This window comes from Cydia pomonella, chromosome 2 (genome assembly GCF_033807575.1).
Source record: "Cydia pomonella isolate Wapato2018A chromosome 2, ilCydPomo1, whole genome shotgun sequence".
Lineage (NCBI taxonomy): Eukaryota > Metazoa > Arthropoda > Insecta > Lepidoptera > Tortricidae > Cydia > Cydia pomonella.
The window spans coordinates 6,859,839-7,148,196 of NC_084704.1; the positions used below are offsets into that span (position 1 = coordinate 6,859,839).

At 36.1% G+C, this 288,358-nt stretch overlaps 5 protein-coding genes and 1 pseudogene across 6 annotated transcripts in view; 5 read left to right on the forward strand and 1 right to left on the reverse strand.

Annotated features, from left to right (window-relative positions):
• Positions 1–1,033, reverse strand: part of LOC133532520 (odorant receptor Or2-like) — a 12,732-nt gene extending 11,699 nt beyond the window's left edge. Inside the window, exon 1 of one of the 2 annotated variants that reach the window (XM_061871243.1) lies at positions 1–1,033. This exon is cut by the window's left edge and continues 2,972 nt beyond it. The gene's annotated coding sequence lies outside the window, so the exon portion shown is untranslated. The other variant, XM_061871249.1, reaches the window with a different exon arrangement.
• Positions 1,034–22,243: 21,210 nt separating this feature from the next.
• LOC133515629 (uncharacterized) lies at positions 22,244–27,845 on the forward strand (annotated as a pseudogene).
• Positions 27,846–30,747: 2,902 nt separating this feature from the next.
• Positions 30,748–36,380, forward strand: LOC133532553 (glutathione S-transferase 1-like). The gene is made up of 6 exons (XM_061871284.1): positions 30,748–30,840; positions 33,864–34,018; positions 34,158–34,216; positions 34,344–34,485; positions 35,075–35,265; positions 35,736–36,380. The coding sequence occupies exons 2-6, from the start codon at positions 33,875–33,877 to the stop codon at positions 35,848–35,850; spliced, it is 651 nt and encodes a 216-aa protein (XP_061727268.1). The 5' UTR covers positions 30,748–30,840; positions 33,864–33,874; the 3' UTR covers positions 35,851–36,380.
• Positions 36,381–65,469: 29,089 nt separating this feature from the next.
• LOC133532561 (leucine-rich repeats and immunoglobulin-like domains protein 1) lies at positions 65,470–169,092 on the forward strand. Its single transcript, XM_061871296.1, has 9 exons — positions 65,470–65,914; positions 104,250–104,350; positions 105,409–105,598; positions 113,300–113,411; positions 116,751–116,830; positions 132,281–132,414; positions 137,288–137,490; positions 151,245–151,341; positions 168,889–169,092. Exons 1-9 carry the CDS (start codon positions 65,859–65,861, stop codon positions 168,993–168,995), a joined length of 1,080 nt encoding a protein of 359 aa, XP_061727280.1. The 5' UTR covers positions 65,470–65,858; the 3' UTR covers positions 168,996–169,092.
• A 40,065-nt stretch (positions 169,093–209,157) lies between these two features.
• Positions 209,158–212,706, forward strand: LOC133515630 (uncharacterized). The gene is made up of 3 exons (XM_061848200.1): positions 209,158–209,415; positions 209,566–209,736; positions 210,770–212,706. The coding sequence occupies exons 1-3, from the start codon at positions 209,158–209,160 to the stop codon at positions 212,693–212,695; spliced, it is 2,355 nt and encodes a 784-aa protein (XP_061704184.1). The 3' UTR covers positions 212,696–212,706.
• Positions 212,707–216,441: 3,735 nt separating this feature from the next.
• On the forward strand, positions 216,442–217,980 carry LOC133515631 (uncharacterized). Its single transcript, XM_061848201.1, has 3 exons — positions 216,442–217,150; positions 217,505–217,694; positions 217,965–217,980. Exons 1-3 carry the CDS (start codon positions 216,649–216,651, stop codon positions 217,978–217,980), a joined length of 708 nt encoding a protein of 235 aa, XP_061704185.1. The 5' UTR covers positions 216,442–216,648.
• The last annotated feature ends 70,378 nt before the right edge of the window (positions 217,981–288,358 follow it).

A 288,358-nucleotide genomic window follows, 5' to 3' on the forward strand; every position in this document is an offset into this window, starting at 1 on the left:
AGTAACTGAAACCAAGTTGGCTGGACAACGGAAACCGATTAAATAAATCCTCTACATAATATAATAAACACAACAACTGAAACGGAAGGCTGGTGTTGACATGCAGTGCCGCTGTCCCACACGAATTAATTAAGGGATGTAGGCGCGACACAATGACCGCACGTGCCCAAAATGTGTGCTATCTAAAGTAAATTTGGAACCCTAGCTTAAAAAGTAGGTACGAGTATGTTTTATAGGTTTAAGACTAAAAATAAAGAGTATGGGTTTCTTCAAAAAAGGAGTGTTCAGGTTTTTAAAGGGTCGAAAACGCGCATGTAATCTCTGGTGTTGCATGCGTCCACAGGCTACGATGACTGCTTACCATCAGGCGGGCCGTATGCTTGTTTGCCACCGACGTGGTATTAAAAAACGAGCAGGTAGGGTCTAAAAACATTTTTTTACCATTTTAATAACAAAACTTCCATGAGTATCAGACATATTAATTGAATTGAAAAAAAAAAACAATTTAAGTGCCCTGTTTTTATAATTAACGTTTTGTATGCTCCTGTCAAAAATGTTGCCATTAATATAGCAATATATGGAGAATATCTGCTCCCAAGCATACCAAAGATTAATAGTTTTTAATCATTTCTGTTGGCCAAATAATTTTATATTAAACACCAATACTTTAAGTGATATTAAATGCATTTTGAATTGAATTTGTAATGAATATTACGAGTAATTATAATAAGTAATGAAATATTCACGAGAAAAAATACTGGTACCTACCCGTAAGTAAAACACATTGCTGATTTTCAAACATTACAGACCATTTTTGATAAAATACATTACTTTTAATTTGTACATATTTATGGAATACGCCTGACCCAATTCTTCCTTAGATATAGTACATGTCCAGCACCACCCTGATGTGGATCTATCAACGTGCATGAAACAAAATGATTGAGAGATCCACCAATTGACTTATTTTTATAGTGATATTTTATTCTTCTATCTCTTCTTCCTCGCTAGGAAAGGCCCATGAGCCGTCTCCATAAACCGGGTGAAACGCTTCTCCCGGTTTATTGAGACGGCTCATGGGAGCCGGGGTCTGCTTAGCAACTAAAAGCGACTGCCATCTGACCTTTCAACCCAGGAAACTATGCCTTATTGGGATTAGTCCGGTAGTCCGGTTTTCTCACAATGCTTTCCTTCACCGAAAAGCGACTGGTAAAGTGGTAAATATCAAAAGATATATCGTAGATTACTACTTGTGAGTTCCTGTAATTGGCTTTCTGTATTAATCTTCTTGTACTATTGTAAGTTTAAAGCTGTTGGTTCTCCTTAACATAAATAAATAAATAAATAAGCTTCGAAAAATTCATTGATACGAGCCGGGGTTTGAACCCGCAACCTCCGGATTGAAATTAAAAGTCGCACAGTCATACCGCTAGGTTACCAACGCATTTGATATGAATAATTCCCATATTACCCTGAATAGTCTCTGAGCCTTACTAACTTAACATCCCCTTATTTTCCAACCATTTACTTTACATTATTACTTAAAACAGCTCAGTCTCTAAAGTTATGTATTTTATTTAAAATGTAATGTTGAATAAAATACCTAAGAAACCAATAAACAACTTTTGAGGCTAATAAACAAGAAGGAAGAATGTTACCAGACTGAGAAATTCCAACAAAGGAATTAAGCACTTTCCTCGAAGGAATTATTTTCTAATTACACGAGATATTGCCTATGGCCTTGCTCAATGTCTCGCAGTGCGACAAAAAGAAAAAATAAGTGCCATCTTGTATGAAACCTTGCCACTACCACGTGGATAAAGTAGTATCTAATAAGTAAGTGTAAAAATATGGGTACACACAAGTTGCTCAAAAATATACCTCATAGCTCTTATGTCAGCGAATTAAGAGCGATAGGACATATTTTTGAGTAATGTGTATGAACCCATATTTTTACACTTAACTGTACCTACATCAATACAATAAACAACCAAACACTGTGCATTTTGTATAAATTTTCTTTGCATAGTAAATATATTAATTTCAGTGGCAAACATTAATTAAGTTATTCATCATAATTATATGACACTAAGTAATTACCAATTATAATTTGGCTAATCCAAGTTGCCTTGTGACTGAATAAAAATTATACAATCAAGTGTAAAGCCACGCTAGGAACAGTCAGAATAATCCAATAGGGCTAATATCGTCGGGTATTTATCATTTGTCACCATGCCTGTCACGTTCTAGTAAGTATGTAAGTGCGAAAGTGACAAGCGATAAAAATGGAACCAAGCTGCCACTGCAGGTGTTCATAAAGAAAAACACAAAATTGCATATTTAGCGAAGTAGTGTTGGCGTACGGATTTTAAAAATAAGTTTTGTATTTGTATAGTGATTTCTATATACATTTTTGAATGTGCAAGTATTTCATAAGTAACCGAGTAAAGAAAATAATAACAGCACAAGAACTAGTGTCTTGTGTTCCTCGTTCAGGAAAACCCTAAAACAAGCCGCCTTGAAGGATCACTTTGTTCCAGGTATCCCAAAATTAGAACACCCATTCTTAATTTCTTCCTTTGTCCCCTATGTATATCAAAAATAGTATATATTTGCGTAAGTAATTTGGAACAGTTAAGGCTCCTGGCTCGGAATAAGAGCATTTTATACCTTATTCGATTTTCCACAAAAATCTATAATTAACATAAAAATAATTACCCAACAGTTTTGAATGATCACGGTTAGTTTTACTAGACTTTATTCGACCGGGATATAAACCGTGATTACCTTTTATATTATTTTTATTGAGTTCCCGATATTACGACGCAGTTGCAAGCATCGGGAGATCAATAAAAACAATAAAACAATATTAACTAAACCGGAATAATTCGATATAAAGACTAATTATGATAAAAATAAAATTACGGTTTTTCCTGACATTAGTATAATTCTAATGGTTTTTTAACTAAACAACGCAGAAGTATGAATATGGGCCACAAATTGCACAAGAAATCCGCTAAGTTGGATATAAATCAAACCTTTGAAATAAAAACCTCGAAACTTTTTCAATATCACTGTTTTAATAAAAAAAGTTTGATTTGGTTTTACTTCACAAAGAATTTAATTTGCTGTCTGAGTGCAAAGAGCACCCTTTCATTAAAAATATTAGAGAAAAGAAAAATAGAGCTGATTCAGTTTGTTTAGGATAAATAACTACAAATAACAAAAACATAATAATCCGAATGGATCAAACGAAGGCGTGTTTTCCCCGTAAATAAGTCGGAATTCATTTCGTAATTAATTAAAGCTGACTTGACATCAACCCTTGTTAAAAAATAAACAATTTTCTTGTGTCTGAAAAATTGTTCCTGGTACTGGAAAGCGGCCAGCGCTGTCAAAAAATATGCTTTAACCAGAATGAATGGCTTTGTAACAATTTCATGCTATAGATATTTTACTAACTTTTTTACCTGAGCGCGGATGGAACGATCATTTCAACTCCAGACTGGAAAGTTTAAGCCTCTCAATGATTGATGAAAATTTCAGTTTGAGTATAAATGTGGTTGTCGTTTTTGTTATAATAGTAATTCACAATCTATTATATAAAACATCTACACAGAATTGACATTAAATACTCAGTCATATACTCAGTATCATAGAAAAAAATGTTAGCCGATGGGCTCATATTAAATAAATGTTATAGGCACAGTCCCGCGGTAAGAAGCCTTGTGTTGTGGGTACTCAAACAACGATATATACAGTGTGTAATTTTGATATAACCGCAAACTTTTTGTAGCACTCAAACATCCGTCTAGTTTGACGTTTGAGTGAGATTGTTTGAGTACTACAAAATGAAACTGAAGGTTTTTTTTAAATTTAGTCTTAATTACCATACCATAATTAATTTTTCGGGGCTCCTTTTTAGGGCTCCGTACTCAAAGGGTCAAACGGGACCCTATTACTGAGACTCCGCTGTCCGTCCGACCGTCCGTCTGTCACCAGGCTGTATCTCATGAACCGTGATAGTTGGCCAGTTGAAATTTCTACAGATTATGTATTTCTGTTGCCGCTATACCAACAAATAACAAAAACAGAATAAAATAAATATTTCTTTCCAATCTCGAGGTTCTCATCCAATCACCGAAGTTAAGCGACGTCGGGCGGGGTCAGTACTTGTATGGGTGACCGTTTTTATAGATAATGGTACGGAACCCTTCCTGTGCGAGTCTGACTCGCACTTGGCCGGTTTTTTTAGTTCTTTTTTTTCGAGCGGCAATGTAATTCGTACATTGTGCTCACTTGTGACAGTTGTGACGTCACGTCATTAAATGCGTCGTTTTGAGTTAAGACATAGTGATACATTGCTTAACTGAATTATTTTAAATGGAAAAATAAAAGTCGTAATTCTTCTACAAAGCCTACGAAAGTATATTCATTAGCGCCTCAACTAACTACCCTTAGATTATGCGGTCGTATCAAAAATAGACGCTGTATAATATACAAATACATAACAAACAACACATCAAACAAACATCTATGGCTCTGGAACAAATATCTGTGCTCATTACACAAATACATGCCCTTACCGGGATTCTAAACCAGGACCGCCGGCTTCATAGGCAGGGTCACTACCTCACTACTACTCACTGGGCCAGACCGGTCGACAACATATTGTATGTATGTGATTTGTGCGAATGAAGTTACGATCGTTTGTATTACACGTCATTATTAAACAACTTTGAAAGATAAAGAGGTTTTTATATTGAACTTTTTAAGCCATAATTTTTAAAAACTCTCCTTTTCAAGAAGCTGGAAATGTTCACGTCTTGATACTTTTTTCGAGAACCGTTTAAAGAGGCCCTCATTATTCGTAAAAATCCCGATGAAGGGATTACTGGAAAGGCTCCATAAATAGCGCACATGAATAATGCATCGCATCGCATTCGCGTGGAAAGAGCAGACCTCGGCAATGTGGCTAGCTGCATGCGTTCATCTAAATTAAAAGGATTATTGTTACAGTGACAGGGATAAATTATTTGGAACTGGTTTTAAGAGAATAGATTTTAGGTGTATGTGAGCAATGACCATAAACAAAAGATATTTCGAAGTATAAAATATATCCTTTTGTCCGGGTCTGCCTAAAACGTAGTATGACTAATTCGCGTTATGACAAAACTTCATTTGAAATTAGCTATTCGTCTAAATCGCTATTGACTTATTACCTATATTACCTATTTCGCAATATGTCCCAAACGCAGTAAGCCTAAGTAGCTGTTTGTCCATTTCGCGATACGTCTAATTACCAGAGTAGCTCGATCTACGCTCTAAACGCGTTTGTTCCGCGTAGCGAAATTGCTAGTCGTCCCCCAAAGTGTAACGTTTTCAGGGAAGTCACAGTTAGTCAATAAGTAGGTTAGGTTCGTTAGGTAGCTTCAGCTCGCTTATCGCTGACTGTACTTTTCTTTCCACAGGCAACTAATACTCATAGAGATAATTCTAAAAACCCCACACACCATTAGGTTGCGTTTTTTTACACAGAGTTCTTATGACCACCTCCTGCCTCCATCATCAGATCAGCTCGATGGTACAATAGTATTGCATTGTCACCCGACTTACACATGTATGCAAATTTTGAGATTCATCGAAAACCGGGAAGTGGGTCAAATTAACTTGCAAGATTTGACTTGTACATAAATACTTAATACTTACTTACATTGAAAGTTAAATAAAAGTTTGAAGAAAAAAATGCTAACATTTAACTCGATCTGATTTAATCTTTTTTTATTTTGGTCAAAGATTTTCTAGGTAAAAAGTAGTTCCTACTATAAGAATTTGATGATTATGAATTGGTTTATTTATGTATTCACTTCATATCATATTACACTCCGTGATGCATTTGGCTTGTAAATTACGAACTTAAACTACAAACAATATACACTGATAAAGATCAGATCAGAGAAAAATCAAAACCAAATTATTTCTAATTTTGTAAAGATGATAAATTTATTTATATATCTTCAAACAATGTTATTAAAGTAGGTTATAAGTAAAGCTTTCAGAATTATTAATTAGCTTTAATTATTTCGTTCTATAACTCGCTCAGAGGAAGTAGCGCGATAATAATTATGCGTTGCTTCTTCTTTTGAACGGAAAATTAAGTACAGCCAAAATATTAAAAGAGCAGTTTTATACAAATAACCTAATAAAACACATGACAAAATTGGCATGTTAAAGTAACATCGCCCCTGAACTCCGTTAAGAGCCAAGAAAATTCAATGTAAAATCTAGATAAATCTTCCGTCTGGCACGGCGCCTACTAAAAGGAGTGTTTCACATTTACATCTAAGCATTTCTTTAGACTTTGTTCTAGCTGACGCGGCACTCTCTAGGGCCTCTCGTTTGAAGGCCAAGAAGCTCCTAACTGCTACACTTAACCCTTTATTGTCGACAAACAAATACAGTCTTCACACCTCTCTATTAAAGGTCGAAATTTAAGCATCAGCTAATAAAGATTACGGTTTATTACGCCTTTTGAGAATAGAAAATAAAGTTATGGGCATTTTAGCGAGAGCGGCGCTATAAAATCAGCTCTATTCTGAACATATTTTTGAGAAATTTTTAATTTATATTGGGTATCAAAGTCAAAAAATCGTAGGTAATATGCAAATAACGAATAAAAAGGAAAAACAATTAATAACGTTTTGGTGGGGTATAGTATTTATCTGGTGCTTCAGAGCTTTATTTTAAGCTTTCCCTGCATAATACAGTTTTGTTTTCAGCATAATAGTAAATTTGAGGAATGTGATGACTGTTTTTGAGTATTAAATATTAATGAGGTATACAGTTACAATAAATCAACACCTTTTAAACTTAGTAACGCTATTTTTATTCTTCTCTAAAATAAAGATTTAAAACTTATTAACAATAATTTTATCGAAATTAAACTGTCGTGAGACGTAGTCGCACGAGTGACTAAAAATACGTGAGTGTCATCCGTAGAATTATTTTAATTATTTAATTAAATAATTAATTTTACAGTACATATGATGCTACTTTACCGCACTAGTGCAAAAATTAGCATATTACGTTACTATGTCGAACATTTAAAGGGCCATATGTACTGTAAAACGTTGTACGATACATGTGCGAATAGGTAATTGTGGTAACTCCCTTCGGTCGTGTTTTAATTTATCGCCACTCGTTTCGAATTTCCTATTTTTCGCACTTGTATCGTAATGTACTATTATCGATATAGATACTGTGTGAGAAAGTTCTCTAATACCCTTCCTCGGCTTATAGGCCTCCGTATCAAGTAATACGATTAATGCCTCGATAATTTACTCGTCGAGTCATTAATCCTACCCTTACCTAAACATCGTCTCCTTAATGAGATAGTTGCAGGGGTAAATGGAAGACTCATGGTTGAAGGTTATGGGTACGGTATACTGGGTACACTCAACGGTTGTGTTAATGTTAATATGCGTGCATAACTGGATAAGGAACCTTGTATTAAGTCCGTATTGTCATAGAGATGAAAATGTGTTTCAAATACATATATTTTTTTGTTGGATTATTTTAAAGTACCCCAAAAAAGTGTACTGTAGCTGGTAGTTAACTTAAGGAATGACAATATTACTATGTGTGTAGGTACCCTTTATTTTGTCAAAAACAGCAGTAACCTTCAAAATAAAAATAAGAATTGTGAATATACATTATGCTTATTTTCAATCTGTAATAGAACTGAAGATGAAAGAGCTGTAATGGGAGGTACAGCATCAATGTATTCAATCTATTTTCAAAACGTTTTTCTTCAACGCTAACACATTCAATTTGGAATGACAGTGCCTTAAATAATTCACGTCACGAAAGGAAAATAAACAAATATGCATGAACATCATAACACACATCGTACATATGTATATTTTCCTTATAGTTTTAATTACAGATGTGTGAGTTGCGAAAAAAATCCAAAAAAAAAAACTAAGTTTTGGAAACTTGAATTCCGTACTTCTAATTTCCCCATTCCTCTTTTCTGACGCTGACATATTATATTTACCTGACATATTATCTACATATATAAGATATTATTAAATAAGAAATTTAAATCGATCATATTAAGTCATTCTTCCTTTTTCGGGCCATAGTCAACAATGAACATTTATAGTTTCGACACTTTCGACTCGACATACTTTCTCTGCATTTCCTGATATATACAATACCTACCTATCAAACATTCATATTACCCGACATTTTTAATATTTGAAAAATATTCCAACTGATACCAATTTTAAATCTTACACTTTCCTATTTCAATAGACTTCATCGTGAAAAGGGTTTCTTTTGAATGATATTGGAAAACTTTTGGAACAAATGGCCGGATAATTTTACTTCGTTGTGGCTTTGAGACTTTTACCCGATCCGGGATAGGAAGGATTACCTAACTATCTAATACTATCTATGGCTTTTGCAGTTTATGTGTATTTTGACTAGTATATTCCACTGTGAGCGCGTCAGAATTACTGAATCGATTTTAGTAAACGAGGTGCCAACTGTTTCTATGACGCAAGTGACAGACATACCGTTTCGGAACCACGAGCTACATTTTTAAGCAATTTTGAAAGTGGAATAGGTTATTATTAAAAGTTTGGTAATTGATAAAATCCGTAGCTTGGTAAAATACATTCAAATATGAGAAAAACGTTTAGTTTTTTATTTAATTTATAAATTGAAGAGCAACAGCGCAGAGTAGTCAGCGCAACACCTGTTATATAAATGCCATGCTTTCGTCAGGCGGAAAATGATGGATTTTGGCTTTGGTCATCTCTGAACATTACAAGCCTTGCATGTTGACGCATTAGAGATCCTCTTTAGATTAGCTAAACACAGTGTAAGAGTGTTAAAAGACTCAAAAATATTTATCAGAAAGGCGGCATTGTGTCTTTTCCGCTATTTACTACATTCCGCCCAGTGCAGTGGTAGGATATGTTGCAGACATGATGTGTAGTATGTGAGTGACATGCTGCTGAGTAGACTCTGAAAGTCTGGGAGTGAAATAATGCTTTAACGGTTGAGCGAAATTTCTCATAGGCTGAGCCAATCAGGCAAATTCGAACATACACTGACATCAGAAATGACTATGTAAATGATGTCATTCTGTTCTCGTGCATTTCGCTCGTAATTGTCTGTACATGCATCGGCGCGAGAGAGAAGCACGATAACTAAAGGGCATGTTTCAGATATCATTCTAATATCAGTGAACGTTGAATTTGGCCTGAATTGCTGATTGTACAGAAATCATGGTGAACAACGGCAACCACTCCTAAGTTCCCTAACCATTGCGTGTTGATTCCCGAGGCACCACATGATACGTATACCCTGAAGCCACACAACAGTAAGTAATTATTAACAAATATTTCTTGAAAACAAACGCGACCTTATTTATCAGAGGGATCTCTTTGCAGCGGAATTAATTACTTCATTCAAACAGACGTGAAAATTAATAGATGAATTGATTGAATTAGAGCATTTCTCCACCAATGGTAAAGTGGTTACGATAGTGTTTAACGCTTAGCTTTTTCATGTTGGTTTTGCCCTTATTTACCAGATCAGACCAAACATGTTAAAAATATTAAAAAATCGGTCATTCCTACCCAAATTTTTCGACCTCAAACGTGATTAAACTGTTTTTAGTAATCATATGATTGTAAAAATTTAGTTTGATGTTTTTTTTTTGGTTACTACTCCTACAATATTAAAGAGTATAGTAATGGGCTGGTTATGATCCAACATTATGATATCGATAATCCGAGCTACCAGCATGTGTATCCGCGGGACACGGAACAGATTCAAATCAATTCAAAATTTCTTCGGTTTGACGGTGCAGTCCTCCCCAACCCGTCTACCTCTACCCTGCACTAGCGTCGTGTTCTTGTTGTTGCTCAATTTCTGTAATAATATATATTTACCAATTTTTGTTATTAATACTTAATTTAGAATAAATATTTGTTATAATAAAAAAAATATAGTATCCAACAATTAATAACATTGTAACATTTATAAATTTTTTCATTACTTTTTATAGATATTTCATATACAATTGTAAAGTAATAAGTCCCATTTCAGATTATTTTTGATTAAGATAAGAGAAGAAAATTAAAAAAAAGAACTAATTACGCCTTAAGTAATATCAAAAATATTATAACGGGAGCTCACAGTTGTTAGTGGTTAGTCTACCTTGCCCGATGATTAAATACCCGTATCTGTACTAAAACGATTCCAATCGGCAATCATGCCTGAATTGAACCTACTATATTTCCCTTTAATCTCCGTTTGATGTCTACTAACAAGTTTTAAATAAATTTAATTTTAAAGCTCGAGTGTGTGAATTTTATTTAGTACTAATTTAATAATGTGTTTCTTACTAAACATGAAATATAGGTACACGTAATAATATTTTATGTATCTATCAGGAAAAACTATTCAAGTAATTCATTTCTTAGAACTGAAGTTTATGCGTAGGCCCAGCATAAGAGTGTCTCGCCCACGAAATCGACTACCCGCCTTTTTGTAAGTGTATTAAGGATGACACGCTAGGCCGGGCCATGGCCGGGCCGAAGTTTCCGACGCTTCGATTTCTATGGAAAGCACGACGTGATCACCGATCAGCCGTCATAGAAAATGACGTGTTGGACGTTCCGGCCTAGCCCCGGCCCGGTCTAGCGTGAGTCATCCTTTAATTAGAGATAGTCATTATAGTCTAGAAGTTTCTGCTATGTAAGGCAAACGTCCTAGTGCTCGATTCCTAATTGATAATACCCTGTTGTCATGTCTACAGCCTAAAAGTGCCTTGATTTATCAACTCTAAATTTGTTTTATCGAAATAAAAATCATATCATATTTCACGATAGTACCTCGTAGGTTGAATCCTTATAGATGGAGAAGGAGCGCAGAGTGCTCCATTCAATTAGAGCCCCCTGACGGGTGTCGAGCGATGATTCGACATCTCTCGGGAGATGAATCACTTCTCGGGCTAATTGTGGTGTGTTTGTCTGTGACGCTGGAGGTTTATGACCCGAAAATGAGAGGTTTCACAGGGAATTTGTTGTACTTTATAGCGTTTAATAGGGAGTATGTTACACCTTATCACTAATCAATTGTTTTTCTTTAAGCTGTATCTTTTACTGAGGTGTGCCAATAAAGAGTATCTATGTAAGTGTATTATTAGACATCTCTTTGGTGACAAAGCACTTCTTCGACTGATTCTAGTTTGTTTGTCCGTGGTGATAGAGGTCTGGTACCCGAAAATTACAGGTTTGATAGGGAATATACTTGTTTCATAGTATAAACTATTATATAACAACTCTTTATAAAATCGAATCAATTATTTGTATATCATCAATAACGTGTAAAAAGCAGGGAGCCTAGCTGAGATGACAATCTTTGATGAATCTATCTTCTTTGTCGTTGTACTCTTTGCAGAGCGTCGTGGTCAACTGCCGACATCAGGCGCAGATGTGCAAAAAAAATGTCAATTTTATTGACAATTGTCATAACCGATTTTCGATTATTTTTTGCTTACCTACATAAAACTCTTGCTTAATCAATAATAGCCTTTATTAAATTCCACATATTTGAAAAATAATAAGCTGTTAACAGCTTGATTAAATCAGTACAAAATTATTATATCATACCTATATCAACAACAAGCTGTTAATAAATCTGACTCAAATCAAGTTCCAAATACACAACAGAATGTTCACTTGAAAACAAATTATGTCGACACCCGACACCCACTTCAGACCTTTAATTACCGGGCTAAATATGCGAATAAGCCGCTTATTTGTTCGCTCAGAACCGACAATGAGTGGGCGCTAAAACGGATGCTCAATACGGAGCCTACTTGTTTAATTAATATTTAATTTGAAATTTGATATTCAGTAAAATTGAAAGAAGTTTTTATTTACAGAATTTGGTATATAAATACCTACCACACGCAACGCTGCGGCTCCCTGCGTAGGTATAAGGAAGAAACGCTACAATTGGGTAAAGTAGTGTTGCGTGTGCGACGGTACGCTAGATGCATAGCACCTTGCTAAAAATAAGCAGAGCCGTAGGTACAATGAGTAGCTGCGCCTCGCCGTTTCCATCTGTCCCTACCACCACATCACCCCTAGGAGTTACATAAATGTGGATTTTATTCCCTTGTTCTCTACCAGTGGGGATATACGGAAATTATATGACCATATATTGACTAAAACATAAGAACAAGAACATCTTGTAATTTTACCATGGATGCAATAAATAAATGATTATGATTACCTTTCAGCCTTCAGGTAGGGTCAGTTGGAATATCTTCCACATATCTCTGCTAACTTGCCCTCTGGTGGGGACAGATGTATTATTTTCCAATTAGGTATGCCACTAATTTGCCCCCTGGAAGGGGCAGGTGGATTTTTTTTTCTCTTTATTTAGGTAAACAAACAGCCACGACAAGTAATACTTACAATATTAATTACTATATTGTTTACAATATGTGTTGTCTACAGCGGACCCATTATTAATAGCTTGCATTTTGGTAGGAACACGCGGATTTATTTTATTATATTACCAATTATCAGATTAAGGGAGTATCACCCAGCGGCTGATGCAACGGGGTATGTAACCTGATCGGTTTCGGCTAAAGCTTCCACTTCAGGGCGGGATAAAGGATCTGACCTAGCACATGGTTATCACGGCCCACAGGACAGAATTGATCCAATGGCATGGCAACCCTAAGTATTGGTAGGATCGATAAGACAAAACAAAACAAAACATAACAATGGTCTTTGCAAATATCAGTGAGCGTTTTTTTAGATAAAATTTAGAAGAGGCAACTGGGAGGACCCTGCGTGAAAAGTACCTTTAGATCAAACCGTCTAAAGACTTAAGTCACTTTAGGCATATTACCTGCGGTTATTCTTACCTTCTAACATCGAATATATGCACAGTTTATTAACCACCAGTTTATTAAGTCAGAACTACCTATTTTGTTTGTTCGTAGAAAGATGTGCCTGTAAACAAAATTAACTTTTCCAAGGCTTCTGCTCGTACTGCTAGTAAATGTTATCTCGAAAAGAAATATAGGCCCATTATCACCACCCTTTGAGTCGAAAAAGATACCAATGTTCTGTACATTTTAGCTTCCCCGACCCTTATCCCGCTGACATATTTAATTAAACGAAAAGTGATCACACCCTTGACATCGCAGCGTAAAGATATTTAAGAGTTTTGGTTTCCTTTAGCCACGATTTCCCTCTTTTATTATTAGTCGCTTGAACACCATACTCCTATCGTTTGTACATTAAATAAGAGTGGTATATATAATTCAGTTTAAAGTTGTTTAAGAACTTTAAGATCATTAAAAAAAACTAAGGGTTTTATTTTATTTTTTGGGTTGACGCATACGTGTTAACAACTATTTCCTTAGAAAAATGGAGTTTGTAAAATGAGTAATTAAAGCAAAATCTAACATTTATTTAAGAAAATCGCAATTCTTGCTTACCGAATTTTGGGTATTTACTTTGCATTATTCAGCGTGTTTTTATTGAATTCCGTTAACTCCGGGGTATGTTTAAGTACGTTTAAGAAAACGAAATGGCATTGTTAATTTTCTAAAAAATATTTTTTCTAATAATTATTTTATTTTTACAAGAAGTAATTAAATATTGCATATAGCGTTGTTGTAACACGGGCATTACATTTAATTCAATTAAACAAGTAAAAACTATGACATATCAATGTCATTTCGAACATCAATCGTCCGAGATAGTATTTACGTTTAGTAGTAAATGTACACACTCGTACTAAACACTAATCAATATGTTAACAGGCCCTAAGGCAAGTGTATACGCTCGTGAGGGCCTTATAAGATAAAAATAAATTATTGATTATCTCCGAAATGGAGTTAATTAGAATACCGGTGTCTTTGAGAAAGTTACTAAATTTAAGCTCAAGAATGCACCCTTGAAAATAAAGGAAATAAAAAAACGGTGTATATGTATTTATTGTTTATTTACATGGTAATCAGAAAAATAGTTTGAAAAAAGCATTAAATACTCTTACAATATGTCACAATTCACAGTATGTTTACAAAAATCCGGAAAAAAACAAACGAATGATAAATGTCGTCGTCGAGTTGCAGTAATCTGCACGTGCTACAATAAAATACGAAAAGGGGACGAAAATAAGGAAATCTTATCACCTTGCATATCAACACAAATTGCACACTTGTGGCATATAAGTGTGCCTTTTAATACACAATTCTTAGCCATAACAATCTCTAGGCAAACTTTTAACGAGCAATTTCCTCTGACGGTGTCTGCTTGCTAGATTAATTAAATTTCTCATTACACTATATACTACTTATAACATAAGACGCCGCCCCACCTTTGGAATTCCAAGGTGATTTTTTAGGTTTAACGGTATTATAATTCTATTTAACTTCTATTCTACTAACTATATTCTATTTAACTTTTGTGGTGTGAAAATGTGTCATCTTTTTTATTTCAGTAATATACCTATTACTCGTAAAATAAATATTATTTATTTTATATAGTGAACTGAGTATTTTAATATTTAAATATTAACAACATCAAAATAACATTTGGAAACTCGGTTGACAGTAGCTTTCGTGAATACTAGTGCTTGTGCCAATTCTTCGGATTATTTACGAAGCAGACCCCAGGCTCCCAAGACAATGCTTTTAAGATGGATGGTCACCTGACCATCCAAAACCTATTTATTATACTCTCAAAATTACCTACGGTTACATAAATTGTTTCGGAGTGATAAAGGTAATGTTTCATATTTTTTCAATTTCATATAAAATAACAGAAGCGCTGGTGGCCTAGCGGTAAGAGCGTGCGACTTTCAATCCGGAGATCGCGGGTTCAAACCCTGGTTCGTAGTACGAAATTCGTACCAATGAGTTTTTAGGAACTAGGTAATGTACGAAGTATCATTTTATATTTACCAGTCGCTTTTCGGTGAAGGAAAACATCGTGAGGAAACCGGACTAATCCCAATAAGGCTTAGTTTACCCTCTGGGTTGGAAGGTCAGATGGCAGTCGCTTTCGTAAAAACTAGTGTAGTGTGGACAGGTCCATCTTGAGTTGTTCAACTCTGGCTGTGTTGCTGCCGCCACTAGCATCTTTTGATGTACTCGAACCCATTTCCAAGTTTTAGTGCCATAGGATCCGAAAGAAAAATCGGAATTCGGAAAACCTTGAAGTCCCTGACTACACTCACTCGCGCCTCGCGCTCACCACAATCACGACTGGTAAGGTCGCCATGTGATGTGGGAGATGAGTAACGGAAACACACGTTGTTGTCTGTATGATGTTTATTGTAATACTACACACTACACTAGTGCCTACGCCAATTCTGGGGATTAGTGGTCAAGCGGACCCCAGGCTCCCATGAGCCGTGGCAAAAATGCCGGGATAACGCGAGGAAGAAGAAGGAGATATAAAAGAACAATAAAAAATAATCAGAATACGCCAAAATATTAAATTATTGCTTAGTACCTACTTATACTTTACAGTACCTACTAGAAACACAAGGGAGTTTATTATCATCAAACTAGCCAATTTAAGTTAATATTTGTCCTTCCACTGAAGTACCTTTATAAATAAGTTTTTGGCAAAAATTTCATTTTTGGTACAAGCTTTTATCGCTGACTGTACTTTTCTTTCCACAGGCAACTAATGCTCATCAAGCCAATTCTAAAAACCTCAAACACAAATAGGTTGCGTTGTTTTATCACAGATTTCCTATGTCCACCTCTTGTCACCATCATCAGATCAGCTCGATGGTACCATCATATTGCATTGTCACCCGACTTACATATGTATGCAAATTTTCAGCTCAATCGGAAACCGGGAAGTGGATCAAATTTAACTTGCAAGATTTGATTACAGACCGACAGACAACGGGTCAGGTGTAACGAAATAAAAGCTGGTAATAATAAATATGTATACTCTATTTTATTTATGTTGTCATTCTTTGTTTTGATGTTTTAGGCCTTAAACGTATAAAAGAAACAGCATAAATTATTCTTTTGACCTTAAACCTATTGTAACAGATTTTCTTATAAGTGACAACCCTAACTTTTGAAACTATTGTACCTATGCTACTTGTATGAAAAAGAGCAAATACAAGGTTAAATTGCCCACCTATTTTGTACAGAAGTTTACATAGTTAAAAATTTATTCTTCAAATAAAACCACTAATATGATCACAATGGATTTACTGGGCAAGACAAAAGTTATTCTTTATTTTTTTTTATAAAATATTGTTTTTCCGTAAAAAAAGGTGCAAAGTTGCCTATTTTGACGGTAGGTACTCCTTACTCTCGAGCCATTCATTGATTAAAGTTAACTATGAATTGTGACAATGAGGTAATGTCTTAGTTAGTAGAAATTTTGTTAACGATGTGATTATTTGAATTATTTTATTAAGCCGTATCCGTTGATAGTGGCTGCACTTATTTTCTATGAAACTGCGAGTCGCTAGTCGTTATTTTATGGATGAGTAACACATTTTGTTCAAAAGTATGACTACCTATATAAATGACTTTGGAATCCTAAAATTAAAACCTCGAAAAATAAGGGATAGGTCTAAGGTACGGGGTAAGGTACCTGTACCTTATAGTAGATACTTATAGGTTTAATAAGGGATGTAAAGAAAGACAAATTGGAACAAAGTTTAAATCGATGGAACTACACAAATAGTTGGTAAACACCAGCAGGTTTAACATTTTTAGACATAAATAATCCTAAATTTAAAATGATGCTAAAACTGGTTTATTCTTTATAGCCTATAGATACATCTACAGGTAATGCGTTTCACCTGAAATCAGCGGAAATATATCCAAACTACCCAACCTTATTGCATTACGAAACTAAAACCCGAACTCGACTACATCTTAGGTAGCTAGTTAAGAATATTTTGATGATCTTGCTAGGAGCTGTTCGTTTGAGTTATACAAGGAGCCGATTCGAACAAGTGTTTGAACAACGAAGTACAAGGACAGCGCTACAGCCGCGTCCTCGAGCCTAGAGGCCATAAAGCTCGAACTCAGTGATTATTTAGCAAGTACCTATTAAACTTATCAGAAGTACAGTATACTTATTCCAAAACAGTACACATTGCTTGGGCAGGTTATCAATATAACTCCGAATAAGATAAAATAAACTGTAAGAAAAAACATGCCTCGAGAAATGACCAAAAATTTATGTTCGAATATATCTTTTGCCTATAATCGAGTAGATGGCGACACCGTTTGATATTTAACACATATGAATGAACACGGGTCATATAGCTTATGTCATTCTTAGAGCTTTAGTCTTGTGTCGAAACATGTCAGTAAATTTTGTCGACTGCAAAATTTACTTTACTCGTAACAATACGCCTCTATACTCAATTCTCTTTGTCAATATTTAGGTATACCAAAGCGGCAAGATGCTTTTAACTTATGGGACTTACTCGTAATCATAAACTACTTATTTTATTGCAATTGGTAAATCGTGGAGCATCAATATTAAATGCAAAGTGGAATCATCAGTTCCAAAGTAAAATATCGTAACGAGTCTCGGAAGATAATTATCATATTTTGATGTAACCCCTTTCGCATAAAGCCTCTGCTGGCATATTCGCCTTCTCTGATATTATAATTTTAATGTCATAAATTCTAGGTACCAGTCTGGTTGGGTACTTTTTTATGTTAAGAAATATATTATCATTTTAATTCTCCTACAATACGAAATGAATGTTATTGTTACACTGTAGGCATGCTCGATATACTACCATATGGTCCGGAAAATTGGCTTCTATGCTGTTATGTTATGAGAGCAGACTATGGAATCATTCAATCATTTTTGAGTTATACAATACATTTATAACAGTACTTATGTATTTCGCATTAAAAAACTTTTTAGATATTCAGTGCCTCTTATTTCTAGGAATGAACAAAAAGATAGCATACCATCAAATCCACAGCGCCGGCTTCGTCACATTACAGAAAGCTGCTAATTAATAATTAATTAAAATTAATTGGTAATTGTGCTTCAACATTTCTTTATATCTTACATCTTTAATTACTTAATAAAAATTAGTTTTCCGCAGCCGAGCCTTTAGCCACTTCGTAGCTTACCTTAATTACTTCTTGCCAAATGGCTCGGTTAAAAGGTAGACCGAATAGGAATATTTAGCATCAATAGTAGATTTTTTGCAACTCGCCAAAAGTATCTGCAACCCTGGAATACTTTTCCGAAAAAAAAAATACATAATATTTTTGTTTTAACAGTTATTTTTAAACAGTTTACTGTTTGAAAATGCTAAATATTGTTTACTTGTGATCTGATTCGTTAGGTACTTTTGATGCTGACTGTACATGAAAAACTGGCAAAGAAAAAACAAAAGTAATGCTACACAGGTAATCATTACAACATTATTCGAACTACTACTGTGGATTTCAAAAAGACTAGATTTCTTGGTACTTACTACTTGTAGATTCTAAAAAAAATCTGTCTGATTGAGTTTTCTGAAAGCCTGTTTACTTCTGATTACCTAACTATTAAAAACCATTAAGTTTCCGTTTCGTCGTCTCCTAGTTACTGACCAAACTTTGCTTATTAAAATGAAATAGCTTCTGAGCGGTTCTTCGGATTATCCGCTCATTAACTTTACTTTGGTTCTATCAAAAAAAGTATTTTCACCACACCAACTGGTAAAGGCCCTCTTGATTGTTCATAAACGAATGAGAAAGTTATTTTGAGTTACATACAAATTTTGAGTTGTTTCCTTATGTTAGCTGACGGAATCGACTTTTAAATGACGATTTTGAATGATAATTTTTTTATGACGTTCATTTGGATTTGATTTGGTTTGATAAAAAACGGTGGTAAGTATTTCATAGTTATTATTTTTCTCGCGTTGGTGTGGTGTAAAGTTTTGTGTTTCACTCGGTGGCAAAGTTTGTTCAACAATCGTGCCTTGAAATCCTTGCAACGCTCATGATTCCATTTCTCAAACCACTCGCTACGCTCATGGTTCCAGTTTAGAGTATTTCGCTTGCTCAGGTATAAATATTAGCATGAGCGGTTAAACAACAATTTGCCCCCTTGTAAAACAAATAACTATTTTTGGTCAGGATTTAAGAATTTTAAGCGTTAATGTTCAAAATGTTATATAATATTTTAAACATGTAATTTATACTTAACGAAGTTTTTCCTGCCTATAAAAGCAATAAGCAAAAACTCGCCGCGTTCATCCGGGTTCATGGAAAATCCTATTTCTAATGCATGGAAAGCCATAAATATAAATATTTTCATCAGCTTGTCACACACGTGGAAGCGTAAATTTACTCCCGCCCGTGTGGGGTGTTACCTTTTGCCGACTTAACTCCCCTAATCAATAAATAATGTTTTTGCACAAACACCCAAGAACTTAGCTTCGTCCTTTGATATCAAACGATATGACATATTAAGTATATGCGAAATACTTGTATATTAAAGTAGTATTTTAACGTTATAGAGTATGCACTCCTTTTTATTTAGCGTCCATACTTACCTGTATTTATCCTAGTTGTCAACGTTATGTAGAGAAGTAGAAGAGGGAGCTGGAAGGGGTAGACCTCGGCGGACTTTCTCTGATCAAATCGGGGAAATCCTGAAGAAAGGCCAGGTCAAGAGCACCCTAAACCGACGAGCGTGTATAAGGAATGTCATGAAAGTGAAGGAAGCGAAAGAGGTATGTCAGGATCGTAGCAAGTGAAAATCCATGGTCTCTGCCTACCCTTTCGGGAAATAGGCGTGATTATATGTATGTATGTATGTATGTATGCAACCTTATAAATAATGTAAGTTACTTTCACTATTTGATAATTTGTTATACATCCTAGTATATCATTGGGTAAAATATTTATGTCGAACCGTCTCAGTGGATCCCAAGATACAGGCTTAGTCTAGTTTGGGACACGCAGGACAGCATTTGTGCAACTTTTACCTTGAATTCTGTTAAGATAATAAATTATTCTAATTCTTAACTTTAATGCAGCAATGAAATTATTTTTTGCTATTTGTTTGGTGAATCCTTACTTTCCTATTAATGTTGCAAATGCGATAGTAACTTTGTACGTTACCTATTCATATTGATAGTTAGAGGACCCCGAGACATACATAAGATTTTATCACCGAAATCCTCCCTTAAGAGGAAAGGGGACGGCCGCTTCTCCAAACAGACGTAGTCCCCATTTTCCTCTCTGGATATTGACATTATGGAAAATATTTTTACATAGTTTGATATATATTAACAATAGCTATGTTTAACTTTTTTCGATATTTTGATTATTGTAATAATTAGGAGCGAAAAAGTTATCATACTTTTAAAATGCTCACAAACTCATAAAAAATTTCCTATTTCTGTGAAAAACCCGTTCCCGATTTAAGTAAGCAGGGTTAGTGGCTGCTGTAATAATGCCCGGTAGTAAAATTACTCTATTATGTAAATAAATGGCCCCTACTCCCATTAGTGTAATTAAGCAAAAGGTTTTCCTTTCCACATGAATAAATCCAGCTTATTATCGCCATCTATTGGCGAGTAGTGTGAACTAAACATTGCAAAACGCGACATCTTTTGACGAGTGGCGTTTTGTGAAAAGTTGCGTTTAAAATTCCCACACCTCTCGATAGATGGCAAGGTTGAAGGAACTTGCTTATAATGCTTACAGTTAGTTAAACTTTCACACAGAGGGCAATACACATTTGGAAGGACTACAGTGGGAGGTATATAAAGGATGGCAGAACTAGACAATGAACTGTAAAGACCTAGTCAGAGATGGCGTTTTGAGAACGTATACTTGAGTTCATATAAAAGGTAAGTTTTCCTAAAATACTGTGCAATCAAAAATTATTTGTACACATTTAACCTATCAGTATCATATAATCTGCAAAAGAAATCAGTTTCATGTTATATATATATTTCGAATTTACTTTGCTAACAATCATTCAACACTAATAGCTACACGCATGGTTTAAAAAAATTAACTCATTATTAGTTTTATTATTTTTAAATACCATCCTGAATCTAAATAATTTCTCTTAGTATATATGACCAACAATCACTTGCAGCTGTTATTAAACTTAAATTGTGTCGCTTAACTTCAAACTCAGATAAATCCATTCGACCCTCTCAGCAAATATCTACCTTATTACCTTTTCATAATACCAAAATCGAATAATCTGACATATGGATTTACCTGAGTTTGAAGCTAAGCGACTCAATTATGCATTTATTTGAATAATCCTAATTTGTTTAAATCTTTCGCCACCCTACATTAAGTTTCGCACTTGTCACGAAACTCGATGCGAGAAGAAAAAGTAGCGATAGGCTGTTTTTTTTTTGGCATAAATTGTCAATAACGTCAACACTAAGTATCGACTTTGTCAATATTAGAATTTGACATAAAATTACGAAGTATTATTTCACACATACCACATAGATTTCAAATGGTGTCTTAGTACGTTACAACTGGTGGAATTGGTCAAATGAAAGAACGATTTCATGAAAGGTATCCTGCGTCGTCGGTACCGGGACGAAATTTATTTATAAGGATGACCTTCGTGATTATGCCTAGTTTACTGTGACCGTCAACGCTCAGTGCCCAGGGCCTCATTCGACCTCGAGTCCATCCGGATAGACTGTACAAAAACATACGAATGTTTTTTATTCGGAATCCGCAAGCGAGTACAAGAGCTGCTGCACGACACTTTCGTTAAATGCATCAGACCAACATCCGTACCATTTCCAACCAGTTCAAGATCTAATCTTTTTTATTATTTTTATTGATTCAAAAAAATTACACAGCATTAAAGCGAACGAATACACTGTGAAATTTATAATACACAGTATTTATACAACCTTGGTACATGATACAGTTTAGAAAGGAAAAACAGAACAAATGTAAGAAAGAAGACTAATACAAGACAGAAGATTCTCGCTTATCCATCGTCTCACAGAACTTCATACATTCTTTACACAGATCCTTGAATGATTACCGACTCTTGGATGCTTGGATTACAGAATCTTGGATGATTACCGACGAAAAAGGATTATGTGCCGGTAGCTGTTAGAAAATCTGGGAGCAAACATATACTGTGGACTGACGAGGCAACGTTTACGTGAATCGGGCTCGTTTACGCCCATAATGAGCATGGAAGATATCCACACGTTACGCGGAGAGAAGCCTATCAAGTGAGGTTCAGCCTTAATGTGCGAGCCGGCATTCTCAACGATGTATTGATTGGATTTTATTTCGTTGAATGGACGAAACAATCTCCAATTTCTATAAATGTGGTTCCAGAATTTTTAATAGAAGTACCGGAACTTGATGAACTTGCATTATCAGCACGAGCACCAGCTCATGTTCAAAGCGAAGTTCGTGCTCATTTAGATAGAGAATACCGTGGAGGATGGATCGAACTAAACGGGCCTGTCTAACTTAGATTTTTATCTAAGCGGAGATATCAAACGGCTAGTTTACGAGTATATGAACAACCGTCGAAAACTTGAGGATGTAAGATCCGACTAATTTGTGTTGAGAAATATAAATAATAATCTAAGGCGAACAGCGAATTTCTGTTTACGGATCCAGGGCGAACATTTTGAACATTTATTAAAATACGTCTAAATAAAAATTAAGGAAAGATCTACTGTCTCTTTTTTTGTAGAATGGTAGACGAAGAAAAATTATTTACGTATTACGTTAGTATTTCTTAGACAAAATACAAAATGCACTGTATCGTTTTCGGTTTAATTTTTTTTTTTGAAAATTACGTTTTTGTTAATAATTAACTAAACAGCTCCTTCATTGTGAAGGACATTACGATTTATGATTTAAAATTCATCCTGTATATCCATTATCTTTTGCCAAAGTATACTAAAAAATTAAAAGTTCAGCTAATAAATTTATGCAGTTAGTGCAAATTAAAGATATTTTATATTTATACCAATATTACCTCAATTTCATCTTTGTTTTTATGCTTTACGGATTTTATTTACACATAATAAAATTGAGCTCCTTATTAAAAGCCTGAAGCAATTAAAATATTAACTCTAATTTATAGTAAAGAACAATCGCTGCATAACTTTAATATTGTCTCTAATTAAATCAATTAAGAACGTCTAGACGAAAAGAGACGAAGGTCAAGTATTAGCGTGAAATAAACTGCGTAATGAGCATTCTAAATAAATCCGCTATCATTATATTTAAATTTGAAAAAGTCAATATTTTCTGACTCCTTGATGATTATTATTCGCATTCGAAATAATAATACCTACTTAACAACAAGTAAAAACACTAGTAAGTGACATCAAAATCCTGGTTGAAAGCCAACTTTTTAACAAAATTGATCGGATTTGACTAAATCGTTTGACAAAATATAGATAAAAAAAACCAGTTAAAGTAGTAGTAGCGCCGGACGCATTCCTAGACATGCCAGCATCAACGACGTCATCCGAAGGGCCTTTGTCAGCGTCAAAGATCCGGCTATACTTGAGCCTGTCGGTCTGGCTAGGGACGATGGCAAGAGGCCCGACGGTATGACGTTGGTGCCTTGGAGGAAGGGACGGCCGCTAGTCTGGGATGCTACATGCGTTGACACCCTCGCGCCGTCTCACCTTCCGGACACCAAAAATGATGCTGGTCATGCCGCGTCCATGGCAGAAGACCTCAAACGCCGCAAATATGCCACCCTCGGCAGTAGTTATATTTTTGAGGCGTTTGGTGTCGAAACGCGAGGGCCGTGGGGGCCAAGCGCGCGTCGGCTTTACAGGGACTTAGCCGCGCGCCTTATAGACGCCACAGGTGACCAGAAGGCTGGACAGTATTTTACTCAACGCATTAGCATTGCCATTCAACGTGGCAATGCGGCCAGCCTTCTGGGCACACTGCCCATCGGCAGTGACTTGTATTGAAATATTATGTTAATGTGATATTTGTAGAATCTGGTTACGCAGTACTGGCAGTAGACGGAACCCTGTCAAAATTGTATTTGTGTAGCAACGGTTCAATGAATTGTTTGTTTACTTTTATGTATGTCAGTCGGTCAATAACAGTTCTCATGTAAACACTGAATAAATTTCTAGTATACACTTTCTTAGTTTAACTGTGCTATAGATCTCTGCTAAATAGTGATAGGTTTATTCCCCACAACTTGGAGGACGTGTTTTATTTATAGGACCTTTATTTTAAGTGTATTTATAATTGTTATTTTTATTTTTAAGTTTATGTATAAGTTATTGTTACATAAAATTAAACTAAAAGTGTTAAAGTAGTTCCATAGAAATTTCAAATAATGCTGTACTAAAGAAACCAATTTACCTTCTTTAGTGACTTCGTAAACTCGAACTTTATAAGCACAACCATGATGTTAACAACAGTTTAATTACTTTTATTATATATATTTTTTGTAATATTTCTTAATTATTAATATTTAAGTCAATACAACTTGCATAATAATGCTAGGTTACATGTCAAATGCTAACTGAATCTATAGCATTTACATTATTTACCATTTCAATTCAACTTTACATATTCAAAGTTACTTGTACTGATACACTGGCACTTTGGAGCATTAACGTTGCAGACTAGGTTAAAGACACTTTTTAGCTTGTTCCGTAGCCAAATGGCCAAAAACGGAACCCTTATGGATTCGTCATGTCTGCCTGTCTGTCCGTCCGTATGTCACAGCCACTTTTTTCCGAAACTAAATATAAGAACTATACTGTTGAAACTTGGTAAGTAGATGTATTCTGTGAACCGCATTAAGATTTTCACACAAAAACAGAAAACCGGGGCAAGTGCGAATCGGACTCGCGCACGAAGGGTTCCGTACCATTATTCATAAAAAAACGGCAAAAAAATATGTTTGTTGTATGAGAGCCCCCCTTAAATATTTATTTTATCCTTTTTTTAGTACTTATTGTTATAGCGGTAACAGAAATACATCATCTGCGAAAATTTGAACTGTCTAGCTATCACGGTTCATGAGATACAGCCTGGTGACAGACGGACGGACGGACAGCGAAGTCTCAGTAATAGGGTCCCGTTAGACCCTTTGGGTACGGAACCCTAAAAAAGAACAATACATTTTGGGGGTTCCCCATACTTAGAACTAAAACTCAAAATTTTTCTTTTCATCAAACCCATACGTGTGGGGTATCTATATGGATAGGTCTTTAAAAATGATATTGAGGTTTCTAATATAATTTTTTTTCTACACTGCATTGTTTGTGCGAGAGACACTTCCAAAGTGGTAAAATGTGTGTCCCCCCCCCCCCTATAACTTCTAAAATAAGAGAATGAAAAGTGGTTTGAACGAGATCTAGTAAGTAGTCTTTTTAATACGTCATAAATGGTACAGAACCCTTCATGGGCGAGTCCGACTCGCACTAGGCCGCTTTTTTTCGGTATGACGTATGTACTAAATAAATACGCATCAGAATAAACTTGCAAGTGTAGGTATAACTTATAAAGTCATATTGGTACCGTGCGACGTGCATGGTGGGGGTAAGTAAAGCGATCGCAGCGCATGCCGCGGTAATAATTGGTACTAGTTGCGGAACAGCGTCTTTGACATTTCCTACAATCTATAGGTATGGCTCGAAATTAGGCATAATTGTTGTTGTGTCGTTAACTGCAAGAGTAATGGCATAAATAGTCGGTGCAGATTCTATATATTTCCTACAGCACCCTGGAAGTTGGATCAAAGAAATAAATGGATAGCTGCTGTGAAAAGAAAAAAGTAAGAGATATTTATAACATCAAAATTCTATGTCAATACATATTATTTACGCTATATTTTACATGATATTCATAATTGTCTTTATTATTTCAGTGTGGATCGCCATGGTCTCCAAAACCTCACGACAGAATTTGTAATGAACATTTTATGGGAGGCAGAAAATCAGACGCACAAGAAAGTCCACGTTGTTCCCACGATATTCCCTGCAATATATAAAAAAAGTGAATGAAACACAAGCTTTAGATAGATATGCGCGCTTGATGAACCAAGAAAATCTTAGCTGCCACCACCAGTCAAGTAAGAATTGTCGAGGAAAATGAACCAAATCATTGTGAACTTGAAACAAATCAATGTGAACCTGAACCAAATCAAAGTGAATCTATTGCAGTCAATCGAGAATGTCAAGCCAATATATTTTATTAATAAAATTTAAGGGAATCCACCTTCATCTGCAACAGCTTTATCTACAGTGATCATTGTGATGCTCAAATCCAAGTGAATATAGCTACAACTTCAAAAATTGTAGTGACAAATAGTTCCAGAAAGAAAGATAAATGCTGTTGTACTGACATAAAATCTTATGTGGACCAATCCACCGAAACAGAAAATCAAGAATTTGTAGGTATGTCATCCATAAAAAATGATCAAGAGCTTGTAGATCTTGCAGGAGTGTCATTTAGCAATTTTGATTTGCTAGGAAAAAGATTAACTACTGCAAAATGTACAGTTTCAACAAAAGACCGGCTTCTATTTTTTTTAAAGAAAATGAAAAATGGCTTAACATTGACTATATGAGAATAGGTACTTACGATTACACTCGTTTTATATGGCGTTAATGTAACGGAGGTTTGGCGAATAATATCGGCTCGTATCAGATGACTACGACCATTACTTCGAAGCTCTTCAACATTTCTGACATGCTCTGCCAACACCAATTTTTTCCCTTTTTCCACGGTCTGGGTTTGGAAACTCATGTCATGGGTAACACTTTGGAATCCGGTTTTTATTATCATATCCATTATTCCTACAATAACTTTAATAATTTCCACTTAAAATAGCATTAATATATGTTTCAATATGTATTGCATTTATTTTAATAACGGAATAACGTTAGAAATTATTCGTGTGACTATGTCATTATTTGAAATCTTCCCCGAGAGTTGCGCATGCTAGAGGGCGTGACTGTGGTGCACGCTCCCAATAGTGCAAACAAAAATTCAAGACAAAGGGTGGCTATACCGAGAATAATCATGTAGTGGCTGAATCAGCTTGCGTCTATAATATTTTTGAATAGTAAGAAGACACTTTTAGACGGCTACTTATGATAACTACGATAGACTTTCGCGAATCACAATAATATTGACTAGTTTTAAAATGCTTGTAATGGTTTTATGATGTCAAAAACTAGCCGCGCAAAAAATTAACACTTCGTCACATCATCACTTTAACCCGGAATAATCCAATATAAAATTTATTTTATTTCTGCTTGCTCCTGATATTTCCGTCCATAAAAGGTATTCGGTTTCAGTTCGAGCCATTGACCACTATACTATATCAGATTAAAAGTAAAATTTATTACTTTTGAGCGCCAGCCTCGGCCCAAACTGGATTAACTCGTTTTTGATGAAAGTTATAAACGGCCACCAATTTTAAAGTGCTTTCTGATAAAAAAAGGGTAAAAAACAATAGGTTTATAAATCAAAAATTGCCATAAATACGATACGATTCGAAATGAAATAATATTAAACGAATTCAATACGACGATATGGTAATTCGTTGAGCCTTTGATGGAATATAAGTTCAAGTTTGGTATCCAATTCTTTGATTTTTGGGCAATATAATTAACGGGTGTCAAATAAAACTTCGGACAGACTCTGAAATTTGTTCAAATAAGTTTCAAACATGTTTATATCTCATTCTAGAAAATGAGAGAAAGGTGGCCAATAATGTTATTAGGAATCGTAGATTGGGCATTATGACTAACCCCCTCATTCATAAAACTCGGCAACCTCTTACAAACCTCTGTTGAATTTTGTCTCTTTCTAATAGAAATGTCATGTCGGATCGAGACAAACTATTATCAACGGTTTGTTACATCTGACAAACATTTATGACGCCAATAGAAATTAAATTAACTTCTATTCAATACTAAATTAAATTAAAAAAAAAAAAAAAAAACATTTATTTCAGACAATTGACAATCCATAATTTATAAAGTTAATTAATTAGAACTAAAATTAAATAACATTAACATACAATTATATAAATTAAATACTATTAGACTTGAATAAATAAAAATAAAAATTAAATATTAATAAATAATAACAAACATTACATTAAATTAAATTTCTTATATAATTAAATAGGTATATAATATATTCCAATCGATTATTGTCGATTATTATGCGGATCAATTGCCTGATTATTCACTAAAACCCCGTGATAAAAACGCAGCAGTTAATATTTCCCGCCCAACAATTAGCATTGAGTTTAAAAAGCTAATAGTTTCCAACAACGAACGGCTCAGTTGTTCGTGACATAACTAATTACTTTAGCACTCAGAGTTTTGGACTTTCGAGTTTTCCAATTCTAGACTTCAAAGACAATTAGGTCCCAGTGAAAATATGGAAATAGAAATAAAAACCAGTTAACTAGGCCTGTTATTTATACAGCTTCTTTATGTTGTTCATTATTACAATGTCTAGATTCTTGAAGTTGACAGTGACAAAATAAATAAAAACCTATGGGCTAACTAATAATACATGGAAATCGTACCAAAAAAGAGATGTTGCCTTACATCAAATGAGGTAGTTCTGTTTTTTATATAATATGTTATTAGTGATGAAATAGTAATGACAAATCCAAGTTTTCGACCTCGAAAGCCCTTCGGATCATTGTGTGTATAATATACAGTACAGTGAGGGAACTTGTTATAACTCGCATCTCTTGTATATCTTTGATGGACCACGCTTGTCCTCTGAATCCACAGCACTTCTTTTGCACCCAGCGTATATGGTAGCATTTCTTCGTCAACCTGATCAGGCAGGTCGAAATCGTCATCTGACGGTGCATCATCAAAGAATGGTTTTTCAATGTCGGCACACATCTGATATATTCTCGCAGGATCACCGAGGGCTGGGTACAACCTTTCAATTATGACATGAAACTATACACACGATGCATTAAACTAATAAGCAGCAGTGCAAAACAGAAATAAAACATACTAAGATCTAGTACAGCGCCATCTGTCGGCAAATTTGGTCATAATTATGTTGCTTTTTTACGGCTAATTATTGAACGAACTGATTTAAATATTTTATTTTAAAGAAATAACGTTTTCATAAATGCTTTTTGTTGATTTAAAAAAGTATGTATCTGAACGAAAAGCAATTGCTCAAACCCGTTAACGTTTAGGTTATAATGAGCAACTTTTATTATGGGACCAATCCCTAAATCGCCAAAAATAAAATTGATTCTCCCATAGGAAATTCCAACAACAGACCAGCAAATTGTACGATCTCACTCGATACCTAACTTTTTGTTTTTCGAATAGGCGTCAGGGCGTCACCATTCAATTATTTAAGCAAGCAGCAATGCATCACCTGGCGTACAATTGTTATTTGTTTTCTTCGACACCTGGCTATAAGGCTAATGGAGAATTGTATAATGCATGTGACATGCGGCCGCCATAAAACTGGCCTTGCGTTGGATCTGTCAATAATATTAGTAACTATGATCACACCAAGTCGAATGCACAAGAGCTAACAAGGAGCACGGATAAGGTATATCACTACATAGTATACGGTGTACTTAACACGATGAACCGGAATGATTTTAGCAGTGCATTCCTGATCATATTTGAAGACTAAAATGTCATTTTTCTGGAATTTGCCTAGCTTCAGAGTAAAAACCAACAAAAAAAACATCTTCGTATTTCCACTTAGTACAAAACGCCGCTTTGATGGAAATTATGCCATTATAGGGTGTAGTTTAAATAACCTTATTGATAGTTGTTAAAAAGTGACATACATATTAAACTTTACAAAAACCAGATTTTACGAAAAAAAAGTAAAAAATCATTTTAAGTGACATGTTTACCAATAACATTTGATTTTTAGGTACCTATAGTCTGTTTTTTTAATCCGTAGACTAAAATGACAACCACAAATGTCAAACGTAGTAATAATGTGACCAGCTTAAAACAAATAGTGCTGGTCTTTGATTCCGGTTTGTGAATAACCGATAAATATTAAATTAATTTTAGATTCAAAATGAACAATGAATGAAATCTACTCACTACATAATAGGAAGTAAACAATAAATAAAATGTACTTACTCAAACATTTAAAAATTGCATTATGAGCTTCAAGGTGACTGTTAATCCTACAATAAAATCGCTTTTAAATATTAGAAATATTGTGTATAGACCTGGATACAAACTTTCTAAATGCCTCAAAATGGTGTTACATGCCTATATAAGTAACTCCCAATAGTTTATTTTCGGTTAGTACCGGTTGTAGCACATCACTATTTATAAGACGTAAAAAACTAAATGTCATTTTAGTCTACGGGATAAAAAAATAGACTTAAGAAAACAAAAACTTTTTTTGCGAAACTTACATAAACTCTTATAATATGTTTTCCGTCTTTTGACCTCAGATACGCGTGGTTAAAATCTTAATCTTATAACCCAGCCTATATACGATGCACAATTTTATATACCGTATACTGGTAAAGAATTATGTTTTTGTATTATGTTCAAAAAAGTTTGAATACATAAAAAAAGAACTTGTAAAAATATCTAAAGTCCGTTTTAATTGATTTTTACTTTTTTCCAATCCACACCCATGTTTATGCCACGTTTTTGCCACATCCATTGGTATTTTATCAGTTATGGGAAATTATAACTGGTCAAACAAGATGGCTTACTAGTTAATACAACAAATCGACTTAGTGCAGGACGGTCGTCTGCAAGAGCGTCAAGCTAACTTAAATACATGTAAGTACCTATACAATGAGATTTTATAGATATCACTTGCTATTCTAATTAAAGGTATTAAATATTTTTAATTACTACTATATGAATGAAACAGCCATTTTTTTCGATTTCGAGGTTGGTCCCATAGTAAAAGTTGCTCAGTATGACCTATATATTCACCCCGTAAATTATTGCAGGTGACTAAATAAACATAAAAAAAAAAAACCAAATCTTTTAAACGTAATATTGAACAAATACGTTTTGATTAGTTACTTCCATACACCAAAATAAAATGTATCTACACATTTTTACGAATTTGTGTATTTGATAAAAATGCAGAGATACGATCTAATACCTAGGTGCCTACTAATCCCATTAAATCCCCATATCTACGCAAACACAAACCACTGATAGCAGCAACATTCACCGCCAATGCATCAATTATAATAGTTAATGGGTGAGCCGTATACTCATTTGACTTGATTTGACAAAGTATCATTGATCCAAACACACAATGTGTAAATCAAAATTCGTTATTTCATTGGACATTTTTTTTTATATCGATTAATAGCCCTTCATTGTAATTTAATGTTTGAATTATAATTACGATCGATGTGTATTTTAGATTTTTGGTTTATTGTTTTTAAGTTTGGTCGATTGTGCTGATTTTATTTACATTAACTTATATGTAATCCTCTTTTTACGCAATATTGACGTGTAATGAATTTTATTAATAAGAATATCAACATAAATGAATATGAATGATATTACTCAACACATTACAATGTTATCATAGCAATAAAATAAGCTAGGTACAATATACATTTGAATATGTACTTCAAAGCGTCTACCAAAATTTATTTAAATATTGCACGATACAAAAACGGACAAAAGACGGATTTACAGCCTTAAGTTTCTAAACTTGTAGTACAAGGTCAACTTTAAGAATTGGTGACATGATTACATGAAAATAAATTGTATGAATAAAAAAACAGCAATAAATAAATACCATGTTTTAGACAAGTTATTTGTATTAAAATAGATAATGCCATTAGCTCCAGAGGGCAATTTAGGCGAAAGCATCCTCAGTTTTCAGTGTAATCAAGAAACTCAAAGTTATAATGGAGTCTAGTTGTCTCGACAAAGTTAAAATGGTACCAATTTGTACGCAACGTGCCCTCAAGAACCTAAAACTCCACAAAGCACTAAACTACACTACCAACGAGGCGAAACGTGCGAATTATGGCCTTCTGAATTTTGTTTAGGGAATATTTGAAGTTGTAATTCTTAACAATAAATATTACTACAATTTGTGATTTGGTTTAAATTTAAAAGATAAGTATGATAGGGGTATACACTGGTAACAGATTTCAATTCAGAATATTCTTTAATATTTTTCCTACTCCTCTACTGTTATCTGTCATTTATGCATTCATTAACACGAATATAAGAACATACATAAAAGGTTTCAAGAAAAGTCTATATTGTCTATTCCTCATAAAAGCTCTAGTGCTTTTAATCGCTATAACGTTACTGCGATTAATGGCTACCAACCTAACAAAACCAAAACGAATACAGTTTTAAACTAAGTGCATTGCTGCCAACTTACAAAATATTCATTTGGTTGCATAGTAAAAATAATTACTTCATAAGTCAGAAACACGCATGTGATACCCGTAATATAGCAACACCCATAGACTACGAAGACCGCTTAGCGTTGCTTGTTAGTCTCCGTAGGCTACGGTGGCCAAAATTGAGAAAAAACTGTCCAAAAATTTAATTTAGCAAGTAGCAAGTACCAGGGCCTCATGAGTTACGAGGTGTCGCTGACCGGCCGGCCGCGGCCCGGGGCGGGCCGAGCGCGTAACAAGGTATGCTCGCGCGTCTTGGCTATATACTTTTGCTGTAATTTGTTTACCTAAACTAAGATTTATTTTTGATGACTCGTAGGAAAAATATTGTATGCAACGTTGTATAAGTAGGTCAAAAAATGCTCGTGGCGTATTCCTTTACACTGTTCGCCTACGCCTTCGGCTCCGGCTCACATTGTAACTCACGCCACTCGCCTTTTTTGACCCAATATACAACTGTTGCATAAAATACTATAATATATTAATTATAATAGAAGTGATAATGTTGCTTTGTAACCTTCTCCAATTCAACGTACTACTACTTTTACTAGATATAGTTACCTACTTAAAAGAATTGTTTTAGGTGCATACATAGATAATGCTTTATATATATTTTAAGGTCTGGCCGATAAATATAATTTGATTTCATAACGCACAGAATATTTACGTAAAGCTCGTGCAATAATTTACTGTGTAGTCATTATATATGTAGATGTCCCTAAATATCTGTACATTAGCTGTTATCTTTTATCTGTCCTATCTTGTATATTTATGTAATGGTGGCACTAGTACCATTACATAAGTACACAAGCTTTATTGAGCTTAAGAGTGGAAGTGAAACTGGGTCGATTTGTGTAAGATTGTCCCAATATATTTATTTACTTATGTTTATTTTTTACTGTTTGTTTTAACAATAATGTACTTACAATCTTATGTATACCATGTTTATGGCAAAAAAAATCATTCATTAATTTCATTCAATCATTCATATTTTTTTCAAACGTCTGTAGCAGTGTTGATATTGCTGTTGTCACAGTAATTTTTCTTGATAAATTGCTGCCGTCGACGCCGAATTGTTATAGCGATTAAATTGTTGAATCCATCACTCATTTTGTCAAGGAAACTGCCAGTGATATCGCCCGCGTCAAAACAGTAAAGTTGCAACAGCAACACTGCTGCAGTCATTCAAATATCAGCATAAGAGCCATCCCACATTAGCGATAGCGTCTCCCAAGCATCAGAATCTAATCAACGTAATGGCTGTTGCTCGACGCAACGTCGGCGGAACTGCGCAGCGACTTAATATTTCGTAGAGTTGACTAGACGCCGACGCTTGGGAAACGCTAGTAGGGGGTGGTCCTAAAGTAAAAGCCACGGAAACAAAAAAGCGCGACTGTTGCCTACCGATTACAGTTGCGTCCAAGATGGTGCTCACTCTGTACAAGTTAGACGCCAGTCCGCCGGTACGAGCAGTTAAGATGGTAATTGCGGCCATCAACCTACCTGATGTGGAGTATGTTGACGTCAATTTGCTACAAGGCGATCATCTCAAAGAAGATTATATCAAGGTATGAACCTTTCAATCCTAAGTATAAGACTCCCATGAAACTCGAATGAAGCTTGCAAGTTTATAATGTATTTACCTTTAGCAATAACCCTCGAGCATTCAAATTATCTAAATGGTTAGTTGTATATTTATATTTGCAGATCAATCCACAACATACGGTTCCAACATTGGCTGATGATGACTTCGTTATTTGGGATAGGTAACTATTTAACCAAAATCAACTTGACTAAAACAATTACTATCCATTAAAATTTTATTTTAGTAGGTCTGATAGTTGAAATAATTTTGTCACAGAATATTAAAAAAACATATTTTTTTCTATTCAGCCATGTGATTGCTACCTACCTTATAAACATGTACGCTGACAACGACTCTTTGTACCCATCGGATCCAAAGACACGAGCTCTTATCGACCAAAGAATGCATTTTGATTGTAGCATTCTGTTCCCACCTATACGCGAAGCAGTAGTGAGTAGTAAAACCCAATATTATTTTGATCTATTCACATAAGGTCAATGTGGCAAACACGGCATATAAAATGTATTGCTGGGAAGAACGTCATAGGGCAAGAATTCTCGTATTTGTATGCGTACGTCGCTCAGACAAAAAGGAAGCGTGAATCGCTTCCTTCTGACCTACCGAATATCATCATCATGATGATGATGATGATGATGACTCGACTTGCATTTTAGACGGTCTTCGCCATATTGACCTTAGTGTATGTATTATCATCGAAACAGTTAAAGCTATCCCACACTAGCGTCTTTTGAGCGTCGGTGTCTAGTGAGCGCTATGGAAAATGGCGTTGCTGCAGGAGACACTAGTGTGGGTGACCCTTAAATGACCTTTCGAAAAGCTAACTGTAACGATATAAGTAGGTTAGGTAAGAGTATTGCTTAATAGATACTAAAAGTTGCATTTTTTCTTATTATTCTAGATTTTCACTTTGCCATATTAAATCGTAGTGATTTTTTTTTTGCCACACCCGCCCAAACCAAAAAGTTCATCTGATATTAGGTTTATTCTGTTAATATTTCTCTATTCTGTAAATTTATAGGGCCCAGTTATTTTCGGAAACGACAAAGCATTCCAGCCTGAAGTGCTGCATAAAATCCAAAGTGGCTATGAGTTCACCGAAAAGTTCCTCACAGGGGAGTGGCTGGCCGGTGACGACTTGTCAGTAGCAGACATCTGCTGTGTCGCCACTATCAGCACATCGAACGAAATTTTACCTATTGACGAAACTTTGTAAGTTGTTCACACTTAATTTTTGGTTTTGCCTAGTTGAAAGATTATCAGCGTTCAAGTAATCTAGACTTGCATGGTGATGATCTTGGTACGAACACTGTATTTTTTTTATTATAGGAAAAATATTTAGGTCTTGAGTTATGACATGAAACAACTTCACTAATATATTACTCAAAAAGAGTAGAAAATAAATACATGATATAAAAGATAATATATGTACATAAACTAATTATTTATAAAATGAAACTAGATTTAAATTAAAAAAATAATACTTAACAAAACAAAATACATCGAAATAAAAAAAGACCGTTCAGATGGTGCCGAGGATACTGACATTTACTTACATGAAAAGTTATTATGAAATGTGTTATTATGGAAAAATGAAGTAACAAAGTTGTGTAACAGATTTTTTAAATGCCTTTTATACCAGCAGTACAGCAGTTTAAAACATTTTAACTTAAAAATTTCAGGTTCCCAAAACTCGCCGAATGGATGAAGCGTTGCTCAGAACTGGAAATATATAAAAATGAAAACGAACCCGGGTTAAATATTTTCAGTCAAATACTGAAGAGTAAATTGGCCTAGATTTAAATTAATGAAATGCAAAGTTGAGACAAAAATATATAAATACACGAACACATAAGGTATGGTGGAAGACTATCACCGGGACAAGACAAACACTTGTATGGAATCTTCATACTGTTTGTCTTGCACCGAGCAAAATAAACTATGTTCGTCTTACCCCACCTTACCTTAATGAAGGATTTTTTTTTATACTACGTCGGTGGCAAACAAGCATTCGGCCTGCCTGATGGTAAGCAATATCCGTAGCCTATGTACGCCTGTAATTCCAGAGGAGTTACATGCGCGTTGCCGACCCTATTCAATTTAAACGCATTTGTGAAAAGAAATTCAATTGCTCTAGCTAGGATTTACAACACGCTATGTATTTAATGTTAAAAAACGTTATAATATAAAGATGTGCACTATAGACATAGATGTGAGAATTCGTAGTAAAATATCATTATTTAGTTAAGCTAAATAAGTACCTATGCAAATATGTTGCAAGATAAACATGGTATATTGGTACAAGTAATAAAGTTAAGTTATAGTAATGTAAAGTTGTCTTATTAAATTACCGAGAGACTGTCGTTTAATACATCTGCATTATATTTAAGCAGTTTAAAGTTATTCCAGGTGATTTTTTATGACTAAAGAATGAATTCCTAATTCATCAACATTACAGAATAATCAAATCGTGTCGGACTATTGACAATAATTAACACAATGTGTGGTAGGTGGTCTGAAATCGCCTACTATTGCCTACCCCAAACTTTTTTATAGACTTCATCGGGTAGTTACGCAAATCTGTTTTGAAATTTTGCTGGGAGTTCAGTTATCCGCGACCACGACCAGTGAAATCTGCGTCGAAACGTCGGAAATTAAGGTAACAAAATAAAATTGCGATAGACTCCGGTCAATGCCGGATTTAGAGGTCTGGAGGCCTCGGGCAATAAAGGAGTGGAGGCCCCCTGGCCCTAAATTATTTCCAAATAAAATGGTAAATTTACGAATTCTCTATTGTGGGGGGCCCCTTTTTTGTGGAGGCCCGGGGCAGTATCCCCGGTTGCCCTCCCCTAAATCCGGCCCTGACTCCGGTTGTCATAATAGAAGAATCAAATATCAAATAATGAATATGAAGAATCCTCAATACTTATATGTATTATTCAATGTTTCCATAGTTCTAAATATGACTATTAAAGCTATAAAAAATCCTTGAATTGACTCATCATTAAAATTAATTGTTTACATGTAATTTACCCCTACGTCAAGACAACTGACTTTCCAAATTAGTCTACCCACCATCGCATGTCGGAATATACATTAACAAATGTGAAGATCCTCAACTTGACATACGTTACTGACAAGACCCTTTAAGATAAAGCGTGTTCCGCTTGAATGAATAAGATATGAGAGTCGGCGACGGAGTTAATATTAATGAGGCTGTTACAGGCTGTTTACAATTGTTCCAGTGCTGCCAACAGAAACTTGAAACATCAGGGTACGGCGGATTGGTTAACCATTTTTGCTAACTTTCTCACAAATTAGTACCAGAAGTAAAAGCTATTTCTCGTTCGATAGTTCAGTTATTTACACATAACTGAACTATCGAGTGCTTAAATAACTAGTCACCCAAAATGTCTGAAAAAAGAACGGACAAGTGCGAGTCAGGACCCGTACTTTTTAGTATTTTTTGTTGTAGCGGCAACAGAGATACATCATCTGCAAAATTTCAACTGTCTAAGTATCACGGTTCGTGAGATATAGCCTGGTGACAGCCGGACAGCGGAGTCTTAGGAATAGGGTCCCGTTTTACGCTTTGTGTACGGAACCCCAAAATTCTAAAAACAGCTTAAAGAAAATTGGTAAATTGTGCAAAGTATGAATAAGGGTGCCATAGAAAGGAAAATAGTTAAAGTTTTTATTTGTCAGAAAATGGCTTAACACTAGAAATTTGTAGAATCCAACGGAGTAAATAGAATATATCAAAATCTATTTCATGCAGCAAAAGCATCTAATGAACCATACTGCGCTCCTGTGGACCATATATACGCAGAAATTGAGTGCTCTCCGGGTCCAGTATAACAATGACTTCAGGGTGCTGATGGGGCTGAAGATATATTGTCATCGGGAATGTTTGCGGAAGCTCGAACGGATTGCTTTTGTACAATAATCCGTAAACGAGTCGCCTTCCTGATGCAACAGCACCAACAGCATCCTGAAAGCCATTGCCGAGATATGGGGCAATCCTATCTTAATTTTCTGTGTGAGAAAGCACACACAGTCGAGTTTTATCACCGGAAAATATTATTATGGGATTATTTTTGTTATTTAATTTTAAATTTATTAATATTCATCATTGTTTACTAACCGTTTTTTACATGTATAACTATTAACAAAAATATGGATTTGAAAAAAGTCTGATTTTTTTTTTTCATTCATCCATAACCGTTCATTTAGTTTAGTACCAAAAAAGTGATTAACGAAATGGATAAGCAATACAAATTGGTTTGTTTCATTTTATAAATACAAACAAGTCTTCACTCTGTATTCTTAGACTCGTACAGAACCCATGTACGTTTTTACGATTAGCATACATTGGGGATGAATATATTTTCCCTTAACTATATTTGAACAGGAGTAAGTATTTACCATATCTCATAGATAACATAAAATTTGCGGAATTAACCTACAAATAACATAAATAACTTTAGGAAGAGGATAAGACTATTTTGTTTATTTAATTCTTTAAAACAAGAATCTACTTATATCAAGGAATAAAAAAGATATAAAGAGGTTGTACATGTTTCTTCTGTAACAAATGTTATTATAATATTATGGAATTTTTGAATGACGATAGTCTAACATTGAAATAATTATTGAATTACTATATACTTTTTAACCATATACTTTCTTATTTTTTTTTAACATACAGTGGTACTGGCGTGGATGTAAATATTAAATTATTGGATGTTAATATTATATGGGATATATAAATGCTAAGTTTATAATTACACAATGTTAAGGTTAAGGTAATTATTTTATTAAGTATCTGCTTTGTATATATAATTGCAATTTAAATTTCGTACGCCTAAACGGCTCATCATGGCTGATGTACATAATTCATATTAATTTACTGTCACCTAACTGTTACCTGTGATGACGAAATAAATAAAATTGAATTGAATAAAATAGAATTAAATTGTATGATCCAAAAAGAGCAGTCAAGAAAAAGAACAGTGGACAGATATCTCTCCAATGCTCGGGCCAAAAAAGAGGAGGTCCAATCTAATCGACAGGCTATGGTAGACCGTCTGAATTTGACACTTAAGGTAGTATCCGATTGGGGCGACGCAAACCTGGTCAAATTCAACGCTACCAAAACACAGGCGTGTCTGTTCTCTGCGAAACGGAGTCCTTTCGACCTGACTCCGACTTTCCGGGATGTATCCGTACCGATATCCAACCATCTTCAGCTACTTGGCACAAGTATCTCATCTAACCTGAGCTTCGGGGCGTATATTGAATCTCTGGCTAAATCTGCAGCTAGACGATTAGGCGTCCTTTCTAAGGTCAAGCAGTACTTCACACCGGGGCAGCTTCTTCAGCTTTACATAGCACAAGTCCGGTCGTGTATGGAGTATTGCAGTCACTTATTCAGTCAATAATTTTAATAATGTTAAAGGCATTTGAAAGTCTGTGACAATCGTTTATGCAAATTAAATCGTGATCAAAAAAGGCCGAATAGAAACAACAACGAAATATCGAAACTGCACGAAGACTGCAACAAAAAGAGACTAGTTTTTAAACTTTTATAAATTGTTCTGGCAAAATTTACCTTTAACCAGAAAAGGCCAATTGAATGATGGACCGCATTCAAAATGGACACAAAATCGTTCATGGCTACAAATACCTCCCTACTACAAATAACCCCTACAAATACAAATAAACATCGCTTTGACTTAAAATCCCTTCTTGTATTTGGAGATGCGCACTACAACACCATTGGATCTATTTTTAGTTTTTATACGTCTAATAAATGACAAAAACAACGCAAGCATACAGTTTTAAACCAATTCATTTTCTCTGTCAACTTCTTTTTTCTTTTTAAGTTATATCTTTTCCTGATAAACACTAATTAGGTTCTTTTTGAACCAGTTACTTTTTTCATTAATACACACGACGCTTGTAGTCGTAGCAAACCATAATAGGTATGTAGTTTTCTTGAGATCTGAAAACTAACAGACTTGACGCAAAATCAAAGGGTGGCCAATACCTACAGTATATTCGGATCACACCACACAGGTTTAAACTTACTAATATCGTTTGAATATTTAGGATTTTATAAATACAAAAATGGCATGTTGAAAGAACTCACTGATCTTGGTAAGAATTTGTAAAGAATGATTCTCCCCACCCACTAGAAAAATTCAAAAATATGAGGTTCTCTGCCCCGAGTATATTTTTATGGCATTTGAGGTTCAGCTTTTCAAAGAGCTAGGGAAAGACTGGTCGACTTCACTAGGGACCGAAGACCTGACAGATTCCTCGTTAACGTTTTGTATCGCAATACAGCGGGAAAATGCTGCAACATACCAAACGGGGCCTAACTTTTGAGATACTCGTATATTATACTTACCTTTATTAAGTATTAGTGTTTTAATTCGTTTATTATACAAATAGGTTAACTTATATAGGTACTTATCTTATAATTCATGGAAGTACCTTAATGTTATAATAAATTTTCACCCATATTTGTAGGTACAATCCTTCTCATTTTGAAAATAATCAACAAATAACGAAGAGCTGAAACTGATAGTACTACTTTAAATTTTAATTAAGTGTACAAACAAGTTAACTTATACACTTTACTTATAATTCATGTAAGTACCTACTTTATTAATTGTATAATAAATTTGCCCCCATAATTGTAAATTCCTTCTGACTTTGAAAATGATCAACAAATAACTAAGGGCTGTAATTGATAGTTGCGAGTACTGGCCACGGAACTCTCGCCACCGATCGACACTCAAATCCTCGGATGACTAGGACATGCCTTTACTTTTTTTGAACTTTAAAATGTTTATTATTGTTGCCATTCATTATCTAAAAAGAATTCATAAAATTAACACTGTGCCTGTGCATCAGTGATTACAATCTGAACTCCAGCTGCCCTCTCATATTCCCTCACAAATGGTAGCAGAGCGTGGTTGCTGAAACTACGCGCCTGGAAATAATCGAGATGACGAGTTATAGATATATTGAACCGTTGAACAAGTCAAATTATGACAAATGGTCTACAAGCGCAAGCCGTCCTGATAAAAAAACGACTATTAGGACATCGTTAGTGGCGAGAAAATATTGTCACTAGAAGCGAATGAGACAACGAAGTCAATTTTCACGAAGGAAGGTTTCATGAAGGTAGGCGGTTAAAAACGAATCAAATTTCCAAGAAAAAGAAACCTAAATTAATGTCTAGTCTATTACATTAGGTCGTTCAGGATGTTTCCAGAATGAAAAATATGCCGTCAGCAGCGCTACCTACCGGGTTCAATAGTGTTTCCAGACCATCCAGGAACCCGTTGAAATATACACACAAAATTTCATCTAAATCGGTTTGAGCAAATCGAATTCGACGATATACCTATAACAGCGCCACCTACCGGGTCCAATTGTTTTTTAAACCATCCATGTATACTACTCGTAAAACCTTCTCCAGAATGTAACAAGCACTTTCTGAAAACCGCATCAAAATTGGTTCAGGCAAACGCGAGATAATCGCGGACAAACATACATACATACATAAATAAATACAAACATACATACATACATACAAAAATACGGATCAAACTGAGTACCTTCTTTTTTTTTAAGGCGGTTAAATAACGTCGGAATTGTTCAGCATAATGCTACTCTCTACAGTTTGCGAACTAAATTTGGTTAGGCTCATGGTTGACTGGTAGAGAATGCCTTCTGGCATTAAGTCCGCCATTTGTACTCTTCATGTATTGTGCAATAAAGTTTAAATAAATAAATAAAAATAAATTTGAGATTCCCCCACAATAGTACTTCTTCAGATTTTAATTTATTTACATAGGTAGTACTGTTCCTACAATAATACAAATAAAAATATTGTAATAAAATAATTGTATTTGTTTCCAAGTAAAAATCAGAGCTTTCAGTTTTTAATTATGATTTCAACAAGAATTCCTAAAGAATCAGGTGAACATACATTAATGAGATATGAGTATGAACTATATAACAGTACCCCTAGTGTAAATAAATTCGATTTCGAAACGTGACGTACGCGTTTGCGTTTAGTCTCATTTTGTATGTGATTTAGAAAGAGCGCGCCAAGCGGGACGTTTTGGAAACTCAAAATCCTATACAAAATGAGACTTAACGCATACGCGTTCGTCACGTTAGGATGTCGATTAAATTTACACTAGGGGTACTGTATTTAAGATTAACGTTCCCTAAATTCGTGAGTAGGCTTTAACGAAACCTGCACTGAAAGAAACCCCCAGACTTCGTTAAAGGCATATAAATCAACAGCCCAATTGCATTCAAGCCAAAATTCCTCAACGCTTGCCAGCGTCCCTAAACACGACAAAAATTCGCGATAAAAAGTTTATTTGAATACGAGTGAATGTGAGACTCGTTAGCGGGCCAAGTGTGGCTCGCCCGAAACCGGGTAACTAGGGGTGCTACTTTAACAAGTTTATTACTTGTAAGGCATTTTATGGAAAAATATCTGGCTAGGCAACCGAGTAAAATTAGACTGGGTCCAATAGAAGCTCTGTTATATTTGTTTACATATATAACTAGAAGAGGATTTTTTGAGAATCCATCCCTAGGGAAGGAAAACAAATAGACAAATAATCCTACGCGGATGGTCCATTGAAAGAAAATATTTTGTTGCTGTTATGCAAACATACAAAATTGGGACATGCGAACTACGAGTATATTATGTTACATGTCACAAAACCGATTTTAGGATATTAATCCAAATGTATTTATTTATAATTAGTTCAGTAATTTTTAGAATTTCATAATGAGTTCGGCAATTTTTTTCGATATCCCTGCGACTCGGGGTCCAGGTATTAGAAAATAAAGTATTGCGATTTTAAACTTTTTAAAGTATGTTAAGTACGACTATTTTGGTAATTTATTCAAAATCGCGAATTTGCTAAAAAAATTATTTATATTACTTAATAACACTAATATTACAAGACAAGACAAAGCATTTATTGCAATCATATTATATTCAAAATATCATGATCATTATAGAGAGGATTCAAAACTAGTTATGTTTATATCACCAATTTATGAAACACGATAAATTTATATAGTTAAAATGGCTTCAATACTAATTATTTAACCTAAAACTTAAAAGAAACTTAAGGTCATAAATGTGAAATGCAATTGCTTTTGTTAACTAGCTTGTCTAGGAAAGGCAATACATTTAGTTCCCGACAAGCGTTGGACGTGGAAGAATTTGTTGCCCAGCAATGTTTATTCGATTTGTTCGTTCAAATCCGTTCGTATAAAAGTTTTGATTTTACTAGTATTGGCTACCCAAGCGGTAGGTGAGGCTTGCTGCCAAACCGGAATATTTGTCTTTAAATAACAGCTCACAACAATGCATTCCTCGAAGAGGAAAATAGAATTATTAGAAATACATATCTAAATTGAATGTGAACCCCCAATCCGCCTTGGGCTTGATATTCAGCCCTGTTCCAAAAGTAGGACGTTTATATTAAGACTTTACTCAATTCCTAAACATATTAGAGAGATTAACTATATCATAGAATCATAGACCCTAACTAAAACAACTATAGTGTATCATTCAGTACACACGAAGGAACAGTTTCGAAATTAGCGGCATCCCTAGGTTTAAGTAAATTCACAGTACGTGTTTCCTTAATGAAATTAACGAAATGAAATTATGTCTTTACATCCCGAAGTTGAACACGCCCAAGTAATACCGTATATTAAGACTATAGACTGAGACATTTGATATAACACTTGAAGTTTTAGGTCAACAATATTGTTTTTATTTGTTTTAGCAGATATTGTTGCCGATCTCATATTCTTTATTATATTTGTGGGAATTTTAATGAGGTGAAATGGAATAGTATCTTTTTTTAATGTGGTGTTGTCGGTAATGTTTTCTGTAGGTAGATTATTATAGCCAACTTACTTTTAGGGGCCCACGATATAAATATGACGGGCAACTAAATCTTTGGTGTAATTTATAATCGGATGAAACGATTTTTTTATTTTATTGAAAATGATTCACATTTCATTAAGAGTCCCACGAACCTAGCCACGGGTATACGTACAATCAAACTTAAGCTCTCGTTTTAAAACGACTTTCTGAATACAATGAAATTAGACAGGAACATCTAACAAGTAACATATATAGCTATTTCTATAACAATATCCAACTGGAATTTGTATGGGATTACATTTGTGATCGCGGCCGGCAAAACGACTCACTTTGTCGCTTGCCATAAGGATGCCTTGACCGGTTATTAGTATAATGATACCAGCAAATCTCGTCCTTGTGGCAAGCGACAAAGTGGGACGTTTTGCCGGCCGCGGTCATATTTATTTGGGTAAACACTTTAATTTACTTAATCTAGACACAACGACGAAATAATAAGGCGAATTACCATTACATGGTATGAATTCTGGAGTTATAAAGAAGTATGGAGGTCAAACCTTCCTATACAGCTTAAGAAAAAAATACTAGAAACCAGTATACTTCCATGTCTGTCACATGGCAGCCAAATCTGGATACTCAACAATAGAATAAGAAAAAGTTAAAGGTAGGTATGCCAAAGAACTATGGAACGGAGAATCACTACATCTTATAAAACAAAGAACCCCGCCGCGTCTGTATGTCTGTATATTTGCGATAAACTCAAAAACTACTAAACGGGTTTTTATGCGGTTTTCACCTATCAATAGAGTGATTCTTTAGGGAGGTTATTTAATTTGTAACGGTTTTGTGTAACTCGTGCGATACCGGGGCAGGTCGGTAGTCCTAGAAACGAAACGCGCATATCAGAAGAACAACCAATAGCAATAGTAAAGTGTAATAGATGAATTGGAACATTGTAAAAAAACAGAAATGGATATATAAAGTTGCTACTTGGCAATATACTAGTTAATAAACCAAAAAGAGCAAGATCAAGGCAAAGGTGGACGAAATAAATATTGTAGATGTTAAAAACTGGATGACCAAAGCAAACAATAAAGATGTATGGAATAATAATTATGGAGAAGAACTTCACTCGTAAAGAGGTACTTCAAGACTACACAAATAAATTGAAACACATATTTTATAAACTACAAAAAACAAGCTCTGACAAACCGAAGGAGGGCGGGTATTACGTGGGACTGCATTATTTGCCTCTGGCTTGCCTTAGCCGGCCGTCCAGAGTGGAGTCGCGAGAGTTGCGGTATCGAGGGTAGATGTGGACGCTTTCTAAATGTCCGGAACACCATTGTTCTGTGACGGGTAAAGACATACAATAATAAAAAATAATATCTATGTCGGGTTTATTAGAGCGGATTTTACATACAAAACTTCTACTCGCTCTATTTTCTTTGTATAACAATTTTTAGCAACGACAAGTAGTATATATATTATACGTAAACATTTTATGTCGGTAATTTAAGCATGTTGTTTTAAAATGATAGCGTAACTTCATTGTATGGGAGCAGCTTTTTATCGGCGGGTTTGTGTGACTCTAAAGGTGATTAGGGAGTACTCGAAGGTACGATTGTGGACCTGAGGGACCTCACAATAAAAAACAGAACAAATAAATCGCAATTCTAAAATTTAATCCCATTTTTAATTTATGCTAATTTTGATCCTAATGTTTTCCGTGATACTTTGAATGATTTAGCATTTTCTTACCCCACTTACTTACTCGCGCGTATCAGCTTACCGTCTCACTGGCGTTTACCATCCCGTGTCGGGATAAAAGCGGATTAAGTCAAAGACTTAATAGCTGAAACTTACTATGTCTCCGCATACTAAATAAACACTGATGTAGTCATTTTTTTATTAATAACCATTTCTTTATTATTTCAAACGCAAAAGAGTGCGTGCTGAATTCAACCATGAATACTAACTGATGCATACATGCGCTTACTAGGCATACGAATTATAACTATTTTCTTTTTAAATTTGCCACTTTTTTTCTACTAGTGGAAATGGCCTGTCAGACTATAGCAATGTAGTTCAGACCTTCAGACCGGCTAGCGAGTCCATACTTGAAGTCACGCTACATGTATGGAGTCGCGCGCGAGAACATGTGTCATGATAGCAGGTCAGAGTAGTTTATCAGCAAAATTAGCTGAGGAATATGACGTCTCAAATAACCCACAACCCTCCGTCTTAAAGGTCCTAACAACTTGTAACCAGTCTACAGACTGCGGAAAAAAGGGTTGGTGTGGAAAGCTCCAAAACAATAAGAGATAGATTAAGAAACCATAACATGGCACAATAAAATTACGAAATAAAGAAATTTATTTTGATTACACATGTGGCGCTTTAGCCAAGAACATAACCTACACATTTTTTTCAGGTTATCAAGAGCTGTATAACACCTCAAAATATAAAGAACCGAAACCACAAACGGAAAGTGCTCTTAATCACGACCGCTGTAAAACAAACTTGTGTAATAAAACAAAACATGGCTAAAGCCATTACAAAGTTTTCTTCGACACTGTGCTCTTACATCTTACTCAGGCATCTTAGGCTTCTGAGGAAATAGTACTTTGTTTCTCTGATGTACCTACTTATCATGCGGTTTACCCATGCTCCAGACTAAACAACAAATTTTGTTATGAACAAGGTGTGCGCGATCCAGTCGTCTTCGATGAATAAAACACACAAACTTTACGCACAAAACACAATAATCACAACATACGGAAACATATATTGTACAATGATTTAACTATTTAAATAATACAATCTAAAGTTATCATTACGAATTGTCAGCACTACTTCACAAAGAGCATATAATCACTACGTTTTAAGAGACGGGACTTCCATACTAGCGAGTGGAATCCCTTTGTTTCGCAAATCATTACCAAAATGTACGACAAAGAACTGTCAAAGAACCATAGTACCAACATAAGCAATTTAAATAGTGTAGTACGCTACACGCTTGCGTTTCTTATCGATATCGATAAAATGGGGAGGGTTGAAATATAGACTCTTGTCTACAAATTTTGTACTCGAAATCAAGTTAGGATCGAGTCCACATTTAAGTTGTATGTTATATAGTGGATAGTTCTATGAGTGGACTAATACGTGGTCGAGCTTAATGTGGACTCGATTTTTTTTAGAACACCTTGTTGTTCTTCACCACTAGGAAGGATCAAAGTAGCACTTTTTTTCCCTACTAGGAGGGATCACTTTTTTCCTCTTTTTGCATACTTCTTAGGTTAAATTATTTAATTCAATTACCATTAATTAAATTTATTTATTTAGTTGTACCATAATAATTTCCTCATAGGTGATGTGAAAAGCAGTATGCAAATTTATCACGTGGTAGCAAAAATATTTCCACCTTAAGGTGGTATTCCACCTATCCAATGTCTTGGTCCAATGTCATTGCGTCTCACTCTGTCATTAATCAAAATGTGAGACGCAATACACATTCGACAAAGAAATTGCATAGGAGGAATACCACCCATAGGCGTTAACACTTGAATCCCTCACTACGCTAGGATTCTATTTTAGAATACCTCGTTACACTCAGAATGTAATTATAAAATCCTTTTCTATTTTTTTTCTTTATTTTTTTTTATTAAAATCACTATTTTCAAAATGATCTGCAGATACATGTTTCAATAAATGTAACTTTTCTATGGGAAGATGTATCAGGTCTTCGTTCCCAACTAATTTAACCCACTGCCTGCATCTGAAAACATACAGCCTTGGTTATGTACAGTTTATATTCCAAGTGTTTGCTAATGAGATGATCAACTGATTATTTAGCACTAGTATGCATCTATAAATCATGTTTTTTTGGCATCCAATTATCAACCGCCCTTTATCAATGCTCTAACTTTTTATGTATTTATGTCTGTTAATCATGAGAACCGGTCATGGTCCTACTGGGCAGTAACCCTGCCTATGAAGCCGATGGTCCCAGGTTCAAATCCTGGTACGGGCATTTATTTATGTGATGACCATGCATATTTGTTCCTGAGTCATGTGTGTTTTCTATGTATTTATATGTATATATCGTTGTCTAAGTACCCACAACACATGTCTTATTGAGCTTCCTATGAGATTAAGTCAATCTGTGTAATAATGTCGTATAATATTTTTTATTGATCACAAAAAGAGAGATTAATTTACTTACATTTCAGATTAATATATTAAATAATTACTAGATTTAAAAAAATATGTTAAATAATGACCATTAATGCATAGATGATAGATAATTTTCCACTGAAAATCTTCGACGAATTAATTTTGTGTCATATTGCATGCAAGTTCTCAGGAAATTTCACATATTTTATTTAATTACTTACACTGATATACAAATAAACATACAATTATCGATAGTTTTAGTACATCCCTAGTTCACAACTAAAAATAATATAAAATATCAAATTTTCAATGTGTTGAAAGCCTGCTCCACCAAAATAAGGTCAAAAGTATCTTAAGCAATACGTACCGGTCTTTATCCAAGGGAAATTTCGCCATAAAATCCCTTTTTTCGTGATTTTCTCGAGTGGCTCGCTTGCCACATATTTCACACTTAGTAAACCGTTTTCTCGGTGGCATTGTAACAAACTCGTTCTTTACTCTGATCACGGTTCACTATTTTCGATATTTTCACTAAATAATAAAGAAATTGCACGAAATACCCGAACAAAACATTGAAGCCTTCATAACAAACAAAACAATTAGGCTGACAGTTGACTTGATGTAAACTTGACAGAATAAATAGCACTGACGTTTTATTTTTCTTCGTTGGCAAAGATTTGCGAAACAAGTTCCATACAAAACTTATTTTGTTCCTAGTTGCGTCAGCCTGCTACTTCAAAGTGAAAATTTATTACTCATAAACAAAAGACGCGATAACCACGGCGATAGCGGAGGCCAGGTTGTAAGCACATGCACCACGGAGGTGGTAAAAATTGCATATTATATATTTTATAACAGTATATTATTATAACACTCTTAACTGAGCTTTCATGGATCTTATGCCTTGAAAATAATATTTAGGAATCGTCAGTTAGCAGTATGTACGATAATAAACAACAGTCATGGTGTACATTTTTGGTGAACTCTTATTTAAATTTGATGATGTACAGCTTCCTCGCTTTGTCCTGGCCTTTGCCACGGCTCATGGGATGGTTCGGTTCGCTTGGCAACTAATACCAAGAATTGGCGTAGGAACTAGTTTTTAAATCTTATTTTCATTTTGTGATGTAGATTTTTAAATGTGTTAGGGAAAATTTTACGCGAACTGAAAAAAAAAAATAAGCAAAGTCTTGGACAACCAAGACAGCCCGGACGATTTTGAACGCGCTTGCATTTTGGTGGTTTCGGGCCACGAGTCGGGCCACTGGTTGCAGGCTCTCCCTTTTCAGCAAATTGGCACTGTTCTTAACCCAAGTATCTTAAGGATGGCAATATTTTTTTTTATACTACGTTTGTGGCAAACAAGCATACGGCCCGCCAAATGGTAAGCAGTCTCCGTAGCATATGTACGCCTGCAACTCCAGAGGAGTTACATGCGCGTTGCCGATCCTAACACTCCGCACCCTCGTTGAGCTCTGGCAAACTTACTCACCGGCAGGAATACAACACTATAATATGCTTGAAATTTAGGTCCAGCTAGTATTGTGTTTCCTACACGTACGCCTATAACAAGTAGCGCTGGTCGCAAATAAGTATCGTTTCGCTTCCCCTGGTCCCGTGTAATTTGGGAACGGATCCCCTTGTTTGGCATAATTATTGAAAGTCATAATGTAATGATAGTCAGATTATCATTAATCATAACTCTGAAACCGTTACTTTTTCAGGAATTTCCTTAGGTTATCCTATAGATAGGTTAGGTGAGGTTTGTTTGATGGCAATCCTGAAAAGTTACGCGTTTCTGAGAAAAACCAAATTATGACTAACGAAAATGCGGAAAAACAATACATTATGACTTGAAACTTTATGGGAAACAATAGAGACCCATTTGGGAAGAGTGCTAGTGTGGGATGCTACATGTTTAGACACACAAGCTCCTTCCCACCTCACCGGAACCAATAATTAAGTAGCTGTGGCAGGTAAAGCTTCAAAAATACAAGCAAGGGTCTCGGCCCCAATAGATGACAGAAATATATCATCACCTATTACGCATTAGAATGTCGAGACCTAGGACGTTTACTTTATGGCCTTTAGACGATAAAAAGGAAAATAAGACCTATAACTTGGGCCACACTATCAAAGTTAGAGTGAAATAATGAAGTTGATTGCAGCAGAGCTTGATTAAAGGCGAGATTAATAACACCTGACTAGGCTTGTTTATCCGGTAGGTGTAGACTTCAGGCGCTGATGCAACGTTCACTTAGGTGCGTTAATTATGATGCCCACATGGGATCCAATTTACTTACTTTTATTTCTAAATAAAACACGTATTGGATTATAGATTCGATTTTTATGTATCTAATTAGTTTTGTGTATCTAATAAGTTCTCTTTTAGATATCGTTTATATGTCGTATAATTGACAGATGCAGCTCGATTCGGCCAACCAATCTCATTTTGTTGTTAGAAATTGTTGTTGTCACACCTTAGAACCAAAAGGGTCGCGTACTGTGCGGTTCAAGAGGAATTTCCTCCCGCGGACGCTCCGGCTGTGGAATGAGCTCCCTTCCGAGGTTTTCCCGAGGGTCTACAGTATGGGGTTCTTCAAAAAAGGAGTGTACAGGTTTTTAAAGGGTCGGCAACGCGCATGTAATACCTCTGGAGTTGCAGGCGTCCATAGGCTGCGGTGACTGCTTACCATCAGGCGGGCCATATGCTTGTTTGCCACCGTCGTGGTATAAAAAAAAGAAAGAAGATAGATGTTATTGGGATGACAGCGGAATCGAAATGAACGTCAATTTTGACATATCGTTTAGTCATCGATCTTTTAAAGACCTTTCCAAGATCTTAAACGTGTCTTAATCATTCTTCGAATCAGGCCGTGTATTCAAGTTTAAAATATTTAAGACTAGTTCAAACGAGCAATTCTGATATTAATTATATGTTTCGGGGATTTTGGAAACGGCTCTAACGATTTCTATATGGGGGTTTTCGGGGGCGAGAAATCGATCTACCTAGGTCTTATCTCTGGGAAAACGCCCATTTTTGCGTTTTTATATGTTTTTGAGCAAAGCTAGGTCTTCCAGATATTGAAATATAAAGCAATGACTTATTAAAAATTCCAATCTTGTAAGGATTTGACACTTTGTTGTATACCGGGTGTGGCCAATAATAAGACCAAAAAATTAAACTGTAGGCTGTACTCCTCAAACTGACTAACATTTGTTCAACAACTTTTAAAAATAACTTTTATTTTGATTTTTAGAACACTCTAAAGTTTATTCTAAGACGCAATATATTGCGAATATGTATATGTATACGCAATATGTAGCATTATACTACGAGTATCACCTATTATTACGTTCATTCATAGCTAATAAAAAGATTGAAGTTTAATATTTTCATACTTCAAGAACAGGAACAGGAAGAATAATAACAAACCTTAATTACAACTACAATTCAATATCTTGAATTAGACGAGCAAATATTTAATTCCGTGGTTTGGCTTCATTTCAGATGACAAACATTTTGATTAAGGCCTTCAGTTTAATGTTAATTTCCGTTAATTACCGAGGTAGCAGTTCCGAATTACACGAATGCCAATTTGCTTAACACAGGTTGTTATGTGAGGTAAACCACTTTTGGATTCATAATATTTGCCAAAACCTGAATAAGGTCACAATGACTAATTGATATTTTGGTTAAATATAATTAATAATTTTAGTTCAATTTAATTAATATTTTTATTAATGTATATTTTTAATTTAATTTATCTGTGAATATTTTAATTGTTTAAAATATTTTATGTGAATTGTTTATTCTGTTGGAATATGGATGTCTTGTCCGAGATGAAAACTTTTTTTAAGAACTTGCTTTAAAAATAATATTTACTTTTTTAACCGGTTTTTCACTAATGAGCATCATACAAGAAAAAAGTAAGAAAAGACATCTATTCCATAAAGCACACATACACAGAACAAGAAGATGAAAGAAATGAGATAAAAGAAAATGATATGAACAACAAAACAAAAAAAAAACAACTGATTAAATTATGTAAGGACAAGGATGACTCACGCTAGAACGGTACGGGTCCGAGCCGAGGCTTCCGACACTTCATTTTCTTGACAGGTGATCGGTGATCATGCGATGCTTTCTATTAGAAAACAAATGAAGGACGCCTCGGTCCGGACGTTCTAGCGTGACCATTCTTAAATCCCTTCCTTTTTTTCCCCTCTTGATCTTCTTGTCTTGAAAGGCTTCTTCTTCAGCTTGAACTGCTTTTAGGTTCCTTGTTAACCACTTTTGTCTTCACCTTTCTTATTTTTTATTACAAGCAATGCGATTTGGTACGAATAAAGAAATACAAGGAATCGTTAGGTTGTGATTTAGTTCATCAACAGCTCAACAACGTCTCGCTGTGTCTTTGTATCAAAGTTGTTTATAAAAAGAAACCGCGAATTTATGAGACTAGTCGTATCTAAATATTGTATAAACATGCCTTAAAATATGCACGGAAGTAAAGTAATCGATCGTCATAGGATAACGAGGTATAATATAAGCCGGCTTTGGTAAATTTTGGCTTTAACGGAAAACAGCAGGAAATAAGGATAGGAAACTAAATACAAGCAAAACCTTTAAAAAAAATTTGGTACCAAGAATCGATGTCTTTGTGACGTCATAGCTACCTTCCTTTGACTATAAGTAATCATTCATAATTAAAATCATATCCAGAAGTTCTACTAGCTAATTAGTTACTTTTGCTATAGAGAAACGTGTGTTAAACGTTAAAGTTGATAACAAGTTTACGTCGAACCAACTAGAGTTAAGATAACAAGACATGCGACCACGGTGGACGTGATTCAAATTTAAACTGTCGCCGGAGGTTTAGAACAGAAACTAGAACTAAATTGAGTTTTTGCCGTCCAGGAATATCTAACTGGTCGTTTGATTTTAAAGTACATTTGCCATAGACGTTTTATTTCAGCTCAAAGATTCAAATAATTTATTTGCACAGAGTACACGCTCAAAACATAAAATTACAATTTCATTTTAATTACAAAGTATCAATAGTAATTCTGTTAATAGTCCAATGTAGGTTAATAGTATTAACATTAACATTTGAAAAAGAACGTCACTATGAACAAAAAAAATATAATTTAATAGTTAATCGTTGAAATTTAAATATATTTTCTTCTTTTAACCCCCCAACCACTAAGTAAAATTAGATGTTAGCAAAACTATTTGCAAAGGTATGGCATACCATTGCTATCTGAAAATTGCGAGCGACTGGAGAGAATGCATAACAAATAATAGCTTCAAGGAAAATACAAATACCTACTTAAGTATTCAATTTACTTTTACCTACATTTCCATTTTCAACTCATTCTGAGTATTATGATTTGTATGTAACCATACATAAAGCAGGTCTATTTTTACACTCGTCAAATTTAAATGTTTTAATAGATAATTTTTGCGAAATTTTTTTTTTTTTTTATTATATCCATCAGAAAGTTCTTAATATTATATCTCCGTGAAACTAACTAAATTAAATCTAATAAAATAATAAACATAAATAAGAATATTAAAAAACCCCTCCTATGAACAGTCACCCAGGTCTGCCCCTTGCGGAAAGGTGCCCATAAGGCATTAAATTCTTGTATAATTTAAATTACTAGTATAACAAGCAACTAATATATCATCGATAATAACGTCAAAACTATTATTAAAGATAGACACTGCTTCTGTTTCTTTTGATTTCACTCTACAAGCTACAATCAATATCTATACATTTTTATGAAAAATGATAGTTCAGACACACAAAAGAAATTATGGGCCTTGAACCCTGGTTATTATGCTAACAACCTCCAATATTAGCTATTGAATAGGTACACATGTCACCTGTCCTTATGGTACCTACTCACACATTGGTGATTGAATAAACTAATGTGTATAAACACGTAGCTGATACTGAGAATGAAGGCTTAAATCCACAACTTGAAAATAAAGGGTTTGGATACGACGACGATAACAACATGAAACTTTACTTGACTTCAAAATATAATATATACTCGTATTATCATTAAGATGAAGTAGTAGTTCACAATACCATTTATTTGATAAAACAAGTTATATGTATAACGTTCGAATATCCCATAGATAATTGGTAGCCCCGCTGTGATGTGCGATTGCCTTTGATGCGTTGTCAAAAACAATTAATCGGTTGGCTGGCGATCTACTAAAGCAATTTTTACTTATTATTTTTCAAATTCCATTAAGATCAGGCCAGTATTTTATTATTATTGATTATGTAAGTACAATCTTCGATAGAAAGATGAAAGAAACTCAATTAAATTATTCTGTTTGAGTAACATTCAAATCATTTCCTAATTTTGAAATCTACTAAAACTTCATTATCTTTGACTGTATTCAAATAGGTTTTCCTCTTGTGCGGCGAGCTCAATGAGCTGCATGCTCTAAAATGATTACGTGCTTGAACAAAACTAAGCGGTTAACCAGTTTTTAGTTCAATAAAGTATTAATTTCCTTGCCGATAATCATTAAACGGGGCTTTTGATTAAATACAAAGCACTCGCTCGTGTATTTTAACGATAATTATTTCAGCTTATTGCAATACAATTAAAATGGAAATTTCATTTTTAGAACAAGATGCAATGTTAAAAATTACCAAGAAGTGATGCCACTTGTCAATATTAGTTATATTTTTCCTATAATTCGCCGTTTTTAACCTCTACAAAAAACAATTAATCTCAACAACGGCGTTGGAGGATTTCCTAGACCAATTCCAGTAGATTAAAAGTAAATAAAATCATGAAACGGGCGCTGTCATTGGTACATGTGCGGAATCACACACTGCCAGTGGAGTCCGTGCTGTGGAGGACTACGCCCGGATTTACGGCTATCAGTTGTTTTCATAAAACCAACCCGACAAAGAGCAACCGGGGGATTAACACTAGCGCAATTAAACACGTTTAAAATGTATGGGCTTAACTATTTTTATATACAAAAATACATGTGTATTTTTAAAGATAGTATTTAAGTATGTAGTGTAGGCACGAATAAGAATTAGTCATAGTTTGATTTTTAAAGTAAGTACGAGTATGTCAATGTTGGTCATTATCATTAACCATATATAATATTGTACTAACCATTTTAGGTGAATAATTTCGTCTTGCTAACGGAAGCAGCTCCTAAAACTAGTGCGATATGAACAACGCCAGGTAGGGCGAAATTCTGAGTAAAAATCTCAAAAAACAATGTTTCGTACTCGACTGTTTCCTCCCCCAAAACTTAACCAAATGTAACGAAATTTTGAAATGTAAATAGTAATAAAATTATCGGTCGGACTGTTTTGATTTTTAGGCTAATTGTTTAGTTTTGAATACCATGTTACTCTTTGCGGGCTAGTAAATTAGGCTGATTTTGCGAATATTTGAAGTGCACTAGCACCTAAAGAAACAAAAATATCAAAAAAAGGAAAACAGTCCGACACAGATATTAATAATAATAAATAATGTGTGTTGAAATAACCATTGCTATAGCTTCAAAACCCACGAAGAAAACAGTCGAGTAGGTACGTTTGTATGGAGAAATGACCACTCCTGCTATACCGTCCATGATATATATGCCCATGATACCGCCGCCGCTGCCTCTTAAGTAGGGCAAACTGCCTTTTGGGGCATAATGCTTTCGAGACAAACATCAAATTGTCAACGACCAACCCCTTGTTGTATTTTTTTCAAGCATTTTTAATGCACACCTGGCATAATTGCAATTATTTCACATACCTACATACTTAATCTATCTTAAGGTTAACTTATTAACAGCAACCGTTTTATTGAATATAGTATCCCATATTTACTTCAAAGTTCATTGTCTTCGAGATATTTGGCATCAAAGTTGAACAATTTTAGGGCAAAAACTGGTTTCTGGCCATGAATTCTGTGTTAATTAGTTTAAATTTAAAATTTCTGACCAGGTTTTAGAGACGTCAAAGACGAACCCAAATATGTAGATTTCGTATATCTGAGATCCTTCACTGCGATCGAGTTATAAAAAAAGTGTTTCTTTAGACAATGTTTAAAAATATCATAAAAAATTAAGATTCATTTCTTTCAAAATCCGGCAGCAAGAATGGATATAAAAGATTGAAGATCCGAATAGCCGTTTGTTAAGAATTCTATCTGTAGTGTCAAATGTTAGAGTAACGGTTCAAAACTTGTCGAAAATCTATGAAAACTAAGGGGGGGGGGGGACACACGAGCGTAAAAGATCGTCGAGCCATAAGTTCGCAAACTTACTCTCACGTCTATCACCGACTTTAGATAAATGTTAATCTTTGTTGCGTAAATTAAAACCTCTGGGATTCTCGAGTCCTCATAATAGTAATGATATCGCTTTCGTTCGCTACAATTCTCTATTATTGAGCGCAAGATTCTCTATAAGATTTCCAGAAAGTGATACGAAGCTATTAGAGAACGCCAGCAACAAACAGTGTATTATCACAGCGGGATTTTGCTCTATGAACAAGCTCCGTAGCTTAGCGTGCAGGTAAATAGTATGAGGTAATTGGAATTTGATAGATTTTACGTTCGCGTCGTGTTTATAAATAGGTTAATAAACCACTCTCTGTTCTTTGGCTAAGGAAAACGGCTAAAATAATTTACATGTTTTATACAATATTACAAATTTTCAAAAACACATGTAATCTAACTTATCTCAAAGGCCTTTTGAATTAATTCGCATAAGTCAATCGAAATGCTGTAGTGCTGTAGTACAGTAACAGAAAACAGCTGTCAGTCGCCACAAACTTTGATAAGGATGAATATTTCAACCCTTAAACCTGATCAGTGTGATCCAGTACGATATATCGGGTCGTCAAATTCAAAGAGAATTACGAAGGACTATTTATGTAAAGTAGGGTAGAGGCACCTTTTTCCCATATCAGCCTCTTACTTTCCCGATTTCTTATCACTCATAGATTTCGTGTTAGAATTTGAACTCTATGGTGTACGTGAAGGAAGTAAAGTTCGGGAGCAAATTATTAGATGATAAGACATTTTAAAGGTTAAACTTAGATATTGGTCCGATGTGGCTCGTAAATTCTCATTCGCTCGGGAACTATTTTCTTTGGTATATCGATACTTTTTTAGGCATCCGGTTATGATCTTGAGTATTTGTATTTTAGGGCTAATATTTAAATTATTAATAGAGTACATATAGGTGTGTAAAAGTTCGTGAATAGGGGAGATCGGGGCTAGAAGTTCCGCTTTTCCAAAACCATGATGTTTGGACATAAAAATGAAGGATTTAATATTTAATATATAGAAATTTTGAAATGTCTCCGGGTATTGGTATTATATTTTCTCCTAATATCTAAATAGTTTTTTTTTATAGACACAAATTCGGAGGGGAACATTTAGCCCCGTTTCGAGGCAAATTGTTTCTCATAAATTATGTCAATAAATTATTGATTGAACTTAGCTTTCCTTTAATAAAACAACTTTTTAGATTCCTATAAGCATCGTTGTTTATGTTTTGCAATACCAAATGCAATGAACTTTTTTTGGCGCCATGTAGCAATTTCAATGTTACTTGCTACATTTTTACTTCTTTTGCTATTTTATTTAAAGTTTTATTTGCTTTTGGACCTAGGTTTGTGCTTTCACATCGTGAAAGTGAGAAAATCTTTCAATTTTTTATGTTACAAATAAGGTTCTTGGGAACAACTAGCTTCTTCAGAAGGGAACTTCTTGCCCCAAATTAAGCTTATGTACAGAGACTGACGTACTTACAATCTGTTAGAATCAATTCAATAAATACTTACACAATAAGATATTTTACTAGTCTCACTACAGTTAAGGAAAGTTTTACATGAATTGGTCCATAATAACACATATAGACCGATTAGTTTAAACACAAAAATATTTAGGTACAAGTGTAACATTTTGAGAGCCCCCGCTGACGGACACTCAACCATTGTTGCCAATGTAACTAAAATGGCTGCCAAAGCTGCGTGTTACCCGATATTATTAATACACACTTCAAATATATTGCTATCTTTCTTCTTTACAAAGTTATTACTGTCGGAACAACATACCCCGGCAACTTCTAGCACCACTCTCCTATACATATGTAAGCTAAAGGTAGCTTATATAACTATACATATATAGATCGTGTCATCCACGAAGACGCGCGTGATGAAGACATAAATATAGATACACCTACATAAATGAATATGTTTTGGATATATGAAGTACCGTTTAGTTACAATAAATCGAGGTTTATTTCACGGTGTCCCAAACTCGACCTTAATAATTTATGTTGTACAGGAATGGTATATTTCATCCGGCCAAAAGATGTTTACTCAGACAAATAAGCTGATAACTCCATGGGCCCGCCGGCGATTGACGCTGACGCGGACAGAATATTGATATGACATCTCGATTCGTATTCTCAACCTTGAGGCCGATTAAAATTTTAAAAATGTTAAGGTTTTGATCTTGTTTTGATACGACATTGAAAATCGCTCACGCTAATTGGTCCCTGGGTGCGCGTCATTGAGTCGAGTCGTGTCACATAGCTCTCTTATCAACTATTTCAAAAATAATTGAAACCGCAATGGCAAAACGACTGAACTCCTTTTGTGAGAAATTCAATATATTTAGCGATTCGCAAAACGGATTTAGAAAAAACCGGTCAACGACCTAAGCTGTTTTTAAATACATGCAAGACGTATTAAATATCATAAATAACAAGAAATATGCAATTGGAATATTGCTTGATATGAGTAAAGCTTATGATCGAGTCTTATACGAAATTTTACTGCAAAAGCTACGCGGAATTGGTATAAGAGGACTACCTTACGATTGGTTTGTTTCGTATCTTTTAAATCGTACCCAATGTGTAGAAGTTGACTACCACAATCATGTAACAGACAACATACAACTAATTCAATTACAGCTGACAAGGGTTACTCAATCAATACCTCAAGGCAGTGTTTTTGGATGCATTTTATTCTACATTACATTAATGATTTGCCCAAAATAATAAATTGCTCTATTCGCTGATGATATATCATTAGTAATTTCATGCGAATAATATTACTTTAATAAATCACTTAGTTGAAACTATATCTAGTATTGTAAGTTGGCTTAGCGAGCATAACCTTAGTAAAAATTTCTCCAAAACTAAACTCTTAGAGTTCAGACCTTACCAAAAACACAGTTTGAACGTAGACTATAGCTTCAAAGATACAAAACTTGAATGTGTGGATTCCGCTGCGCTTTTGGGTATTCATATTGATTCTACAATTAACTGGAAAGAACATGCCCATCAAATTGCCCTTAAATTAAGTCGATTCACCTATATCTTACATGAAATTAAGAAATGTATCGATATAAAAACAGCGTCTTGTACCTATTATGCTTACGCATACGCATGGCTAAAATATGGAATAGTCTTATGGGGAAACAGTTCAGATACTATACATCTGTTTATACTCCAAAAACGTTGCCTAAGAATATCAGTGAATGTGGATCAAATGACAGGCTGCAAACACTACTTTATATAGAACAAAAAATGTTCGTGAAAAACAACTTGCCATTATTTCTAGCATACTCACACGGATCTTCTTTACGACCTAGAAAAAAACTAGCTCTACCTGAGACCAAATTGAAGATGGTTAGCTCTGGTCCTTTTGCCATGGCAATAAAAATATTTAATAAAATCCCACATGAGATCCGAGAACTCAGTAATATAAGTGCATTTAAAACCCAACTCAAAACATATTTAATTCAAAATGTTTTTTACTCTGTACTAGAATTCCTGAATAAAAATGTAACTATATGAAATATAATGTAATAACTTTTTTTTTTTTTATACCACGACGGTGGCAAGCAAGCATACGGCCCGCCTGATGGTAAGCAGTCACCGTAGCCTATGGACGCCTGCAACTCCAGAGGTGTTACATGCGCGTTGCCGACCCTTTAAAAATCTGTACACTCCTTTTTTGAAGAACCTCATACTGTAGACCCTCGGGAAAACCTCGGCAGGTAGCTCATTCCACAACCGGAGCGTGCGCGGGAGGAAGTTCCTCTTAAACCGCACAGTGCGTGACCATTTAGGTTCTAGGGTGTGAGGATGAACATCCTGCCGACGGCGGGCGGTGCGGTGATAGAAAGTAGCCGTGGGCATCATGTCAAACAATTCTTCAGAGCACAGCCCATTGTACAAGCGGTAGAACACACATAAGGAGGCAAAGTCTCTCCTTAGACTTAAAGGTTCAATACCGCTTGTGAGTTTGGGATCGTCGACGATTCTTACAGCACGTCTTTGAACTGAGTCGAAGGGCCCAAGCTGGCATCCAGGTGCTCCTGCCCAAAGGTGACAGCAATACTCCATATGGGGTCTCACTTGCGATTTATAAAGTAGCAGTCTTTGCCCTGGAGTAAAGTATCGCTTTGCTTTATTGAGCACACCGAGTTTTTTAGATGCCAGCGCAGCCTTCCCTGCCAGATGACTACGGAATTGGACGTCACTGGAGATGTCGACACCGAGGATCCCAATACTCCCTGACATGGTAAGGGCTGTGCCTTGGAACTGTGGGACCACAGTAAATGGGGTTTTCTTAGCGGTAAACGCGCAAACTTGTGTCTTTGTGGGGTTGAACCGGACTAAATTATCCCGACCCCACACCGAAACTCTGGATAGAGTACTCTCAATATCCGACACAAGGTTTTCACGGCTCTCCAGCACCTCAGAACGAGGGATGTTAGCGCGGCCTGTGTAAAAGGCATCCCCAGTGCTATCGTCCGCATAGCAATGAATATCGCCGATAGACAACATGTCATTGATGTGCAGCAGAAACAGCGTTGGGGATAGCACAGAACCTTGCGGAACGCCAGCGTTAATGTCCATGCTATCAGAGCAGCTTCCGTCTACTACGGCTCGTATGCGTCTGCCGGACAAAAAGCTAGCGATCCACTCGCATAGACCCTCCGGCAGTCCATATGATGGTAACTTCGACAAGAGACCCCGATGCCAGACCCGATCGAACGCCTTCGCTATATCCAGGCTAACTGCCAATGCCTCACCTTGACTCTCAATGGCCGAAGCCCAGCGGTGTGTGAGATACACTAGAAGATCACCAGTCGAGCGACCATGGCGAAAGCCATATTGGCGGTCGCTGATCAGATCGTGTTCCTCTAGGTATCTCAGGAGCTTCGCGTTAATTATACGCTCCATGACCTTAGAGAGAAGGGAGGTGATAGCGATAGGCCTGTAATTCGATGGGTCCGATCTATCGCCCTTTTTTGGCACGGGATGCACAAGGGCCGTCTTCCACGAAGATGGAACATGCCGTTTGTTGCTGGAGAGCGTGAAAAGACGCGCTAACACGGGACACAACTCAGGAGCACACCGCTTTAGCACAACTGCAGGTATACCGTCTGGCCCGCTCGACTTATGGACGTTCAGGGATAGCAACTCCCGCCGAATATCCCTCTGCGTGATAGAGATTTCTGGCATAGAGTATGCGCACCGCGGGATGGTGGGCGGCACGGCGCTACCGTCGTCGTTCATAGTCGAGTTCGAGGCAAAAAGAGTACCAAGAAGATCGGCCTTCTCTTTTGCACTGTGGGCCAGATCACCATCAGTTTTACGCAGCGGTGGTAAAGACGACTGACAGAAATTCCCCTCGGCAGCTTTGGCAAGAGACCAGAACGCGCGACTCCCAGTAGGGTAGCCCGCTAGTTTCTCACCAATTCTGCCGACGAATTCGTATTTAGCCCTGGCAATGGCTTTTTTACTGGACCTCGAGGCAGCGTTTAGTTTACGTTTCACATCAGAAACGTTCGGTTCCTTATTAGCGACGGCCTTTATCCAAGCCCTGTAAGCCGCCTGCCTGCGTACTGAAGCTTCTTTACAGGGCCGATTAAACCAAGGACGCCTCTTTGCTCCCGCAGCTATTACCGAGTTGGGAATGAAACAATCCATTCCCATCAATATTGCTATAATAAAATATTTAATATGTAATTAATCGTGATCACTAATACTATAATAAAATATTTAATATGTAATTAATCGTGATGTTAAATTTAATAATATGTAATCGTCAATTGTAATGTAAATTTGATGATATTTAATCTGTAGTCGTAATTCAATAACATGTAATGTAATATTGGGGGCAAAAGTATGTGAGCCTCACCGCTGTAGCTGCGGGACATGGGTGGCGGAGAACGGACATCATGGCCTGAGTTGTCGGCGATGCGCTGGTCGATTTCCGAGGCACCACTCTATCAATGAGATTGTTCGGAGGGCCATGGTTTGTGCGAACGTGCCCTGTGTTTTGGAGCCACCGGGTCTCAGCCGCACGGATGGGAGAGGCCGGACGGCCTGACGTTGGTGCCGTGGCGGAGAGGGCGTTGCCTTTTGTGGGATACGACTTGCGTGAGCACCTTCGCTGCATCCCATTTGGGGCAGACCCTGCGTCGTGCTGGTGCAGCGGCAGAGGCTGCTGCTAAGCAGAAACACGCTAAATACTCCACACTGGCATCGGCGTACGACTTTGTGCCGGTGGCTGTAGAGTCCGCGGGGCCGTGGGGTATGGAAGCCCGCCAATTATTTAGGGAATTAGGCCGGCGTTTGCGGAACAGGGGTGGTGATCCTCGTTCTGGGTCGTACTTGATCCAAAAGGTCTCCATAGCAGTTCAGCGGGGGAATGCTGCAGGCATTATGGGGACCTTTGGACCGGGTGCAATGCAGGGGGGGGGGGGGGGGGTTATTTTAGGCTAAGCGTATAATTAATTTTATTTTTAAGTTTTTTATTTTATTTTAAGGTTTGTTTTCTTTAGTTTTTAATAATTTACTTGTGTGTGTTTAAAAATTGTGTATGTGCCTTTTAAATGAATAAATGTTAATAAATATTGGAAAAAAAAATTAAATGATTTGGTGAATGTAATATTTAATTGTAATGTTAAATTAAATATTTTATGTAATGTAACCTTTCATAGTGATTCATAGCTACTTATTACTAGTCCGTAGGTTACGTTTTGCAGTGCCCTTACAGGGTTCATAGCTGATCAGAATTCTTATGTATCACATTAATATGAACCTTTCATAGGCACTAAATGACTGAATACTGAATACTGAACTTATTAATTTGTAACATTTGGTATGTTATCAAAGTAGCCCACACCTTAAAAATATATACAACTTAAAAAGTACTTATCCAATTTTTATTTTTTCGGGCTTTTTAGCGGGTTGACTTTAGATTGACGGTAAAAAATGTAGTGATTTCAAATTAACCCCATTCTTAATACAACTTTGATCGAGTTGTTATCTTTATTTTTGAAAAAAATATAAGTCCATTTATTTGGCGAGCTGATAGAAGAGAAAAAAACCAATTATTATATTTTAATTTCATATTTTTTACATTGATTAGGAACCTCAAAAAATGGTGCCCAACTCGAAAATTGATCAAAGTATTAGTACGGTTGGTTTACGGTTCATAAGTATCGTATCTAGACCTAAAAACAGTGATCACCTAATAATGAATAGGGGTATATATTATAATATCGATCTCTAAAATAGTTCTCTCAGTTAATTGGGAGGTTACAACTCACTCGACCCATAGCTTACAGATGGAAGTTCACGTCTATGGAATATTAAATGGAAATTTGCGTTCAAGAGCTGACTGACTTTAGGTATACAATTTTTAACAAAGTGATTCCATAAGTGTTCCGTGAACAAAGTTTTGTACGGAACACTAAAAATGAATGAATACTATTTATTTTCAGATTGTCTATAAGAAGAATCATGTTGGGGCACCTGTTACGGCACGATACTTTGCATAAACTCTATAATTGAATGGAGAATAGCAAAAAAAGGAGAGGAAGACCGAGACTTGAATTTTAGACCAAGCTAAAGAAAAAACAACGTAATGACAAATCAGGAGCTCAAACAGTGGCAGAGAGAAGAACGGAATAGGGATTACTCCACCTACAAGAGCCAGGCTCTTAAAACGATGACTATGATGATGTCTATAATTGCTATTGACTATTAGCTTTATTTATATTTTCGTACTAAAATTGCTGTTGAATAGCTTTATTTCTATTTTCATATTGTGATAGCCATTTCGGGTGGATTATTCAATTAGTAAAGCAGGGTATTATCAATAATTAATTAAATATTTTTTTTATGGATAATAATTGTTATATTAGTAGCCATGCATAGTTAATCCGGTCTGCCTATGAATTTGTACTAGTGACCATAGAGTTTAGTTTTAAGTATTTACATTAATTTTATGTATTCTTAGTTTAAATTTATAAGTTAAGTTGATGTTATTCTATTACTTTGATAAATATCCAGCCATAAGATTCTTGTTTCTTATAAATAATATTTTTTGGAAAATTCTCTGAGAACTTTACTGTGGCATGTTGCGTCATACCTTTTTCTTAACTATTTTTTTAAATGTATACCTAAATATATTTCTCAAACTCAATAAGTAAATTATTGTGTTATCAAATCATAAGTAGGTAGTTACGACACCACTGAACATTTCATAATAATATTATATATAACACAATACAGGCTTCGTGTTAATCATCATTTCAAAAGCCAGCTCAATCTTAATTCCATCAGTCGTAATGAAGATTGTTTCGCCTATACATGTACAGATTACCTTCAATTATCATTAGTGCGAATAATTAAGTTGTTATATAATATAGTTGATACATCTCATCCATATATAGAATCATGAGATTAATGTGATATGAAGTGTGAACTGGTAAACAAGGTTGGTTATGTCACGTCTATAGACGTACAAAGTTGGTTTGATTTTTTTTAATAATCTAGACCAGAGTTGATATGACCACTTTTGATATTTACGAGTAAAAAAATTGTACCTCTAAAAGTCCGATTTGTTTCGGATTTGAGATGCTACAGGGAAATGCGACAAACTTATACCTAACACGGATTTGGTGCCGCTCTGGTTTTAAAACACATAAAAGATTCTGATACTATGTACGTATTTATAGGTTTCATTTTATAATATTGTTCCAGTTATTGTTTTCCAAACTAACAAATAAATCGTTAGTATGAAAATAAGTGCGTCGTACACAAAACTTAATAAACTGATATAATGTTTAGGGGAGTCCGATTGGTGTGTCCGTTAGATAGGACAAAATTCGACTAGTACCCAACCTAGACGCCTACTAAAAATCAAATTAATGATGCTAAATAATAGATCATTTCACTTTAAAGTGTATAGTATGGTGCCTATGTCTAGTTTATAATAAATATCACACATATCAATTATCAATAAATTCAACAATCATGAAAGATAATCATGAGCGTAATCCATTGCTGATTATTTTCATTCTAAAGCTTCCCATTACATAATAAAACCGGCAATGTACACATCTTCAGCTTTAAGGAGGAGGTGTGTTATAAACTCACGCAGGATGGGACGTGCCAACTTCAGTAGCGCTTCAGCCCTCGAGCTGAGCGGATGACTGAAGTGCAGAGGCGATTTTTTTCCAGAAACTTTCAGATATGAAATACGCGTCTACCCCTACAGACTAACTAAGGTGTTTGAATAAAGTTGAGTGTAGTGTAGTTCTTGACTGGTGACCAAATCATAATATATAGATATTTTACAAGTGGTTAATATGGATGACAGTTTGGTTCAAATTTCCGCGGGGACCGCGAGGAGGCGTTTCCTGGTATAGGTGAATATCTAATTAATTCATTATAAATTTTATGACAATAATAAAATTATAATAATGGTAAACTGAAAGCAATTCAGCTATTCCTATAAACGTTGTATTCGTAGTTTTATAGAAAGTTTTTCATTATCAAATTAATTTAAACAAACCAACATGAAAAATACATAGGTATGTATTAATCATGTGGAATATCACTGATTTCTTTTGATTTATTCCGATGTTGATTTCTTAAAGCTTAAATACAGAAATCAAAACAACTTAATATTGAAAACTTTAACCCAGCAACAATTTTTATTCATGTAAAATCTCCTCTTCTTTCGGGCCACAAGACGAATAAATTTCCTACTCGTTTATCGAAATCAACTTGGTAGTTTCGACACTGCGGTCGGGTCTGTGGAATATACAACTCAATCAGACCCATGTATGGTGTTTAAATTTGAACTTTTTTTGCCTTTGGAGCTTTCTATCTATAGTATCACATATTGTGTTAGTACACAATATTCAAGATTTTATTTCAAGGACACAATTAATGAATATGAGACTATGTTTTTTCTTGACGAACGAGATTCCAGAATTTAAAGTTTGCATAAAAAAGGGCTTTTAACCTATTAATCGAAGGTGCAGCTCATAAAGTACAGCGTTGCGTGAACAAAAGGTTTCCTTTGGTAGGATTGGTCCTTAGGACCCAAGGATGGGGTTTAAAAAATGGTGCCACCAAATTTTTGGTGAGAGGCTCTCAACTTTATCTTGATATCTTTATCATTTAAGCTACTACGCCTAGTTTGGCATCGTTTTCGTATAAATCGGGGATGCCGGATTCATTTATGGTATCATACTGATACCATTTATCGATATATAAAAAAAACATACATGTAAAAAAAATTAACTCGTCATGCTAAAATTACTGATCATATTTAGTTTAAATTTGGTATAGAGATATTTTGAATATCGGGGAAGAATATAGGATAATTTTTATTCCAAAAATCATCTTTTAAGAGTGTGAAAAGAGAAGTGGAAATTTATATGTGAAATCAGTATAACCACTGAACCAATTTTTTTCAGTCCCGGGAAGAACATTGGCTAGTTTTTGTATCCCAAAATATTCCCTTAAAAGTGAGTGAAAAGTGAGGTATAGGATTCTATAGGGAATTAATAACCGGTGAACCGATTTAGATGAAATCTACATGTACATCTTTGATTTAGTCGAAAATGACACTGGGTTTAGAACCTAAACTTAACATAGTATTATAATTAAGAGCTGGAAGAGATCCCTTTTAGGGATAAGTTCATCTTTGTACATAACACTTTTTTTGTTTTGTTTTGTCTGTTTTATGTTAACCTGTTTATGTGCAATAAAGTGACATACATACATAATTAAATACTAGGAAAATTTGGATGCAGGTGTGCGATTCCCACACGCTGCCTTCATTTAATTAATAATAATAATAATAAGCCCCCAGGGCAGCTTGTGGCGAGCTGAATGGGAAGTGACGTCCCTTGGGTCCCATGCCCCCGAGATTCGGACAGGCCCCTCTCTCCGGCTTGCCTTGATTGGCCGGCTGGAGTGAACACTGAGCAGGGGCCGCAGGACTCTCACCTCTGGCTTGCCTTTACCGGCCGTCCAGAGTGGGGTGTCAGAGCTATATGCTCGCAGGGTGGAAGTGAAATATGCATAAGACGCGAGTTGGCACAGTGGCTGCTGACAGCCACTGGGTAGAAAGCGGCACACACCTCTCCACACCCCGAGCCGCTCACGCAATGTTGTCCCCTTGTCGCTCTGTGCGAGCGGCCGTTTTCGGGGACCTATATTGTGAGTTGGCGAGTCACCACCTGTCCATTTTTTCGTGTTTTTACAACATATGATCAGGGCAGGTGCCATAGTCACCTCTATAGTCTCGGTTACCAGTCCACTAGAAACTCAACCCAATAGCCCGGTTTCTTTTTGTACCTTTTTCTTACAATAGTCCTACACTAACCTGGGCTTGTCCTTGGGTGCACTGCTATAGTGTGAACAGGGATAATCGTCGGTTGGTGTCACATTACTTTTAGAGTAAATTGTCTTATTACAAGGGGACTCTACGTGTTGGCTTCGGCCCCACGCACGCCTTCAAAATGCCCGGGACCCCATGGTCCAGAGAATTTGTAAGAGACATACAAATAATAATAATAAATTATTAAATACTATAATAATAATTATTAAAATAAACACACAAACCAAATTATTAAAAATAAAATCATCAATCAATAACTCTCACAGGACAAATGGTAAAAAACCTATTTAGTCGTATAAATATTCAATATTAACAAAAATGGAATCACCATAGGTTTTAATATGATTGAATGCACACCTATTACATATATGGTATGCATTAAATCATATCAAAATATAAAATGCGCCCTTTATAAAGTAAATATTAAAAACAATGTGTCTTATGACTAAATATTGAAGGAAGAAGTTAGCCATTTTGACAAAAAGACCAAGTTATCACAAAATAAAGTCCTCATATTTCATTGAACTAGTTTTGGGATCATTACCTACACCCCTGTTAGAGAAAGACGTGCGCTAGCTGGCAATCATCTTCTTCAACCTAGCGTTTAGCGGCCTAGCGCCAGGGTCTGCTTTCCTACTCAATCTTCCCCACTTTGCCCGGCCTTCGGCATCCTCACGTGTGAGATTGTTTTCTTCCATGTCCGCTATCACGACGTCTAGCCAATATATTCCACAAAATATATAATAGAGTAGAGCCACGCTAATCTGGACTCTAGCTAAACCAGTGATCCCTGTAATCCGGTCGAACTCAGCACGGGCGCACTGCCTTCAAATTGGCTGAAGATAACGACCGATAGTCTCATAATTATATCACTTCCGCGACTAAAAGACAGTGACTTCAAAATAAAGTGCTGAAATGAGAAGCAGAACAGTATTTACTTAGTTTCGTTAAAGTAGGTAATATGTTAATACACAGATTCATAAATCATTAATTTATAAACTAATTATCTTATAGGTATATTCTAGATACATACATATTGCGATCATAATTCATAATCCCGAAACCTTTGTAATCCTTTAATGACCGGTTTTTTGCCTGTCTGGTGTAGTGAGGTCCTACTGTATTTAGTTGCTAAGAAAAAGATTAGCTAAACTAACCTACTTACCTACATAATACCACACGTTAGTTATAGAATATTCGAGCACTGTGTGGACTAAATGTTACGTGTAGATACTTTTGAGTACTAAGCCTGTTTAGCAACTTCTGCCGACTATCTTAACTTAGTAATAAGGGGTTTCCACTAAACTGTTATCATTGCCAAGCGCCCCGGCGAGGATCGCGCGTTCAATCCCGCCGGAACCAACTTCGTCTGCCTTATTACACTATTTGGGTGGGCTCCAATTTGGCAGTCGACTAAACGATTATATTAACTAGAGACATTTAAATATGATTTGGGGCTGTATTGTCCATCTTCATTTTTATTGTGCTTAATATTGAGCTCGATTGAGTCTCTTTATTGTATAGTAAGTACTGCAATAAATGTGTCCTAATTATTTTGTCATAAAAATATGTTTAACTTGCTGACTTCACCTTTTAGCAACATATTATAGCTTAAAAACATTTCGTAAACCCATCCCATAGAAATACAAACCGAAATAAACATCAGGGTAAATATCAGTGTGTCTTCAGCCTTAGAACCCATACGAATGATTATTATACGACATTAACGTGCCTCTATTTATATAAAAAATATAAACCGACCCTCTCCCCCCCCGTGTCGTCATCGTCGTTCTTCATCAACTCTCATCTACTCAAATGTTCTGGAAGAAATCCCTTAAAGGGATACGTTCGCCTTTGTACTGCTTATCCTGTGCCATATTTATGTTTTGTGTTTTGTACAATAAATAGTTTATACATACATACATACATACATACATACATACATACATACATACATATATACAATTTCTGGAACCTCGTTCCGAGTCGTTCCTGATGCAAAACTCCATTGCGGCTCAACATGGAAACGTGGCGTGGCGAGTTTTGCGAATAGTATTTTATACGTGTAAGTTAGGTAAGTAGGTGTAAGTTTAATTTAGGTTCATATCCTTGTGAATAATCTAACAATATAGGTATATCAAAGAACCCTGCCCTCGGGCCTCGTCAGTCTTACTGTCTTCATGTCAGTACCTAACATTACTTAAGTTGGCTACTGACACACCAACTGCAGATACAATATCATCAGACGGCCCAGCCGATAAGCCCACCCTGCCGCATACTACACTTTGCTTGGTTAGAAAAAAATATGATTTTCTACCAAATAGCTGTTTATAAGTAGCTACTTAATTGTTAATAATAGGAGAAAGGCGATAAGGGCAAATAATAGGTACGCAATTTTTTTTTTTCCAATTTTACTTCTTAGCAAACAGTTGATTGTTTGTTAGCATCTGCAATGTCAAAATACTTACGTTGGTACGTTATCCTAAAAACATTGTATTATTAATAAAATTCAATATTAATCTGATTTTGTTTACTGTAAACCACGTTCGTCAATAGGTATCTACACTACTTATAAATAAGCACATTCAGCTAATATTCTTTAGGTAAAGTTTGTAATACTTCTTTGAAGATTTAGGTAAATGTTTGCGTCCCGCATTTATAAAAGTGTCCTTAATGTCTTTCATACAATTTATTTATAAACAGCCATAATTCGGTCCTTTATCGCAAAGTTCGAACCGAAACAACTTCTATGATGGATGGTCCATTGACATGGAAAAACATCTTTTGAAGGGCTTTGAAAAGTATCCCTGTATTCATTATATAAGTATTGACGCGGATAACACTTGATTTTGGGTACCTACCAATGAAAAGGAAATAATTCTGGAATGAGGTATGGAGGGTCACCGATCTGGCTGGCCTAGTGGGTGTGATCCTGCCTATGAAGCCGATGATCCCGGCTTCGAATCCCGGTAAGGGAATTTTATTTGTGTGATGAACGCAGATATTTTATCCTGAGCCATGGGTGTTTTCTATGTATTTATCTATATAAGTATATTTATCGGCGCCTAGGACCCACAGTACAAGGTACAAGCTTTGCTTATTTTGGAGCTAGATCGATCTGGGTAAGATTGTACCCAAATATTTATTTATTTAAGTACATATGCTCCTCCATATGTAGTTTCATGGCTGAATTTCACAATACCTACTGTAAATACGTTTTCGGGGTTTTTTTGTTTTTCATATACAAGTATAAAGGAAGCTTTAACTTAGTTTATCAATTATATTGCTAAATTAAGAAATACGTTTTTATTCAATAATACAACAAAGGTAATTAAAAAAGTTTCATTAAAAAGACAAGCATGATTGTAAAAAATAAACCTTCAGACAGGCAACGTTACGAGTATTAAGTTGAAAATTGAAAAACGGGTTTTAAATAGCGAGACTTTTTTGTGGAAAGCTTGAGTAGTTTTATTATGAATTGAATTATGTTGATTTGTTAAAATTTCTTTAAATGTGGAAAAGAGAAGCTTCTATTAAAAACAGGAATAATACAAACACGATAATAATGTAAATATGAAATAAAGCATTTGGTGGTATTCCTTTTTATATTAATTGCATTATCTGTTTTTCTTTTATTTTCGATTACTAGACTCGCGCACCGAGCGTTCCGTACAAACTTTCAATTATCTAATCTTACAATAAACACGAAAGGCATGTGACCATAAGTATACTAAGCATAAAATTTTGTGAACAGCGCCATCTATCGGTAAATTGGCAAACTAATTAGCACAACCTGTTTTTTCGGGATATTTTTTTATTATGTGGACCGATTTCAACATTTTTTGTTTTATTCGAAATAGCGTATTTTTGTTGTAATCGCATATAAATTTTAAATATAATAAACACCTTGTAATGACTCGGGTTCTTGAATTCGATGATAGATAAAACAATTGGTGACAGTTAACTTTACAGTATAATAATTAAAAATACAACAAAAACCTTAAATACTAAAATAAAGTTGAAATAGACACAGTGCACGATACTGCCAAAATAGCCAAGAGAGTTTCGTCGATGACTAAAACTAACAGAAACTCTTGTTTACGTAAATTACATAAAAGCCAAAAAAATGAAAATAAAAACAAAATGAATGAAGATAAAAGTAAGACACTAAATACAAACAAAAATAAAAGAAACAAAAAGACTTCGCCTTTGCAGGAAGCGAACCCGGAACAGTTGCTTAGCAGCCGAGTACTTGAGCCTCTAGTCCAAATCGTCTTATGACACTATGGCGAAATTGCGGTACGTATCCTCTGCAGTGTTATTCCGGGAGTTTTTGATTAAATTCCCAGAAACGAATTCGACAGGAAGGGCGTTCCCGTATGCTGTGAACAAAGTGTCGCACAGTGAGTGTGAATAACACTTTAATATAAAATCCTTCCATGATCACAGAGTGACATCAATAAAGCGAATTGATCAGCCGGTACACTTACCCCGTGACTAATTCTGGAACTCACACGCACAAATATCACAACAAACTCCAATCGATACTATTATGGTCTACGATGTCCGTAAAACTACATGTTTTTATTAGTCTCCGTCTTATTAACGGCGTAACATTTTCTCTCCTTTTGTTCTGTCTTCTGCCGGTCGTCCGCGTTTTTTCGCGACACCCTCAATTTCCAAATGTCTATTATCGGTGTCACTTGTTTACCAGTTCTCAACCCGCTGACCACTAGTCTGCTGCTAGTTGCGGAAAGATGGCGTTACTATGTAATATGTGACTTATGGCGCTACTACTTGCCGTAATGCGTTTGCGTATATTGCACATGCATCACATATCCCCTCACCTCTGAAGAATCCGACTGGATTCACCCTATCCGTTTTAAATCGCTAGCGTGCCAGGTTCCCAAATCTTTCCCTTTAAGACCCCGAAGTCTATAGACATCATTGGAAACCTTATTCGCAATAACAGCTTTTTCAAATTTAGGTGCTAACTTGCCCATGAAACTTTTGTCCGCACATGAGAGATGTTTGGTACGCTTCAACACGAGATCACCTTGTTTATAGTCACACGTCCGTCGCCGGAGGTTGTAACGCTTGGCGTTGGCTTCATAAGATTTCCTCATATTCTCACGAACGTCTTCATATATTTTGCTACGTAGGTTAAAATTTCGCTCAAACCGCTCTTGGTTAATAGTTATGTGATCTTTAGGCTCAAAGTTATACGCTTTCGATCCTTGTATCGCCGTCTCCCGACCAAAAAAAAGGTAGGCCGGAGTTCTTTCCGTCACTTCGTGTACTGAAGTGTTTACTGCGTGAGCAATGTGAGATATGTACCTATCCCATTCTCTGTGATTATCTTCAACATAGGAGGCGATCGCCACTCCAATTACTTTATTTACACGCTCAGTTGGATTTGCTTGTGGATGGTAATACGGTGTATACCAAAGTTTTGCTCCGTAGCCGGACACTAGGTCTTTGAATTCGTTCGACACGAACTGTTTCCCATTGTCACAAATTATCACATTAGGCACTCCGTACACTAAAAATATCTTTTCCTCTAAAATTTGCGAGATAGCTGATGCCTAATGAGTTTGAGAAGCATTGCAGAGACCAAAAGGCATGACCTTAAATTGGTAAAGGCCCTTACCCGCGAGGCCAAAAGCAGTTTTTTCTTTACTAGAGTCTTCTAAGGGTATCTGCCAAAACGCAGAACGTAAATCGATAGTCGACAAAAACTGCGCGTTCTTTAAGCTGTCTAAAATAGTGGTCACCCTCGGCAACGGGTAAGAGTCTTTTACTGTCACTTTATTTAATTGACGGCTGTCAAGGCACAACCGATTTTTACCCGATGCCTTTTTTACTAACAGAACCGGAGAACGCCAAGAGCTGAACGAAGGTTCAATTACATCATTATCAAGCATATCTTGGATCTCCTTCTCCAGTTCCCGCATAATAGGCGGAGCGAAAGGATATTGTCGCTGGCTGGTAGGTAAGCTATCTCCTGTGTCAATCCTATGACTAATGAGCGATGTCCTCCCTAATCCCTTTCCTATATCCCTACCCATATCTTCCAGTAGAACACCTAAACGCTGTTTTTGGCTGTTATCTAACTCATCTTGCGAAACCACCGAGCTTACTACTGCTATCTCCGATATTTCCGTAGCCAGCTTCTGCTCCGCCACTGTCAACCCAAAGGCGTCCCAAAAGCTAATACCTAATATGATTTCATGTTTTGATGGGTCCATGACAAAAAAAGGAACCACCCTGAATTCTCCTCGAAACTGTATCGGCAGATGGACTATAGTATCAATCGTCAGAACGGATGCATCAGCTATAGATATATCCTGCGCGGCCACCTTTTGTGCCGTCAAGCCTAAGCTTGTGATCTTTGCACAAAAGTTTCGAGAAATTACCGAAATTGAAGCTCCGCAGTCCAAGAGAGCCAGGAATTGCTGGTTCAAGATTCTTATATCTGCGTAGTACCGTCTATCCCTATGACTGCGCTGTATGTTGCATATTTCGCCAGTCCTAAAATATCTAGAGACAGTATTTAGCCATTGCTGCCAGTCATCCGGTACAGAATGACTTATTTTTGCGGGGTCGAATCGGCAGGCATCGACTCCGACTGACCGTTTCCCTCATTCGCCTTACTGCAAGGACATTTCTGTACAGTATTCCCAAAACGGCCGCATTTATAACAGAAGAGTCGCTGCCTCGGTAAGTTGCAATCTCTAAATCTGTGGCCCGGACTCCTGCAATTCCAGCACTTTGACTGCACAGATCTACTGACAATTTTATTGTCTATGGCTGCTACCTCCTTGTTCTCCTGATGCATGGGACTTAAGGTACCCTTGTATGCTAAATCACGCTCCAAGGACAAGTTGTCCGTGGTTGGCTCCTTGAACCCTTCACAACGAATCTTGGTCCGTTCAATCACCCTTAGTACCGACGTCAATTCTGCCACGGAATCAAAGGCGTCACGGCAAATTTCCTTCTGGTAGTAAGGTTGCAGGTTCTTCCTTAGAATTACCAATTTTTGTGATTCTGTAAGCGGCATGGGTAAACGGTTAAACATATTCTGCATGATCGATAAGTATATGACAACCCTCTCCTGCTTACTCTGCGTTCGTCTCTTAATTTCCTCCAAGAGCTCATCCTGATAATTTGGTGCCTGGAAAGTATCAACCAGGAGGTCCACTAGCTCCGACCAATTAGAAACCACGCCCCTATTAGCTCTAAACCATATGAGAGCCTCATCTTCAAACAGATCTATGGCATAACGAAATAAATCATCATCGTCCGCATTACGAGCCTCCTTGAGCTCCGCAACCCTCTCCAGAAATGCATTGATGCTCACAGTATCCCTACCGCTAAACTTGACCCCCCAATCTTTAATTGGAACTAACTTCCTCCTTTGACATTCCGGATCCCATGTCGACGACCTCTGTAAACCCTGCGAAACCGAAGGAACCTTCGGAATTTCGCCCCGAGTTTCTGATTGTATTTCCTTATGGTTATGGCCCCTCTCAAGGCTAGCACGACTTGCTATAGCCGCCGGTGCAGAGCAAGGTGCAGTGCCCGGAGCCGCTGCGTCACCCACGCGGTGTTGATGGCCTCCAATTATTTTTGAACCCGCTTTGCTAGAAGTGTGCGCTATAGATAAACTTCCTAATATCTTCAACCCTTCCTCCCCCAATGTCCTGTGTAACATGGCCTTGTCCTGCTCCGAGATGGCGGCCTCGTCCTCTGCCTCCTCCTCCTTCACCCCCTCTAATGACACCATAGCTTCATCAATATCCTCGAGCAATGCCAAGTGCCTTTCCGTGTCAGCTTCAGCTAACGGTACAATCAATTTTGCGCGGTAAGCCAGATGTGTCAACCGAGTTTGTAACCGCCTGATCAGTGCAACGTCTGGACTGACTGACAATTCCGAAATAAGTGCTACTAGGGATGACAATTTGTTCCTGCAAAAGAGAATTTCCTTACCCGGATCTTCCACACATCTAGCGGGAACTTTTATAGAGGTAGAGGATTCCCCGGATGCCTCCCGTTTTAACATAGCCCGCAGAAATTTACGCATAGTCGCCACAGTTTCACAATCCGAGACACCCCGGCATGCCAACTCAAACTCCAGCTCATCTTTATGCAAGGCGTTAACGTCCATTATCTTTGAACTCTAATTTACAAAACTTAAACAGACTTCTGTTGTCAACTGTCACCACGGACTAATCTAAACCACCGAATACCTGTTAGGCGCCAATGTAATGACTCGGGTTCTTGAATTCGATGATAGATAAAACAATTGGTGACAGTTAACTTTACAGTATAATAATTAAAAATACAACAAAAACCTTAAATACTAAAATAAAGTTGAAATAGACACAGTGCACGATACTGCCAAAATAGCCAAGAGAGTTTCGTCGATGACTAAAACTAACAGAAACTCTTGTTTACGTAAATTACATAAAAGCCAAAAAAATGAAAATAAAAACAAAATGAATGAAGATAAAAGTAAGACACTAAATACAAACAAAAATAAAAGAAACAAAAAGACTTCGCCTTTGCAGGAAGCGAACCCGGAACAGTTGCTTAGCAGCCGAGTACTTGAGCCTCTAGTCCAAATCGTCTTATGACACTATGGCGAAATTGCGGTACGTATCCTCTGCAGTGTTATTCCGGGAGTTTTTGATTAAATTCCCAGAAACGAATTCGACAGGAAGGGCGTTCCCGTATGCTGTGAACAAAGTGTCGCACAGTGAGTGTGAATAACACTTTAATATAAAATCCTTCCATGATCACAGAGTGACATCAATAAAGCGAATTGATCAGCCGGTACACTTACCCCGTGACTAATTCTGGAACTCACACGCACAAATATCACAACAAACTCCAATCGATACTATTATGGTCTACGATGTCCGTAAAACTACATGTTTTTATTAGTCTCCGTCTTATTAACGGCGTAACATTTTCTCTCCTTTTGTTCTGTCTTCTGCCGGTCGTCCGCGTTTTTTCGCGACACCCTCAATTTCCAAATGTCTATTATCGGTGTCACTTGTTTACCAGTTCTCAACCCGCTGACCACTAGTCTGCTGCTAGTTGCGGAAAGATGGCGTTACTATGTAATATGTGACTTATGGCGCTACTACTTGCCGTGATGCGTTTGCGTATATTGCACATGCATCACAACCTGCAGCGGAGGTGTAATTGCAAATAATATTAGATTTTTTTTTTTAAATCAAAGTAAGTTATCGGTATCGTGATTATATTTTTCCTGTAATATTTATGATAATATGTTATGTAAAAACTTTTAAAAAAATTCGTTGTACAAATAAGTAGAAATACACCACGAACTGCACCGCCGGAGGCATCTTTTACCCTTCCTTTTTGGATAGCAGCTAATGGAGAGAGCCCAATTAGATTAGATTTAGAGCTCAATGAGGAGGGGCGGGTTTAGGGTCGGCAACGCTCATGTAACTCCTCTGGAGTTGCAGGCGTACATAGGCTACGGAGACTGCTTACCATCAGGCGGGCCGTATGCTTGTTTGCCACCGACGTAGTATAAAAAAAATCATGCCAAGCGGTTTCGCCTGAGACAAATGTGTATCGGTACAGTTATATCTGAAAATATCGATACGAGTGCCAAAAATATGTATACACGATCTTATTGCCAAGTGGTGTATACATATTTTTGGCACTTTGTCCATATCAATATTTTTAGACGTGTTTATACTTGGCAGCCCAGCCAAGATGACAATCGTTTGCGCTACAACAACGAAACGCTTAGTCTGATTTGTATCTATCACTCTTCCAAATTAGTGCGACAGTAACAGTTGCGTTTCGATCGCTATGGAACGTAAGCGATTGCCATGTTGGCTACGCGGCTAGATCGGTACTCACTGCACTTATATACTTCCCCCACTAAGTATAAAATGTGCCTATAAGTGTATTAAGACCCATAAATAAATAAAATGTCAGTGAATAGGCCATAAAATATAATTTGAATTTTTCATGTTTTGATGCATTTAAAAAGCTACTTTGGAAAGTTACAAACGTGTTAACTAATCGATATAAAGTACCGAAAGGTTTGGTAATTATTTATGTGTAAAGTTTCAGGGTCAAAACACTCAAGTTCTTCATAAATGCCATAATTTTCATTACTTTTTAAGCTACCTACAATTATACACTAATTTACTATAAATAAGCAAGCCAAGATAGAACTTTCAAATTTTCGCTCCTAATGACATTTAGCAATTTATGTAATTGAAAAACGTCGGCCTGTAACTATAATCAATCATTGTAAAATATACCTAATTCAAAGATCTGAAGCCATGTCAACGCCAGAGCGGCCACAACGAACAATTAAAACGATAGTTTCAAAGTAACCGTTAATTTTTAACTTAAAATGCCTGGCTGGAATAATAATTAAGACTGTTAAGTTTAAGTTAAGTTTAGTTTCAAGTGCCTGTGTATATTAAAAACTTCGTGGTTTAAAGGAAGTTTAATGAACATACCAATTTATTTTTCAACCGTCAGCCCTATCTTATCTTATACATTTCGATAAAATTTGCTATGCGGGGGTTTTCGAGGGCGAAAATATCGATCTAGCTAGGTCTTATCTCTGAGAAAATGCGCATTTTTGAGTTTCTATATGTTTTCCGAGCAAAGCTCGGTTTCCCAGATATTTTAAATTAAACATAGAAAGAGGGATGTTAAGAGCTTACTATTTGTATACAAGGTGTAAAAAAAAATTGTTCGCGTCTAAAAAAAATACTCAAAACACGATATTGAATATGACACGATATTAACTGATTCCCCACTATTTTTATTACAACTTATATGCGTGTCTGTCTGTGACACCATAGCTCCCCAATGAATAAAACGGTGTTAATGTGGGTTTATAACCGAATGCCTTGTATACCGTGATGGTTTTCGCTTTATTTAGTAGATCTACGTCGTAGTTTTTTTTAAATATAATTACTTTTATAGTTATTTATACATTAAATAGTTTTGGTTTAAAAATAATGATCTATTTTTTGAGTAAAATAGACTAATGAAGAAATACATATCACTTAAACCTCGAAATTTGAATTTTTAGTCTGATACTATACACATTCAATGAAATTGATGTAATTATGTAATTACTCCAGAAGTAAAAAAATAATAACAATAATTCAGCCTATATACCGGCGACCGGTCTGGCCTAGTGGGTAGTGACCCTGCCTATGAAGCCGATGGTCCCGGGTTCAAATCCTGGTAAGGGCATTTATTCGTGTGATGAGCATGGATATTTGTTCCTGAGTCATGGGTGTTTTCTATGTATTTAAGTATTTATAAATATTTATAAATTATATATATCGTTGTCTAAGTACCCTCAACACAAGTCTTATTGAGCTTACTGAGGGACTTAGTCAATTTGTGTAATAATGTCCTATAATATTTATTTATTTATTTATTTATATACGTCCCACTGCTGGGCACAGGCCTCCTCTCATGCGCGAGAGGACTCAGGCTATAGTCCCCACGCTAGCCCAATGCGGATTGGGGACTTCACATACACCTTTGAATTTCTTCGCAGATGTATGCAGGTTTCCTTACGATGTTTTCCTTCACCGAAAAGCTGGTGGTAAATATCAAATGACATTTCGTACATAAGTTCCGAAAAACTCATTGGTACGAGCCAGGATTTGAACCCGTGACCCGTGACAGAAGTAAAATACGTCAGCTATAATAACCTTATCTAATAAATTCTAATTAGCCTTTGTTCATTGACTCGTTTGTCGTTCTGTTATGTTGTTTTAACACTGTTTTTAGTTGTCACTAGTCAGGTTGTCGGGATTTCCGACAAAGGCCTCTAAAGCTTTCCAGTCTTCTCTGTTCCGAGCGGTTCTTATCACTGTGGTGGAAAATTATCCTCCCATCTCATTTTCGGGTGTCCCTGATCTCTTGCTGTATATATAGAATCAATTAGTTATATTATGTGTCAATTTGTTTATTTTCGATCTTGCCATGTGACCTGTCTATCTCAGTTTTCTTTTTCTTATTTCTCTGGCTGCATCTCTGACTTTTTTTCTTTTTTACTTTTTTTGTAGTCAGTCTCCATCTGTCATTTAATATTATTCCTAGCATGCTTCTTTCCATGCCGTGTTGACAGACCGCAATCTTTTGTATTTTATTCTTAGTGCACGCCCATGTTTCACGTTCCACATATGTCAAACATGGCAGCAGGCAGGTGTTGTAGTTAGGATTTGATCTTCATTGGTACACGTTTGATTTTCATTATCTCTTTCATAGACCAGTATTTTCATGTGTTATTAATCCTTTTGTATAATTTTTTGAGCATTTGGTCTTCTGGTGATAGATATAATAACCAGTATCCGAAAATAAACCCGGGCGGAACCTCGAACCAGCTGAATGAACTTTGTTACAAGTATATGCAGTTTGCTTCGTGATTGCCGATATTGACTAACAACAATGTTATACAGTTTGAAAATGGACGAACTTGAGCACTCAGATCTTAAGCTAATAAGTTTGATAGATTTAGCATATATGAAGATGGTACCTATACCTACATAATATAAAGAAAAGCATCGAATGAAAAATGTTTTAAATCGTGGAACATAATGTTACGCATCCATAAAAAAATAAATACATGAGGTCAGTTGAATGCTGTCCTACTTTGGCTAGGAACATTTATTTCTCTCACTTAGTTGCAACCAGCAAACCTGTTTAAGTTACAAAACCGTAAACTTACGGGTCCATTGTAAACTTACAATGAGAGCACACCTGGGCCGTACGAACGAGATTAGATGGAAAAGTGCCAGCGCATTTTTATCCAACTTCTGCACTAGAAGACACAGTTTAAAACTGATCCACTTAATATTCTGTGTAAAGTTAAGAGGAAAGGCGCGGCCGTGTCTCCATATAAACGTAGTCCCCATTTTCCTCTATGGATATTGACATAATGGAAAATCTTTTTACATAATTATATTAACCGTAGCTATGCTATAATGCTATAAAGTTCGGAACGAAAACAGATTTCATACAAATTATGCTATAATAGTTTATAACTTTGAAGGACTATTTGACTATTTAATTAGTGCAAAGAATTATTTAAATTATTCTTATAATACATATGGCGCTACTATACCGCACTAGTGCGATAATTAGCTAACTTAACTACTATTAGGTAACTTTGTCGAAAATTGAAAGGGCCATAATTATGTACTGTGAAGCGTTGTACGATACATGCCCGAATAGGTGATTCGCAATTCGGGGTGATTTAATCTAACCTAACCCTTAAAATAATAATAAAAACCGAAAAAATAATCAAACGTATGGGCATATCTGTGGTTGATATATGACAAATTGTATCAAAATATTTTCAATATGTTTTGGCCATAATTATGTACGGTAATACGTTGTACGATACAAGCCCGAATAGGCGATTCGCAATTCGAGTCGATTTAATCTAACCTAACCCTTAAAATAATAATAAAAACCGAAATTTAATCAAACGTATGGGCATATCTGTGGTTGATATATAACAAACTGTATCAAAATATTTTCAATATGTTTGGGCCATAATTATGTACTGTAATACGTTGTACGATACATGCCCGAATAGGTGATTCGCAACTCGAGTCGATTTAATCTAACCTAAACGAACTCTTAAAATAATAATAAAAAAACGAAAAAATAATCAAACGTATGGGCATATCTGTGGTGAATATATAACAAATTGTATCAAAATAATTTCAATAATGTTATATCCAGAGACAAAAATCAGGACTATGTTTGTATGAGGAGGCGATTTCGTGCGGGTCGTCCACTTTCGTCTTAAGCCCCATTTAAATAGTGCGAAAACTTGCATACGATTTTCATTACGTTACGGCGTTTGATTAATCATCTGAATTCATTATGGACCGGGGAAAAGATTAAGATTTTCTGGTCTGTTAACAGCTGACAGATTATATAAATGACCGTTTCATAACGAGAAATTAAAATCTGAATCGGGCTTTGGGGTTTCTGGGCAGTAAGTAATAAACGGGGGTTTAGGCAATTTTTTTTCAAATATTAGGAATATTATTCAATGCATCTGCTTAAAAACTGCTTAAATATTACCTAATGGTAATTTCTTTTCGAAAAAAAATACTAACATTATGAAACGGATACGGAAATAAAACTAATCGAGACCTAAATAAAACGTAGGAAGGTAACTAAAATCATGGATATAAGTTACCAAACCTTTTTTATTCTTTATTCTCTAGTTAAGAGCAGTCATATAAAGTTACAAGTAAAACTATTAAATTTCCGGGTAACATTCTAAACACGTTCTCAACTTTGCACTTAAAAGCAACCCGGAGCAAAGTTGCATTATTCGACTTGAATTAATAACGACCCTATTCCCGAGTGTTCGGATTTGATTATGAAAATATTATGGGAATCACGTTAAAAATCTGACTTTCATTGTTAAACTTAGTTTCTTTATAATGTGTTTGTGCATTATAATAAGCTTTTTTTAATGAGAAAAAACGCTCTTTTGATATTCATCAAATACGAACTTTCCTTCAATTTTAAAATGGATTACTTATAAGTTTTTTTTTTGTAAGTCACAATTAAATAGGAATTTGAATGTTTGCATAGTAAAATACTTTTTATCAAACATTTTACGACATAGGAATATTATGAAAGTATTTTGTTAACATAAAACTTGAATGAATTATTTTTTTATACCACCTAAACATTTACTTACCGTCGAATAGATGTTTCGTTTACATAGATAGATAGATAGATAGAATACTCTTTATTGGCACACCTCAGTAAAAATATACAAGAAAAATAAACCATTGATTAAATTTAGAGGCAGACAACAGGCGGTCTTATCGCTAAAAAGCGATCTCTTCCAGACAACCTTTGGGTAGCGGAAAATAGAGAAGTTAATCGAAAAAGTAGGTGTTGCTAAACCGTTATGAAGCCTAGATTCACACACTAATTTACTTTTATTATGTTACCTATTATTTCCAAAAATTAAACATTTTAACAAAGTAAATTTAGATTAACAGAAACATCCTTCAGAGAACCAATATCACTGAATACGTTCAACCTTTCACATGTATGTGGTGGTCAAGAATCGTAATCTTAAACGATGGGTGTGCTGTAAAGAGCAGAAAAAACCGTTCTCCACAAAATGCACAATGCGAATTTTTAAGTCATCTTACACAGTTAACAGTTTATTATCGATGTACCTACATCAATAAAAATAATTTAAATTATTCGTTGCACGCGAGATTTACAGCTAGAGCCACTAGTATAATTATTTCGATATTTCAAATTACGAGCAAGCTATTGATACCGATATTTGATACTCGTACCGGCACTGAATCAGTGCAGTGCTGTCAGTTCCGGGTAAACTTATTGGACTTCAATAAGATTTGATATCTTACAATTCTCTCCTAAGTTTATTTGTATCTGTAGTTATGGACCAATGGATATTTCTATTGAAATAGTCCTTACGAATTGAGGTGTATTTAATTAAATTTGTTGATTGTTGACAAAAAAACTATAGATGGCCATTGACTTCATTAGTTTGTTGAACAACGTTTAAATTTAAGAGTGCCATATGAGTTTCATTTTTATATTGATTTTACCACGTGTTATCTGAGTTGGAATAGTTTTTTAACCTTACTTGCGTATTTTTTTCAAGTGTTGGATTTAAGAATTTTAAAAGGCAACAAAAAATAAGTAACATTTAAGCGGAATACCACAGCCATAAGCTCTACATATTTATATTCAGACATGAGGTTAAATTCCAGTAAAAGGGCGAGGTAGGGCGTGTATGACTTCATATCACACTTTGCCACGCACTCAGGTGTCACTGACATATTACTGCTAGTTTTGAGGTAGAATATAAATTGGATATAATGCGGCCGACAACCTGCAAAGGGGTCATAAGAGATTAGAAGAAAAACAAGACGTAGTTATATGAAACATCTCTGTGTGATTAGCACCTACCTATAGGAATATTTTTCATAACACATGCATGCCGACATGTAACTTGAATAATTTATAAAATTTCCATATACTTTATAGGACAGTAAACATACAATCTATATATGAGTATCTACATGACAGTAATCATAGCCACTAATATCAACTCGTAGTATTCGTAAGATATCTTAAGATAGGTAGTACAAAAATATGAGAATCGATTAATCATCATCATTATATCAGCCTTTTATCGCCCACTGCTGAGCGTAGGCCTCTCTTCGAGCATGCCATTTATCCCGGTCCTGAGCCAATTTCATCCAGAGATGACCCGCAATCTTCCGAATATCGTCCACCCAACGAGCCAACAGACGCCAGGTACTCTTTTCGCTTGAAAGCGGCAACCATTCCGTTAACATTTTGGCCCACCTGCCATAACTCTGCCAGGCAACATGCCCCGCCCAGCTCCATTTTAATTTGGTAATGACGTGTCCGACGTCTTGCACCTTGGTGCAACGTCGGATCTCGATTTTCCTCACCCGGTCTTGAAGTTTGATGCCGAGCATGGCGCGCTCCATTGCTCTGCAATGTGAAAGGTTAACGGGTTTGAGGATGTCCGCCAGTTTATTAAACGACGACCGGTCTGGCCTAGTGGGTAGTGACAGCCTATGAAGCCGATGGTCCTGGGTTCGAATCTCGGTAATGGCATTTATTTGTGTGATGAGCACAGATATTTGTTCCTGACTTATGGATGTTTTATGTATTGTATATATTGTTCTTGAGCTTACCGTGTGAGTTAGTCAATTTTGTGTAGGAATGTACCTATAATATTATTTATTTATTTATTTATTGAATGCTGCCCTGTTGTTGTGTTTTGTTAAATGATAGAATATGTCCAAGATACACGTATTGCTCGACCACCTCCAGTACTTCGTTCTCAACCATAATAGTTGGACTCGATTTCCCAGAGATGTTCGTCATAACTTTAATCTTGGACATATTCATCTTAAAACCTAACTGCAAAGAAGCATGGTAAAGGCTTTCAACCATGCCTTGAAGATCTTTCAAGGTCTCAGCAAACAATGCAATGTCGTCGGCAAATCTGAGATGCGCCAAGAAGACACCATGGATATTGATACCAGTTCTGTCCCATGCAATCGTTTTTATGACGTCTTCTAATACCGCAGTGAAAACCTTGGGTGAATTGGTATCCCCTTGCCGCACTCCCCTTTTGATGGATATTGGGTTGCTGAGTTTGTGAAGACGAACTTGCATTATTTATTAATACGTAAACAAAAAGCAACCAACTACCTTAATCAGTGTTGTACCGCCATAATTACCTGTCAAATATATTGGTTTGTCTATAACTATGTCGAAAATTGTTGGTTGTTAGGGTATTTATTTATTAATTCAGTACGAGTCATGAAGTAGGTCACCGGCTCATTAGTATGTTTGCTAACTACCTATAAATGAAATTGTTTCATAAACTATGATCGGACTATCTACAAGGTTTAGGTATAGGCATGTTTTTCGTTTGAAATAATAATAAATAAAAAGTTTACAAAGATGGCATGGAATCTTAAATGCCCTAGTGGGGCTTTTCTAGAACGATATAATTTTGTTTTTTATCTTACTTGTTACTTTTAGTGGGATATACTGCATGTGAGCTGGAAGTTCTGAGTAAGGGCATGTACTTGTGTGTTTAATTGTTTATAACGAATATTAAATAATATATAAACAAATGTTGTTCCTGAGCTACTCACAATATGAACCTTATTAGGCTTAGGTGTCCCTTATTTAGCGATTGATATTCCAATGCATGTACTTCCTTTGTTGGTTTTATTTTTTATACAATTGTTTTTTTTTATATGACGTTATTTTGTGAAATTTTTAGTATTAAATTTGATCTATGAATTATATTCATTAGTATTATATATGGAATAATATTTACAACATCAATAAATTGCTCTGATAATTAGCTTAATATAAGTATATGTAATACTGTCTTACTATTCAAAAGTGCTTGTTGCTAGGCCTACATGAATAAAGTATATTTGAACTTGATTTTAAAATTTAATATCGCACACCCTCTAAATATAACGATCCTACCCCAATACACCCTGAAAAAACTGTACATTCCTGTAATAGGAGCCCGTACCCAGTTGTAACTGAAATTCCCATACAAATTACTGTCAAATGAAGAAACTTAGATAGTAATTTGATAATTAGGGTTCCGTACCACGAAAGGAAAAAACTGACCCTTATAGGATCACTTTGTTGTCCGTCCGTCCGTCTGTCTGTCTGTCAAGACCCTTTTTCTCAGGAACGCGTGCAGGTATCAAGCTGGAATTTATATCAAATTATCAGGTCTACTGTCCCTTGGACCTGTGAAAAAATCAAACTTCTAAGCCAACGCAATCAAAAGATACAGCCATTTATGCCGCTTTTCGACACTCGCAAGGGAATCAAAATCTACAGGGTACTTCCCGTGAACTCAGAATCTTGAAATTTGTATACGAAGCAACGTCTTATAGCACAGATAAAGGAAAAATTGCGAAAATCTTGTTAGTTACATCATAAAATAAAAATATTTTTAATAATTTATATGACTCGATTGTGTCGATGACTGGTAATGGGTGAACTTTTACTTATATACCTACAGGTTTGTATGGAACCCTCGGTGCGCGAGTCCGACTCGCACTTGGCCGGTTTTTTTATACCTATGTAAAAAGAGAAATACTTTAAAAGTAATTAATTATTTGCATCAATATTGTCTTATAGAAAGTTAAAAGGTACGTCCTTATGTAACGAAATGTGAAACTGAGAATCTTGAGAAAAAAAACATCAAAGACTATTTGCTATTCCTTAAAACTGTATTGCTCAATCAACAAATAAATTGGGGGAAAATAAAACTATGTTTTTACAAGGTAGGTATTCTTGTCGGTGTCTTAACAAGTGCTTTATTGGGTATATCTGAAGGTTTTTAGGGTTTTTCTTACCCATATAACGATATTATCTTTATTACCGAGTTTCCGTACTTACTTATTATCAAAAAAGTTTACTTAGGTATTATAAAAAAAACCGGCCAAGTGCGAGTCGGACTCGCGCACCTAGGGTCCCGTACAAACCTGTAGGTATATATTATTATATGATGTAACTAAAATTTACGGTTTTCGCAATTTTTCCATTATCTGTGCTATAAGACCTTGCTTCGTACCAAATTTCAAGATTCTGAGTTCACGGGAGTTCCTGTAGATTTTGATATCCTTTCGAGTGTCGAAATTTTGCGGAAATTTGCGGCATAAACGGCTGTATCTTTTGATTTCGTTGGCTTAGAAGTTTAATTTTTTCACAGCTCCAAGGGACAGTAGACCTGAGTATTTGATACGTATTCCAGCTTGATACCTGCACGCGTTCCTGAGAAAAAGGGTCTTGACAGACAGACAGACGGACGGACGGACAACAAAGTGATTCTATGAGGGTCAGTTTTTTCCTTTCGAAGTACGGAACCCTAATTATCAAATTACTATCTAAGTTTCTCCATATGACGCTACCTCCACGCGTTCCTGAGAAAAAGGGTCTTGACAGACAGACAGATGGACAACAAAGTGATCCTATAAAGGTTCCGTTTTTACCTTTCGAGGTACGGAACCCTAAAAATAATGATTTGGTTTTTGATAAAGTTAATAAAATTAAGCAAAAGGTCTTTTTTCTTACGATTACTTCATATTTTTTGTAAGATATTTTAAACATACCCAATAGAACTTATCTCTAAACTGTAAATTACAGATTGAGAGAAGCAGAGATTGAGACGATGGAAAATATTTATTTTGAAATCTTGATACTTAAAATTGATAATAGACAATTAATCAGCAATAAATCAAAATTTTAAACCAGGCTTTAGCAATAATTACCTGTTAAATAATACTCGATACTGCGTTTCTACTAATTAAATTATAAATCGAGGTACCATGACGCTGGGATTAGAAGTAAAAGAAAAAGTATGTTTATAATTGTTACTAGAGGTGGTCTCTAAGCCATCCGGAACCTTAGTGGACGCCTCGCTAGGAGGGAGGGATTCCGGGAACTTGTCCAAGGTTCTTTCATAACTTCCCTACGGACTTCGAATACAAAGTAGCAAATTCGTAATTACTTTGACATTTTCGTTACATTTTTGTATATAGTTTCTTTCTTCTTATGAGTTTATTAATGAACTTGAAAACCGACTAAGTGCATGTCGTCTACTTGTGTCTACTCATGTTGTCTACTCACTCTTTTGTTATTCTATAAGCCGCAATCGAGACTTAAACGCATGTTTTTATTTATTTATTTTGTAAATCAAACAATCAAAATATTTGTATTCAGGGAATACCCTATTTCCAACCATTATTTAGTTATTTGAAACAACGAAAATCCAAGGTTACTTTTATATTACACCTATGCTTCTTCCTGCAACATCGTTAGCTTAGAAGTTGTTAAAAATCGTCACTTTTGATAGTTTTGGTTGAAGAAATGTCACTCTTGTCGTATTGGGCCGAAAGAAGTCAACTACGCGCGGCTACAGCCCAATATCAACCCTCGTGCCTTGCGACAAGATTCACGATGAGTCGATGACGACACGATAGGCGTAGGGTGTAGGGTTCAAAAGGAGTTAAACTGTCCCTAATCCTCCTAATTAGTACTTTCGACTAAATTGCTATCCCTATAAGGGGAATAGATCTAAGGGGATGCCTTAGATCTATTCCCCTTACATGTATAGTCCTTAAAATTATTATTCTATGCCATTTTCTAGATCATAAACTATTTCCATGCCCAGTTTCATGGAAATCCATTTTATTCCGCCGTCTTTTTTTATTTACTGCTTTAAGTAATTTCACATTTCGATTTTTTATTTATTTCATCACACTCTTACAGAAAACATCGACGTAGCAATGTGCATTTGAAATGTGAATTTTAAAAAATTGCTAAGTCCCATGTAATGTTCTCGGTAATTTATTCTGCATATTTATTGCCAAACCTTCTTACAGTTGGTTTCATTTACTATGAAACTTGAAATCGACGTCAATGAGTGACGTAAAAATTTACGTCTACAGTTAAAAATATTGAGTAATAATTTAAACGGTGACTGCCTAAGTGGAAACTTGCATGAGAATTTTCTCATTAAAGTTTCCAGAAATTTTGAAAATCTTGAGAATATTTTGCAACTGCACATTGCTACATAAACGGAAGCAACGATTTGTGATTTTAATGCGATCTCTTTCTGGTCTCTATGAGAATGTACTGAAATTTAAAAATACATTTTGCTTCATCAGTTTACTTCCGAAATTCATTGTTATTGTACAGGCTAAAAATCAATAGGAAGCGTCAAACGTCAACATTCCTCTTGAATTGTTGGAAACCGCCATGCAAAGCAAACTCGCCCCAAAGGGTTCGTTCCATTTCTGATAAATAAAGTTAAAAGGGTCGGGTAGTTCCCAAAGGAGTTAACTCGGTTACAAGCATCGAACAGGCCAATAACCCGTGAGCTGGAATGTCAACTAAATTTGAATTAAGTGCAAACTTGAGCCGTCGCTTGTCTGTTTCTGACAAAAACCTTTGTTCAGAGCATCAATTAATATGGTACTGCATACGTATATTAATTACATATTATGGTTTGGAAATAATTTTAAACAGTTAAATTAGAAAAAGTGTGATAAGGGAAAAGTGTGGACTGAACGAAGATGTAGTGACAAAAATTGAGAAAGGTATGTTGAGATGGTTTGGACACGTGGAAAGAATGAGTGAAAGAAGGTTAACAAGGAGAGTGTATAAGGGAGAAGTAGAAGAGGGAGCTGGAAGGGGTAGACCTCGGCGGACTTTCTCTGATCAAATCGGGGAAATCCTGAAGAAAGGCCAGGTCAAGAGCACCCTAAACCGACGAGCGTGTATGAGGAATATCATGAAAGTGAAGGAAGCGAAAGAGATATGTCAGGATCGTAGCAAGTGGAAATCCGTGGTCTCTGCCTACCCCTTCAGGAAATAGGCGTGATTATATGTATGTATGTAAATTATTTCCGCCCATCGATATTTATGATCTACTGGACTGCGTTTAATCGGTCGACACAAATATCCCTCTTTACAGCACGATTTTCATCCATTATTTCGAAATGGCCCAGCCAACGGAGACGATGTGCTTTGGTCTCACGTATTATATTCGGTTCGGCTATGAGCTCTTCGAGATAGACATTTTTCCAAATCCTCCAACCATTATCGTCTCTTTTAACAGGTCCCAGAATCTTTCTCAACACCTTACGTTCTGTTACCTGAAGGCTGTTCTCTTCTTTGAGTGTTAGTGTCCAAGCCTCACATCCATACATCAGTATGGGGCGGATCACGGTTTTGCAAATCCGTAGCTTAGTCCGTCTACTAAACAGCTTGGACACCCAACACCTTATAGAGCGCAACACTTAGGGATTGCAAACCGGATTGATTTTCAATCCGGCCGGATCCGGACGGACCGGATCCGGATTGGTATAGGAATATTCAAGTTAATTGAATAACATATTTTTATAGTTTTTTGCGTAATACGTATTCCTAAATCTATAATTTGAAGTTAATAAATAACTTCTTAACAATAAAATAGAACTTAGTAGTAAAAAGTGTTACAATGTGAATATTACTTTAAAAACAAAATTTGAAATCGGTTTTTTATTATATTTAACTATTTGCAAGTGCTCAAATTTCCGTTTACAATTATAAATTTGATTAGTTTCTAAAGCCTGATGATGGGATGTGGGGTGGGAAATGAAACTTCTTGAAAGGACAAGTTTTCGTAACTGTTCTCTGATTGAATTCTTTGTAACGTTGTCAACGTCCATTCTAGTAACAAAAGAAGATATTTTACTTTTAATGCGCTCCAATATTACCTTGTTCTATTTTGTTTAATCCGAAAAAGTAGTAAACTGTATGATTTAAAAAAAATAATAATATACAGAAAAGTATATTGGTCAAATTATAGGGAACGAAACACGACACAACGATCTCATGCGAAAAATAATACAGTATAAGATTAAACACCATCGCGGAAAGGGACTTCCTAAGAAAAGTTACATGGATCAAATAAAGAATTGGCTAGACGTAGAGTAGCACGTACCAGGACATGAAGGAACTCGCTACGCTCGTGAATCTATTATAGAATCTTTCGCTTGCACGGGACTCAAAACAAGCACTCGAAGAAATATCAAACTTTGCTCTCTTGTTGTACAAATAACTATTTATCTCACTAAATTTAAACTTTTACATTTGTTTTCTGTTCTGTTCAACTTTATACCTCTCATCCGTCGCCTTTTCTTCTTCTAAAACGCACAGCGCGTGCTGTATTTAGGCATTATTTTAATTTTACCGGATCCGGTAGCTCCTGAAAAGTGCCGGATCCGGCCGGATTACCGGATCCGCCGGACCGGATTGCAATCCCTAGCAACACTACAGCGGAAAGTGTTTTGAATACGGATATTACTTAATATATTATTATTCCTAAGTATCGGTGGGCGGATAGGGTGGAGGTAGATCTCCGTGAGCTCGGCGTCAGTGAAAACTAGCGTGAATCCGCGCAGAATTGGTTAAAATGGCGTGCTCTTGTGTTGGAAGCCAAGACTCAATTTCACCATTGTGCCAACTTAGTAGTAAGTAGTTAATAAATTATTTAATATGACTCATGCTCCAATAAGTATTTATCCATATGAGAATCCAGCTGAGTCCATTGTAACTAAATATTACAATTATTGTAATGAGTGAGTTTCTCTGATTTCGTGAGAATTAACTATTTTGAAACTAGTATATCGGATCGAATGAATATAAACTAATTAAAGATAAACTGAAAACTATGCTATGCAAATTCTGTACCATTGGGCATATATGTTTTAGGACAGGATTTGTACATAAGTAAAGAAATATCGAAACAGTCAAATAGTGAAAACACAATGGGGTTGACAACTGTCAAAAGCTTGCATAGATTGTGCCAGCATAGATTTTACCTGTCTCTACTTTTTTCTATGAACTTTGGCTTAGCATCCAGGTCAAAAAAAAATACAAGAATTTGACACAATTTTAGTTTTAGTTTAGTTTTAGTTTATTTATTAACCATAATGTAACATGATCATTACATGGTAAGTCAGTATTTCACAATATTCTACACTATGAATTTACTATACGAAGTAAATACGATTAATAATATTAAAAATCTATTTACAATTTGCTTCAATTAAAATATTTTGTAATGATAAATATTCAGTAATCGAATAGAAGGCATGGTTTTGAAAAAAAGTCTTGACCGTGTTTTTGAATACATTATAAGGTAAATCTGTGACATTTGTGGGCAGTTTATTAAATAGCTTTATTTTAATGAAAATTCCCTGTTTTTGACACTTTTTTAATCTAAGTGATGGAAGTATTAGTTTACTACTGTTCCTTGTATTATAATTGTGACAATCCGAACGCTTAAGTAAAGTGCTTGCATTCTTGTGAATTTCCAACACAGAGTTGTATATAAACAATGATATGACCGTCATTATCTCAAGCTTCACAAAGTAGGTCCTCGCAGATGTGCGCCAATTTACCCCGCATATTATTCTAATCGAGCGTTTTTGTAAAATTAATACCCGGTTTACATCTACTGCATTTCCCCAAATAGTAATCGCATAAGTTAGTACACTTTGAACATAGGCATAATATACAGTTTTTAAAGTTTTTTTGTTAACTAGAGGTTTTAGTTTCAGCAATGCGTAATTGGCTGATGCTAATCTATTACAAACTTTATCAATATGCATGCAATGTGCTAGTTGACTGTCAATTTCATAGCCTAAGAAACATGTATTGTGAGTGTACTCAAAAGTAGTTGTTATATTAGTATTTCTTGTACTTGAAAGTGTCTTGTAGTTCACAAATGTACTTTTATTTTTATTTAAAACAATGCCGTTACATTCAAACCATTTGTGCAATATGTCTGTGATGCATCTTAGGTGTCTTTCCATCGATGGTTGATCTTTGTGTCTGACTCCTATATGTGTGTCATCTGCAAAAAGGCTGATCTGTGCCCATTCTGGTATATTCGCAGGTAAGTCATTGACATAAATCAAGAATAATACTGGGCCCAGAATTGATCCCTGAGGTACGCCTATTTTACACATTTCAGGGGAGGAGACATTTTTTCTCACTTCCACCACTTGTTTCCGGTTCTGCATATAACTAGTCATCATTTTTAAAGCTATGCCATCAAAACCATAGTGGTGTAGTTTGTGAATGAGAATGTCATACCGTAAGCAGTCGAAAGCTTTAGATAGGTCGCAGAACATGCTTGCGCATTTCTGAGACCCATCCATAGACTCTAAAGCAAAATCGACAACTCTTCTTATAACCATGGCTGTAGATTTTCCTTTTCTGAAGCCGTATTGGTAGTGTGAGAAGAGATTGTTTTGTTCAAAGAAATCCATTATTCTGGTTTTTAGCACCGCTTCTAAGACTTTTGAGAAGACAGGTAGTACACACACTGGCCTGTAGTTACTTGGGTCATTAGATTTACCTTTCTTAAAGATAGGTACGACTCTACCGGTTTTCAGTATTTCTGGGAATATCCCTTCTTCCATACAGCTATTTAAGACAATCAACAGTAATTCCATGATGTTATCATTATATCTTATGATCTTCAATATTCTAGTATCCATGGCTTGTATGTCTTTCGCCGTTTTGATTTTTATTTTATTTATTATCATGTGTAGTTCTTTTAGTGTTATAAGTCCGAAATGTATCTTGTTGTTTGGCTTCATAGCAGAATTTAGATAGTTTTTGGATTCCTCTGCACTAACTTTTAAGCTACATGTTATTTTTTCTGCTATTGTAGCATAATAATCGTTAAATACTTGTGCCATCTTAGAAGGGTCTTTTGTGCTGTTTCCATTCTTGTCTAATAGCTCTTCAATTTCATTCGAGTTCCCAGTAATACACCGGTTTGTCTGTTCGTTCACTACTGTCCATGTTTCTTTGACTATATTATTAGAGTTCTGTATTCGTCCAGAGATTCCAAACCTCTTAGAGCAAATCATCACTTTTTTCAGCACCTTTTTATACACTTTAATCCGGTTTTTCCTATGATCATCAGGAAAGTGTGCTTGTAGTATCTCCATTTTATTAAGATTCTCTCTTGAGGTTTTTATACCCTTTGTGATCCAGGTATCGTTTCTGGGCTTTACAGTGACACGTTTTTCGGGAAAAGCTATATTATAATAATAGTTTATGGCTGAAACTAGTGCATTCATTCTTTCGTTTGCATTATCTAAAGTCAATATTGTGTTTCTTAGTGTGACATCGCTATTAAATCATTAATTCTAGGAATCGACAGGGAATCCTATGCTGGCGCCATGTGTAAAATGCTTCGACCAGCCCACTCCAATGCTCACAAAGTCAAATGTAATATCTATAATTTCTAATTGAAGTAGAAAATAATGAAAAATATAAAAAAAAACATGGTCCATTCTTTAATCATTGTATGAAAGTAAGAAAGTAATTTCGTGAAACATACGAGAATAATAAATATAAATCCAGATGCCACACACAAGCACAGTAAAACTTCATTTAATTAGAGATAACGTCAAATTTACCTATGCACAATTAAATTCGTGATTATACATTGCTACTGAACCTCTCCAACATGTTTTCAACCAAAAACATCACTTGACACTAACAGATTAGTATCGTATGGCTGTGACATCTTATAAGCATTGTTCGAATCGGGCCGTTAATCACAGAGACGCACCGGAGACGATATTGCACCAGTGATCACGGTAAACGATTGGGTAAATAAACATCTTAAAGCTCCGCGGGTTTTTCTAAGCACCCGCTGAATCGTACGTGAACGCGAAAAGCACGCGAAGAAGTAAATTGTTATTAAAATACCCGCTCCTGTTATTTTCTATCCTCGTGCGTACACGCACAACTACCAGTCTATATTTATTTGTAGAGGCTTGCATTTACTAATGACGGATTTTTACGAAATAAAAAAATATGATTTTGTTTTTCACGTACTTTTCTCATTTTTATGATTTGGTCTAGCAAATGTTCAACGATGGTATACTTGTTCACGTGAAGATTTTTGACAACTGTGGAATTTATTTATAGGTATGTAGGCCATTTATTCTCATTTAGAATAGGTATGGTTAACGTGTGGACATTTTAATAATTAGCAAATCAATATAAATTTGTAATATTTTATCTACATCTGTATCATATCCCTATACTAAGTTTAGAAACGATAAACTAACAGCCTATATTAACAAGCCTGTATCTGTAGGTGTATCGTAATTTTAACTTTATTTTATCGAAAAACGATACCTTTATTACATTCAAATTTAGAACATCTCTGAGAAACTAATAAATTTGATTTGGCCTCTATTCTAATACCAGTCGAGATGAAGTTTTTTCGAAATGAAGTGTAACTCGCAAACAATTTTGTCAAATTTCGCATGTTACTTGATATCAAAAGATGGCAGTCGGCCTGACTGTAGTTTGTCTGTGAATAAAAAAAACAACGGATGCCTGGTATGCGCGAAAAAGTTTGCATTACCGCCATTTTGAAAAAAATAAATAGGGACCAGGCTGAGACTGGTACTCATTGCCTTAACGATATGAAATTAAATTAAATTATGTAGGTACCTATTATGTTATGTTTAATGTCTTGTTTTTTTTTTCTCTATTTTTATAATTTGTAATGTTTAAGGAAAGAGGTTTTCTAGTTTTGGCAATAAACTTTTTTTACTTTACTTTGACGATTACTTAGTTTGTAAGTATAAAATTACTTTGTTTTGTTGAAGCTTATAATATTGACGTAGATAAATCAGTGTATGTAATTATACATAATTAGTACCAAAAGTAACCCACACTCGTTAATGCCTTTCATTATCTAGCAGTCACATAAAATACTAATTTGAATAACAATACTGATTACATGACATATACTATTTTTGAAGTCTTTATTGTGCAATGTGCAATACATTTAAATATCAATCTTCGAAAGGAATATTAAAGACTAAAGCGGAACATACCACGTTGATGGCTCTGTCCGCTAGGGAGTTATTCGTCAGACGACTTGAAGTTTACGCTACGCCGTCATGCCCTATTATTTATCATCCCGAATACGAAAGTTCTATGCGAAAGTATAAATTATAAAACTTTAAAGTTTAACAATTTATAGGGAACGTTTGAATATTAAAAAAAAAAAAAACAATTTGTTAAATGTTTCACTTTTGTTCACACAAAGGCAAGCAATAATGATACGGCAAAACTTACATTTGAATTGTAAACACGAACCATGTTACTTAATTATTGAAAATAATGATATGTAAACCATTTGTAGAATTAAGGTTGGGTAGTGTATCAACTCAAATACAATTAAATATCAACATAACACAATTAAGCAAATTGTCGACGCAATATGATAAGGTGAAAATGGATTCGAATAAAACGTGCAATTCACGAACTTGAAACCAACCTTCTAATTAAATAGGAATTACAAACACATTTAGCTAATCACCTCAGGGAGCCGCACCTATGGCGATGACGTGACTACGCATCACCTCCAAAATTGGGGCAAATGAACTTAATGGCAACATTTTTTAATATAACACATTTTTTTCTTATGTAGTTTCGTGAATAGCCGAATTGGCTTCATAGTTCCTAGCTACAAAGTTGGGCATCTGATTAAAAACAACTTGTATACAATAAAAAAAAACGAACAAGTGCGAGTCGATTTCGATCACTGAGGGTTCCGTATTTTTTAGTATTTGTTGTTATAGCGGCAACAGAAATATATCATCTGTGAAAATTGCAACTGTCTAACTATCATGGTTCATGAGATACAGTCTGGTTACTGACGGACAGACGAACGGATAGCGGAGTCTTAGTAATAGGGTCTCATTTTACCCTTTGGGTATAGAACCTTTGAAAACTAGATAGAAACATTTCAGGATGCCGTTACCTATTAGTATTTTTTAATTATTGATTTGAGACGATATATATATACTATTTGCGACCGTATTTTTTGTTATTTTTGGTACCCATATGTGTCGGTGTAGTTTGAAAGAGGTTTCACTTCAATAAAATGCTTAGATTTATAGTTCAGCTTTTTATAACAAGCTTTTACTTGCAACGTTTGAAATAGAAATATACATCATTTATTCATGGCAAAACGTTATGCAAAAATTAATTAAAAACTTGTAAACGTTTGAAAAACAAACCAGCAACACAAATCAACATAACATAATATCAGTTTTATGTATGTACATTTGTTCGGTATTGAGCTGAAATGTCACATACGTATGTATAAGTGGAGTGACAATACTATTATGGTACCATCGAGCTGATCTGATGATGGACAAAGGACATACTAACACTGTGATAAAACAACGCAATCTAAACGTGTGTATTTGTTAGAACTGTCTTGATGATAATTAGTTCAGCGTGCAGTTTTACGAGGCCGTGCGGTACAGTTGCAATCGTGGCCCACAAATGGTCTCGCCGGAAGATCAGCGCTGACCTTCAGGTCAGCATTATGCTGAAGCGAGCCCATTTCGTGGTAAACTATTTCAATATGTTTTAAAATCTTATTTTTTGTAATATATATACTTCTGTATGTAAATTAAGTTTTACCACGAAATAAATGATTTATGATAGTTGCCTGTTACAGGAAAAGTACAGTCAGCGATTAAAGTTTGTAGATGTCAAAAATTTTGTTTCGTCAAAAAACGTATTTATATAAAAGGTGTCGAAATTAAGTTAGATCATTCGTTATTTAAGATATTTGTAGTAGATATATTTAAGGAATATTATAATTTTATTACAGAGCTGTGCAAAAACTCATAGCAGTAGTTTTTAATATTAGCCATAGCGTGAACGAAAAAAAAAGCTGCTGGTAAAAATTAAGAAGGAAACAGGTCGTACGTATTTCTTTAGTATTATTTCCTTTCTCTTAAGAACAAATGACAAATTATTAAGTAAAATATGGCTTTTCGAGGTTAGACTAAGCTTTGTTTACCTTTTATAATAAATTTAAAAAGTTGCCCAAGAGGGTGAGAGGTTCTTGCTTCAGTTGTAATTACAGTAAAAAGTCTTCGGTTTTTTTTTATCTTAGGGCCTTATTTCATTGACAAAATTTAAATTTAGTGTTTAATATGTGTAATGTTTAGTATGTGTTATAAAACGGAAAGGATATCAAATGAAGATAAGAAGTTGGAAAAATAATTTCGATATTTTTCAATTTACGCTACAGATTAAAAAAATTGCAGCGAGGAAATGCTGTCAGCATATACGGCACCACACGGCAGGGGGATTTTTTTAAGTATTTTAAGTTTAGTATTATTTATGTTTAGATTTAGGTTTTAAGTTTTATAGTTTAGTTATATAATTGGATTTGTATATATATATAAAATGAACCAATATATCAACTTTAACATAGGCAAAATGTCCAGTGGCATTAACCGAAGCCTTCAATGCCCGAGGCTGGAATCGAAACAGCGTCTTCAGCAATCGCAGCTGACGCCCTCTTTCAGCCGCCGTTGTATAAAGCTAACGTATTTATATTTCGAGAGTCTCATGTATTAATTATCTCAATTATCTTAACAATATCGTTTTAATCATCATAAAAGGACTATGAATAAGGTGAACTGAAAATATACTCAACGTTATTAATATTGTGCACGTTTTCCCATTTTACTACTGAGACTATCACTAAGTTTCAAATTAGTTTCAAGCAGCTGTATTTTAATTAGCTCATAAAATGGAGCATTTCTGGAGCATCGCACTCGCTAATTTGCATATTTTTAAGTTTAAGTTTGCAACTAAAACACAGTCATTTAAGTATCTGAATCTGTGAAATTATTGCAAGTTTGCTCACTAATGAGGAAAATTTTGTCCGACAAATCTTTCTACTTCGCATCAAGGATCAAATTTATCTAGAGACAATGTTTACCATAACAACATTCTCAGTGTATATAATACCTATATCATACAAACAAATCTTTTTTTGTGTTATTTTAAGTAGAAATACTATAAATTATGAACTGACCGAACCGACTTCACTCGTGTCCATGACTGGGATCAAATCTGCGTTTTCTGCATTCACGACAAATGACGCTTTCGATAAAAAAAATATATTCGACGCTGGAAAGCAGAAATGGGATAAGCGACATTTTTAGAGATATTGAGTTACACACATCGTTGGAATCGCCAGATTTTTCTGCATCGAATGGACTAGGTTTCGTATGCAAGTGACGACTTTAGTGTCGATGATTTAGAGAATCACTGGCACATTTAAATAACCTACTAAACTATTTGGTTTTAACAACTTTTTGAAAAGCGGAGATTAGATGAAAAGTTATTCGATGTAATGACCCTTAGAGTTTTTATACTTATTTGTCAGTTCAGTTTAATCTCAACTTGGATATTTTTGCCTTATGACAAAATAACCTTTTACTGTCGGTTAACTATTTTTACCTGGCCAAATAATAAGATTCAATGTCGTTTGAGACATTTCACCTACATCACACACACAAATTAACATATATAGATAAATTTACTTAACTGTCAAATGGGAACTATTGGTTGATTGAGGCGCTCAGCATGCCGGTTGGACGGAGTTTGCGTAAACAATCTAAGCTACGCAGACGATATGGTGCTGCTGAGCGCGTCAGTTTGCGGTCTCAGACGGCTATTATGGGTTTGCGAGGAGTACACCTTGAGTCATGGGTTGAAGTGTAACGTGACCAAAAGTCAATTCATGGTGTTTGAGGCCGGTAATAACAAACTGTCTAATATACCACCTGTTCTACTTAACGGGACTCGTTAGGAGCGTGTATATAGTTTTAAGTACCTCGGGCACGTAGTTAAAGCCGATCTCAAAGACGATGAAGACATGGTATGGCTTGCACGGTTAATACGTTATTACATGTAGAGTTAAGCTTCTAACTCTACACGCCTTAACTCTACAAGCCCTAACTTAACAAACTCTACACAAATATATAAACGTTTCACCTTACGCCCGTGTGACGGTAGTAAGCAAATTTTTTTACTTACTTTTTTGTGTTATTATTTTCCATATTTTCAGGAAATGCCAAGTGAGGGAAATTATAATTATATTTTTTATGAAAACGCGAGATAGTTTTTTCCCTGTTTTGGGTTCAAATATAAAATATCCCATTGTTATACTAAGGTAGGTATATTGTAATTAACTTGATACTTTGTAAGCAATTGATCATAAATAGAGACTTATTTAATCTTCAGACTCGTTACTTACCTACTAATTTGAAATAAAGCAACGTTTCTCAGGTGTTTTTTTTAATCATGACAATCATTTCATTGTGGTTGATAACTATAAAATTCATAGCATGCACCCTAGGTTGAATATGCCCCAGAAGCAGCTTATTAAGTTTGAAATTGTTCCTTGAAAAGTTATTAGATGGTTTATTTTGTTTTGTTTCATGTCAATTGTCACATGTATATTATTTTACTTGACTACAAAATAAGCATATTTTGCAATAATATGGTTTTTACTCGATTAATTTTTATGACAAATTTGGCTTGGACATTTTTACCTGACCAATTTCTTGTTAAACCTGTAAGGTAAGATATTTTTAGCTAAATGTATTTTTACGATCATTTTGCTAAAGCGACACTAATTTAAAATAAACCATTTAAAGGTAAAACAATAATGGGATAGTATATAGAACACATGATTATAACCACATAAAGTTTTTCACTTAAGAAATTCTCCTTCATTACGATTGGTAATGAATTTTTTTTAGAAAGTATTGCAGTTTTTTGGCTCCTCTGTAAAATTAGCTGTGTGTTGCTTATCCCATTTCTCCTTTCCCGCGTCGATATGCTCGACAAATGTAAATCGTCAAAACACCGAACCTTAGCCTAAGGAATAAAAGGGTTGACTTCTGCAAAAACTCCTTAGTTAAAAAATCTTAATAAAAGGTAATTTAGAAACAAAAACCTACCCTTTATACCTAAATTCTTAAATCGTCTATATTTTCGTTCAACCAATTTTATTTTTCCTTATTGAATGACATCAATTTTTTTTGTGTAACTTTCATTGGAAGTTTCTACAACTAACTTTTCAAACTAAATGACATCTAACGGCAGTTTTCCTTCCTTTTTGGTAAAAACCTTTAGGGATTTAATGAAAACGATCGCAACAGATTTATATGAACAAAAAACACAATTATATGAGTGAGAGATTCAATGAATCTTTCCTCTTTAGGAATGAAACCCTAAACAAAGTTACAAAAGTAACAGTAAACTATAGCTGATCTGATAGCCAGTGGTCTCAATGCCAACAAGCAGTCTCTGCCAGATAGCCTTTGTGTCGACTCAAAAGTGCCTTTTTTTACTTTGCATTTGTAGTTGTTGGTTAGAATTAAACCCCGGAAATGTAACAAGTACGAGTAGTCCTTTTGTTTCTTCGCATATCCAGTCCCGTCCTAACAGCTGTGTTCATGGTTCGTTGAACGACGCGAGCCTGCTAGTGCCTTCACATGTTGCTTCCACTCCAGCAACTGTCCCATTTTTCACGGAGTTTGTGAGTCACCCCTTTCATTGTCCACTGAAAAAATAACATTGTGGCATTCGTGTGGGCGTTTTGTCTATTTTGTGTCAGTTTTTAATAGGAAACTTTTATACTGTAAAGTACTTACTAAATACACGATGCGGCGATAAGCTAAACGTCCTTTTCATGATTATTTTAAAAAGTAATTTATATGAAAGTTAGGTATTTGATAAAACCAGTTCGAATAGCAATCAGGAATATAGTACGGCTTTCTTTCTTCCTTGAACATTCAAAACATGAAACTGCTTATTGCACTTAATTAATGATAGTTTAAAGATAGGCTCTAAACAGAAAATTTGTTTAAATTACAACTCAAACTGCCATATGCAATACCATCTTGCTTCAATAAAATCATAATGACAATACCTGAAGTACGATAGTCTACACCCTCATGGGTGCTGCCTCTGCGTGCGTCCCATGGCATGAGCAACGGCAGAATCCACTCGGTATACCCCTTACATTTTATTTAAGTGTCAAAAGGGCCTCTATGTGTTGGTTTTGGCTCTATGCACGCCTACCCAAGGTCCGAAACACCATTGCTCTACGATGGGAAAGACATACCTGAAGTACAGAAGATATTTGAGGAATGTTTATTTAGGTTTAGCCGGTATATTCAGCTAGCTATGTTCTCAATTTTAAGCTTCAATTAATTCAAGCATAGAAATGAATCCGGTTAACAGAGAACATGATTTTCGTCATTTACAGTTTTTGCTTTTGTTAGTTTCAAATTAACATAATTTGTTGAGAAATTTGAGCATCTCGTCAAACCAATCATAACACTGGTATTCACGGTCTGCATTTTAAATGACATAAACAAATAAGTTTTCATGAAGCAGACATTATACTAACTGAGCTGAATTGAATCTACATATAAATAATGTTGGTATTTGTTTAATATTCGCTAACTATGAGCTTCGTTAGCTATTATTTCGAGAAAAATAAAAAGCGGAACCATCAAATTGATTGGAACTTGCAAATATTGATGTTATTTTTTCTACTCGAAGCTAACATTGCTACATTCTTAAAAGTAAATTATTACTGAAAATAATTACATTTATTATTGTTTTTATAGTTCGCATTAATGATCTAAAAAATAGATTTTATTCATTTTATGGGGCAATGATTGCCAAGTAATATGTGCGAAATAATATTACCTAGTAGGTATTATACTAGATAATTGTCTAGTAGGTATTGATCAAACTTAGATACCAGTACAAAGAAAGGATTAAAAGTAGTGTCTTTAATATCTATATATTTGATACTAAAAATATACGTTGCAGTTCAAGACGCGCTTTGTTAATCAATTCAAAATAAATGATTTCGATGTAAGGACTATTACCTATAAGAATTATATAATTAGTGTTTACCCTCACTTTATAACCTGAAACATTATAACTTTAACTTATAATCATCGTCCTGGGACTATCTGTCTTTCATTATTGATAAAATTTAAGTATAATTTACTTAACTTGTTTATTTTATAAAATAGGAATCATAATTCAGGATACAGGATCTCCTGAACTACTATGGCGTTATTAATAAACTTATCTAACAAACCAATGATAATCGTTTGTCCCTATTCGTCATTTAGATTTTTCTGTTTGTTAGAAGGAAAACAAAGTACGAATCGGTATCAGAATCTATTCTTCAAATGGGTCGGGTTATCTGGGTCATATGTAACTATTAAAATAATTTCCGATTCCCAAGTCACATGGCCAAAAGTGTGCCATAGAAAAACGATTAATGTTATTGCATAATGACTATCTAGTTATAAAATCTTATAAATTTTCTTAGGTACTTTTTGAACAATAATCGAATTCTGCACTATCAGCAACTTTGAAACTATTGCCTGATTTGTGTTCCTAGCTATAATTTCCCATGACTTGCAGGCAAACTGACGGTAGTAAATTTATCATGCTAATTTTCTATGAAACACGATATGAACAAAGTTCTTAACTCATTGTACAACGTAGGTTTGACGCGAACGGTAGGTAACTATCACACTAACTTTGCTTACTTGCTCTAACTTTATAGAAATCTGCTAAATAAGTTAGTCTTGCCTTGATTTATAGTTTATGGAAAAGGGCGATTACGGGATTGCTGGTTTAAAGTGGATGCATTATTTTGGTATCATATGAAATGTTAATACCTTGTTCATTCTAAATTTAGCTAATATGAGTAACTGCTTCGGGGTATTTTTTATGTTTGAATTGTGTTGTAGTTCTGTAAAATCTTTTTTGTCAGTAATATCTGAAAAAAGGAATGCAAAATTGTAATTTCTCAAAATGTATCATCAAACAATAATATAATAGGCTGTTATTTACTCTTAGAAGGAGGATCAGGTGCCATCCAATAAGTATTGGTTCTGACAATGAAAAAAGTGTTGCCAATTTTTTTTTCAACATTCTGTTGTGTGACCACAGTCTTATAAAATCTATAATTTAAAAGGAAATTTTATCAAACTAAATTTCAGAAGAGTATATTTTATTGGTGTACTGGTACTACTTATGTGTTTAGTACAACTACTAGCTTTTATAAATTTGCATGTTTTATTACACCTATTGTAAAATAAAATTAAATATATTTAATAAAAACAAAAAGGTGCCAAGCACAAAACTAGCAGGTTTTATACACGTTAGGTTTTTTGGAACCAAACTGAATATACTACACTTGAACAGTATAGTATATTTTTATCTATTTGTTTACAACGGTTGTGTTATTACAGGGCGCCTGCTCTGCGGGTAGGATGCGGCGGCATGCACCGCATCTTGCTGCTAATGGCGGCGGTACTCACCAGGGCCATCGCACCACCAACTAACGCCACAGGTATTTTGCTTAAAGTGTTTCGCATTGAGTAGGGCGCTGGGAGTTAGGAAGCCGTACAGGACGCACCGCTCAAGCAGCCGCGTTTAGTTGAGCTGGGCGTCCGGGGCGGCGCGGCGTCCACTAGCCTGAGTGACGCTCGACGCCCAACGCGCCGCTGCTCGCTCTACTAAAGCCGTACGCTTATCTTGTTTTCATATTATTTTAGTGCAAAATTAATACAATAGCAAGGTGATTGAGTAAATTGAACTTTAATTTGAGTATCTAGGTTATAAAAAAATAGCTTAATATTCCATATACAGTGAGTTCACCAACTTAAGTCGCTATAATAAGGAGATGTAGAGAAAAATAGATGTTTGTTTAGGTTAGTTTGTACATCTTGCAGAACAGATAACCGTTTATGTAGCAGTGACCCAAAGAGACCTAAAGTATTCTATCTCGGGTCTATAATAGACACACTGATGTCCCTTGTTTTATTTTAAAAATATTTTCATATCATCAATAATTCAATGATGGTAAAAAATGTAAATAGATTTTCGTGGAATAATTAATCGACTAATGAAGTATATTTCAATGAAGATCAACCCAGATATAATTATATGATTATTGGTTCATTGATATATTTTATGAATTTATACCAAACTATTCCTAAATTTATGACCTACCAAATTTTTGTATAGTACGCGTACGGTCACGTGTTAGCGTTTAATCTTATTTGCTATCCCATGAATTTCCAATGTTTTAACAATTAAAGTTCTTGACTGTTCGTTAGCATGCATTTATGTAGCACTTATTAAAATGTCTGCATACAAATTCAATTCGGAAACCAGCCGGCATATATTTGCGGCTTTTGCAGTCAAAACTCTCAAGACCGTGGTGTCTAAGGGCTCTTAATTTATTAGGTTACTTCAAAAAAAAACATTGATGTCACGAGGGACCATAAAACTGACTCCTTCCTCGGATCGGCATAGCAATCCAAAGGGGGAAATGCAGCCAGCTTAATTTTAGTTTTGTGGTTAGTTTTAAAACTTAAAAGGTTAAACTATCGACTCTTCTTCTAGAATCTGACACGGATCCCACAACAACTCCAACAAAAGCCACCATGACTCCTCCGACTATCTTCCGAAGTGGCGTAAGACTGCCCACGTCGAAGCCCAGGCGGCAGCAGATGAAGCAAGGGAAAGCAGACTCACCCATGCTAAACTACATCTTCGACTCATATGCGACCAACAATAAACACTTTCATGACAAGTGAGTATAATTATTATACCGATGGGGCCTGTAACACGAGCAAATAATCACATAAATTGTACTTGTCAAACTGTGACACTTTTATGCATTCTCTTCTTCTTCCTCGCGTAGTCCCGGCATTTTTCCACGGCTCATGGGAGCCTGGAGATTTTTTTTTTGTTTTTTGTCAGATGTGGAGGTAATCCTCATTGGATACCTACTGCTGGCCCGGTATCCGGCAGCATCCCCGACTCGACTGCGCTGGAGATTTTTTTTTTCTCCCAGCCGCCTACGGACTAAACCCCTCCAACCTGTAAAGTGTTTTGTTGCCAGAGTCCGCTTGGCAACTAATCCCGAGAATTAGCGTAGGCACTAGTTTTTAAGAAAGCGACTGCCATCCGATCTTCCAATCAGAGGGTGAACTAGGCCTTATTGGGATAAGTCCGATTTCCTCACGATGTTTTCCTTCACCGAAAAGCGACTGGTAAATATCAAACGATACTTCGCACCATAAGTTCCGAAAAACTCATTGGTACGAGCCGGGGTTTGAGCTCGCGACCTCCGGATTGCAAGTCATATGCTCTTACCTACTTTTATTCATTAAATTTTAAAAATTATGACGATTTTAGATTTCATATTTTTATACGAATTAAATCGATTTTTTAACAGTTGAAAGCCTTATTGATTATCGTTAATTAAGTCGAACGCTCCTCATAATGTAAATTCTATCATTTCGCATCATTTTATTGCAGTCATCAACTTTACAGCCAGGGCTTTCAAATGTCGTTTCCTTTATTGTAAATCTTTATAGGCCTGTAAACGGTTTTATGAAACTCTTCTATGAAATAAATTCTGTTTAAAAGATAACGAAATTCTTAAAATGAATATCAACTGCAGCATTAAATAAATAACTGATTATTAAATACTTAAACTCCAAAAAAGGTTTTTTTAGGTGTTGTACTCGTTAAGTACAAGTACGAGTATAATAATTCAATTGCAGAACTAGACAAGATGGATAATAGAATGTTTAATAATTATCACTTTTCGGTTTTTTTTTTCCTTTACTTGTAAGATTCCTTCTTGTGTTTAAGGGAAGCACACTAAACATTTTTGTCATGTTGGTTTTTCGGGTTCCGGGGCTAAAAAATTGAGAAAACGGAACCCTTATAGTTTCGTCATGTCCATCAGTCTCAACCGACTTCTTTAAAATAATTTTTGTATAAACTAGGTACCTATTTGTTGAACTTTATTTACCTACAACAAAAAATACATACAACCAAATAACCCACATGTAGACTACTCACACATATATTATTTACAGTACATATGGTGCTACTTTACCGCACTAGTGCGAAAATTAGCATATTACTTTACTATGTCGAACATTTAAAGGGGCATATGTACTGTAAAACGTTGTACGATACATGTGCGAATAGGTAATTCGCAACTCGGGTCGATTTAAAACACTCCCTTCGGTCGTGTTTTAATTTATCGCCATTCGTTTCGAATTTCCTATTTTTCGTAATGTACTATTTAGACTTTCGAAGGTATTATTTTCAAACGTACCTATTGACTTAATCAAAATACTTTTCCAGAAATCTTTTAGTGCATAGGTAATTTTTAAAGCTCCACCTATCGAATAAAAAAAATATTTCAATCTTTTATTTACGTGTATGAAGAGTTATTCCTAATGTTTATATTTGTACTTATTTTGCCTTCTAAACTTAGTACTGGCTCACAAACTACACTATGTTATAAATTTCATTAAAATACACCTTACGAGTAAAATAGCTGTGAAATACGGACGGATAGACAGACGGATGTACGAACAGACCGACAGTATGACTCCTTTTTATTTAAATAAAAAATAATAAAACACGCAATACGCGCTAGTCGCGATACGTATGTCGCGCCAACGAACAGAGAACCCGCCTAGTGGGTCGCTGGCAGTAACAGTGTTAAACAGCTTCTGTTTATAGTAAAGTGTTGCAAGTACTTAAAAACAGATTTTAAATATTTTTTTCTCATTATTGGTACCATGACCATTATAGGGATTTTTATTATCGGTGCGCCTAAACTTGACGAGTGACACTGAATTTACATGTAAACCAGTTAGCAGGCTTATGCGACAGTGGACAGGCCACATATATAATCCATATATTATTTCCAAAACAGTTTTCACATGCACCATTACACAAAAACTTTAGATATTTGACAAATAGCAAAAATAACTTTTACGAAGCCATTTTGCACTTACAATTAAAACTTAGCAACTATTTCTAATCACTGCTTAATATTTGCTGAGAGCTGTACGAAAACAGTCAAAAACTATTCCAAAGTTCGCAGTAAAGTTGATAGCAGCTGCTCATCCCAAATTAATGATGAAAAGGCAAACAGTTTGTCGTTCTGTTTTGGGCCCACGAAATGAGTATATTTTTAATTGCTGGATTAATTAGTAACATGCTTCTTAATTATTTGATATTTAGTACACTTATTATTTGTTATACTAACTAGTAATATATAATGGGCCTTAGATATGGATACTAGGAAGATAAAATATTTTAAACCATACTTATTAAACGGGTTTAATGTACAGTGTGTAAATCCAATACGGGCAATAAATTATACCAGATATAAAATGTATTCGTGTAATCATTCGTAAAGAAGTTTTTTGAGTGACACTTAATTATGACGCCGTCATTATTTTTTGAAAATCTATTAACGAGCAGCAATGTATTGCAAACATTATGAGACATAACATGACAGGACATTACAAGATACGAAATTTTGTATATTAACTACCAATAAGCGTTGACAGTTACATTAAAAAGCTCGTATCGCGTCACTTGAGTGTTGCTGTATATTGCGGGCCAAATTATTTAGTAATTGTATTTCTCATAATTTATCAGAAACTATGCTAACCTCCGTGTAAATATTGTATTTACACACTGTCTTTTTAAAGGATAATAGAGAAATATAAAATAATCAGTGGTCGTTTTGTTATCACCAGAGTACTTTTCACTTTTTCGTGTGCTAAGAGTACACACAAATCTACAGGATGGAATCTTTTGCCTTCAACTTTAAAAATTTTTTTCTGTATCCGTTAGTATTTTTTTCCTCGCCTCATCCAGCACAAAATACCAACGTTTGTATGTCGTATAGTCATAATTGACAGAAGCAGCTCAATTCGGGCAACCAATGTCACTTTGACGTTAGAAAAATCGTAGATAGATCTTATTGGGATCACAGCGGAATCGAAATAAACGTCAATTTTGACGTTAGTTATCGATCTTTCCAAGATCTTAAACGTGTCTTAATCATTCTTCGAATCGAGCCGTTGGCCTATTTTTATTTCAAATACAAGAAATCCTACATTTCTAACAGACGATTGGTTCTATTATATGGAAACAAAGCATGGCAAATGAAGCCTTCAGGCTGGCGTAGCTTAAACAGAGGAACTAATTTCGGTTAATTAAGTAGCGGCCTACGTTATCTCATTTTCAGGTCCAATGAACATCTTTTTCAAGGCAACCACCAGGCTTCAGTTACACCGCTTCGTAATTATTATATGACTTGAAGCATTACGAAATTAATTTCGTTGTGAGTTTTATTATTTCAATTTATTTAGGTACTATTTTATTTGAATGTTCTGACTGTGCGGTGGTTAAATACAAATTAACTAAGTGTAAAATAATAAAACATTTAATCCCATAATGTCAACCCTTCATAGGTTAAAATTGTGTGTTGTTTGTATAATAAAAGTTTGTATCTAGCCTAGGTTACTAATATTCTAATAGCGACAGAAACTCTGTCTGTCTCTCTGTGTGTCCGTTACCTCTTCACGCTTGAACCGCATACCGATTTAGATGAAATATGGAGATTGTTTGGAGCCCTGGAAAAGACAGATGGCCCTGATTCGAACATTAAAATACGTCAAAAATTTCCTAAAGATACGATATGGATTGAATATGTCAGTATCAAAAACGACGTTTTTGTATCTTAAAGTTCGAATCGGGACGATGGGATAGTTTTTATCAATCATCATCATCATCACGCACACCAAGTTACAGGCAGAAGTTAGTAATAAATAAATGTTATTATCATATAAACAAAATAAACATGAAAAGAAGTAAAACAAGACAACTTCTCAATCTTTTTCTCTATACTGGTTATCTTATATGAAACGATGATAGACTCACTTTAAGTCTGAAGGTGAAAAAACAAGAAAGTTTTGATGACTTGAAATTCCTTGTTACCTTACGTAGTAAGTTGCCCGGGGAACACTAATGATATAACACTATTGCTTCCTGACATAACACTGTTTACTTTTTTGATATTTGTGCTTCTCGGACATTACTAAAAATTAACGCTGCGGCTGTAGGTACGGTCAACCAATTTGATTCCTAGGCCACTATAGAACCATGTCATAATGACTTCTACGACAGTGCTTATTGAGTGATGCATGTCATGTATAGAGTAGTTAAAGCGACAAGGTTCTATAGTGGCCTAGGATTCAAATTGGTTGACTGTACTTATTTATGGTACTCGTTCGGAGCTTTTCAATTATCACAATATGGCACGTGCTTTCTTGCACCTTGGTATCTTATACGGTGTAACAACCTCCGTAAATTGGTACTCGACGCACGTCTATAAGTTACCAGTTTGAATGAAACGGTCTCGTTTCAGTCACACTTTTTCCCTTTGTGAAAAACAAGCCCTTTGTATTACATGTGCGTGTTAGTATGCTGACTGTTGTGAGTATAAAAAGGAAGGCAATAATCATTTTCAGAAGTTTCCATTTTCAAATTTATTGAGATACCTATATACTCGTATTTATCGTTGAAGGTATCCAGATGATTGACTGATATACCCTAAGCTAAAAATAGCCTTTATAGAGATTAAAAAAGCAGAAATAAATACAGAGAAGTACAGAAAAACTATTCTGAATGTGTTCGTTTTATTTCTTCACATTGGGCATACAACATACCCATAACAAATTCTTTTCTCAACAAGTAAGTCATCACGATGAAGTTGAAGTTTCGGGCGTGAAGTGGAAATAGGTCCACAATTTCATATTTCACCATTAAATAGGTGAGGGTTACCTTTCAAAAGGAAAACACACTTGCTGATATTGCAATGGTTGTCTCTTAACAATAGAACGAAATACGCGTCATAAGCAATTTAACGAGCTTAAGACTCCGTTAAATTGCTTATGACGCGTATTACTACGTTACGCATAAGCTGTAGCTTATGGTGAAAAAATATCTAGTACTCGTAAAAGAAAAGAAATAGTTATTGTGAATAAGAGTATAAAAATAACAAGAGTAATTGAGTGAATTGCTTTTGATTAGGGGCTTCTTACTTGAAGCATTACAAATAACTAGTTGAATAAGACTTCTTTTTTCGAAATTTCATCATTTATTTTGTTAGCGTCATCCAAATACATTGGACCTCATTTATTATTACTGTCTTAGCAAAATAGACGTAAGTAATATATTTTTATAGCGTTTCCCGTCTTAAAAAACATTTAGGCTAAATAAGAAAAACGGCTACGAGATAAGGATTGGAGTTGAAAATTAACATGGCACAAACGGGATTATGTTTTTATTTTCAGTAAAGATTTTACTTTGATCTCTAAGCTGTCTTAAACAATGATGCTTGTTGATATCGTTTAATAGCTCCTTTTTTAAATGGGAATGTTTAACTGCATTCGAGCGGCAAACTGTCTTGACTGAAATGGTTGCCTTTAATCCCTTGGTCTCACTACAACAATCTACTCTTTTTTTTAAATTATATTTAACTCTGACTTCTAGAGACTTTTACATCTCTAAAGAATTTTAGTATTTGTTGTTTGTATTTCTTATCATAATTTTTTTTGTGATTCGATATTGTGATTGTATTTTGTTATTTTTATGATTGTAAAAATTTGACATGTACAAGTGCCCCTGTGGCCTATTTGCTGAGTAAATGTTTGTTTGTTGTTTGTTTGTACTATTTAATGAGCTTTGCAAAAAAGACAAGGGGTTAAAAAATAACCAGTTTTATCACTTGTCGGCAACAAAAGTCTGACGGTAGGTTTTTTAAGATTTAGGAATCAAACGAGCAGACGAATTGTCTGATTACCTTCGCCCATGGACACCTGCAACCAGAGGTGACGCTAGGCGTGGGCGACGTGGGCTACCGCCTACGGCCTCGCGGTCCGAGGGGCTTGGCGCCTCAAAGACGTAAACTGGGATTTAACGTTAAAATGTTTTAGTTTTTTCTTGCGCCACCAGAGGGCCTCGCTTGCCCACACCAAATTTTGGTCTTGCCCCGCCTCTGCCTGCAACACTAGAGGGGTTTCAAGTGCAAGTGTGTTGCCGGAATTTAAATAATACTAGTATACGCTCTATTTAATTTAGGCCTTGCCGTGAGCAAAGAAAGAAAAATTTGGTCTCTATACAAGCAAATTAATTTCCATTCCTATTTAGTGTATAAATTGGTAGTAAAGAAAACTTAGTCTTAACAAAAGTCTTGTCACAGTACTACTAGGAATTTCCAACTTTGCATACATTAACATTGCATAAGATTTACCATGCAAAATGCGACATTGACCTATATTTGTGCTACTGAAGTTTTTTTCTCGTAATCAAGTGAAATTACAGTCGTTGAATACTCGTACTTACGATTACTATCTATAAAAATCAACATCCATCTAAAAGTATAAAATGTGTAAAAAGAATAAGAAGTAACACTGAAAATCAAAAATGTACACCTAAATAGAATAGCTAGCTGCAAAATTGCATGAACACATTATGAAAGAAATTCATTCAAGATACTTTAATTGCTTGATACTAATAAATGTAGTTAATAGTACGTTAACAATCCCCCTTCTCGTATTCTATTACAGCGGCTTTTACTAATTCTTCTATTGAACATCCATTTTGTATTCCTTTTAAGACTATTCAGAACAGACTTATACAATATTTACTTTCTTGAATAAATAATTGGGCTGCAAAACAATCGAATGCCTAAAAATTTAGGGAGATTTCCACAGATATTCTAAAAAAACGGTGCCACCCATTCCTAGTTTGTACACAAATTTGGCAGATAAATATCAAAAGCGAGCGCTCGTAAATCGTCTTGTTAAGAACGAAAATGAGTTTTATACATCTGGCGCTGTTCAGAATTTACGGTAATTTTTCTTTGTCAAGTATTATATTTCATATATATTTTTTTAGTCTAAGGCTGATTAAAACTTATTTTTTTTAATACTACGTCGATGGTAAACAAGTTTAAATGTTATTAAGAGTTTGAATTCTTATTCGCAAATAAGAAGTTAGTAGTAATAGTAATAGTAAACTCTTTATTGTACAAAAATACATATTTAAATTAACATACAGTCCCGGCCAGCAACGCACTTACAACCCCTCTGGTGTTACGGGTGTCCATGGGCGGCGGTAATCGCTTGACATCAGGTGATCATCTGCTCGTTTGCCTCCTATATCATAAAATAAAACAATTAGTAAGAAGTACAAAGGCGAACTTATGCCTTCGAGATTTGATTTCCCTTTTGTTTTGGAAGCTAAATTTAAATTAATTGTTATGTTAGAGTCAGAAATCAGCCGCTTTCTAAGAGCGACGTCGCGACTTCGATCCCCGGGCACATATATGCCGAAATGTAACTTTTTGCATTTTACTAGTAACAATATTCAAGTATATATGTATGTACGTTTGTTCCAGATTCCGCGCCCCATCGTTTGAAGGCGACGTGACGTCAGACGATACGCTAGATGCCGATACGGGTGCGACTGTCGTGTTTGATTGTCGCGTAACAGCTCTAAGAGATAAAAGGGTATGTTTGATTGTTCACACAACACACGTTTACGCAACGTTTTACAACGGTAGCACAATGTTTTACATACAACTGGAGAATTTTAACTAAAATCCACTGCAGTATTACGCTTAACTTGTATTTGAATAGAATAGAGTTAGTGCAGAATTATATAAACATTACACATAAAAGCAAAAACCAAAAAAATGCAGATCAAATTCAGAAATGCAGTTGTAATGTAGTAGCTAATAATATTTTATGACTTATTAAAACTAATTATTGAAGGGAAGATTGAAGGGAAACGAGGACGTGGGAGAAGGAGAATATCATGGACAAGGAACATAAGAGACTGGTTGGACCTGGGCAGAGAGTTGCGGAAGAGTACTTCGGCGTTCCTGGGACCTCGCCCTATAGCACGGAGGCGGCAACAGAGGGGTTTTAGTGGGTAAACCATGGGTCTCATCAGCCTATATGGGAGTCCCACATAACCGTCCCAGGCCCGTCCCCGCGCCTGGGTGGTATGCGAAAAGCATTTCCCCTCTTAAAAAAAAAAATGGGCAGTACAGAGAAACTAATTCGCATGACTTCAGATAGAATGGCATATAGACATAAGGTCGCCAACCTCCGGGATGGAGACGGCACTTAAAGAAGAAGAATAATATTTTTGGTAAAAATAAGAGAAAATGTTTATTTCCAGGAACTATAAAAATACATCATAAGTATGCTTACTCCGTTTTTAGTGTTAGCGAGAATTCCGCCGAAGTAAGCATATGGATTATTATCGTACACTTTATGCGATATAATTATGACGATGTATTTATTTCCTTCAGAATGTATTCGCATGTTCACCATATCCTGTCGCGTATAATTAATCTCAGTGCCTGATGAATTTGCGAGAACCTCAGAACCTCATGCTTAAAAATACTTCCGCGTAGCTCTTTTATACTACATCTAAAACTAGGAAAAACTATAGGTCCCTTAACCACTATCTTAGATATGTTTCAAAAGAGAAAACCACGTGGAGCAATTTTATAATATCAAAAGTCATTTAAATAGCCTTGACTTTGTGGACAAAGTGATAAAACAGAGGATCAAAACCGCTGAAACTTGGAACCCAGGAACGTAAATGATTGGAAAATACAAACTTAGTACTCGCAAAAAGTGATAGAATGTCATAACTTTTTCATATTTCTTTTTTCTCGTAGGTACAATAAAGTGTTTACTTATTTATTTAAAAATAAGGACTATTCTTCAAGTAAAGACGGGTATTTGGTGATACAGGGGTTTTCACTTATTCACACTTATACACAGCTGAGCTATAATCAAGTGTATGGAATATTTTCACAAAAAGAGCCTCGAGTTTCTGTAGAAATCTCTTGTATCTGGTTAGTTTAAGTAAGCATGCATAGCAATAAATCATAATTAACTCTATATTGCGTGTCATAGAAAAATATTTGTTTTAATTTGAACTTTAATAGCTGTTAAAAGAGTTGAATATTATAACTGCCATAAGCTTTGTATGCAGTAGAGGCTTAAGCATCAGAACACTTTTTTAATTTAAACATATATTCGAATTTTTGGACAAGCGTTAAGAAAATTGATAATTTTTATCACATATGTTTACTAGACAAAATAAAAACAAAAATATTTCATATCAGTCAGTTAGCACTACTTGTACAACGACCATCAGAATAGCTAAAACGAATTGACTACCTACCTATCGCAACGTGTAACTAAAACTTCTGTATGGCTTGATTGTTTGGGGGAAATGGAATTGACGTTCAAAGGTGACTCGTAACCTCACCCGTGACTATTGGCTACAATGTTAAATTGAAAACTTTTCGATTTGCAGACAGAATGCCTTTACACGTTAAAAATATTTGCATTACTAGTAGGGGCTGTAGTATTTTAAACTGCTAAGTCCTTTAATTAAAACTTTTACTAATTTCATCACCTTTATCTTTTTTTCTTTTAGTATTACTGAGAAAATGACTACAACCACTTTGTTAAAAATAAGTTACGTAAGCAAAAACGTGTTTTGAGTGATCCATTATAATTATGCCTACCCATTACCCGTTTAGTACTAAGTACCTACGTAACTCAGTCAAACATCGTGAATATGTAATGTACGTATAGAAAATGAATTCAACGATAATGACTACAATAATTTACCGAATCCATTTAAACAAACACACCCACGGATGGATAGTTCATTAATGATCTGTGCTGGTTAATTCATGTGATTAACATTAACCAAATGTGCTTTAGTGATAAACGGGACGGTCGCGAGTAGAATGCATTTACACTAATCGAGGTACGTGCTTCAACATGTTGTATGTTGCGGAAACAATATGTAAATTAAATTCATTCTAACATTACGTAGATACTTCTGTGGGAATGCAACATTTATTCTGAATAAAAAAGGTAATGTTTTTGTCCTTCACGTGACAAAAAGCTATGCTACCGTAAAACTTTGTGAGGCTTTGCTTATGCAAAACGACAACGGGTTATTTTCTGTAGAACTTCTGTAGAAAGAAACCCGCTTTCATTACTCTTGAGTGTAAATGTATAATATTAAATAATGATTCCTTTTTAACGTGAGTGGAAGAACGTATTATTTCAAACATGTTTTGACAGGTTTGTTTGATCAGATAATCACGATCCTTTGTCAATATGAAGACAAAACATTAATACATAGTTATTCATGAAAACATTTAGTTATATTTATGTTTACAACAAGTGTAGGCAGTAATGTTTTTGTTTAAAAATATACAGGCCAATAAGAACGTACACTGACATCAAAATGAATGAATGTCATACTCATATAACTATCGTCCGTTTCGCTCGCGCCAACACAAACGTTCGGATAAGTACGAGCGAAATGCACGATAATTGAATTACATCATTTAGAGCGCGGTCACACTGGCGATTTGCGAACACGTTACGCGCTCTCGGCGAACTCGCTGCGCGCTCACCTCGCATTAAAATTGCTCGCAAATCGCTAGTGAATCTACACCCTTAGATGTAATTTTGATGTCAAGTGTACAGTCAGGTGCAGATGAATAGTATTGCTGACTGTACGTTCGAATTGGCCTAAAAGTCGTATCAATTTTATTATATTTTCTTATACACTCCTACTTAGAAATCTTACGCCTAAGATTTTGCTTTAGTGATATAACAGATTCACCCACTTACACCTCCAACTGAAAAGATATACCATTATATATAACTACTTACGTAGTGTTTCCATTAAACTTACTTACGTATATAATCTCAAAATAACAACTGGTAGTTGATAGTTGATCAACTTCGAACGAGACGAAGTTTAAGCAAACAAATATAGAAACTTAATTGTTCCAGGTATCGTGGCTGCGAGTTTCTGACGACGAGAACTTGGAGCTACTTACACTAGACTTAGACACGCATACTGCAGATCCCAGGTACTTACATAATTCAATTTTACTAGTAATGTTAGTGTGTTTCTTTTAATATATCCGTTTACTGCGCATTAAATATCTGGATTCTCTAATTCAGCGAGAATTGTCAATGATGTAGATGACATTAAATATTGTTCTTATATTTTAGTTATTTGCGTATGAATGCCACGTTTCTTCTATTTGTAAAAAACATTTTAAGCCCTTAGAAAACGTTTAGAAGCGCCTAGCCAAGATGCCAATTGTTTGCGCTACGACGACGAAATGTTTTATGTTTCTCTATAACTCTGACATATGAATGAGATACAGAGACAGGATAGCGGTTCGTTGTTGTAGCGCAAACAATTGGCATCTTCGCTAGACACCTTGAACAGACGAACGATCGCAGAAAATAAAGGCAAAATGATACAGAGTTACGATACGATGTTAGTGAAACGGTATGCCCAAAGTGAGCGTCCATACTTAATGATACGGCGTTATGATACGATGCGCTGATACGCTACGGTTAGTTGGGACGCATTTTTTCATGCCACGATGCTAGTGATACGGCATGTCCAAAGTGAGCGTCCATATTTAGGATACGCGAGCTCGATACGATACGTATGATCGTGATCGGCATAATGATACAAGTGTGGACCCAGCTTAAGAGCGCGCTTTGCGCCTCTGAATGTCGGGCTTAGCCCTACCTTAGAGCGCGCAAAGACTGAAAGGCCACTTTCACAAGTCAATACCACATTTACAGTGAAAATTATACAATGACATGAAAAATACATAGCAACGTTTATAAATACAACAGGCAATATACCTGTGTAAACGCTACATTATAATAACCTTAAAAGAAAATAAAAATACTACGATATAACAGAGATGCATAGCTTCCATCGTTCATAAAACATTAAATTCGATGTTGTAATTTCATAGTTCCCTGCTACCCAAAGGTTGTCTGGAAGAGATCGCTTCTTAGCGCTAAGACCGCCTGTTGTTCTAGCTTTTAAGTGTTTTTTTCATTTCCTGTCAATTTTTAACTGTATGGTGCACAATAAAGAATATTACTTACTTAAATTTGGTCCCCATCAATGTTAGAGTAAAGTACTAATACTAATAAGAATTGGAGGCGTAATAAAGGCTCCCCAAGTGTCAAAAAAAAGGGAAATTCACGTCAAGAGACTTTTAAGCCAACAATCTTAAAACTAGTTATAGAAAAACTAGTCATAATAAAAAATAACTGGACATAACAACACGGTATTGTATGGAAGTAGTTCATCTTGAATATTTACTAGTCTCTGGTTTTACATACTGAGGGATGAGATGCAAATAGCGCAACTCGATAACAAAGCACGAAATGATAGACGTGCATGATCAAATGCAATCAAACAGTAAACTCAGATATAAGCCTCAAAGTTGCTATTTTTGATTTAAAATGCCTGTTCTAAATGACGTTCAATGATGTTATGACACGGGTTTAAATCAACAGGAGTATATGACGAGGTGTATTTTGATTTAAAGATCTGCAAAGGTTGCGATAATGGGCAAAAAATACACTTCGTGTCAAGTTGTGTCATTAGGCAACTCGCTCGCAGTTATTGGTAAAGTAAAAGCGTTCAAACACTTGAACGTATTATATTAAATCAATCGCGTGTTTCCTTTGTTTTTTCATGAATTTCATTATATAAGTACGGTCACAGACTTTAATTTGTTGATCCATTTAAGGTTTAAACTAATTTGGTTTTCAATACTAACGCAGCGGCTTACGTGAGCGAATAACTCGTGAAAGTAAAAGTAAAAATTTATTCTCATCAGTACAGTCATGGACTTTAATTGTTGAGCTTAACGCTGGTTCCGTGGGCCAAAGGCCGCTGCTTGCTATGGGATGCAACCTGCGTGAGTACATTTGCGTTGTGAACGCGAATGCCGTTGGGCGCCGCGCCGCGCAGCGTTGCATTCGCGAGTTATTCGCTCACGTAAACCTCTGCGTAACATAAACAAATTGCTGACTTTCTTTAAGTTTCTCGATTCTCAAAATGAAAAAAACTTATTACATAGGAAACAGAAAAGGATAGACAGTCTTAATAAGATTACGAAAGTCAGTAATCTTTTTGGCACCAGTCCAATAGAAATAAGGGTAACGCAATAACCTTTTGGAAAGCAAATGTCCTAATTAGAAAACCAAGACGGTCCCTGCCGCATCGTTTGCCAAGATTTTTAATTGGGGTAGAATAAAAAGGAAGAGAAAAACTTATTATTTATAACGAGCAATGATAATTTTAGCACACGCCCTTCCGAATTTCGGGATTTCAACTCAAGCGGAGAAGGTCCTTAATACGAGCTTGACAAATCTGCGCGCCATCGTGAATGAAACGAACTATACATAAGTAAACACGTTTGATCATTGTGAGCTCTTTGAAAGTCGGTAGAAAATAATGTGAAATGTTATCTTATTTCTGCTTTATGTGTACACGTAGTCTGTTTATTGTAAGTTTCACAAACATTCGCTATAATTACGTTTTATATAATATTTATGAACGACAGAAACATTAAGATACACGTGCGAAAACTAGGAAATTCTCAACGTCTGTAAAATTGACGCGAGTTGCGAGTGGACTTCCTAGCTCGTCCTTACTGTGCATTTTATTTTGTGAATTCTCTAAAGAAAAACATTTTTCACATGAGCATCTAGCGCCTTAATAGCGACACTTAGTGGTGAGACTGGTGAGCTAATTACCCTTCATTGTGCAAATAGCACGAAATTTTGCAAGAAAATGACCAATGATAATTACGTTGCCATTTTAGGTTTACATAATTTTCGAACAGAGTAATAATATTAACCTTTGTGAAATATGATCGACTGTTAGAATATGATAATTGCGATGTTTTTGCAACTGTAAATCATAAGTATACATACTTCCAACGTGTTAAAATTTACTGATATATTTTGATCAATATTATATCACCCAAATATTGAATAATATACTAAAAGTGTTATTTATGCATAAAATTGTTATAACATTATTGTATAAAAATACTTTAAAGTTTGAGTAAGTTAGCGTTCATTTAAACAAGTTCATAAAGATCATTTTACAAGCTTTTATTTAACATGTTAGTAAGTATCCCATCAAAAACATTAATGTGAAATGAAAGCCAAGTTCGATATTAAGACGAAAGAGGACGACCCGCGCGAAATCATCTTTTCACACGAAAGTAGTCCTCATTTTCCTCTCTGGATTTTTAGAGGAAAGAGGACGGCCGATTCTCCATACAAACGTAGTCCCCATTTTCCTTTCTGCGTTTGATTTTTTTCGAATTTTTCTCAAGAATATACGTCGTTGTTGACTTTGCTGACAAAGGAATTGAGATCTACAGGGCTGCAAAGTCCTAGTTGTAATTAAAGTTGAGGATTTGACTTGGCTAAACGTATCGTTCTGTTGCGTTAAATAGCCATCCTGAGCAATAAAGAACTTTATTTTGTTCTGGTCTCTTTGTTTCAATATTTTTATAAAAGGTGAACAAAGAAAAATATTCCGTCAAAGCAAGTCATAAAACCTTAGCAACTCAAGTTTTGATTTCACTTGTTATTCTTCTTCTTAATTAAGCTTTATTTCTTAGACGAAGTCTTTTACGAGGTTTATTAAACTGTTGAAACAAATTGTTTGCATTATAGTATATTTTCCTGGCAGACTTTTGAATCCGGAAATGGCAAAACATAAATAGCGTTTAAACGAGATTTCTTAACAGGACTAGACTCGAGTTCGTCCTTAAGAGGCCGTTATCGATTTTAGTCGCAAAAATGTCAAATTGATAGATTTAGTCGATGAAATTGTACACCTTTTGTTAACTATTAGAAATAACAAGTACTGGTTTCTATTAGCACGTTTTGTTATATTTCATTTTAATTTCAGACCTCGGTCCATACAGTGCCTTAAGGGCCGTATCTTTTTTTACGTTATCTTAGAAGTTTGATTAACAGCTTCAACGGAGTGTAGACTTGAGTGTATGATTTTTTCATTTCAACTCGATACCTGCCTCCACACGTTCCCAAGATAAAGGGTCTTGACAGACAGACAATCGGACGAACGAACGAACAGACAACACGATCCTGGTTCCGTTATTTCCTTTTGAGGTACGTTACCCTTCAATCAAGACAAGGATCGCTTAATATCTTTCGGTATCATCTTGTGGCGTGAATCAGAAACTTTAAAGTCACAGGAAACCGCCATACAGGCTCAAGAGTTTTAATTAAATTGTCTTATTTAATTAACAGCTTTTCACAAGTTAATTTAATATTACTGTTATGTAATAGACATTTTACTAATTATTTCATCAGGTGCTGTCTATCATCGTTCATTGGTTTTTCATTTGTGTTTGTGCACATTACTTTGTCATTTAAATAGGTACGTTCCGTGTGGACAACGTGCAGGTAGTAGTACTGATAGTTACATAAAAGCTAAACATTTCGCCAAACAACAGCTAATCGCAAAGGGACTACCTACGACTAGCTATGTAAATTCGCCGTTAGAAAAGCTATTATTTGATGTAACACAATACGTGGTTTCCATACTAGGCTAAGTAATGTTACCTTATGTTTCTCTTTTACTAAAGTCTACCAAATCGTTGTCTTCAATTTCTAAATCTTAAGTAGTGGAGAGACAGTTGGACTAGGCAATTATTGTGACAACCTTGAACAACAAGTCGTCCCTATACTGCGTTTGAAAACACGACAATGTTAACGCAATATCGCAATATTGAAAATAACTACTCTAAAAATCCGACCCCTGTTTATAATTGAATATGGATGAAGAATATATTTATTGATTACACGTAGGCAGGATGACGATAGTAAATATTTTTGTCGATTGTAAAAGTAGTTATTGATTCTTTAGTATCCCATCAGTAGTATTATATTTACGGCAGAGGAAGTATATTCTCGTAGATTGAAAAATGCCTATATCTATTCGAATTTTATATGGAACCGCGGGTGACAGCAGCTACATCAGGATATAGTCTATGGATTTTAGAATGATAATTAATTTAAATCGATTATATTATATATATTATTTAAGGAACTTTAATGGGACCTTTAATAATACGGGGAAATGTAGATCGTAACGAAAATCAGGGATTCTTCACACGGGAAGTAAATGACCCGTAAAGCACTGGCAGTAAGTTTGGGTTCTGCGCTGCCGCATCGAATATGTATAATTTGACCCACACGTAGCACCAAGGGCGGATCCACCGTTGTGGGCACGATGGGCATGCCCACAACCCTAATAGGGTGCCCTATTGATTCGCCTGGTAAAATTACGCTGATTTTCGTTTCGCAGACGCTTTGGCAGAGGACTGTTTGGCAGAATTTCATTACGCACAGTAGACAGTTGGCAACTCGGCATAACATTGATAAGCAGATTTACTTTTTGTAGAATAATCGTTTAGTAACCATCACAATTAGGCCGGCGCCCCACTGCAGCGCACGCTATGTACACGACCCACGTTCCTATACAAAATTTCGTGGGCTTGCCCACGGTTTGTATTAAAACGTGGGCCGTGGATGTAGCGTGCGCAGCAGTGGGGCGCCGGCCTTACCCGAGAAACCCTTGGTCGAAACACGATAGTTAGAGTGATTTTTAGTATTAATTAGAAATTCGAGCATGTTAATATTAGCTGATTCTTATTTACAAGAATAATAATTATTTACTAACATTACAGGGGCCATTGTTTTTAGCTTAAGGAGTCTTAGAAACCTGAAATATTTACAAATTTCTAAAAATAATACCAGCTTTTAATTTTCAGGCGTAGGAGTTTTTTAGCGTAGTTATCTATCTATACGGTTCCATGGACTGCAATAAATTGCTTGCGATTTCGGATACATTACTTTATACGCCGATAATATGTATGTAGTACCGCAATTGCTAAACTAACTAAACTGTTATTATTTAACTGCTCGAGTAAAATTTGTTTAAGGTGGTTCGAATTCCATACAAAAAACGATTGCGTTTTATGAAGTCATTACATAATATTACTACATAAATATGTGCGCATCTATCTACTTTCGACTATTAGTTTGCGCTAAATTGATAGAAAAACTATGTTTCATACAGAAATCACGCAAAAAACGTTATATTTTTCTATCAAAGTAACACCAAAATAACGTTTTCGTTAGATGCGCACATATTTATGTAGTAATAGTGTGTAATGACTTCATAAAACGCAATCGTTTTTTGTATTAATAGATATCAGGTAAAAGTAGAACACCAGAAATTCAGTCACAAGGTTTTATTATTTATGTTCAAATAATTCACCACAAAATGATAATTACATTATTATTAATAAATGATATTTTACAATTTAGCACTTATTTTAATAACTAGTGAACGGCTTCACAGCTCAACCGCAAAAGACCCCGATCCTCAGTTGTCCAGGTATTTTATACCTGGCGAAAATAGCACCACCTCGATCGGACGTGACGTCACAATCAGCCGTTTTCATAAACCACGTGATCTCGTATTTTGTTAGCCAATACACTTACTATTTACGAGATCACGTGTTTCGTATTTGAAATAAATAATAAACAAATTATTTCTTACATTCGGCCTTTCCTGACATTAAGTTTGTCCCAAACTTGAGTACTTAACGATTAACATGGTCAACAATACATATAATATTTAAGATTACAAACTGGATTACATGATACTGATTTAAACTTTCATGATTTTTACACTATACTAAATTATAGAAACGTCGGAGGTAAATTTAAAACTCAATACGCTATTAAGTCCTGTTTCTATAATTCAATATAATATAATATAATCCATATTACATTATAATTGAAATTATATAAATTATTATCTTTTTTTTTATAAATTAACTTACATCACGCTCAATCGGGACTACACATTATCAGTATCATCAACATTAACCTTATTATTCACTTCATCGTTCCACACTTGCCATACTACCATACTACCATACTACCATACTACCATACTACCATACTAACCATACTACCATACTAGCCATATGGCCTATACTAACCACACTATCCTTACTAACCATACTACAATACTGATCATCTAAATATTTTGAAATCAGTTTAGCACTGTATTTACTATCAAAGGCAATCACTAATAACTGTAATAAGTTAATCATTCTTGAATACTGTCATAGAGATAATGAATTATGAGTCTGAGATAAACTGTGATAATTACTCCCAATTCAAATCAATTCAATATCACTTGCCAACGATTGTCTCTTTTTACTTAGCCATTGCTAACCACTTCAATCAACAACTTCATACTCGTATATACAAGTATAATTACTATTTCCAGCCCTTATCATTCCGAACACTATTTTACAGTAAAATCATAACTGAACAACACACATAAATTTATTTTATACTCAATTCATTATGATTTATTCTAGTTTTTATTCAATCGTGCACCAAGAACTCACTAATTTTCGTTACTTTCAGATTCAGAGCTACTTGTACAGTCATCACCATTATCGTCACTTTGCGTATTTATCCAGGGTTTAATACGATCAGCTGCCCATACATTACAATAGTTTCTCTGTGTAATATTAGACCCTACAATACTAGCTATTTCATACCTATCATTTTCGAGAACTTTTGTAATCCTAAATGGTCCTGTAAACTTGGGCAATAATTTCTTACTTTGACCTTCATTACTGGGGGTTGGTTTTAGTATCTTAACGAGATCTCCTACTTTATAAGTTCTAGCCTTTATCTTATGACTGTCATACCGTATCTTTTGAGACGCTTGATCTTTCCCAATGTGCGAACTTATTTCTGCTCTAATGTCATCTAAGGTACCGACTGGTCGTGTCTCGTGCAATATTTCTGAAAAAGCATTATCGCCTTTACTGACCATTCTAACTCCGAACATTGCTCCTGAAGGCGTTTTGCCAATCCCCTTATTCATGGTATTATTTAACCCCCACTGTACCTTCCCTAAAATAGTATCCCAATAGCGTTCACCTAACTTATTTGCGTACGCTGTCAGTGAATCAAGTATCGTTCGATTATATCGTTCTACTTGTCCATTAGCCCGAGGTGTACATACGGCATTAAGGATGTGCTTAATTTTTGATCGTTCACAGTAATTCTTAAATTCTTTTGAAGTGAAGGATGTTCCTCGATCAGAAATTAATCTATTGGGATAACCAAATGTCGTGAAGATATCTTCTAAGGCTCGAATCGTTAAGTTAGATTTAAGATTTCGAAGTGGTTTGAGTAAACAGAATTTCGTAAACGCGTCCACACATACCAGGAGATACGACTGACTCTTTGCACTTTTTACAAAAGGCCCTAAATGATCAATATGTATAGTGTCAAAGGGCCTATCTACCTTATGGATCGGATGCAATAGACCCTCTTTAGGTCCCGTTGGCTCTTTACTGTATGCACATTCAATACACGCACGGACATACTTGGTTATAAAGCGTCTCATCTTAGGGAACCAAAAGTCCTGTTTTATTTTCTCCAAAGTTTTCTCAACGCTGAAATGACCAATGTCATCATGATTAAACTTACACAACTGAAATCTTGCACATTTAGGAACAACCCATTTTAACTCATTTCCTACTTTTCTAAATAGTCTATTATCTTTAATCAAATAACTCTCTTTTATTTGGGAATACTCTTTATCTTCAAGAATTTTACGTATACGCTGAATTTCACTGTCATTTAACTGTAGACTAAGTAGCCAATCTTCCTGTGTAATTCTCAAAACTGAAGGTATAGGGTCTTGAATTGGTTCCGGTCCACAAGGCTGAGGGTTCCTACTGAGCGCATCGACATGAGACATAGTATGACCTGGTTTATATTGAATCTCGAAATCGAACTCCTGCATTGCAATCCACCACCGTGCTACGCGAGGGACGAGATCTCTCTTGGCAAAAGTTGCTCTTAATGCGCTACAATCAGTAACAAGGGTGAACTTTAAGCCTACTAAATATACTCTGAATCTTTGTAATGAACTGATGGCAGCCAAGGTTTCTAGTTCATACGCATGGTAATTTTGTTCTTCTAAGCTAGTTTTTCGACTGAAATAAGCTATAGGTCGGAAACTGCCTGTCGTATGGTCTCTTTGCATTAAGATTCCTCCTAACCCGTATTTGCTAGCGTCAGTATGTACCTGCGTTTCGCTTTGTGGGTTATAAATACCTAACAAAGGTCGTCGTGTAAGTGACTCTTTTAGTTGGCGGAATGCTTGTTCTTGTTCTGCTGTCCAGCACCAAGAACAGTCCTTTCTAGTCAAATCGGTAAGTGGTCTAGCTATGACCGCAAATCCCTTAATAAACTTTCGAAAGTAACTTGCTAAGCCAATGAATTGTCTCACTTCATGTACGTTTTGTGGTGTTGGAAAACTTGCAACGGCAGCAATCTTATCTTTTCCCGGTTTAATTCCTCTCTCACTTATTTCATAACCTAAATATTCTAATTCTTCTTGAAGAAAATTGCATTTTTGTAAATTTAAAGTTAGTCCCGCGTCTAATAACAATGTAAATGTGTTTTCTAATCGTACTATTTGTTCATTAAAGTCTTTTCCAGGTATAAGTATATCATCCATATAAGCGAGCGTGGAATTAAATCGGGAATTACCTAATATTTTATTTATGGTTCGCTGAAATACGGCAGGTGAATTTGCAAGCCCGAATGCCATTTTTTTAAACTTATATAACCCATCCGGAGTGATAAAAGATGTATATGGTCTACAGTCTTCTCGTATAGGTATCTGGTAATATCCACTAGCGAGATCTAAGCTTGAATAATATTTATTCCCATTCAACATGTCTAACTGGTCCTCAATCCTTGGCATTGGGTAATGGTCCTTGACAGTTTTTTGGTTTAGCGCCCTAAAATCTACACAAAGTCTTCGCCCACCGTTTTTCTTTGAAACTAATAAAATAGGACTCGCGTATGGAGAGTTAGATTCTTCAGCTATATCATTCTCAATAAGTTCTGCCACCATATCCCTAACTGTCTGCCTCTCTGTGTAACTCAATCTATATGGTCGGTAGACGACTGGTGTTTGATCTTTAAGCTCAATAACCATTTCTGACGCATCTGTACACCCTAATTCTGATAAATTTTGAGCAAAACATGGCCTGTACTTATTGATCAAATCAACTAGAATCTTTGATTGGTCGTCAGATAAGTTTGGATTCATCTTGATATCATCTTTATTGAATGGTCTAAGAGTAGCCTGATTAGTTATTCTATTGCAAGAAACTAATTTTGATTCGTCTAGAGATTCCACAACAGAGACCGCATCAGCACGTACAAACAAGGATCCAGCCTTCAATGTTATTGGTTTCGTAGATTGATTACATACTGCAACTTTACAGTCTCCATTATGTAAACTATAGATTCCTCCTACGACACTATAGTCCATATTCTTCTGAGATCGTAAACTATCGTTAATCAAAATGTCGCAATTCCTTTGTTCGCTACTTTTACAGTCCACAAATTCAAACGCGCCTACCTTAGTGTCAGTTACAATCCTAAGAACTACCTTTTCACTAGTAGATTCGATATTATTTGTCAAGGTAGCCCAATCTATGTTTGTATTGTTTGTGTCACATTTCAATATATCTAGTCGCTCATGTGTTTTCACTGCTAAAACTTCAGGTCTTTCTGTAAAGTCCTGCCCTACTAAAATTTCCTCAGTTAGAACAGTAGAGTCTACGATGTAAGCGTCTACGTCGGCTGTGACTTCCCCTAATGTCAAACTGAACTTTGCACGTCCTAAGGGTGTATATGTATTGGGTCCAAATCTTATATTAGGTATATCACTATCGGATTTTGGTAAGGAGTGTTTATCAACAATATCTTGTCTGATCAAAGTACAATCGCTTCCAAAGTCAACAAAACTTTTTAACTCTATATTTTTGTTTATAAACACGGGCTTATAGTATTTTGAATCAGGTGTACGGCTTTGCGCAAACATTGTTTTCTTATCTGCAATTTTAGTATTCAATTTGTTGCGGAAACAATCATTAGACTTATGGCCCATCAAGTTACAATTATCACACTTAGCAATTGGTTTAGGACATTTAGTTGATATGTGTCCTTTTTCTTTGCAATTATAGCACGTAATTTCTGTTCTGTTAGAATTCCGGCAATTAACCGCGCGATGGCCTGATTTGTTGCATTTAAAACAGACTATATCATTGGAAGCGCTTGTATTTGGTCGCTTTAATGATCTCAAGCTAGTTTCTTTACAAAAATCCTTTAAAAATTTTAACAAATCCTCTGGGTCCGTTAAGCGGGCTGCCATAGCACTCGAACGCATGATTTTATCGTCTATAGCATAAACTAAACAATCGACAGCTTGTTTACCTTTAATACCGCATGCGTTAAGCAAAATCATTTTGTCATAATAATATTCGTCAACGGATTCTCCTTGTTTAAGTGACCTATCTAACATTTCCATTAATAAAGCAGCGTAATTCGTTTCTGAGGGAAACGCTCTAGTCAATCGTTCCTGCCATTCTGACCACGTCATAAGAATAGACTGCAACCCTTCGTACCACTTCTTAGCATAACCGGCTAACTTAGGTAACGCGAAATGAGAAGTTTGTTCATCCGTCCAACTATAAATTTTAGCACACTCATTTACTTTGGCTATCCAATTTTCTATCTTTTGATTCTTTTGTGCAGGATCGAAATTTGGTATTATATTTTTATCATATGACATTTTATGTGTGTTAGACTTCAACAAATTTTGAAAAAACATAGCAACGTCAGTCAAACTAGAAGTTAACATCGGTACCTCAATATTTTCTCGCGAAGCTGCTGAGGCAGTCTCCTGTCTCTCTCTTGGCTCCAAAACCGGCTGCTCCGCCACTCCCTCATCTCGTTTTCGCTGTGCAGACGCTGCATCCGTTTCATTCGCCAGCTCAGCATCTCTTAATCTTTTCATTGGTTCCGTGATCGATTCTCGCTGAAATTCACACAAGTAAGGTCTTACTACTTTGAAGTCATAAACAATGCTACTCAAGTACGAAGTTCTTATGTTTTTTAATGTTTAATCATCCTAAAGAATCTCAACAAAAACATACGAAACAAGGGAACTAGAAGTCTAAACTTATGTTGAAAGCTATTAAACAATTGCAGATTAACATATTCCTGTATAATAAAATAAAATTAAACTGAGCATTCCATTAATTTCATACTTTATTTACTGGAATTTTATAGTTTTCGATACCAAAACAAATATCGAAAAAACAAAAGAGAACCTAAGATTGATTTCATTTATGTATCATTATACTTTTAGTAAGACGGTCATAGTAATTATATATCACTATTATTATTAACCAATAATCGTGTTATTAACCACCATGAATTAAGCTCACACATTTTGTCACTTAAGTAACAAAAAATAAATAAAAAATAAATAAAAAAAGTATATATATACAGCTAACGCTCAAGGAAATAACGTTACTCGCCTGTTGTATTTCTCGTGCTGGTGTGTAACCCTGTCGCTTAGAATTCGAAGCACGCGGAGACCGCTCTCGTACCAAGCTCTCACGATGACGTTCGACCCGCCGTCGTTTCGATGGCGACCTGCGCTGCGTCGATCGTGACCTCCGCTTCCCACCATGGTGGCTTTTCGTAGACTCCGTGGATCGCTCTCTGCTACTCGTACTACGGTCTCGCCGACTCGTCCTTCGTCTGGATGTACCGCGCAATGTATCCTTATAACGTGAACGTCGCTCCCTCGAACGAGACGTCCGACTTGGTTTGTTTTTATTACTCCGTCCCGTCATGTTTCATGTGTATGTACGTGTATGTACTTCATGTATCCCACTTCTGATAATAGATATCAGGTAAAAGTAGAACACCAGAAATTCAGTCACAAGGTTTTATTATTTATGTTCAAATAATTCACCACAAAATGATAATTACATTATTATTAATAAATGATATTTTACAATTTAGCACTTATTTTAATAACTAGTGAACGGCTTCACAGCTCAACCGCAAAAGACCCCGATCCTCAGTTGTCCAGGTATTTTATACCTGGCGAAAATAGCACCACCTCGATCGGACGTGACGTCACAATCAGCCGTTTTCATAAACCACGTGATCTCGTATTTTGTTAGCCAATACACTTACTATTTACGAGATCACGTGTTTCGTATTTGAAATAAATAATAAACAAATTATTTCTTACAGTATGGAAATCGAACCACCTTAATCGGACAGATTACTCTGCCAAATGAAATTCTTAGGTTACTAATGGATTACCAAGTTTTTTGCTAAATAAGAAAGTAAGGAATAACGAAAAAAAACACCAATTCCAAGACCCAAAATATTACCAAAAGTTTTTGCTTGATTCTCATTTTCCAAAGAATCTATCGCAAAAACATAAACGCCAAATAATCATTTACATGAGATTTTTTTTTGAAAAACAATGTTTAGACATTTACGTATTTCAAAAATCGTTTGTCACCATTCTTCGAACTATTTAGTTGCCAAAGAGTGTAGCCGTGTTTTGATAGAAAAGCGGCCTTTCCACGAAATGATTACAGTATTTTTTTATTAAGAGCCCTCATGTTTTAGCTTCCTATCTCTGTTTTTTTTCTGAGATATAAATTTATAAAAATTTTTATAAATAAAAAAAACCCGCACTGGCTAATGCGATTTACTTACACTACTTACACTTTTGGTACGGTAATCTCTAAGTAGATACTCTAATGTTCTTAAAATTATATTTTATTTTTATTAAAAAAAATAGACTGAACATGTTTGAGAAACTAAAAATTGTTAAACATTTTAAAACCAAGTGAGACATTTTGGTCTAATGAATGTTGTTTAATTATTATTAGGGAAATGGTAATTTGTTAAATTGAAATCTGTCAAACAAGTATATAGGGAAAATTTTATTGAAAAATGTACAGTTGGAAAAAAAATGTTGGGAAATGACATTTTGTTTTTTTTTTTTTTTTTTGTAAAATAGCAATATCCCGCAATCCTTCCAATAATTGTAATTTAACGGTTTGTGAACCTAGATGACTCTAGCAAACGTTAGTCGACTAAAAGTTACATCTAGGTACGAATAAATCCCTATGCAAAACGATGTTCGGCGAAACGTTGTTTGCGAATCGATAATCTACAAAAAAATTGGTTGGGGAATCATTAGGTACCCCCTGATAGTCTTGTGACGTAACACTTTCACGGTCTATTGAGATGGATAGGCTGATGATCGTTCATGAACGATGACGATCATGACTCATTAGTCATGATTGTTCATGAGTGAGTTCGTACTCCGACTCGCACTTGGCCGATTTTCGGGTGGCTATGACCACAACCTTTTTTGAGGGCTGGATCCGCGCCTGCGTAGCACACCTTTTTAAGATTACCTTGTAATACACACATCACATGTACACCACGCCGCAAAATTGTGTGACCACTTTATGAATGAATTCATCCTTACAGGAAACACATGTTAGCATAGTAGCTAAGAGGGTTATTTTAATAACACTCAATAAAAAATGATGTTATTGCTGTAATTCCAACGCGCCTACACGTCAGCACGTTTAATGCTAACCTTCGTGAATTTTTGACCCTCGTCAATTTGCGACGAGGTATTAGATTTGTGGTGAGGTCCAGATATTGGGTTACCACAGCTTAAGCGATCAACGTGTTAATAATAATCCGTAATATAAATGAAAGTTATTGGGGCATAGCGAACAAAATTGTACGTGGGTGTACAATTGTAATATACTTACTCGCATTTCGCAGCTTTCCTTTGTGCGTACGTTTTGGTCAGAAAAGGATGAGTATTTACTTACTTGACATAAGTGATTAATGACATATTGTTTTGCTAACGTAAGCAGAAAGTTCAATTCCAATTTGTAATTAAACGGAAATTATTAATTAGGAACATCAAACAAAGGAACATTATTCTGTATTTAGTGGCGTTATATTAAATACTAAATATCCAATAGCAAAAGAGCAGAAACGTAGGTATCTCCTATTTATTTTCCCTTTCTTAAATGCCTAAATTGCTATTAAAAGTTGGGTACCTCAGCATATAGTTCATTGAATTTATAATGTTAACGTTACTATAAATGTTTAGCTCTCTGGTCTACTCAGGTTAGTTCAGTGTGTGTTGCTATTTGTATATTTCCATTTTTCAATTATTAAACTAAAATGTCTAAAACATTAACCGAACAGCTGACAGCTTCCTCGCTCAACGTGTCTGTCTAATGACCCAGCGAGGAAATGCTGCGAGCGTTTTCGGTACTATGTCCCAGGGCCCTATTTAGATTAGTGCAATATGAGATTATTTTAGTTTTAGTTTAGTTTGTAATATATGAAGATGAACATTAGTTTTAATCTTAATGTTCCTAAATATATATATTTTATTAAAATTAATAAAGTCAGTTGACCATAAAAATTGACTTGAAATCTGTATGTACTATTTTTGTTGACAGGTACAGAGTAGACCTGGCAGGAGACAACTGGAAGCTGGCTCTTTCTGACGCAAAAGTACAAGACTCTGGGATCTACTGCTGTCACGTATCCACGCACCCGCCGATGTTGAGGCGAGTGCGCCTGACTGTTCATCGTAAGTATACGTTTATACAATTTTTAGCTAAGCTATAGACAAGTTTGATTGGTAAAGAGGACGAGTTGACGATACAGCAAGTCTGTGAATAATTTATTCTCGCAAGGGCGGAATGAAATGAATTGGGCTATGCTTTATCATTTGAGTCATTCGACAAAAAGACGGTGGAAAGTAACGAGTAAATGTAGTACGAGTAGTAAGAAGGTAATTCCTAAGTATCTGTGTACGGGATAAAATGCTCCTATGAAATCTTCTTCCTCACGCTGTCCCGGCATTTTTGCCGCGGCTCATGGGAGCCTGGGGTCCGCTTGACAACTAATCCCAAGATTTGGCGTAGGCACTAGTTTTTACGAAAGCGACTGCCATCTGACCTTCCAAACCAGAGGGTAAACTAGGCCTTGTTGGGATTAGGCCGGTTTCCTCACGATGTCTTCCTTCAACGAAAACCGACTGGTTAATATCAAATTATATTTCGTACATAAATTCCGAATAACTCATTGGTACGAGCCGGGGTTTGAACCCGCGTTTGCCCCTATGAAATAAAGCCCTAATATTAACAAATAACCAAATTCCATTACTTTATACGTAAATTGCTCCTCCTTCTAATAACCTGTTACCTGACATGCGATAATATCCGGATTATGTGGAACGTTTTCTTATATACTTATTCTAGTCGTAAAGAAAATATTGATGGCATTGTCTGACATTCATTTTGCATCCAACGTTTGCATGTATGTATGTAAGAACTTAAATACAATTAGCATGAAATAGACAGTGTCAGCCGAATTGATACAATTTATGGCTATCTAATATAAAGATAAGAAATAATTCTATACCTATAGTTAGAAGAAGCGTTGTAATATATTTGAACATTATGGCTGTCAATGTAATATTTGATATTGTACGAGTATTCTGCCACTTAGATATCAGTACGTACGTGTTTAAAAATCCAACACCAAAGTTCAATTCAGCACTTCTTACTAAAAGAACGAAAATAAATATGCCTGCGACATATTCTTTTACAAAACTCATACGACAGGGAAATGAGGCGTGCCCAAATAGACACACAGAGTCCTTTGGGTTCTTGTGTTCCCAATGTTTATCGATATCTGCACCAATATGTATTAGACTTGGAAGAATTGTGTTTCGAGCTCCCTAGGGTCTCTCTAATAGCCTTTGTAACTCAAGCTGAGAGTCATTATACGGACCTTTTTTACTTTATTTTATTCTTAAGTGTTTTTATTAAGTTTTTCTGAAAACAGTTGGGTGTTTAAAATAATGAATATTGTGTTACCTTATTCTAGTTGCAACCAGACGGTGTCCAAATCATCAACATATTTAATTAAGATTCGACATATCACACACACATTATTATAACAATAATATTGTTATGAACTTAATCTGTTAGTTCCCAATTCCCATACATTTCTAGACTAATCTCCATAATCTATTTTTAGAAAAAATAACTTCACACTTATCGCGTGTGTAAAGGCGAGAACAAAAACTTGGAGGACTTTTCTCTTTTTAGGTCGAGCCTTTTGCGCTGAGCCTTTGTGCCATTGTGACTGATGTTAAACAAAGTTTTCCTATGGAGTTTCACATCCATAGGGAAAACAATTCAAAAGTGCGATGGAGCTAGATGATCAGATTACGTCCAAATAGGGCACAATAAATCCATATAACAGAAATTTACTAAAAATATTAACTTTCAAATATCAAATATTCAAATATACACCGTGTTTTTTTTGATTTGCGTTAATTTCGAGGGTGCATTCCTGAGCTTAAATTAAGTAACTTTCTCAAAGACACCGATATTATAATTAACTCCATTTCGGAGAAAATCAATTATATTTTTTTTATTATAAGGCCCTTACGAGCTTGTATACTTGCCTGAGGGCCTGTTTACTTATTGATTAGTGTTTAGTGCGAGTTCATACATTTGCTACTAAACGTACGTACTATCTCGGATGATCGATGTTAGAAATGACATTGATATATCACAGTTTTCAATTGTTTGGTTGAGTTAAATGTAATGCCCGTGTTACAACAACGCTATATACAACATTTAGTTACTTTTTATAAAAAATATATAGATATTAAAAAAAAAAAAAATTAAAATTAACTATGCCATTTAGTTTCCTTAAACGTACTTACCGAAACCCCGGAGTTAACGCAATTCAATAAAAACATGGTGTATAATGAATTTGAATTAATACTATTGTTCGCGCTTTTCGGTGTAACACACAAAACACAAATGCTCTATAAAAACCTTTACATAAAATAGCTTTTTAACAACTGTCAGAACAAAAACTTTTTTGTTAAATATGTATCCATTTCATCAAACAAAGGGCCTTCACAAAGTCGATACATTACAAACTTGATAACAATGAACTATTACTCAAACTAGACGCGTGTATTTTTGGCAATTACTACAGAATAATAAAACAGTATTACTACGTATGATTAGCATTCTATTTTCATACCACCTGATTGTTAAAAACTAATGATATACCACCAGAAAAACATTCATCAAGGAATTTTCTTACTTTTAACGCAATAAGAATCAAGGGTGATTACTTTAATGAGTATTAATTGAGGCCCTAATAAAAGCGAACAGTTTAACCTAGTTACATAAATGGATTCGGGTGTAGTTTAATCCAAATAGAGGGGAAATGTTTCGTATTGCAATGCATTAGTTTCTGTCGGACCCTGATCAATAAAATGGACTTTTGTTGGTAATCTTTGCCAATTACTTGTTCAAAGCCGAAAATCCGTATGTGGATTTATTTGTGTTACTACAAACTTACATTGGACACTAAACTCTACTTTCTGGACTGGACATCGACAGACCGGTTCATTATGAAAACGCAACAATAAAACTATATTCAATATAAATATTTGTCAACGGTTGATATTTTATTGTGTAAATTTGTCAGTTATAATGTTTTGAAAATAAAAAAATTCAACCACCAAATTTAACCAAAGGTCCCCAAATTGTATGCCGATCATGAATTGAATAAAGATAAGGATATTTTATTATTCAAGTAGGCATATTACAATGCGCCTATGAACGTCAAATAAAGCTATACCGGCTCTAACCCTACACCTCTGACCCGAGAAGATTATAGTTTGGAGGAGGGTATCCCAATAAGGACCGGCAAGAAACTCAGCGAGACACATATTTTCAAAACATTACATCTTATAATTAACATGCTTTAAATAAGAAAAAAAAATACAATTTAGATTACTATAGAAATCATGCATTTACATACAGTAGGTACTTTTCTTTATGAAATATTATAAAAAAATATATATATCATATCAAATCATACAAATACATATGAAAACATATCAAATTCAGAAAACGTACCTCTTTACTTAACTCTTTAAGAAAACATCGCATTCTAACAAAAGGTAAAGAAAAATAAAATTAATAATGAAATGAGAATATACATTATATAAATCTGACAGATTGCTATACCAACAAAAATATTTGATGTGCTTTCTTACCTGAGCTGTGTTACCTATACAATGATTTTACATATACACATAATACAATGATTTTAATTGCTTGTATTTACAGTTTCTGGTTTGGACCATGCATGTTTGTCTGTCAAGTAGTCCTCGACTCTGTAATAAGCCTTCAACATCAATGATTTTTTTAGGTAATTCTTAAGAGCTGGCAAGGGTAATCTTAAAGCATCGTCAGGTAACTTGTTATAAAAATCAATGGGAATACAAAGTTAAATGTGTACTATTAGTGTTATTGTAGTTTGTGGGCCTTTGGTTGCCACGTCGACCAGGCGTTGGTCTATTGTGACAGCCCTTTAAAGTTCATTACTGGTGCCCGTTGATTCCAGGAAATTCCAGATTCTTTGGGCCGTAATGTTCTGTACCTCATAGGGTTGCAATACGTGCCGCCCTAAGTGGGTACTTCTTTTTGACATTAGTGGTCCACAGGAGCAGAGAATGTGCATTGCAGTCTCCTCTGACTCATGGCAGAACCTGCATGTCGCGTCTTGTTTTTTTCAATTTGAAACATGTGTTTGTTCAACTTACAGTGTCCAGTCAAAATTCTGATCACCGCGCAGGCTTTGTGTCTTTTGAGCCCTAAAAGCTCCCTAGTAGTTTTGCTGTTGAACCCTTTGATTAGAGCTTTCGAGTGTTCTTGTCCTTTTACGAACTTCCACCAATCGTTTGCCCTTATTTTTTCTAAATTGCTGAGCAGAGAATATGCATCCCGTTTTGTGATTCCACAGAACGGTTCTGGGCCGACCAGGGCTGTGTCTGCGCCCTTTCTATCAAGTTCGTCCGCTTCTTCGTTTCCGTTAATGTCGGAGTGCCCTGGTACCCATCTAAGTATGACTAAATGTGTACTAACTCTGGATTTCAAACTTCCAAGTATACAAGGGTATTACGAAAAATTCATTAAGCATTATAATGAGACTGCATAGCGATTTCGACGAACCGTTAAATTACTTTCTTCAATTTCGGGTATACAAAATAGTTCTGACACAACCTTAAACAAACAAATATGAGAAAAAACTAAATATGTGTGTTTCATGTGCGTGCTGAAAATATCTTACTAGTGAAACAAATGTATTTCAAACCAATAGGACTATAGCGTGTAATACAATACCTTTGGGACAAACTCGCAAGCATTTATTTCAAACCTCCTATTGAATAAAGGTACTTTTACATTAACATTAACAACAGAGGCAGTGAATTTGACTGAAATTTAATCCAAAGACAATATCACTGAGGTTAAAATGATTTCACATTTATTTATTTATTTATTTTATACTAATTGTAGCATTTTTGCACTGTTTTTCATCAAAACACATGAACCCTTACTAACTCGTATTTGTTGCAGCACCAGAAATCACCATGAGCAAAGAGGCCTTCCTAGAGACGGGGGAGACGCTCTCCCTCAAATGCGCCGTGTTGCATCTCCACTCCCGCGAGGCAGCCCCGACGTTGCAATGGTACAGAGGCAACAGTACGGTCCCGCTGGATGAGATAAGGGGCGGCGTGCTGGTCGAGACCGACCATCTGACTATGACTAGTCATTTACAGGTACTTACTTAATAAACCTCCCGGTTCCCACTTTTTATTTAAAATGTTTTATATGACCAGACAACGAGTTGACGATATGGCGCGTGCGGCTGCAGCTCCTAGGAATCCACCACACTATTTACGACCTTATGAATCTTTCTTTACGTAATGCAGTATCCGTAATGCATCAACTAATTCAAATCATCACCTCTTATTATACAATTTAGATAAATATAAAAGAAATATTGACTAATTTATGTTTCTTTGTATGTGTACTGTATAACGTTAAATCCCGTTAAGTAAGATTAATGTCAGCACTGCACCAGTGCAAAGCTAAATGAATATGCGACAAAATTAAAAGGTAGGTAATTATTTAAAAGAGGTTTAAGTAAGTAACATTCAGTTATTCGTTTTAAATTCGGTAAACTACACCAAAACAAGGCTCGGAACCGATTAAAAAAATAGCTGTGTTTACCAGTTTATTTCGGTTTTACTCTAACTTTTTTGTAACCTAAATAACCGGTTCATTCGACGAGCGCCGAAACGGCCGGCTGGCTGACCGATGGTATGCCGTGTAAACAAAGACATCGGACATATGTAAGAATAAACCGCGTTTTAATATTCTAAACCGGTTAATCTGACTTTTTTATTAAAATATTCTTTTAAAAACCGGTTAAAAAATAAAGGTTTCACGATCAAAACCGAAATGAAAAGGTCGTGATAACGGTTTGGAAATTTAACAGGTTTCCGAGCCTTGCACCAAAAACTTGTTTTATTTTGAAGTGGCAGTGGCACTCCAAAGCGCTTGTTTTAATAAAGTGAATTCGCACCGACATCGACACATTTATAGGTCGATATTCGCGTATTCTTCAACATCGTTGTCGTCATATACAATAATATACATAGTTAAAGTGTTTTAATGATCATTAATTCGTTTCTAAACTGTTTCCAATTATCCGTTAATTAATTCGACCCTCGTTCATTGACTGCTTATTAACTTTATGACGTTCACAATGAATCTTTCATTATCCTATTAGATTTAATTGGAAAATGAATTTGGATATTAATGAACTTAACTAACTAATCTAGACTAGGTTTAAAATCTATAAAAAGGTTAGATTCCACTATAAATTTGTTTCAATTATTTATATATAATTATTGAATATAATGATACGTAATTTCATGATAAAAATGTCTTATAGGTGTGTAAAAACGTGTATTTTTGAAAAAGATTCATTTTATGTTGTCACTTCTTATTCGTGTGAAATAATATTACTTGATAATATCTAGCTTTTAACTAAGCTTCTCTCAAACATAATTGATAATGTATTTTCTTATGTTTAGAAAGAACTTCGTAGAAGTTAGCATGTGGTTTTATTAAATTAGACAATTTAATCTCGAGCCTTTTATAAGTAGAGTAAGCGGGCCCAACGCGGGTAACCTAACAACAACCGCCAAAAAATCTGCGATTTTATTCTATTAAAGTAGCGAATATGCAGTTAATAGTTAGAAAATTAAACGAACTTTATTTTAAAATGTAGTTTTTTAAAGTTTTGGCTTAAAATCATCACACAATAGAAATAAAGCAAAGGGTCTGCTAAAACCCGCTTTATCCTTTGACTTGGGCCCAAAGTGGGCTGATGCTTTTGGCAAAAGGGTAGTGGTTGGGTAAAGCCGGCATTTTTAAAATCAAACTTATACAACGTACATTTAAACTAAATATATAATCACAAAATTGTTACATAAAAACAATATATTAAAGTAATCAGTACCAAACGGTATCTTGAAATGAAATTTAACGTCATTAAATGTCCCAAACTACCACTTTTTGTAATTTTGATTTCTGTGGGATTACGACGCGAAACTTTTAGAATTATTAGTTACTTTATTGTACTTTAAATAGTTATATTATTAACAGCAGTCGCATAATCAGCATTTCGACATTTTCTAGAAATCTTACAAACAATATAAATGTGCTGCCATATTACATATAAATTTAGTAAGCGGCTGGCTACCCGCTTTGCCTAAAACCACTTATTATGATTCTTTCATATTATTAAATTACAATATAAATTATTTCAAGCTAATCTATATGAATTTATATTATAATCGGCAACTATTTATTATACACAATGTCAAGTCAGAAAAAGTGATCAAATATCAAAAATAAATTAAAGTAAGCAAAATAAATTAATCACAATGTCAAATAAATGTAAAATCTATTTAAAATCATACAGTATAACTGTTAACTAGTATTATGTTAAGATATCTGACTAATAAGACAACACTTACCTTGATTTTTTTAAACAAAAACACCACAAAATTCTAACGGCATACAGCCAGGCGTTCTCTGCATAGCGCGGATTGCTTAGACCTAATGGAAAGTATTGAAACTCGTTGGCGGTCGGTCTCTTACGGCGCATGCATACATTCACAATACTTCTACATACAACGATGCCTACCCGCCTACCCGCTTTAGGTGGCCTACCCGCTTTTGGCCTAGTTACCCTAAATATTGACTAATAATCGTGTTGTGTGTGTGTGTTGTGTTGTTTCATTGTTATGCCACATAAAGTAACCAATCTCCTATTAATAACGCCAAAAACGTATTTTCATATATTATGCAGATTAAATTATATTAATGTCGGTTATACGTGCTGCCCGATTTCTATATGTTCATATTATACACTTAATTATTACCTACTTTAAAACGTAACACCATTTACCGATCACCAATTACGCTAGCATACTCAATTAAATGATTCGATTATCTGAGAAATTTCAATACCTGCCTTCCTATCGCTCTTGCATAATTCTAATGATGGAGAGGCAGATAAGGAATTACGCTTTTCGATTTTCGCGGTAGGCCCTCGTATTATCTACGCTATTTACGGGCACGGTGACGTGATGCGTTCAAACAAAGCTTTAAATGATAAAGTTGCTCATGGATAATAATGGTTGTTGATTGCATTTTTGGAACTATGAGAGAACCTTGATTCTGTTAAAAGTTAACATGCTTTTGAAATGTACCTACCTTTAATTGGTTTACGGGCCAAAGTACCAATTGTTTTTTAAGGTGACGCATCGTTAATTCGACGCTCATCCCGATACTTCTTCTTTTACGCTAGCTTATTCTGTAAAGTCATAAGCGGCAAGACGAGTTTTAATGTATTAAATAACAAAAAGAATAATTAATCGAAAAATCACAACTACAGAATTAATGTGTGTGTTTTGATTAATCTATGCCAAAATTTACAATGTTTTAACAAATAATTTAACGCATAAAAATACTAGAAAAAACTCTTTTTCTAAACACTCTACTTTTCTTTTCGAATACGAGGAATGTAAAATAGATGTGTTTAAAAAAACATGACTAAGTTTTTTATGGAATTGGGAGTTAACAAATCCTTTTAAAACTAAATTTCAATTGCTTATCGTAAAGTAATAAAAAAACCGTACTTCGGACGTAAAATGCTCTAGTGCAGAAATGTATTACTTTCTGCACACCACATAGAACAATATAGACTCTCTTTCAGAGGGAAATGAACATAGTACATTGTGCGACGAGGGGGATAAGTGAAATTTTGGAAGCGAGGGTGGCAATGTTGCAAACATTGAAAAACGTTGTGTGTAACTCGGGGGGTAAGAATATTGTATTCCTCCGAGTTACACACAATGTTTTTCATCACACTTGCGAAGGAAAAACTAAATTTTAAGCGGTATTATTATTAAATACAGTGACATATCAGACATTCGTCCGCTATATTGTTATTTGTTGACAGGTTAGGCATCGAAGGCCCCGACCTATTCGGCACTCAGCCACGGCTGAAAATTATGTAAAAATATATTAAACGACTATTCAATTAATCAAATTAAATATTTTTGAATATAAACAAACATATTAAATGATTAACGGCAGTATTTTTAAAGTAAAACTCATTTACGATACTCGGTATGAATTAGTGAAAAAATAGTTAAAACTCCCTAGGAAGTTATAGCTTTTTTTCGCAATCCATAGCTCCCGCGGGAACAATATAGGTCTCTTTGTCCTTCAGTACACCTGGATGAAATAAGATCTCTTTCGAACAAGTCTGATTAATAAATATTTTCTACCATTTTAATTACCTCTCCCAAAACCATACTAGAGTATGAGTAGCTTTTACTGTAGTAGAAGCCTTTAAATCTACTTTTAGTGTAAAAGTTCTGTGATATACCTAGGTAACAGCTAATTAGCTCCCATTTACCGGACCGGTTTATGCGAGTTTCATTTCAGCTCTTGAGTGAATAATACTGTAACTATAGCTCAGCAAAGTAAGGGTTCATTCACAAACACTGCGTTATATTAAAGTTAGCACGGTGCTAATATAAAAAAATGTCGAATGTTCTTTTAGTAATTTTAAGAATATGAAATTGATTTCTGTTCCATTTTCTTTGCTAAGTCTTAAAAGTTGTCAAACATTAAATAAAACAGCTGACTTGTGTACGGAAACTAAGATTCTGACAAGGGATTTGCGCATTGTAGCAACAAAAATTTATTGAACTAAGAAATGAATAGGATGCTGCATCATTAAAGCGCTCAATTGCTCCTACCGCTCCTTTGCATGTTTCACGGGAAGATTATTCTAACAGTTTCATCGTTGTACATCTATAATTGTGACGTTATCTATGAAAAGGGGCCTTATTGTCGATGGCGCTTCCGCCGTCAAAAACGATGCTCCGATACAAATACGACTACAACGCTGCGCGACGCAGTGCGGCATAAGCGCCATCGACGATAAGGTCCCTTTTCATAGATAATGCCACAATTTTGTTTGTATTGTATTAATTGTACAATAAGAGGTGTATTAATAAACATACAAATATATAACATCATCGAGATATGAAACCAGAAGTTTTAGCTTCAAAGGCAAAATCGCTGCGGATTATTAAACCAAAGTGGCCGAAAATATTCATAACAACAGTCAAATACAATTCGTCAGATTCAATAAAGAAAAACTCAAGAAAAAAACAATTCTAAATGAAAAGCTAAATTATCCAGCAATGCTTACTTTCTTTATAATTAAGCAACCCTTAATTTAATATCAGTCATATTTTTATGAACATTAATGAATTGGACGTAAACGTGACGTCATACGGTCGCGCTCCACCCCATTTCGCTCTACTTGGTGATGTAAATAAGTATTATGCCATTTTCACATGTATCGTCCTAAATAGCACACAGTAGTGCTATGCTGCTAGCTCGATTATACTTGGACATGCATCCATATACATAGGTACATACATATAATCACGCCTATTTTCCGGATGGTTAGGCAGAGTCCACGAGTCCAGTTGTGTCATCCACGATGACGCGCAAATTAGTCAACCTTTACCTTACCTTCACCTACCTTACCACCTTACCTTACCTTTACCTTTACTGTTACACTAGTATTATATGATCTGTGCTGTTACCTTTGATAACATGAAAATATCAGTCAAGGCACGCGTTATCGTAAATGACACGATCTATATACACCTTCATAACATTCCTCAAACACGCTCGCTGGTTTAGGGTGCTCTTGGCCTATCCCCCCTCGGAGAAACTGGGTGGGGGCAACAGACGGTACGGTGGCTCTAGTCACGCCAGCTGTCGGAGATTTCCTTCCCCTAATTAAAATACATGCAGGGCCAGGCATTGCAGCGGCTAAATGGGAAAACATGATCCTGGTAGGCACATACTTCTCTCCCAACTCGCCGTTGCCAGCCTTCGAGAGGCATCTGGAGAATTTAGCGGTGCTCATACGAAGGGTGGCACCAACTCCGGTGCTATTGATGGGAGATCTGAATGCCAAAAGTGCGACTTGGGGCTCCCGCATCACGGATCCAAGAGGAGCAACACTAAGGGACTGGGTAGCTACGATGGGACTAATAACGCTCAACCAAGGAAATGCCAATACTTGCGTGCGACGACAGGGAGGGTCCATTGTGGATGTAACATTCGCTACCCCTGTTGTCGCCGCGCGGGTTGGCGATTGGCGAGTACTGAGCGACACAGAGACCCTCTCCGATCACGTTTACATACGGATGAGGGTCTCTCCGATTCCTACAGCTGTGATGACAGGACGAGGCCGAATAAGAGCAGGAAGGGAGCTCCCAAGGTGGTCGCTGGCACAGCTCGACCTCACTATGGTGGACGAGGCGGGCATGATGGAAGCTTGGAATGCCCCCCCACTAGACATGTTGGGGACTGAGGCGCGGGCGATAAGCTTCCGCTCGTCTCTTACGACCATATGCGACGCGGCAATGCCCCGCACCAGGCGACGTCCTGCCAAAAAACAAGTTTATTGGTGGTCGGCGGAGATAGCGACATTACGAATTGCCAGCAACAACGCCCGTCGTGCTTACACTCGATGCAGGCGACGGCGTCATACTGTCGGAGAGGAGGAGCAACTTTACACCACTTTAAAAGCGGCAAAAGAGGCCCTCACATCAGCTATTGCCAAAAGGAAGGAGGAGGCAAGAGAGGAGTTTTTGGCGACTCTTAACCGGGATCCATGGGGGCGGCCATATAAAATGGTACGAAATAAGATGAAACAAGCTACTCCCATGGATTCATTTGAGCCGGAACTCCTTGCCAGAATTGTCGAGGGTCTCTTCCCACAGGCGCCGAATTTTGCTCCTCCAATAATGACTGCCCCATATGAGGAACCGGAGGGCCAGCAGGAAATACCACAAGTCACCGAGGATGAGATGGCGTGGGTTGTTGATCGGCTGCGGGGTTGTAAAAAGGCACCGGGACCCGACGGAGTGCCTGGAAAAATCCTACCCATTGTCCTGAAGCACCTAGGGACCCGGCTGAAAAACTTATTCAGCGACTGTCTCCAAGAGGGTGTCTTTCCGAAGTGCTGGAAAGAGGGCAGACTCTGCCTCTTAAGGAAAGATGGTCGTCCGGCAGATGTGCCTTCCGGATATCGTCCACTCGTCTTGTTGGATGAGACGGGGAAGGCGTTTGAGCGCATTCTCGTCTTGCGCATTGCCCGGCACCTGAGGGAGACTGGCCCGGATATAAGTGAGCGACAATTCGGGTTTCGGGTGGGACGGTCCACCATAGACGCCATAAACTCTCTCAGAGATTTCAGCAATTACGCTGCGAGAAGAGGGGAGGGGACCGTAGCGGTGTCACTGGATATCGCTAATGCTTTTGGTACCCTCCCCTATGCAGTAATTGCAGAGGCACTACGCTTCCACCGAGTGCCACATTACCTACGGCGGGTTATAGAGCACTACTTAACGGACAGGGTAGTGCTCTATAAAGACCAAAATGGCCTAAAACAAAGGGCCATGGCCTGCGGGGTTCCACAGGGTTCGGTACTAGGGCCCTTACTGTGGAACCTCGGCTATGACTGGGCAATAAGAGGTGCCCAACTTCCTCGCATGATCACCATTTGTTACGCCGATGACACAATGGTGGCTGTGCGGGGAAAAGATAAGGCGGAGACTCTGCGAAGGGCAGCGGTGGCCACAGAGCTCACCGTAGGAAGAATAGAGCTATTAGGCCTAAAGGTGGCATTAGCTAAAACAGATGCCATAATCTTTGGGGGACGAGGGTGGAAGATTCCAGCAGGAACCAGCATACCTGTCGCGGGTGAGGCGGTCCAGATCAAGTCCAACATCAAATACCTTGGCCTCATTCTGGACCGCAAATGGAATTTCGAGGAGCACTTTAAAAAGTTGGCTCCTCGAGTAGTGGGTGCGGCCTCGGCCCTGAGTAGTCTCCTGCCCAACATAGGCGGACCTGGCTCACTATGTAGGCGCCTATACACAGGTGTTGTGAGGAGTATGGCAATGTACGGAGCTCCCATCTGGGCGGACCGGCTCTCGAGCCGCAATAGAGCACTCCTCCGTCGGCCTCAGAGAGTCATTGCCCTGCGTGTAACAAGGGCATATCACAATGTGTCACATGCAGCGGCATGTGTGATGGCAGGCACTCCCCCGTGGGAGCTTGATGCGGTAGTCCTCGCGGAAAGGTACAGGGTGAGAGCTGAGGCCAGGGCGCGCGGAGAGCAGCTAGATCCTGAAGATGGGGAGAGAGCAGAAAGGCGTGCGCTGGACCGGCTTAAAGAGAGGTGGAAGGACCTACTGGAGGATTCCCCCTATGGAACACGCACAATAGGGGCAATCCTCCCTTCCCTAGACCAGTGGGTTGAAAGAAAGTTTGGCGTTCTCACATTCAGATTAACGCAGGTAATGACCGGGCATGGCTGTTTCGGTCATTACCTGCATAAAATTGAGAGGGAACCCACGCCGGTGTGTCATGAGTGCGGTGACCCAGACGATACGGCTCAACACACCCTTGAGCTATGCCAAAAATGGGACATGGAGAGGCAGCAGCTCATAAATAATGCTGAAATAGAAGGAGGAGATCTTTCGCTGCACAACGTGATAGCAGCTATGTTACGCGGCGAGAGACAATGGGAAGCGGTTGCCTCCTTTTGCGAAATAGTGATGAAGCAAAAGGAGGAAGCGGAGCGAGTGCGTGAAGATGACGTGAACGCACACCCGCTACGGCGCAGGCGAAGAGGAAGAAGGAGGTTGCAGTATATTAACCGCCTGCTTCCCCAGTAGAGCTATGGGAAGGGGACCCACAATATGGCTCTACCCGTTTGGGGAGGGGTTGTAGCGTTGCCAACCCCTCCTCCTAAGGCGCGAGGGTGCTAACGAACTTGGCAACCGGGGGAGTACCATGGATGAATGCTAGCGACCCCACGATGCTCCCCAAACCGGCAAGAGGGTGTAACGCCGCAGAGGGTTTAGTGGGTAGTCTTCTCTCCCCTTTCTGACTTAGAAAGGTGCGAGAGCTGTGAGTCCCACATACCCCCCACTATAGGCCGACACCCCATGGCCTGGGGATGATGCGTAAAAGCATTCCCTCTGCGTAAAAAAAAAAAAAAAAAGGGTGCTCTTGGCCTGGCCTTTCTTTCTTTACTTTGACATCATAGGGTCAATATGGATAAACACAACTGGCAAGCGGACTTTTGCTATCAAAATCGTCTTTTTGATGTGCTGCGTGGTGTCCTGTTCATATAAACCACCAGGATGATGATTGTCACTCAATAAGCGCAAAGCATACTTAATTATATTTTACGGCGGAGGCCTAATCCATATTAATTGTTTGAAAAAACTCTCAAATTTAGTTGCAAAGAGGCAAAGATGCGAATTCTGATTGTTACAACAGGTGATACATTTGATCTGGATATAATCTGTTAGTGTCAAAAAACACATTTCTTTAACCAGAAATTTCACTATAGACACTGACAGATCATATCCATAACAATCAGAATTAAATACAACTCATACGATTCGAAAAATGAGATACGATAACGATAATTTCTGGTTTAGATTTTCTCATTTAGATATCATTTGTATGTTGTATAATTGACAGAAGCCGAATCGATTCCGGCCACCAATGTCACTTTGACGTTAGAAATATCATAGAAAGATCTTACTGGGATCACAGTGGAATCGAAATAAACGTCAATTTTGACATGTCGTTTAGTTATAGATCTTTCCAAGATCTTAAACGTGTCTTAATCATTTTTCGAATCGGACCAACAGACGCAACAAAAATTGAGTATATTCTATGAAAAGTACGTACGAATATCTTATTAGTAGTAGCTGTCATCAAAGCAAGTCGAGATTTCCCCCTGTGCCTGTGAATAGCTCCTTAGAAGGGGTAGTAGCGGGTGTCACGAGCTAAATTACGAGTATCACTTGTTAAGAGCCGGCACTAACCGCTAATGCTAGGAAACCTTGGAGGCGTGGATTGAGTGCCTTCATAAATTTGCAAGAAACACTTTTAAACTATGAATAAACTAGATTTTCACCCTTGAAAACATAAATGAACATGAACGTAAACAACGTAAACATAAATAAAGATGTCTTAATATTTTTAATAAATTATTTTAGCAGTTTTTCGTTAGTTGGTCACTTCTTCGGTCGTTATTATGATTTGTGTCATGGATGAAACTGCAGATCTACTTTTTCATTTCTTCTTACGCGTGGCGTGAAAACACTATGTGACGGAAATAGGTTTAATGAGGCCTGTCCATTTTACGGAAACTAACTGCTGGATGTCTTGCTTTTCATCTAGCTATTTCTATAACATTCTTTATGTACGAGTAACACAAGTCGAAATAAAAAAAATCAAAATTAGATGCTATAAAATATAAATTGCCACTATTAAATTTAAGTCTTTTCTTCGCCGTCCAATATTTGTATTAATTTCCATATTAGCCGCGTGAGGGCGAAACCACTGCAGATGTGACCGCTATAGGTACAGGGGCCAACTTTCTGTAAGCAAACACAAACATTTAACTTTCTGAACATCAATCTAATATCTTCGATAAACATTTGCTCTCGTGCAAACTGGGATAATGGAATTTGTACAGTATATTTAATAAGTGAATAATGCCAATCTTTCTATATTCGCTCTTTTATGTTGAAACTCGTGATCTGTTCGATATTATTTAGGATTATTTCTGAAAGTTGGTTCGTAGTCCTACTGAATTTTACGAGTGCTAGTTGATTTTTTTTTATACCACGACGGTGGCAAGCAAACATACGGCCCGCCTGATGGTAAGCAGTCACCGTAGCGTATGGGCGCCTGCAACTCCAGAGGTGTTACATGCGCGTTGCCGACCCTTTAAAAATTTGTACACTCCTTTTTTGTACCATTCACATTACATGGGCAAGTGTCTCCTACCCATCCAAATTAACGGTTGTCGTGACCTTGAGCCGATTTCGTGGGAAGGACGAGCCATAACACTCTGTAGACACCTCTCAAGAAACTTATGTCCCGCCCAGTGGTGGCAGTATGGTATTTTTGTCGCCTGTCACTATGGCCGTCACTTTCGCACTTACATACTTGTTAGAACGTGACAGGCATGGTAACAGGCGATAAAAATGGCACCATGCTGGCATCGCAGGTTACTCCATGGGTTATACCAAAAGCTTATCCAGCGAGGTATCGAAACTCATAAAAAAAGTATAAGGAAAAAGTAATGAAGTATATTCACTGTATATTTTTGCTGTAACTCTCAAAAGAACAATGTTTCTGCTATATCTCACGAAGAACAATTCACATTTATTTCATTCACAAAAAAGTTACCCGACTAAAAACGAATCCTTGTTTTCCCGGCGCTATCGGCCCCATTATCATTAAGCATCAAGGTGAGAGAATCCGCAATTACATTATGGAAACACTTACCATTAGTATTTTGGACCGTACGGTTTCGGACTTAAGGAAAATATTTTGCAGGCACTTGAGTTGTTATACCTTTTATAAGCAAACACAATTACGTCGGCACGCTTTCATAGTCACTGGGAAAGAACAAACCGTAAGATACTTTCCATGTGATAATCATAAGTTACCTTTTCGCTAGAGTGCCTATTGGAGAATTCCTATATAAGAATTCGATGTTGTATCAAGTTTATAAAATGGAAGCAAATCATCGCCAGTTTAGATGTGATTTTAGCAGATATTACGAGTACAGAGAGGGTGTTATGGATAATGAAGACGTAGTCTAACTTACCTGAATATCCTGACTGACTTAACTCCATGCGTAGCTCAAAGCAGCGATTTTCAAAAATTCAACGGATTAGTGGATTTAAAAGCGGATAATTTTTATGTGGAATAAACCTTATTTTAAGATAGGGAGTTGAAACTTCATATAGATACATTTAATTAAAAAACAAAAAGTAATTCATTATTTGTGTTTACTGATCTCAGTTGATCTCTCCATAAAATGAAATGAAATTCTATTATGTCTTAAAAAAAAAAGTAATTCATCGTTTTTGAAAATTCATTTACTTATAGGCGTTAAAAAGAGTTAAAAAGTTCTTCGATTGAGCCACCTGAAACTTCGTACATATACATTGAGGCAAATGTTACGTAATGTCAAATTACTAAAAAAATATCACTACTTAACTGCTAGTTTTGCTGCACAATTGTCGTGTAGAATTCTAACAACAAATAATGCGAACAAAGTCATGGGCAACAGCTAGTTGTATTAATTGTGTTTTATCCAATTTTTTTCATAATTTATTACTGTAAGCATACATTTTTCACAAGCTGTAAACTTAAAGGTTAAAAAAAATTAAATAAAAAAAAATATATAAAATAAACTTTATTAAAATTTCATAACTTTAGACAATCTACATATTTTATTAAATTAATTTATGAATGAAATTTCAAAGCTTCAAGATTTTTAAATAATATATTTTACAAATCATCTTTTTAACCTTTTTTTCTTCAATTAGGTACAGTTAATGATTTCATCAATACTATTTTAGGACCTTGAGAAGTGATAACTTATTCAGATATTCAGCAAAACACTCCTAAAAGCTAAAAAAAACGCAAATATGTGTTTTGTAAAATAAACACAGACTAACTCAAATACGAATCCATTTACCAAGTTCGCCCTCGTTGCTTTATTATAAAAAGATATTTGTTGCACGTAGACGTTTTTATACAGTGTGTCCCTAGCCATTAGACAAAGCCGAAATATATAAATACATATGCATTAGGGTATTTAGAACCAGTGTACAAAGTATCATAACAACCGGTGTAGCGGTTTCGAAGAAATTAACAAAATACCATTTTTTACTTTGGAGTGCTTTGGAGCAGCCAGTATGTGTTAGTAGCTCCTAAGGTAATATCCTAAAAGAATAGTATGAAACCTTCTTCGACCTTTTTGATTATCTTTTCTATTTATGACACTAATAAAGCTTCTGACTTTTGAAAAATGTCATCATTATCAAATATTTCGAACAAATTGTCAAAAACACTGCCAAAGATTAACACAGTGTGTTTCTTTTTGTTGTCGATTATTGCAAATAGCTCTTGTTCGAAAAAAATATTTTTTTAACTTTTGTTCTAATTAAAAAAATATTAACGTCAGAGCATTCCTGAGAAGTAACCCTACGTGGGATTTCAGGATTTGTCCAATGGCTAAGGTCACCCTGTATGTAGATAGTTTTTTTTAATAATTCATATAAAGTATAATAGGAAAACAGGTCACATGAACAATGTGCAACTTTTTTGTAGCAATATGCTTCGATATTTAAATTCTGACTATATAAAAATTACCTACGCCTAACCGATGGGTAATTGAAACGTCTAATTATTAAATGTAACACAAAGCACAATACCAAATTCAGTCTACAATAATTTGCTTTCTCGCTTTAATTCAGCTGTTTACCAGGAAAACCCTGTACTTTTACCTGTGTTCTGTAAATTACCGTAATATATTTGCCACGCATTAAGTGGGCACTTAAATATGCTACGTGTGGTGGTAATTTATATGGATCTTTCGAAAGTACCCGTGAAAATGATACCATAGAGTTAGAAGGCGGTTGTACAGGATCAGGATACAAATTGTATACATATATTATACAGATATAGATAATTTTTTCATTGTGATTGACATCTGTATATACAATTTATAAAATGTGTTGCGTTCCACAATAAAAAAGGAAAAGTACAATATGTTGATTTAAAAAAAAAAAGACTTTTTAAGTGACTCGTTATAGCTCCGTTGCATTTTTATCGCATCTTATATTACTTTGTGTTCCCATCACACCGACTAAAGAAACGAACTTTTCATACGACTGAGACTGACAATACTGTAAACTAGGAATAAAGCCTAAACTTTATTTTTTTGTGGTATCATCATTGAGTAGATCCATAATTTACCTTACAAAGTGTACTGCCGTTACTTATAATGCTTTATTCACAGGTGGCAAGGTTGAAAGTCGACGACGCTGGCAACTACACCTGCTCGCTACATTCCCCCATTCGCATGAAAGCAGTTGCTAGAGTACATGTTCTACAAGGTACGTAATATATTGTATCTGTACGGTATGTACGATACGGATGCTTAGACAGTAAGACTTGTAGCGCAGATATATCTTAGTATCAGAACTTTTTGTATAATCCATAGGAATAAAATAAGCTCATGGTAAATCCCTACTAATACTATATAGGTAAATGCGAAAGTAACCGTCTGCCTGACCTCTTCACGCTTAAGTCGCCCAACTAATTTATATGGGTATGGAGATAGTTTGAGTTCGAAAAAGGACTAATGATGGTTTTTATCAACCATTTATATGCAGATGAAGCTAGTAACGTTATTAAATAAATTCCTACGTCGCTACGTCGTAGCCAATAAACAAATATTGATAATAAACAAATCTTGTAAAAGTGATAGTTGGCTATACAGCTGTAATGTTCATCCAAGGTGTAGTTGGGCCAGACCGATGCAGTGTTATGTGTATATATAACACATATGTGACACCCGTTTGAATTTGTTATGTTTTTGTACAGCTGTCTGATGTCAATCACTTGCAATATAATATTCACCACGAGAACTAGTGTTTCAACTATCAGCTCTACTATTCTGCTAAATAGCCTAAACTAGGGTTCTTTTAATAGTATAATCCTTTTTAATTTAGTCGTTATGTTGTATCTTCTTGCTGTGTACCTTTTTCCTATTTAACCATTTATTCACTCCATGTTATTTTATGTCTTTCTTCTTCTTGTCTGTTACCTTCCTGGATTCTTTTCACTCGATGGTCTCATCGGAAGATCGGCTCTGGATGCCACCAGCAACATGCTGAGACGGGGCCATTTCGTGGCACTTTATACTTTCTATGTTTTTGTTATACTATGTAATTTGTCTTGTTTATGTTTCCGAATAAAATAATTATATTCTATTGTTATAACATGGATTCCCCATGATTCGTAGAGGCAAAACGACAACGTGTCGTGATTAGCTCTGAATGAGTTAAATAAAAAGCCTTCAAAGCTGGCAGTTCTGGATTAAAGTAGCAATCTTATGAAAACTGACACTTATATGCTCTATTAGTACCTATATGTTTGGGAGAAAAACACTATAATAATGCTCAGCTCTAACATCAAACAACATTTTTTTAACGTTAAATTCCAGTAGTAGGTATCCATTTTTAACAACATTTTTTTATCACATCTACCCATATTTTTCGTTTTAATTACGACAAGTTTAAATTTTACGTGTTTACAAACAGACAGAAAGACGAATGGACAGGCAGATAGCGAAAGCTAGTAGGTACTTTAAAAATAGGTTTCAAAAAGAGTCTCGAGGCTTTTCTTCCATTTCGCAGTCAATTAAAAATAATGGGTCCGTTGTGTATTTACTCAACTAAGCCGTTCATTAAATCTACATAATAACCTGCTTGCTATAAAAAGCGATATTCGATAACGATCCTTTATTAGGTCCTAAGAAGGCTGACTAAGAGTTAAGCCAGCATTAACACTAAGCTACAGTTACTGCAACACCGTTAAACGCCGGTATCCTAGACACTTTAGACAGTTTTAAAGCAGATAAAGCCCTGTTAAAGCGCGAGCTTAGTGCCTATCTCAAACACTGAAAAGTGAAGTTTAAGTTGGCTTTTCCAGTTTTTGATAGAAGTAAATGTTAATTTTATTATTATCATGTAAGTTAATAATAACAGGGTCTCAAATTTTATTTTATAAAGACGTAACTTGCATAGAAAATTACTATACATAGGCCGGCCATTTTAATTACAAAAGATTTATATTGTGTAAAGCTTGGACTAATAATAGTAGTCTATGGTGTAAAGGAAAAATATAGTCAGTAAGGACAGTAAAGGCAAAACACAGTCACACCATACAATATTGTGTCACGATGCGGACGTGCATAAAATCAGAACATGACGTCGTACCGCCGTGGTGCAATATTAATTTCAAAGAAATCATAAAACTTTTGTACTTTATGTACTGACTTTTTAGAATACTCTAAAAGTGATTTTTATTAAGCCTAACAACCAAATATTCCTTATCTTTAATAATTTTGGGTTAATTCTGACTTGCCTATACAGCAACAAAACACTAATTTTTTGACCAGTCGTGTGAAAATGAATAAAACCATTTACATATCAACAATTTAATATTAAGTAAATAGGTTTTAGTAGCAAACAATGGCGTAACAGTCGTTTTGTGTTATTGCAGCACACGCTACCGCAAAACCACATCATTTTAGAATTAAATTCATTCATAGTACCTAATGTATGTAGATATTGAGTCACTTTGCTTTATTATGAGCCCATATTGTCCCACTGCTGGGCAAAGGCCTCCCTCTTATTCTTCCACGTGTCCCTATCCTCCGAAGTCTCCCACCATCTCTGTCAGTTTTTTGCTTGACATAGACTATCATAATATTAAATGACATAGTATGAATTTAGCTAAGTTAGGTTTTCCATTGATTAATAGTATTTTAGGCTCCAGTTGTATAAGTCAAAAAGGTCTCCTTTTTACTCGTAAACGGACTCGGACTTAACTCTCGTTGTGTGAGTGACAATTTACGAAGTAGGCGAAGTCGAAAATATACGACTTTGCAAGGTTTTTCTACAACTAGACCTAATTGTAGTAAGTGTACCTGTACTTACTTATTCAGAAAATGCTAAATAGTACAAACAACAATTTTCAGTCACTTAGGCTCTACGACTGTTGTGTGGATATTTAGTTTGGTGTACCAAAAATGATTTCATCTTGGCAAACTACTTATACTGAAAAAATTACAGGATTAGAAACAATGTATTCAGAAATCATCAATTAATTAAAAAAATTAAACAAGAGTACAGATATCACAAATGCGTGCATTGATTTCTTGTGAATTTCATAGTCAGAGCCAGATTTGATAACATTTTCAAATACCTATACGGAAAAAATTAAGTCAGTAATGGTATGATCAGTACCCCTAGTGTAAATATTTTCGACAGCGAAACGTGACGTACGCGTTTGCGTTAAGTGTCATTTTGTATGAGATTTTTGACTTTCCAAAACGTCCCGCTTGGCAGGCTGTTCAAAAACCCATACAAAATGAGACTTAACGCAAACGCGTGCGTCAATTCAATTCAATTCAAATATACTTTATTCATGTAGGCCTAGCAACAAGCACTTATGAATAGTAACACAGTATTACATATAATTATCTTAATCTAATTATCAGAGCAATTTATTGATGTTGTAAATATTATTCCATATATAATACTAATGAATATAATTCATAGATCAAATTTAATACTAAAACTTTCACAAAATATAGTCATACAAAAAAAATGTATAAAAAATACTAGTCTAGATTGTTTCTAGAATAAATTCTAAATGTCAAACAAATATAATAAAAACAACAAAGGAAATACATGCATTGGAATATCCATTTCATCATCATTATTCAAATATAATAAATAATTAATCATTTCGAATCACAATTAATCCCACGTTGTTTTATCATTCATGTAGTCTTGTGTGGTATAATAAGCTTTAGAAATAAGTTTACGCTTTACATGATTCTTAAATTTATTAATTGGTAACTCAGTAATATGGTTTGGAAGTTTATTATAAAATCTCACACAATTACCCATGAATGATTTTTTTAATTTTATGGAGCCGAGTGAAGGGCACGGCGAGCTTATGTTAATTTCTAGTATTAATATTATGAATGTCACAATTTTTCTTAAAATCGGCAATATTTTTATGCACATACAGAATATTCTCATAAATGTATTGACAGTGCACTGTCATGATGTCAATTTCCTTAAATTTATCTCTCAGTGAGTCTCTATGGTTCATTTTATATATTGCTCGAATAGCCCTCTTCTGCAGAACAAAAATGGTATTTATCTCTGAAGCACCACCCCACAGTAAAATACCATATGACATAAGTAGTGTAAATATGTATGTTCCATCTCAAAACTATTCCGCCAGAGGGCGCCACTTGGTAGTTCGGCAAAGATCCGTTAGATGGCGCCACTTGGTAGTTCGGCAAAGATCCGTTAGATGGCGCCACTTGGTAGTTCGGCAAAGATCCGCCAGAGGGCGCCACTTGGTAGTTCGGCAAAGATCCGTTAGATGGCGCCACTTGGTAGTTGTTCATTGATCCCCGTCAGATGGCGTTACTTTGTACGTGTAAGTAAGTTAGTTATCGATGAATTTATAAAAGTTCGGCAAAGATCCGTTAGATGGCGCCACTGCTGCCCCTGGCCCTACCGCCGCCTTGCCTCAGTTTAGGTATTTGTCTCCCGACGTGTTGCATCAGCCGCCAATGTGGCGCCGACGGCCACCTGCAAATTCCTACGTGGGCGTCGAGGTCGATCGAGATAAGAGAGAGAATAAGTTAGATTTAAAATATGCATATATATATCGGCTTATTTTTCTTTTTGTATACCACGTCGGTGGCAAACACTGCCCGCCTGATGGTAAGCTGTCACCGTGGCCTATGGACGCCTGCAACTTATTTTTATACCACGTCGGTGGCAAACACTGCCCGCCTGATGGTAAGCTGTCACCGTAGCCTATGGATGCCTGCAACTTCAAAGTCGTTACATGCACGTCAGCCCGCCGCATTCCCGAGTCGAGGTCGATGGCCTAGGAGCCTCGCCCCCTCCCCCGCCTTCCCCGCCGCTGCCGCAGCCACCTCCCCGCCCTCCCACTGCCGCCTCCCCGCCCTCCCCCGCTCCCTCCCCGCCGCTGCCCCTGGCCCTGCGCCCCTTGGTAGTTGTGCATATATCCTCGCCAGTTGGCGCTACTTTGTATGTATCTGACGCCACAGAGCACGTGTACATTTTTGAGTCAAGGTCGAGATCGATGGCCTCGGCTCGCTCCCTGGTGCGGTTGGTTTTGGAGCTTGTGGTCAACAAATATATGGACTTTGTACTTTTCCAACTGCCCAATAAGTTTGTTTTAAAATATGCATACGGGCATATTTGCAAGAGCACATAATATAGAGTGGTTACAACCGGATAGAAAAATATATATTTTCTTGAATACCTGGGTATTCGATATTTATCCAGGTACTAGTCGTAATGTTAAACATACATGTTTTTACTTACAGTACGGGATGTTTCATGTTAATCTAAAAGTTGTAACTATTTCTAGTTACATCTGGTAACATTTACATCACACTTTTTAGAAAAGGGAGTTTCTAAACCTAATTATGTCGTTAACTAGCAAAGTCGAGTATATCTGTATGTGAATAATAAATAAATATCGAATACCCAGGTATTCAAGAAAAAATACATTTTTCTACCAGGTTGTAACATCTCTATATTATGTAATAGGTATTTTTTAGCTGACCTAATTCCGATTCCTGGTACTGGTGAACTTATTTATACCACGTCGGTGGCAAACACGAATACTGTCCGCCTGATGATAAACTGTCATCGTAGCATATGGACGCCTGCAACTTTTTTTTTATACCACGTCAGTGGCAAACACGAATACTGCCCGCCTGGTGATAAGCTGTCAACGTAGCCTATGGATGCCTGCAACTTTTTTTTATACCATGTCGGTGGCAAACACGAATACTGCCCGCCTGATGATAAGCTGTCACCGTAGCCTATGGATGCCTGCAACTTCTAAGTTGTTACATGCGCGTTGTCGATCACTGGTATTGGTGAACATTTTTATACCACGTTGGTGGCAAACAAGAATACGACCCATCTGATGCTAAGCAATCACTGTAGCCTATGGATCATGCGCGTTGTTGATCATTAAAGTATGCGAAATGTTGTGAAATTGCATACGGCGCGACCTGCCTGATTGTAAGTGTAGTCAGTGTAGCCTTTGGACGCCTGCAACTTCAAAGTTGTCACATGCGCGTTGCCTCGCCCCAGTTTGCGTGTTTGAGGACTACTAACGTATTCTAATCTAGAAGAACTTGTGTTATACAACTATTTCTACAAGTCATGGAATTGAATAAATATAACATCACCCAATTTCTCGATCCTGCATTTTATATGTACTGAGACGTCGGTGGCAAACAACAATACAGTCCGCTCAAGTAAGCACCCTAGCCTATGGACGCTTGCAAGTACTATTGTATGTACTGGTGAATGTTTATTTTCGGTTGGTTTTGGTCAGATAAACGCCAGTCCATACAATAAGTATGACCATTGGGCGAGGTTTTCGACAGAGGGGTAAGCTCTTAAAGGCGACTCCGGTTTAAATGCTCTAAGGATTGTAGGCATTTAACGGAAAATTTGAGGAAATATTCAACCTTAAACGCTTTGAAATAAGCTTCATTAATAATTCACGAGAGCTGATATTTGCTTGTAATTTCATACAAAATATTAAGGACAGTAGACCTTATTAACCTTAAATACGGCTTACCATATTACCATACCGCATTAAACCTTAAGCACTTTGAAATAATACAATACTTGATTCACGAAGACTGATATTTGCTTGTAACTTCATACAAAATATTAAGGACGGTAGATCTTATTAACCGTAAAACTCTATCTGTCAAAATCAAATATATTCTAGATTAACATAAAGAATAATGACAAACAACGATCAACTCTAAGTACTAGAAATAAAGTAGAATTTTACTCAAATCGGCCGGCTGTAATGCGACATGCATAATTGAGGCGATGGAATAAAAGTTTCACTTTAAGGGGCTCCCTAGTGCCAATGACCTTCGATCTGAATCCCCTTAGTTACCTTACCTTACCATAGCTAGTAGCCAGCTTACCATATTTACTTCAAGTTTATTGTCTTCGAGATATTTGGCATCAAAGTTGAACAATTTTAGGCCAAAAAACTGGTTTTCTGGACATAACTTTTGTGTTAGTTAACTAGTTAGTTAAAATTAAAATCTCTGACGAGTTTTTAGAGACGACAGACGAACCCAAATGTGTAGATTTCGTGTATGTAAAACCCTTCACAGCAATCGAGTAACGAAAAAAGTGTTTTTATAGACAATATTTAAAAAAATCATAAATAAATAAGTGTTCATGTTTCTTTTAAAATCGGCAGACCAGAATGGAGATAAAATATTGAAGACCCGATAGCCGTTCGTCATAAAATTCTATCTATAGTGCAAATGTAGGAGTAACGACTCAAAACTTGTCAAAAATCTGGACTGGGGACTGTGACAAGAACAAACAATAGCAACGCCTTCTCTGCTACTCCTACTGAAAGATAAATAGGACTATCCCGTTCGGTCATTTCCCCCACCGCTCATGCCATGGTTCAGAGAAATGTTATCATAAATGAGACCACATTACCGGCAACCTGCCACAAGCGCATACGCATTCTAAAATTAATTAAAAATCAGAAAATAACAATGGAGTACGTAATTGAGCTCGTTGTGAGGCTGTGGTTCAGTAACAAGGGGTTGGGGTATAATTATAAATGCGGAGATAGCGACGAAACAAATATTGCTTTCATCTCATCAATCGAGGCGCTAGCACCTGACGTGGACATCTACAAGTGGGAGGCAGCCCGGAGCGATCTGAAGAAGCTGATCAAAGAGATTTTGGAGGAGAGGTCCGTCCTCCAGTTACACTCGGGATACCATGCGGAGGGGCTACTGCTGGAGGTGCTAAGGAAACACAACATTAGATCATTGCTCTCCGTGCCTGTCAAACAGAAAACTTTAATCTGGAAAGACGCGGGGTTGTGGTTCGTGGAGGTGATTAGCCCGAAAATCATAAAAAAAATATATGTGTTTGCGGACTAAGAATAATTGTATTTGTATGCATTCCGAAAATAAAAAAGTTTAAAAGTGAATGACTAATTATTTATTTATTTACCAATCATTTAGGTATTTTATAACGTCCCCATGCAAAGGTTTTAATACCATCGTCTAAAATTAACCCTTTACCGCATACGAAGCTATGTATGGCGGATATGATATTCAACTATATTGACAACTGTTAAAGTTCAAATTTCAACAAATATCTTTATAACATGTGGTAAGGGGTTAATCTCTTTTTCATTCTTTTAATTTGTACATATTGTGCTTCATCATCATCATCTCAGCCAAAAAACGTCTACTACTGGACAAAGGCCAAATTATACATGTTATCATAAAGAGGTTTACGTAAGTCTAAACAGCAAGAGTATTTATTAAAATTTAATCGTTGTCGTACAGGAGCGGCATTAATACCTTTCGTTCTTTACACATTTAATTTTGTTTATGTCGTCTGAGGCTAATATACACGCATACATTTTTGGTCTTAACGCAACCAATTCTCGCACTATTCTCCATTTGTTTTCATCCTTCATCATGCCTAAAACTTTTTATTGTGTTGTGGTAAATTATATACATTGTTATGAGAGGTCACATTAGAGTAAATTGTCTATTTATAAGGGGACTCTACGTGTTTGCTTCGGCTCCACGCATGCATACCAAATTGCAGGTCCTGAGATTATGTAAATGACAGAGATAATAATTAAGTAAGTAAATATTCTTTATTGCACCACAAACAAAACAAATTTAAAAACAGATTTACAATGTAGAGAAAGGTAGCAACAGGCGGTCTTATCGCTGTAAGCGATCTCTTCCAGACAACCTTAGGGTATCAGGATATAAAGAACAGTAAGTTTTTATAACAGGTAGTGCACGAATATATTAGAGGAATAGGAAAATTACACAAACATTAAGCAGACAGTACATACAGTACATTTACAATTTAAATAAACAAATAAATATAACAATACATACCAATATTAAAATAAATAAATATTAGTTACATATCTAAATATACATACATACATACATACCTAATATAACACAGTGACACATTAAGAGAGACAAGTAATGATTTTTCAGTAGGGTTTTAAAGCTAATTAATCCCTTGCTTTTAGATTAAATTGTCTTAAAGGACCTCTGCGCTGTTGGCTTCGGCCCCAAGCATGCCTCCCAAAGGTCCCGAGATATGGAAAGGACAAACAAACAAAATAACTAACTAACTAATAACTGGAACTGGAAGAGATCCCTGAAAGGGATAAGTTCGCCTTTGTACACATGATGTGTTTTTTTTTCTGTTTTATGTTTCTTTTTGTACAATAAAGTGTTTTACTACTACTACAATAATAATAACTCTAGACCCTAGCTAATTACGAGCGTGAGCTCTAATATGCCCTCGTAAAGCCGAAACTCTGTCGCAGGTGGGGTAGTAAAGTTGACGAGAATCATTGTAGGTATAATTATAGGAGGGTTTCGGTAGGGATTTACCTATCTGACGTTTCGCATCAAGGTCAATGAGACTCGTGCCTTCAAAGTTCTTTACACTTGTTTTAAAACGAGAACGTCATTCTGACCGCAGAGATGCATAAGTACTCCTCCCATTTGTCAGGTGGTATAGCGTAGGTGGCGCGTAAGCACGTCCTTATTACGTAGGTGCTGCCCACATTGCTTCCGATTACCAGTTGATAGCTGGGAATAGAAAACGGCTTTCCAGTCCAGTCTGCAACCCGCCATACGCCAAACATGCCTACACCACCTTAGCTGACCCTTCATTAAGAGCGCCTCCATGTCAGGCATCTTGCATCGACTAAGAACTTCAGTGTTGGGCACGCGATCTTACCATCTTAAACGCAGAATGGAACGTGGCTTGCAAGCGAATGTCGCCTTTGTACAAATACCAAGAATCGAAAGAACCATGGCTCTGTACATCGACAACTTCGTCTGCAGCTTTAGATTATGCGATCCCCGGATACGATGTGTTAACCGACTGAAAGTGGACGCAGCAATCCTAGTTGGGATCTCGGAGGCTAGTCTGTTATCCTTTCTGATTTGGCTCCCAAGACACTTGTAAGAAGACACTTCTGTTAGGAGTTTCCCTTCTATAGTAATAATATCAAGGACCGAGGCACTTTAAGAAATAAAGAACAAGTAATGTTGAAAGGTCTTGTAATGAAATATGTGCTCTCTCACCATGATTTGAGTAGAATCTAGTGGGCATAAATGTTTTTAATGCAGTCAGGGTTTCCTAAATGAGCCCTTGACCCCACTGTAGGAGAGCAGAGAAGATCCCATCCGGACCAGCCGTCTTGTAGGGATGAAAGCTGTCAATGGGCCCACGCCTGAGTTTTTCAGCGGTGACGAGATTCTGTACGCCATTTGTCAGTTGTACTGTATTCCTCGTCCTGCTGATCTTCATTGTTGAGACTTACGCGTCCTGGAAAGTGGGTTACTAGGGAGAGAACGCGTTGGGTCTCTGTAGGGGAAGATGTGTATGTATCATCGGGCTGCCCAGTTGTGCTGTGGGCTTGTTTTTCGATGCTGCTGCAGACGTTCCTCCATGATCTCCAGTACCGCAGTATGTACCTGGCCTTGGTTTCATAGTAGTTGTCCCAGTCCATCTGAGCCTTTGTGTTCATGGCCCTTATAGAACATACCCTATTCTATTAACTATTAAAACAGACCAATTCCAAAACAGGTCACAACAGAACAGGCAAACCAAAATAGGTTAGAACAGGTTTCCAAAACCTGTTGAAACGAAGTTGTCGATGTACAGAGCCATGGTTCTTTCGATTCTTGGTATTTGTACAAAGGCGACATTCGCTTGCAAGCCACGTTCCATTCTGCGTTTAAGATGGTAAGATCGCGTGCCCAACACTGAAGTTCTTAGTCGATGCAAGATGCCTGACATGGAGGCGCTCTTAATGAAGGGTCAGCTAAGGTGGTGTAGGCATGTTTGGCGTATGGCGGGTTGCAGACTGGACTGGAAAGCCGTTTTCTATTCCCAGCTATCAACTGGTAATCGGAAGCAATGTGGGCAGCACCTACGTAATAAGGACGTGCTTACGCGCCACCTACGCTATACCACCTGACAAATGGGAGGAGTACTTATGCATCTCTGCGGTCAGAATGACGTTCTCGTTTTAAAACAAGTGTAAAGAACTTTGAAGGCACGAGTCTCATTGACCTTGATGCGAAACGTCAGATAGGTAAATCCCTACCGAAACCCTCCTATAATTATACCTACAATGATTCTCGTCAACTTTACTACCCCACCTGCGACAGAGTTTCGGCTTTACGAGGGCATATTAGAGCTCACGCTCGTAATTAGCTAGGGTCTAGAGTTATTATTATTGTAGTAGTAGTAAAACACTTTATTGTACAAAAAGAAACATAAAACAGAAAAAAAAACACATCATGTGTACAAAGGCGAACTTATCCCTTTCAGGGATCTCTTCCAGTTCCAGTTATTAGTTAGTTAGTTATTTTGTTTGTTTGTCCTTTCCATATCTCGGGACCTTTGGGAGGCATGCTTGGGGCCGAAGCCAACAGCGCAGAGGTCCTTTAAGACAATTTAATCTAAAAGCAAGGGATTAATTAGCTTTAAAACCCTACTGAAAAATCATTACTTGTCTCTCTTAATGTGTCACTGTGTTATATTAGGTATGTATGTATGTATGTATATTTAGATATGTAACTAATATTTATTTATTTTAATATTGGTATGTATTGTTATATTTATTTGTTTATTTAAATTGTAAATGTACTGTATGTACTGTCTGCTTAATGTTTGTGTAATTTTCCTATTCCTCTAATATATTCGTGCACTACCTGTTATAAAAACTTACTGTTCTTTATATCCTGATACCCTAAGGTTGTCTGGAAGAGATCGCTTACAGCGATAAGACCGCCTGTTGCTACCTTTCTCTACATTGTAAATCTGTTTTTAAATTTGTTTTGTTTGTGGTGCAATAAAGAATATTTACTTACTTAATTATTATCTCTGTCATTTACATAATCTCAGGACCTGCAATTTGGTATGCATGCGTGGAGCCGAAGCAAACACGTAGAGTCCCCTTATAAATAGACAATTTACTCTAATGTGACCTCTCATAACAATGTATATAATTTACCACAACACAATAAAAAGTTTTAGGCATGATGAAGGATGAAAACAAATGGAGAATAGTGCGAGAATTGGTTGCGTTAAGACCAAAAATGTATGCGTGTATATTAGCCTCAGACGACATAAACAAAATTAAATGTGTAAAGAACGAAAGGTATTAATGCCGCTCCTGTACGACAACGATTAAATTTTAATAAATACTCTTGCTGTTTAGACTTACGTAAACCTCTTTATGATAACATGTATAATTTGGCCTTTGTCCAGTAGTAGACGTTTTTTGGCTGAGATGATGATGATGAAGCACAATATGTACAAATTAAAAGAATGAAAAAGAGATTAACCCCTTACCACATGTTATAAAGATATTTGTTGAAATTTGAACTTTAACAGTTGTCAATATAGTTGAATATCATATCCGCCATACATAGCTTCGTATGCGGTAAAGGGTTAATTTTAGACGATGGTATTAAAACCTTTGCATGGGGACGTTATAAAATACCTAAATGATTGGTAAATAAATAAATAATTAGTCATTCACTTTTAAACTTTTTTATTTTCGGAATGCATACAAATACAATTATTCTTAGTCCGCAAACACATATATTTTTTTTATGATTTTCGGGCTAATCACCTCCACGAACCACAACCCCGCGTCTTTCCAGATTAAAGTTTTCTGTTTGACAGGCACGGAGAGCAATGATCTAATGTTGTGTTTCCTTAGCACCTCCAGCAGTAGCCCCTCCGCATGGTATCCCGAGTGTAACTGGAGGACGGACCTCTCCTCCAAAATCTCTTTGATCAGCTTCTTCAGATCGCTCCGGGCTGCCTCCCACTTGTAGATGTCCACGTCAGGTGCTAGCGCCTCGATTGATGAGATGAAAGCAATATTTGTTTCGTCGCTATCTCCGCATTTATAATTATACCCCAACCCCTTGTTACTGAACCACAGCCTCACAACGAGCTCAATTACGTACTCCATTGTTATTTTCTGATTTTTAATTAATTTTAGAATGCGTATGCGCTTGTGGCAGGTTGCCGGTAATGTGGTCTCATTTATGATAACATTTCTCTGAACCATGGCATGAGCGGTGGGGGAAATGACCGAACGGGATAGTCCTATTTATCTTTCAGTAGGAGTAGCAGAGAAGGCGTTGCTATTGTTTGTTCTTGTCACAGTCCCCAGTCCAGATTTTTGACAAGTTTTGAGTCGTTACTCCTACATTTGCACTATAGATAGAATTTTATGACGAACGGCTATCGGGTCTTCAATATTTTATCTCCATTCTGGTCTGCCGATTTTAAAAGAAACATGAACACTTATTTATTTATGATTTTTTTAAATATTGTCTATAAAAACACTTTTTTCGTTACTCGATTGCTGTGAAGGGTTTTACATACACGAAATCTACACATTTGGGTTCGTCTGTCGTCTCTAAAAACTCGTCAGAGATTTTAATTTTAACTAACTAGTTAACTAACACAAAAGTTATGTCCAGAAAACCAGTTTTTTGGCCTAAAATTGTTCAACTTTGATGCCAAATATCTCGAAGACAATAAACTTGAAGTAAATATGGTAAGCTGGCTACTAGCTATGGTAAGGTAAGGTAACTAAGGGGATTCAGATCGAAGGTCATTGGCACTAGGGAGCCCCTTAAAGTGAAACTTTTATTCCATCGCCTCAATTATGCATGTCGCATTACAGCCGGCCGATTTGAGTAAAATTCTACTTTATTTCTAGTACTTAGAGTTGATCGTTGTTTGTCATTATTCTTTATGTTAATCTAGAATATATTTGATTTTGACAGATAGAGTTTTACGGTTAATAAGATCTACCGTCCTTAATATTTTGTATGAAGTTACAAGCAAATATCAGTCTTCGTGAATCAAGTATTGTATTATTTCAAAGTGCTTAAGGTTTAATGCGGTATGGTAATATGGTAAGCCGTATTTAAGGTTAATAAGGTCTACTGTCCTTAATATTTTGTATGAAATTACAAGCAAATATCAGCTCTCGTGAATTATTAATGAAGCTTATTTCAAAGCGTTTAAGGTTGAATATTTCCTCAAATTTTCCGTTAAATGCCTACAATCCTTAGAGCATTTAAACCGGAGTCGCCTTTAAGAGCTTACCCCTCTGTCGAAAACCTCGCCCAATGGTCATACTTATTGTATGGACTGGCGTTTATCTGACCAAAACCAACCGAAAATAAACATTCACCAGTACATACAATAGTACTTGCAAGCGTCCATAGGCTAGGGTGCTTACTTGAGCGGACTGTATTGTTGTTTGCCACCGACGTCTCAGTACATATAAAATGCAGGATCGAGAAATTGGGTGATGTTATATTTATTCAATTCCATGACTTGTAGAAATAGTTGTATAACACAAGTTCTTCTAGATTAGAATACGTTAGTAGTCCTCAAACACGCAAACTGGGGCGAGGCAACGCGCATGTGACAACTTTGAAGTTGCAGGCGTCCAAAGGCTACACTGACTACACTTACAATCAGGCAGGTCGCGCCGTATGCAATTTCACAACATTTCGCATACTTTAATGATCAACAACGCGCATGATCCATAGGCTACAGTGATTGCTTAGCATCAGATGGGTCGTATTCTTGTTTGCCACCAACGTGGTATAAAAATGTTCACCAATACCAGTGATCGACAACGCGCATGTAACAACTTAGAAGTTGCAGGCATCCATAGGCTACGGTGACAGCTTATCATCAGGCGGGCAGTATTCGTGTTTGCCACCGACATGGTATAAAAAAAAGTTGCAGGCATCCATAGGCTACGTTGACAGCTTATCACCAGGCGGGCAGTATTCGTGTTTGCCACTGACGTGGTATAAAAAAAAAGTTGCAGGCGTCCATATGCTACGATGACAGTTTATCATCAGGCGGACAGTATTCGTGTTTGCCACCGACGTGGTATAAATAAGTTCACCAGTACCAGGAATCGGAATTAGGTCAGCTAAAAAATACCTATTACATAATATAGAGATGTTACAACCTGGTAGAAAAATGTATTTTTTCTTGAATACCTGGGTATTCGATATTTATTTATTATTCACATACAGATATACTCGACTTTGCTAGTTAACGACATAATTAGGTTTAGAAACTCCCTTTTCTAAAAAGTGTGATGTAAATGTTACCAGATGTAACTAGAAATAGTTACAACTTTTAGATTAACATGAAACATCCCGTACTGTAAGTAAAAACATGTATGTTTAACATTACGACTAGTACCTGGATAAATATCGAATACCCAGGTATTCAAGAAAATATATATTTTTCTATCCGGTTGTAACCACTCTATATTATGTGCTCTTGCAAATATGCCCGTATGCATATTTTAAAACAAACTTATTGGGCAGTTGGAAAAGTACAAAGTCCATATATTTGTTGACCACAAGCTCCAAAACCAACCGCACCAGGGAGCGAGCCGAGGCCATCGATCTCGACCTTGACTCAAAAATGTACACGTGCTCTGTGGCGTCAGATACATACAAAGTAGCGCCAACTGGCGAGGATATATGCACAACTACCAAGGGGCGCAGGGCCAGGGGCAGCGGCGGGGAGGGAGCGGGGGAGGGCGGGGAGGCGGCAGTGGGAGGGCGGGGAGGTGGCTGCGGCAGCGGCGGGGAAGGCGGGGGAGGGGGCGAGGCTCCTAGGCCATCGACCTCGACTCGGGAATGCGGCGGGCTGACGTGCATGTAACGACTTTGAAGTTGCAGGCATCCATAGGCTACGGTGACAGCTTACCATCAGGCGGGCAGTGTTTGCCACCGACGTGGTATAAAAATAAGTTGCAGGCGTCCATAGGCCACGGTGACAGCTTACCATCAGGCGGGCAGTGTTTGCCACCGACGTGGTATACAAAAAGAAAAATAAGCCGATATATATATGCATATTTTAAATCTAACTTATTCTCTCTCTTATCTCGATCGACCTCGACGCCCACGTAGGAATTTGCAGGTGGCCGTCGGCGCCACATTGGCGGCTGATGCAACACGTCGGGAGACAAATACCTAAACTGAGGCAAGGCGGCGGTAGGGCCAGGGGCAGCAGTGGCGCCATCTAACGGATCTTTGCCGAACTTTTATAAATTCATCGATAACTAACTTACTTACACGTACAAAGTAACGCCATCTGACGGGGATCAATGAACAACTACCAAGTGGCGCCATCTAACGGATCTTTGCCGAACTACCAAGTGGCGCCCTCTGGCGGATCTTTGCCGAACTACCAAGTGGCGCCATCTAACGGATCTTTGCCGAACTACCAAGTGGCGCCATCTAACGGATCTTTGCCGAACTACCAAGTGGCGCCCTCTGGCGGAATAGTTTTGAGATGGAACATACATATTTACACTACTGACATAATGCTATGGAAGTAACTAAAATATACTAATCGAGCTGTTTTGACATCAGTTAACTGACGGATTTTGCTTACTGCAAAAGCTGCAGAACTCAGTCTATTCGAAAGAGTAGCAATATGGGGACCCCACTGGAGTTTAGAATCTAAAGTTATACCAAGAAAAACTGTACTATCAACTAATTCCAATTCCTCATCCTTCACAATGACACTTGTTTGTACATGCCTTACATTACTAGTGACAAACTTAATACATTTAGTCTTATTCTCATTGAACAATAAATTATTAACATTGAACCAATTTACTACTTTAGAAATAGCATCGTTTACATCATTGTAAGCTTGTTGCTGTCGTTTGACTTTGAGTCATTTATGTAGATAAGGAACAGGAAAGGTCCCAATATTGACCCCTGTGGTACACCCATAGAGACCAATGACCCCGGTGATCGCTGTCCATTCACATCGACCCTTTGTATTCTACCATTTAAGTAGGACTTAAGTAAATCCAGTGCCGCTCCTCTAACTCCATAATAGTGTAGTTTCCTGATTAATGTTTCATGACAAACGCAGTCGAAGGCCTTAGACAAATCACAGAAGATACCTATAGCATCTCGTGACTCCTCCCAGGCATCGAAGATATGCTTAATTAGCTCAACACCAGCATCGGTTGTCGAGCGACCCCGTGTAAAACCAAACTGCTTATTATGCATTAAATTATTGACGTTAAAATGTCGTACTAATTGAGAAAGAATTAATTTTTCAAAATCTTACTGAATGTTGGTAGCACAGATATCGGTCTAAAGTTAGTGGGGTCAGAGTTGCTACCCGATTTAAATAAAGGAGTTATTTTACTATGTTTCATTAAATCAGGAAACTCGCCGCAATCAACACTGTTGTTAAATATAATCACATTTCGCTATCGACAAAATTTACACTAGGGGTACTGATCTTCGTCATAGGTAAATTACAGATATTTTATACTAACAAAGGCAGTTGATTGTAATAGAGAGGTAAAAAAGTCTAGGAAAAAAACGTGCCATTTAATTTGACATCCAAAACAGATTGACACTGAATTATCAAACGTCAATTTCTGACAATCAGAGATACCGCAAAATATATGGAGCTATACAACGCCACCTCGTTTACCTGTCAAATTCGAAGCACGAAATTGTCTTAGATTTTACACATCACTCAATCAATATATCTTTGATACTATGAATGTAAAATTTCTCAAGTCCAAAGATTTTTAGAAAATAAAACTAAAATAAATAAGAAAAGCTTTACTTCGCAAGCAAATGTATTTGATTATGAATGTATTTACAAAGTTGTTTTCTCTAACAGGTTCCAGCTTGGCCGAGCTACAAAGCGGCGTGAAGACTAAATCCAGCTACGCAAGCCTATTATTATCGATGCTGCTTGTACTTGTCATGCGCTACGAAGACAGGTGACCTACTTAGACAGCTTACTTACGCTAGTAATTGGTTCTGTGTTGTCGAATCATTCGAGTTCGAGTTGATATGTTAATTACAATATTGTACGACGGTGCATTTTAGTTTTAATGTAGTAACTTGAGAATGTTATTTTGTGCTAAATTTGTATCAAATTTAACTTGAGTACAGTCATAAGGCTGGGAATTAAAAATATAAATCTTAATCCAGGACCGTGACCTTTTTTAGCCGCTAAACTTCGTAATACTTACTTAAATTATTCAAACAGGTTCTCAAGACTTCAAACTTGCGTTGATATTTGAAGCGAGCTAAATTCCTAAGTCCTCGAATACATGTTCTTATAAAAAATAAAAAGTTTCATGTGGTTTCACGCTTTCTAGAGTTGATCTTACAGCAAAAATTTTTGCACAAATCGGAACACCGATACCCAACAACAACACAAAAATATATAACCATATTAGTCGAGCATTCTGCTGTTTACTTTATCATAAATATGTACTCATAATTTACTTCAGTTGTTATAAAAAAACTAGTTTTATAAAATTAAAGAGACCACGGCAAGGTCGGCCGAATTTCACTTTCCCGTCCAATGGGAGTTTCGTTCTCATTTTAAAACTACGTATTGGATTGTAATGGAACTTTGCACATACAATAAAATGAGGTATATCTCGGGCTAAATTAGTTTATATTGCTCCACCTTATAAAACAAACGAAATAGAGCAAAAACAAGTTTTGTATGAAAATCTTATAACGCTGTAATGTTATTTATCTGAGGCAACATAAACTAATTACAGCCGTGTAGATATATATATACCTTACGATTATCCTATTGTAAGTAAAAAGTTTCAGAGCAATTTAGCTAATCGTTTTAAAAAAAATGAGAGCGTAAATACGTTTGTATGGAGATTCGAGCTTGATTGACCGGGACCCTTAAATATTGAAATTGAGCCGATATTACAAATAATGAAAGTAAGGCTTTATATAACTTAGATTTTATTGATTGATTTTGTAATTATATTTATTGATTAGAAAAAATATAAATTTAAAGGATTGTATTTCAGATTATGTTTTTCTTATCCTGACTTTATATAGGATGAAAGTAACTTTTAACTATTTGTCTTTTGAAGATGTTAGTTAAGTCTGTATTTGTGAGAGCGGGTGTATTAAGATCTTAAAATGGAGCAGAAATACCGTCCGAGGGTCTTGTATATTAAACATTAAGGACCATTAGTGAGAGTGTACATAATGTACAGTATCAAATATAACACATATTATACAAGTATATATTCGTGAAGCAGACGACGTTACGATTTTCAATTATCGAAAGCTCGCAACCATAAGATTAAATCTCAAGAGGCAAAATAAATTGTTGAATATTATTAACATAGAGCAATTTTCGTTTTTTTGTACGAAATATTAATTTTAAAAGTAAGTTCATGATATTAATAATGTCGTAACGTCGATATCAAATTATCCGATTGTTTTTAAACTTGGTGTACTCTGTCTATTGTTAATAGTGTTAAACATATCATAGATACCTATGTATTAAAAATATCTTGACTTCATATCACTAAATGCACTGTATAATAATAAATGTAAACGTTTAATTTTCTAAAGAAACTTAAAAGCATATCTTTATATTGTCTAAACAATTTATTTATCTAAACTGTTATTATTTGTTAAAATTTATTTTACAGCACATTGAATAATATAATCATAACTATGCCAAAGAATATTTATAAGAAATTTTAACATAGTGGAACAATTATATAACATTAAAATGTATACTAACTCAACTGTCAAATTGCACATCACTTGTAAATAAGTAAAATTTATTTTTTAACTTTAATCACATTACTAAGATCGTTTTCATCAACAGTTTTGACCATAAATACAGGTTTATGTGTTTTAGTTATTGATTCAATAATTAACTAGATTGAGATGTCAAATGTCCTGTGTTTAAATGTCCGGCCCTAGAACAGCAGTGGAGATATTTTTATGTGTCATTGACAACAAACGTCAAACCATGATCATAAATATGAAATGCGGCAATAGTTGAAAATTGACATGCATAAATGAAAAAAATTGTACTTACTTTTTTTAATAATAGATGAAAACGATCCCTTTATTAATCGCACGGAACAAAGTTTTATCGTCTATTTTTACTAACACATTCATACGTTATACAGTTTATGAAATGATTATGTATTTACATAGTACATAGTACTAAAGTCCATATGTTAGTTACTGTTAGTATAAAATACATATTTATTACCTAATGGTGTTGAAATTGCAAAATGTTTTTGTGTTAACTCTTATTCTATTAGATGTGTTTGTTTATCTAAGTCTTCAACGTCGAAATTGTAATAATATTCATATTATGTATTGTAAACAATATGGATCGGTGCTTTGGTTGACTGTTGATTTAGCATAAATAGTGAATAAAATTATAATTATTAGATGTATTATATTGTAATAATGGTAAGATTTTTATAATAAAGGTGTAAGCACTAATATGGGATTTTATTATATTTATTTATTTTAAACTTTATTGCATATAAAAAAGTACAATAGGCGAACTCAATGCCAAGTGAAAACATAATTCCTACTTACATAAATACTTACTAAACATAATAATTTATACCTTACATATTTAGTGTATTCATAGTAAGAATACACAAAGATATATAGGTATAGTAGTAAATATGTAGACAAGTATAAAGATAAATACATACTTATACATACAATAGCATGTGCGTTACCTACAGACTAATTCCTACTACGCCTGCAATAGCAGGTTTGAAAGACAACTTGCTTGGAGCCTGTCTGATCGTCAGAGGGAGCAAATTCCAGAGACGAACTGCTTGTACGGTTCACCTCAGTAAGAAGAAAGAGAGAGAAAACCACTGTGGTGAGGATATATAGGAAAAGTACGCAAGTAAATATTATTATAACGGGTTAGTCGTTTAGTTAGTTATGACAATACCTATTATATTCCTTTTACACAGCAAAAAAAAACGAACTACCAACAAGATAAAAAAATATTACTTTACATATATTATATGAGAAAAGATTCACGGTTTTATTTATATGCCAGATTTTGTCCATTTTTCTGGAAAAAAAAACAATGATTTAACGAAATCATCCGATTTGTATGCGCATATATTTTTTTAAAGTTTTTCTTGACATATTCTTGTTTTCACTGCAGGATTACTCGATATTCCCCTTTTATTTCGTGATTTTGTGTTTACGATCGTAATCAACAAATAAGACAATAAATAAGAGGTCCGTTTCAATCAAATAGGCTTCAGATTGTTTTGGGCCGAAGTTTTTGACTAAATCGACGGTCTCCTTTTATATCGTATTTCTAGGACCAATATTGACCTCTTAATTAGGTAAATATATTTCAGCGTTAAAATACAACTCAACTACCAAAGATACAAAAACAAGTAATAATACTATATGATACGTAGATATACATAGATATACGTGGAGGTATGTAGGTTTCATATTTAAATATAATAAAATATGATATGTTGCAATTTGGGGTGCCCGTGTATCAAAGGGATTCACTTTCTTTTAATAAAATAATATTTCTAACAGAATGCGTATTCATCAATAACAATTGTTATCTCCTCCAAAATGATTTCATTTAAATGTTCGATTCAAACGTCTAGGCTCATGAACTCTCTTTTTATTTTATAAAACTGTAACCAATTAAGCAGTAAGATATTATTTTGTATCTTAGATGTTTTGTTTTGCATAAAAGCTAAAAATTTTTTTAGCTTCTTAACGCATTTCAATTGCGTAACCGTACTAGTAAGTAGAAACTAAGTGAGACTTACAAGATAAATATTAGATTGACTTGCATTCCGATCAACCAGTCTCGAATCAGAATTACAAATGAGTCTTATCTTTTGTTTGATAGCGCTAAGTACGCTAGCAAGACTATTTTAAATAAATAAACACAAGCCGAGAAGTATCAAAGCGTTTCCACGACTGCATTGATAACATTAAAAGAAGCAAATTCACTGTACAGCTGTTCTTCTAAATGTTCTAGTTCTTTTTTAGGGCGCGCTATAAATTAAGATAGGTTCAAATGAGTATTTATCGTGTTTTAGTGATTTATTTATGTAAATCCTAATATTTTATGACAAAGATATTTCGCTACAACTTCAAAGATCGTCCTTCAAAACATCCTATAGTAAAAGATAATTAATACACGTTAAGATTAAACACATTTAAATGGATGGGTGGGTGGTTGGGTTTAAATACATTTAAATGATAAAATTATTTAATACTCATCGAAAAAATTGTAACAACCCCAAATACAATTAGTATGTGATGCTTTATCACAGAGTTCCCATGGCCACCTCATGCGTCCATCAACAAATCAGCTCCATGCTCATCATAATATTGCATTGTCTTCTGAGCTTAATCGGAAATCGGGAAGTGGGTCACATTTGGCTTCCAATATTTGACCCACACTAGCTAACAGGGCAAGTTAAATAAAAGCTTGTAATAAAATGGACGGACAGAGGGACATGACGAAACTACAAGAGTCCCTTTTTAGCTTTTTTAGCAACGGAATTAAAACGCTTTTAATATTCGTAAACGCCGTCAGGCAGTCTTATTTTTTCGCCGTTTTTAAAAATTTTACTTTACGAAATTAAAACATCCAATATGAAGTGGGTTTTCATTGAAATCCTCTTTTCCAAAAATGTTTTTAACTCGCTGACACCTCATTATTCTTATTTTAGCTGACTTTTAATATCACTTCATCTAGACAGTTTAACATGCAATTTATAATGTTTATTGTGTAACCATCTTATCTTATATAACGAAAAATTTTAATATACACTCTTATACTTTGAAAATAGAATTTAAATTTAAATAGCATGAAAACGAATATGGGTTTGAGACCGAAGTAGCTCCATAAAGCCAGTTCGCCGGCGCAATTTCCACGTAGCGAACGTAATAGTGAGCATGTGTAAATAAGAGAAGGGGTGCGATATCTTCACGTGTGAATGCTAATTTACTGAAAAAAGTGTGCTTAAAATATTTCAATTTGTAAGTTTATAACTTTTATAAGCAACTGCATTCAGTCAGCGTGTCAAATATGAAAAGCGATAATAGACGTGTAGACATTTACTCCCGGTAGTAGCAATTTCAAATTGATGTAATTTAAGATTTACTTAGGTACTTAAAACACAAACTTAGCTTCCAGAGTTTCATGCAAAATTACTATCAATGCCTTTTTTACGTATTACAAAATAAAAGCGTAAGAAAATATATAAAACAATAATAACTAAAAAACTTATTTCACATTTTTTGTATCTAGTAGACTGTGTATCGTTAGAGAGGGCTAAAGTCGGACTAAGCTAAGTTGCCAACGATTTTCATAGCCCAGTCTGTGCAAGTGTTAGCCCAGCCTATGTAAACGTCATAATTTCATAGAAATTTGACGTTTAAAATAACACTTACACTTTCTGGGCTATCAAAATCGCTGCCAACTTATCCTGGTCCTGCTTCAAAACATAAATTCATCAAAGACATAATTTTAACGTACCTATCGATTTGAAGAAACGATTTATATTTCATCACAAATAATCACACAATTAATAAATTATTCACATCCTCGCACCCACCCGCCATCGCATATTCATTTCTCGCCGCTAAAACAGAACAATTAAATTTGAAACTGGCTGTTACATTTCAATTCTGAAAAGATTTATAGCCATCGTCAGTTTCAACGCTTCCCCTTTGTTCGTTCCGGCAGAAAACAAGCGTTTTATTAAACGACTTATTTGAAATTCAGATGCTACGCCGAATTGCTTCGACTTAATTAAAGCGATTGCAATAAAAACAGCGTATTGAGACGGTTGTAAGTATCTTATACCCAAAGTGATCTTCTGTTTCTACCAACACCGACGCCCTTGTTTTCTTTAGAGGAGAAAGGAGTTTGGCAATATATCCAACATTTTTTTAAATTGTTAGCATATTAAGGTAATAAAATAATGTATTTAGCACATAAAATATTGCCATTACTATTTTACATTGAACATTACATTTATGTTTAAGGTGGTAACTTCGTTACCGATGCTTCAAGAAATTGTACTTTACATTTAAACAATTAACTTAAATAGAAATTGAGAAAACTTCATATATATTTTTTGTTTACATTTTCTGAACAAAAATAATAAACTATAACGCTATCTAAAAATAATCACATGTGCATTTAACTGACAAGATGTTTAACACTCTGTCATGTCAACAATTGTTTGTCTTAAATGTCATTACGATTCGGCGGCATAGATATGAGATTCAATAGATGAAGCGAAAGCCAGCTGTCACCGTCACCAATTGGCTTTTATGTACGATTAACAATGTGTAGCCAGGTTGCTGTGCTGTGGCCATGTCGATTAAGTCATAACGGTAAACTATCGACATTTCTTACAATTTAAATTTTATTTGAAATGATTAACTATACCTAAAATGAAAAAAAAAACGCTTTTATTATATCAGGTCACGATTTTATCGTGACGATACAGGTTTAAAGGAAGGGAAAGTTCGAATTTTAAATTTCAATACCCTAATTAACTACTAAAATATGTTTTCCGCAAGAATTGAGTTATTTTATTATATTATAAAATATTCATTATCCATTAGCGTCTATCTATGATGTTTATTTTTAGTGAAGATATCGAAACTTCAATTAATCACTATTCCGTTCCACTGTGTAGTGCTCATCGATATCGATATATAAGAATTATGATTAATATCGACCAGTTCACATCCCTAAAAACTCACTCATACTCATTTTTACGCATTCATGTAACCACCAAAATGGCTACTGCTTGAGTATTCAAATTTGTATTGAGAATAGACAACGTGGGGGACGCTTCGGTGGCACATGAAATGGCCAGTTAAGAGTTAGGTACCTAAACCTATAATATTTCATACTTAAATTGTACTCCAGGTTCCGAGTACTATCAGCTGTAAAAATATTGGTAACTAAATTTTTAGCACCTTATATAACCAAACTTGCAATTATTTTAAGATTCAGTAACTAAACTCCGCAAAACCATGTCTAAATTGTTGGCGACACCTGTCGGCGTGCCTGTGAAACTTTGCTCCGGCATCGAGCGCAGGTGCAAAGGCAGCGTTTCCGGCCTCAACCTGCTAGTACCTGCTGACTTCCTTCAAGCTACGAGGCAGCTACCTGGGCGGGGCGGTTTGGTGTATAAAAACCATTGAGCACGTGGCTGCGCTGGCAGTTCTGTTCCTGACGCCTCCGAGTGAAGTACTATTCACGGTTAAATTCGGTATCATTTTGGTTTGATTTATGGCTTGACGTACGTATCCCTGATTGTTTAAACAAATTAGGTATCATATGTTTTTCATATTAAAATATGTAAATATCTTAGAATGTGTGTAAATTCCGTTTGTTAAATAATGTGTATATTCCCACCTAATGATTTCGTGTAATTACTCAATAAATATAATAAAGTTTATGTTCTGTGTTCTCATGTTTATTTTATTCTAGATAACAGTAGAACAGATCACATCAGAAGTGCCGGCAGAATGAGGAAACATAAGAAAACTCGTTCGCCTTCGCCCTCATCGTCCTCATCATCATCAAGGACGCCGTCTCCGCCTCGCCGGAAAAAGAAGAAGGTACCGAAATCAGACGATGGCGAATTTGTGAGTACATCCAGTGCGATTTCACTCAATAGTATGATACCTGAATTTGACCCTATTAAGGACAATGTCGACGCGTGGTTAAATATAATCGAATCATATACTCATACGTTTGCATGGAGCGATAGAATGACGCGTTATCAGGCTCTTAATAAACTAAGAGGTTCGGCTAAAATTTGGTACGACTCGTTGTTGCGAACTAGTTTTGAGTGGACAAATTGGAATTGGCATACGTGGCGTAGTAAAATCTGGACAACATTTCAAATTAAACGAAACATGTTTGAATGTTTAAAAGAAATAATTGAGCGTAAACCTAACGAAGAGCAATCTATTTATGAGTTTTTCTTCGAGCAAAAGGGCAAGATTGACAGGCTGTCGTTGAATTTTACGGAACACGATATTATATCAATAATTTTAGGCAATATGCGTAATAGCACTATAAGTAGTTCAATAGAGGCGGCGAATTTCAATACATGCGAGAGTCTAGCTAGTTTTTTGCACAGTCGTAAATATAGAAGCAAACCGGTCTCAAAGCAAACGATACCCGGACATAATAAACAAATTGATATGCGAAATAAATCAGTTTCACCGCATTTGAGTATAGGGCAAACGGCTTCGTCTTCTGTAGACCAAACTTCCGATTCTGTGAAGACCGGACAGCCTCAAAATCGCATCAAATGTTTTTGTTGTGGTGGAGCGCATAAAAGAAATCAATGCGAGGTTAAATGTGAATTTTGTGGTAAAAAAGGTCACACGGAATCAGTTTGCTTTAGTAAAAAGAATCAGAAGGTTGCAAAGCAGGAGACAAAGTTTATTGGAAGTGCCGAATCAAATACTAAATTTTTCAAAAAGGTGACAATCAATAAGAAATTCGAGCATGAAGCTTTTATTGATCCTGGCAGTAGTTGTAGCCTGATTAGTCAAACATTGGTTAATAAATATGCATTGACGACCACCGTATTGGATCCACCAATAACATTGCACGGATTTTCAAAAGATATTAGTAAGACAGTGTACAAGTCTATGAAAGTCTCCTTAAAATTAGATAGCCTTGATTTAGAGAACATAAATATGTACATTATGGACGATTTGTCTGACTGTGATATTTTAATAGGTCGCAATGTTACTGAACGTCCAGATATTATGTATTCACGTATTGGAAATGTATTGACATACAGTTATCAAAAATCTTTTGATAATTTTTGCAATGTGATAAGTGAGACCCAAATCGATTCTGATTCACATCATAATGAGTTAGTGCAATTATTCCATAAGTATAGTGAATGTGTCGCGAATAGTATCAAAGATTTAGGTCAAGTTGACAACCACGAGATGGTGATCGAATTGAATGACACCAAACCTATTCAATATAGGCCATATCGGAGTTCACATGGCAATAGAAAAATTATTCGCGAAATGGTTGGCGAATTACTAGAAAGTGGCATAATTCGAGAAAGTAATTCCGCCTACGCTAGCCCCGTGTTATTAGTGGACAAGAAAAATGGCGAAAAAAGGTTATGTGTTGACTACAGGGCCCTGAATAAAATAACGGTTAAAAATAAATATCCTATGCCACGAATAGAAGACCTTATTGACCGGTTACAAGGTTGTAAATATTTTACTAGTCTAGATCTCAAAAGTGGTTACTATCAAATCAAAATGAGTGCAGATTCGATTCAAAAAAGTGCTTTTATAACCGAGGACGGCCATTATGAATTTTTAAAACTCCCATTCGGGCTCTGCAATGGGCCGTCGTGCTTCCAACAAATGATGAACAAAGTATTGGGAAATTTGCGTTTCGGTAAAATAATTATTTATTTGGATGATGTCTTGCTAATAAGTGAAACCCCAGAAGAGAATTTGGCTTTGCTAGAATCGGTCCTAAAAATATTTAAAGAGCATAATTTAAAATTAAATTTAAAAAAATGTCATTTCCTAAAAACTGAAATCGATTTTTTGGGATATAAAGTACAGTACAATACTATAAAACCTAGTGAAAAGAAAGCGGCGGATGTTAAAGACTTCCCTCAACTAAAAACTGTTCATCAATTACGTCAATTTCTAGGGCTAATTAGTTATTTTCGCAAATTTATAAAAAAATTGTGCCCTGTTATCTAGTCCTCTCACAAAATTGTTGGAAAAAGATAGTATTTGGTCCTGGGAAAGTAGTCAACAACAAGCTTTTAAAACGTTGAAAAGTGCACTATTGTCTCAAAATATACTGACTATTTATGATCCGAATAAAGAATGTATACTTTACACGGACGCTAGCAGAGACGGAATTGCAGGCATTTTAATGCAAGTAACTGAAGAAGGAGAGAAACCGGTGCATTATTATAGTCGTCAAACGTCTAGCGATGAAAAGAAGTATCATTCGTTCGAATTAGAATTATTGGCTATTATTGCGTCTTTACAAAAATTTCGACTTTATTTATTAGGCTCCCCTTTCAAAATTATTACCGATTGCAACGCTGTACGTTTTGCAATGACTAAGAAAGAGATTGTGCCACGGATTGCACGATGGGTACTTTCTACTCAAGAATTTAGTTTCGATATATTACATAGAGATGGTAACAGAATGCAACATGTAGATGCGCTCAGCCGCAACCCCGTGCAATCTGGGGAACAATCTGAGTCGGAACTAATTATGTCAATTACTGAAGCCGATTGGTTGTTAACTGTACAATTGCAAGATCCCGAAATAGTCAGAATAAAGAAAATTCTTGAATCAGGAGAGGCCGATATAAATAAAAATGTTTTCAGTAATTACGAGCTTTTGGGTGGTAAAGTGTACAAACGAACTGGTCAAGGTCGTCGTTGGGTCGTGCCTAAGCAGTGTATTTGGCAGATTATCAAATGTAACCACGACGACCTTGGTCATTTTGCCGTAGATAAAACTGTAGAACGCATTAAGGATAAGTATTGGTTCCATAAAATTCGACGCACGGTAAAAAAATACATTAGCAATTGCCTAAATTGTATATACAATAAAAATAAAACGGGTCCAAAAGAAGGTCAACTGCATCCTTTACCAAAGTACGCTAGACCATATCACACATTGCATTTGGATCATGTAGGACCTTTCGTAAAAACTACAGAAAATAATAAATATTTATTAATTATGGTAGATTCGTTCACTAAGTTTGTCTTTATATTTGCTGTGCCTAACACTGACAGTGCTAATGCTATTAATGAATTGGATAATCTTTCGAAAATCTTTGGTTACCCAAAACGGCTAATCACAGATGCAGGGTCTTGTTTTACGTCATATAGTTTTAAACAATATTGTAGTAGCAAGAATATAAGATTACATACGATAGCCACTGGTATGCCACGTTCCAATGGCCAAGCGGAACGCTTTGTTAAGACAATTTTAGAATCAATGAGAGCCATGGGTGCCGATTTGTCCGATGATAATTGGGACAAATGTGTAAAACCTTTGCAACTAGGCTTAAATAGTACTGTACAAAAAACTACAAAAGCCGTGCCTAGCGAAATTTTTACCGTTTACGTACGGATGCAGACACTTTAGCACCTAATAGCGATAACGAGTCTGACATAGATGTTACTAAATTACGCAAATTAGTGGACGAAAATATCAAATTGAGCTCCATGCAACAAAAAGAAAGATTCGATAAAACACGCAAAAAGGCACGACAATACCAAGAAGGTGATTTAGTCCTTACTAAAATACAAAGCCAATCTAATGATGGTCATAGTACGAAGTTGTTACCAATTTTTAAAGGACCATTCCAAGTGGTCAAGGTCTTGGGAAAAGACAGGTATCAGGTGGAGGATGTACGAGGCGCTGAACGTAGTAATAAGCGATACACTGGAACAGCGGCAGCAGAAAACATGAAACCCTGGATACACATTGATGACTGGGATATAGCAAATGAGTAGCAGTGTTGGCGAGGTAAATATTTTATTCTTTATGTAATTGTAGCTACACATGTCCTTTCCTTATTGCGAGCCCTGGTAAAATGCATTTGGTTAATAGACAGTAACTTAGTATGCAGATAAATATATACTTTACCAATATTAAGTCTCAATAAGCGTTAATTTATCAGAATATGCTAATATATATAAAAAAAAATGTTTTGTTCCTAGGGATATGACTAATTTAATATTAAGTTATGATAACTTACTATTAAATTGGTAAAGTTACACTAAAGGACGTGTGCAAGGTTTGATAATATAATGAGCCGGTAAACACCTAAGTTGCGAGACTGGACACGAGCACAAGTAGTTCATATAAAGGAACATGCTGCTAGAAAGACACTATAATGTGACTGGTGTGGTGATTATAAATTAAACCAGCGCCTTCCTATTGGTGTGATAAGCAGCGGTATTTGCTATCAAAACTATAGTTTTATTTTTTTATATAGCATTTTACCGGACTCGTGTAGTGCCCGAGGCGGGCACAACCGTCACATGGCCGTGTTGGCGACACCTGTCGGCGTGCCTGTGAAACTTTGCTCCGGCATCGAGCGCAGGTGCAAAGGCAGCGTTTCCGGCCTCAACCTGCTAGTACCTGCTGACTTCCTTCAAGCTACGAGGCAGCTAGCTGGGCGGGGCGGTTTGGTGTATAAAAACCATTGAGCACGTGGCTGCGCTGGCAGTTCTGTTCCTGACGCCTCCGAGTGAAGTACTATTCACGGTTAAATTCGGTATCATTTTGGTTTGATTTATGGCTTGACGTACGTATCCCTGATTGTTTAAACAAATTAGGTATCATATGTTTTTCATATTAAAATATGTAAATATCTTAGAATGTGTGTAAATTCCGTTTGTTAAATAATGTGTATATTCCCACCTAATGATTTCGTGTAATTACTCAATAAATATAATAAAGTTTATGTTCTGTGTTCTCATGTTTATTTTATTCTAGATAACAGTAGAACAGATCACAAAATCCTTCTCAAGTAATGGCGGATCGGGAAACAGACACACCGCGAAATCCTTTGAGTGACAGGCTGTTTATGGAATAAGGAGATACAAAACGGTTACGGCTAACGCTAACGCGATTTCCATTTCATTCCACCCATCAAGTCACGCTATACAGGTCTCTCTAGAGGATGATTCACACGAGGACGGTCCGGGTCCAAGCCGTGGCGTCCGACACTTAAGTTTTCTATAGATAGCATCAGGTGATCACCAGTCGCCCGTCATAGAAAACGAAGCGTCAGAATCCTCGGCCCGGACCGTTGTAGCGTGAGTTATACTTTAAAGCGCAAATGGGTAAGGTTGTTCTTAGAATATACTCGAATTTAAAATGCATAATTTTAATTTTAATAAAATATTTAAAAGTATAAGTACATACTATTCACAAAATGTGTAACCGTGCGTTTAAATATGTCATCAAATTGGAAAAACCATCACAATGCCAAATAAAATAAAGTCAATTTTACGTCTAAAATAATCCAAATTATTAAATAAGAATTCGTTAAAACTTTAGCCTTTCATTCGGTAGGTACGAGTAAGACCAAGCTATGTAAGTTGGAAGTGTTATTTAAACGTCATAATTTCATAAAAGTATGACAATTAAAATAACATAGCACAGTCTGGGCTAACAATGCTAACTTTAGCTTGGTCTAACTCTAATTTAATCCAGGTTAAAACTGTATTAAATGATCTGGTAGTGCAACTGCTTAATACTTATGTATTTGATAGTATGTCGTATTCTTAAGTCTTCAGTAAGAAATGCATATACTTACTTGGTAAAAATCGAACAATGCCGCCGTGACCCCGGTGGCCGAGTGGCTCCTGACACCTGCCGCGATAGCTGAGGATGCTGGTTCGATTCCAGCCTGGGCACTGGAGGCCTTGGTCACTTTTTCTTAGTATATAACATTTATTTCAGTTTATAATTTATAGTAGTGTTTCTACTTGAAATAAAAACAAGTTAAAATATGTGCTGAAAATAATTTAATTTGTTCTAATACTTCTAATAATAGTAGTATGTCGTATTGCGGTACCTAATTAGCAGTAGCAGTAAAGATTCATCGAATTTATATCAGTTCCTAGTTTATTCCATAAATTCATCATACCAATCACATTCCCGCTTAGATGGCGAGTAGAAGAGTAGGAAAGGAAGGAGATAAAATCTGGAGAGATTGTAAAAACAATTATTCATTCAAAAGAAAATCCAGACTTGTGAATATCACTCAGTCTAAATGCAATATCTCATGGAAACTAGTTTCCATCTTGAATTATGCATAAGTCTACTTTACTTGATTCAAAAGAATTCTACTTTTCTTTGCATTCCTTTTTTTTCTTGATAACTAGAAATACTCGTAGGTAGCCAGTCGCGTCAATGCAGCCGCTTCAAGTGTAAGTTTTAAAAGGTATTTTAAAAGGTTTGTAAAAGAATGCATAGATTCTTGACAAGGTTTTGTTCTTTCTTTTTCTACAGATTTCCTGGTTGCACGTTAAAATAAACTAGGCTTTAATCGACTTCCTACCTTCCGACATTAAACCTAGTGATTGTTTGCGAAAAACAAGTACCTAGATGGCCTACAGTATACTTAGATTACATAGGGATCTTAGTTTTTACATGTTTTTGTGCCTTCCGTGCTTTGGAATCGCTTAGCTAAGTTTATGATTCGCTATTTAGAAGCTACTCCTCAGAAGGAAAATTTTAGATTTTTAACTGATACTTTATATGGTAAAAACAATGAAATCATCTCAACAAGAAAGTTTACCTATTCTTTTACTTCAAAGTTTTACCATATAAAATGCCTAATTGTGAACTTTATGCTTATTTCTATTACGGCTATCCATTTTCCGATCGTTTTTTTGAATAACCTTAAATACAGAAAAATATTATAAGAAAAACATTCTCGTTGTTTCGAGTTAAATAGAAATAAAAAAATAAGTTTTTGGCATTTTTGGTACAATATTATATCGCTGGCTGTAATTTTCATTCCACAGGCAACTCGTAATACTGATCGAGTCAATTCTAACAACCCCAAACACAATTTATATTGCGTTGACTTATTGCAGATTTCCCATGGACACCTCCTGTCTTAGTCATCAGATCAGCTCCATATCATCATAATATTGCATTGTCATCCGATTTACATATGATTGCAAAATTTCAGCTCAATTGGAAATCGAGAACTGGGTAAAATTTTGCTTCCAAAATTTGACCTTCACCAGTGGGGCGAAACTGATCCTTTCGGGCATTCACGGCTCCGTTTGGCTCAGCATTGTTACGAGCAATTATTAGGGTTGGCACAACTTGATGTCCCACTGCATGCACAACCACAGATAAGATAATGACTTGAATGTTGAAAACCCTGAATAGCCATACATTAGAAAACTACAGCATAATTCTTCTCTGAATCGCTGTCAAACTTCGGTTTTGTAGGAAGTTTATTTTCTGTACGGTAGTAGGTACTATTACTTAATCTTTGCCCGCTAACATATTCGCTAGCAGGACAAGTTTCTAAAAAGCAATTTATAATAAAAATACATTTAACAATTCCACATACATCTCTTTCATCTCAAATGTTCTTAATTAGATGTTAAACACTCAACATGAAGACAAACATGTTCATACGTGCTCTGGTGCTGTTAAACGAGAAACTCTTTAGGTAATAATGTAACGTTTGTGTTATTTGATTCAAGACAAAGTGGGCTTGAAATTTCAATGCCGTGTGTTTACATTATCTTTTAAAAGTAACTGCTTTTTAAGTTGAACTTAAAGACAAATTCTAAATAAAAAATAAATTTAGATTTTTTCGAAGAAATAATCCCCAGGAAGCTGAAACTCGTATTAATATCCTCATTTGATCTTAAATGCGTGTAATCCGTGTTTTTGCAATCTTAGGAAGTGTGCATAAATTTTTGCTCTTTTTCAGATTTTTGCTTGTAACTCGTAAACGGTAAGTTCGGCGGAAAACTTGCTCTAATAATAATGATATCTGAGAATCCTAAAGGTACCTTAATATTAATTCGTAGTCAATGTTTGTAAAAAATGGCCGCTATTTAAAATTTCTTTGTTTCTGGTATATTCATGTTAAACTCCTTTCACCAGTGTTTGTTCCACAAACCGTTTGTGGTGGGTTCCATCTACATCGAGTGATTTGGCAATCCAAGGAAAAATGTATCACCCAAGGCTCCCAAAATGTATGGACACTTCCCGGGATTGCGCAAACTCGGATTAACGCATTTAAGACCAATTGAAAGGTATTGAAAGGATTTACAGTTAGCTGAGAATAAATTCCTCAAAACGTTTTTTTTAATCTAGAGGTAATTTGATTGGCCTATAAGTGGTATGCAGATTTTAAACACTATTATGGTTTTGATATTAGTATAACTCAAACTTATTTGTGCGCGCCATACGTACTGCGAGTCATGGGTACAGTCAGCACCAATAGTAGCGGATTAAACAACGCGCCAAAAGTATCTGATATTCCGGATAACTTTCCCAAATATAGATAAATCTCTTAAACTCACGTTCAAAAGTGAAGTCACGTCAAGTTTATTTTTTAAGTGTATTTTCGTTAATTTGATTTCAGTACTGTAAAACAACTTCATTTAATTAATAGGTAAGTCTATCTATTTATATCTATAAATTTTACAACCTTAACGTCTTTGTACACATTCTAGTGGAACAACGCCGATGGTATCCCAATTGTCACGTTTTCAAGGACGAAAAAAGTTCGACATTACGAAGTTGCGTGATAAAAATCTCAGGTATTTCTTACAAGTCTCACGAATGACCGTTGTCGCTCCAGCTAGAAAAGTTTTTCAATTACTTTAATTACATTGGTCGGAAAAAATAAGATCATAATTACTTTTTCATGATTACATTCATAAACGATTGCAAGATTAAGGCTGCCTTTCTTCCAGAGATTTGCGAGAACCAATAGAATCGCTGCACGCTGAACCTGAAAAAAAAGTGATTATATTTAGTTTTTTCACATCTCTGGTCGAAACGCAGCCTTATTACAGCTAGATGGTTAAACCAAAAGAAAACTCTAATTTCGTATAGATAAACTATGTAGGTATGATTCAAATAATAGGTTTTTTCACAGCAATGAAATCGAATTAACAAAAATAGACATAAAAAACTCGACCAAATATGTTTTGTACTTCGAGCTTCGAAATATTTAAAAACCAACAAATAGAATTAAAACGAGTAGATTTTGATATTACAGAATACGTTCTCATGCTAACTTCATAGCAATAATGTTTTGATATTATCATAAAGAATAGTTTATATTACCGAATAGTTATTCGGTACACCACACAATTATTTATTTATTATCTAGCAAGTATCCTTGTACAACACAATAAGACTGTATCAACAAAAAAATTGGCAGGTCAACCTATCCCTGAAAACCTCATTAAACCCGGCTTCCTCCTTCCAAATAGTTCCAACTCAATAAGTAAACGCGGCACGCCTCTATTGGCCAAAATTACTTCATAGTCAAGTACGCTGAACACTAACCATTTTTAAGCCCACAGCTCATTCTGGCGACGGTCCAATTCTGTTGGGACCAGTTAATTTATGTAGCAAAATAGTGGAAAATTATCATCATTTGAAAACACAGAGCAATGTAAATGTGATTTAGGAGAAAGCGACATTATTTGTTATTTAGATCGTTTCTTGTTACCTCTTCAAATTACAAAAAAACTAAGTCGTAACACATATACTTTCATTTCTAAGAATCTTTGGAAACCTATTAATCATTATAATTAATGATTCATTCCGACAACGATCAAAGTCAACAAGTCTCATGCCGCGTTATGATTTTCGTCAAAGTGCCTCAAAATCAATATGGAAATTACATAGGTACCTACATACAAAACTGTAAGTCATGACAAGTTAATTTAAAGATAAGTATCGAAAACCGCTCCCATTCATAAATTACTTCTCAGGTTACTTCTAGCTCAAGGCATGAACGGCAAAGTAACATTAATAACATCATACTAAAGTAAGTATAGTGTACGAAATATTCTCTGAACTTCGTAAATCAAACTATAACTAGTTCAACTATTGAAAGTTTAAAACAACCAATCAATAAATAGGTAAAGTTACATTCTCAGTCCCAGTTGAACTATCAATAAAAATACTAACTATTCATTAACTACATGAAAGTCACTTTATTAATGAAAGAGACGACCTATTATACAAAATAATTCTGCAACTATCAGAAGTCAATAGCATCAATATTGGGTATTTCATGCAAATGAGACAATAAGAAAAACTGAAACTATAGATAGGTACCGAAATGGGTCCTTAGTAGTTAAGAGGTCGACTTTAGAAAAAAAACAAAAACTGTATATTAAAATGATTTTTGAATAAACCTTTCATACGGCCGAAAATCGCATTGACTAAAATCTGTCAAAAGAAAAGAGTTAATTCTGCTTTTGAAACTTTGTATACATACCGACTAGACAAAACTAAATATACTTAGGTATTAAAATTAACCGTTGTTGCATTAAATTGGCGATTATTAAACATGACTGAAGTAAGTACCTACCTATATTCGTACTAATACTTGACTCATTGCTTACATTCAATTAGTCGGAACTGCAGGTACGTAACTGCCGGCGGCAACTAGGGTAATATAGAGTGGGGTTACTTTGAAATGAAATGAAATGAAAAGAAAACCTTTATTTTAGGCAACTAGAGACCCATAGATAAATACCTTAAAACTAACATACATATTATAACAATATATTTTAAAACTAACACTACAAATCACATTATGGTTGCGATGCATTACGCAACCCCGCAGTGTCAGGGAGCCGGCCGCGGAACCGCCGTAACTAGACACCCTTCAGCCAAAACTTGAAGGTCTCTATAAGTTCAGTCGGAAAACTCACCACACACGAATTAAAATTCGCATTGTGTTGAGATTCTAACTTCACGACCTCAGGACGAATCCGGACTTTACTCTCACATACTTTACGATGTCATCGACCTTCGTAAGGTAACGTAGACGGGACACATACAGCAGCGTCGTCGGTGTTGCAGGGCGCAGCAAATGGTAGGGCCCAGTTGGTGCGGTACCACACTGATTCTGACGAGTCGGTTTTCTTCTCTTTTCCACCTTCGTCACTTCACTTTGATTCATACGGTAACACAGACAAATAGTATATTTTGATGGTAGTCTTCTCCAGTGTGATTAATTCAAAGGACTCCTCAATTCAAAATATTATGTAGTTATTATGTTGCCGTGACTCGTAAGAGCCAAGCTAACTTTTCGTCGAGTTTAACTGTGTTTTATTGGCTTTCCAGTAACGCGCGTGACGTACAAATTGTTCTGGCTTCCACCAACACTCTGGTTCTAGGTAATGAGTGAATTTTAAATTCAGAACAACAAACTGGAGCTTACAGTTTGAGTTGTTTTAGGGCGGGTACTGGGAAGCGTCGTCAGTTCACATCATATGTGAACTGTACCCCTAGTGTAAATAAATTCGATTTTGAAACGTGACGTACGCGTTTGCGTTTAGTCTCATTTTGTATTGGATTTAGAAAGAGCGCGCCAAGCGGGACGTTTTGGAAACTCAAAATCCTATACAAAATGAGACTTAACGCAAACGCGTTCGTCACGTTATGATGTCGATAAAATTTACACTAGGGGTACTGACGACGCTTATGCAGGTTATGTAAAATTGCTAATGGCTGCTGTGACAAGGCGGATATGCACTATGACCCACTAAACAAAATATTAAGAAAATATTTTTTTAAACATAAGTAATTAGAATTTAAGTTAAAATTTTGGTAGTTCTATAGTTGTTTACTTATATTTGTTTCGCATGCCGTGTTTACCTGTAAGTAATTGTGACACCACTCCTTACATGTATTAGCTTGTACGTTTTGAATGTATCGATGTCAACAATTGTTGGTGAACCTTAAATAAATAAAAAAAAATATGTGTTAAGATGTGTTTTCTTTGAAGATTAACTGATGGTAAATTAATTTATCCGTAGAAATAAAGTAAGAAATGCCCTAAGGAAAATTATAAATCTAGAAATGTATACTGGTAAAGGAAATGTTTCATTTTTGATTGTAGAAACAGTCGGAAAATTTATTTTGTATTATCATAGAAAATCAACTTCAACTTCAACATTTATTCAGCAAATAGGCCACAAGGACACTTTTACACGTCCACATGGAATTTACATACAAACAAAAACAAGCACATCAACAATTAAGTATAAAATACAATTACAAAAAAATAACTAAAATAATAATAATAAAAAAAAAACAAACAGATAAAAAAAAACTAAAATTATTTAGAGGTGTAAATATCTCTAAATGTCAGAACTAAATGACTTTTATCAAATTATCCTTAGAGATGTATAGAGTCTCTAAGAGTCAAAATTCCGTAAGATTAAAACATTCATTAGGATAAAAGAAACATACGAGAACCGAATGAGGTGTCTCACTGTAATAATATACTCAATAAAGTTAGCTTAAACAGACCAGTCTCCACAAACAGCACCCGTTCACGAGTATGTGAACGGGTATGGGAACACTTTTTTCAGCTTCATCGAATTTCTGCAATAAAAGTTTAGTGTTGTTTTGAACGACATTCGATTTAGGACGATAAAATCCATAATAGCCAAAGTTATAAGAATAAAACAAAGACTTGTAAAGTTTACTACCTACTTAATAATGTTTTGTATCTAAAAAATGACAAACAATCGAAGAAATGATTGGGGGCATTGACTTAAGGAGATTCATATAGGTTTTTGTTCGTCTTATAGAAGTTTCGAGTTACGTCGGTATAACAACATGAAAAATTCGGATTAGAGAGGTAATTTTGCAAACCCGTAGTCTTATTGTCTTTTTCGAAGTAATAGAGGTCAAAATTTAATGTAAAAATTGTACTGGATAGTCGTAAAGGGAATGTTGGTTATTTCGTCTTAAAGAGGTGAAACATTTCGATATATATTTTGGGCTTTGAAAGGAAGGGAATATAATTATATTTCGAGTTAACGAGGATTTCGCCTCATCAAGGTTCGAGTTATCGAGGTTCCACTATAATAAAGAAGATTAAAAGTAGAGATAAATAAGAGACGTTCTTATTGCTAAAGAGCGCTCTCTCACAGATAACTTTTGAGTAATTGAAAATGTGAAATAGAAATACGTATACAATAAAAAAAATTAATTAGTTCAGTTCAGTTTTCTTTTTTCCATTTCTTGTTCAAAATCTGTTTTAGTGATAACAAGTGTTTCATTAGTTTCTTTATAAACGAAATAGATAGACATATTTTTTTTCATATTATCTGGATTTAAATTACTTCTTTTACAGTCAAAATATCCATTAACTATTAACTTCTTAATAAATATGTATATGTTCTGTATTGTACTGATAAATTGTATTTATATCGGAACAACACGAGGAAGAAGAAGATATTGTTTATCGGAAGTCGATAAATGAGAAGTCACTATAACCTTCACCGTAATTCCGAGATCTCCTTCCTTCCTTCCTTCCGAGATTCCTCTGGAGATTATATCAATCGAGACATCACAAGTGTATGTTAAGATGACGGGCGATAGAGACGTATAGAAGAAAAAGACATGCTGCGCCGACCGCAAGTGCTTCGCTTTGTGAGATTTTAAATATTAGCATATACTCATTTTCACAACTGATACCGTATTAGCGAGGTAACATTGAGAACACTTCACATTTACTGCCATTTGTGAAACCGCAAAACGTTCTGGGGTGTCATTCGATCCATTTCCGAGTGCAACCAAGTTGTGCGCTTGGTGAACTAGTATTAAAGGCAGACTCTGTTTACGTATGATTCTTACAAATATCGATGGTCTGTTACACTGGTCCGACTAAGAACTCGACTCTATTGCATGCGCAACAAGCCTCAACTTGAAATTGCGGCCTCCCTAAGTCTCGCTGATCGGTCGAGTGGTCCCTACGGCGCTCTAACTCCGCAATGTTAGGCATTTAGGCAGACAGTATTTAAATAACTGTTGTTTTGTCCCTCTTCAGTTGACGAAGAAGTTAGTACTGTTATAAGAATTTCATGGCAACCACTGTTGAATAAGGAATCAAAATGCTTCTTTCTCAAGGGAAAAGTTGTTTTAATAACAGGGAGCGATAACTGTTTCAGAGAAACCCTTATTGTCTTTGTAGTCGAACAAGGAAAATGTTCAGCTTAAAAACTTAAAAGCATCTCTTTGCCATAATCGGACAGAGTGTCTTTAAATTAAAATAAAAAAATGTATTATCGTAATCAGATTGTTTTAATATTTTAAAGCTAAGTGAAGCCTGAAATGTATACCCCGACACACGAGCTTCGGCCTTCGGCTTCAAGTTTCGGCCGTCGGTCTGGCAAGGAACGACAGCAAGAGGCCTGACGGTCCTTTAGTATGGGACGCCAAATGCGTAAAAACCCTCATGCCATCTCACCTTTCAGGCACCAGCAGTGCGTGCCACGTCTGTGATGGAAGCCCTCAAATACCGCAAATACGCCACTCCCAGCAGTAAGTAGTTATACTTTGGAGGCGTTTGGGGTCGAAAAGTTAGGGCCCTGGAGGCAAAGCGCGCGTAGCCTTCACAAGAGTTTAGCGACCCGCCGTATGTATCCATACGCCGTGGCATCCCACAGGTGACCAGAGGGCTGTTCAGTATTTTGCTCAGCGCCCTTACTAAGTTTTGATATAAGGCAGCCGCAGTACTCTGCTGCTGCAAGCGGACCCCGCGCAATGGTACTTAGTTCAAAAACCTAGTGAGGATGACTACGCCACGAACCATTTACCAACCTAGTTATGACTCATAAACTTATTAGGTTTTGGATACGGGCTTTGTGACTTGCTGATTCCTACATCCGTCACTAGACATGCTACTTATCAGGTTTGGAGGTGTCATTATCTCTGGTATTTATACCTCCGATTTCGATCTCCGATATTGGAGTAGGTATCTCTGTCATCGGGTGAGGACTTACTAAGTGAGTAGAAATAAGATAAAAAGTAATTTCCAGAAATATATCCCTAACTAGGTTTTGATAAAGAACAGCCGAAATATCGATGGTAAAAGAAAAAAAAATTAAGTGACTTTTGAGTATTTTGCCGAAACACGTGCCCACTGAATTTAAACAACACACGCGTAATACTTAATAAACCTATTTATATTACAAGCTTTTATTTAACTTGACCTTTTAGATATTTTGTTAGTGTGGGTCAAATCTTCGAAGCTAAATTTGACCAACTTCCGATTTCCTATTGAGCAGAAATTTGATGACATAGAACTGACCTGATGATGGAGACAGGAGGCCATGGGAACTCTGTGACAGAACAACGCAAACTTGTTGTGTTTGGGGTTGTTAGAGTTGTCTCGATGAGTATTAGTTCAATGTAGAAAGAAAAGTACAGTCAGCGATAAAGCTCGTACCAAAGCGTTGGTCGAGCTGAGCAGTAAATTGAGCGCCTTTCAAATTCGAAATCGTAAGTTTTTCTATGACTTTCTCGGAACTGATAGATTGTATTAAATTTAACATCCGATTGATTTTCCGTAAAAAAAACATTGAGAGGAACCCTGTATTTATTTATCCACGATGAAATTTAAAGGTACATTCTTATAAACTATTACACTCTCAACTTTCCTTTGAAGTACCAGCAGTGAGCCAGGTACGAGTTAATGATAATATAACTTTAGACTAAAAAAATACTGTTCGGTTCATATACTGCTTTTGCGTCTCATGTGTACAAAACTACAAAACCAAATTTTCTGATAGAATCCTTGGGTATCACAAAACATTGTTAACTATTATCTTATCTGTTATTATTCTATTTCATTTGTTGTATTGGGTCTGTGGACGACCCAAACAGATAACACGTTTAGGTATTTTAAACTTAAACTCGATTTAGCATGGACAAGGTTATCAAGTCCGATGTAACTTCATCTGACGAGCTGTCTCCGGGCTGAAACATGTTGAAGTGCACAATGTGGTACCTCAATACATATTGTGTCCCAATTTATTATTCATGAACCATCAGCGATATCATAACTGCCTAGAGCACTAGCACGTTGTATAAAATTTTGTTTGGGCGATTTTATGTGAACCCAGTAAAAAGCTTCGATGAAGTATGTTATAATTAATGTTGTCTCTTCATCTTCATGTGCACAATAACCATAAAAATAATACGACTGAGAATTTAAAATAACAAAAAAACATAAAACAAAAGTTGTCTCCCCTGATCCCGAAAATCAAGTTTTGAGCTAAAGGAATGTACTTATTCCTTTATAGGAATAGTATGGTGTTGTTTTGTTTTTATTATAATATCCACCTGACTTAATAACAATGAAGTGTTTACATACATACTTACATACATTCAATTCTAAATTATCTGCTTAATTTATTATTTATAAAACTTGGCATTCATTCAATTTCTCGGTAAAGTCGACAACCAGGCATGTCCTTAATATAAAACCTGATTCCCATTTTCATATTTATATTTAATGTGATAAAAATAATTTTTCATAATGTTGGCCATAGATTACTTAAGCTTTTAAGAATATTAATAATAATATTATTATTTTAGCTAATATCCTTGCGAAGCAGAACATACAGTCCCTAAGTAGCGAATTTTACTATTCAGTATCCATGGATAATCTAATTACACAGAGCACGGTGATTGCTGTAGCTCTGTCCTTAGGATCATGTTCGGAATATTCAAATAAGTAAGTTAACTAGCGAATGCCTTTTGCTACCACGATTTCAAGTAAAAAACTCTAAGCGAAATAACTGTGGACCAGCATTGTGCGATGTTTTGGAATGGAACAAATAATTATCAATATATTATATTAATAATTATGATTAAATGTAAGTACAAAGAGCTTACAAATATGTGTAAACGTGTTAAAATTAAATGATTTTTAACTGACTTCATGTTTTTTTTATGTTTGTTACTTCATAACTCCGTCATTTCTGAACTGATTTTAAAAATTATTGAATTTATATACATACAGATTGGTCCCGTTTTTGTCAAAACTTAGTTCTGGTGATGGGATCCATGAGAAATTGAGGAGAGCTCTTCAAATGTGAAAGCCATATATATATATATAGGTAGTGATTTTTGTATTTTCATCAATTGATGAAGTGGAACTGCTGATGCTGATCAGAACGGAACTCTTCAACGACGCATAATTTCCCCTTGGCAATTTGTCGTCTTCGTTATATATGTTAGGGAAATTCGGTTTTGGTTTTCGGTTTTTTAATTTCATTGTATGAAATCCAAAATCAACAATAATTTTTATATCACCGATCTCCTTCATTGAAGTCGGTTTTTTTTCTAAAAAGATATGTTATTAAAACCTGCTGTTTACTTGCAAACTCTCAAAAAGCTAAAATCTATACAAAATAAAGTATCGATGAATAAACATCCTAAAAAATAGCAACAGCAAATATGTATAGGTTTACAGATAATAGACCGCTTACCACCATGCGGGCCGTATGCTTGTTTACCACCTACGTAGTATTAAAAAAAGATAATAAAGTACTTCGAATATAGAAGCCTTCTTACGAAACATTTCGTCTTGGTTTCCAAGATTTGACTATGATATCTTACGTTAAGTATTACAAATTATTTTAAATTTTAATTAATTCCGCCATATTTCTTTTATATTTTGAAGGACAATCATCACAAAAACCGAATAATCCAACAAAGTAGAAATCAAAATGTGCCAAATGAGGTAAGTCATCGAGGAAACAATTCCAAAAATGTTAAACCATTTCAAAGCTTAACTAATCTTCCAAGTTCAGTGAGCTGAAAAATCAAACCAGTAGCTTCAGTAGGGACTTAGCGTTTAGGACGTCTACTGTAAGTGACGGGGAAATTATGAAAAGAGTTTCAAACTGAATAATTAATTACACAGAAAGAAGGTAAATTATTAATAAGACTTTTATTAACATTTAGCATTATTTCGTACCGTTAAATTAATAATAGCATAATCTATGATTGTTGACGATAAAATTCTTAGGACACAAGCATTTTAATTTTATGTTGCTGTAATTGTGATTATTAACGAGCAGCGTATATAATTATAAGAGTGCGAACAGCGTATATAAGAAAGGAAAATAAACAAACTTCCATGTATAACGTTTTACCAATTTTATATAAATAATTGAGTAATCAAAATAGTGGAACACGTTAACATAAGTTATCTTGTAATTGTAATATATGTATTTATAAAATGAAATATTTAAGTTTTAATTAAAAGCAATTCTAGAATTAAATAAACACTTATGTTAAAAAATTTAACGTTGGTGTGTTCACTACATATTGATTAATATTTGAGCGAAATAAATAAACTTTTTACAGTATAAACAATTGTAATACCAACTAGGACATAGTACAAAGAGTTGGGAAGTAGGTTATCTTCATACAAACATACCGCGCGCGGCTTGGCGTCACCGCACGCACACTCAAATAAAAGCCCCTACTGGCGCACTGAGAAACGGGTCGAGTTGGTATGGTAGTATGTCCTAGTTGGTATTACAATTGTTTAGACTGTAAAAAGTTTATTTATTTCGCTCAAATATTAATCAATATGTAGTGAACACACCAACGTTAAATTTTTTAACATAAGTGTTTATTTAATTCTAGAATTGCTTTTAATTAAAACTTAAATATTTCATTTTATAAATACATATATTACAATTACAAGATAACTTATGTTAACGTGTTCCACTATTTTGATTACTCAATTATTTATATAAAATTGGTAAAACGTTATACATGGAAGTTTGTTTATTTTCCTTTCTTATATACGCTGTTCGCACTCTTATAATTATATACGCTGCTCGTTAATATTCACAATTACAGCAACATAAAATTAAAATGCTTGTGTCCTAAGAATTTTATCGTCAACAATCATAGATTATGCTATTATTAATTTAACGGTACGAAATAATGCTAAATCTTAATAAAAGTCTTATTAATAATTTACCTTCTTTCTGTGTAATTAATTATTCAGTTTGAAACTCTTTTCATAATTTCCCCGTCACTTACAGTAGACGTCCTAAACGCTAAGTCCCTACTGAAGCTACTGGTTTGATTTTTCAGCTCACTGAACTTGGAAGATTAGTTAAGCTTTGAAATGGTTTAACATTTTTGGAATTGTTTCCTCGATGACTTACCTCATTTGGCACATTTTGATTTCTACTTTGTTGGATTATTCGGTTTTTGTGACGATTGTCCTTCAAAATATAAAAGAAATATGGCGGAATTAATTAAAATTTAAAATAATTTGTAATACTTAACGTAAGATATCATAGTAAAATCTTGGAAACCAAGACGAAATGTTTCGTAAGAAGGCTTCTATATTCGAAGTACCTTATTATCTTTTTTTAATACTACGTCGGTTGTAAACAAGCATATGGCCCGCATGGTGGTAAGCGGTCTATTATCTGTAAACCTATACATATTTGCTGTTGCTATTTTTTAGGATGTTTCATTTCATTTCATTTCATTTATTAATTGCATTCCATGGTACATACAGATGTTATGTTAAATTAAATTGTCACAACATGGACCCTGAGTAGGGTATAGCAAGTTAAACTTATCAACTAAATACTTAAAATTACCTTACAAAACATATTATTACCTATTGCCTTCTATCTAATTTAAAATATCGCGAGTCTTACTAATACTAATTTCTAATAATAACTAGCGTGTAATTATCTAAATAATAATAAAGTCAATTCATTAAATCATTCCATTACATTGAGACAAAGGTAAAAGATAAAAGATAAAATAAAATAAAAATAAAATTGAAATTAATACTTATTCGTTATCAGATGTCATAAATTCTTGATATGAATAGAATGATTTACTAATTAACCACGATTTGAGTTTATTTCGTAATATATTATAGCTTTCAACAATTTTAATAGAATCTGGGATTTTATTATATATTTTTATTGACTGGTAATAGGCCCCGTTTTTATAAATAGTTAATTTAGGTTCTGGAAGTGCTAGTTGTCTATTTCGACGCGCGCTTTTAACATATTGGAAGTTAGATATGTGTTTATTCATCGATACTTTATTTTGTATAGATTTTAGCTTTTTGAGAGTTTGCAAGTAAACAGCAGGTTTTAATAACATATCGACGCATAGATACTATGGCGCGCACATATATCTACAAGCCGCGGCGTGCATCGTATGAAGATAACCTACTTCCCCAGTCTTTGTACTATGACTAGGAGAACAAAACCTGTTACTGTAAATACAATGTCGAGCATGTAATAACAGCCGAAAGTCGTGTCAGTAAGGAGTGTAGTGAGGTAGTCATCCGGAGCACCCAACGCGTAGCTGTCTGCAGCGCTTTGTCGCGACTGTCTGATACTATACGGGATATCCGGCCGATGTTTTCTTGAAACCTGGACAACATACCAGAGGCAGAAGCTTACAGGTCCGTATTGTATAAAGGTTCTGTAACATGAACCAACGATAAATATAGACCAGCCAGCCAATATCCATTTGTGATATTCAGATAGAGACTGCAGCGCTTTGTCATTTTTTCTCCTCGACCACAGCTACGATAGTGTTTCTGAGGTCATGTTCAAAAGATCGATGTCTAAACAAATGCCAATCCCATGTTTCTCATATTAGTGAGAGCGTTTTAGGAGGTAGGTGCACGTCTATTGCAATGTATAACTTATCACTTATACTATTATTGTACTTGCTTCTGTTGTTTCTCCAATAAAATAAAATAAATAAAATAAAAATAAAATATTGCCAAGCGTTTTACCAATGATCCGGGAACAATGGGAGACCGACGAGGGGACCTCTTGCTGCTATCGCCTTATGCGTGGACAGCAAACCACCGAGTGTTATTAATACTCTAACTTTAGGATGATCTGAAAAATTAATGTGTGTTCGATCTGTCTTCAATAATATAAACAAAACGGTATATATTATTGGGCCAGGTATAAACTACCCGACTTCATTTAAAATATTGATGACCATTCTTTCTACATTGAATAAAAAATGGCTAACATACAAACTGGCATTACTTAATAATATAGGTAATAATTTTGTATCTTATTTCTTACGATGTGGTATTTACTTTGTGTCACTTACTCATATATTTTATTTTGCTTGAATGACATGAACTATTTTTTTACTACATGATAATAATTATCTTATTTTATTGTATTTTATTATTTTGTTTTATTTGGGTCACTGAGCCAGTGAAGAGTGAAGAATATTGTAATTCAATTGTCATTGACTTAATTATTCATATTATCTTTTTGACATGTAATTTGAAAACACTTACGGAATGTTTTGCTATTTGTTTGGCAATTCATTAGTATCCCATTTCCATATCAAGTCATATGGAAGCTGGGAGAATACGTTTATTATAATACGCAAAATACGCTTAGGCCATGTTGATGATGTCAATTTAGATCCCAAGCTCATTACCAAGACGCCGTGCTTAGATTCATCCAGAAAAGTTTTAATACGCAGAGGCAAACTGTTAGGAGATTTTAAATGGAATTCGTCCATATATAGAACAGATTCTATTGGGGCTGGACGATTGTTATCCCAATATCGATATGCATTCAAAAATAACATTTCTACGTTTTTTTTTTTTCAATTTTTTCATTGATGGAGCTTCCGGGCCTAAGTGTTTCTTTAAAAATGAATTTCCTAAAATTTCCGGGTCATAAATCGTATCAAATTGTCATTTGACAAATCCCATATTAGGTAGGTTAGTTAGGTAAATAACTTCGAGAGGCGAACATTCAAGGCTACAAGGTTATTCAGGATATACATTCAGCTGGCAGGACGAAACACTTCAAAGCATAGCACTGAATAAAGCCAGGTGGACGCTAGATGAGGCTTTGACCCACAAGTGATCACAGAATCTTAATGACCATTTCAGAACTATCTTAGGCGAGTTAATTAGAAGCTTAAATAAAATAAAAAATAACTTAGCTATAAGCATGTTCGTTAAAATATGCTTTAAAAAATAGAAACTCACCATTTTGTTGTGTTTTAAATGGGTTTAAGAGTATACTTGTAGAATTATAAAGCGCTAATCGATGGTTTTATCCGGTATCATAGACAAAGGCGGTATAATTCCGGTCTTGGTAAAATTCGGAAAACATTTTTGGCAGCTCATAGCGACCCGTGGACAGGCTTATAATCCCCTCTACTTTGTCGCACCTTATTTATAAACAGCATAGTCATTCTTATACTCTTTACATATGTATATAAATACGATAAGTGTCACTATCTATAAAATTTCACTTATTTATAATGTACTTACATGAAGTTAGCCAACATTATTTTGTTTCCAGCAAATATTAAATTTTGCAAGTTATATATAACTATAAATTTAATATTACCATCAAAAGTAGCAACTTTGCCTTTGCCCACCGCGTCACATTTCAGCGGACGCGAATACCTACCACAATTGTATTGGTTTATTTTCGCTTCCATCTGTGGTTGAAATCAAATCATACAACTTACCTTACGTAGACCTATAGTTAACTTCAGATTTATAACTTTGAGTACCTAGATCAAATGTTTTTTTTAATTTTTATTTGCTAAAACATGGTACAAAAAGTCATGCATATTAAAAAAGGAACTATAATGTTTCGTCACAAAGACATGCAAATATTTAAGAAATGTCATGTGTATCGCATGCATAAATTACTACACCATTACAAATGTATGTCCGTGAGATATTCTTGAATGGTATAATATGCCTTAGACGCTAAAAAGTTATACAATGCAGTTTTAAACTCTTTAATGTTTTCTTGTTTTAGGATGCTTAATGATAATTTATTAAATATTCGACGCGCCATACCAGGCATAAATATACCATATACCTATTGAAACCACAAAGTTTCACAGCAATCTAGCTAGTTATTTTAAAATGGAAGCGTTACTACGTTTGTATGGAGATCCGAGCTTGCTGCGGACGCTTAATGGCCGAAAATATGACTATTTGCTGTATTTTTATACATCATCTTCATTAACCTTATTTTAATTGCGCAGATGAGTAAATTATTCGAAAGTGACAACGCTTAGCCGTTTTTGGTGGTGGGTGGTGGTGGGTGCCAATAGGTCTGTTTATTACCGGATTACAATACCCACCGTGAAAACACTTGTGTCCTTTAGGCCTTTTTAGTTTAAACCTCTATAAAAATCATCTATGATTATAAAAGGTTATAAAAGAGCTCGAAAAACTCTCAAAAGTTATTATAAGCTTCTTCAGCAGTATTCGCCATGTACACACTATTATAATTTAAACTACTTAAACATTCGACAAATTTATTTATATTCTGGGCAGTCAAGTCTCTTCTAATAATATACCAAATTACCAATGCGATAGAAGTGAGGTTTTTTCTAATAGGACATTTAAGTATCTGACCTGTATGATCGGATAGAGCCATTTCTATTACCGTTGCTTTACCATTTCACACATTATGGATGAAGTTATCAATGCAGGTATTGCTCTGCAATCGCGTTGGTTCCCGTTATTCCTAGTTTGAGATTATAGCTACTAAGTAAATTTTTAAAATCGATTAAATGTTTGGTCCGTTTTAAGGTGTCTATATTAAAATCACCACAAATGATAATTTTCTTCTGACTGTAACAAATTTCTCTTAAAATGATATTTAATGTGTCAAAAAAGATTCTTAGATCTGTGTTCGGTACCCTATAAATACATAAAATGACAATCTTATGCTCTGTGAGCTCTATTGCCGAACATTCCAAAACATTTGTAATAGATTTACTGCAGATGTTATCCAATGTTTTAAGTAAATGCATGCGTGCTTTTTACTAATATACAAGAGCCGCAAAATTATATATGTATTGATATCTATGCAGATTGTAATAATAATCTCTGTGCGACATAATACATAAATGTAGGTCAAATAAGCCAAAATCTTACAAATAAAATTGGACAAATGTTAATTTCGTCAAAATTGAAAATGATTCACAAAATGTAATTTAAACCTCTAAGCTGTGCTAATCTGCGTGGCTTGTCACGTCTTGTTTCAACATGACAGCACAAAAAGTTTAATTTTACGACATTAATTATCATCTTTTAGGCATGACTAGGCTGTCGTCCCATTTTCACTTCAGTACTTTATTACGGCTATATTTCCTTGATTTAATTTATTCTTAGTCTGGCGGCAGTCTTACATTATTCAACTGTGTTAATTCAGCTGGCGTTGGAGCTAGGACACTGAAAACGTTATCATTTTTGTATTTGATATAAATTTATATTTTTTGTTGCTAATGAGGTAAAAATGTGCAAAGTTCAACGTAGATGGCACTGCGAGCGAATGGATTACAACTGGCTGGGTGAGCTTTCTTTAGGCTGGTTTTAGTGTCACGATGACAGTCGACACCGAGAGATCCACGCGGATGGATGGATTATCAGCGCCGGGAGCTTCCGGTTCGACTACCATCTAGATAGTTAGCCTCTTGATTAATTCGTGTAATATGAATAACTTATCATACAGTAATGTAGTAGTGTGCCGTCATTGGAGAATTAATTTTGTAGCGCGTTTAACCACCAATTTGGAGGCAACGGCCGGTAGTCCACGTGCTACTTGTAAACTCCTGCTATCGCTTTACAAAAGCTAATAAAATCACCGTACACTGTCTTGTACTAACCGTACAATTTAAGTCGTATTTAAAGCTCCTAATACCTTGATACTCGCGAAATAGTCCCAATGTACTGAAGCCATAATTTAAAAAGAATTTACAAAATAACCCGTTTCTAAATTAACGTGACGTTATTTGACGTGTTGGCAATAAATGTGAACACACTTTTTTTTTATAATATAGAAGGTTAACAAGCAGATGAATGACCTGATGATAAGCAATTACCGTCGCCCATGGACACCAGCAACACTAGAGGGGGCTCTTTTCTTGATTTTAATATGTATTAATTTATGACCGCAGCAGCTGTGTGTTAGAAAAGGAGTTTTTGTTTTGTAGTTGTAATTTATTATACATTTTTACCAAATTATTTCACATAGGCAACACTTTTCTTGTGTGGCTATTATATAGGTAAAGAATTTCCACGAGTACCTTGAAGAAACCTTGATGCAACGGTGGAGGGTGAAAGTTATTTGACTAAATATGATGATGATGAAAATTACCCATGTCAAGTTTGAATCATACACCTAATCAAGTATGATTTTAATCTGAATATGTTTATTTACATAAGTAGGTACGATTAAATCGTAAATGTTGCTCGGAGTGGTATTCAACCTGTTTAATTTCTTGGTCTAATGTGCATTGCGTCCCACTCTCTCGTTAAGTAAAATGTGACTCGCAAATACACATTGGAGCAAAAATTGGACAGGTTGAATACCACCCTTAGCTGCTTAAATACTCGTACCTAAAATAGGTTGCAGATTAAAAGGAACAAAGGTTGCCTTCACAATTAGCCCGACGAGAAATCACTTGCAAAAGTTCGTTAAGAACGCAATCATAATTAGTCTGCCCGCAACACTTTGGTTATAACAAAAAACATTCATTAAAAATGAGGAAATGCTAGAATTATTATTTTTTTGTATGTTTTGTAATTCTGCGAGTTTAGCACTAATGAGGGTTTTGCGTGGACTTGAGTAAATTAGTAAGCAAGCTATTTTATTTAGCCTCATCTAATAAGGAACATCTTTCAAATATTCGTGTTTGAAGTGGAAAATTTACTTTCATTGGAATTCAAAACTAAAACGCTCGTGAACTCTGTGGTTCTGCATTTGTAATAGTGTAAATATTGTTATTTATTTGTATAGGTTTAATATGCTATGGGTAATGTTTTACGGTTTAAGGTGTTTACTATCTGTAGTATTTTGTTCAGACTCTTATAGGTACCTATTACCCACTATTTGTTTTAAATAAAGTAATGTATATTAATAACTCAATATTATTGACAAATGTGCTACTTTTTATTGTCCGGGTCAAGAGAACGTGAAGTTAAAAGGCACCTGTATTTTTTATTTACACAGAATTCTTCATTTCCATTTAAAAAATAAACTATTTAGATTTTCACTTTGATCTGTACCTTAGGCTCCCAACGAGTAAAGATTACGTACAAAAAACAACTTCCGTTTTCGGCATAAGAATTTAATTTTTTCCGTTTTCAACATTGATCAGTGCTATACTCAACAGTAATTAATTCACTTGAAGCCCTTTTGTTTTTGTACTCTTCTATTTTTAATTAAAACCCAGATCAATATAGCGGTAAAATGCTCGCCTTATTGAGGTTTGCTTTATTAAGGAAGGATTCTTTGAAGGGTCTTAGTACGGCTATGAAGCTCCGAACTGAAATTAAAATACGATCCCTGTAATTTTTATAATAAGATCGTCAAATTGAACTTAAGTAATATAAGTAAATTTTAAGTTAAGTACGAAATCTGACAAGTTCTTAAATTTTTCGTGACGACTTTTAAAATATCTGACATCAAAGGAACGATCGCCACGATAATGACGAGCAACTTCTGTAAGTGACGAAATAAGAAAAGAACTTAACACAGAAAGCCTAACACAATATTTAAGTAGGTACACAAAAAGTGCTTGAAACAAGTACTTATACAAGAAGTAAACTATAATAACAGTAAAATGTTATATTATCATGAAATTTTATTACCTAAATTTCTGAGGTTTTCACGCTACTCTTACAAAGACGTATCCTTATTTAATTTTTGACGTAAATTTTAACTTTAGCCCTTTGAAATATGGTTGAATTTGTAAACGTGGGGGCTTATAATAAGATAAAACTTCACCACATTCGTCCGTCGATGTTTGAGTTCAAGGTGAGGGTTAAGGTAAAGTTGTGGAGTATCTTTTTTCAGATGTTTATAATTCTTGGCTATAAGGCAGGACATAAAATCAGTGGTACTTAGTAAATATGTGATTGAAAAATGCGTTCAATACAGTAAATAAGTCTAAAATAAGTAAAAAAAAACACGATCGCAAAATAGGTAAACAAAACACAAAAGTAAAATAAATAAACATTTAGAACGAAACAAACGAGTAAGTACAAAATAGTTTGTACCGAGCCAGTATAAATCCTTTTTTCCCCAGTGCATAACCATTAATCACGGTAATAATGTCGTAACTCCTATTCCCAGTAGACTATGCATGCGTACAAAGGAAATTTTGTTGGTAGAGCGAATTCGATATCAAAAGCATCTATTTCAGTCTCTTCTGGAGCGTGATTTGGTGATGTATTAAGATTAAATTTGGACATAAATATGGCCCAAGAGAATGCTTCTATAAAGTCAAATATAAAAATATCTACAAATGTTCTGAAATACAGTAAGTACCTATTTTAGAAAATTTGTAGATATTTGAAACATTTAGTGAGTTCCAATTTGTTTTTTTTTTTTGTTTTCGGTAAACATTTTATATATAAGATAGCAAAATTGCTTGAAGACATGGAAGAAATCGAACGCTAAGTATCCGATACAATAACTCCCACATTGAGATAAAATAACCGGCGCGACGAAGCAGAATCGATATTCTCTTTTATAGCGTGTGGATTGCCATTTGCCAGACACTTGATTCTGGATTGTGGCCTCTCGATTTTGACAAGGGGTGACTGTTCTTAGCACAATATCGATACCGTATTTAATATATCTGCAGAAAAAATTAAATCACTGTATTATGCTATTATGTGCCTTGTCTTAATAGGATAAGGTAAAAAATTGATTGCGTCAAATTGTATTACTTTATATCTGCCCTAACGTAGCAGAACGGAGGTGAAGAATAAGGTAAACGTTGAACCGTTTACTCTAACACGTCATTGTTTCTGAAATTAAGTAAATCTCTTAGTAAGTTATAAGGTTCATTTATACTTAACATTTCTCTCAGGTGCTAGGTCTCACTTTATTAAGAGCGTCTGCTATATTGTGCTTCCAACATTGCATACTTATGTTAACCAACCTGAATAAAGTAATTATTTATAGGATATTTATATAAATCTGTGACCGCATGTATCAGTCAAAAAAATGGTAGCAAATAGGCCATATTTGTTGGAAATTGGAATTAATAAATTAAGTACCCAGTTGAAATGGTGAAAGTCATACGAGGATTTTATTGCAATTTACCGAGGTCTAAGCAAAACGCGTATGTTTAAAAAACAAACAAAACGTAATTCATGTCATTATTTTTCGATTTATTGGTCGAGTTTGGAGAAATGTAATATCGATTATTCGTGCGAGAAACAAAACATCTGCTTGCTTTACAATGATAATATAATTTATTAGACGACGGGTTTGGCCTAGCTATCAACCTCATCGGCCGATGGTTCGAATCCCGGTAAGGGCATTTATTTGTGTGTTGAATACACATGTTTGTTCCTGACTCATGGATGTTTTCTATGTTTCTTGTCGGTCAGTTCTAAAGTGGAGTTCAATACAGAAATTGCAAATATTGTAAACAAATATTGATAGATTTTTTTCCATTCGACATATAACCTAACATTTTTACAACGGTTTTTTTCCCTGAAATATTAATAATAAACATATATTTTAAGTAAAAATTGACATATTAAAAATATTTAAGTATATATATGTTGATAAGATCACGGTTGTTCATTAAAAGTGCGAGATTAAGAAGTAAGTATAAAGAAGTTGAAACGGTTTTTTTATATTATTTGCAATTTCTATTGAACTTCACTTTATTAGCAAATATGCATAGCTACCGGGGAAATTTTAAGTATATTTCTGGAAATTTTTCGAGTACTATCGGGAATATTAGCCCGTCTTTTATTTTTTGATATCAATTTATCCATAAGTAGTACCTACAATTTAGCTCCATATTCGAAACCTAGTATCTTTGTCGTGTTTAGCACCCATATTAAGCTTGATGACAGGATTAAAGCTAGTATTTGGTTATACGTACGAGTACGTATTCACAATTACTTAATATTACCTACGAGTATAACAATTTAAAAATAAGTAGCGGCATTGAAGTACAATTTTTCGTAAATAAATACCTACCTCATAAGATTGTTTTGGTAAAGCGATAGGTATAAAGTAGGCCCGTAATTTCACGCATCGGTGGCGTGACCATGAAACCGTAACTCATGAAACCTTAAGATATACACACTGGAAAAAGTAACACGAGTAGAAAAAATTTAGAGTCCGCCGCAATTTAGGCCGAATCACACCATATACCTATGTTACAAAATATTCTTGTTTTATTATTTATTATTAATATTTACATCGGGATGACTCACGTTACAATGGTCTGGGCCCGGGCCGGAGTATCCGACACTTCAGTTTTCTATAGAAAGCAGCACGTGATCACCGATCACCTGTCATAGAAAAAGAAGTGTCGGAAACCACGTCCCGGGCCCGGACGGTTCTAGCGTGAGGCGTGAGTCATCCTTTAATGCTCGATTAACCTATGGTGAAGTAGAGAGGGCCAATAGGCCCAATAGAGAGCACTCTCTATGGCATGTTTCCACCATCTAACCAATTACGTGTATACTACTATACTCCCCGGTTAAAAGGCAATAATTATAAATTAATAATTTTTTTATTTCTTTCAAATCCGTATATCTCATCATCCGAGTCTGGGGCCTGGCTGCACGCCTTACCGTCATCACACCTGGGGACGTTATTAGATAACGACTCCCTAAGGATTGGTTATTTGTGAGTATGTGGGGTAATGATGGAGGCGAACGGACACCACGAACTGAGTTGTGCGAGATGTGCTGGCAGGTTTCCTCGACATCATACGATTAACGATACCGTTCACAGAGCGATGGTGTCAGCTAACCTGCCGTGCGTGTTAGAATCCAACGGATGGGAAACGGCCTGACGGTCTCACCCTTGTTCCTTGGACTAAAGTTCGGAGTCTGCTGTGGGATGCTGCACATGTGTGAGCACATTTGCGGCGTCGCATCTTAAGGTGACAGTCCATTTCTGACCGCAGCTGCACTACTGCTCCGACATTACTGCAGCGGCCTGAACGCGTCGGTGTTATTGTCAATTTCCATAGTAAAATCAATGACGGTACCGACTGCACGTAATATGGTAATTTTAACGTATTTCCGACCGCAGCTGCATTACTGCTCCGACATTACTGCAGCGGCCTGAATGCGTCAGTGTTATTGTCAAATTCCATAGTAAAATGATGACAAGACCGACTGCACGTAGCATGGTGATTTTAGTGTTTGGTGTACATACGACCGCAACTGCGAACCGCACGTCAAATCTTTACAGAAATGTCTTTGGTCACAGATATTAGTAGCTCTAAGCAAAGAGGATATAACCACTACACTCTAAGGAGTTTATTACACCCGCGGATAAACAACCCCGATAGTTTCTGTGTTTCGCGGTAGTTCCTCTGTATCTTGGCGTTGCTCTTATTGTTTTTTTTTTTAATGTTTCCTGATAAATTCATTAAATAAACAGTTCTTTCCTTTTTTCGTAGTTTTCCGAGAACAGCTATAAGCTCGAAAGGGCAAGAACGATAGAGAGGCAGATATACGATTTTCAAATTAAGATTTTCATGGTAGGCAATAAGTAGATAGTAGCTATGTATGTATATATAAATTATTTACAAACTAATAATAGTGAAAAAACTGGAAAACTAGTTCGCATTAATGTTAGTAATGTAGTAGTTTGTATTAATGATGAGTGTTTTTTTCCTGTTTTGTGTTCATTTTTGTACAATAAAAAGTTTTACTACTACTACTACTAAATTACAGGACGCACTTATGTGTTAGAATAAGATCGATGTAGGTATGCTAACCATTATCGTACAATCATGTACACATAGCATAAAAATGTGACAACATAATATTTATATGATGATTCTAAGACTGAACGGACTGGTCGTATGCAATTTCCTCTCTCTTTCCTCTTTCTTTCGTTTTCCAAATTTTGACTGAGAAAATGTTTCGAATGAAAAAGCTTACCCTGTATCCTCTGTATTTGTGTTAGGATATTACGAAACCACAGTAAATTACATTTTTTTAGTGGCAACAATCTGGCAACAATGGTCGCGCACTGTGCGGCTTAAGAGGAATTTCCTCCCGCGGGCGCTCCGGCTTTAGTATGAGCTCCTTGCCGAGGTTTTTCTGAAGGTCTACAGTACGGGTTCTTGAAAAAATTAGTGTACAGGTTTTTAAAGGGTCGGCAACGCGCATGTATCACTTCTGGAGTTGGAGGCGGCGTGCTTAGGAGTTTCAGTGATGCTTATATTTATCAGGATTAATTACTGAATTCTCGCTGACAGTACCGTGGCGTCCGTGGCACAGTGAATTTGGCGTGATAAAATGTGAAAGTGTCGTAATATCATATTATATACACCGTGGGTTGGTAAAATCCGACAGATCTTAACCACGCATTCCTGAGGATCAAAAAATGTTTAGTAAAATTCGGAAAAAAAATGTTCTTTTTTTTCTTTTAGCCGATTTAAAAGCCATTTTCTGCACACAGCACGTTATTTCTTTCTACATCTTGGCGAAAAAAAAAAAAAAACGTTACAACGAAGAAGAAAAGTTTTCTTAATTCATCTATAGATCAAAAAAATAAATTGCGGGTGTTCTTTTTAGTTGAGTAATGTTTGTCAGAAGGTATGACCAAACCAAGTCACATAGAGGCAGCGCCGCAGCGAAAAAGGCGTTTTTCACAAAGTTATTGCAGAAACAAATTTTCGCAAGAATTGCCATTATCTCTGAAAGAAGACCGACTACAGAAAATTTGTATGATATTTTAGCCTCTAAATGCGATTAAGAATACAACTTTAAATCTGTTGTTGTTTAACACCTCATGGTAGCATATGGATACTCAAACGTAAGAAAAATTACAAAATTGAACCACAAGAGAAGCGACAGCGGTTTTAAAATAAAATTGTATTGACAGTTGCGGGGACTTCAAGGCATGAGGGTTAAACAAACTTTGCTACAGAGCGCAACACGAATTTATTTTATCACACCATCACGAGGAAAATATTTATTATTCCAATTAATTTATTAAATATTCTTTCTATCAGCCCCTTGGCTAACGTAAATAGCTTTCTTCATAAAGGGTTTCTTGTCTCGCCCATCAATTTTTATATGGTCTAGTCATAAACTGTATCTGCCACGACCACGAGTGCCGTCGCCCATGGACACCTGCAACACAAGAGCGATTATAAGATTTAAATTTGTGCTTTAGTTTGAAATAGGAAACTGGACAATATTAAGTGTAAATTGCGTAATTATAGCTCTTACTGTTAGAACATATAAACCAAACAGGTTTTAAACCCAATGTTCCTTAGCTGGAAGCTATTTTGTTTTGTCTGTGGTTTTTTTATTTTGTCAGTTTACAAACAAATGAATACACGTATCGTTTTGCTGTCTGCGACAATATAATGTTTTACTCTATTCAATCCTGGTAGAATTCCACTCCAAACCCAATAGGTTTTGGGCCCAGGATACGCGAATAATTAGTACGTAAATAGTTTTCGGCAAAAAGTTCAAAAATTAATTCGAAAATGTCGTATGAAAATTTGCCGACGACGACCTCGTCTTCCACGTCGAGTTCCGGGATCGCAGTCAATTTTGAAAAGCTCAGTGGCATAGCTAACTATGGAAACTGGAAGTTTTTGATGCGTATGTACTTGATTCATGAAAATCTATGGGATTGCATACAGGAAGAGTCTACCGGCGTTCCCAAGGTCAGCGATGAGCGTCAACAACAGAGAACGCTTGCAAAAATATGCCTGATGGTGCAGCCGTCATCGTTTTCACATGTACGTAACGCAAAGACTGGATACGAAGCTTGGAACAATTTGAAAAATGCCTACGAAGATAAAGGGCTATGTAGAAGACTAGGACTGCTACGTACTTTATTTGGATTGAAACTAGAGCAATTTAAGGATATGGAGGCGTGGTGGTGATAGCACCAACGCATCATCTTAGGCCCTGCTGGACGCACGGAGCAGAACCGGTCGTCCACCGGCCGCCGCGCCCGCGCCCGCGCCCCGCGCACCGCGCACCGCGCGCGACATTCTCCCACCAACCGCGACACACGAAACACGACGGCTCGCGTCCGGCCCGCTCGCGATTATGCTGTACGCGCCGCGCTCTGTTTTTATTGTAACGGTTGATTTGTAGTTTTAATATATTTTTACATAAGTTATACAGTCCGCTTATTTCTCTCCAGTAGCTAGACCAACATATGGTCCTTAAACGCCGTAGTAAATGACAGTGGACCGTTACAAGCGCGATTTAAAATAAAACCGTTAATATCGTATCCGTCGTTCTACGATTGATCACCTCATCACGACGGTTCTACGAGTGGAGGTCGCAGCGCATCGTGAGAAGCACATCTACATTCGCCCGTCTTCAGGTGCTTTCGAGATTGCTACATACAACTGAGGTCTTCGCCGTTATTATCATAACTCCAAAGTGCACGGCCCCTTCAGAGCAGCAGTATCTTCGAACTACGTACAACAACAGAAGCAACACCGGGTAAACAACAAACATCATAAATACAATTGCAAGAAGTTCATATAATAAAAACCACAAACAGAATAATCATCGGGAGTGGAGCTCACTACCTACCGGCCTACGATTACGGATAGCATAACTGTGAGATCATTCCAATATTCCCCTTATTTTAGTTTGTATTCCCATAAAAAGTAAAGTAGTTTAAAATCATTTCATTAAAATTACTTACGATCAAAACAAACCATTAAAAGTGCTTCGATCTTAATTGCATGGTAAAGTTGTCTTGTTCAGTCTTACAAAGCTTTATTTTTAACTTCCATTATTATTATCGTCATTTTTGCAAAGTAATTTAGTCATAAATAAAAGTTAAAATCGTAATTATTTTTCATAATAAAAAGTGGGTTGGTCGAGAAAAGCATTTTACGATACGATTTCTTAATAGCAATATCACAAGTAGCTTATTCCACGAAATTTCAACGCCTGCAAAAAAGCTTAGAGCAAAGTTGAGGATAGTGTTGCTATTTTTTTTCATCAGTTAACATAGTTACTACGTAGAACACTTAGTACTTAATTCTATTTCACTTTTTCTATTTTTTCACTGCATAATGGCTACAGAAACACGCTGCAAAGAATTAATTAAGAAGCGTGGTACAGTTATCTAAAGCTAAGCTTACGCAATTTACTGCTTATTTAACTACAGCAAAATCTTGTGCTCAGTTGAGTGACCCACAATTGGTTGAACTAGACCTACGCATAAACAAAATAGATGCTTTATATGAGTCATATGACACGTTTCAGAGCGAGTTGGAGCAGCTAGTGGAGGACCCGACCGAGCTGTATACCGATCGAGAGCAGTTTGAAGGGACTTATTACCACGAGCTCGCGACCGCACGAGAACTATTGGAGCGACATCGTAGTCAGCGCGCTAAGGAGTACGCTAGCGCCAGGTCTGAGGTAGGTTCCGATGAGTGCCCAACCGTCATATCATGCAGACAAAGCAACGTACGTTTGCCAAAAATAAATCTACCACATTTTAGCGGCGGCTGTCAAAATTGGTTGGAATTTAAAGATATTTATGTCTCATTAATTCATACGGAGAAAAGCATAGATGATATCAATAAATTCCATTACCTTCGTGCTTCTCTTCACGGAAGTGCGGCCATAGTGATCCGTAGCTTAGATTTTAGGGCAGAAAATTATAATGCAGCATGGAAATTGCTATGCGACAGGTACGACAACAAACAATTATTGGTAAATAATCATGTTCAAGCTCTTTTTAACATAGACCCGATTCACCGCGAGTCTTGTCATGGTCTCCGACAAATAGTCGACACTGCAAATAAAAATCTTAGAGCACTGGCTACCCTTGATCAGCCAGTCGATCATTGGGATACCTTAGTCATTCATATAATGTCGTCAAAGTTAGACAACATTACTAGTAGAAAATGGGAGGAGCATAGGAACTCATTGTCAGAACCTCCTTCACTTGACAATTTTCTGACATTTTTGAGTAACAGGTGTAATCTTCTTGAAACATTAGAAGAATCCAAAAATAATAAGTCGAAGGCTGAGCCGTCAGTCAGTAAACCGAAAAGTTTTGCAGCCTCTTCAAGTCAACATGACAGCGCAAAAAATCATCTTAAACCCTGTCCTTTGTGTAACAAGACCCACTATATCTTTAATTGTGACACCTTCAGAGCCTTGCCGGTTGACCAACGTTGGAATAAGGCCAAGGAGTATAAAGTGTGCCTTAATTGTCTGCGCCCGGGACATCATGAGTCGAAATGCAGTCTTAGTCATTGTAAATATTGTAAGGTCAGACACAATACGTTGTTGCACACTCATAATGACACAAATAACCCTACAGAACACGTAGCATTGTCGGCAACCAATCACGTCATGGGTAACGTATCACCACATGTATTTCTTTCCACAGCTCAGGTGAAGGTCAGTGACAGCAAGGGTCAGTTGCACACAGTGAGAATCATGCTGGATAATGGCAGCACAGCAAATTACATTTCGCAGAGTTTGACGAGTAGACTATCATTGCCAACACGCTCTATTATTTCTAATACGTCTGGTTTAAACGAACAAGAGTCAAAAAGTGTACAGGCTTGCTCTCTTCATATGGAGTCTTGCGATGGAACGTTTAAGACAGACATTGATTGTTACATATTGCCAAAGGTCACACGACCCATTCCTGACCAGTTTTTAAACGTGAATGAAATACCTATTCCTTCAGGACTTTGTTTAGCTGACCCCTCTTATTATGAACCGTCTTCAATTAATCTTCTTGTCGGTGCCCAAATCTTTTGGGCTATACTTGGTTCAGGGCGTATAGATCTTGGAAAACAAAATCCACTCCTTGCTGAAACTAAACTTGGCTGGCTTGTTGTAGGAGCTTTGTATCAGCCAAGCCTTAATAACCCTCATAATCCTGTTTGTTTCTTTCTTAATGATCAGCAAACGGGCATAGATCTTTCTCCATTTTGGGAGCTTGACACAATACCTTCAAAACATAATCTCACCATAGATGAAAATACATGTGAGCAAATTTTTTCCACTACAACAAAAACGTGATGAAGAGGGACGCTTTGTAGTCACTATGCCATTGAAGGAGTCACCAGACGTATTGGGAAGCTCGTTCGAACTGGCTAGACGCAGGTTCCTTTCCTTAGAGCGAAAGTTTGATAGGGACCCTTTGTTTAGAGAGCGGTACGTTGACTTCATGACTGAATATGAAACCTTAGGCCACATGAGCGAAAGTTTTCATGACACTTCGCGACAGTCATATTTTCTACCACATCATGGAATTCTAAGGGATTCTAGCAGCACTACCAAGCTGCGGGCGGTTTTTGACGCGTCTGCTGCCACCACGTCTGGAAAGTCCCTAAACGACATCCAGCTAGTAGGTCCTAGGATTCAAGATGACTTATTCTCTATACTACTTAGATTCCGTCAACATAAGTTTGTGGTGTCTGCAGACATAGAAAAAATGTACCGACAAATTTTAGTTGACGAGGAACAACGGTCTCTTCAAAAGATTCTCTGGCGGGCTAACCCCTCGCAACCTATAAAAATTTACACACTTAATACTGTGACTTATGGTACAGCGTCGGCTCCTTACCTTAGCACACGCTGTCTTCTCCAGTTGGCCACGGGATTCTCTAGACAAGCAAACTCAAGATGCAATATCAAAAGACTTTTACGTAGATGACTTCCTGTCAGGGTCACATTCAATTGCTGATACCGTGTCTCTGTGTCAAAAGGTCACAGACACTCTTCGCTCAGCAAAATTCAATCTTCGAAAGTGGCAATCTAATAGCGAACAAATTCTAAAGCAAATCAAAATGAACCTTCTCTTAATCATACCGTAAACTTAAGCGAAAAAGAATTATCAAAAACACTTGGCATTAGCTGGCATTGTACTCAAGATACTTTAACCTTTCAAATAAACATTTCAGTTCCTTCCGTAGTTACCAAACGCACTATATTGTCAGCCATAGCACAGATATTCGATCCTCTTGGTTTAGTTACACCTTGCATTGTAGAAGCCAAAATTTTAATGCAAAAATTGTGGGTAGACAAAATGGATTGGGATCAGCCTCTTTCAGGCAGCTTACTTATATCATGGAACAATTTTGCAAAAACATTACCTAACCTAAATAATGTAAATATACCAAGATGGATATTATGTGAATCATTTGCTTCTATTGAGTTTCATATTTTTACTGATGCCTCAGAAAAGGCATATGGAGCGTGCCTTTATGTCCGCTCCGTGGCCGGGGATGGCTCTGTGTGTGTGCGTCTTCTGGCCTCCAAGAGCAAAATTGCACCAATTAAGGCCACGACTATCCCTCGCCTTGAACTTTGTGCAGCATTGTTAGGAACAAGACTGTGTACTAAAGTCCTGGAGTCACTGACCTTGAAACCAGAACGTTGCATATTTTGGTGCGACTCCATGATTGTCCTTGGATGGTTAAAATCTTCTCCAGCTCTTCTAAGGCCGTTCGTAAAAAACCGTATCTCCGAGATACAAGATAGCTTTCAACAGGAATGTTGGCGTTACGTTCCTTCTAAAGAAAATTCAGCTGATCTCGTGTCCCGGGGTCTTGATGCGGATCTTATACAAACCTCGTCTTTATGGTGGTCCGGAACGTCTTTTTTAGCGTCAGATTCTTCACATTGGCCAACTGCACCTGGCTCTGAAAGTGAAATCTCATTACCAGAGATCATAACACATAAATCATTCGTCATTACTTCATCCAATTCAAATGATGCTAATGCTATTCAAACTTTAATTAATAATCGCTCAGATTATGCAAAGATTCAGCGGGTAATTGCCTACATTAAAAGATTCACTTACAATTGTCAGAATGCTAGTAATAAGAAACAGGGTTACCTTACCGCGTCTGAATTATCTGCTGCATCGACTCTGATCCTTCGCATATCTCAACAAACTGCCTTTCCTGAAGATTATGAATTGCTCAAATCAGGAAAGGAATTACCAAAACAAAGCAGACTTAAATCATTGTCCCCATTTTACGACTCTGGTCTTATCAGAGTTGGCGGTCGACTACTTAATTCCTTCTACGATTACGGTGTTAAGCACCCCATAATTGTTTGTTGTAAACAACCTATAATAAGGCTTCTAGTTAGGATGTTGCACCTCCGCGCTCTCCATGCAGGTCCTCAGTTACTTATGTCAGTTTTACGTCAAAATTACTGGCCTCTTGGGGGACGCAACTTAGTAAAGCATACAGTTCAACAATGTATCCGTTGCATTAGGCTCAAGGCAGAAACGATCCAACCTGTAATGGGTAACTTACCAAAGGAGCGGTTACATCTTGAATTTCCATTTATTGAAACAGGCACTGATTATGCCGGACCTATTTTGATAGCCGATCGCAAGGGTAGAGGCTGCAGACTTGTGAAAGCTTATATTTGTATTTTCGTTTGCTTAGCAACACGGGCACTTCATTTGGAGCTTGTCTCTGATCTTACTAAAGAAGCTTTTATTGCAGCGCTCGATCGGTTTTATAGCTCGTCGAGGGAAGCCGAGAACCATATTCTCGGACAATGGTACTACCTTTGTTGGCGCTGCCAACGAGCTCGCTAACGTGCTGAACCAAGATTTAGCCAAGGATAGGGCTGCTGAAGGTATTAACTTCTCTTTTATTCCCGCGTACACTCCTCATTTTGGCGGCTTATGGGAGTCTGCTGTTAAATCGGTGAAGCATCATTTACGTAGAGTGTTAGGACTTACGCATCTCACCTTTGAAGAGATGGCGACATGCCTTAGTCAGGTCGAAGCAATTTTAAATTCACGACCTCTTACCCCCCTTTCCGACGACCCCCTCTGACCTCACACCCCTTACTCCGTCACACTTTCTTATTGGGAGATCTCTTACGGCCGTACCACATCGTCAAGTCTCCAGCCAGAACATCTCAAGTCTCCAAAGGTTCCAGCGGATAGAAGTTCTCAAACAGCACTTTTGGAATCGTTTCTCAAGCGAGTACATCTTCAGTCTTCAACAGAGGACAAAATGGCGCAGTTCAAGAGGAAGGCTTGAAGTTGGCACTATGGTAGTAGTGAAGGAGAACAACCAACCGCCTCTTATGTGGTTAATGGGCCGTATCGTCAACGTGCTACCTGGAAAGGATGGAGTGGCCAGAGTAGCAGACATCAAGACCAAGAAGGGAATCATACGTCGAGCCTTTAACACAATATGCCCTCTCCCGATCTACAGTCTTGAAGACAATGAGTCTTCAACGCCGGGAGTATATGGTGGTGATAGCACCAACGCATCATCTTAGGCCCTGCTGGACGCACGGAGCAGAACCGGTCGTCCACCGGCCGCCGCGCCCGCGCCCGCGCCGCGCCCCGCGCACCGCGCGCGACATTCTCCCACCACCCGCGACACACGAAACACGACGGCTCGCGTCCGGCCCGCTCGCGATTATGCTGTACGCGCCGCGCTCTGTTTTTATTGTAACGGTCGATTTGTAGTTTTAATATATTTTTACATAAGTTATACAGTCCGCTTATTTCTCTCCAGTAGCTAGACCAACAAGGCGTATCTCTTGAAGATCACTGATTTAGATCAACAACTACGAGACATAAATTCTCCATTAGATGATGATTTCCTGTCAGTAATTATGTTAAGTGGTCTACCACCAGACTATGATCCACTTATTATGGCATTGGAAAATTCTAACATTAAATTGTGCAGTGAAACAGTAAAAAGTAAATTACTACAAGAAAATTTACGACGAGACGATAAGACCGAAGAAAGTTCTATGTTTACAAACCGGGGTTCTAGTTCAAAAGTGTCAACAAACATCCATCGAAGGTTAAGTGCTTCATATGTAAGAAACCGAATCATTATGCGAAAAACTGTCCAAACAAAGCCAATAAAAGTGAGAAACGCAGTGAGAAGACTGAAAAAGCGTGGAACGGAACGTTGCTAACCGCTTTGGCAGTTGACGTTAAGTCAAACTCCTTTTACATTGACAGCGGCTCAACTTGTCATATGTCAAACGATAAAACGTTATTGCAAAATTATGTTTTGGAAACTCCGCGTTCAGTAACAGTGGCGAATAAAGAAAAGCTGCATAGTGAGGGACATGGAACCGTCGAATTGTTGTTAAAAGGACACAGTGAAACTACGAAAATAAGCGATGTTGTTTACGTGCCGGGATTGTCAACAAATCTTATTTCCGTTGGCAAGATCGTAGACAAAGGACTCGAAGTGCATTTTAAGAAGCAGAAATGCGATATTTATTGCGGCAAAGATGTAATTGCCAGTGCTACGAAGGTGAACGGCGTCTATGAACTGGACATGACGAGTCAACCGTCACATGGATACGAGCTAGCTGCGGCATGTCACTCTGAGGATTTGGGTGAGCCAGTACTTAAGGTTCTTTCAAGGGATCAAGAAGCTGCTAATCTGTGTGAAATGAAGTCATCCCAGGAGTTGTGGCATCGTAGACTTTCACATCTAAACAGACGGAGTATGGATTTACTAAAAAAAGGTATGGCTAGTGGAATTGATTACACTAATGATAAACATATTCCCTGCGTAGCATGTCTTGAAGGGAAACAAAGTCGATTACCATTCCCCAAAGGTCTTATACCAGAGCTACTGAGAAACTTGGTCTGATTCATTCTGATTTAATGGGACCTATGCCAGTTTCATCATTCAGTGGTAGTAGATATCTCTTGACTTTCATTGATGATTATTCTAGAATGACTTTTGGATATTTATTAAAAGTAAAGATGAAGTATTGTCTGTATTTAAAACCTTTAAGAGTTTTGTTGAGAATCAAACTGATTTGAAAATAAAAGCGATTCGTTCAGATAATGGCACTGAATATGTGAATAAACAGTTCCAGATGTTTCTGAAAGAGCACGGCATCCAGCATCAGACAACATACCATATTGTGCAGCCCAGAATGGAGTCGCAGAACGCGCCAACCGCACGGTTATGCAGGCAGGACGCTGCATGCTGCAGGATGCTGGAATGGACCCGAGGTTCTGGGCCGAGGCATTGAATACAGCTTCCTCCGCATCAGTGACGTATAGAAGTATGGGCACTGCGAATATCATTCCAGATCTAGAACAGAGCCCAACTGGGGAAGTATCTCCACCTTACAGAAAACCGCAGCCAAATAACACTACACCCCACTCATGGTGTTGTGTTCCTGCCAGTGAGTAAGGCTGCCAGAGCTCGACGAGTGTGCGGCATACGTACGGCCCGCCTGATGGTAAGCAGTCTCCATAACCTAATATTTCCTCCAGGGACTGAAAAGGTACCCTTAAAAACGGTTTTGACCGGTCTTTTTAAAGGGTACCCGACCGTTAAACTAGCATTTCGGTACCGATATCAACGCTTTGGGTATCCAAATAAGCTTCCGTCCAAACGGTACCCTTAAATAAAAGTACCTTTAAAACAATTTTGAAACGGTACCCGACCGTTGAAATAGCATTACGGAAGCGGTATCAATACTTTAGGTATCCAAACAAGCTTCCACCCAAACGGTACCCTTAGACTTTAAAACAATTTTGAAAGGGTACCCGACCGTTTAAAATAGCATTCCGGAAGCGATATCAATACTTTGGGTATCGAAACAAGCTTCCGTCCAAACGGTACCCTTAAGTAAAAGTATCTTGCCACGCGATCGGATACCCGAATACAAACCGGTCACTCAATTTGAATGATCGCCCGCCATCTTGGATTTGGGCATTTAAGCTCAGATTAAGATGAAAATCGATATCTGAGGATCCCAGAGGATCTTTATTATGATTCTGAGGTCAAATTTTTAGAAAACGCACGCCATTTTTGATTTCGGCATTTAAGCTCAGATTCAGATGTAAATCGATATCTGAGGATCCCAGAGGACCTTTATTATGATTCTGAGGTCAAATTTTTAGAAAACGCACGCCATTTTAAATTTCGGCATTTAAGCTCAGATTGAGATGAAAATCGATATCTGAGGATCCCAGAGGACCTTTATTATGATTCCGAGGTCAAATTTTTAGAAAACGCACGCCTTTTTTGATTTCGGCATTTAAGCTCAGATTCAGATGTAAATCGCTATCTGAGGATCCCAGAGGATCTTTATTATGATTCTGAGGTCAAATTTTTAGAAAACGCACGCCTTTTTTGATTTCGGCATTTAAGCTCAGATTCAGATGTAAATCGCTATCTGAGGATCCCAGAGGATCTTTATTATGATTCTGAGGTCAAATTTTTAGAAAACGCACGCCATTTTAAATTTCGGCATTTAAGGTCCGATTAAGATGAAAATCGATATCTGAGGATCCCAGAGGATCTTTATTATGATTCTGAGGTCAAATTTTTAGAAAACGCACGCCATTTTTGATTTCGGCATTTAAGCTCTGATTGAGATGAAAATCGATATCTGAGGATCCCAGAGGATCTTTATTATGATTCTGAGGTCAAATTTTTAGAAAACGCACGCCATTTTAAATTTCGGCATTTAAGCTCAGATTAAGATGAAAATCGATATCTGAGGATCCCAGAGGACCTTTATTGTGAATCTGAGGTCAAATTTTTAGAAAACGCACGCCATTTTTTGTTTCGGCATTTATGCTCAGATTAAGATGAAAATCGATATCTGAGTATCCCAGAGAATCTTTATTATGATTCTGAGGTCAAATTTTTAGAAAACGCACGCCATTTTTTATTTCGGCATTTATGCTCAGATTCAGATGAAAATCGATATCTGAGGATCCGAGTGGACATTTATTGTGAATCTGAGGTCAAATTTGTAGAAAACGCACGCCATTTAAAATTTCGGCATTTAAGGTCCGATTAAGATGAAAAACGATATCTGTGGATCCCAGAGGACCTCTATTGTGAATCTGAGGTCAAATTTTTAGAAAACGCACGCCATTTTTGATTTCGGCATTTAAGCTCAGATTAAGATGAAAATCGATATCTGAGGATCCCAGAGGACCTTTATTATGATTCCGAGGCCAATTTTTAGAAAACGCACGCCATTTTTGATTTCGGCATTTAAGCTCAGATTGAGATAAAAATCGATATCTGAGGATCCCAGAGGATCTTTATTATGATTCTGAGGTCAAATTTTTAGAAAACGCACGCCGTTTTTGATTTCGGCATTTAAGCTTAGATTCACATGAAAATCGATATCTGAGGATCCCAGAGGACCTTTATTATGATTCCGAGGTAAAATTTTTAGAAAACGCACGCCATTTTAAATTTCGGCATTTAAGGTCAGATTAAGATGAAAATCGATATCTGAGGATCCCAGAGGATCTTTATTATGATTCTGAGGTCAAATTTTTAGAAAACGCACGCCATTTTTGATTTCGGCATTTAAGCTCAGATTCAGATGTAAATCGATATCTGAGGATCCCAGAGGATCTTTATTATGATTCTGAGGTCAAATTTTTAGAAAACGCACGCCATTTTAAATTTCGGCATTTAAGCTCAGATTAAGATGAAAATCGATATCTGAGGATCCCAGAGGATCTTTATTATGATTCTGAGGTCAAATTTTTTGAAAACGCACGCCTTTTTGATTTCGGCATTTAAGCTCTGATTGAGATGAAAATTGATATCTGAGGATCCCAGAGGACCTTTATTATGATTCCGAGGTAAAATTTTTAGAAAACGCACGCCATTTTAAATTTCGGCATTTAAGCTCAGATTAAGATGAAAATCGATATCTGAGGATCCGAGTGGACCTTTATTGTGAATCTGAGGTCAAATTTTTTGAAAAACGCACGCCTTTTTGAATTTCGGCATTTAAGCTCTGATTGAGATGAAAATTGATATCTGAGGATCCCAGAGGACCTTTATTATGATTCCGAGGTAAAATTTTTAGAAAACGCACGCCATTTTAAATTTCGGCATTTAAGCTCAGATTAAGATGAAAATCGATATCTGAGGATCCGAGTGGACCTTTATTGTGAATATGAGGTCAAATTTGTAGAAAACGCACGCCATTTTAAATTTCGGCATTTAAGGTCCGATTAAGATGAAAAACGATATCTGTGGATCCCAGAGGACCTTTATTGTGAATCTGAGGTCAAATTTTTAGAAAACGCACGCCATTTTTGATTTCGGCATTTAAGCTCAGATTAAGATGAAAATCGATATCTGAGGATCCCAGAGGATCTTTATTATGATTCTGAGGTCAAATTTTTAGAAAACGCACGCCATTTTTGATTTCGGCATTTAAGCTCAGATTCAGATGTAAATCGATATCTGAGGATCCCAGAGGACCTTTATTATGATTCTGAGGTCAAATTTTTAGAAAACGCACGCCATTTTAAATTTCGGCATTTAAGCTCAGATTGAGATGAAAATCGATATCTGAGGATCCCAGAGGACCTTTATTATGATTCCGAGGTCAAATTTTTAGAAAACGCACGCCATTTTTGATTTCGGCATTTAAGCTCAGATTCAGATGAAAATCGATATCTGAGGATCCCAGAGGATCTTTATTATGATTCTGAGGTCAAATTTTTAGAAATCGCACGCCATTTTTGATTTCGTTATTTAAGCTCAGATTCAGATGTAAATCGATATCTGAGGATCCCAGAGGATCTTTATTATGATTCTGAGGTCAAATTTTTAGAAAACGCACGCCATTTTAAATTTCGTCATTTAAGGTCCGATTAAGATGAAAATCGATATCTGAGGATCCCAGAGGATCTTTATTATGATTCTGAGGTCAAATTTTTAGAAAACGCACGCCATTTTTGATTTCGGCATTTAAGCTCTGATTGAGATGAAAATCGATATCTGAGGATCCCAGAGGACCTATATTATGAATATAACACTTACTTTTACTTTTCACTTTATCTAAATCCACGAATTCCATGGTGAATGTCTTGCACTCGCGTTTCGACTCTGGCCTTGTCGGTGTCAGTCTTACTCATGGGGCGACACTTAGAAATGTAGTTATCATTAGTTAAGATGGAGGCGATTTATATTAATTGAATCGAGACATCTCTAACTTTAGCTTAAAGTCGACTTCCGATTATGCAAACTACGCCACCAGATGTCACTATAAAATTGATACAATTTAAATATGTAAGTCGGACGTAAGGAATACAATCTCCATGTACCTACCAAAAAATGACCGTCCGTCCGTCACTAGTTAGGTAACGGCGCACGGTGGCTGAAAATCGGCCTTCATAGAAATAGAAACCGAAGTCTTAAATTTGAACTTTTTTTTATTGGAATAGCTGTTGGGTTTTATTATGTCCCAAAATTAATCTATCGTAAGTAGCGGCTAAGAATATATTATTGAAAAATAAAAAATAATAAACTACATTTAAATATACCTTAAACAAAACTACATAAAGCTAAAAAGGAAAAAGATTCAAAACTAAAACTACAACTAAAGTTATAAGTAAAAAATTGGCTCCAGCTCGGTGCCTTGTGGCAAGGTGCCTAGAAGGCTGGCGGCATTGCCGCGCTGGACAGCAATGCCAATGCGTTGTGCGAGGAAAGAGCCAGCCCTCTTGTCACCCGTTGCCTACACGAGGCGCTTCGAAAGCTCTTTAAAAATGTTGTGAGCGCCAGGTCCCCACGGCCCAAGGGTTTCCACCCCAAAAGGCTCAAACATATAGCTCAAATCTTAGCTAATTTGGTTGGAAAAATAATTAGTTATTTTTTTTTTTCAAAATCTTTGTATGGCGCGTATCAGAAAAATCGAGTTTTGTCCGAAAATAAAATTTTACCGTAATATCCTGACAGATGATTTTAAAACCAATTATTCTTGATTTTCCACATAATTAAAATTTTCCTACGGGGTGCACTTTTTTTAAATCGATATATTTTATTTTAATACGGTTATACTCGTTATTTTGACTACAAAAAATGAATTTGAGGTTGATCGAACCAATAACTTACGCGTAGTGAATTATGGATGTAATGGTTTTATTTTCAATTTTCTACTTGTAACTCTTGTATGTTTATTATTTATCTACTTAATTAAAACAATGAGCAAAAGTTATTTCAGCATGAAAAAAATAAGTTTTTTATTTTTTATTAAATAAGTGCATACGGTAGAAAAGTTCGCGTTATGTCAAAATATTAGATATGTGTAAGTAATGCGCGTAACATCACAAATGAGATATCACTCAAACGCGTAATATTGCATTACGCATCACTCCGAGAAACCAAGCATTACTCGAGCACATGACTGGCCGAAGCGCGCGTAAACTCATAAAGCATCAATATAGATTGACCCGGTAGTCGGTACGAAAGGTCCGTTCAAGTATATATACAATCCGCGTAATGTATAATGAGCAATGAGACGTGATGGTGTGATGTGTGATGTTTGTTTGCCATGTTATCATTACTTTGCTATCCCGCTCGCACCCGCACTCACTGCTCGCTCGCTCTCATTCCGCAATGCTTTCGGAACACTTCGGATCGGTCCGCTCGGCCGGTCGGTAGCAGTCGCATTTGAGTTATTGCAAATTTCATTAAATTGATACGATAACAGATTTTTGCACCTGCAATCGATTTAAAACTGTAATGCGTTACCATAGAGCTTACAATGTTTTTAGTATTTTACCTATAATGATGCGGCTAAATGATAATTCGCTTGCGAGTTTGAATTTGACGAACAAAAACGTATTTACTGTTTATTATTGTTGTGAAATGTTTGGTTTGGTTGACTTTTGCGGCAAACTAAATTAAGCACGAGTGAAGTTACTTATTTATCTTTAGTTTAATAGTGAGCTAGTGTTTACAGTACATTCTCATATCAGTATCATATCATAATTTTATTGATATACCCAAATAAAAATACTACCATGTGACTCTCGATGGCGTTATCTCATTAATTAACAGATATATTCTTTTATTTTTTTTATCTATGATGCATATTTTACGACTATAAAAATAAAAACATTAACAAAAACGATCTATCACATGGCGGTGAAAAAACGCAATTCGTAATAGATCGACGCGCCGATATGATACGCCCTAGAGTCCTAACACTCGCTGCGTAATGTAGTTAGTACTGTGATGAGTGTGACGTTGCCATCACGCGCGCGCCCGCGCGCTGTATTCGTTCGGGTAAATGTTTCGTTTCGAGTGATAAGTGATGTGATATCTCAGTGTAACATTACGTTTTCGAAAAAGTGATATGATATAGCATTACTTTTTGAAGTACTGTTTCGCGCATGTCTACAAATTATCCTTAATAATTGGTACTTAAATCATCTGCAAGGATATTACGGTATACCTTTAATTTTTGAAAAAAAAAATCTATTTTACTCGTACGCTCCATACATTTGATTAAAACAAAAATTCACTACTCGTAGATTATTGGTTCGATCAAACCCAAATTAATTTTTTGTAGTCAAAGTAACAAGTATAACCGTATTACAATAAAAAAATACTAAAAACATACATCGATTTAAAAAAGTGCACCCCGTAGGAAAATTCTAATTGTGGAAAAATCAAGAATAATTGGTTTTAAAATCATCTGTCAGGATATTACGGTTAAATTTTATTTTCGGAGAAAACTCGATTTTTCTGATACGCGCCATACAAAGATTTTGAAAAAAAAAAAAATTATTATTTTTCCAACCAAATTAGCTAAGATTAATTTTTGGACATAATAAAACCCAACAAAAGCTATTCCAATAAAAAAAGTTCAAAATTAATACTTCGGTTTCTATTTCTATGAAGGCCGATTTTCAGCCCACCGTGCGGCCGCCATCTTGGATTCCAAAATGGTCATCAATATCGAAATCTGCACTCCCTAAAACCTATAAAACGATATCCATGACGACTTTTATGACAGAGTGCACGGCCGCCATCTTAGATTCCAAAATGGTCGTCAATATCGAAAACTGCACCCCCTAAAACCTATAAAACGATATCCATGACGACTTTTATGACAGAGTGCACGGCCGCCATCTTGGATTCCAAAATGGTCATCATTTTCGAAATCTGCACTCCCTAAAACCTATAAAACGATATCCATGACGACTTTTATGACAGAATGCACGGCCGCCATCTTGGATTCCAAAATGGTCACCAATATCGAAATCTGCACTCCCTAAAACCTATAAAACGATATCCATGACGACTTTTATGACAGAGTGCACGGCCGCCATCTTGAATTCCAAAATGGTCATCATTTTCGAAATCTGCACTCCCTAAAACCTATAAAAACGATATCCATGACGACTTTTATGACAGAATGCACGGCCGCCATCTTGGATTCCTAAATGGTCATCAATATCGAAATCTGCACTCCCTAAAACCTATAAAACGATATCCATGACGACTTTTATGACAGAATGCACGGCCGCCATCTTGGATTCCAAAATGGCCGCCATCTTGGATTCCAAAATGGTCACCATTTTCGAAATCTGCACTCCCTAAAACCTATAAATTGATATGCATGACGACTTTTATGACAGAGTGCACGGCCGCCATCTTGGATTACAAAATGGTCATCAATATCGAAATCTGCACTCCCTAAAACCTATAAAACGATATCCATGACGACTTTTATGACAGAGTGCATGGCCGCCATCTTGGATTCCAAAATGGTCATCATTTTCGAAATCTGCACTCCCTAACACCTATAAAACGATATCCATGACGACTTTTATGACAGAATGCACGGCCGCCATCTTGGATTCCAAAATGGTCATCAATATCGAAATCTGCACTCCCTAAAGCCTATAAAACGATATCCATGACGACTTTTATGACAGAGTGCACGGCCGCCATCTTGGATTCCAAAATGGTCATCATTTTCGAAATCTGCACTCCCTAAAACCTATAAACGATATCCATGACGACTTTTATGACAGAGTGCACGGCCGCCATGTTTTATTCCAAAATGGTCACCATTTCCGAAATCTGCACTCCCTAAAACTTACAAAACGATATCCATGACGACTTTTATGACAGAGTGCACGGCCGCCATCTTGGATTCCAAAATGGTCATCATTTTCGAAATCTGCACTCCCTAACACCTATAAAACGATATCCATGACGACTTTTATGACAGAATGCACGGCCGCCATCTTGGATTCCAAAATGGTCATCAATATCGAAATCTGCACTCCCTAAAACCTATAAAACGATATCCATGACTTTTATGACAGAGTGCACGGCCGCCATCTTGGATTCCAAAATGGTCATCATTTTCGAAATCTGCACTCCCTAAAACCTATAAAACGATATCCATGACGACTTTTATGACAGAGTGCACGGCCGCCATCTTGGATTCCAAAATGGTCATCATTTTCGAAATCTGCACTCCCTAAAACCTATAAAACGATATCCATGACGACTTTTATGACAGAATGCACGGCCGCCATCTTGGATTCCAAAATGGTCATCAATATCGAAATCTGCACTCCCTAAAACCTATAAAACGATATCCATGACGACTTTTATGACAGAGTGCACGGCCGCCATCTTGGATTCCAAAAATGGTCATCATTTTCGAAATCTGCACTCCCTAAAACCTATAAAACGATATCCATGACGACTTTTATGACAGAATGCACGGCCGCCATCTTGGATTCCAAAATGGCCGCCATCTTGGATTCCAAAATGGTCACCATTTTCGAAATCTGCACTCCCTAAAACCTATAAATTGATATCCATGACGACTTTTATGACAGAGTGCACGGCCGCCATCTTGGATTACAAAATGGTCATCAATATCGAAATCTGCACTCCCTAAAACCTATAAAACGATATCCATGACGACTTTTATGACAGAGTGCACGGCCGCCATCTTGGATTCCAAAATGGTCATCATTTTCGAAATCTGCACTCCCTAAAACCTATAAAACGATATCCATGACGACTTTTATGACAGAGTGCACGGACGCCATGTTTTATTCCAAAATGGTCACCATTTTCGAAATCTGCACTCCCTAAAACCTATAAATTGATATCCATGACGACTTTTATGACAGAGTGCACGGCCGCCATCTTGGATTACAAAATGGTCATCAATATCGAAATCTGCACTCCCTAAAAACCTATAAAACGATATCCATGACGACTTTTATGACAGAGTGCACGGCCGCCATCTTGGATTCCAAAATGGTCATCATTTTCGAAATCTGCACTCCCTAAAACCTATAAAACGATATCCATGACGACTTTTATGACAGAGTGCACGGACGCCATGTTTGATTCCAAAATGGTCACCATTTTCGAAATCTGCACTCCCTAAAACCTATAAAACGATATCCATGACGACTTTTATGACAGAGTGCACGGCCGCCATCTTGGATTCCAAAATGGTCATCAATATCGAAAACTGCACCCCCTAAAACCTATAAAACGATATCCATGACGACTTTTATGACAGAGTGCACGGCCGCCATCTTGGATTCCAAAATGGTCATCATTTTCGAAATCTGCACTCCCTAAAACCTATAAAACGATATCCATGACGACTTTTATGACAGAGTGCACGGCCGCCATGTTTGATTCCAAAATGGTCACCATTTTCGAAATCTGCACTCCCTAAAACCTATAAATTGATATCCATGACGACTTTTATGACAGAGTGCACGGCCGCCATCTTGGATTCCAAAATGGTCATCATTTTCGAAATCTGCACTCCCTAAAACCTATAAAACGATATCCATGACGACTTTTATGACAGAATGCACGGCCGCCATCTTGGATTCCAAAATGGTCATCAATATCGAAATCTGCACTCCCTAAAACCTATAAAACGATATCCATGACGACTTTTATGACAGAGTGCACGGCCGCCATCTTGGATTCCAAAATGGTCATCATTTTCGAAATCTGCACTCCCTAAAACCTATAAAACGATATCCATGACGACTTTTATGACGAGTGCACAGCCGCCATCTTGGATTCCAAAGTAGAAGTCTACTTGAAACGGTACCGTACGGTACCCTTTCAACTGTAGCGGTACCGTTTGAAAAATGTACCTATTACATTTTATTTATTCGGGTACCGTTATAGTTATATAGTTTTTCAATTGATACCCTTAGTTTAGGTATCGGTCTTGTGCGATTTTATTCGGGTACCGTTAGCTTTGGATACCTATTCAATGGATACCCTTTGTGTAGGTATCGGTCGTTTGCGATTTTATTCGGGTACCGTTACAGTTGTATAGCTTTTCAATTGATACCCTTAGTTTAGATATCGGTCTTGTGCGATTTTATTCGGGTACCGTTAGCTTTGGATACCTATTCAATTGATACCCTTATCTTAGGTATCGGTCTTTTGCGATTTTATTCGGGTACCCTTAGCTTTGGATACCTATTCAATTGATACCTTTATTTTAGGTTACCGGTCTTTTGCGGTTTTTCAGTCCCTGATTTCCTCCTTACTAATTAGGTTTTTTTTTAATTTTGGATAATAATTTCTAACTGTTACATGTTTGTGTTCAAAATCTTTTTTATGCAGCATAAAACTAGGTCTTTCAATGTATTAGGATAATCAAGATTCCACAATTTTTACAAGTTGTATATTTAATTACATTGATAGTAAAGAAGAATATTAAATACAAGCTGCCCGCGACGTCGTCTGCGGGGTATGATGATGATGATTGATATAAATTACCGTATTTGTACTTACCCGAGTACCATACTAATTCTATACCAAATTTAATTTAAATCGGTTCACGGGATTAAGCGCGATGAAGAGATAAAAGACAGATATAAATTAATAGGGACAGAGGTAGGTAGGGATTTAATGGGGATATTTTAAAGATTTTTACCCTGCTTTTTTACCAAAGCTCTTCACGGTCAGATAAGCGATACATGACTTCATCGATAATTTCGGGCAATATACGTATAATAAACATAAAAAGCTTAACTGGGACAGCAGCCTGAATGATTGATTTGTTCCACTTAACTTAATCCTAAAGCGTTCGATCTAGTAATGGATAACACAGCTTCTAAATAGAATTTACGTAAGAAAATTTACCGACAGTTATATAAGCTTGTAGAAATATTTTCATATTTGGATACAAGTACGCTAAGAGAAAATAAAGAGAGTTAAAAACTTATTGACTAATAATGCACCAAAAACAGTAAACACCATTCAAGAAAAGATTATCATAAGCATGGAAAGCGAATATTTAGAATGATATCCTGTAATATCATCTGCCAGAGTAAGCACATCATTCGTATTCATCTCTAGCCCTTCCTAACATCCGAATACGATATTAGGAACGAATTTTTTCACCATTCCACGCAGTTTCATTTTAGTGGAGCCTTGGCAGCGTTTAACTTGGTAATGTTATTGGTTCTCTGTTTGTGTTAGTGTGAAATAAGAAATGCGATGAAGAAAAGAAAGCTCTTTCTTATGTTGAAGCCAGCTGCTGCGTTTACCAAAGGCAGAAAATAAAACACTAACGACTGTCTTTTATGCACGATTCACACTTACTGCCGTCCTATCTCTAAAACCGCTCAAAGCTGCATAATACCAGTTTTCATTTGGACAAATATTCTAAAAAAGAAAAGAATTCTCTATCGACTGGTCTTGGAATCATATTTTTATCTGTTGTAGTTACGGAGATACAGACTCGACCTAACACGCTAACTGCATTATAATTTGATACTTCTCAATACTATAAAATCGCAAACCTACATTATTCTTCTATAAGTAATATAAAAGCGCTTAGCCAGTTTTTTATTTTAATTAATCTTTTACGTTATAAATAGCTAAAACACATTTACTTGGAAAAACTATTAATATGTTTTATCAAGTACAATTTTTTTTATTAAATACTACACAAAAAAACAGTTACTATGCTTAAACATGGCTAACGTTCTTTAACCGTTTGTGTAAAAGACTTTTATTGCGATTCATGTAACAAATACATCACTAAAACCTATTTAGTGTGCTTAACGGGTAATTCTGTTTGAGAAAAAGAATAATAATACAACAGGTAAACACGGCCAACTAACAATGCCACGCTAAAACCCCGCCAAGTGTAAAACATATTCCCTTGAATTTTATTACGTAAGGCAGACAGTTTAACAATGCGCCGTGCGCTGTAAGTTGTCTTTTTTATTCGGTGACTGATGGATGCATGCTTATATAAAAAAAAAAAACCGGAAACCGAAAGTAAGTGCTACGATTTACATACAAAAATGGAGAACGATAAACCAATGATAATTCACGTCGGTAGTGGATTTCTACGTAGCGAGAACATGGTCACTACGAAGACATGATCTAATTTAAAAAGCAACTACTGAATAGAGAGTTGCTGGAATTGCTCAAACATATTGAGTTGGTGTTCCAAAGGTCTAAGTAGCAAGTGTCAGCATAAACTAATATAGTTAGAAAGAGGGATTGAGCTAATGCAATCTTAGTGGCGTAATGTTTCGAACTCTGCGGAGTGATGCTTTTATATCAAAAAAAAATCCTTCTAAACTCGCTCATCTGAGGTATCCATGATAGAGAAACAGCGATATTTAAGAGACCTGGGGAGAGTAGGAAATCTAAATAGGTACCGTTAAAAATAATGGCAGGTAGAGTACTAAAATCAGTCCTGGCAGAACACTTTGACCTGGGTAGGTACCTGCTATAACTTCAGTGGATTTACCTTGAGACCGTAACGTGAAAGTCCAAATCAAAATGCTTTCTAAATTAGTGTTCATGTTCATGGTCTATGGTAGATGAATAAAAGAGCCTTGATAGTATGTTTAAAGTGGCAGAAGAAGGAAATATAACGTGTTAGAGTATATAAAGTAAGGAAATGAAACAGGAGACAACACGCTGCCCCGTCCTGTGCAGGCACAATAAAGATTAAGAGCAATCCACCTCTGTTGACGCCCTATTTAATAACTATGAAACTAGTTCACTGTCGCAGGAGATACATTAAGAGAACGCAATATGCCTACTAAGATGTCGAAGTCACCCGTGTTGAAAGCATTACCGAATTCCAAGAATGATAACACCGTGTTATACTATATCTGCAGCATTTTTACAAGAGCGATAATTGTACTGTGCCGAGTAGGGTAACCGGGTTAATATGGGTTCGTGAGCGCATGTCTGTTCAAAACGGTAATCTGTTTATGTACAAAAGACACTCAAGAACTTTAGAGAGGAAACAAAGAAATGGAAATAAATAGAGCGGTAGTTTGAGAAGGACAAGGAATTGGACTTTCTAACGGCATCTTACCAAAGCGACGGGAAAATATAAGAAGAATAGAGCTCTCGAGGATACATATGGGGGATAGGGAGAATCATGTTTTGGCTCGCATCATCTTTTTCAACGGCCTTAGACGAGACGAACATTAAAGAAGTTAAGTAGAAGGGAACTTTAGATTTTTCTACTTAACGAGAAAAAGTTTCAGAAGAAAAGAAGTGCAGATTAATGGAGTCGAAATCATAAAGGTATTAATTGAGCTTTGTAATAGTTACTAACTCCAAGTAACTTAAGAAACTACCACACTTTAGCGGGTCCCCAAATTCAACGGAATTATGAAAGTGAAGCCTCTGATCATCTCCGCATATTGTACTACAGCCATTCCATAATGCATGAGATTAATACTTTATTTTTATGCGAAGGGTGTTAAAGGCTGATTTTGGCTGCCCTATATAAAAAGCTACTAGGTAAGGTGGGTAACTAATTATTGGAAATTCGTTTTTTATCTTATTTGAATCCATCTCGTAAGTACTCACCCGATTACAGAGACACCTGCTCCAAAATCGGCACAATTATTATGATTACTACAGATTTCTATGCCTCTAAACCTAGTAAGTAGCATGTTAACTTACCTTTTACCGTAGTAAAACTCAGGAAGTCACAAATTCCGTATAAAAAACTAGTAGGGATCTGAGAAATGATAGGTTTTAGTGTAGTCATTTAGCCTTACTAGGTTTTTGAACTGGCAATCAAAGCGCGGGGGGCGAATTTTCAAAAGTGGGCTTCATTAGACACTGGGCCTTACATGGATCAGGCACCTTACAATGGTTAGTAATCTACTTCTTCACGTACATTTTTTTATATAAAATTTAACACATTTTTGAGACTGACACATTTGCGTTTTTAAAATTTTAAAAAGTTGACGACAGATTTGTCAGTATTTTTTAAGTTTTTGGTTTTATTTTTGCATGCGAATAAATACATATACGATAAAGATCTGATTTAACATATTGAATTTCTCTTAAAACTTAGTAGTATAATGCAGGTTAACATGATTTTGTTAATACAATAAACCTTTTTTTGTGAATATTTCCAAGACTTAACCTTAACCTAGTGAGCATTACTTGTTCGTCATTTAACGGGGTTTTAGTATAGGAATGCATACAAATTACTTCAATATGTATAGTCATTACATAGCTAAAAAACGGTTACAGTCCAATAACGTGTTTATTACAAATGTTTTCTAGGTAATATTTTAACAGATAAAATACTATAAAATTGTTCAGTACCTTTGCGGTTATTAAGCTATGTTTTGTTTATTACACAATTCACAATTACGGTACTATAAACACGTAAATTGACTTGGCCGTTATTTAGTTATTTTTTATATGTTATTCAATTCTAAAGAACGGTTAAGCTATACTTAACGGTGTTTTAGGAGTAATATCGCACATATTTTAGTAATTATTTGCAACACTAAAACACAAAATTGTGATTATCTAATTAATAATATAATATTTGAGGAAATGGTTTTCAAACAAAGTAAGGATAAATTTAGTTTTAATTTTTGCACAAAAGAAATCCGGAAGAAATGTACACATTTTCTAGAGATATGGGTTTGAACGTTTTTTGCCCATATCTCAAAACTATAATTTGTGGGTTAGATAGGTTTTAGTGATAGGACGGCAGCTTACTGGAGCAGGCGGAGCCGCAGCACGCTATGACGTTGCCAATTATTTTCAAGCTTCTTATATTTAAATAGAACTGCTGTGTTTCTTGCAGATGCGGGCTTATTGGACTATTGCCGGGTGCCGTCGATGGTAATCAGGCCCGGAACGTGCCATCGTGCTGTAGTCTTCTGGCGACTATAAAATACCTCTTGTTTGGTTTTTATTAAGGTAACATTCGGATTACTATTGCCTTGCCCCTCCACATGTGAGGAGGTCACGCCAATATGACATGCACATTTGATTTGAGAACCCCTCTGGCGACACTCACTCGCATGAGCCCTATTTGTGGTAAGACCACACATTCGCCATGGTGGTCGGAAAGGTGGAAGCAGTTTGAATCCTTCGGATGTTCCACTGAGTGAGTACAAAGGAAATGTAGTTGTGATCAACTCCACAATGGCACGAAACGTTGTGGGTTTGTTCTTAACCAGGGTTTTGGTTCTTTGCAGAGTGACTCCTGCTCGAGGAAAGGGAACGCTTCGCCAGAAATCTTAACAGCCTTCAGTGCGGTGAGCTAAATTTCCAATTGTTTCATTTCTTCTCTAACGGTCATAAGGGCGTCGGCTAATGAATCCATTTCTGGGCTTACAGGAGCCGGGAAGTTCGAAGTTTAAAAAGTTTAGAGAAACCAGAAGTCTATTTAAGAAAATAGTTTTGGAGACCTCCTGGATCGAGGAATTTGAACACACAGTCTGCCTCTGCCATGTCGTTTTGGTACCACGTGCGCGGCTCTGAGCTCAACGCCTCCGCTCTGCGTCTGGCCTTCACGGGGGAAACCAGCCTGGCACCCCGCAGCACCTTTCGTTTTCATCTTGAGGTCGGTCTTTTCCATGTTATAATTTTAAAGGGCATCAGCGCCAGCTGCAAATATTGGAGTCAAATTTAGAATCATATGCAACCATTAAAGTAGCATAAAATACATTTGGAAATCCTGGTGCATAGTATTTAGTGTTAAAATAACTTAGTTTTCTGGAATATAATTAACTCCCAAAATAAGTTCCCCCAGCAAGCGTGCTAGACACCACATTTTTAGCTACTTGAATTCACTTTTTTTTGTGTTAACGTGCTATAGCTTTTCCCGAACAAGCCGGGGCTTTGCAATTTTTTTTTTAATTAAATACTCAATAAGAAATACACAGAATAATTCATTTTACATATTTTTTCGCCAAACTGCTGGACAGTTTGTTGGCGAACGGTAGCACTCAACATTCTTCCTTAATATACTGTGTAAGGTTCTAACAGCAACACACTTACCTGACCAGTCCTTGGGCCTTATCTAATCGCAACAAGGTTCAAAACTGGTCAGAGATTTAATTTACCCTTTAAAAAAATCAGTCGAATTGAGAACCTCCTCCTTTTTTGAAGTCGGTTAAAAATAGCACGTTTCAGCATCACTTATTGTATCAACGAAAATTGCCAGTGACATCTTCCCCTGTCGCCACAGTAACGTTGCTACGGTCGCAATCCGAATTTCTCCTTTATGCAATTTGATGGAACCGTCCCCGCACGGAACCATCGAGTATTCGTGCAACTGCTTCTATGCGACGGCTGCCAATCCGGGGCGGGCCGGTCGGTATGAATCATACATAAGACACCGCGAGACATCCAAGTGGGCAAAGTTATACAAAAAGTTCATAATGTGTTAATAGTTTCACGGTGGCTGTAGAAGAAGTATGATAGACTTTAATATGATAAATGGATTAGAACCAGTCTGTATAATGAACAACCTGAATATGTAGGTAAAGGGGAGACGCTTTCCATATAGATTTTCGTACATTGCTGCATTGACCCGCCTGTTTACATCTCTATTGCACTCGCATAATTAATTATATTGCTCTCCTGCCCATGATATCGGTTGTCAATGTTACTGTGCGAGCTTGACAGCAATATAATAATGCGAGTGCAATAGAGATGTCAACAGGCCGGTCAATGTACAAAAATCTATATCGATGGGGGTCTTTTCCATACCAAAGTTATAATTGTGTAACTAATAAAACGTAGGACACAGAAAGCCCTAAAATGTAGGCACTTTAGAATGAAACTAGAGGCACTTGAATATTTCTGACAGGTATACTCCTTGGTCCATATAGTATTTTAATGCAAACAGTTGTGTACGTGTACTAAATAGGTACTTTTGGACAAAACCGATTCTTGTCCTTTATCCTAAGGGTTAACATGCCTGTAATTTAGTTAAAGTGACATTTGGAGGTATTTTGGAGCTCTAGGCGTTAGAGGTGTGTTTAATGCGCGAATTTTATAGGACATGCGCTATCGGATGTAAGTGCACGCTACATGCTCAATAATATCTAAACGTGTACGCCTTGATATTAGAATTAGGTTCAAATACTTGTTATATTCGTAATGAAAACCTATGGAGTTTAAGCCGGCAAAAAACCATTGACGAAGAAATCGCGATACGGAAATTGACATGAATAGGACATACTAGTACGTACTATTCGAAGAGGTGAAACGAAGGCAACCATCGCTTTCGGTTGGTGGCTCCGGGCACCCTGTACACTTTTAGCAACAATCCGTCGTAAGTGAGCGACGAGCGGTCGGTTGAGCTGGAGTGAGACCAGAAGGGTCACTGAAGATAAAAAGGAGTAGCGCCAGCTTGTGAAGGCCCTTTACACCCCTGGGGTGCCTTAGGACAGCAACAACAAAAACTTGTAATTACCTTGCTTGTTGTTGTGGCTTGTTTCTATGCCGAATGTTTGTCTGTATGTTTTTTTTGATATAGGAGGCAAGCGAGCAGGCGAATCGCCCGGTATAGGTCCGGAAATATTGCGGGTGCCAGTTCTTTCCACAGCATAGCTGTGCGGGGCAGGAATTTTCTGGAGAAACGGACAGTTGCAGCCAGCCAACCATCTAAGTGGTGAAGATGGAAATGTTGTCGCGTAGGGCGATGGCGGAAAGAAATCTGAACAATTGCTAAGAGCACACCCTGTTATACATGTGATATTTTAGTTTAGCGGCAGAGCTCATTTGTTTTTAACAAAGTTATTAATTAAATTGTTAACAAGTAAACCAAAGTTGAAAGGGCTGTCGTTGTGGTCAAAAAGTTTAATTTTAAATAGCTGGCCTTAACTTAATCAATTGAGACTTTGACGCTAAGGGAGTTGTTCTTCGCAAAGTTCTAAACCTTATTAAGTTTATTACCTACAGTATTTTCCGAGTAAAACGATTCGTTTGTTTTGAAACTCCACGTTCGTGTTAATTGCTTTTTTTTTTTTCGTTTTAGTTAGGTATATAATTTTAAAAATAAATCTAGGAGTGACACAGTTACACAATATGAATCTATGTTCTAGCCAGCGACGGAATAAATATACAGTTTGTAAATTCAATTCGGGCGAATATTTAAACGGGGTTAGCATACCTAAGAAGTACATACTCGTATATTGAGATAAATTTTGGTTAGAAATACAATGAAAATATTAACCATACAAAATAATTTGGCCTGCAATGTGAAGCAACACACAAATTACGACCTTAAGTAACTGTCAACGCTTTCGGTAGTTTACTAGAAAAAGCTCGTCGCAGTACATTGCTGCTCGGTGTATTTTAAAAATAAATCTCATAAATAAGTGTAACTTAAAAAACCTTCAATATATAAATGAAAACTAGATACATTTCATATCTGGTTTAGTTTATCGCCCGTTTTGGATTTACACACTGTAGACTCAGTCTTTAACTTCGTAAACCAACCCATATTTTACTGACACTTGTCTAACGTATAATCACTGAAAGTAATCTCTTCTCTTTAAATATACCCCGCCCGCAGCTTTGAATATTACTCAATTCACAATTTAACGCTATTTATATACGTAGCTATAAAACTTTTTGATAGTCAAGAAATAAGTTCTGATTGGTTTAACTAATAGTAGGTACATTGTGCAACGAGGGGGGTTAGTTAAATTTTGCAAACGAAGTCTTGATATGCACGACAGCCGTAGGTTACAGTGTATTAAAGACTCGAATTTGCAATATTCTTACCCCCGGATTTACACAACGTTTTTCATCACACTTGCAAAAAAAACTAAATTTAAAGCGAAATAATTCTTAAAAACGGGGAAATTACAAACATTCGTCCGCCATATTGTCATTCTTTGACAGGTTAGACATTGAAGGTACAGACCTATCCAGCATCAACCACGATTGAAAACTCTGTAATAGTTATTAACGATACAAGTGCAGAAAATAGGAAATTCGCAACGAGTGGTGATAAATTGAAACACGACCGAAGGGAGTGTTTAAAATCAACACGAATTGCAAATTACCTATTCGCACGTGAATCGTACAACGTTTTAATACAGTACATATGGCCCTTTAAAGTTTCGACATGCACGGAAAGTGCTCATTCCCGCACGTGTGCAGTATATGTACTGTAAAATTCTATGACAAACCTATTGCGCGGCATTACAATATTTGACGTTGTCAACATGCATGCTAGTTGACTCGCTCGCAGCGCAATTCCCGTGTGGTCATTATTGAACTCTATTCATAATTCTGTAGTTATTCTCTGGTTCGTTGTTTCTAGCAAAATCCTAAACCTTTCGCACATTTCCGTAAAACTGCAATCAGTTCAATTTCCTAAATGCACATCGATACTAAAACGACAGTAACTTCGCCAATTAATTAAGCGGTCGTGTACAGCCCCGAGAATAAGTTTGAGCCACCCTTGGCTAAACTTTGTTTGCCCCACGTAATTGATGCGACCGCGGCACTTGTTCAACCTGTTTCGCTCGCCGTACAATATGCTTGGGTTACTTTAAAATGTAGATAAGTTCTGCTCCGCAACAGCACTGTGTACCTGAACGCAATTTGGCTTAAACTAAAGAACTTGGGCCGTTTATTGCGAACGTGATGCTGCGAGGCGAACAAAGATAATTGGCCTGTTTATCGCGGTTTACTCGTATATCCTAAATTGGAAACAATGCTGCCCAGAATCTAAACGTATCTTTGCTTATCTTATCTATCTTTATTATTTTTACTTTAGATTCACTTAATTATTAGTCTTTCTTATATTCTGAATAACATATTCAATGTGTCCGAGTACCTTCTTTTTACATATTAAATGACGTGGAACACTAAATCTATGCCTCTATGAAAATACATATATTTACAATAACAATATACATAATGGATTACTACTATAACTAGCTTCAATCTAAAATAGGCCCTTGAGGCATTGTACCAAGGATGCCGGCGGTATTTCCTCGTGGTATCGCAATTCTGATACGTTGTGCGAGGAAGCCGCCAGCTCTTTGGTCACCAGTTACGTCAACAAGACGCTTCGCAATTTCTGCAGAAAACTTTGAACGCCAACGCCTGTATTATCTTTATACTAATTAAAGTAAAATGGGATCTCGTTGTATATATAAACGAGAGCACAATAAACAAAGAATCTAATTCCCGTATTGTTGTATCTATCTTCGCAGCTTAGAAACAATGGAATTCAAGTGTAAGGAAAGATTTATTACAAACTAGATTGCTTGAAACGCTAGCGTCGCTCTTATCGTGTGGTTCAATGTAATTTATGGTACAAAAATGTTTAGAAATATGGGCGCACTCAACATATCACAAATATGTCACAAGGTCGTCGCCTCATAATTAAGACGGTCGAATGCCACCATATTTTAAAACCCAACTGTACCTACATTGCACGCAAAACTAATTTTACGGCTTTATACGGTCACATACCGCCATAATTTTATAATGTAGTACCTATGTTCTACATTTTTTCGTATACTCTGATGTTGTTGCACTGTATATTAAGTATATTGCTACCTATTTTTTTTTAGGGTTCCGTACCAAAAGGGTAAAACGAGACCCTATTACTAAGACTCAGCTGTCCGTCTTTCTCTCTGTCTCTTCGTCTGTCACCAGGCTGTATCTCATGAACTATGATAGTTAGACAGTTGAAATTTTCACAGATGACGTATTTCTGTTGCCGCTATAACAACAAATACTAAAAAGTACGGAACCCTCGGTGGGCGAGTCCTTATCGCACTTATCCGGTTTTTATTAATTACTTATATAAAATAGGTACTGTAAAACTAAACTAGTTAATCGACTTAAAAATAGATTTAATACGTAATATGCAATTCTTACAAGTATTTAATGCATCTTTATGAAAATAATTATAACTCTGCGCATTTCTACATCCTGCCCTATTGAAAGGTGAAATAACGTGAACTTTTATATAAACTCTAACTACAAAAGTACACAACAGTCCGTCCAACCTCTCAAAAGAGACTTTTACCGCCCCAGCTCGTATACCGATAGCGATACCGGTATAATAAGGACGCGTAAGCCCACGTGCCATTCCTACGCTCGTCGGAACGGACGCATTCCCGACGAGCCACGCTCCCGACGATTCTATTAACCTCGGGCTTAAAGTTAATTGTTATTCAATATTGGTACTGCGCGGAACAAACCATCCCTATAGTTTTTACTACTACTACTACTATTTCCACTACTACCTTGCTACCTTGTTACTGTAGACATTTAGGGCCTCCGCTAGCTGACGCGGACGTCCGCCGCGTGAGCACGCACGCGGGTTCTATTTGTAGGTGAAATCCGCCGCACGCGTCCGCTTCAGTTAGCGTTGCTGATACTATTTTTCGTTAACCCGCTCGTCCACTCCGTGCACCCGCGCCAGCTAGCGGAGGCCCTTAGCGTTAAACTATCTAAATAAGAAAATTAGCTGGGCGATGTGCTCGTAATAGAATTACTATATTGTTAAAGCCAGTATGATTACATTTTAAGAGGGAAGTATCACGTGACTGTCCATACAAATAGAGAAAACGTTTTTCCACTTCTACATATTTTACATTATATTTCGAATATTATTGATAAAATGAAAAACTAGGTTTATAGGTTTTTATTTTTCAAAAAAGCGTAACCTATATACCTAGAATATATTATGCTGAAGCGATGGATATCAAAATGGAAGTGATTTATTAAGATTTAGTTAGTGGAAACCGTTTTCTTCCGACGTGCAATTTCATAGAAAAATTATCGTTAATTCGTTAGATTTGAAAAGCTATTCTTCCCTCTTAACCAGTTTTTGCAATGAAGTAATTTGTAAGTCTATCATTGAATGCCCTCATGATATACCTACACGACTGAAGAGGGGACGTCCACAAATTACGTAACGCAAAATTCCTAATTTTTTGACCCCCCCCCCCTCACGCTTATCTGGGACCCCCCCCCCTTCAATTCCGTTACGTAAGCAATATAAGTTACCGCAAATTAGGGATGTGAAAAACAAAAAAAAATTTTTTTTTATGTATTATTATAAAATCGTGCGTTACGTAACGCACACCTTGACCCCCCCCCCCCCCCTCCCCAACGTAACAGGACCGTAACGCTTGGCCTGACCCCCCCCCCCCTCCCTCCAATTTGCGTTACGTGATTTGTGGATGCCCCCAGAGTCAAATCTGGTGTCTCTGGTTTGATACGCCTATGTCGTTCTACCTATACAAAAACATCCAGACAGACAAGTTGTGACGGCATTAGCATATGACTTAGAGAATCCTATTAGTGACATTATTCTATTAGGTCATTATTTTCTTTCGCCAAAAACATCCATGGATAACAACATGACCAACAGAACGGTAGGTACACATGAATGAACGAGCAAGCAATGAACTAGCAACTGGAATAAATCAATCAAGTTCAATTGAGAGCGAAATAGAATACTAATGAAACGGAAGGATAAAAGGAGCCAGAGATATATCCAAGGATACATTTAAATCAATTATTTTAAGAACTTTTCAATAAATTAAAAGAAATTAACGACGATAATTTGATTAATATACAGTGCATGTAAACCTTTATACGTAGAATCTTGGAGAAACGAATTTAAGATATTTTACCCAACACCTACTTATGTAACCCAATATTCATATGCAAATAAATCATTCATTCATTCGATATTATTGTAGACATGAACCGCCTTATTCATAAAACTTTATGGGTCTGGTTAGTTAAATTATGTTTTATCCCTTTCTTATAAATATATAAGTCAAAATGACAGATAAAGACAAATTTATGAATAACGCCATTAAAGTTTAAAATAAGCAAATTATACTTTTTCTCATATTTCCTTTTCTTTATATTTCCTTAAACTAAGATTTTTAATTTTATTTTTTTAGTACAAATGGATAGAGTTGGTAAATTAATGCTTTTTAATTACATTAATCTCACTAAAACCGATTAGTGATTACGATTACATGTATTGAGGTATTACTTTTTTATAACATACCGCATACTGTCCATAACATAAACGGTTATCATGGCCTGACGCTTGGAACGCCAGGGGTCGCCACCCCTTTGAAAAATAACCATACCCCATATCATACCACACTAAACTCACACTGTACCTATTTAGTCATTGAGTCGGATTCAAGTAGAATTACGATCCCATTTTGCAGATCCTAATGAAAAAATCTACGTAGATTTCGTTTATTTTTCTTTCTAGCTACTACTAAATAGTAAATGCAGGAAAGTACGTAGTTTAATTTTGAGGTCGGTTGCTTTCCATCCAAACGCGAGCTAAGCTGCACTATCAGTAACTCGCAGGCTCTTAATCCTGCAACTATTTCTTTAAAGGAATTTTAAAACTTTAAAAAGCTGTATAAATTCCCGATTTAAAATTGGAACTAGGTACAGGATGACCAGTACATTTTAACAGTGTAGGCTAGTATAAAAGATTATTTGCCCGCAGTGAAGATACTTTAGGTAACTTTTTGAAGAAAGATTGTGTTTAGATCGATTCGGCTATTGGTATTGGTGCCACTACTATAAACGTTACAACGTAGAAGTCAGGTAAATATAATTATATTTTTTGGGAAATTTCCTTGTTCCAGTAAATTGATAATTTATAGGTAAATAATGTTACATTTTCAGTAAACACAATTTATACACGTAAAAAAACTTGGTTATTCATTTCGCGCGCCAGATTACGATTTCACGCACAAGTAATTTCGCGAATATGTACAAGATGGTAGTGAGAATCCATGTTTGGAAATTCAATTGTTATTTTGGCGAAGTTTGTAACGTTCTTGATAATGATAAGTTACTTTCGAAATAGATCATAATATTTACTTTTTATAATTTATTACATTTCTATAAGTTTTAAAGCGTTTATTTTAGTTATCAATTTATACTAACATGCAAATACAAATGCAATTCGCCACATGCTTCGTCAAAACACAAATGTAACACACAAGCATATATAATATAATATTTACTTGAGGAGTACTACGCTTTTGACCGTACTTAATTTTCTTAGACCGTTAGTCTCTAAGACCGTCAGTTTGAAGTGATGTTCTAAGAAAGTAACCGACTTCGACAATGTGATGTCCTAAAATGATCTACCTCGAAAGTAGCTTTACAAGAATGTAACCTACACCAAAAGAATGTGATCTAATTCACCATATGACAGAATATTCTGTATTTATCTCTTTTAGTGTTTCACTAACTAGTGAAGGTTGGGGGGATAACCGCTATAGAATGTTGATGTGATGGGTTTTCCAAGTGTAGTGCCTCAGCCCGCGTAGCCAACATGCCAATCGTGCTGTAGCGTAGCGTAGTCATCTCTCTGTATCACTCTTCCATATTAGTTGTTGCGTTTCGTTCACTACGGAGCGTTAACGTTTTTGATTGCTTTCAACTCTTCCAATACAAGCACATAGCAATATCAGACCCTTATTACGAAGTGGACTCAACATAAGGATAGAATAAAATAAATCAAACATAATGCCTGATACCCACTCGAGCGCGAATCGAGAACGGACCTAATTCAATCTGCGTGCATACAGTAACCCAGCGACATTTAGCCGGGAACAAAAAGCCCCGGACGGATTGCACATAACCCGCTAGTGTCTGGGGATTGCGTTCTGTTTGTTGTGACCGCCTGTCACAACGAAATGATACCATAAAAGAGATAGGATATGGACTGAGACTGTGGACCACTAATGTCAAAGGGAAGTACCCACTTAGAGCAGCACGTATTGCAATCTTATTATGAGTTACAGAACAGTACGGCCCAAAGAATCTGGAATTTTCTGGATTCAACGGGCATTAGTAATGAACTTTAAAGGGCTGTCACAATATATCACTGCCTGGTCGACGTGGCACTCAAAGGCCCACAAACTCCAATAATAATAATAACAGGATACGGACAAAAGACAGGATATAGATTCTGACCGTCGTACATCATGGGAATCGTATGGACCTGAATCAAAGAGCACAGAAAAAAGATATTGCGTGAATAAAGTATGGAAATAAAGACAAATAACATACTCGTAAATAAAAATAAGAAGATAAAGTTTCGACATCGACAAACGCCAAAGCCAAACGAAAAGAAAAAAATATCGCGATGACAGATGCAACAAAAAGTCACGTGACTATTTCCATCATCCAAGTTTCGTTTGGCGTTTTCTATCAAAAATTGTAGATCTTGGCTAAGCCCCCTGCTTTTAAATGTCCTCATCGCTACTATACTATTGTATGTATGTATGTATGTCATAATGTACAATGATACTGTACTTATTGATATGCGTTGTACTTTGATTATATCACTATTGTTAGTTATTTGTTGTATATTGTTAGTTATTTTTCTACGAGTCATCTAAAATAATACTTTACCATAAAACCTAAGTAATTAATGAAAATTGGTAGGTATCTCAGTAGATAAAAATGTAGTAAAAAAGCATAAACACGCGACTATTTAGTCTTTTCCCGGCCGCGCCCGTTTTGTATTTTCTATGGGAGTGTGGCGGCACGTAATTAGTCAATTTTTTTATAGTTAGTCGAAATAAATAACATGCTTAGTTGAGTTGGGAGCCCATACATGAAAACTACGCAATTATAATTTGGTATACGAAAGCTTAATTTAACTATTACAATCGACGAATAGAATAAATATTTTTTATTCTAATGATAACTATTCTAAGTCGGTGTCAGCAGCGGCCGCCGTTATTCGTATGTAAATAGAGAAGTCATATTGAAATTCTAAGGATTCCAAGGATAGGTAGGTAATTCTTTTTTCAGCTCTTTTGTGGTTTACGTGCCTCGTCTAAGTAAAACTGACTTGGATCCAATTTGCAAGTTAGGATAATTTCTTTCTGCGCATTTCCTTTGACGCTCCTGCTTTCGTGTGCTTCGTTTAAAATATACTGTAAGTCCGTTAGCGTGTCTCTCATTTAAGCACACATAGTTATGTTACTTAAACTCTACCTCGTTGTCGAGTAAATTTCTCGGGTCTGATTTTAGTCTAAAGAAATACTCACTTACAAACAAAACTATGTGATACACATTAGCAAAATATTTGAAGTGACCAAAAACATGAACATAAACAAGTCAAGTATGAACACGATAAAAATTATAATTTGTGATTAATATCTGTAACAGTACCCTACAAAATGCTGGTTTTAGTCATGTTTAGATATCAGATACCCTAGTTCACAATCGTACTAATTAGGCGTAAATTTTGGTTGTAGTTTAGACTTTATGTCTGTGCACTACTCGTAATTACAACAAATTTTTCCACTTAATTAGTACGATTGTAAGCTAGGGTATCGATATGAACACTGTACAATACATTGGAAGATTGGTACTATTGCATGAATTGAACAGCATGTTAGTAACTAACTTTTCTCCATTTGTCAACGCACTTTACCTATTTGCGCAGTTTTTTTTATTCCCGCCACTCCAGACGACCAGACGTCTCAAGAACGTTTATAGAGCCTGACGAATGACGTTGGGTCTACTTTCAAGTAATGTAGGGTTTACACATAAACCATCTATGTTTTTCATGCTAAAGAATCTGAGATCCCAGTCTGTGATATTTTGAAAAGAAAAACATTGCCTCTTTGAATTTTATTTAACGAAGCGTTAGCGAAGTTCTACGTTTTGACTCGGGCAAACTTCTACATGTCGCAATTCTCAACCGGTTCTCGTTAAATTTTGTGACCAGATTATATTTATATTATTTATTACGAGCCCATTGTGTCCCTCTCCTGGGCAAAGCCCTCCCCCTCTTCTTCCTCTCGCCCCGGTCTTGACCTTGAAATAGCCAGTCTCTCAAAAAGGAGTTTAAGTTATCCCGCCATCGCCGACGAGGTCTGCCGCGTCCCCGGTTTGACTTGTGGGCCACCCACTCCGTGGCAATTTTGGCCCTGTCTTCTCAACGCGGCGCAAGCTTACGGAAGACATGTTCCAATGTGCTGGTGAAAAGTTTCGGCGATAGCGGATCTCCTTGTTTAACTCCCCTTTGTACTTCGAAGGACGGGCCAGTGGGCCTACCGCGAACCACGTTCGACGTGTCGCCTCTCTGTCACACTCACTTACGAATTTACAAGTTTACTATTTTGTACATTGCGCTTAGAAATTGGATGTACTTGGGGGCTATTTCTTGGTGACGTAAAGCTGTCACGATGGCATAGTGCGATATGCTGTCGAACGCTTTTGAATAATCTACGAACGCTAAGTAGGGGGGGGGGAGGTTATGTTCGTAGCATTTTCGATAACTTGGTTTAACGTGTGCAGGTGGTCGGTGGTAAACAAGCCAGAGCGGAATCCCGCTTGTTCGGATATGATTAAAAAAAAATATAGTCGATTTAGTTTGAGGAAGTTTCTCAAATGAGGGAATTGGCATAAAATACTTACCAATAGCGTCTATAGCGCTTAAGACCATTGTAAGTTCACTGTGACAATGACTCAACGAACTAATTATTGTTCATTTTCTAAACTTATCGCGAGGTTTACATCTCACTGAGCTACTAGTATATTATATTATAACACATATAACATCAAATAAAGCATGCATTTTGACAACCGGTCTGGCCTATTGGGTAGTGACCCTGCCTATGAAGCCGATGGTCCTGGGTTCGAATACCGGTAAGGGTATTTATTTGTGTGATGAGCACAGATATTTGTTACTGAGTCATGGATGTTTTCTATTTATTTAAGTCTTCTTGAGCTTACTGTGGGGCTTAGTCAATGTGTGTAATAATTGTCCTAAATATTTATTTATGTAAATTAAAAGTTACTTTCGGCAAACTACAAGAACTGATCGGAGCCAATAGATCATGATGGTTGGTTCTTACAGCTATTAAATAATCGTCAATTTCAAAAACATGTTTATTAATATAACAATCAATTATCATTACCTATTAGCTCCCAAACATGTTTGCCTCTGAATATGAAGCAAAAACTGAAGTGTTAATATACAGCGTCTTTGAACTCTTTAAATTTTTGATATAAACGGACACGGCAACATCACAACTCGACCTCATTATAACAATTTTACAGCGCTTTAGTTACAAAGCTCAATGAAAATGTAAATTTTCTTTCCACGTTCACTTGCTCAATATAAGTTATAACCGACGTGGTAACCCTAGTGGGAGAGTCTCGACTTTTGCAAGCCTTAATTTTTCGCCGGAAACAAAATGTCGTTTAAAGAACCATTAGAATAAATGCGAAAGCCATGTCAGGCTTCGCTTTATTTCTTTTATTTGTTTATACATATTTTATTTGGTATAGTAAATCAATAATATATACCTACTAGTAATCTAACAAGATTTCTCCGAAGAAATTGCATTTTTAGCTTTTTGCCTAAAATCTAACTGGATTTTAAAATAACTAACAATGAAAATATTGAATATGCAGTATTACATACGGCTACCACTGACACTGACATACTCGTATTCGCTAGCGTGAGCGTAACTTTTACTTTCTATGCATCTCTTTCGTACTGGCATATTAGTGCGAGCGAGTTGTGTAGAAAGTATTTTACGCAGACATTAGCGAATATGTCAATTTGACACTTCAGCGCCACTTGCACCATCCCACTATCCCGGGGTTAACCGGTTAAATCATTAACTCAGTATCAAATTGTACTGGTAACCATGGTAACTTCAGGTTTATCCAGTTAAACCCGGATTTGTTATACCAAACTAACCTAACCCAACTCTACGATAATATTCATTTCGATACGCTGTAGTCAAGTATAAAACAATGATCAATCACGTGCCGCCGCGCTTCCATAGAAAAGACTAAACGAGGGACGGGCGGGCGTTGAACTTCGCGCGTTTATGTCTTTTGTAGTACAGTTTTGTCTACGAGATACTAACCAATTTTTATTAATTATTTAGGTGTTATAGTAAAGAAAAAGTATTACTTTTATATGACCCGTATAAAAGTATTGTGTACAATAGTGATATAATCAAACTTTTCAGTCTCGTACCTTACTTAGGCAACTCAGCAAGCTTCGTTGTCTAAACACGGTACTCAAATGAAAAGCCCTCTATTGTATCACGATTGTATAAAATACTATTTTAGGTTATACAATTGTACTGATACTAATTTTATTTTCATAAACCTTACAAAATAGCTTATATCAACACAGATGTTATGAAAGCTTTTTTAAACTAAATAAAGCCCTGAAACTCAATCAAAGGCTAACTGGGAAAACATTAAATTTTTTATATTTATAAACAACTCTATAAAGCATATTTGCCTTGTTGATAGGGCATCAAATGTTCAAACGCTTTCGTTCAGAACTCGCTGTAAAACCAAATGTTTTTCCTAACGATTTACGGGGAACGAATAAAAAGTTTGTTATTTTTACCTGGGTTCCGCGAAACCAGAATGACACAAACTCCACCGCCAACTGTTTCCAAAAGACACAATTTTCTATGAAATACATTCTAGATACCGATGATTGTTCTGAACTTCGGATAGGTTTATACCCTGAGCTAACATTGGCCCAATTGATTTACTATTGTATAGGTACTTACATCGATTTTATTACCATTTTAGGTTTTAGCTGCTGTCCTGCTGTCAAAAAATATTGTGTGCAACGGTACATACCTAATTAAATCTTACAATTCTCGGACTTGTCATTACAAAACTCAACTTCGTCTCGTTTTGTAACTTCGGGGCCTTGAACTTAAAGAACTGTGTTGACCTTGAACTTTCAAATTACAATTTTTATGCGTCAAATTGAAGGTTTGCTAGCGAGCACTGGAGCGCAGAATTCTAGGTGTGACAAGGACGGATCGCATCCGAAATACTGCGCTCCAAAATACGCATAGCTAACGTCCCCTACGTTTTATTTTATTTTAAAAGTACCTTTAAAATAAACTAGTTTTATATGCAATATTTTTGTATGATAATTTATTATTTTATTTTAAAGGTACCTTTAAAATAAAATAATAAATTATCATACAAAAATATTGCATTTAAAACTAGTTTATATTGCATGAAACCGTCTACCTAGAGTTGGTTTCCATTGACATGTATTTTCAAGTGACAACGCTTCAGCCAATCACAGCGCCTCATTTTATAGTAGACCAATCATAGTTCGGGTGGTTTAAATTGACTAATCATGGTCAAATGAAGTTTCGTCGAAGAAAACAAGACCTGAATTTTGACTAGTTGCAATTGGTCCGTTATTAGTATTGCGTGTTTGAATAGTGGGGCCACTTTTACGCTGATATTTTGTTTGACGTTAGTGTTCTATGTATTTTTCGTTCGCTGGTCGTAATATCTAAAAATACGAACCCGCAGAATACGAGTAGTCATGTCGGAATAACCTGTGGTCATATTGTGGAATTTCCTACTTTTATTTACTGGTACATTATTAAACATGAAGTATCGCCAAGTATAAAGAATATAGGTACCTATTAGAAAATAACATTACAAGTGACCTTGTAATGTTAAAATAACCTAGATAAAAATATACGATATTAGCACTTATGAAAAAAAAAACGAATGAAAGATGACGAATGTACTGAGATCTTATATTTGTTGTTGGGTCTACCTAATTTATAACCCGTGCGATAAACGAACAAATAATAAGTTGTTCGTTTATCGCACGGTTTAAAGGCAATTAAGTCTTCGAACCAATTAATACATTGTGTCGTTCATCTTATAGGGCACCTGCGAAGTTGAGTTAGGTGGCACAGAAATATGTCAGATGTAAATTAATGTAAATTTGATAGTTCAAAATTGGAAAAATACAGCTGACATTTGGGATTTGGGATTTTGCTCTGATCAAGATAAAAACCGATATCTGAGGATCCGAGAGGCCTTTTATTATGTATTTGAGATCAAAATTTAAAAAAATGCCGCGGGTTGAATTTTTCATCCGATCAAGGTGAAAATCGATACCTATCTGAGGATCCGAGCTGCCCTTCATTATGATTCCGAAGTCAAGTATTTGGTAAAAGCGTCAAGATGGACTTGAATGAAACGCCCTCTCTCCCTCATCTTGATATCTCCATTTTGCTCTTATCATGATCATCATTCATCAAATAGTTTTTGTCAAATTTGACCTCAGAATCATAATGAAGGGTCGCTCGGATCCTTAGATATCGATTTTCATCTCGATCAGAGCCAAAATGCAGAAGTCCAAGATGGCGGACGTTTGTTTAAATTTTTACCTCATATTCATTGTAATAAAGGTCCTCTAGGATCCTCAGATATCGATTTTCATCTTGATCAGAGCAAACATGCAGAAATTCGTATTGAACACGTCGTCATAAGAACAGTTTGTATGGGAAAATATCATTATTGTTTTTACTATTTTCCTCGCATTCTTTCCATACTTTTTCACCGTTCAAACCGTCTTTGGACCTAGAAATATTCAAATACCAAAATTAGCTAAATCGGTCCAGCCGTCCCCGAACTTAGCGAAAAGTTATAAATAACAGCGAGATACCGGGACTTGGTAAGAAAGTACACTTAAAAAAACCCCCACCTACAACAGCGATTCGTATTTACTATCACAAATTTAAATTATTAAAACAACAACCTGAACAAATTAAAAATGAAAGTTTCTTAATATCAATGGTTGTTTAAAATGCATAACATCATCCCAATATAAAGCCTGTTGTGATCAAGAGAAATCAAAATAATATGATCCTAGCGAAACTACGTGAAGAGAAATCCAATATTTTTTCCAGTGTTTATTGGAACGACTAGCCCATCATTTATCCGCACAATAAAGCATATTTCTTTTGTTAAAGATATAATTTGAATACTTCTCTTACTATGACTGTGACAACGGGCCGCCATTTGCGAACTAAATAGCTCCGCGGCACAAAGTTGACGCCCCGCCCGCTTCGGCACAATGTGTGTGGGGTCATTTTGCAGAGCTAGTTCGTCATCTATGTTTATTATTAATCTCTGATTACGACTATTGAAAATATATATGTACAAATGCAACTTTGACTTGTTAATGTACTAATTAAAATAATATAATGCAGCACTTCTCAAATTATGGGTCGCGACACATTGGTGGGTCGGCATTATATAGTGCCTGATCAAATTCTGTCTTATGTTATTTGAATAAATCCCTTCAAACCTACCTCAAACGAAAAAAAAAAACAGGAAAACGTAATATGTAATAAAAACATGCATTGAACTTTTATCGTAATTATAAATAATTCCATACCATTAAGTAAGTTTAAAGTTATGCGCAACATAAAAACTTTACTTAACGAGGCTTTTATTCTAACGGAACTCTAAAAACACAATGTGCACCGAGGATTTCAGTTTTATTAAGCAAATCTCTTGTTTGCTTAGGATGTCCAATGTTTTAATAAGGCCAGCATATCGAACATGTTGTTTTGATGTCAGGAGGGAAAAAAATGAGTGAAAAAAGAACTGTTGACTCTGTTTGAATTTGTTGAACGTCGATCCAGTAATCTGTTGAAATAAATATTTGTACTCGTAATGATTTTTTTCATATATAATTTAATACTGGCTGGCTTTAATAACAACATTTGGCCAGGATATTTTTTGTTGAGTCAATAAAGAACTCATTTGGTTTGAACCCACGTTTAATGAACAAAATGCATTGATTAATGCTATTATATTGAAACCTTTGAAGGCTGGTCGACTTCACAGGTTAACATCGCAATACAGCGGGGAAATGCTGCCAGCCTCCTCGGCACCATGCCAAAGGGGCTATTTATTTAGAATTCGTTTTTAGTTTTATTTAATACATAAGTTAGTTTATGTTTATTAATGTAGGTATCACATATATTGTAGATTAGGTTTATTTCAATAAATAGTATCTTTCAAAAACAAAGCAAGAAAAAAATCTTTATCCAATTCGTACGTTCAAATACTAGCAATCATGTTGGCCTTGTGTCTTGTGTTTATGACGAATCACCTCGCGAGCCTCATATTCCCAGAAAGATCTACCTCGACTACATATCACACGGCACAGATGCGTTACTTATTTTAGGGCTACATGCACGTTCCAGGGTTAGTCAACTAACTCGGATTTAAATGTTCATACAGTTAACAGTACATTTTAACCCTGTATAAACGGTTAACTTCGAGTTAGTCTGCTAACCCTGCTACTTGCAAGTGACCCTTAGCGCCACTTGCACCATCCTACTAACCCGGGCAAACCGTTTAAACCTGGAGTTACCATGGTTACCCATACAATTTAACACTGGGTTAACGGTTTAACCGGTTAATCCCGGGTTAGTAGGATGGTGCAAGTGGCCCTTAGAGACTTAGTTCGTTTATGTGGATGGGTTATTATTGATAGTTTTATTAGCTTAGATCCCTTGTTTCAACTTAACCTAACACTTTTTTGTTGATGGCAGTGTTATGCCTTTATCACTGAAATGTCTCATCGGATTAAAAAAACGCTGCCACTTAAGTATATTATTTTTTATATGATTTCCGAATTTCTTAGTTAGCCGACCACTACAACTTGATTTTTTTTAAGATTTGAAAAGTGGTAGGTTATTTTAATGTGCTTTTAAAAAACTCTATATGCAAAAAAAACAAGTTAACTTATTTCCATGTTTTTCTGATATGATTAAATAAGCTATAAAACTCGATCAGAGTTAGAAGATTCTAGATACAATTTTTGATGCATAAAAACTTCTAAAAGGCTGGTGTGATAGAGGGTCAAGTCAAGTCCGAAATGGAAGAAGATAAAATAGACATCGCGGTGTCGATGTCTCAATATGAGATAATGGTTTCCATGGTAGTTTTGTTAACAAGTTTCATGCCATTTATTATATCCTCGAAAACCAATTTTATTTAAAAACATCATGTATTTTTGTAATAAAATAGAATACTTATTAACAGATAAGAATAATCTACGGAACATACTTAGGAATGTATTTTGATCAGATAATTGAAACAAGATGACAGTTCTTGACCAATTAGTTAATTACTCAGGAAACAGCTTGTCAGTTGTACATACCTAATCTTTGTCTCTGAAGTATTTATTATATTTAAAATTAAAATGAGTGTTACATTGGATCACCGTCAGCCCGGAATTCAACGTAAATTCACAATACTCGTATTTTAATTATAATTTCATTTCAGAAATAAATAATTAAAAATAACGAGACCTTTTAAACCCCACAATTGTGAACATTCCTTCCACAGACCATACATACCTAACTACTACAAAAACAATTGAAATCAAAAGTCCTTAATTAAATAGTTAACTTTTACCTACAAGCTCTGCGAACGCTATGTGAACTAAATTAGCAAGTCCTGAGACGCAGTTTAATTCAGTGCATCGGATGACAATGCAGTTCTGAACTGAAATTACAGGGTGAGTCAGCGATTCGTATGGATTACATGGGCTGCAGATCGAACATAACTATCGCAGCAATTTGCTAAGTTTTGCTCAACTGTTTTGAACCTAATTGGTTGATTAGGATTGTGATATTTTATAATTATTAATAAATTTCCGATCTAGCAGACAACAATTGGATGAAACCTCATTTTAATCTAAAGCAAAATTTGCTAGCTGATCGCAAGTTTGTCTTAAACATGATCATTTTTCTCGAAAGGGCACAGTAAAAATATACAGTTACAAAAGGCGGACTTAATGCCCCAAGGCATTCTCTACCAGTCAACCTTTGGGCCGAACAGAGAAGCAAAATTGGTGCGGGGTATGTAAATAACACTAAAAACTTAATTTACAGTACTTACTAAGTTAATGTAAATATAGGTACTATATAAATGTAAAATGTAGATAACTATATACAACAATAATATAGACATATAATATATACCAATAAATAAATATATATATTTATACATATACCTGCTACCAAATATACTATGAGTATTCTTAATCTTTAGACTTTTCAAAAAGATGTTTGCGCAGCTTGCGCTTGAACCTGAACTTAGTCTCGGCTTGTCGTATGCTGAGAGGCAGGTCATTCCAGAGACGTATCGCTTGCAGGGTGAAAGAATTGGACATAGCGCTGGAACGATGACGGAGGACAGCTAGAACGAGTTTACGAGCGGTGCGAAGTTCGCAACCTGGCCGAGCAGTGACAAATTTAAATTGTGATCGTAAGTAATCGGGCGCCACTGGGTCATATAAAATGGAGAACAGTGTGCATACTAAACACTTAAGTACTATTAGTTATTCTGCGACTTAAGTCTTCTGCGCTCACGAATGCGTATCCAGTTGAGTTGTCGGCGAAAGGCAGATACGTGGTCATACTTGCTTATTATGTTGTTTTTATTCTGTCAACTATGATGTAAAAAACACGTTAGCTAAAAAAATCATCCACATAAGTGCCCAGTTATAAAAGTTGTGTGAATTCATTAATTCATTGCTGGACAAAAGCACAGAATTTCGTTTTAACTTGTTGGAAATGTATTTGCAACAGAGGCAGTTTAACGCGTGTTTGTCATATTTTATACATTGTAATATGTCGGATGTGAAAAACGTATGCAGTCAGTTTTATTTATTCAACTTCTTGGAAGAAAAACTTATTTATAGGGAATATTAATTAAATTTCTTTTACAGAATTTTACGGGCAGATAGATTAAAAATGTATCCTAACATTCATACCATGATACCATAATAAAGTCCTGTTCATTTCCCCTTGGATTAACCTAATCTACTGTAATCATCTAAGGGATGGAAAACAAATTGGACTAACTTATAAAAAAGGTCGTTTCTTCAAGCACAAGCATACAAACTTGTTTGGTGAATTTCAAGACGCAGAACTCAAGACAAGCGTACGAAAACTTCGCTTGTTATTTTTTTTTATTCGCATCGTCTTTATGACCTTCGTAATTGATGTCACCCTCACTGGTCCTTAGTTAGGATCCAGAGCAAAGGGTATACTATAATTAGCTAATGTAAATTATACGAGTAGCGGTATTTAAAGTGACATGAACTTTAGCCAAAGCTAACAGCCATCACCCTCAGTTTAAGTCGTACCCAAAGTTACAACAAGAGGAGTAAAGTGAATTTGCAATTCCTGAGACGCAACGTAACCCAATTGGCCTTGCGTCGGATGACAATGAAGATTTAAGTTGAAATTATAGGGTGGCTCGAAATTGGTAAGGATTGCAGACTGCCGAGTGGCCGTAACTGCTAGGACCAATCGAAACTAACCTAATCTGACTGAATTGTATTCGACTGATCGATCAGTGATGGCATGGTTGAAGATAGGTAACTCTTTGACAATATAAATTGTACTCAAACTTTACGTACATACCTATTAGAAACGTCTATTCTTGGAGAGATTTCTCATTCCGTAAACAAACCCAGTTCTCTCGGAACCCATTAACATTGCATTCAGTTGGTTAAAGTCAATACCAATAAAGCTAGGCGCAAATAAAGTATCGACGTTCTAAGTTTTAACAAGTTCAAGATCTGAAGCCCACGCTAAATACGGAACTTTCGTTACGTTTATTTTGGCTCAAACTTAAATTTGTTTTCAGTTAACAGTGTTTGACAGTTTCATTTACCTAGTTGTTTGAATATCTGGGCGATAAGAGCAAGCTTGGGATCGGGCCGCCGTTTAAATTTAAATTAACTTATTATTTATTTTCTCCCTAATTAATTTAGTTCCTTGTGAAAATACAGTGAAAATGAATTATTCTGCTCTGCACTCCTTTCTATCTGTTTCCAATGTTTTATATAAAAACGAATTAGGTGTTAATATCACACTTGCTCACAAAACATCATATTTCATGCAAGTGTATTGAAGGACAAAGGCCTATTTTGTTCCCGCGGGAGTTATGGTTTGTGAAAAAATAAACTATAAATCCTTAGGGCTATTAAATTCATACATAAATACTTGTTCTTATCACATTTGCTCATAAAGCGGTTTAGCAGGCTTGCAGGTTAAGCAGGAGTAAAAACAAAAAAAAAAAACATTAGGGAGTAACGTTTTTTTTTATAATTATGCCACCAAGTCATATGTGTAGTATATGTCAGTTTATTTAAAATCAAGCTATAAATGTGTTTAACTTTCAAAATACTGATGATTATCATTTAATTTATATTTTTTATGACTAAAATTATTTAATTTATATTTTTTATGACTAAAAAGATAAGTTAAAATATATCTATACTCATATTATCTTAAACCCTCTACGATTCGTTTAAAACCACTAATTAAAGCAGCATAAAGATATACAACACACAATTTTTATTATTTTATAATATTACTATTATTTTGAAATTATTACGTCGATGTCAATTTAATATTGGTGTTCAAATTTCGGTCATGTCTGAAACACAAAGAAATTTGATTTGACCAGTTCCTGAGCTTATAATTTAGCTTATAGCTGTAGATAAAGCAATAGGTATAGTTAACTGTATATATTCAGGTTTTGTAACACTACACACGTATTTTAATAAATACCTTTTATTATGTCGCTGTCACAAGAACCACTAATAATACCTTGTATCTTTAATTATTTCTTTGCAAGTGTGATGAAAAACATTGAGTGTAACATGGGAGGTATTAAAAATGTAAACTCGGGAATAAAAATTTGATTTGTTAAGATTTAGTTAGTGGAAACTGTTTTCATAGAAAAATTAACGTCATTTCGTTAGATTCAAAAAGCTATTCTTCCGTCTTAACTCTTTTGGTCATATCTCTCTTATCGCACAATTACTATTATACTATTTCTCAAACTCGATAGGTAGAGTAATAGGTATCATCTCCAGTAATTTATAACCTTAAAACGCCATTCCTCGCAAATTTGAATTGAGATGACGTCTGTCAGCGTACTAAAAGAGTTTAAAAAATACTACAACAGCTTAAACTTGAATTTGATTATTAAGGGACTTATAAAAAAAGTTTGTTGTCTTCCTCTGCTGCATACCAGGTGAGTAATATCCAGGAATATAAAATAACCACGTCTCGATGGAATAATGTTCGTTTTCGTACATGCGACAATGATAGTTTATTATCCGAATGGTTTGTATGATAATGCACTGCTTTGTTATGCATGAACCGGGGCCTCAGGCGACATCATTTGGAAAACTTTGTTCAAAACGTATTGTCCACTGATTCATGGTAATTATTTTTGAACTGGTATACATTTAAACGTTACAGTAGCCTAAAATAATAACAAACTACTGCAAAATAATAATATTTGGTGTGTGTGTTGCGTGTATTTAACACTTAATACTTTAATACAATCATCATCGGGACCCGGATATGTCCTTAAACTACGTCGAAAAGAGAGGTATCGGCACTGTGAATGTCATCTCGCTTTGTGTGGTAGGACACAGTACAGCGGATGTCATTCCAGATCTAGAGCAGAGCCCAACTCGGGAAGTACCTCCACCTTACAGAAAACCGCAGCCAAATGACACTAGACCCTACTCATAGTGTTGTGTTCCTGCCGGTGAGTAAGGTTGCCAGAGCTCAACGAGGGTGCGGAGTGTTAGGGTCGGCAACACGCATGTAACGCCTCTGGAGTGCTCATCAGAGGATATTGTAAAGGTCGCCGTTGTCGTACACGACATGGAGGACTATATTAAAAAAAAACATCAAAGTAGAAATATTGCTGTTAAAAAACCCGGTATTCAATGTCGTCAGAAATATAAATAAAAATAGTCAATTGATCAAAACTCTGAGTCGGTTTAGTGAAATGAGGAAAACGTCCAAAAACTTCAACTGATGATAAAACCTCTGAACCACGACAGTGACTAGACGAAACGAGCTCAAAAACTCAATTAGTTTTAACATTTTCTCCGTTTTCCGTTTTTTTCGTTTTCCGGTTTGACGACCGGTTTGGCCTAGTGGGTAGTGACCCTGCCTACGAAGTTGATGGTCCCGGGTTCAAATCCTGGTAAGGGCATTTATTCGTGTGATGAGCATCGATATTTGTTCCTGAGTCATGGGTGTTTTCTATGTATTTAACTATGTATAAATTATATACATCGTTGTCCAAGTACCCTCAACACAAGCCTTATAGAACTACGACTAATAGATGTACATTAAAATTGACTTGTAAGATGTTAGCTTGTTAGTTACATATTTAATTATGTGAAGTTATACACTAAAATTTCGATTGTCATTTCCCATATTTAATTTGAAACTTACTTTGTTTACTTCGTAGGCAATTAACCGATGAACTTTGTACTAAATTCAGAAATCTATAAGCTCTCCGATCCCCTCGATCGAGTCACCGCCACGTTTGACGCAGTAAATTAGCTATCGGCGAGAACTCCAATATTTTCTAATTAACCCGTAATTGGATCTTGGTATTAAAGTCTAAAAAGTACTGAATTGAGTGAGTTTTGTTTACTTTTGACTTAAAAAGTTATATGGACGGAACGAGCTATCAAATTACTGAAGTATTTCCAGAGTCCGTTTTTATCGATTCAATTTTGAAATGTGTTTTTTTTTGTTGTTTGTTACGAGAGTTTAGAGGTTATCTTTTCTCTACCACACGCCTGGATTGACGACCCGGGATGTACCGAAGGGACCAGGCCCCCCCTTGGCCTGGTTCCTGAGGGGAACATAGGTCTTTTTCTCCTTGGAGTGTGGTGAGTGATGTTTGTCGGTGTGTATGTTAAACTTGATAGAAAAATGGTTAATATAAGTATGTGGTCTGTCGGTTTGTCCTTTGAGGAGGAGAGCTATCGGAGTAGATTTGCAGTTCTAGCCAGAGTGGCCGCCGCTGCAGCCATCTCTTCGGCGGTGATGATACCTGTAAGACCAGCAATTGGAAGGGGTAAACCCACTCTTTGATTGGATTTAAGATGACGTGAGATTATCAGTCTCAGTAACTAGTGGGTTTGAATGGTGAGGGCTCGGTCGAAATATCGTCGCGAAGCCATTTGGAAAAAGTTATATATTTACTGATGGTTTAGGCCCCTATAGAGGTCGACATTACATGCGTTGACCGCTCTCTCTCTCTCTCTCTCCTTAGAAAAGCAACAAGGGAAAATCACCCTCTGATTGCCATGTTGCTTTTGTGATTCAAAAGAGGATGCACTCGACCCATAATGAAAGCTGGGCAGCTTCCATTGTGGGTCGGTTGTCCCTGACTGTCTTGATATATTTGTGGAAGTTTTTTGGAAGTTTAAGTGTCTGTCTAATGTTACGCGCAAGTATTTCGCACTCTCACTCCATTGGATGGTTTTGTTAAAAAGCTTTGTTTTATCAAATGTATTCGGACCCCCGACCCGCCGCCCTCCTAGTAAAGAGGACTGTGACGTTTTTATCCGTCGTCGTGTCGTCAGCAAATAATGCGTATTGAACTCCCACAACTTTTGGAATGTCATTCACATTGGACGGAGAACAGTGTGGGCGACAGCACTGGCCCCTGCGGCACGCCCGCCTTGACGGAATGAAAGGATGAGAGAGACCCTTTCACTCTGTAGCCAAAGCAACTGCCGGTAAGAAAGTGCTTACAGTTAGACCCCCGCTAGACCGAGCCGGGCCCGGGCCGAGGCATCCGACACGTTATTCTCTATGACGGCTGATCACGTGGTGCTTTCCATAGAAAACGAAGCACCCGAAGCTCCTCCACATCCTTTATGATGTGGAAGAGACGGTTTGGCACTGCTCAGCTTGCAAAGCTATCCCGTGTGCCAGACCTTATCAAATGCTTTGGCCACATCTAGGAAGATTGCTCCCGTTGGGATGGGTATCTTCTGCTCCGTCAGCCCGCGAAGTATATGCTTAGTGATTCTGTGCACTTGGTTGATGCAGGATTTGAAATGTGTGTGCATGTTTTGCCTGATTTGAGGGTAGTTATCCCGTTCGTAAACGACTTAAACTGGCATTTCTTCGTTTTACTTGAAAGCAAGAGATTGATTTACCATATTAAATGATGCCCAACACAAAATCTAAACATAAAATCTACCAAGATTGTTTACAGTGACCACACTATACTGCATTCTAATTAACTCTAATGCAGGTACTTATAGGTATAAAAAGAGTATAACAATGTATTCTGAAATATATCCATTGAGACGAAAATAAAGGCGATTGATCGGCCGCGTCATGTGTGCCACAGTTTAATTTCCGTTCAAAGGAATTTTCGAATCCATTTGAACATAAATACAGTTGTGTACAATCAAATGTATCAAGTAGGTGTGTATTATATTAACGCAACCAGTAACGTTTCAATATTCGGAAATAAAATAACTGCCTCTTAGTCTACTTGGTTTGACCCTGCCTACGAAGCAGGAGGTCCCGGGAACGAATCCTGGTAATAAAATTTATTTGTATGTTCATCACTTATATTTGTTCCTGAGTTACAGACGATATTTATGTATACTCTGGCACAGCCATCGTTGTCAGTAGAAAAAGGAGGTAAATTTAACAACTGTAGGCGCGAAAGGTTGATCTCCCATAAAAAAATTAGAATGTCGCGCCTTTTTCTACTGACAAGTTGGGTGTTTGAGTATATTTATCCATATAATTATGTATATCGTCATCCAGTAGCAAGCTGCGCTTAGTTTTGAGCTAGGTCGTTTATTTGTAACTTTTTTCCCACATTTGCGACGCTGAAATCTAAGGAGAGCACGATAACTCATCTTGACCGAACCAAGTGTCGGTCAAAACTCCTATTCGTCATTCCAGCCGCACGACTCCAGTGCCGAAGTGGTTAGGCTGTCCTGCACATATCGTATTAAACTTTATAGGTAGACCTGTGAAGTTCGCCAGCTTAACGTTTATAATTTAAAGTTCTTACGCCTTTGACTTTAAGTCTAGTATTGCCTGTTCGATGTGACAATTAAGTTGGCAGCTCTGTATATACGAGGCTGGCACTAATTAAGCCACAGCTAGAACCACGATTTTGCACTCCCTGTTTGCATTCTACACTGCATAAACACATGCAGCTTTCAATGTGTTTATTGCAGCATTATCAGGTTTATAATTCAAATATTAGTGCATTGTTTTATTTGCAGTCTGCACCCGTGAAACGAAATAAAATAGAATTTAAATGCATGCATAATTTACTTTTTAACCTGGAGGCTACTCGAACTTAAAAAATGTAATTTAACAGTTCGTTTAATGTTCCGTTGCAAATAAATTTGTATGTGTTTTTTTTTTGTATTTTTTTTTATTTATTGACCTAACTGAGTCAGAGATGTAAGTTAAACAGTCTCTTCTTCTTCTTCCTCGCGTTGTCCCGGCATTTTGCCACGGCTCATGGGAGCCTGGGGTCCGCTTGACAACTAATCCCAAGATTTGGCGTAGGCACTAATTTTTACGAAAGCGACTGCCATCTGCCCTTCCAACCCAGAGGGTAAACTAGGCCTTGTTGGGATTAGTCCGGTTTCCTCACGATGTTTTCCTTCACCGAAAAGCGACTGGTAAATATCAAATGATATTTCGTACATAAGTTCCGAAAAACTCATTGGTACGAGCCGGGGTTTGAACCCACGACCTCCGGATTGCAAGTCGCACACTCTTATCGCTAGGCCACCAGCGCTTATGTAAGTTAAACAGTATGTTTCATAATAAGTGTTTATTAACTTTCAAACTTCGTACTGACTGGACATCAACGATGACTGGTATATAGCTGTATATATTTGTAATAATAGGCATGTAAAAATTATAAACCTATACCAAGAACCTATTAACCAGTATACTAAGACAGTCAAATGACTCAGGCATACAATATACTCGTACCACCTTGACCGTTCAATAAAATTGGTCCTTCGCAAGGAAAACCATTATCAGCCCAACCAGGCGCGTTTTACTCTCGCGGGGCCAAGCGGCCACGCGCCCTCGGCCTCGCCACCTGATCGCTCGCATTCATCTTTTACTCAGCAACCGCGTGGCTCTGCCGATATCAGGGTGCATGGCCAACGTGCCAATCGTTAACGCTCTGTAGCGAATGAAACGCAACTATCACTGTGACACTAATATGAAAGAGTGATAGAGATGACTACGCTACGCTACGGAGCGTTAAGGATTGGCACGTTGGCTGAGCACTCTCACGACGCTTCGGATGCAACAAACTTTGTTGTTACTTTTAACAGACACGGCCCATATATCTCGGGTCTTTACCTTCTCCGATATCACAAGTCCCTAGTTTACGATCACAGACCGCGAAGGACGACGCCACGTGTCATATAGCAGCTAGAATTACGATTAAAACTTAAGACGAAGCTCCACAAGGACCACAAGGAGCAAATCAAGCAAGACACCGCGACGATAACGTCTATGAAGCGTACCCTAACTAAGCTCCTTGCCAGTCAATCCGTGAAAGACCTGCCTACATTCTCAGAAAATGTTCTGGAACGCTTTATCTATAATTGTGCAACCACAGCAAGGAAAATATAAATCAGCGAGGTAAATATTGCGCCGCTTATGAAATGTTTCAAAGGAAAAGCTCGCGATTCCGTATAAGCCAACAATTGGCCTAGGTGAAATCAATCATCTACTCTGAAACTATGGTTAATGAGACAAGATTATCTTATTGATCCAGTCGACGATACTAGACGCAGAACACGTCAAGTGCATTGTAAGGCTGCACGATAGCATACACACTTTCAACGCCTCTTTACATAAATAAATAAATAAATTATCATTTATTACAGATCTTTACAATCCATAGAGTTTCTTAGTTTATCTAAGCTAATTATCTAAGGAAATTGTAAAGTAAGTAGTATAGTACATTTTGATGCAAGTGCGGAAAGTATGTCACTACTTCACGAGTACCGAGATATCTTGCCACGAGCCGTAGGTGAGACGCGTGAGACGCGAGTAAGACTCGGGACGAGTTTTTTAATACAGTTGCGAAAACATAAGACAAACAACAAGTACTTTTTTTATGCATGTTCTATAAGACAGAAACAATTGTAAATATAAAATATTACACAAATATTACCTAATTATCGTTATTTACGATTATTTGTTTATCGTATATTTAAATTGTATGAAAACAATATCGAATGTTGCCTTTGGAAACTTAAAACATTCTTGCAGTAAGAAAAAACGCCTCTGCTTTGACAGCGTTTCGGCAGCTATTCCGTTCCATTCAGACAATTTATTAAAAACAGATTGTCAATATTCAATATTTAAAAATAAACGTGTTATAATGATGAAGAGGTAAGTAATAAAATATGAAATATGCTTATATTTATTATTTTTACATTAACAGTAGGTTTTCATGTTGATTACGACTTTTAAGGAAACTAACATTAACACTCATCAATAAGTAGTCATGAATTGGAACTAGTGGAAAAGTAAAAAGCACTAGTTCGCGAAATCCAACTTTCCGCATGCTATACAGCTACGTAAAGTAGCACGTTTTGAGCAACTGTATTAAAATAGTACATTACGTTACAAGTGCGAAAAATAGGAAATTCGAAATGAGTGGCGATAAATTAAAACACGACCGAAGGGAGTGTTTTAAATCGACACGAGTTGCGAATTACCTATTCGCCCATGTATCGTACAACGTTTTACAGTACATATGGCCCTTTAAATGTTCGACATAGTAACGTAATATGCTAATTTTTGCACTAGTGCGGTAAAGTAGCACCATATGTACTGTAAAAGTAGTTTTTATCCCCTACCCCCTCCTTATTTTTCGAATTCAGATTAGTCTCTGCGTTAATCCCTAATTAGCACCCGGGCCTCACTATTTGTCGCGACATTTCACTGCCACATTAGTTTGTTAGTTATTAATTATGTACGTTGAGTATTGCCTTATACTTAAATCCTTTATTCTACAGCGCAGATGTCGCAGCAGTTTTGGCATCAAACATTGTTCGAAGTTAGAAATTGTAGACATTTTTGATAAGGGAAAAAGAAGGTCGTGACACGAATTGACAACCTTGTTATGAAGGCAGCGGAGCTGTACACCAAAGGTGCCACTTGAAAAATATCTTACGTTTAGATTGAACCCGAGATCTGTCAAAATGAATGATACCTTCTGAGACTCGTGCGTAAGGCGACGCTGCAATGCGTCGCTAGGAAATTGAGTAAAATGGATATCGGCAAATGGGCAACGCCGCGCCAATATATGAACTTATAAACAAATATGAATACGTTCTTGCGATGATTGGTTTGAAATGTGATATGGGTGGGTACTAAGTGGGTAATTTTATTGTATAAAGTTACACTAACTGGACATAATTTGGACGAATGAGACGAATTATATATATAGGGCAGATCACTGCTTCTGAGTGGAATATTTATTGATATTGCTTACTTACATTTGTTTTGTGTAGTACCAATGTAAGTTTAATAGTTTTATTTGTTTTATGAGGGGGGCAAAGTTGATGTTTAACCGCTCGTGCTAAAATTGATACCCGAGCAAGCAAAAGATTCCAACATTCAAGGAGTGGAATCTTGAGCGTTGCGAGGGTTGGAAGGCATGAGAGTTAAACAAACTTTGCCTCCTAGTGAAACAAAAAAAATTTTCACACACCAACGCGAGGAAAATACCAAAAAAAACAAACCAAATCATATCCAATAAACGTAATAGAAAATGTATCATTCAAAATCATCATTTAAAAGTCAATTCTACCAGCTAACATAAGGAAACAGCTCAAAAGTTTGTATCTCATTCATTACTTTGCAATTTTCTCAAAAAATGCAAATTTCTCATTCGTTTTTGATCAATCAAGGGCCTTTACTAGTTGGTGTGGTAAAAATTGTACCTACTTACATATAAAAAATATCCGTATAATTGAAATAGTAATGCTAGTTATAGTAATCATCTGTATATATCCATTATGTACGTATATTGTTATTGTAAATAAATACTTTTAAGATTTGTTCTAATACTTCTAATAATATTGAAATATGAACTCATGTGGGTGATTATAAAATAAGTTGCTTTTTACCTACCTGTGTATGTATTTATATCCCTATGTATTGTATTGTATTAGGTATCTCCTGAAAAGTTATGTACTATTTCAAAAACACCGCGTCTGAATTATTAAAGTAAAGACTTTCCCTTTCTGTGACTGTTGACGGCAGTTAACAAATGGCCTGACAAGGATGGAAGGCATATTAGTAGGCAGGGAGGGGCTAAAATATCTACGATTAAGCCTTATTCTGCAACTTACTTCTTCGTATATATACTACTCGTATTTTTCACTTGGCAACGAAGTAAATGTACTTACAACAGTTTCCAGTTTTACTTGTTTCTAGACTGGTTTTGAATGTTACGACAAACGTTTGGCTCGATCGAAACCTTTCAGACTTTTAACGTAAAAGCGTGCCCAGAACATTGTAAAATGAAAAGCACTGAACAAGAAGGGCTTTTTTCTTTGTACTTCGGGAATTTAGAGCGAAATTTGGAGAATTAGGGTTCCGCTGACCGAAAATTATTAATAATCATTTTTATAGAATGTAAAACAGACAGACATTAAAGGCTTAATGGATTATAATGGTGTTCAATAATTGACAGTTTATTAACGTTACATTTTATCCCGCAATCCATACTGTAAATCAGGAGATGGAATTAATTCAACGACTTTTATATGGAAAAAAAAAATGAAGATTGTCATAGTAATCCATTGCGCAGGCGTATTATGACACTTTTTAATACCACGAGAATGAAAATATCTCGTAAACAAATACAACCATAATATCCGTACCAAGTACTGAAATTATAAAACCTTTCATATTACATTAATCTACATCAAAAATCGTACTTAAACGTACTTTGCAATGATACGATGTTTTATTGGCTGTAATAACCTACTTATTTATTTTTAAAATGATTTTATTTCATTCACAGCTTTGCCGATTTATTTGCCTTATTTTTTTCTTGGAATTATTTTTCTTAATAGCAGAAGCCTGTCGACGAGCAGTTAAGCCCCGTAATGGACTTGTATTCATGCTGAGCGATTGCTTTATAGCATTACTTAATAGGAAGTTTTATTGGTTAAAATAATTTCTATTCAATAAAATGGTGTAGAACTCATATTTAAGTCTTTTATGATGCCTTATTTTTAGGTAGAGAAGAAAATTGTGCCTAATCTACAACAAATAAAAAAAAATACAACCTAAATATCTAAAGATATGTATGAATGGTCTTTCTAATACTTAAGCTAAATGTATCATGAGTTCATGATAATCAAGAGGTGTTTTAATAGAGGTTGAGCGGCTCTAATGTGAGAGGAAGAAAAGCGATTTCCATTGGCCGATTTATGCCCTTGCCCTGCTTGGTTACCGATCAGTATAGTGTTTAACTAATGCGACATGAAAGTTTAAATTATTACAGTTGAACAACTATCATCTATTATATCACAAAACCTCAGACATTTACTGCACACAGCCGTCCATCGCCACGCAAACATATCACAGTCAGTAGCTGATGTCAAGAGTGCATTCAACAGTCTGAGAGCACGAAGAAGTGGCGAGTTGAATGAAACCTTTGCAGTAAAATACACTCAGGCACACACACACACAAACACACACACACACACACACGCACGCACGCACGCACGCACGCACGTCAAACCAAAACCAGACTGCACACCAGCTCTGGACAATCTGACTCGCCTCGCAGGACTCGCAAACCTGTAGTCAATAAATAACAGTTTCGCCTGACCTCAACAAGTTACAACAGAGGGTCCCTAACAAGTATTTGGTCGGATACGGAAACGGATAATAGAGATAGCAACTGTATGAAAATATATGTGTAAAGTGTATCTCCTTTATACAAGCTATACAAACCGAATGAATAACACTAAAAACGAAAACCTGAACCATCTCTCGCAACATCATGTGCATGGTATTACAATTTTCTAAGAATATTCAGTAACAACGGAACAACTAGCATATTAACTTCGACTCCAGTACAAGCAGTGTATGTCGTGGTAATAGAAAAACCTTTCTTATGAAGAAAATTACAAACTAACGGTATACAAGCTTAAGAAAGTTTCTTACATGCAACTGACGTTAATAAGAAAGATGGACAAAGTAAGAGACCCACGCGATGAGCTTTCTTAGAAAGAAAAGCACTGAAAGTTAGAAAATATTACACAACTACTAATGAAGAATATCTGATAGTTTTGAAAAGAATAATGATTTACAACTTTGTTCGATATTACGATTACAAATATTTTTTTATTAATTAACAAATAACATTTCCGAATTATGTTTGCAATTTTTACCTTTGCGTATTTTGTAAATTATTGAAATTTCTTGAGAATTAAATTGAATTTCTTTGAGATTACGCTAAAAACTTTTGTGTTTATTTCTGAAATACTCGTAGTTGGAATATTTGAAAATTTGTACGAATTCGTACAGAATACTACGACAAAACGATTCTCTGTCGTCATTATAGTAAATAGAGTTGAATAAAGAAAAGTATTTAAAAAAAAAAAATTTTTTTAACTTATTTTAGAAATAATCGTCACTGGTAATTTGTGCCGTAAGGACAATTTCTTCATAGTTCGTGTCAGCCACGATGACGCGCAGATTTTTCAAATCTAACCTTTAATAACATGACAATACGAGTCAAGGCACGCGTCGTCGTGAATGACACGGTCTACTTTTTTACCAAACATATCTTTTTTTTGATAAGTAGTTATACTTTCTATTTCTGTATTAATAATAGCTTTATCAGACCCGGCTGAAAATTTTATCCAGTGTACGTATAGATCGAGGCCGAGTGCAACTGCGTAATTCAAAAAGACTATTTGTATCTTTCTTACACTTCTGGTTGTATTTGACCTTGAGTTGCATAACAGCAATATGAAACTAAATCACATTTATAGTGGTTGGTTGGAAGCGGTGCATTTGATAGACTTTGTGAATATGACACATCGCAATTTCACGCAACATTGCAGCCACTCCGCAACTGTTGCCCAGCCGGCCAGAACTAGAGTTTGTTAGGGATAAACCCTTTTCGAGAATTTGGACATGCGAATATTTTTTTCTTATTTTAGGCCACGTCGATGGTAAATCTCGTCACATGAAAGAGAAAAATGGGAACTGTAAAAGTGTTCCGGCTATTTGGAAAACAGTGGTTTTTTTTTATTCGAGGATTTATATTACTGGAAAATTGAGCGGTACCTATTCGGATAAATATTTAGAAGACTATTTATAGGTCTATTATATGACGTTTACGTATATGACGTTGGTCTAATTAGTTTTTATTGCCCGTAGATAAAGTCGCTTGTCTAATTTAAAGTTAAAGGTTTTTGAAACCAATATTTAAATATAGTTCAATTATCGTTTAAAGGCAATTTCGTCTCAACTATCTCAAGTCAGTCAAATATTTATTTCTGTTTATTTATTTCGTACAAATTATATAAAGGCCATATGAAATGTAGCGTTCACATTTTACCTAAATATAATTTTAAAACCAGTGTTAAATTCACAGTTTCCAATTGTATTGAGTCAATAAGCTAATACCGGTTATGGAAATTCGTATGACATTATTAAACCAGGAATTGGACGTGTGGTGAAAATCGATGTATATAGGACTCTGCGTACATAAATTGAACTACTGTAACGGACCGAGAGCTAGCATGAGATTTTTATGTCTAAGTTTTTAACAGCTGGTTCAGTATCATGTATCATGAAGCCTTGCGAACATCAGCGGCCGCTCCGTTGGAGGAACTTCAGCTACCTTAATACAATGAAAGCAATACGAGTTGTCGTCCAGAAATAGAAGATTAGCTTATAATTGTAACTACATTTAAGTTGTCGTGTCACGGAAAGAATTCTTATTATCTAATAAATTTTGTAAGTTTCTTAAAATAAAACAAGAAGCAAGGGAACTATGTCATAAAATTTGGTTCTGTTTCATACTTTTAAACATTATCGTTGGTCGTTCATTTTAAATTTTAAAGCTGCTCATCGGAAGCAATGTCGTATGAAATTGGATAGCACGCTCGCAGCTGTTACGTTCTGGTTTCATAGCTCAAAGAAACACGGTGTTATGGAAGAGCGCCGTGTGCAAGTGGATTGTGAGGAGTGCATCATAAAAGGTTTCACTTACTCTTGTAAAATTGAGATTCATTAAAGAACTTTGTGGATAACAACGCAAATAATGCTGAACTATCATAAAAGTAATTTCACTTTATTACTTGTGCGCAGTTTAGGTGACATCATGTTTGATTTTAAGTAATATGACTTCCTAAAATTTAAGTTACTGATTGTGATCAAGGCCAAGAAATTACCAACCATTTATATCTTGATAGTTAGAGGTTTTCAGTTAGAGGTTGTTTTTTATTTGCAGGGTGTTTTTTAATGTATACTTTTAAAGTAAGTTGACGAAGCCTGTTGCAAAATTTACCGCTGTAATGTATTGTGACGAATCCTGTAGTGCATTGTATTGTAAATAAATAAATATTATAGGACATTATTACACAAATTGACTAAGTCCCACAGTAAGCTCAATAGGGCTTGTGTTGAGGGTACTTAGACAATGATATATATAATATATAAATATTTTATAAATACTTAAATACATAGAAAACACCCATGACTCAGGAACAAATATCCATGCTCATCACACGAATAAATGCCCTTACCAGGATTTGAACCCGAGACCATCGGCTTTATAGGCAGGGTCACTACCCACGAGGCCAGACCGGTCGTCAAAATTCATACTTCTAATAACTATGTATATAGTATATATTCCAGTTTATCGCACCCTACTAATACATTACAACATAACTAATCCAGGGATTGGCCGTCAAAATGTCAGAGCTTATCGCACAAGCCATCAATTTGCCTAATACTACATCGATGTTTTAAATAAAGCCCATTAATCCAACAGTGTCCCAATCTCGGAAGCGTATGTCAAAATCAATTAGGACGTGTTTGATCATTCTGCCAAATTTTCACAGAAACCTGATTCACGTGTCGGGAAATGTTATAAATAAACGTTTGAAATAGTATTCTAGAATGAAAAAATCTTACATTAATGTCTACACGACAAGAGTTTATGATTATTAAAAGACAAAACATACCCATAAAGACAACATGACAAGTAATTACTCTCGAAAAAATATGGCATTTTTTGCTATTATTTTTTCCGTGGATATGATTTTAAGGAATAACAGTTTTTAAAACGATATTATTCGGTTTTGTGTGAAGTCTGATATGTACCTAGTACTATTTTTATTTTATGCCTTTACCCATCACGGAGAAGTGGTGTTCCGGACATTTGGAAGGCGTGCGTAGAGCCGACGCCATTACGTATAGGCCATTTTGATACTTTAATGACAAAATGGGGTAAACCAAACAGATGGTGCCCTTGCCCATGTCTTGTCACGAAGAGGCAGCAGGGTGTCAAGACTATAAAATTGAGAGTTGATAGAATCTAAAAAAAATAACTAGGCTATTGGGTAAAAGCAAAGGACTATCGAAATGAAATGCAATTTTATTTCCGACAAACGGTGACTCGTCCCCAAAAGATGGGCTCCTAAAGAAAGTGACATCAATGATGGCTCAAAGGCAATACCGGTGTGAGGAGGACTGAGGTGATAGAGTAAGTGTTGTTGCGTGCCATAGACTAAAGTAGCGGCTGCTGAATAAAAAAAACAACTTTGAATTCTATTTAAGTCGCAATCCAAACGGAATAATGACCACTTTCAACGTTTCATTAGCACACATAGGCTTCCTAAAAACTTACTAAAAGTGCTTAAAACAAGACAACAAGTTCCTAGCTTGAAGAGGGTCCTATTGAATTATGTAAGAAGACAAAACTCGACAATTTTATTCATTTCTTTTTATTCAGACAACATTTTTAGGGTAAGATCTTTTCAAAGTTATTTGAATGAAATTCTGGATGAAAAGATTCCACTTTTCCGAGACTGAACAAAAAATCTTTAAAAAAAAGTCTTTCAAACGAAGTCTTAATTATCTAATCTTACTTTATTAGTTTTAATTTTCCGTAAAGACTGTATCGTTTATTATAAATACAACTTCACTTAGCCGTTTTATTTTGGTATTATATTTTTATTTAAAAATTACACATGTGTTTAATTAGTGCTTTAATAAGGTACACATTTCTCTCTGGGAGCTCGACGTAAAGCATATGGTTTAGACAAAATTTACTTACCCAAGTCTCCCGAGTTACAATAACGATTTCGGACAAATACTACAAAAAAAATTACGGTGTGCGAAAAAGACGATATTACACAAAAAAAATCGTACTATGCGAACCGCAATTACACATGATTCGTAAAGCGAAACATCTGGGCAAAGTCTAATCATATGTTTAAGTTTAAAAAACAGTTTTGGATGTGTGCAATGTGGCCTTTTAGAGAAAATGGCATGTTACTTACGACAACAACTCTGACTCTGACTACAATGGAGCGTTTCTATCGACCCGCTCTAGCGATGGGTCAACGCCATGAATGTCCGATATGCTTTGGTTTTTAGCTGTTTCCCTCATTTCGCTTGGATCAGAAATTGTCGGGAATCCAAAAAGTTGCGTGAAATAAATTCACCACTTTTATTCTGCAGATTCTGAATTGAGCAATCATTAAGAGGACACTTGAGAACATGTTTGGCAGCATATTAACCTTTTGTTTCTTTAAATCGTACCAAGGAGTCGGTAAATAGTCTCAAATTAAGCTCGATATAGGCTTGTCCGAAATATTTTAGATAGACGATTTTGAAAGCATTATAAAGTCCCTAAAATAACAAAATATAAAACCTTCTTATATCCGATATGGCGTAAAAATATCCTCAGATCATACCCTAAGAACATAGTAATACAAAATAATAAACAAGTCAACAGTTAGACCAGGTTTTATCTGTATTTATAATAAACGATACAGTCTTTAGGTAGTAAATGTTGGTCGCCTACCGAACCGCTATACCGAAATATATTTGTTACTAACTTTTTCAACGTTTAAAAGTGATTGCTACACTAAAAGAGTCGTAATTCAAGATGAAAATATTATTAAGCTTTTAAGTCTATTTTATAAAGAAAATGTAATTATTTTGTAAGTAATAATCCCTCCAAATTTTCTTGCTATGTTTGTATGTACAACGTACTCACGAGGAACTCGAAACTTAAATGTAAATCGTGGCGTACATGTGGCGTACATTAAGTAGACCTACGGCCTGATTCGAAGAATGATTAAGACACTTTTAAGATCTTGGAAAGATCGATAACTAAATGACATGTCAAAATTTACGTTTATTTCGATTCCGCTGTGATCCCAATAAGATATATATACAATATTTCTAACGTCAAAGTGACATTGGTTGCCTGAATCGAGCTGCTTCTCTCAATTATACGACATACAAACGATATCTAAATGAGAACTTATCTAAACCAGAACTTATCGTTATCGTATCTCATTCTTCGAATGGGGCCGCTAGGGCCTGTTTTACAATGCCCAAGTAACGTATGGGACACATAAATCTATTTCATTAAATTCAATTTCATTCTTCAAATAAGCTTAACTGGATTTTATCTACCAGTTAAGCTTATTTGAAGATTGTGAAACGCAAACAATGACTTTATTCATCAGATAAGTGGCAAATCGCTTATTCAGGATTTTACTTGGACATTGTCACATACAGGAGACAAGGAGCGAGGACAAGGAGGGCCGACCCCAAGTAGATGGGAATAACAGTCGAAGAATATATATATATTGCGAAATAGGCCTTCAAAATGTTATATGTCAATTGTCGAAAGACTACTGTGGCCCAAAGCCGTCAGTCACCGGAAGTGTCATTTGAGCACTTAGCTCACAAACCCAAATTAAACATGGCAAAATACGATTAAATTACATACTTAATTCGATTGTTTATAGCAAAATAAACGAACAAGAACTGAAATAGGTATTCCTATAGATTTAGTTCTAAATCCGAGTGTCATTTTGAACATCGTCGGGATTACTACCTCAATTCGAGCACATTCGAGGTTGATAGATGTTGTCTGGAGATTAGTGCCTGGGCTGGGCGCGGGCGGCGAAATGCCTCGACGAACGATCTTATCTCGAAAATACTTCATTTGCCGCCTTTAGAAAATAAAATAATTACTTATTAAGCATTTTGAGTAAGTTCAAGTACAAACGCTTTCACCTGATGTTAAAATAAAAAGTATACGATCAAAATCTTACTAATTGGCTCTATTATAAATTACGACACAAACGTTGATGTTTGCGAAATAACTTCTAATAATAGGAAATGTAAAATGAGTTTCGACTTTTTTAGAATTTTCAGTAAATTACGCTATTAATAATCGTTTTCTGCTTTAAGAAAGGTAATCCGTTTAAAAATATTCCGATATTATTTTCAAATTCTTAATAAGAGAAGAAAAATATAATTATTTAACAGGTTCAGGAATTAGACGGAGGTAAACTGACAAATTTTGTGTAAGACCTAGTAATAAGTAGCAAAACACATTTTATCTACATGTAACATACTCTTAAAAAACAATTAGGTACATATTTGAAAAACTAATATTTGTCAAATATGTGACCCACTACTGATTCAAGACTCCCTTTATAATTTCAGTAATATTGAATTGAATTACTAAGGCTGTTCAAAGTCCAAAATCAGTGAGGTAAAAAGTTTTTCCATTCCTTTTAAATCAACACATCAGTGCTGTACCTATTGATCAAATGTTAGCTTTCTTTCAAATAAAGTTACCGTAAAGATCAATGAGAATATAAAGTGCCTTTACTTTTTCCTTCGTGGCTCCAATTTCGTTACTGATGTAATGTTAGACTATTGGCACTAATTAACATAGACATGGCTTAGAGTAAGTTAGACTTCTAACTTTTTCATACATTTTTCATCTACTGGACCAGGGTATGTCCTTAAACTACGTCCGAAAGAGAGGTATGGGAACTATAAATGTCATCTCGCTTTGTGTGGATGTCATTTCAGATCCATAGTTACAAAAAACCGTAGCCATAACACTAGATCCTACTCATAGTGTTGTGTTGCTGCCGGTGAGTAAAGTTGCCAGAGCTCAACGAGGGTACGAAGTGTTAGGGTTGGCAAGGCGCATGTTATACCGCTGGAGTTGTAAGCGTCCATAGGCTACGGAGACTGCTCATCATTTTGTTGGGACATCTGGACTGGTTAGTGTAACCTGCGTCGAAACGTCGGAAATAAAGGTAACAAAATAAATTCGCGATAGAACCATATGGAATGTTTTAATATACATTCAAAACGCGAAAGTTTTAAAAGTTACAAATTCAATATGTTATTACTGCGCTTCGTAGGTAATTTGAATATATGTGCAAGCCCAACGTACAAATATTGAAAATCATCTTCCTTGCGTTATCCCTTTTTACCATGGCATATGTTAGCCTGGGGTTCGCTTGGCAACTAATCTCAGGAATTGGCGTAGGTACTAGTTTTACGAAAGCGACTGCCATCTGACCTTCCAACCCAGAGGATGTACTAGGCCTTATTGGGATTAGTCCGGTTTCCTCACGATATTTTCCTTCACTGAAAACCGACTGGCAATTATCAAATGACATTTCGTACACTACACACCTAAGTTCCGAAAACACAATGGTACGAGCCGGGCTTTGAACCCGTGACTCAACCTACGGATTGAAAGTCGCACGCTCTTAGGCTTTTTCTGCACAGATATTGAATATAAATTTTCTAATTAGTATTTTATCATTTTGCTATAGATTGGCTGGAAAGTATATGATATGATATGATATGATTTATTTATCTCACAATATACAATTTCACTTAAAACTACGCGTGGTAAATTCTTAGGAATTTATATTGTGATTGTCGGTTTGTCTTTCTTTATATACATAGGAAAAACATGTGACAATTAATAATTCATTTAAAATGACTAAAGTTTTTAAATTTTTAATTGTATAAATAAATTCACCAAGAACGGGTCGTCATTAAGGTAGAAAATAAATAGTTACAGTTACAGAAATAATGTCAGCATAAGAAATAATGTCACCATTAGGGTCGTTATTAAGCTAACAAAGAAGTAAATTATAGTAAATCTTAAAATACAGATGTCGACAATATGCTTACTATTTAAATAAATCTAATTGGTAATGTCATAAAACTCTTTTATAGAATACAATGGGTTATCCAATAAAAAGTTTCTCAAACGGCTCTTGAATTCTTCATTAGAGGGCTCGTCTTTTAAGTCTTGGGGTAGTTGCTTGTAGTAAGTTCAATATAATTTATGACTTCAAGAAAATAGCATTTTTGGACTGTACAGCAAGCTGCAAAAGTGCAGATTTTTATTATTGCTACTGGATAACTTCACTGACTGCCTTGGATCGGTAAAATGATCTCAAAATTAAATAAACAAGACGAAGCAACAAAACGTGAATAAATTATTTAAAAAAATTAAAATACTTTATTTACCCGTATTGCTATCCATTGACCTGTATAAATAATAAAACAAGAGCCGAACTCCCAAAACGTCTGAATTAATATTCCGAGCCGGTAGCTGGCCCATTACTGGAACGTTGTACACGAGATTCAGGCCAGCACCGAACCTCCGAAATATAATCAACTCCAAACTACGTTACTGTGACGCAGCAATTCCAAACTTAACCCGCTATTACGATATTAGGGGAGTAATTTAATAAGCTCAGTTGTGGTATAATGATTGTTGTTAATAGATTAATGTTTAAACTTTGTTAGTCAGGAGTGGCCTTGGTGTTTATGCATATTACTCCGGTATACCTAGGGACACTTAATTCATTTTGCGATATTTTGAGTCCAAGTTCTTGTACAAAATAAGTAGATTTTTAGTGTATTATTTTGTTCCACTTTGTCTATGCATTATCGTGCTAATTGATGGGTTTTGTATGTAGGTAACTAAGTAAAATTATCTGCTGGTAGAAAGAAACAAGTAAATATTTTTGCTAAGTTAAAACTATGGACATGTCATATTGATTGTGGGTTTCATCATTGGATTGTGTAGAAATAATATTGTTGTTGATTCGGACTTGAAGCCAATTGAAAAAACCAGATAATCTACCTAAAACTCTATTTTTGAGTAAATTATTCTTTGAGAAAATAATAGTTAGTCCGAGTAAAGTTTATTAAGTACTTATGGACTTTGTTTTTCGGCCCTAACTCTTATGATATTAAAAAAATCAAACGAACGCATGGTTAACAAACATCAAATTGCATAAAAACATGTTCTATAATGTTAATATCGAAGAAAATTGGGACTAGGTTTGTACGGATAAGCGGTCATCCCTTTTCCTCTTAAGGCATCTAATTGATGTCGCCCTATTGTTGTTTTCTTACTTTCTTGTCTTTAGTGACACTCGGAAAATTAAGACAAATCGATAGTGCCACAAATGAACAAACATACATAGTATGATGAACACGTTAGGCACATGGTACGATGTGAACCCATTATACTGTAACTAAGATAGACGTGGATAACTGCAGATACAGGCTAGGTTCATACGGCTTTCATTTTTCCCGTATACCGTATACGGGAAAAATTGTTGTTAGGTATCGAATACCATACTGACAGCAAAATTTGTATGGTAACTTACAAAATCGTTTATACGGCTTTCAGGCGGCTTTCCCGCATAGACGCCGTGTGAACAATTCTAAAAGTTGCACGACAAATTTTGCTGTAACTACGGTATTCGATAAAATCCCGTATACGGTATATGGGAAAAAATTTACGCAGCGTGAACCTAGCCACAGTGTATTGGATTCACAGGCTATCATGGCACACTGCATCCGATTCGTACGTCGCTCCGATGTTTGAAAAGACGTGCGAATCGGTGCGGTGTGCGATGCGCCCTACTCTCCTTTGCGTTACGCTGTCGGATAATTAAATAATAGGCATCGTTTCCTTTAAGTATCGTACAAGATATAATTTGAAATGTGATATTTTAAGTGCTTGTTAATGGTAAAGTGTAGGTACAGGCGAGTTCAAAATTGTCTTTACAAGCTAACGTTCAAAATAATACATTGTGCAACGAGTGAGGTAAGTGAATTTTTTTGAGTATCTTACCCCCGGAGTTACGCCCTTTTTCATCATACTTGTGAAGAAAAAACTAAAGTTTAAGCGAAATAATTCTTAAATACGGTGACATTTTAAACATTAGTCCGCCATAAACATTCTTTGATGTCATTGTCTGCCTTCAGCCACGATTGAAAATTCTGTAAAAATATTTTTCACGTCAGCAGCTGGAACAAGCGTAATTTTATGCTTAAAAACATTGAGCAAAATCGCATTTTGCTCACTGAGTGAGACAAAATAACATTCAAGTGATCTTTATAGTCGAATATCATTTCAACGTGCGGGCCCTAATACAAGTTCGAAATATTTGGATTCTATTGTCTTTGTCCCTTTCACGTCATTAGCAAAAAGAAAAAGACAAAAATAAGTGCACACGTAAGTGAACGGTATATTGACGGCTTATATTAGACCCCCGAAATAAGTCAGACCGCATCGTTCCAAAATACCCTACGAGTCCTCAATCGTAATAATTAATTATGAAATAAAAGTTAAAAACTTAATAAAAACACCATATTTTACGTATTTTATTATACAATCAAAACAATGAACTAAAAAAAATACGCAATTGTTACGCAAAGGAAATAATTTGACTTTTAACAATCTATACTATACTATTTATGCTATAGTTCACAAATAGTTGTATCCGCAATTCAGACCGTATCTTACAAAGTTTTTTTTTACAAAAAAAGTTGTCGATCGAACTGTCAATTGATGTTCGTTACTTCATTATTTACGTATTATTTTATTGAAATTTCTTTCGTTTTGTTTCATTGCGGTAACAACACTTAATTGTTAGAATACCTTAAGAAAACATGAGTGAAATAGTGATGAAGACGGATTACATTTTTTCAGGTTGTATTTTTACCGTTCTCACTGCTGTCGTGAAAAATTTTTGTGTACTACACGAGATCAAAGTTATTTACATCTCGTGCGCTTGTGAGTCCCTTACTACGCTCAAGATTCTAAATAAGATCTATTATAGAATCTTTCGCTAGCACGGAACTCAAAATAAGCCCTCGAAGAAATATCAAACATTGCTCTCTTGTTGTACAAATAACTATTAAACGGTTATTAAATTAATCAAATTACCTGAATATTTTTTAACATAAACAATAAATATAAATTATGAACGTCAGTATTTTACAAGTAAAACTCATTTATACCTACTTACTTGGTTCATATTATAATTCACACATTTATTTACATAATCCGTAACTCCTGCGGGAACAATATTGTCCATCAATACACCTGCATGAAATAAGATCATTTTCGAGAAAGTGTGATGAAAATTATATTTACACACCTCTAAGACACTGACAATATGGTCGCGTGAACATATTTTTGTAAATATGTTTGTGAATTCTACCTTATGTTGCACGTATAAAACATTGATTCATTTCAATCATTCCATAATTGCTTAAGAGTTGCTTCGTCATCATCAATGTTCGCCTTTATTCTTAAAGAACTTCATAATTATTTATTTTATAAAATAAATACATTTGAAATCCTCAAAACAATATTCACACAATGAACTCCTTTCTTCTGAGGTACGGAGCCTACGGTCGATATAATAATTATGATTATACTTACGGCCCGATTCGAAAAATGAGATAAGATAACGATAAGTTCTGGTTTAGATAAGTTCTCATTTAGATATCGTTTTTATGTCGTATAATTGACAGAAGCTGCTCGATTCGGGCAACCAATGTCACTTTGACGATAGAAATATCGTAGATAGATCTTATCAGGATCACAGCGGGATCGAAGTAAACGTCAATTTTGACATGTCGTTTCCAAGATCTTAAACGTGTCTCAATCATTCTTCAAATCGAGCCGTTAGTCTCTAGAACAGGGGTTCCCAAAGTGTGCGCCGCGGCGCCCTGGTGCGCCGTAGAAAGTAAAGAGGGGCGCCGTGAGTTCTATCATTATCCGAAACCACAAATATTCGCGGGTACCTATTAGAGCGCTCGCATCGGTAAATAATATAGCGTCGTGTCACTCTTTTTCGACCGTGATTTTAAATTTACAAGGGCGCCGTTGCAAAATACTAAACTTGTAACTGCGCCGCATGTTGAAAAAGATTGGGAACCCCTGCTCTAGAATAAAAGGCCAGTTGAAAAGTACAAAAGATAAAAATATGAAAATTGCTTCTATAAATGCGTAATTATATTTTTGATCAAGTTCATCGATTTTTTTTGTTAAAAATAATCAAAAATATGATTTCTGCGATGCCGGGCATGCACAGCCACCTCAGCCCCGATTTCGCTCAGTGAGAGAGATAGATGAACTTGAATACTTATATTCGTTGATAGTCCCGTTATTAAGTATATATCAGGGCTCACCAATTAGTTTCCTCAGGGGTCCCGTTCTTAAAATAAAGTGAACATCACGGTCCGTTTATACTTGAGTTTATTGAATAAGCAAAAAATTGGGGTATTTGGCGGTGCGGATTCGGACCGCGGTCCGCCATTTGATGACCCCTGGTATATATAGTTCGTGTCATCCACGATTGTGCGCAGATTTGACAAATATAACCTTTAATAACATGACATTACGAGTCAGGGCACGCGTCTTCGTGAATGGCACGATCAATAAAACTAAATTAAATAACTTTAAAATAATAGTATCTAGGCACAATTAACTTAGTGTCAGAATTTATGGCAAGCCTATTGGTAATAAAACAATATAAATACCAAAGGTAGGTATATAATACGTTACCAAAAACCCCTGCTTACTTACAAAAATAGATACGATTCATCATTTATTTCCTTAATACTCTTGTCTGAACAGATGATCGCAATACGTCATCTGTGGATTAGGCTGGAATTGACTGAAAAGGTGCAATTCTTCCGCCGACATGAATTTCTAAGGCGTATGAATGAAAGATAGTCTGAACTATGTAGATGTTTAAGTTAGGTGGATAGATACCTAAATACATGAAAAATAATTAGGGAAATATTATGTGGAAAATTATAATAAACACAAATGGGTGGAAAAACAATTAAAAACTTAAATTAAAAACTTATAAATAAAAAAATTGTCCCAGATCGAGACCGCTTGGCAGGGTGCCCAGAAGGCTGGCTGCATTGCCCCTCTGGATAGCAATGCTTATCCGCTGGGCGAAGTACAGGCCAGCCCTCTGGTCACCCGAAGCCTCTATAAGGCGTTTTGCTAACTCCTTATAGAGGCGGCGCGCGCTAGGCCCCCACGGCCCTAGGGTTTCAACCCCAAACGCCGCAAATATGTAACTACTGCCGAGGTTGACATACTTGCGACGCTTGAGGCTTTCGGCCGAGGATGCAGCCGCACCAGCGTCAACTTTGGTGCCTGGAATATGGGACGGTGCCAGGGTATCTACGCATGTAGCATCCCAGACAAGGGGCCGTCCCATACTCCAAGGCACCAACGTCATTCCATCAGGCCTCTTGCCATCATCCCTGACCAGGCCGTTTGGCTCGAGGAGCGCCGGCACCTTGGCACTAACAAAGGCCCTACGGATGACGTCATTGATGATGGCGTGCCGAGGTATCCTCCCAGCACTTCGGCTGCAAGAGAGGCCGTGGTGGCCTAGGTTGTCTACCATGACGCCGCATTGGCATCGGTGAGGCATGTTTGTTGATGCTCCTATTCTAAGGCAAGTGGCCAACCGGAAAGTTGAGTTGTCCAGCAAAGTTCCTATTGTTGGTGATGGAAGTGCCTGCAACCACAGACCCGACTCCCACTCCGCTGTCGCAATGAGACGAGCTCGATCTGTTGGACTTAGTGCCGTCTCTAGGAGGCTGTTCCTTGTTGTGGAAAATTTACAATCTTACAAAAAATATAATATTGACTGAAAATGCAATAAAGACTATATGGTATGGGTATCTATATATATTATTGCTAAAAAACTTTATTTAGTAAAATATTAAGCAAATAATTTTTAAGAGAAAAAAACCTACTTCTATGAGGGATACCGGTGAAAGAAAGATCTTTGTTGATTTTGGATATCATACAATTACCTTTTTAACAAACACAGCGAAGAGAACAAATCGCAAAACGTGAACTATGCGTCATTAAAGAGTTCCACTTCATCAAATGCCACTTTTTAAAATTTAAATGCTTGATTTGTTTAAGAAAATACAAAAATCACTATATGTATGCTTTTCACATTTGAAGAGTTTCCTCGATTCCTTAAGGATCCCATCATCAGAACTGAATTTGACAAAAACGGGACCAATCTATATAAATTCAATCAAAAAAATAATTTTCAAAATCGGTTCAGAAATGATGGAGTTATGAAGTAACAAACATTTTAAAAAATACACAACCGAATGGAGAACCTCCTCCTTTTGAAATCTTGAAGTCGGTTAAAAAACGTCAAAAAGAGGCAAGCAAACTTTATCGCTCGCAATAACACAGCGTATATTGACGATGAAAAAGATACCCAATCTCAATCTTTATATGGACAATTGGTCAAATAATTTATTATGTTATCCGCTTTGGAGAAACCAAAGCAGTTATATGTCGGAGCAACCCTTCCGGTGCGTATAAGTTATAGCCGTTTTGCCAGAGGTTAAAAGACAAGATAATATCATGGATTTACCCCGCATCGTTTTAGCCCTTCTTTGCATATAAATAATCAGGATTGGAAAAAAGGGATTTTGAATAGAGGATAGTTTTTGACGATTTACAGATTACAAGCAACGGCTACGCATTTGCGGCGTTTGCTGTAGAAACTTTAGGTCCTTTGGGGGCCAGAGACACTGAATCTTTTTCAAAAATTAAACTATCTTTTCAGATAGAAAGATTATATTATAAATAGGTACAAAGTCATAAAAAATGGCATCAAATATAATAAATTTAAAAAATACCTTACTAAAAGGGACCAATAAAATACTTAAGCAATACAATTTGTGTTATATAATTTATGCGCAAAAGGCTTTTACTTCTTATTTTGAAAATAGGTTTTACTGGATTAAGTTATAATACTGTGACGGCATCGACATGCTATCCAAGTACCTAGAAAGACTTAAAATAGCGTCATCGTATCATCATTTAGTCTCCAAACACCCACTGCTGTGCATAGGCTTCTCTTCGTGTACACCACTTAACCCGGTCCTGGGCTAGTCTCATCCAGAAGTGTTCCGCGATTTTTCGAATGTCATCCACCCACCGAGCCAACGGACGCCAGGCGCTTCTTTCACCCAAAAGCGGCCACCAATCATTCAACATCTTAATCCACCTGCCATTGCTCTGCCTGGCAACATGTTCCACCCATGCTCGGCATTAAATTTCAAGACCGAGTGAGGAATATCGATATAAGCTAAAATGGAAGCTTGGTAATTACATCACCCACGTCTCGCAGTTTGGTGCGGCGTCGGATATCGATATTCCTCACTCGGTCTTGAAGTTTAATGCCGAGCATGGCGCGCTCCATGGCTCTCTGTGCTACTCGTATTTTTTGCACATCAGCCTGCTTAGTGAGCGTCCTTGTCTCGGCACCGTATGTCATGGTGGGCAGGACACATTGGTTAAAAGGTGAGTTCTTAGGCGTAAAAAAATAGCCAGCAATTTGAATCGTTAATGTTTGCAAAGTTTGCCATCTATTTGTACTTATCTGGAATTGTATTAAATGAATAACGTGTCCATAACTAACTGGAAATGTTACAACCGTCCCCCATCACTGTTACAACCTTAGAGTTAGGCCAAGCTAAGTTGGCAGCGATTTTGATAGCCGTGACTATGCAAGGGCTATTTTAAACGTCAAACTTCTGTCTAATTATGACGTTTACATAACACATTCACGGTCAGGGCTAGTAAAATCGTTGCCGAGGTTGCTTGGTCTAACTCTACAACTATCTATGGTATGGGGATTGGAAGGAATGGGCACACAAATAGGAAAATAACTCGCTGAAGAAAAATTACCGCAAATACATAGGTTATTTATTTTAAATTTACCATATACCTAAAAGAGTATTCTTCATTATTTAATATTTGAGCTGTGATTGCAATAACATAAGCGATAAAATTAAAATTGTCATAATCGTACCCATCCTCCCCTAACTATAAAAACAGTTGACTCGTTATGACCGGTAAGAAATTAACTTAGGTTTAATTTACCCGTTTCGCGTAATTTAACCTAATGGCAAAGAAGCAAGTACCTATTCAGCCCAAACCCACTATTCTTTAAGCTGCTGTAAAAAGTTTATGCCGACTCAGCTGGGGATTTGTGGACGTTTATAAATAGTAAGGAAGACTGTGGGCGAGCCTAGCATGGTGTTGAATAAAAATAAATTTGATCCGGTTATTTGTAATCCTAAACAGAATTTGCTTTTTTTTATTAATTAGATGAATTAGAAAAAGTGTCTGGACTTGATAGGATTGTATTTCTTTTAATATATTTCAGCACGTCTCTAATTAAGCGACTTAAAGTTTAAAGGTTCTCAATTTGTCGGATTTTTTTAAGTCTAAAAGCGGCTGAAGTGGATTACTTAATTAGAAAATTATTGTTTTTGTTTGAAGAATACCTTTTATTATTCGCATTCGGTTCCACTGACATCGTGTCAGAATGTGATCATGAGATTCTGGAGATCAGATTTTTTTTTTATAGAAACTTGTGCATTTCCTCTCGTAAGCTGAAATATTCTACTGGTAACTCTTGCCATTTGGTGGAGTGAAACTACTGATGAAAACTTTAAAATAACGGTATTTCAAAGTATGTAATGAAAACTAAGGTATTTTTAAGGTGAATTTGCATACGTTGTTCCTATTACGAGATGACTGACAAAAGTTTGTAGTTTTTAAAATAAATTGTTACTCATTTTTACAGCGGCAATAACATTTGCTGCAATTAAATTAATATCACATACCACGGAAACTATGAGTAGATTTTACTTGCAAGGGCAAACAAAAACTTAATAGGTCAAAGTTGGCTGGATAGAAAAGTCGCCAAAACATGTCTCAATATTTCATTTAATTTCAATTGTATATTGTAACCATGCATACCGTAGCAATATAAAATAACTAGTGATATAGCAGAGGGATTTCAAGCTACTAGGTAACAAAGATTTTGAATCCAAAATTCGTTTAGTCGGAAATTGCACTAATGCGTTTATAGATTTCAATGATACAAGTTATAAATGTTATAAAACAAAAAATCCGTATATTTTCTAAAAAAATTGTGCCATTGCAGGAATTAACATACAATTCGACAATTTGACTTATATGAGTGTAAGTTTTTAAGCAAAGATTCAGAACAAGTAAACTGAAAAATTGTGCCTTTGTGTCTATTGTTTGCAGGCAAAAAACCTCACAACCTTATTAGCGGTAAATTTAGCGACATATTCGTAGCGTTTATGATATTGAATGTTCTCACCTAAACTGTCAGTTTCTTCTTTTATTTTATTTTCAACTTATTTTATCTCTTTTTATTTATTTTTTGCTTACAAGGTGCTAAGCTTTATATAGGTATTGTGTACACTCTTTTATACCACTGCATTTATCAGCAGAACAAAGAATTTTATAATTGTATTCCACAGTAAACTTTTTACTCGCCATGCTACATATGGAGCAGTAAAAATAAAATGCGGGCTTAGCAGTTAAATGAAAAATATGCTCCCGTCGCTTCACGAGCGTCCCTCGAGGAAATTAAGACGGCCAGGGAAATATGCTCGGAGTTATCACAACTCTTTATGTTATCCTAGCAAAGCTTATCTTATCTTTCATGCTTAGTGAAAAGTTCATTAGATTTCCTAACAGGGGGCCAATTTTTTAATTTGAGCGCTTGATTTCGTCACTCGAAAATTTATGGAACGGCGAAATGCTATTTTTGAAATACGAGCGATAAAAATTGAACTTCTAGTGGTATTGACCACTCGTTTTAAATAGTATTAGTAAAATTTAAATGCCTAGTAGTGGAGATAGTATTTATTTACTTATTTATGTCAAGGAGAACCAACAGCTTTAAACTTATAATAGGACAATAAGATTAAAAAAGAAAGCCAAACAGGGAAAACACGAAATTGAGCGAACGAATCCTTCACTTATATTAATTATTAATATTTTTGTTAAGCACGCACACGCACATACGACAACACACACATTATAATAGTTTTGAATTTCGCCATCGCCCTACGCGACAACATTTCCATCCTCACAACTTAGATGGTTCGCAGTCCTCAACTGTGCGTTTCTCCAGGAACTTTCTGGCTTGCACAGCTAAACTGTGAAATGAACTGTCGTCTGCGGTATTTCCGGACCGATACGACCTTCAAACCTTCAAGAAAAGAGCGTATCTTAAAGGCTGGCAACGCAATAACAACCCCTCTGGTGTTGCAGGTGTCCATGGGTGGCGGTAATCGCTTATCATCAGATGATCCGTCTGTTCGTTTGCCTCTTCTATCATAATTTTTTTTTAAGTCTAGTGAACATAAATTCCTGGTACTAACTAAAAGAAGAAGAAGTTATGCATGTAAAACTTCTACATCCTCTAATTTATTTCTTCAGGTTATAACCTTCAATTTCTGGGAAAGAAAACTAGTACCAGACAGGTATTTATGACGTAAATGTTCATGCAAAGTCTTATGCGATATAAGGATAATTATAATTTTATAATGAGAGTGTAACTTCGATTGTACCTCTGTTTCATTACTGTACTTAGAACACTGCAAACTGTATGTGACTACTCGTACGTCATTAAGTTGGTGTTGTTCCACCACTATAAGCTATAGTAGGTATGTAGATGTATATAGACATGAGCCAACTAAGACTGACTACGGTAGCAGCGTTGTTCCCCGAAATGCACGTCGGAATTGTCCTGTTAAATTTCCTATTCAACTATGTGCTCGTTGTAGGTGTAATTCCAACCGTTCCTCAAACACAAGATGCTCGAAGGCTCAGGTGAACCAGTATATTTACTACAGCATAAATATTATGTATCCCATGTCTGGAGGTCATGGTACACTGGTTCAGCCGAGAAATTTTAATAACTTATTAACACGATACGGGTAGGAAAATATACAGTACAGTGGGCCCGAACAACCACAGATTTTGATGCCTTATCTGGATTTAAAAAAGTAATATAACCTAGGTATAATAAAAAATACTTATTTTATCAGGCAAAGTCAAGAGCATTTGTTAATACTTTATTAGATGAACACAAATGAACTAGACCTTAAGTTACTGTACAAATTAATTTTAATAAATCAAATGTCATACAATATATTTTGTCACTTGTCAATTGTTATTACAGAAGTGCGGCCTAAGGGGTTGTTTACAAAAAGCTATTGCAAATTGATTTTTAACCCTGATAATAAGTGAATTAAAATGGCTAAATTAGACTTTATTCATTGGCTTGTAAAGTAGCCTTAGGCTAGTTTAGTTTAGACTCAAATAATATAAGGATCACAAAATATTCTGTATTTTTGCAAGCACAAGCGAAGTAACTAACTATTTAATGCTTTCATATTTTTAGATCGTTTTCTAGTTGTCATTGCAAATACTTAAAAATGTACTAATACTAAAAACTAAACTATAAAAATTAAAACCTAGATCTTGAAATAAATAATACTAGTCTTAAATAAAATACTAAAAACTATCCCCCTGCGGCAAGGTGCCGTAGACGCTAGCAGCATTTCCTCGCTGTGACGCAAGACTAATTCTTTGAGCGAGGAAGCTGCCAGCTCTGCGGTCACCGGTAACCTTTCTAATCCTTTTAGATAGTTCCTTAAACAGGTTAAGGGCGCTCGGATCCCACGGACCAAGGGTCTCGACGCCAAATGGTACGAAACTGTATTCGGCGCCGAGACCCCTATATTTAGTCTTTTTTAATTTTTTGGTCGCCTCTGCCTGCAGCCTTAGCAGAAGTGCCGTGGAGATGAGACTAGGGTGTCTACACACGTGGCGTCCCATTCTTCATTCCATCCGGTCTCTTATAATGCCGGGGGGCTCGAGTAGAGCTGGCACGTTGACGCTGGCAAGAGACCGGCGGAGAATGTAGTTGAGCGCGGCGTGTCTAGAGAAGCGGCCAGCGCTCGTTTGGCAGAAGAGTCTGACCCTCAACGGCTTATCCATTGTCTATTGTTAACTAAAACGGCGGGTGCCACTACCTGCAAAAAAAGGGTCGTATAATTCTAATAGGCACCTGAGCGCGGGCTAGTCTAACGCTCAAAAAACCAGTGTAGGTGTGCTCTTCGATAACGCGCCTTTGTTACGCATATCGAGGACACATTTTAGGCTGGTTCGGTAGCGTTCGACTCGTCGGCACTCAGTAACCGTATAGGGACCACACCAGAACTTAAAGTCCATCATTATTAGGTAATTTTTCGGTTTCCAAAATTCCACGGTGCAAGCTATCTAATCGAATGAATGTCCCTAGGACTTCATTTTTATATAGAGAAGCTGTTACGTCAGTAAAAACTAAAAAGTTTGTAAAGATGTTTTGATGTTTTTAAAGTTAAGCACATCCACCTATTTAGAATTGTAACATAATTGTTTAAGTAATAAAAATGCGGTAAAAACATATTTCTGAAATATTTTTAATTAAACTCAACCCACACCCAACCAAATGAAATTTTAAGAAAAATTCATAGAGACCATCATTCCTCGCGAAAGGTATAACGACGCTACGGTGTCTTTAAGAGATGTGCAGTGATGCGAGTTTAACAAAAACATTTCTGACAGGTACTTAAGGGTTGGCATGTGTTTGGGCTTAACAAGTCGCCCTAAATAAAGGGTTATTTGTTTGAGTAAACCCTTAACACGTTTTACTTATATGTAGAACGTAGCACGTTTAGTACAAAATGAGGTCGCTCGCTAAATTAACGCTACACGTTCAGGAAGAAGTGTAACAATTCCACGTTTGAAATTCGTAAGATATATGAAAATGTTTTAAACTTTTTATTAATTAGTTGACCTTATTTGGTCTTATTTGTACATTTTCTAAAATAATGGAAAACAAAACCAAACTAACGCTTAGTCTCAACATCGTCTTTAATAGGTACACCAAATTGCAATAAACATAACGAAAAATTTAATAAGTGTAGGTACAAAATTTAATGTAATAAAAATCCTAGCGCTGAATTTTTTTATCAGAATCACACATCTACGTGATTTTTTGCCAAGAAAAAATACATTTCTTAACTTTATACTAGAACAAAATAGTTCTTCGGTTGCCTTGTACGAGTAACATCTTTGTTTGTGGTTCTAGGATAATACTTATAAAAAGTTATAAGATGTAAGCGGAACGGGAAACGTGTGAGGGAAACAGGCAAGTTTATTGAGAAATAACGAAGTTATTCGAAAAAGATATAGATTAGAACGTAAGTTATTTTGATTAACGTTAATGCATTTCAATGTATTATTTTAATTAAGCGGTAGCAGTTGAACGGTACCATGAACTAATACAATTCCAATATTATACTAATTCGTTTTTTTCTGAGGATTCGTCCATAAGCAATGCAATATGCATAGGCAATACACATGTAACTCCTCTGGAGAGGCTGGAGTTGCAGGCGTACATAGGCTACGGAGACTGCTTACCATCAAGGGGGCCGTATGCTTGTTTGCCACCGACGTAGTACCTATATAAAAAAAAATCTATAAGCAATATTGTCAATATAGGTACGTGTGGAATATGGGTAAGTGTGGCTGGCTTTCATAATAGAACCTGTTACACATTGATGTTTTATTGCGGGTTCATACGTTTGTTACTTGTGATTTTTGGCATACGTATAAATAAACACGCAATGAACACCAATCAATATGGTTCACTTCGGTACTTACGAGTACAACAAAAAACAGAAAATTTTCCTATTGTTAGAAAAGGAAAAAGTGATGACATTAATTACAAATAAGTAGAATTGTTGATATATTATTATTTGAACCGGGAAATAAAACAAGCCTTTTCCCACACTCGGTGCTTTAGTTATTTGTGTCCCAAGGGAGGAAAAGTAGGAAACTGCGTGCCGCCTGTAAAATTGTTACCCGAGTCGAAGGCGAGGTAATTCCTTGTTGGTATTTGAGCATAAAATACCTACCAAGATGCATTTTCGGAGCTGTGAGTGGAGGACGAGAGGTGGCGAACGCGTTATAACCACGAGTTATACCAAATATACAATGAGCTTAATGTCATTAAGATCATTAAGATCGAACGCCTGCGATGGGCAGGGCACGGATGGACGAGGCCAGAGTACCCAAACGCGTTCTAGAAGGCCGACCGGAGAGCCGCAGAGGTAAAGGCAGGCCCAAGCTCAGATGGTTGGAAGGCGTACACCAGGATATCAGGACCTTAGGAGTGACGAATTGGAGAAGGAAAGCCACGAACAGATCGAAGAGATTAGCTTGACAAGGCTAAGGCCCACCTACGGCTGTAATGCCTCAGATGATGATGATGACATCCACTGACTATTAAACTATACATAACTCATGTACATATACATGAGTTATGTATAGTTTCTAGCTCATTTTTTCAATAGTAATCATCGCTATTACTACTGGCGCCACGGCGGGTGGATGCCGTTATTCTATGATTTAATGCCGATCGCCGAAGGTGATCTCGGTCCGATGATGAAGTGGACGTCACGGGAGGCGTCAGGCGGGTGAGATCATGTACGGCGAGCTGCAAAAGTGCATGAAATATAGTGGGTATAATAATAAAGCGTTCAGCCGTCGTCAGTCGCAGGGGACAGGCAGTCGCGGAAGGTATGTGTTCAAG

Excerpts from the sequence above, each read along its gene's own strand:
- LOC133515631 (XM_061848201.1), top strand. The coding sequence starts at position 216,649 with ATGTCAAACGATAAAACGTTATTGCAAAATTATGTTTTGGAAACTCCG. Across the intron at positions 217,151-217,504 it reads TATGGATTTACTAAAAAAAG|TTCCAGATGTTTCTGAAAGA; the intron begins GTATGGCTAGTG and ends GTGAATAAACAG.
- LOC133532553 (XM_061871284.1), top strand. The coding sequence starts at position 33,875 with ATGGTGCTCACTCTGTACAAGTTAGACGCCAGTCCGCCGGTACGAGCA. Across the intron at positions 34,019-34,157 it reads TCAAAGAAGATTATATCAAG|ATCAATCCACAACATACGGT; the intron begins GTATGAACCTTT and ends TTATATTTGCAG. Across the intron at positions 34,217-34,343 it reads GACTTCGTTATTTGGGATAG|CCATGTGATTGCTACCTACC; the intron begins GTAACTATTTAA and ends TTTTCTATTCAG.
- LOC133515630 (XM_061848200.1), top strand. The coding sequence starts at position 209,158 with ATGTCGTATGAAAATTTGCCGACGACGACCTCGTCTTCCACGTCGAGT. Across the intron at positions 209,416-209,565 it reads AGCCGTCATCGTTTTCACAT|CACCAACGCATCATCTTAGG; the intron begins GTACGTAACGCA and ends TGGTGGTGATAG. Across the intron at positions 209,737-210,769 it reads GGCCCGCTCGCGATTATGCT|TTATCTAAAGCTAAGCTTAC; the intron begins GTACGCGCCGCG and ends AGCGTGGTACAG.
- LOC133532561 (XM_061871296.1), top strand. The coding sequence starts at position 65,859 with ATGACAGTTTGGTTCAAATTTCCGCGGGGACCGCGAGGAGGCGTTTCC. Across the intron at positions 105,599-113,299 it reads AATAAACACTTTCATGACAA|ATTCCGCGCCCCATCGTTTG; the intron begins GTGAGTATAATT and ends CGTTTGTTCCAG. Across the intron at positions 116,831-132,280 it reads ACGCATACTGCAGATCCCAG|GTACAGAGTAGACCTGGCAG; the intron begins GTACTTACATAA and ends TTTTGTTGACAG.